The 243092-nt window shown below is 39.8% G+C and overlaps 6 protein-coding genes and 1 long non-coding RNA gene across 41 annotated transcripts; 5 read left to right on the plus strand and 2 right to left on the minus strand.

Moving 5' to 3' along the window:
• Positions 1 to 4343: 4343 nt before the first annotated feature.
• On the minus strand, positions 4344 to 11410 carry DCLRE1B (DNA cross-link repair 1B). 2 transcript variants are annotated; one of them, XM_001110949.5, is made up of 4 exons: positions 10951 to 11410; positions 9577 to 9742; positions 8573 to 8755; positions 4344 to 5682 (listed from the first exon to the last, which is right to left on the minus strand). In XM_001110949.5, the coding sequence occupies exons 1-4, from the start codon at positions 11137 to 11139 to the stop codon at positions 4622 to 4624; spliced, it is 1599 nt and encodes a 532-aa protein (XP_001110949.3). In that variant the 5' UTR covers positions 11140 to 11410; the 3' UTR covers positions 4344 to 4621. The 2 variants fall into 2 exon arrangements, with proteins under 2 accessions (XP_001110949.3, XP_028686139.2); XM_028830306.2 differs by lacking the exon at positions 9577 to 9742.
• AP4B1 (adaptor related protein complex 4 subunit beta 1) lies at positions 11361 to 21984 on the plus strand. 4 transcript variants are annotated; one of them, XM_028830283.2, is made up of 11 exons: positions 11361 to 11492; positions 11933 to 12121; positions 13863 to 14087; positions 14854 to 14984; positions 15358 to 15505; positions 16645 to 17141; positions 18238 to 18321; positions 19101 to 19204; positions 20574 to 20781; positions 21001 to 21282; positions 21548 to 21984. In XM_028830283.2, exons 2-11 carry the CDS (start codon positions 12009 to 12011, stop codon positions 21973 to 21975), a joined length of 2220 nt encoding a protein of 739 aa, XP_028686116.1. In that variant the 5' UTR covers positions 11361 to 11492; positions 11933 to 12008; the 3' UTR covers positions 21976 to 21984. The 4 variants fall into 4 exon arrangements, with proteins under 4 accessions (XP_028686116.1, XP_001110876.3, XP_015004204.2 ...); XM_001110876.5 differs by having other exon boundaries at positions 11442 to 11784; XM_015148718.3 differs by having other exon boundaries at positions 11445 to 11694.
• Positions 21985 to 31553: 9569 nt separating this feature from the next.
• Positions 31554 to 39034, plus strand: BCL2L15 (BCL2 like 15). The gene is made up of 4 exons (XM_001110407.5): positions 31554 to 31932; positions 32510 to 32631; positions 38054 to 38278; positions 38903 to 39034. The coding sequence occupies exons 1-4, from the start codon at positions 31806 to 31808 to the stop codon at positions 38918 to 38920; spliced, it is 492 nt and encodes a 163-aa protein (XP_001110407.3). The 5' UTR covers positions 31554 to 31805; the 3' UTR covers positions 38921 to 39034.
• A 6928-nt stretch (positions 39035 to 45962) lies between these two features.
• Positions 45963 to 115276, plus strand: PTPN22 (protein tyrosine phosphatase non-receptor type 22). Of its 21 annotated transcripts, none has more exons than XR_013410708.1 (23): positions 45963 to 46298; positions 49605 to 49692; positions 62380 to 62488; positions 62766 to 62842; positions 63579 to 63674; positions 64713 to 64751; positions 66205 to 66276; positions 66681 to 66740; positions 68074 to 68216; positions 68586 to 68652; positions 71275 to 71352; positions 75013 to 75099; positions 89114 to 89190; positions 89327 to 90144; positions 92717 to 92800; positions 93314 to 93405; positions 94550 to 94577; positions 97649 to 97729; positions 97972 to 98087; positions 101759 to 101855; positions 102122 to 102152; positions 109444 to 109521; positions 114137 to 114418. XR_013410708.1 is itself a non-coding variant. In XM_028843352.2 (22 exons), the coding sequence occupies exons 1-22, from the start codon at positions 46087 to 46089 to the stop codon at positions 114199 to 114201; spliced, it is 2598 nt and encodes an 865-aa protein (XP_028699185.2). In that variant the 5' UTR covers positions 45967 to 46086; the 3' UTR covers positions 114202 to 115276.
• On the minus strand, positions 105399 to 116480 carry LOC107000335 (uncharacterized). 2 transcript variants are annotated; one of them, XR_013399597.1, is made up of 4 exons: positions 116314 to 116480; positions 114602 to 114704; positions 113519 to 113574; positions 105399 to 105533 (listed from the first exon to the last, which is right to left on the minus strand). It is a non-coding gene; the product is annotated as an uncharacterized LOC107000335 (long non-coding RNA). The 2 variants fall into 2 exon arrangements; XR_003720943.2 differs by lacking the exons at positions 105399 to 105533; positions 113519 to 113574 and adding an exon at positions 113604 to 113735.
• A 108-nt stretch (positions 116481 to 116588) lies between these two features.
• On the plus strand, positions 116589 to 167860 carry RSBN1 (round spermatid basic protein 1). Its single transcript, XM_001110110.4, has 7 exons — positions 116589 to 117383; positions 131791 to 132464; positions 151420 to 151557; positions 151872 to 152014; positions 161232 to 161399; positions 162472 to 162580; positions 163227 to 167860. The coding sequence occupies exons 1-7, from the start codon at positions 116681 to 116683 to the stop codon at positions 163698 to 163700; spliced, it is 2409 nt and encodes an 802-aa protein (XP_001110110.1). The 5' UTR covers positions 116589 to 116680; the 3' UTR covers positions 163701 to 167860.
• A 2304-nt stretch (positions 167861 to 170164) lies between these two features.
• On the plus strand, positions 170165 to 232350 carry PHTF1 (putative homeodomain transcription factor 1). Of its 10 annotated transcripts, none has more exons than XR_013399595.1 (20): positions 170165 to 170683; positions 170989 to 171063; positions 172030 to 172086; positions 180218 to 180301; positions 190139 to 190208; positions 190682 to 190840; positions 202921 to 203077; positions 204607 to 204741; positions 215839 to 215998; positions 216871 to 217044; positions 217149 to 217238; positions 218830 to 219051; positions 222917 to 223045; positions 223483 to 223755; positions 224852 to 224983; positions 225496 to 225582; positions 228658 to 228813; positions 229387 to 230293; positions 231172 to 231297; positions 231822 to 232350. XR_013399595.1 is itself a non-coding variant. In XM_028830310.2 (20 exons), exons 5-20 carry the CDS (start codon positions 190163 to 190165, stop codon positions 231840 to 231842), a joined length of 2163 nt encoding a protein of 720 aa, XP_028686143.1. In that variant the 5' UTR covers positions 170165 to 170683; positions 170989 to 171063; positions 172030 to 172086; positions 180218 to 180301; positions 190139 to 190162; the 3' UTR covers positions 231843 to 232350. The 10 variants fall into 10 exon arrangements, 4 of the variants coding, with proteins under 4 accessions (XP_028686143.1, XP_077807029.1, XP_015004071.1 ...); XR_013399596.1 differs by having other exon boundaries at positions 229387 to 229921; XM_028830310.2 differs by having other exon boundaries at positions 229826 to 229921.
• Positions 232351 to 243092: the final 10742 nt, after the last annotated feature.

A 243092-nucleotide genomic window follows, 5' to 3' on the forward strand; every position in this document is an offset into this window, starting at 1 on the left:
ATTTTTATCCCACCATTGAGAGGGAAATTAGAAAGCAGATGGTATGAGCCTGGATGATGGGTGGGAATTTGAAGAAATTCAGCTGATCAAAGCTTTCCTTTCCTCCTGAAGACATGTTTTCTCCAAACTTTGTATCCCTGACTCCCTAAACAGCAGGCATCTGCTCTTGCTCTGGTGCTTTGTCTCCACAAAGCCTAATTAGTAGGGTGAGTGAGCTTAACCCAATTTCCTTAGCTCCTCAAAAACACACATTTCAATGAGCACATTGAGGAAGGAACAGCACAGGGGGCAAATTTTTCATCCCACACTCTCCAAAGTTGTTGTAAATTAACCAGAGGAGACAGGACTGGTAAGAGAGCCATAATACAATAGTGTAAATAATGTAAGGCACAGGCAAACCCAAGGCTAGGCAGAAGTTTTGTGTGATTGAAAGATTATTCAATAAGCTATTTATCCAGAAGAAGAACCAAGCCCAGAATCCTGGGAGCTTTTTGTGATCCAGTAGGTCAAGGATATGTTCAAAGAAGACAAAGTTACCCAGGAATGAGACAGTCAAAAATGGAAGGGTAGAGCTAAATGAAAGCATTGTGGTCAAGAGAAAGACAAGCTTAACCATTCTGAGAATGCCTCACAGGTGGCTGTAGACTCAGATGATTATAAGGGAGAGCAGCATCATTCTGTTTGGGTATAGGTGGGATCCCCTGGGGAAGAGAAAGGGGAAAGCACCATGAATCTAAGACAAAACAGCTTGTGGTGGTTGGTGGTGGCTGAGGGGCATGAGGGGTGGGAGGCAGCTAACACACTGACAGGTGCTCACTGATGGTAACATTGAAAATATATGCACGTGGGCTGGGCCAGGCGCGGTGGCTCACGCCTGTGATCCCTGCACTTTGGGAGGCCGAGATGGGCAGATCACCTGAGGTCAGGACTTTGAAACCAGCCTGGCCAACGTGGTGAAACCCCGTCTCTACTAAAAATACAAAAATTAGCCAGGTGTGGTGGTGCACGCCTGTAATAGCAGCTACTTGGGAGGCTGAGGCAAGATAATTGAACCCAGGAGGCAGAGGTTGCAGTGAGCTAAGATAGTGCCATTGCATCCAGCCTGGGCAACAGAGTGAGACTACTTCTCAAAAAAAAAAAAAAAGAAAGAAAGAAAGAAAGAAAAAGAAAAGAGAAGAACAAGTGGAGTCACTCATCTGTTTCCTACCACAAAGGGCAATCTGGGTCAAGAGTGAGAGACGGTCCCCCAACGCCAGCCAGGCAGATTTTTTTCTGTAACGGGACTTAAGCCACTGTCAGTCACCTTGTGGAAAAGTACAAGTTCTCTCACAAGATCATCCATTAAATAACTAATGGATCTCTAGGGAACCTCCTTTTTCCCAGCACCTTCAAGCCTAATTGCAAGATCTTCATACATCTATAGGATCATCTTTAGAGCCTAAAAATAATTTAAATTGGCTATGTAAAGTATATGCAATGCAGCATTTTTATATGAGGGACTATTGGAAAATCAAACAACTGCTGATCTCTAGTATAAAAAGGCAGACATTTTTCTTTTAGAATAGTATGGAATTTTCCCATTATGAAAATGCAAACATGGCTGGGCACAGGGGCTCATGCCTGTAATCCCAGCACTTTAGGAGGACAAGGTAGGGGGGATCACTTGAGGCCAGGAGTTCAACACCAAGACCAGCCGGGGCAACACAGTGAAACCTTGTCTCTACAAAAAAAAAAAAAAAAAATTAGTTGGGTATGGTGGTGCATGCCTATAGACCCAGGTACTCAAGAGGCTCAGGTGGGAGAATCTCTTGAGCCTGGGAAGTCGAGGCTGCAGTGAGTTGTGACTGTGCCACTGCACTCCAGCCTGAGTGACAGAGCTAAAAGCTGTCTCCCAAAAAAAGCCAAACAAATGCAAACATGCTGCCAACAACTAAATTCCTCAGTCTTTTGCTTCCCCTCCCCTATGTGAATGCATATAGAACCCACTTCAAGGAACAGGTGTGACACAGCATGTGCCAAGAGTAGACGGGCTCCCTTGTTGCTAGAAGATAACGCCAATATGAGGACCCCTGTACCGAGAACTACCTTATCTCTCCCAGCCACCTTCAGCCACACAGAAGTGAGACAGCTGGAGGATGCTAGAGGAAGTCCGGCTAAATTTGCCCACACAGTTTAGTAAATATTTATTAAGTTAACACATGAGATGATTTTCCATGTGTTAACATGTACCGTTCTCGTGATCTCATTTAAACTTAATGAGTCTTCAAGGTATTTTAATGCTATCCTGTCTGTAGAAAAGATGGTCAGGAAACCTTTCTGGAGGGCAATTCAGCACAATTGGTATCAATAACTTAAAACTATAATCTACCTCCAGTAATTTAATTTAAGGAAATAAAAATGCAAAATATATGCATAAGGTTGTTCACTGTAATATATGTCATTAGAAAAACAGTACACAAAATGTTGAATATGGGAATGGCTTAGTTAAGGAATACTCATATGATAGGGTATTATATTAATATTAAAAATGATGTTTTTGAATAATATCTAATGAGTGAAATGCTTAAGATATCAAGAAATTAAAATGTAGGCTATAAAATTATATATAGTATTATCCCCAACTTTGAAAAACATTTACATATTTAATACATCTACATGCACAGGAAAAAAAAAAACTAAAAGAAAGCAGGCCGGGCGCGGTGGCTCAAGCCTGTAATCCCAGCACTTTGGGAGGCCGAGACGGGCGGATCACGAGGTCAGGAAATCGAGACCATCCTGGCTAACACGGTGAAACCCCGTCTCTACTAAAAAATACAAAAAACTAGCCGGGCGAGGTGGCGGGCGCCTGTAGTCCCAGCTACTCGGGAGGCTGAGGCAGGAGAATGGCGTGAACCCGGGAGGCGGAGCTTGCTGTGAGCTGAGATCCGGCCACTGCACTCCAGCCTGGGCGACAGAGCGAGACTCCGTCTCAAAAAAAAAAAAAAAAAAAAAAAAAAAAGAAAGCAAATCAATTAATCTATGACGAATTAAAATTTTTTCTTTATATTTTTTTGACTTTCAAAGTTTCTTTTGTTATATACAGATTAGTTTCTTTCTCGAACCAGAAGCTAAAGTAAACCAACATCTGAAAGACCCATCCTGTGGCAGACATTGACCTAGGGGAATTTTACCAATTATTTGATCTCCAAAGTAATCATGAGAGGTAGGCATCCCAAGTCCATTTTACAGATGAGGAACTAGGCTCCACAATTTAAGCAATTGCTCAGGGTTACACAGATTTGAGCCTAGGCAGTGCCCATGTTTCCTGCTGCACCAAATGCCTCACCTGCTGTGGCTCCTAACAGAACACTGGTACTTACAACAAAGGTCACTGACAAAACAGAGCTGTGTACAGCTTTCCCAAGAGCAACTGCTTTCTAAACTCTGTATTTCTCTCTCAAAGCAGAAAACTCTTTTAAATCCCCTGGACAAGAAACGGAACCTTTTTCATTGATAGGGCTAGAGGTTCCATCCCGAAGCAGTTTTGATCCAGATGCCCAGCTCCACAAGTCTGTGGCCTCTCAGAGCCTATTCCCTCTAGCCGTGGTATCAGCTATCCTGCTTACTAGTTTGGCATTTTGTCAGGTTATGAGCAGAAGGACAGGGCAGACTGTACACCCCACCCCTTCCAGCCAGCTGGCTCCTTGGTCTCTTCCTTGGATACTAAAACAAACAGGCTGTGTGCTCTGGCTCCCTACTCAATCCAAGGGGTGGGGGGAGCAACAAATATCCCAGCTATGTGAACAATTGGAGGAATATCTGACAACACATTTGATCTTTTGTAACTCTGCTTCAGTCAAATAGGGCCTCCAGGCCTGGGAGTCCCATCACACCCAAAGCCTTGCTGTTCAGCTGGGTTCTAGGTACTGCTAGAGAGCTGCCCAGCCCCCCAGCTGGCTCTGTTCCACATGAATCCCAGTGATACTAACTGCACATCCTCATGAAGGACACAGAGGTAGAATTGTCACTACTGTTTCAAGACCTCTTCATCGCTTCCTGTTCCCTCCCAGAGGCAGAGACAGGAAATTATTTGGATGGAGGGTCACAGCAAGTCAGTGATGTTCAGGATTGAAGCATGCAGCACCATAGTTCATAATTTTAAAAACAGAACTCCCTAGGGATTTTGATCTGAGAAGAGGCAGAAGGGGACATGGAGAATGGCACATGACACCACAAAACAGCAACAGGAATAACCTGGTCCTTTTTGTTTCAGACTCTTTTTGATTCAGACCCACATAAGAGGATTGCATGTGCACAAAAGTTTGAGAAATACTGGGTTAAACAAGGTTAAACAGATTAAGTTACTGTAGGACTTCAAAGAAATTTTAATTTGCTCACGCATACTCCAAAGATTTTAAAACAAAACGTATTTCTTAAACATAATCAATTATAAAATGAAGGATTCCATAGGCACGAGGACCCCAATGAACAAGTTTTGGGAAGTGCTGCTCCACAGTGGGCCCGTAAGAGTCTTGTAAAGATAGAAAAGCAGGCCCCCAAAACAAACTCTTTCCCACCAGCCATCAGTTACTATCTTCCAAATGGCAGTGTGGGCTCAACGTTGTCCTTCTGTACTCTGTCTTCAGCAGGGTTTATGGTATTTTTCCACTTGCTGGTCAAAGCTCCTGGAAGAATACCCTGCCTGGAATAAGTTCACTGGAGTCAGAAGGTATTTGAGTGCTAGATCCCTGAATTCACTAGCAAGATGAGGGGTGCCCTTGCTGCTGTGGGACGGGGGAGAACCATGGCCCATCCAGGCACTCTGATTCTCTGTGGCTTCTGGACCTCCATCATCATCTCCCAAGGGTACCAAGGGGGACCCTAAACCAATTTCCTCCCTGGTTTTTAGAGAGAGAAACTCTTCATCTGTAGACCTTAAGGGCACTGAAAATCCCAATGGGGCAGTTAACATAGTCACCCTCTTTTGGGACTCACAGAAAGGCACTGCCTCGTTCCATTCTTTGCTATAGAGGTCTGGGAACAACTGCTTCTTGGTCCGCAAAGGATGGTGGGAAGGCTGCTTTTCAAGGTATGCAGGCCAGGGAGAAAGTTTCTCTTTCTGGGTCTTCTTCGAGTCTCTGTCAGCTTGAGATTGATCAGCACTTTCCTCAGGAGATTCAAACACAACACCTTGGGTTCTTGGCCTCTTTAGCCTCCTTTCTAACAGCCAGAGAAAGCTTGGTTTTCTAGAGGAAGAACTCATGTATTGCTGTACAGAGTCCGGGATCAGGGGCATGGAGATCCTGGGGCTCAGACTGTCCTGAAAGCCTCCACAGGGCTGCCGACTGACAATGGGCACCACCTGGCAAGGCTTCAGTGCTGCAACAAAGGCACAAAGCTCGGAGTAGGAGGAATGGTCAGAGTAAGGGATGACATGGATATCAGGATGGGAGCTGTGGATTTTTCGGCTTGTGGGAAGGATAGCAATGGTAGGGTGGGTCTGGTTCCAACGCAGCATGTTGGAATGGCAGATCTCCATATGGCCTACGGCATGGATGCGGCCAGCCTTCTCCTCCACCGTGAACACATCTGCCAGGCCCAGTAGCTGCACCAACTCCAGGCGCCGAGGACTCAATACCACCCAGGTCTGAAACTCCAGGGCGAGCTGCTCCAGCAGTGATTCCTTTCCCAGGTTGTAGAGTCCTAAATAACGTTCAATGTATTGGGGAAAGTAAGAGAAGGAAGAAAATGAAGCTATTGGAAAATCCTAATAAATCAACAAAATGTTTAACAAAAATAGATACAATTCATAGAGAAATCCAGGGAGAATATCAAGGAAGAAGCGACATTTGAGCTAAGATATATGAAGGGGAATGAGAGCATCTAGCAAGCTTCAGGCACTATGAAAACTAAAAAAGAAAGCTGTCAGCCCTCAAGAAGTACAATCTACAAGGAGACCCAGAAAAACCAGTTAAGAGCAACGTAAAGATATGTATACAGGCCGGGCACTGTGGCTCACACCTGTAAGCCTACCATTTTAGGAGGCTGAGGCGGGAGGACTGCGTGAGCCCAGGAATTCAAGACCAACCTGGGCAACCTGGCGAGACCCTGTCTCTACAAAAATAGACAAATAAGCATGTTGCTGCACGCCTATAGTTCCTGCTACACGGGAGGCTGAGGCGGGAGGATCACTTGAGTCCAGGAGGTCCAGGCTGCCGTAAGCTGTGATCGCGCCACTACCCTCCAGCCTAGGCAACAGAGTGAGACCCTGTCTCTTTAAAAAAAAAAAAAAAGTATACAGCATTGTATCCAACAGGTGATGGAATTAGGGAAAGTTAGGCTAAATCTTAAAGGATGGGCAAGTTTAACCTGGCAAGGAAAGGGTAGAAAGGGTATAGTGGAAAACATTTTAAGAGGGGTCAGTTTGTTGTTACTAAAGTAAAGAAGGAATTGGTAAGATATGATACCAGAGAGGCAAGAAAGGGCCATATAATAGAGGGTCTTATATGTACCACTAAGAAGCTCGGACTTCATTGTGTAAATGAAGGGGAGCCCCTGAGTGTGAAGCAGGAAAATGGCTAATTCTAATCATAAGAATAACATGCTCAGAGCAGAGCTTTAAAAACAAAAATATGGTAATAATATTATTTGACTGCCAGGATGAGAAGAAGCTGGAGTGGAAGTTTCAATTACCCAAATAGTACTTACAGAGAAAGAAATTGAGACATTAATTTGGGAAATGGTTATGGTAATAGATATAGGAGATGTTTAATAGCTGTTCTCAGACCTTTTCTGAAGAAGTTTCAAATCCACAACCAGATTGTGAACGCCTTAATAAGAAGTATGTATTATTTATATCCACTTTATTCCTGATTAGGGTTCAAAATCTCACTCTTTGGGCACAAATGGAGCTGATTTTTCTTCTCTCTATATATATTCCCACTTCCACCTCCCCACAGGTCCTTCCCTACCAGACTGGGAGCCCTCCAAGTCAGAGACTGTATTTTATTCATCTTTATATCCCCACTGCCTATTGGATACTTGGTACTTAGTTGGTAGAGGATTATTACATGTTTGCAAAATTAATCAAGACTTACTATAGCATCCTCCTAGCCAGCTTTGCTTCTTTGAGAAAATTCTGCATTTAAATATTAAGAATGGTTAGGTCTTTATGAGTAGTTAAGCAATCCTGAGAGTAGAGGATATTTCTCAATCAATTTGGTAGTCACCCTGGAAGGTATATAATTTTTTCAATGCCTTTGTTTAGTCTCATTTTGAAACTCCTTTCAGAATTGAGACATGTCCTTTTCAAATATTTATAATGGTGGCAAATCTTTGCCCTTTTGTAGACTCACAAATTTGGAAACAACCAAAAAAGTAATTTAGAACCAAATCTATTACATGTATTTATTTTATAAAACAAAAATTTATTTTCATAAACTATTCCAAATGGCAACTCAAGAGTCCTCGACAATGTTTTATACTATTTATAATCAGTAGAACAAGCACATAGCTGTTTTTTCAGTATACTTAATTTAAAGCACAATGCTCACTTAAATATCTATGTTCTGATAAATTTCATTCATTCATATTGAATGCATCTGTGTCAGGCATTAGTGGTATACCTATAATAAAACAAAGAGCCTGCCATAGTGGAATTCACATTCTAACAGGGGGAGTCAGACAATAAAAAGTCCAATAAATATATATAGAATATATTGCAAGATGATGAGTGCATATTGTCCCTCTTCTACTTAAAATCCTTCAATAGCTCTTGGTTGGGTTTAGGATCAAGTCCAAAATGGCTTAAGAGCACTACAGCTCCTCTTGCCTTTTCAGCCTCCTTGCCCACTGTGTGCCTGTCATACTAGCTGCTGCCTCTCTGTTCCACAAACACACAAAGTCTCTTCCTATTTTCAATGATGCTCTTAAGGAGTTTATGCTTCTGTGTGTGTGTATGTGCGCGCGTGCCTACGTGCATGTGCCAGAGGAAGTGGGTGATAGGCAACAAGCAATAGCATATCTAAAAATGTATAGAATATATGAGTGCTATAAAAAAATGAAAAACATGAATTGGTATAGGTGATCAGGAGTTGGGAATGGGGATGGTGGGCAGGTTGCAGTTTTACTTATTTTATTCATTCATTCATTCATTGAGACAGGGTCTTGCTCTGTCATCCAGGCTGGAGTACAATGGCACTTACATGGCTCACTGCAACCTTGACCTCCTAGTGGACACAGGCAATCCTCCTGTCTCAGCCTCCTGTGTAGCTGGGACCACAGGCATGCACCATGCACCACCATGCCCAACTAATTTTTAAATTTTTTGTAGAGACAGGGTCTTGCCATGTTGCCCAAGCTGGTCTCAAACACCTGGCTCAAGTGAGCCTCCTGTCTTGGCCTCCCAAAGTGCTGGGATTATAGGTGTGAACCACCACAGCTGGCCAGGTTGCAATTTTAAATAAGGTGGTCAGTGTAGGAGAAAGTGAGAACTGCACAAAGATATGAAAGCACAAAGATATTTAAGTAAGAACCCTTAAATAACCTAGTTCACTATGTACAGGTGACAGGAAACTGAAAGGAAACAACTCACCAATCTTTATGTTATGTTGTGGGTGTTTTCGAATGAGCTGGACAATCTGGTGGGCAGCTTCTTGTCGGGAAGGAAGAACCAGGGCTGGATTGCAATTGGTGTTGTCTAGGTATAAAGTATGGATCTGTTTCCCCAGTGTCAGGGCTGGCTCCTTTAGCATGGATGGTGTGTATCGAAAATCACCTAGAAGAATATGTATATGGGGGCAGAAGGTCAGAGACAAAAAAACAGAAGACAAGCCTCTCCTACCTCCAACAATAGATGGGTGTTTGCTTACTAGTCTGTGAAAAAACTATTATGTAGCCTGGCACTGAACTATGCAGTATAGCTGCATGGTTTCTTTGTTGAAATGTCTCCATCCTGCTCCTGTTTTTCAATTACTCTTCACAAGGTTTGGACCCTTAAAGAGTGGGAAATTGGCTGGGTGCAGTGACTCATACCTATAATCCCAGCACTTTGGGAGGCCGAGCCAGGTGGATCACCTGAGGTCAGGAGTTCGAGACCAGCCTGGCCAACATAGTGAAACCTAGTATCTACTAAAAATACGAAAATTAGCTGGGTGTGGTGGTGGGCACCTGTAATCCCAGCTACCTGGGAGGCTGAGGCAAGAGAATCACTTGAACTCAGAAGGCGGAGGTTGCAGTGAACCACCATCATACCACTGCACTCCAGCCTGGGTGACAAGAGTGAAACTCCATTTCAAAAAAAAAAAAAAAAAGAGTGGGAAATCAGTTGAGATGGGGTCACTATGCTCATATGTGATGAAGTTAGAAGGCCTTCAGCGCCTCCAGACTTCTATTGAGTTAAGGCTGCTCAAGAAAAGTCTGCCAGGTGTGGTGGCTTGTGCTGATAATTCTAGCTACTAGGGAGGCTAAAGCGGGAGGATCACTTGAGGTCAGGAGTTTGAGACCAGCCTGGACAATATTGCGAGGCCCCAGTCTATACATTTAAAAAAAAAAAAAAGGTAAGTCTGAGAAGTCACTGGGATTCCTTGAGAGGCCCACCTGTGTAGAGGATGGTTCCAAAATATCCTTCAAAGAGAAACATGACAGAACCAGGACAGTGATTGGCATCGAGGAGGGTTACAGTCATGGTCTCTCGTCCAATTTCATCTAAGGGTAATACATGGCTCTCACCAATCTCCAGGGGTTGGATCCATTGCTTAGATACCTGAGAAAACAGTTAGTCATCCCAGTGACCACCGACTCCCCTCCCTGTTACTTCCCCGGGTCAGGGACTATGCTTTACGTGAATCAGGAAAGCTGACCAAATCCTGAGTCACCGGGAGCAGAAGCTGTAATGGGGATTCCCAAGCAATCTGCCCTTCCTCCTTCCACTCCCCATCCCACCCTTTGTACAATTTAATTAAGAGTTCAGCTGGCCGGGCGCGGTGGCTCATGCCTGTAATCCCAGCATTTTGAGAGGCCGAGGCGGGAGGATCATGAGGTCAGGAGATCGGGACTGTCCTGGCTAACACGGTGAAACCCCATCTCTACTTAAAAATAATAATAAAAAAAAAAGGTGGCGGGCACCTGTAGTACCAGGTACTCGGGAGGCTGAGGCAGGAGAATGGCGTGAACCCGGGAGGCGGAGCTTGCAGTGAACTGGAGTGCCCTCCAGCCTGGGCAACAGAGGGACACTCCGTCTGGGTGGGGTCGGGGGAGAGTTCAGCAAACAGTCTAGTCAGCAATTTTCAAACTTACTCCTGATCTTAATATCTTGGAGACTTAAGGGTGGGGTGGGGAGAGAGCTGGAGAACCACCCAGCACGTTAGGTGGATTCTTAAGATAAGGCATATTTAGGCGGGGCGTGGTGGCTCACGTTTGTAATCCCAGCACTTGGGGAGGCTGAGGCGGGCGGATCACTTAAGGTCAGGAGTTTGAGAACAGCCTGGCCAACATGGTGAAACCCCATCTCTACGAAAAATACAAAAAATTAGCTGGGCGTGGTGGCGTGCGCCTGTAATCTCAGCTACTCAGGAGGCTGAGACAGGAGAATCTCTTGAACCCGGGAGGCGGAGGTTATAGTGAGCCGAGATCGTGCCACCGCACTCCAGCCTGGCAGCAACAAGAGCGAGACTCCGTATCAGGAAAAAAAAAAAAAAAAAAGCAAGTTTGGGAAACATCAGCCTAGCTTATGTATAAAGGTAGTAATAGTTTCCTTGGCTGGACTAAAATATCTCCTCAACTTATAGCTAAATATCTCAAGTTGGTCACTTGGAAACCACGTTCCTATTCTGAGTTAAAGATGCATTTTTGGGTTCAAACAACTTCCGCATCAGTCTTGGTGGCCCCCATTCTATGACTCAAAGAATGACAGGTCGAAGTCCCAACCCAGATGCCTGGACCACCTCTTGGAGACTGACTCCAGCCCCATACCTGTAGGTGACGATGCAAGAGGTGGGCTGTAATCGGGGAGCAGTAGAGGGGCCGGGCCCAGGTGCTAGACAGGCCCACGGTGTGGTCCGAGTGCATGTGAGACAAGAAGAAGAGCCGTGCGGTGCCAGCCCGACGCAGGCTCCAGAAGTCCACTGCAATGGGCGTGTGGGGGATCAGGACCCCATTCATGGTGGCAGGGTTGTAGTCACCAGTGGGATCTTCTCCGCGGGGGCAGGGCTCCTGCGTGAGGCTTCCACAACGGCGCCCCGATAAAAGTCATGCTGGGGCAAGAACAGGGCCAGATACCCTAAGGGAAAGAGCCCAGCAGAGGAATAAGTCACTAGAGTGGGCAGAAAAAGGAAGTGACCGTGCCGGCGGGAGCCCAAATAGCGGAGGGCGCTCGACACTCCCAACCGCGCGGGAGCTGAGGCCAAGCCGGGCACTCAAAGCGCGCGCTGCTGGGAGGAGACAGGCCGAAGTAGCCGATTTCCGATTGCCCGCCGCAGCTCCACCAGAGGGAGCCGCGCGACTGCGCCTGGAGGGTGAGAGGTTGAGGGAAGGGCATCCTAAGGTCGGAGTCGGGACCAAGCTCAGCCCTCGCTCGCTGGGAGACCGGCAGCGCGCTTCTGTTTGGTCTCCTGACAAGGGGGCGGGACTTCCGCAGAAAGGAAGATTGGGCCTATCTGCGATGAGAACGGCTTGAAGGCGCAAGAAAAGCTGGAACTGGAGAGGGAGGGGTCTGCGGTCAGTCGGACGCGGCGCTGGAAATCCGGCGGAGGGCCTAGTGTTAGCGGGAGCGATCTGTGGGCGGGGCGAACGGCCTGCCGGGCGAGGGTAGGGCCTGAAGAGCCCAGGGTGGGGCTCGCGGGGTCGCGGAGGGCGTGGAAGTGTGTCAGGGCCAGCGTGCCGGCCCTACGGAAGCCGAGCCTGAGGCGAGATTTCGTCTTTAGTATTTTCACTGACTCATATTTCCTTTACTCAGGCTCCCACATCAAGACGAGAAGGAGCCCACGAGTTACCGTGGGAGCTGTGGGAGCTGCCCTGTGACTGTTAGGAAGATGCCGTACCTTGGCTCCGAGGACGTGGTGAAGGAGCTGAAGAAGGCTTTGTGTAATCCTCACATTCAAGCTGATAGGCTGCGCTACCGGAATGTCATCCAGCGAGTGATTAGGTATCACCTAACTCCCGTCGCGTGCTGTTTGCTCCCTTTGCAATCCCCATCAGGGCTCACTAGCCCCAGTCTCTCTGAAAGGGTAAATTAGCTTTCACACGTGGCAATTATATGGTTCGGTCTTCGTCCTGCTGCTTTGGAGTACCATCTCAGTCTCTCCTCTGCAGCATCTTTTACTTACCTGGGTAGTTTCCTCCATATCACAGGCTTGAACAATTACTGCTAACTCCTGGATCTATAATATAGCTAGTACAGACTTCTTTTTTTTAGCTTCAGACCCACGTATCCCACTGCCTGCTTGGCATTTCCACTTGCATGGTTTATCAAAAGTATGTCCGAAATAGCACGGACATTCTTCCGTCTTCCTCAAACCTGTTCTTCGGCTTACATTTGTGTTGATGAATGCCACCAGCAGCGACTATGCGTGGGAGCCAACCTTGAGGACACCCGATCCCCACTTCTCATGTCAGATGGTTTGAATTCATAATTCTAAATATCCACCCTCTCTTGTTTATTGGCGTTGTTGCTCTGGTCCAGGCCTTCATCACCAAAGCAATTGCAGCAGCTTACTAGTAGGCCACCTTGCCTCATTTGAGACAGAATTTTTCCATTATACAAATCTGAACATATAACTCTTGCCTACAGCTATGGTTCACAAACTTTACGGTGCACAAAAATCCCTGGGGGTGCTTTTTGTCATCCAGTCCAGGGATTGATTCTGATTTCAGTAAGGTAGGAGGGAACCCAGGAATCTGTATTTTTAATAAACATCTCAGCTGATTCCAGTAGGCGACCAGTTTGAGAAACAATGAAGTCCAAACTTACCACAGCACCCAAGGAACAAGCTGTTAATTCAACTACCTACAGACTCAAAAAAATGTATGCCACTCCTGCTCATGTCTACATACCTCATACCTTCTGTTACATCGATTACATCTGCCTAGTGAGCTCCTGCTCATTCCGGTAAAGTGTTACTTCCTCTGTGAAGAAACATTTTCTGACTTCCTGCCGGTGTTAGACCTCTGAATCCCCTCTGCGCCTTGTACAATACTTCTATTTAAATACTTATCAATCATACCATAATTAACGGTATTTTTATCTGGCTCATTAATAGATTTGAAGTTCCTAGAGGTCTGAGACCACGCCTTCTTCAAGATTATGTCCCAAGAGCATGTCCCTGGATGTAAAAGTTGAATTTCACCAAAGTACTAGGGATTCAATAAGTGTCTGTTGAGGCTGGGCACGGTGGCTCACGCCTGTAATCCCAGCACTTTGGGAGGCCAAGACGGGTGCATCACCTGCAGTCAGGAGTTCGAGACCAGCCTGGTCAACATGGCAAAACCCCGTCTCTACTAAAAATACAAAAATTTAGCCAAGCATGGTGGCACGCACCTGTGGTCCCAGCTACTCAGGAGGCTGAGGCAGGAGAATCACTTGAACCTGGGAGGCGGAAGTTGTAATGAGCCGAGATTGTGCCACTGCACTCTAGCCTGGGTAACAGAGCAAGACTCCATCTCAAAAATAATAATAAGTGTTTGTTGAATGAATAGAAGAAGAATGTTTATTGCAGGCCTATGGTATGAAGTACTGTGTGATATAATAGACAAGGTAATCCTGGCTGCTACCCTCTTAAGAGATCACAAGCTAGTTGGGTAACCAGGAGATATGTAAGTAAAACTCCCTCCATTGTTAGTTGGGGATTTTGCATTTTACTTCTTTCTGTCATGTGCGTTGGTTTCAGGTACATGACTCAGGGTTTGGACATGTCTGGTGTTTTTATGGAAATGGTGAAGGCCAGTGCCACTGTAGATATTGTCCAGAAGAAGTTGGTTTATCTGTACATGTGCACATATGCTCCCCTGAAACCAGATCTGGCTCTCCTGGCCATCAATACGCTGTGCAAAGACTGCTCAGACCCCAATCCAATGGTGCGAGGGCTGGCGTTACGGAGCATGTGTAGCCTCAGGTGAGTACCGTCTTCTCTGTCTGGTCCTAAATGGCTGATGACTTCAAGAGATCACGCAGTAGGTTTTTAAAGAGGATAATTTATTTGAGCTCCTTAATACTGGGGAAAACATTATTGTACCCTGAACTTAGATTTTCAGCCACTGCTTTGGCTTAATAACCTGTATCATATAATTTTATTACAGGGAGTTTTTGATTCTCACTCTAAGTAAAATAGTCCTCAATTTTGGTTAGATATTCCTAAACAATTATGTGTATATATTTTTTTGCTGCCTGTGCATCATTATTCCAAATGAAAAGTCAAATTAGGCTGGGCACAGTGGCTCATGCCTGTAGTCCCAGCACTTTGGGAGGCTGAGACAGGAAGACTGCTTGAGCTCAGGAATTCGAGACCAGCTGGGCAAGATGGTGAGACCCTGTATCTACAAAAAATTAAATGGGCATAGTGACACGCACCTGTAGTCTCAGCTACTAGCTAGCAAGGCTGAGGCAGGAGGATGGCTTGGGCCCAGGAATTAGAGGCAGCGGTGTCCTATGATTGGGCCACTGCACTGCAGCCTGGGTGACAAAGTGAGACCCCATCTTGAAAAAAACAAGAGAAAAACAAAAACATCAAATTATGGCTTTTTAAGCTTGATAGAGGCTTTCTGCAATTGTTCATGATCTGATGGGTGTAGCATCTACTAAACTCTGTTAGGTGAACAGGGTTTGATATATGTCAAAATTAGTATTTCCGAATCTGGCTGACTCCAGGATGTGTTGCTTAGGATGCCTGGTGTGCAGGAGTATATACAACAGCCTATTCTCAATGGTCTGCGGGATAAGGCTTCGTATGTCAGGAGAGTGGCAGTCCTTGGATGTGCCAAGATGCATAATCTTCATGGAGACTCTGAAGTAGGTAAGTTCAGTGTAATCCATCATGGTCAATGTGCCTCTATTATGTATAACTTTATAAAAGATTATGTAGCTTTGGTAGAAAATAATAATGTGGCCCCAGTTCTGTACATATCTCTTTAAGTAGGATGCAGGGCTTGGTATCTTCTGGAGATGAGAAGTCCTTTCTCTCGGGCCCCAGTGAGATCCTTTGTATTAGCTGCTTAAAACAGTCTAGACATGGCAGTTTTTTTTTTTTGCCTTGCACTTTAGTATGGCCTTTGTCATTTTTGTAGCAGAGAAGTTCAACTTTGTCTACTTGGAGCTATTACTCTGGCTACATCCCTGTTACTCTGAAGCTTTTCTTTTTTATCTAAGAACTTTGTTCTTTTTTATAGATGGTGCCCTGGTAAATGAATTATACAGTTTGCTGCGTGACCAGGATCCAATTGTAGTTGTGAACTGCTTGAGGTCTCTAGAGGAAATTCTGAAACTGGAAGGAGGCGTTGTCATCAATAAGCCCATTGCTCACCATCTCTTAAATCGGTTTGGATGCCTCAGTGCTCTTTTTATTATGAGATCTGCGTCCTTGTGGGATCTTGTTGATGTATTGAACAACTTATGTGAAGTAGAAAAGAAAGTTAACCATTATTATTATTATTTGAGACAGAGTGTTGCTCTTGTTGTCCAAGCCAGAGTGCAACGGCACTATCTTGGCTTAGCGCAACCTCCGCCTCCTGGCTTTAAGCAGTTCTCCTGCTTCAGCCTCCTGAGTAGCTGGGATTATAGGCATGCACCACCATGCCCGGCTAATTTTGTATTTTTAGCGGAGACAGGGTTTCTCCCTGTTGGTCAGGCTAGTCCCAAACTTCCGACCTCAGGAGATCTGCCCACCTTGGCCTCCGAAAGTGCTGGGATTACAGGCGTGAGCCACCGTGCCCAGCCAGTTAACCACTATTAACTCCCTCACATTTCACTAAGAGAATTTCTTTTATTTGCCTTAGTTTCCCTTATTGATATAGGGAAATAGAAATATACTGTGGGAATAGGTTCTGCCCTTCTCTAGTCATTATGTCCCCCAAAGTAAGCCATTTATAGTGTCTTAAAATGTAGGGAACCTGGACCCAGTGTATGCTGATCATGTCTTTGGTCTTAGGTGAGTGTGCATTTGTATTAACAGCTCATCTTGGAATTTTAAGCCTTTTTTGTGTAAACTTTTTTTTTTTTTTTTTTTTTTTGAGACAGAGTCTTGCTCTGTCGCCCAGGCTGGGGTGCAGTGGCCGGATCTCAGCTCACTGCAAGCTCCGCCTCCCGGGTTTAGACCATTCTCCTGCCTCAGCCTCCCGAGTAGCTGGGACTACAGGCGCCCGCCACCTCGCCTGGCTAGTTTTTTGTATTTTTTAGTAGAGACGGGGTTTCACCGTGTTAGCCAGGATGGTCTCGATCTCCTGACCTCGTGATCCGCCCGTCTCGGCCTCCCAAAGTGCTGGGATTACAGGCTTGAGCCACCGCGCCCGGCATAAACTTTAAATAGTACATGAAAAGAATGATTTAATTATGGCACAGCCTATTTTTAAGAATTCTCCCTTTGTTATGATGAACAACCAACTGGTCATATGACAGTGGCATGGAAATGGCCCTAATTTTGTTGCTAAAATAGCTCTTTTGTTTTCTTTTTTGGATAGAATGTCAAAACTGGACCAATGGGGCCAGGCTGAGGTATTGAACTTTCTGCTACGCTACCAACCCCGCAGTGAGGAAGAACTATTTGACATTCTCAATCTGTTGGATAGTTTTCTCAAGAGCAGTAGCCCAGGTGTGGTGATGGGAGCTACCAAACTTTTTCTGATCTTGGCAAAAAAGTTTCCCCATGTACAAACAGATGTGCTTGTGCGGGTCAAGGGACCTTTGCTAGCTGCCTGTTCTTCGGAGAGCCGTGAGCTCTGTTTTGTTGCTCTTTGTCATGTACGCCAGATCTTGCATAGTTTGCCAGGTCACTTTAGCAGCCACTACAAAAAGTTTTTTTGCTCCTACTCGGAGCCCCACTACATCAAACTACAGAAAGTGGAGGTGCTGTGTGAGCTGGTGAACGATGAGAATGTGCAGCAGGTGCTAGAGGAGCTTCGAGGGTACTGCACGGATGTGTCTGCGGACTTTGCACAGGCTGCCATCTTTGCCATAGGTAGGTGTCTGCTGCTTTTCCTTCTTGAGAGACCAGCCAGCGAGAAAGCTGTGGTTAAGAGGAACCATAGAGAGCAAAGGGCATGAATCTTGCTTCAGAAGCGAAGTACTATGCACTAAATAATTGGGTCAGTGACTACAAACAAGGGGGAAGAGACTTGTTTTTTTTTTCTTTTTTTTTTTGGTCAAGATTGGTGTTGCCCTATCTTCCAGGATGGAGAATACAGGTAACTCAAACTACAATACTTAAAATTTTTGTTGTTTTCTATCCAAAATGCTTTCCTATACATCATCTTACTACAGTCTCATGAGACAGTCAGGAAAAGTAGACAAATGTCATTAACTTCATTTTAAAGATGAAGAAACTCAGGCACAAAAACAGTTATCAAGTTGCCAAAAGGACATACAGTTTTAGAAATGGGACTGAAATGCAACTTTCCTGACTCAAAGTCCTTTGTTAATCCACCAGTCGTTTATTGAGCTTCTACTATGGGCTATGTATTATGCTGAATGTAGACAAACACAGAATAATTCCTAAATCTTACAGACTTTTTCATAGTACCCTGTCTGGAATTTAAAAGGCTGGAGGTGACTCAAAAACTGAAAACAGCTGTTGAGCTAAGTTTTGAAGGATTTCAAGTATAGGAGGAGGAGGAACCCTCATATTTGGAATAAAACATGGTTATTTTAGGGGCAGAGAAGAGGGAGCAAAGAGGAGACTAGAAATCCTTAGGAGACTGCTGTCAAGTGTCCCCCGCAAAAATACTCCTTTGCAAGTGTGCTGCAACAAAAAGGGTGTCTCATATCTGGCTGCCATGTAAATACCTTTGTTACTATAAGTTTTCAGCCTTGTTTAATGGGGAATTGTTTTGCTATGAGCTTTTAATTTTCTAGTAGTCAGTGAGAAAAAATGATTTTTACCAAAGTTCCCTTTATAGCAAACTTATATTCTTAGTTCATCAAAGAATGATTTGTTTTTTCTCTTTTTTGTTTTTAGATAGCTCTGTTTCTTTTGTCTTTGATTGGTGGGAGATGATTTTAGATTGAGGTATTAATATTTCACTTAGCAGTTTTCTCTTCTTTCCCTTCTTTTGTAGGTGGCATTGCCAGGACTTACACAGATCAATGTGTTCAGATTCTAACAGAGTTGCTGGGTCTTCGACAAGAGCACATTACCACAGGTAATGCCTGCCTTTTTAGGATTTTTGATTTTTTTGTCAAGTGCCTGGCTTATAGTAGTTGCTCAAAACATGTTTGTTGTTGAATGAATAATATAGAGATTTGAACTTTTCTTTGCATCATCATCTGTTGCTGTTAGAGAAGCATAGGGTCTATGGATCTAATAGGATATTGAGTCTTTAGGCTGCCTTGAGTCTATAAGGCTGTACTATAGACAATGAAGGCTACTAGGATGACCTTGCTTGATATTTCACCAATTTTACTTCTCCTTTTGTTTTATGGCAGTATGCCATAGGCAGTGGCTTCCAGGGTTGGGACTAGGGTAAGTCAAGCAAGATGCCTAGGATGCAAAATTTAAGAAGGCACTCAGTCTTAGGTTCCTGCAAGAGCCAATCCTGCATGTCTTCTTCAATTTTGAACCCTAGGCACCTCACTTGCTTTATCATTTTCCCAAGCCTGGTGGTTCCATTTATACTGTCTTTAGTGTTTCATTCAACAGCAATACTACCCCACACACATTTGCATACGGCTTTACGTTTTACAAAGTGCTTTTTCATACATTAGTTCATTTATCCTCACATCAATCTGGTAAGAGCAATATGCAGTCAAGAAATTATTGCTCATTTCATTACATTTCTTAGATAACCATTGACCATACCTCCAAAACCCATTTTATAGAAATCCAGCCAGAACCATGAGTCTGAATACATGACTGTTCTTAAGATTCCTCCCTACCTGGAGGCTCTAATCCTGTGCTTTTGTACCCTGGCCTGTATTGTAGTGGTGGTGCAGACTTTCCGAGACCTGGTTTGGTTGTGTCCTCAGTGTACTGAAGCTGTGTGTCAGGCCCTGCCCGGCTGTGAGGAGAACATTCAAGATAGTGAGGTAGACTATAATTCTCCTTTACTTCTAGGTAGAGGGAGAATGCTTGAAACCTTGCCCTTTAAAAGGGAATCTAATTATTCTCTCTACCCTGTGTTTGAAGTGGACACTCTTCGAATTGATTGCCACCTTAGATTCTCTTTTGGATATAGATGGCATATAAATTATAAAAACAAGATTTATCTGACGGTTTTTATTACAAAACTCTGATACCATTGTTCTCTTGAACAATTTTGTTTTGTTTTGTTTTGCTTGAGATAGTCGCCCAGGCTGGAGTGCAGTGGCGCGATCTCGGCCCACTGCAACCTCTACCTCCCAAACTCAAGTGATTCTCCTGCCTCAGCCTCCCAAGTAGCTGGGATTACAGGTGTGCACCACCACGCCCGTCTAATTTTTGTATTTTTAATAGAGTTTTGCCATATTGTCTAGGCTGGTCTAGAATTCTAGCCTCAAGTGATCCACCCGCCTCAGCCTCCCAAAGAGCTGGGATTACAGGCCTAAGCCACTGCGCCCGGCCTCTCTTGAACAGTTTTGAGTCAGAGATTTAGACCGTGGAGTTTTTAGCTAGAATGAGAATTAGAGTCATTTGTGAAATTTTTACAAAGATTTGGACGTAATCACAGGTCTACTGACTTAAATATTCAGGGGTAGTGGACCTAGACAGATAACTTTTTTTTTTTTTTTTTTTTTGAGACAGAGTCTAGCTCTGTTGCCCAGGCTGGAGTGCAGTAACGCCATCTCGACTCACTACAACTTCTGCCTCCTGGTTTCAAGCAATTCTCCTGCCTCAGCCTCCTGAGTAGCTGGAACTACACGCGTGCACCACCACGCCTGGCTAATTTTTGTATTTTTAATAGAGACAGGGTTTCACCATGTTGGCCAGGCTGGTCTCGAACTCCTGACCTCAGGTGATCCACCCTCCTCGGCCTCCCAAAGTGCTGGGATTACAGGCACAAGCCACCGTGCCCAGCTGACAGATACATTTTTAAGAAGCTTCACAGATGAATTTGATGTGCACTCTAGGTTAGTAACCACTTCTGTGAAAATTTTAGAGAAATTCTTCGAGCAACTTCCACTGAAACACTAAACCCCAATTGGGCCAGAGGCCCCAAACCTGAGGAAACCTTATTTATTGCTTAATCCAACATAGGCTATGAAAGTTTTGAGTTTCCTCTTGTGTATTAGAATTTCATTCCTATTTGTTATAGAGAGTATAGTATAGTAGGGGGAATTGGTAAATTAAATGAAGTAATTAAAGATTATACCTTTTCTGCTGGCACTAAGCAAAAAGCAAAACCAGTGGCTGTCTACGATCTCCTTTGTTTTAGACGGTCAAGTGTTGAACGCTTGCTCTTATTCCTTTATTCTCTAGGGGAAGCAAGCACTTATTTGGCTACTTGGTGTCCACGGGGAAAGAATTCCTAATGCTCCTTATGTGTTAGAGGACTTTGTTGAGAATGTGAAGTCGGAAACATTTCCAGCTGTTAAGATGGAGCTGCTCACTGCTTTGCTGCGCCTTTTCCTCTCTCGACCTGCTGAGTGCCAGGACATGCTGGGACGATTGTTGTATTACTGCATAGGTGGGTTTTGCAGGAGGAAATAGTGCTTGCCGTGACCCATAGTAAAGATTCTTAATAGCTTTCATTGTTTGGTGAGTCATGTCTGGGACCCGAGAAGAAAATGTTAATGCTTCCTAGGGTTTCCTCTCTCCTTCATTTTTTTCTCCTATTATGGTTGGCACAAAAGTAGGAGGAAAGTGGTTTTGTTTTTAATGAAGTCAATCTGTTGTCTTACCTCAGAGGAAGAAAAAGATATGGCTGTACGGGACCGAGGTCTCTTCTATTATCGCCTCCTCTTAGTTGGCATTGATGAAGTTAAGCGGATTCTGTGTAGCCCGAAATCTGACCCTACTCTTGGACTTTTGGAGGATCCGGCAGAAAGACCTGTGAATAGCTGGGCCTCGGATTTCAACACACTGGTGCCAGTGTATGGCAAAGCCCACTGGGCAACTATCTCTAAATGCCAGGGGGCAGAGCGTTGTGGCCCAGAGCTTCCTAAAACTTCATCCTTTGCCGCGTCAGGTAAAAACAGTCCTTACATTAAATCTTGTCATGATAAATCTTTACCTTTTCAATGATTGGCAGAAAGTAGAGTATCGTAGCACTAAAGCTCAGACTGTTGTCTGAATTTGAAGCATTTGTGAACAAGAAAGAGGTTCATCGTTGGTTATTTCAGCCATTTATCCAAAGATGAAAGTCACATTGTGTACATTTGGGAATTTGGGTAAAAAACTTAGCTCCTACAGATTAAGAGTATCTTTCACACAAGTTTTCTGTCTCTTTTTAGGACCCTTGATTCCTGAGGATAACAAGGAGAGAGAACAAGAACTCCCTGATTCTGGAGCCCTCATGCTAGTCCCCAATCGCCAGCTTACTGCTGATTATTTTGAGAAAACTTGGCTTAGCCTCAAAGTTGCTCATCAGCAAGTGTTGCCTTGGCGGGGAGAATTCCATCCTGACACCCTCCAGATGGCTCTTCAAGTAGTGAACATCCAGACCATCGCAATGAGTAGGGCTGGGACTCGGCCATGGAAAGCATACCTCAGTGCCCAGGATGATACTGGTTGTCTGTTCTTAACAGAACTGCTATTGGAGCCTGAAAACTCAGAAATGCAGATCTCTGTGAAACAAAATGAAGCAAGAACCGAGACACTGAATAGTTTTATTTCTGTATTAGAAACTGTGATTGGAACAATTGAAGAAATAAAATCATAACAGATTCTTGTTGCTTGTCCAGAGTAAGATGAATAACTATTATAGTTTATTTTTATTTATTTATTTTTTTTTGAGACGGAGTCTCGCTCTGTCACCCAGGCTGGAGTGCGGTGGCCAGATCTCAGCTCACTGCAAGCTCCGCCTCCCGGGTTTACGCCATTCTCCTGCCTCAGCCTCCCGAATAGCTGGGACTACAGGCGCCTGCCACCTCACCCGGCTAAGTTTTTGTATTTTTAGTAGAGACGGGGTTTCACTGTGTTAGCCAGGATGGTCTCGATCTCCTGACCTCGTGATCCGCCCGTCTCGGCCTCCCAAAGTGCTGGGATTACAGGCTTGAGCCACCGCGCCTGGCCAACTATTACAGTTTCTTTTTTTTTTTTTTTTTTTTTTTTTGAGACGGAGTCTCACGCTGTTGCCCAGGCTGGAGTGCAGTGGCGCGATCTCGGCTCACTGCAAGCTCCGCCTCCCGGGTTCCCGCCATTCTCCTGCCTCAGCCTCCTGAGTAGCTGGGACTACAGGCGCCCGCCACCGCGCCCGGCTAATTTTTTGTATTTTTAGTAGAGACGGGGTTTCACTGTGGTCTCGATCTCCTGACCTTGTGATCCGCCCGCCTCGGCCTCCCAAAGTGCTGGGATTACAGGCTTGAGCCACCGCGCCCGGCCCTATTACAGTTTCTTAGTCTTTCTTTTTAGAGCTGGCAGTAAGTCCAGATAATATCAGATACAAAGGAGAGTGGAAAATCTAGAAATCAGGATTCTTAAGTTTTTGGCCAAAGAACATTGATTCATTCCTTTCATTCCTATTGGCAATTGACCCCATTTTTCAATGATGATGTTTAAAGGTTAATGTTGGTAAGGGAATGGGGTAAGGATGGGATTTGGATTATTTCCTAATCAATTTTAGGAATTGTGTTAGTAATTAAAGATGGCTGATGTGTGGAAACTGACAGGGGTCATCATTTATGGGGGTCATCTTTTCTTCCCTGGATTATTACAGCAAATTGCTAACTGTTCTCATATTTCCAATCATGCTTTTTAGGCCAGATTCCAAAGTCCTTAATGTCATCTAAAGTACCTCTTTGGTGTCAAGTCTTGCCACTCCCAAAATGCCTTTTCTTCTGGCACAAGCAAACCATTTGCATTGCAGTTCCCTGTATACACCAGCTTCTTTCACCTCTGTGCTTTAAACCTGCTTTTATTGTCTGGAACATTTTTTCACCCTCATATCTTCTTGAATTAACACCTTGTCTATCTTTCAGTGTTCAGCTCACTCATAAGCTCCTTCAGGAAGTTTTCTTTAACCCTCACTGCCTTCATTAGGGATCTCCTTCAAGCTGTGAAAGTAGCCAGAGCATACCTCTAGCAGTAGTACTGTGATTGTTTTCTTGTTGCTTGTCCTCAATTTTTATTCTGTTCTTACCTGACCACATTTTGTACATTGAAGCAACTTATGGCAAGAACAAATCTAATAAAATGATGGTAAAATATAAATAAGACTAGTGAATCCAGAATGGGAAAATTAAAATACCAGTTAAGACCAGCTGGGTTAGGGATGGGGAAATACACAAATGTTCAGGCTGTTTGGGTCTATTAGGTGATATAGTTGAGCCTTGATTTGTCTCTATAGGCGATTTAGCAGTCATAAGGGAAACAGTTATAATTGTCATCAGAGAGGAAGAAACATTGATTTCTAAAAGAAATTTACATGTAGTTTCACATAGGTGGTACTAAGATATGTGCAAGATCCTATAAGAAGTTAGTAATGGGTTTCACATGACTTTCTTACAGTATTCTTCAACGAAAGCAGAGACGTTAATATAGAGCTTAGATTGGGTGCAGTCGTTCACGCCTGTAACCGAGCACTTCAGGAGGCCAAGGAGGGAGGATTGCTTGATGCCAGGAGTTCAAGACCAGCCTGGGCAGCATAGTGAGACCCTGTGTGTAAAAAAATTCAGTTGGCCGGGCATGGTGGCACATGCCTGAAATCCCAGCTGCTCAAGAGGCTAAGGCAGGAGGATTACTTGAGCCCAGGAGTTCGAGGTTACAGGGAGTGGTGATCACACCACTGCACTCCAGCTCCAGCCTGGGTGACCGAAGGAGACCCTATCAAAAAAAAAAAAAAAAAGTAGGCTAGACATGGTGGCTCATGCCTTTAATCTCAGCAGTTTGGGAGACCAAGGTGGGTGGATCACTTGAGGCTAGGAGCTTGAGACCAGCCTGGGCAATGTAGTGAGATCCCCATCTCTACAAAAGTAAAAAATTAACCAGGTGTGGCAGTGTGTGCCTGTAGTCCCAGCTACTTGGGAGGCTGAGGTGGGAGCACTGCTTGAGCCTAGGAGGTTGAGGCTGCAATAAGCTATGATCACACCACTGAACTCCAGCCTAGGCTACAGAGCAAGACCCTGTCTCAATAATAACAACAACAACAACAACAACAACATGGTGCTTAATGAAGGCATTTCTTCAAGGACTTAACATGATCCAAGAATATAGCCTCCATCATCCAGCTTAATTCAAGGATTTCTACTATCTAGATACATAGATGAACACATACCCTTCAGAAAATTTTTCACCTATCACTTCTCTCAATTAGGCTCTTTTTTTTTTTTTAATCTGAGACGGAGTGTTGCTGTGTCACCCAGGCTGTAGTGCAGTGCTGTGATCTCAGCTCACTGCAACTTCCACATTGCAGGTTCAAGCCATCCTCCTGCCTCAACCTCCCAAGTGGCTGGGACTACAGGCATGCACCACCGTGCCTGGCTAATTTTTGTATTTTAGTACAGACGGGGTTTCGTCATGATGGCCCAGGCTGGTAACTCCTGACCTCAGGTGTTACCCAGCCTCAACTAGGCTCTTAATAGGAGTAGATAACAAACAGTATTGAATTTTCTGGTAAGAGCCTGGGTTTTGTGAGTTGTTTATTGAATGGTCTTCCCCATTGAACAACTTTTTTTTTTTTAAACGGAGTTTTGCTCTTGTTGCCCAGGCTGGAATGAATGGCACGGTTTTGGCTCACTGCAACCTCCGTCTCCCGGGTTCAAGCAGTTCTCCTACCTCAGCCTCCCAAGTAGCTGGGATTACAGGTGCCCACACCACACCCAGCAAATTTTTTGTATTTTTAATAGAGACAGGGTTTCACCATGTTGGTCAGGCTGGTCTCAATTTCCTGACCTCAGGTGATCCACCTGCCTCGGCCTCCCAAAGTGCTGGGATTACAGGCATGAGCCACCGCGCCTGGCCTGAACAACTTTTTTTTTTTTTTTTTTTTTTTGAGACGGAGTCTCGCTCTGTCGCCCAGGCTGGAGTGCAGTGGCGCGATCTCGGCTCACTGCAAGCTCCGCCTCCTGGGTTTACGCCATTCTCCTGCCTCAGCCTCCTGAGTAGCTGGGACTACAGGCGCCCGCCACCGCGCCCGGCTAATTTTTTGTATTTTTAGTAGAGACGGGGTTTCACCGTGGTCTCGATCTCCTGACCTTGTGATCCGCCCGCCTCGGCCTCCCAAAGTGCTGGGATTACAGGCGTGAGCCACCGCGCCCGGCCCTGAACAACTTTTAAGAATGATTCTCACCGGGTGTGGTGGCTCATGCCTCTAATCCCAGCACTTTGGAAGGCCAAGGTGTGTGGATCACCTGAGATCAGGAGTTCGAGACCAGCCTGGCCAACATGGTGAAACCCAGTCTCTACTAAAAATACAAAAATTAGCTAGGTGTGGTGGCGGGCACCTGTAATCCCAGCTACTCAGGAGGCTGAGGCAGGAGAATCACTTGAAACCCGAGAGGTGGAGGTTGCAGTGAGCCAAGATCATGCCATTGCACTCCAGCCTGGGCAGCAAGAGTGAAACTCTGTCTCAAAAAATAAAAAAAATAAAAAATAAAAAAAAGAGTGATTCTCTCTTTCTTTTTATTTCCATAGTGCTTGCCACATAGTATTACTCAGTAAATCTTTATTGAATGAATGGCTGTATATAATTAGATTCTGATGTGTTTTGGGATTGATGTTTGAAATGAGTTTTACGATACTGTATCAACTATATGGAAAATAATGGAATTTCTTCTAGACCAGGATTTCTTAAAAGTGGCAATACTGACATTTGAGGCCAGATAATTATTTGTTGTGAGGGGCTTTCCTCTGCACTGTAGAATGATTATTAGCAGTATCTCTGGCCTCTACCCACTGGATACCAGTAGAATCCTCAGTTGTGACAACTAAAAATGTCTTTAGACATTGTCAAAGTTACCCTGGGACAGGTGGCAAAATGGCCATTACTTGAGAACCACTGATTTAGACCATGGATCCTCAGGGGTAGGAAAGGGAGGGATTAGAACAACTTCAGAATTGCATTTTCTGTATTTTTATGGTTCAGTTAAATGGTGAATGTTTACATACTAGGAGAAATAAAATTGAAGTGCTGCCAATTCAAAACGTAGCAAGGGGCTGGGCGTGATGGCTCACACTTGTAATCCCACCACTTTGGGAGGCCGAGGTGGGTGGATCACAGGATCAGGAGTTCAAGACCAGCATGGCCAACATGGTGAAAACCCATCTCTACTAAAAATACGAAGAATTAGCTGGGTGTAGTGGCGGGCACCTGTAATCCCAGCTACTCAAGAGCCTGAGGAGGGAGAATCACTTGAACCCGGGAGGCGGAGGTTGCAGTGAGCCGAGATTGCGCCACTGCACTCCAACCCAGGCGACAGAGTGAGACTCCATCTCAAAAAAAAAAAAAAAAAAAAATATTGTATCAAGGGAACAGGATGCAGGTGGTGGAAACTGAGTAAATTTTTTTTTTTTTTTTTTTTTTTTTTTGAGACGGAGTCTTGCTCTGTCGCCCAGGCTGGAGCGCAGTGACCAGATCTCGGCTCACTGCAAGCTCCGCCTCCCGGGTTCCCGCCATTCTCCTGCCTCAGCCTCCCGAGTAGTTGGGACTACAGGCGCCCGCCACCTCGCCCGGCTAGTTTTTTGTATTTTTTAGTAGAGACGGGGTTTCACCGTGTTAGCCAGGATGGTCTTGATCTCCTGACCTCGTGATCCACCCGTCTCGGCCTCCCAAAGTGCTGGGATTACAGGCTTGAGCCACCGCGCCCGGCCAAGGAAACTGAGTAAATTGATTGACTTTTTAAAATTAAAGACTATAACTGAAAAGTTGATCTAAAGAAAATTAGGTATGACTAAGCAACTGAATAAATGAAAATACTAAAGTAATCCCAACTATTGGAGTTTTTAGAAGACTATGTTCTTCTTGGTCGCTTTTCTGTAATGTAAGAGGCATACATAGAATATGAAATTGTTGCTTTTGGAAAATATACTTTTAAGATTATCTCAATGAAGAACTGATTTCTCCTATAGCCTGGCTTTACTAATTTATAAGCAAAAATGACTAAAGCTCAAGTATACTATTAAGTTAATGCTTTAATATTTTCCCCCCTAGGAACTCTCTGTAGCTTCTGCAGACATGGGGTTTGATGATGTGATATAAGTAGATGTTTATATTTTAGAATCCATGAAGGTAGTCCATACTGTGCTCTTATAGCAGCAGCCTTCTAATATCATTCTTAGTTGACAGGTAAACAGAATGTTGTGTATGTAATGAGGTCCCACAAAGACAATAGTGTTTTGGAACACCGCAGAGGCAATAATTTGCTTAGTTACCATCATTTTATAGTTGTGAATCAGTGACTGTGATGTATTTCCGTTCCCCCTATTTTTGAACAGGCGTTCTGTTAAAAGTATTCTATTCCTTTCTTAGATATGGGGTGTTTAGGGGAGAGGGGACACATTGCTTGTTTTCTTAGTTACAAGTCTCCATGTTGAGAGGAGTTGCACCCAAGGATCTTCATCCACATGCACATCTGGTACACATGACAGGATCCTGGACTTTAAGCCAATGATACAATGAGACAAAGCTTTTCGGGGAGGGATGTAAATTGTTGTGGTCAGAGGGTAGCAAGAGAAACAAGTGACGGTGAAAAAATTCTGGCCTTATCACTTTTCAGTAATAATTAAGAGCACAATATTACAACTGCAAGGGTGAAGGTATGTGGGCTGATGGAAAGGGATAGTTTTGGAGGGTGCTTTATTGAAGGCCCAGAAGAAGTAAACAAACGTGGAAAATTTACTCCACATTGACAATGACAGGCTGTACTCTCTTTCTATAGCTTTACAACATTGACTATAAAAGACAATGCAAAGGAGTTGAAATTAGACTTTTTTTTTTTTTTTTTTTGAGACAGAGACTTGCTTTGTCATCCGGGCTGGTGTGCAGTGGTGTGACCATGGCTCAGTGAAGCCTTGATCTGGCCTCAAGTGATCCTCCTGCTTCAGTCTCCTGAGTAGCTGGGACTATAGGTGTGTGCTGCCACCCCTGGACTCAAGATTCGAGTTCAAAGATGGCATGAGCATACTGATAATGAAATGAGGAAGGTGGTTTATTACTGTGGGAAAAGCTTCAGTCTGATGTAAGACAGACTTGGTTTTATTCTGCCACTTACTGATGTGTTGGGGTCCGCGTGTTTCCTAAACAAAGGAATGAACACACAAGACAACACAAGACAAGACAAACATGGTGGCCGCCTCGAATGGCGTGCTCTGCTTTATTTTATACAGTCGTTTGTGGAATGTTGCCAAGTCACAAGACACATTGTTGTTTTTCTGACCTTTCCCTGACTTTCTGGATTTTCAAGATGTTTACACATAAACAAGCCCCCAACGCCCTGCTTCGTTTGCAAGAGCAGGACTTATCGGGAACGTCTCGTTTGCGAGCACATAGTCCTCTACACTGATGTGTGAACTTGGGCAAGCTATTTAATACCAGCTGGATGGTCTCATAAATATTTTCGTTTTTTATATATTGTTTTGGGAGTATGTCACAAATGTATTTTTTAGAATCCTTCAACTGTCAGTGGCTAGCTCTAATGTGAAAGGAGGCTAGCCTACAATTTTCTCTGAGTGCCCTTCTGATGTTAAAGATCTGAAGCCTACTTAGTAATAATGGAGGTTTCAGCCCTTTTGTCTCTAGAGAGAATGAGCAACAGATGACAAATGAAAATAGCGCTTTTTTTAGCTACATGGGAACATAATTTGTGTTCTTACTCCAAAAGCAATTTATGATCATTTTTAAAAATTAAGACTTTTTAAGAGCAGTTTTTTAGGTTCAAAGCAAAATTGAAACAAAGGTACAGAGATTTCCCATATACCTTCTGCCCCCACACAAGCATAGTCTTCCCCATTATCAACATCCTCAATCAAAGTGGTACAATTTGTTTTAAACTGATGAACTTACCTCATCAATTATTACCCAAAGTCCAATTATCACCCAAATTCCTCCTCATCTTTTCATGGCCTGATAGCTCATTTCTTTTTTTATTTTTTGATGGAGTCTCACTCCGTCACCCAGGCTGGAGTGCCGTGGTGCCATCTCAGCTCACTGCAACCTCCGCCTCCTGGGTTCAAGCAATTCTCCTGCCTCAGTCTCCTGAGTAGCTGGGATTACAGGTGTGAGCCACCGCGCCTGGCCAGCTCATTTCTTTTTAGCACTAAATAATGTCTATTGTCTGTATGTATGACAGTTTATTTATTCATTTACCTACTGAAGGACATATTGGTTGCTTCCAAGTTTGGGCAATTATGAATAAAGCTGCTATAAACAACCATGTGCAAGTTTTTATGTAGACAAGTTTTCAGCTCCTTTGGGTAGATACCAAGGAGTACAATTGCTAAATCATATGTTAAGAGGATGTTTAGTTTTGTGAGAAACTGCTAAACTCTTCCAAAATGGCTGTGCCGTTTTGCATTCCTACCAGCAATGAATGAGAGTTCCTGCCCCACATCCTCACCAGCATCTGGTTTTGCCAGTGTTCTGGATTTTGGCCATTTTAATAGGTGTATAGTGGTTGTATGTGTTTTCAAATGGAACAGAAAACACAAGATTGGCTTTGATATTTTGCAAGACAGAAATTCCATTCTGAACAACTGACTTACTGTTTATGCTTGAATCTTTTCTTTTTTTTTTTTTTGGAGACAGAGTCTCGCTCTGTTGCCCAGGCTGGAGTGCAGTGGCGTAATCTCGGCTCACCACAACCTCCGCCTCCCAGGTTCAAGCAATTCTCATGCCTCAGCCTCCCGAGTAGCTGGGATTACAGGCACGCACCACCACACCCAGCTGATTTTTGTATTTTTAGTAGAGATGGGTTTTACCATGTTGGCCAGGCTGGTCGTGAACTCCTGACCTCAGGTTATTCACCCACCCCGGCCTCCCCAAAATGCTGGGATTATAGGTGTAAGCCACCGTGTCCGGCCTATGCTTGACTCTTTTATTAGTTGGAGCTGTTAATAACTTCACCAGGTCAGAGGTTGAGTGGTAAGTTTGCTGATAGACTTGATTTGGGTCTGAGACCCAGACCCAAAATCTAGGTTTAGCTACATTAAAAAGGCAACCACTACAGATAAGTGTCCAATCATGAGATCTCTTAAAACAGTGATGGAGTCCGACCCTGTTAGGAAAATCCTTTTGCTAGAGAGAGAATCTCAGATCTCTTTCATCCTGGTCATTATGCCTTGGGCTAAAAGGAGGACATTTAACATTTATTGTACGCCAACAGTGCTAGGCCATTCTGCATGTTATCGTACTTAATCTTCATAATTTATCTGTGAAATATTTTCCATTGTCCCCATTATAATTCCAAGTTGTTTGAATTGTTTTTTTTAACTTTCCCAGACTTTATATTTGCTACCCCTCCACCTAGAATAGTATTATGCCTCCTTTTTGCATAGTGAATGCCTACTTATTCCTCAGAGCTCATCTCAGATGCTACTATTTTAAGGAAGCCTTCCCAGTCCCCTGGGCTTGTTTCCCTATTAAACTGATCAAAGGCTTGATTCTCTATTACACTTCACTGATCTAAGTGCACTGATCTCAATAGCACAAATAACTATGTGATTAGTCATTTAATGTCTGTCATTTCTGCTGAAGTGTAAGCTTCATGAGCACAGTAACTGTGCCTGTATCATTTTTCTATGTTATAGTGCCAAGTATAGTTCCTTGTTTGGTAAATAATTATATGATTATGGCAAATAAATTCCATAAACAGAAGGGTTTTTTTTTTTTTTTTGAGACGGAGTCTCGCTCTGTCGCCCAGGCTGGAGTGCAGTTGAGCGATCTCCGCTCAATGCAAGCTCCACCGCCTCCCAGGTTCACGCCATTCTCCTGCCTCAGCCTCCTCAGAAGCTGGGACTACAGGTGCCCACCACCACGCCCGGCTAATTTTTTTTTTTTTTTTTAGTAGATACGGGGTTTCACCGTGTTCTCCAGGATGGTCTCGATCTCCTGACCTTGTGATCCGCCCGCCTCGGCCTCCCAAAGTGCGGGGATTACAGGCGTGAGCCACCGCCCCCGGCTGCGTAAACAGAAGTTGAATGCTGGTCCACTGTAACTTCAAAACCTTCCTTTAAATTATGCCATATGCAGGACCTAAGAAGTAAAGGAAGTATTTCTTAATACAATTACTCCAGAGGCTCTTCCTGAACTCTGTTTCAGTTCTAGATTGGCTATCTAACGATAAAAGTTAAGCATTAACTTTATGTGGTTAGGGTGTGGTCTGAGATAAAGAACCTAAAGTCTTTAAAGTCTCCCCAGTTCCAAGTAGGTAATCCCCTCCGAGAAGTCCCACCTTTCAGCTGTGTTTGAAGAAAGCTAGTGGGAAAAGTTCCAGGACTACATGTCAGGAAACTACAAGAGTTAGAAACATTTGTTGATTTACAAGTGTTTTTAACTTCCTGCTGGGCTGAAAACTGCTTGTTTTGTGGAAAAGCGAAACTTGGCAGCAAACATCTAAAATGAAGAGCCCCCAAACTTTTGAGGAAAAAACGGAATGCATTGTGAACACTCTACTCATGGACTTCTTGGCCCCAACATTGCAGGTTGCCAACCGGAACCTATGCTGTGTAGATGAAGTAGATTCAGGTAAGGCTCCTGGCCTAGGTGGTGATTGCAGGTCAATAAGAGTATGTTTTCGGCTGGGCACGGTGACTGACTCCTGTAATCCCAGCACTTTGGGAGGCCAAGGCAGGTGACTTGAAGTCAGGGGTTTAAGATCAGCCTGGCCAACATGGTGAAACCCCATCTCTACTAAAAATACAAAAATTAGCCAGGCATGGTGACTCACGCCTGTAGTCCCAGCTACATGGGAGACTGAGGCATGAGAATTGCTTGAACCTGGGAGGCGGAGGTTGCAATGAGCAGAGATCATGCCACTGCACTCCAATCTGGGCAACAGAGACTCAGTCTCAAAAAAAAAGAGTATGTTTTATTTATTTCCTTTAAGTTTCAAAAGGCAAACTCTAAGCTTTCAGTAACACCTAAAGGGAAAGAGGTTCTTAATGAAGGGAAACTTTCTGACTATTGGTGTTGACAAAACATTTAAGCTCTTGGGAGATGATGTGAAAATTATTTAAAAACAAGACCAATTTTTCCATTGCCCAGATTCCTGGGACTTGCCATTGCTTCAAGCATTGTAACAAATGTGTTCCCTCTGTCGTAGGAGAGCCTTGCTCTTTTGACGTGGTTATCATTGCTGGTCGCCTTCGGATGCTGGGTGACCAGTTTAATGCAGAATTGGAAACTTACGCCAAAAACATCATTGCAGAAACCATTCAAGAACAGGTCAAGTTTCTACTTCATGCTATTGTTTGCTGCTTTTTTTCCTATTTCAAACTTCCTTTTCTTACTACTCCCGTACTATGGTGACTAGGAATGTTCTATGAAAATATTTGGGGGCTTATATTCCAAGGAGGTATAGCAAGAATTCTCCAATTGCTAAAACCTAAGTGGTATGGAGATGGAAAATTTTTGGCATAGGCTGATGAACCTTTAGCTTGTCTCTACTTGGTCTTCATCAGAGCTGTGCTTAGTGTGCATAGAGCACATTTTATAGCACTTTATTCTTGGCAAAGTATAGCATTTTTTTTTTTTGAGACAGGGTCTTACTCTGTCACCTAGGCTCAAGTGCAGTGGTGTGATCTCAGCTCACTGCAGGCTCCACCTCCTGGGCTCAAGCCATCCTCCCACTGCAGCCTCCTGAGTAGCTGGGACTTCAGGCAAGTGCTACCATGCCCATCTATTTTTTATTTTTATTATCTTTATTTTTAGTAGAGATGGGTTTTTGCCATGTTGCCCAGGCTGGTCTTGAACTCCTGAGCTCAGGTGATCCACCCACCTCGGCCTCCCAAAGTCCTGGGATTACAGGCGTGAGCTACCACACCCAGCCTATGCTTTTTTTTTTTTTTTTTTTTTTTTTTGAGATGGAGTCTTGCTCTGTCACCCAGGCTTCAGTGCAGTGGTGCGATCTTGGCTCACTGCAACCTCCATCCCCCAGGTTCAAGCAATTTTCCTGCCTCAGCCTCCCAAGTAGCTGGGACTACAGGTGTACGCTGCCACACCCGGCTAATTATTTTTTGTATTTTAGTAGAGATGGGGTTTCACCATGTTGCCCAGGCTGGTCTCGAACTTCTGAGCTCAGGCAATTGGCCCGCCTCGGCCTCCCAAAGTGCTGGAATTACAGGCATGAGCCACCACACCTGGTCCCAGCTTATGCATATGTTAATATTTATTTTGTTGGAGGTGGGCACTTTTTTCCCCCAGGGTCCAGCAGTGAAGTATATACAGGAATGACAGGCAGTCTACAAGTTTGATGCAATGAGGGATAAGCCCTACAGCAGCTCACTGGCTTTTCATCAGAATGCTGATTACTGGCAGTAGCACTTGGACTCTGTTTCAGATGTAAAGACAATAAGGCAGTATCTAGGAGATGTTGCTGATATATATCAACAATGACAGCTAATATTAACTTATCACTTACAATGTGCAATTATTATCTCATTTAATCATTATGCCCCTGTATGAGTTATCATGGAAGCTATTATCGCCGCAGCAACCTCTCCCCATCTGCATATAACACCACAAAAGCAAACATCTAACCTGTTTTGTTCACTGCCATATTCACACAACCTGTAACAGTGCCTTATATATAATACGTCCTCAGTAAGAATTTCTTTTTTTATTTTTTTTGGAGACAGACTCTCACTGCAACCTCTGCCTCCCGGATTCAAGTGATTCTCCTGTCTCAGTCTCCCAAGTAGCTGTGATTACAGGCACCCGCCACCATGCCCTGCTAATTTTTGTATTTTTAGTAGAGATGGGGTTTCACCATGTTGGCCAGGCTGGCCTTGAACTCCTGATCTCAGGTGATCCACCCGCTTCGGCCTCCAAAAGTGCTGGGATTACAGGGGTGAATCACCGCGCCTAGCCCATCTGGGTGGATCACCTGATGTCAGGAGTTCGAGACCAGCCTGGTCAAAATGGTGAAACCCCCATCTCTACCTAAAAATACAAAAATTAGCCGGGCAGATAACTTGACGTCAGGAGTTCAACACCAGCCTGGCCAACATAGAGAATCCCTGTCTCTACTAAAAATACAAAAATTAGCTGGGTGTAATCCCAGCTACTTGTAATCCCAGCTACTTGAGAGACTGAGGTAGGAGAAACCTGGGAGGCGGAGGTTGCAGTGAGCTGAGATCACGCCACTGCTCTCCAGCCTGGGCGACAGAGCAAGACTCTGTCCCAAAAAAAGAACCACACTCTTAACCATTATGCTTTATTCTTCCTACTATACATAGCTTGGGCAGTGTGCCTACACTACTTTCAAGCAGAACTGGACCTGTTACCTACAGTTACTTGCCCTGAGGCTGTCCTAGGTAGTTGATAGCTGAGTTGACTTTTTTTTCATTAAACAGATTTTTTTTTGGCTGGGTGCCATGGCTCATGCTTGTAATCCCAGCACTTTGGGAGGCTGAGAGGGGCGGACTGCTTGAGGCCGGGAGTTTGAGACCAGCCTGGCCAACATAGTGAAACCCCATCTCTGCTAATAATACAAAAATTAGCTGGGCATAGTGGCGCACACCTGTAATTCCCAGCTACTCAGGAGGCTGAGGTAGGAGAATCACTTGAAACTGGGAGGCAGAGGGAGGTTGCAGTGAACTGAGATCTCGCCACTGCACTCCAATCTGGGCAACAGAGCGAGACCCTCTCTCAAAATAAATAAATAAATACATACATACACACATACATACAAACACAAATACACAAATTAGCCAGGCATGGTGGCACACAACTGTAATCCCAGCTACGCGGAAGGCTGAGACAGAAGAATTGCTTGAACCCGGGAGGCGGAGGTTGCAGTGAGCCAAGATGGTGCCATTGCACTCCAACCTGGGTGACAGAGCAAGACTCTGTCTCAAAAAAAAAAAAAAAATTATTTGACTTGAACTTGTTTTAATAAAAAAAATATTTTGAAACAGCCCTAAACTCAGGGAAAAGTTGCAAGGATAGCACAAATAATTTCTCTCTTTAATCATTTGACAGGAGGGAGTTGATATGATATTTCATCAACCCCTAATACTTTTATACTTCCTTCAAACGAGGACATTCTCTAATGTAACCACATTCTAACCATCAAAACCAGGAAATTAACATTGATTCATTTTCATCTAATCCTTAGATCTCTTTCAAGTTTTGCCATTTTTCCTGATAATGTAACGTATAGTAAAAAGTTGTAGGCCAGAATCACATATTGCATTTAGTTGTCATTTCTCTTTAGTTTCCTCCAATCTGGAATTTTTCCTCAGTCTTTCCTTGATTTTCATAACCGTGACACTTGAAGACTATGGTCTATCTTGTTGAATGTCCCTTAATTGGGTTTGTTTGATGTTTCTTCTTGAATAAATTAAAGATATGTACCTTTGGTAGGAATATCACAGAAGTATTGCTGTGTTCTCAGTGCATTGCATCAATTGGCACAATATTTCATTTTATCCCAGTATTGATGTTGTTAACTTTAATCACTTAAGATGGTGTCTGTAAGGCTTCTCCTCTATAAAGTTACTCTTTTGCCCTTTGTAATTAATAAGTGTTTTATGGCGAGGTACTTTGAAACTATGTAAATATTCCACATCTCATCAAAATTTCAATGCATTCATTTTTTATCAGCATTGGACCCATGAATTCCTACTTTATTCAGTGGGTTATAATCTGTTAATGTCATTATTAATTTAGATGCTCAAATCATCCTAGTTTTAGCTAGTGGGAGTGCTTTCACTCTAGACTGCACCTCTTTGATGTGTCTCTATTTTTATTTGAGTACTTCCTTAATTTCTGACAGAAGATCTTATACTTCCCTAGCCCCAAACTGAAATCAACCATTCTCCAGAGAGCGCTGGTTTCTTTTATTTTTTGAGACGAGTCTCACTCTGTTGCCAGTCTGGAGTGCAGTGGCACGATCTCAGCTCACTGCAACCTCTGCCTCTCGGATTCAAGCAATTCTCCTGCCTCAGCCTCCCAAGTAGCTGGGACTATAGACGCACACTGCCAAGCCTGGCTAATTTTTTTTTTTTTTTTTTTGTATTTTAGTAGAGACGGGGTTTCACCATGTTGGCCCAGGCTGGTCGCGAACTCCTGAGCTCAGACAATTCGCCGGCCTCGGCCTCCCAAAGTGCTAGGATTACAGTTGTGAGCCACCGCGCCCACCTTTTTTTTTTTTTTTTTTTTTTTGGAGACGGAGTCTCGCACTTTCCCCCGGGCTGGAGTGCAATGGCGCCATCTCGGCTCACTTCAACCTCTACCTTCCGGGTTCACATGATTCTCCTCCCTCAGCCTCCAGAGTAGCTGGGATTACATGCGCCCACCACCACGCCCGGCTACTTTTTTGTATTTTTAGTAGAGAAGGGGTTTCACTACGTTGGCCAGACTGGTCTTGAACTCCTGACCTCATGATTCACCTGCCTTGGCTTCCCAAAGTGCTGGGATTACAGACGTGAGCCACCGCACCCGGCCTTTGGTTTTAATGGAGAATGATATTTAGAAATCAAGATTTAGGTGCCCTCCCACATGGATGTCCTTTTCAGCTTGTTTGGGCTCTGATATTCAGCTCTGGCCAGGCTTGACCCGCCTAAATCCCCACAGATCTTGCTTGGACCCACCTAATGGCTTTTGGATCCCATATTTGAAAAGGAAAGAGGAAAAGGAAGAGCTACTCAATTATTTTAATTAATTATTATTTTATTATTAATTCTAATTAATTACTATTTTTGAGACAGTCTTTCTCTGTCACCTAGGCTGTAGTGTAGTAGCTCAATGATAACTCACTGCAGCCTCAATCTCATAGGCTTAAGTGATCCTCCCACCTCAGCCTCCTAAGTAGTTGGGACCACAGGCATGTGCCACCATGCCTAGCTACTTTTTAAAATTCTGCATAGAGACAGGGTCTCAATGTGTTGCCCAGGCTAGTCTTAAACTCCTGACCTCATGTGATCCTCCCACTTTTGCCTCCCAAAGTGTTGGGATTACAGGTGTGAACCACTGCACTCGGCCTTTTTTTTTATTTGAGACAGAGTCTCGCTCCGTCACCCAGGCTGGAGTGCAGCGGCATGATCTCGGCTCACTTCAACCTTCACCTCCCAGGTTCAAGTGATTCTCCTGCCTCAGCCTCCTGAGTAGCTGGTATTACAGGCCTGTGCCACGATGCCTGGCTAATTTTTGTATTTTTAGTAGAGACAGGGTTTCACCACGTTGGCCAGGCTGGTCTTGAACTCTTGACCTCAGGTGATCTGCCTGCCTCGGCCTCCCAAAGTGTTGGGATTACAGGTGTGAGCCACCGCGCCCGGTCTTTACTTGAGAGTTTCCCAGACAATTTCCTAGTCATTCAAGCAATACCTTTACAATTTAACCAGCTGGACTATCACATACTTAATATTTTTCTTTCAAATCATTTTTCATTTATTTTGTTTAACCTAAGCAATAATATCTGAAATCATGGGTTTGATGGACTACTTATGTATTTTCAAATGCCCATTAATATAACAAAATATTAAAACGAGAAAAGATTATCCATCTACCCTCTGAGATTTCATTAGTTACCACCAATTGCACATTTGGCACTCCAAGAAACAATCGCTCTACTGGATTCCTGCACCTGCAGCCTCCTGCACTTTTTGAGGGATACTCTGTTGATATTTCCTTTGTCTTTCCTCAGGCAGGAGCTATACTCCAGAACACAGTGGAATCTCTCAGCAAGACCTGGTGTGCTCAGGATTCCAGCTTAGCTTATGAGAGAGCCTTTCTGGCAGTGTCAGTGAAACTTCTTGAGTATATGGCTCACATCGCTCCTGAAGTAGTGGGACAGGTGGCTATCCCCATGACGGGTATGATCAATGGGAACCGAGCCATCCGGGAGTTCATCCAGGGCCAGGGAGGTTGGGTAAGTGTGTTGGGGCTCCTGGCTTTGCTAGGTATTTGCACTGTTTTTGTACTAATACCTGGGATTCCAATTCATGACCCTTTTGGTAAATTGGAAACCAAAAGGAAAACAGGCTTCCCTATTTTGCTGAAAATGCCTAGATTTTCTTGCCATGGAAAAGTGGAGCAGACAGAAGATCAGCCTGTGGGTGTTGGACTCCAGAGTCATGCTACCTAAAATATTGACTGCTGACTACTGTAAAGCTAATCTTCATTTCCTACACATAATCATCTATAAAGTATATTCGTGGTAGAGTTCTAATTTCAGCCTGGCTTCACTCTGTTCCCTTGTAAATTTCTGGGTCTTTTTTTCCTAACATCTTTATGTGTGTGTTAGGGAAGTCAGAATCACCTTAATAGTATCTAAGAAAAAACAATCTTTGCTGTAGTTGTAGCCATAGAAGGTATTCTAAGCCCATGTTTTAGTAATCATTAGAACTTATGCTGTCATAGAGCATTTACGGGGTCAGTGGAAGCCTTAATAAGAGCTACATTTCCTGGAGCTACCTGCAGATCATTTCCTGGTTTCTTAGGAAGTTCCTGAAAGCAATTCCTTTGACTGTAGGATTTTCACTGTCTTTCCTAGGAAAATCTGGAGAGCTGAAGAGGTGGAGCTATTCACAAGACTGAACATCACTTCCTTGTTGACTGATTGGGTGATTAACTCCTGGCAATTCAAACAAACAAATAAAAAAACACTTTTTTCATTTTATCAGAACTGAACTTAGCTGAATAAGTTATTTTTTACTGATTGTTAAAGTTGGGAGCAGCTGCCAGAGGCCTACAGAGTTGGTTTTTGTTTTGTTTTGTTTTGTTTTGTTTTTTTGTCAACTTAACGCAAACCACAGAGATTTTCTACTTTCTGTTTTCACATGAGCTTTAATGAGGTTCTGTTGAAGCAAAGACCTCTAGACACAAAGTAATGACTTGTTAGTAGTGGAATTATAAACAACAGGGCAGGCCTTTGCTGGAGGTATTTTGAGAGAAGGGAGAATAATGGAAACTATTCCTTCAGATTTAGCCCTGTCCTTTGGTAAGCATCTTGTCTACTAATTTTGCAATTTAAAGGATTTCAGGAAGCTTTTTGGTTGAAAAATCTGGTTTTTTTTTTTTTTTTTTTTTTTTTGAGATGGAGTCTCGCTCTGCCGCCCAGGCTGGAGTGCAGTGGCCGGATCTCAGCTCACTGCACGCTCCGCCTCCCGGGTTCACGCCATTCTCCTGCCTCAGCCTCCCGAGTAGTTGGGACTACAGGCGCCCGCCACTGCGCCCGGCTAGTTTTTTGTATTTTTTAGTAGAGACGGGGTTTCACCGTGTTAGCCAGGATGGTCTCGATCTCCTGACCTCGTGATCCGCCCGTCTCGGCCTCCCAAAGTGCTGGGATTACAGGCTTGAGCCACCGCGCCCGGCCTGTTTTTTTTTTTTAGATGGAGTCTTGCTCTGTCACCCAGACTGGAGTGCAGTGGCTCGATCTCAGCTCATTGCAAGCTCTGCCTCCCCAGTTCACGCCATTCTTCTGCCTCAGCCTCCCGAGTAGCTGGGACTACAGGTGCCCGCCACCATGCCTAGCTAATGTTTTGTATTTTTAGTAGAAACAGGGCTTCACCATGTTAGCCAGGATGGTCTGGATCTCCTGACCTCGTGATTCGCCCGCCTCGGCCTCCCAAAGTGCTGGGATTACAGGCTTGAGCCACCGCGCCCGGCCTGTTTTTTTTTTTTAGATGGAGTCTTGCTCTGTCACCCAGACTGGAGTGCAGTGGCTCGATCTCAGCTCATTGCAAGCTCTGCCTCCCCAGTTCACGCCATTCTTCTGCCTCAGCCTCCCGAGTAGCTGGGACTACAGGTGCCCGCCACCATGCCTAGCTAATGTTTTGTATTTTTAGTAGAAACAGGGCTTCACCATGTTAGCCAGGATGGTCTGGATCTCCTGACCTCGTGATTCGCCCGCCTCGGCCTCCCAAAGTGCTGGGATTACAGGCGTGAGCCACCATGCCAGGCCTAAAATCTTGTTATTTTGAGTATTTTCATTCAAAAATCATCCCTAAACTTCATGTTAATTTCACCTGAGGAGGACTATTTTATGCATTTTAGAGGTTGTAAGCAAAAAAAAAAAGACAAAAACAAAAAACAAAAACAACCCAAAAAACAAACAAACAAAAAAAATAGTTGTTTCTACTAGGAAGGTCAAAGAAAATAAAAGTTACTGCATTGTTACTGCCACAGGATGCAGGAAGTGCTGGCCCACATCTAGGACAGCAAGGCCACCCCAGCTGACATGAAGCTAGCTGCGTAGCACAGAGCTTTAAAAGTGTGGTTCACACACCACTTGTGGACCTTATTAAATTGCTGATTCGCATTCCTAGAGATTCTGATTCTGTAAGGGTAGGCTGGAGCCTAGGAACCTACCTTTTAAACTAGTTCCATAGGTGATTCTGATGTACATATAGAGTGTGACAGCCATCACTTTAGAGAATGGATTGACAAATTACAACCCACACGTCAAATCTGGCTTGCTGTCTTATTTTGTAAATAAAGTTTTATTGGAATAGAGTAACATTCACTTGTTTACATATTGTTCATGGCCACTTTTGCGCTACAATGGCAGAGTTGAATGATTATGGAAGACCATATGACTGGTTAAGTCCAAAATATTTACTAGCTGGCTCTTTACAGAAAAAGTTGGCTGACCCCTTCTCTAAATCAACATTTCTCCTTGGTAGTTGAAACTCTATTACAGTCCTGACAATTCCAGCAAACACAGCTGTGGATACAGGGTTTAAACTCAAAGATATTTAACTCTTTTTTGGGAACTTAGTCTCCATATGTTTGTTAGTTCTTGCATAATCCACAGTTTCTCTAGGTCTTCAGCCAATCAGAGAGCTCTGTAGCTCCTGAGTAGTCCATTTCTCTGGCCCTACAAGTGAGAGTGACTAGAAGCAAAACTTATGATTTGTATGATCTTATATCTCAAAATAGTCCTTAATGATCTAACAGATTAGTAGGCAGTCATCAGGTAGAGACTTCGAAAACCAGACTACTTTCCTGAATGTCAAGAAGAAAGGCATTGCTACTGTGATTCACGAAAAGCAGCATTAATGACTTTGGCTAAAGTTTAATAAAGCTAACCACTTCCCCTCTATCAGCCAGCCATCCATCTATCCCCTCTAAATTCAGAGAAGTAAATATGTAGTGCTGTTAATATATTTTTGCTTTTTAAAGTTATGCTTTGGCCTGGCGCGGTGGCTCATGCCTGTAATCCCAGCACTTTGTGAGGTCAAGGCGGGTGGATTACCTGAGGTTAGGAGTTTGAGACCAGCCTGGCCAACATGGTGAAACCCTGTCTCTACTAAAAACACAAAAAATTAGCCAGGCTGGGTGGCATGTGCCTGTAATCCCAGCTACTCAGGAGGCTGAGGCAGGAGAATCACTTGAACCTGGGAGGCGGAGGTTGCAGTGAGCTGAGATGGTGCCACTGCACTCCAGCCTGGGCGACAAAAGCAAAACTGTCTCAAAAAAAAAAGAAAGAAAATAAATAAAGTTATGCTTTTTCCTTTATTCCTAGTTAAATCACAACAGGTTAGTAATCTGTAAATGATGTGTCCTGTTTCTCTTTAGTAGAAATTATATTTTTGGCTAACCATTAAGAAACTTGTACTCCTTTGTCCCTTATGTTACTATAAACTCAAGATGATGAGTTTTGTGGTATTTGACTTCACAGGCAAAATCAAAATACTTTGACTGTTGCTATTCTGTTTTATGAAATAAACTTCTATCTATGCATTTGAACTAAGTTTCAGCAAATTCAATCTAAATTGAATAATTCCAGCTCCCAGTTTTATCCTGTGTTGCTCATAAAACAGTTCCAAGTATACTGCATTATCTTGAGATTTGAAGATATGGTGCCCACGGGGATTATACTAGGCAAATGCATTAAGCAGCTCTGGCCTAGGTGTTGTGTATTTTAGGAGACTCTATCTTAGGAGAGTTTAAGTGATTGGGCTGCAGGAAGAAGACATTTGTAACCCAGGAATTAAAAATGGATTCAGATTGCCTGATTTTAACACTTTAGTTTCACTATAGGCTAATTATGTGACATTGGGTAAGAGACATAATTCTTCTGTACCTTAGTTTCTACATTTGTAAAATAGAGATGATTTGGTAACTTATTAATAAGATTTTTGTGAGAGATAAATAAAACAATACACTTTGTAAAGGGCCAGTGCCTGGAATATTTTAAACACTGTGCCATTAGCAATTTGGAATTCTATGTTATGGAGTTCATAAGGTATTAGCTTGACTTTTTTCTCTCTCCATTAACCCTGGCTCTCACAGAGGCAAACCACTCTTAATGGCTTTACCTTTCACATCACTGTAATTCCTAAATATGATTTATTTCCCTTCTCAATTCCATACCCACAGACGCTTATTATTTATGTGTACCTTTCTTATCCCCATACTCTCCGTTTGCCATACAACTAGCTCAAAACCTCAGTCATTTTTACCTTGTCTCTCTCTCTCCAGTCCAACTCACCCAACAGTTTTTCTCATTTGTTACTTCCTTTTTGTCCTGGTTCTTCTACCAGATTTATTAGCAACTGCCTGGACTATTAATAAAGCCTCCTACTTAGGCTTTCAATAAATTGTTCTGTTCCTGCTCCATTCCAGTCTATCCTATATACTGACATCAGATTGATCAAAGCTGTGGTTCCTTTGTCTATTGTTTTGATTCATTTTTGTATATGGTATCATTCATTTTTAAATTTAACATACCAATGAAGATTATAGGACTTAAACATTTTATCAGAAGGGGGCATTTATTTGTTAAATCAAGAAATAACTTTCCAAAAGCATTGCTTTGAATGCCATTCTCTTAAAGTCCTTCAGTAGAACTTTTGAGGGTGATTAGATATGTTCATTATCTTGATTGTGATTTTATGGGTGATTTCATACCAACTTATCAAACTGTATACTCTGATTGAAATGTGTAGTTTATTGTACATTAGCACTACCTCAATAAGGTTGTTTAAAAAAGAAAATCTTCAGCAGCTCCCTACTGTTCATCAAATAAAGCCTGACTTTCAGTCTGATATTCGAATTCCCCTAGGATCTGGCCCTAACTGCCCTATATAGCCTTAATCAATCATGATTCTCCTCTACAATCCCAATGCTCTAGTAAAACCGAGCCAGTCACTAAAGCCATCCTCCTACTGTTCTCTGTGTTTCATATTGCTTTTTCTGAGGCTCTACCTGTAGACATCGTCAAGACCCAACCCAATTGTCACTTTCTCCATGAAGGCTATCCGTATAACTAGAACAAGAAGTGGCCTCTGCCTCCTCGAACTTTTGTTTGTACCACTTTTATGTTTCTTATCCAAAAAATGGCCTTAAATTGTAATTATCTGTATAGTCATCTTCCCCACTAGGATAAAGGATCGCTGAAGGATACAATTTGTTGTATACTTCTGTAACACCCCTCCTCTTCATTCTCTGTCATGTACATCGATATTAAAAATAGTCATTAAATGAATGAATAAATGATTGACTCAGATGAGACTTCAAGTTTGATTATATTTGAACAGGATGCTAAGCTTTAAGAGTCCTGATGCTCTTGGCCAGGCGTGGTGGCTCACGCCTGTAATCCCAGCACTTTTGGAGGCCGAGGCAGGTGGATCACAAGGTCAGGAGATCGAGACCATCCTGGCTAACACTGTGAAACCCCGTCTCTACTAAAAAATACAAAAAATTAGCCGGGCGTGGTGGCGGGCACCTGTAGTCCCAGCTACTCGGGAGGCAGAAGCAGGAGAATCGCTTGAACCCGGGAGGCAGAGCTACAGTGAGCCGAGATGGTGCCACTGTACTCTAGCCTGGGCGACACAGCAAGACGCTGTCTCAAAAAAAAAAAAAAAAAGCTTCAGGCTGGAGTTGGTGGCTCATGCCTGTAATCCCAGTACTTTTGGGAGGCTGAGGCGGGTGGATCACCTGAGGTCAGGAGTTCAAGGCCAGCTTGGTCAACATGGTGAAGCCCCATCTCTACTAATAATATAAAAATCAGCTGGGTGTGGTGGCTCACGCCTGTCATCCCAACTACTCAGGAGGCTGAGGCAGGAGAATTGCTTGAACCCAGGAGGCGGAGGTTGCAGTGAGCCAAGATAGCACCATTACACACCAGCCTGGGACAACAGCAAAACTCTGCCTCCCAAAAATAAAAAAATAAAAAAATGCTTCAATTGCAATTTATTGGTTGCCCTTTGCCTCTTGAGGATTCTGAAACCAAAGACAGAGTATGCTTCCCTGTGTAATATGTGGGAGGTTGACTATGAAGTCTGCAGCAGGTGAACTGAAGGACTTAGTGAAGTCTCAGAATGCTGTAGTGACAAACAGTAGATTAGAAGATGGGTAGGGGAACTTTTCCTACCATGGATGACGTGAAAACATGACAAAATGAAACAAGCTTAATTAAAGGCATTTTATAAGCCTCTTCCGTGTTCATTTATAAAAGGAGAAACAAGCCTATTCTAGAGATAAAGGAGGTCATTTATTTATGGCTATTGCAGTTCTTCAGAGATGGACTCTGAAGCTCAGTATTGACACCATTCCTTTCATAATAATAGCCTTGCTGCTTGGACAGCAGCATTCAGGAAAGTACCCTTTGCCAGGTTCCTGTGCCTCCATGTAGGAAGGCCCATCTGCTCCTGGCATAATGAAAGTGCCTAGCTAGAGACAAGAAGCACAGACTGTGCCAGGCAAGAGACTTGGAGTAATTGATATAATGAGTAACCAAGTGAGAGTAGATCCCTCACCAAAGTGTAACCACATTAGCTTACATTATCACAACAGACTTATTTTAGGTATGTATTCTCAAGACCATGTTAAGCACTGTGGGTTACACAAATGCATAGAAGACACTATCATTGCCTTTGATAAATCTGAAAAACGGGGCATCTTTTGAATAAACTCTTAAACTTATAGGAGACAAGGAAATTGAATAAATGAAGAAAATGTCTATAGCTGTTATATTGAAGAGATTCAGACTAAGGGAAGATCATGGTGAAACAGTTAAGGGCAAGATTTTTGAAGAAAAAGTAATTGAGCTTTATGGCTTTATTTTCATCGTGGTGAAACTTTGGGGTACAAGTGAGAAGTAGAAAAAGGAGTAGAATGAACAAGGTCTGTAGGTGATGTGCTTGGATAGGTTGGCTGGGGATAGTTGACAGGGAGGGGCTTGGTGACAAGCTAAGGAATCTAGACTTGTTCCCATAGACCATCAATAACTATTCTGATTCTTTAGCATTAAAGTGCAGTTTTAAGAACTTTCATCCAGCCTTGGTTAACAGGAGATACTAGAATGGAAACATATAGATAGGAAGATAATATAAGTTTATTGCTATAGGAATCCAGGTGTGAAAGTGGGAATGGGACTAAGTGGGAATGGAAAAGACAGGTTGAATCAAAAAGACATTGAGGAAAAATTTCCAATAGGTCTTGGTGATCAAGAGAATGCTTACAAAGGACTGAATGTTTCACAGACAGTGTATATATCCCATATCAAATCAGTGACCCTGGGATGTAGGGAAAGGCAAGGGTAGTGAAACTAAAGCTAAGGTTGGGTAAGTATCTTCTCCAGGGTAAAACATGTCTCTTCCTCATCCAAAAGAGAGAAGGATGTTCTGAGAATCCTGAATGTTTTTCCTATTGAATAGTTTATCTTATCCTTGTAGTCTTTCCTGAAATTCTCTTCAATTAAACTGTATTGTAATCTAATTCCTGACCTCCATGATACTGATATTTCCCCTTAAACTAGCATACTCCCCTCTTGTTGGAACAGCTGACATGGTGACCAGCACTCTTCTCTATTGTGTTCTTCCTTCTGACCAAACACTACAGCCACATGAGGCAGCAGTGAGATGTGGCCTTGTCACTCCTCTTCAGGTGCTCATCCACAATTTACTTCCCACAATTTACTTGATGGTTCTGGCAAAATGTTGGTAAGTCTTTTTTTGTTGCATGGAATTGTTGTATTCACTTAGGTTTTATGCCAGACTGGTTTAAATGACTCATCATAAATTCTGAAACTCTTTTAGGTATTTGCCAACCTTTACTGCAAGTCTTGTTTCCCCTCCCCAGCTCTTTATCTTCCCACAACATACAAATGAGTCAACACAATCTTCATCAAAAAGTATTATGCTCTTATTGCCCTTCGGTATCTGTAGAAGGAAGTGTGATAAATTAAGTAGTAGCTTATTTAAAAAATAATAATAATAATAGCTCCAGCTACTTGGAAGGCCGAAGTGGGAGGATCACTTGAGCCCAGGAGTTCCAGACTAGCCTGGGTAACATAGCAAGACCCTGTCTCAAATCAAAACAAAACAAAACAAAACAAACAAACAAAAAAACCAAAACAAAAAAAATTAAAGTTTTGTGTTTTCTTCTTCAGTTTGTTTTTTGCTTGCTTGAGTGGTCTGCTCAGGAAATGGCCTTGTAGCTAAGTGGGTTTTGGGGGTTTGGTTATTTCACAATGTCTCTATACCTTTTGGGTTTACAGTTGAATAGAATCTTAAAAATTGCTGCTTGCTTTTTTAAAAAGTGTGAAGTTCTGCCCACACACTATTTACAGATTCTTAGATTTTGAAGAAAAGGACTATGGAGGCATCTAAGCAAAAATTTTTTTGTTATCTCCTATTTATTTCTATCTTCTCCCTCCTTAAGAAGAAACAAGAAAGTTAGTAAGAGATTGTTCTGAAATACAGGCTTGAGAAAAATAGATTTAAATTTTATTAGGCAGGTTTGCCTAATCAATTAATAAAAATAAAGTTTTAGTTTTGGTGTAATTGAGGACATTCTAAGGGTACAGAGAAATTATAAAACTATATTATCTTATTTGTCCAAACATAGAAAATCATTTTCCTTTTATGATTATGCTTTGCTACTCTGCAATTAAGCAAGTTATTTGGAATATTTTTATTTTTATGTTCTTTTCCAAAGTTACCTAAGGAATGTTTTAATTTTTATCAGTAATCATGTCTGTATCTTTAGTTCTGAGGTGCTTTACTAACTGGCTATGGATTTTTTTTTTTTTTAACCATATTCTGGCTTTCTCAGTGTTGTATGCCCATCTCCTAAGATAATGTTTAGAATTTAGTAGGTACTCAATAAATTTGTTGAACAACTTAATGGAATTTTTTTTTTTTTTTAGTCTCACGCTGTTGCCCAGGCTGGAGTGCAGTGGCGCGATCTCGGCTCACTGCAAGCTCCGCCTCCCGGGTTCCCGCCATTCTCCTGCCTCAGCCTCCTGAGTAGCTGGGACTACAGGCGCCCGCCACCGCGCCCAGCTAATTTTTTGTATTTTTAGTAGAGACAGGGTTTCACTGTGGTCTCGATCTCCTGACCTTGTGATCCGCCCGCCTCGGCCTCCCAAAGTGCTGGGATTACAGGCTTGAGCCACCGCGCCCGGCCAACTTAATGGATTTTTTAAATGTTTATTTCTAATTTTAAAAACAGTATAATAATTTTAGAAAGCAAACTTTATCCCATCACACTTATACAATTGATTCTCTTTTGCACCTTTTAGTCTTTAACTATGTACATACTTTTACATGGTTTTAGTTATTATAAACTTGAAATTTTGTATTCTTATAAATCAAAGATTTCCCATATTTTATGTTTTAAAATAGCCAAAGTAAACATCACATTACTTAGAGCAGCAAGAAATTCTCTCTTAATTCTAGGTGGGAATAATTTGAGAAACATACTATTCTCAACAAATATTGCTGAAGAATGAGGGTTTAATTTATGTGTACTGGGATTGAGTTTCTTTATTTGAAATATTGTCTTTAAGTCACCTATAACCAAGATATCTCAATGATCTTACTTTTCTTTTTGCAGTACTTAGTAAAGAGCATGCAGTATCTTTAATATTCAGAATAAACAGTGTTCAGAATCATGATATCCTGAAAGAAGTTTGAATAATGTTGCAAAACAGAAAGGATTGCTAATATCTTAAATAGAGGAAGCCCTAACAACACATTTCCCAGTTTTCCTAGGATCAAGACTAATTTTGTTAACATTTGTTGAACTTCTGCCTTCAACAAAGATGATATGCTGATTTTGGGATGTTCTCACACTGAATTAGGCACTTGGGTAGACTTGTACCCATTGAGAGGTTATGCAAGCTGAGATGTGGAAGCTTTTTCTAGAAGAGCCTGCCTTTCAGGGCCAAAATGCCACAGGCACAGCATAACTTCCTGAAACAAATTTATTTCCTAAGACATTGGTTGCAGAGTAGAAATGTGTTCTTTACAAACAGTTCTTCAGGCTTTCTGCCCTAAAAGTTACAATGTTGTCAGCAAGGTGGTTGAGTTTACTTTCTTTTCTTTCCATCACAGTTTACCAGCATTACATATGCAGGATATTGTGCTAACTGCCTGGTCAGGTGCTCCTTGTGGGGGTCACTTGCTCTGGATCCTGTATAGACCAACACTCTTAGTCTTTATATCCAGAACCCAAGTGAAGCTTCAAAGGCTACTGGGAGGGTTGAAGAGGTGCTGAAATGAACACTTCCCCTAATGGAGGTCAGCACTTCCCCAGTCCTGGGGGAGACACAGACTGTCAGAAGCATCTGACTTTGCTTCATTCAAAAGAGAGTTTGAGGTATATATAGCAGACTTAAAAGTTATGAATAAAAACACCTTCTGTGATGAACAGAAGTTTCTCATTGATCACACTGACAAGAAACCTTTTGATGAACAGTCGGGGTAGAAGACATGTAACTCTAAATGGTGTCTGTCTTCTTTCCTGGGCCTAAATGAACTTTGCAGAGTTCACCTGGGACATAAGGAAACAGAAGGTGTCAACTGGGCCCTTGTGCTCACTGGGGAAATGGGGAGAGACAGAACTCATGCAGGAGACCTGTAATTCTGCTCTTTCTCTGGGAGGCAAGAAGAAAGGTGGGTTTTGCGTATGAGTGATGGAATGGAATAATCTCAGAGTTAAGCAGACCACAATTTATGTTCCGGTTAGCCTCTTGTTTGTTAAAAATTTGAATTGTAACCAGGTTCCTTTGCTGAGAAGGAAGGCGCTAGGGCCCTGGAGCAAGATAATGGCTGTGTTATGTGACCACAGAAGGTGGTTACGTACTAATTTCCTCTAGGGCTTGTGATGAAGTCAGTAAACCACAGACTTCAGCATGCTCTGCTCAGGCGGCAGCAGTGGCTTTTTGGAGGTGTCTCGGCCATGACACACATTTGACATGCCCTCCCTCAACCTGCTTATAGACTATTTCTCTTGCTCTGCAGCATGGACCAAAGAGAAATTCTGCAGAAGTTCCTGGATGAGGCCCAAAGCAAGAAAATTAACAAAGAGGAATTTACCAATGAATTTCTGGTGAGTTCTGTGTGTGACCCTCTCAGGGTAGTTACATACGCTATTTAACTGACTATGTGGGTCCAATTTTCTGAGACCAAATTGCCCTTGGGATAAAGTAAATATCAGGCCTTGAAGGGGAAGACAGAAAAAAAGGCAAACTAAAGTCTGACTTCTCTGACTGGTTTGCATGTATTTTACGTATTCTCTCAAAATTACTGGTTTTAATATTTTGTTTGCTAGCTCTTTGGAGTTTGGTTAGGAATCCTACAGAAGACATATACAACTCCAGATATAAAACCACTAATATTAATTGAACATCCAGATTTCCCCAGATATCATCCAGATATCTGAGTTGTGGTTTATGCTTCATATTACTAATTTTAATTAATATTAAGAAGAAAGAGACCAATGTTAACTTTTCATACAATATTACATTTTTAGCCTCCCCTTGGGATTCCATTTGGCTGACAAAGGTTTTTGAAGAGCACCAAAACTACCCACTGCCACAGTTTTTTTTTTTTTTTAAGAGTCAGGATCTTACCCTGTCACCCAGGCTGGAGTGCAGCAGTGCAACCATAGTTCACTGTAGCCTTGAACTCCTGGCCTCAAGTGATTCTTCTGCCTCAGCCTCCTGAGTAGCTGGGGCCACAGGTGTGTATCGCCATGCCTGGCTAATTAAAAAAAAATTTTTTTTTTTTTCTGGAGAGACGCGCTTTGCTTTGTTGCCCAGGCTCGTCTCGAACTCCTGGCTTCAAGCACTCCTCCCATCTCGCCTCCCAAAATGCTGGGATTACAGGCATGAACCACTATGTCTGGCCATCATTTTTCTTTTATTTTTCATATGAAAAATATATTATAACGTGTTTTTTCAATAACAGGCCTTCCTTAACTTCTTTTTCTTGGAGAAGTAGAATGGCTAGGATGGAGAGTAGAGACAAGTGTAGGTCACAGAGAGAAACATGAGTATAAGATAGGTTCAGGTTGGGTGGATTAGATTACCCAGAACAACAATGCATCTCCTTTGAGAGAACTGTGACTATTGATGCAATGGCAGCTGGGTAGGCCTCATTCACCCTACAAGCTGAGACATCAGATAACATAGGGTGTCTAATAGTACCTATCATGTATTTTAGAATACTTACAGCTGGTGTTTCAGAGATATAAGAATTTTAAACCTTAGCTCTTCAGCTGTGAAGAAATGGGGGGAAAAGGGAGAACTGAAGTACAAACCTGAAATTTAATCATGATTTTTTTCACTAAATTACCAAGTATTTGACATGTTCTTAAATCTTTCTGTTTTCTAACTTATAAAATGGGGATAATAATTAATGTCCTACCTATCCTCACAGGATTGTTGTGATGATTAAATATCAATAACAATAATTAAATGTGGTCATTTACTGAGTACTATTTATTGAGCACTTAGTAGGTACCAAGTTCAGTTCTAAGCACTAAAAATATAGCGGTGAACAAAAAGAACCAAAACCTTTGCCTCTTGTTTTTTTTTTTTTTTTTTTTTTTTTTTTTTTTTTTTTTTTGAGACGGAGTCTCGCTCTGTCACCCAGGGTGGAGTGCAGTGGCCGGATCTCAGCTCACTGCAAGCTCCGCCTCCTGGGTTCACGCCATTCTCCTGCCTCAGCCTCCCAAGGAGCTGGGACTACAGGCGCCTGCCACCTCGCCCGGCTAATTTTTTGTATTTTTTTAGGAGAGACGGGGTTTCACCGTGTTAGCCAGCATGGTCTCGATCTCCTGACCTCGTGATCCTCCCGTCTCGGCCTCCCAAAGTGCTGGGATTACAGGCTTGCGCCACCGCGCCCGGCCAACCTTTGCCTCTTGGAGCTAAAACTCTGGTACCAGATAGTAGATGTGAAAACACTCTGAATGTCTTGAGTAATTAGATATTATTGAGTGATTAGATATTATGACAGGAACTCCGATGTCAGCTCAACGTGGATAATCTTGTGGTACTATGAAAAATGTGCTCTCACTGCCACTGGCTGAGCAGTCTGAGCCCCTCTGGTAGAGTTACCTGAAAGGAGTTAAGTAGGACATGTGTATACATGTCCCTGCCCCTGCACTATAATTCCTAAGCCAAAGTAACCCAAGGCATAGATGTAAAAAGTGGGCTGATGGGCAGTGCCGGGCCTCTGTTTTATTTTAGTTGTGTTTCTAAAAATAATGCAGACTGGTCAGGTCCTGTGGCTCACGCCTGTAAACCCAGCACTTTAGGAGGCCGAGGTGGGCGGATTGCCTGAGCTCAGGAGTTTGAGACCAGCCTGGCCAACATAATGAAACCCCATCTCTACTAAAAATACAAAAATTAGCTGGGCGTGGTGGCGGGCACCTGTAATCCTAGCTACTCAAGAGGCTACTCAAGAGGCAGGAGAATTGCTTAAACTCGGGAGGCAGAGGTTGCAGTGAGCCGAGATACAGCTGTTGCACGCCAGCCTGGACAACAAGAACGAACCTCTGTCTCAAAAAAAAAAAAAAAATAATAATAATGTAGACTATATCCCTAATATTTTACCATTTCTCAGCTAAAGTCATTGTAGTTTCTCACTAAAATATAGCAGCTACTTCCTAACTGGCTTCTCTGCATCTAGCCTTGCCCTACCTTCAATCAATTTTCAGTTCAACACCCAAGTGCTCTTTTAATCATACAAATTTGGTCTTTTTTTTTTTTCTTGGAGACGGAGTTTTGCTCTTGTCACCCAGGCTGGAATGCAATGACACGATCTTGGCTCACTGCAGCCTCCACCTCCTTGGTTCAAGTGATTTTCCTGCCTCAGCCTCCCAAGTAGCTGGGATTATAGGCATGAGCCACCACGCCCGGCTAATTTTGTATTCTTAGTAGAGACAAGGTTTCACCATGTTGACCAGGCTAGTCTAGCCAATCAGGTAATCCACTCGCCTCAGCCTCCCAAAGTACTAGTATTATAGGCGTGAGCCACTGCACCCAGCCAAATCTGGTCATTTTTTCCCTGCTTAAAAACTTGTTATAGTTTTTTTAAGCTGCTGAATATTGTTCAATATAATACACATTTAGAAAAGTACATAAAACATCTAAGTATAATTGTAAAGCAACCATTAGCAGTGTAACCACCACCCAAGTCAAGAAACTGTCAGACCCCCGAAGACCCCTGCCCCATCAGGTCCGCTGCCCCCATCCCACCCTGTCCTGTCCTACCCTGGTCAAGGGATAATCACTATGCTGACTTTTATATTAATCACTTCCTTGCTTTTCTAGCTCCTGATTTTTAGGACCTTGTTTTTGGGTGGTGATTAAGTGTAACCTCACTGTTCACTGACTCATGTCCTCCAGTGGAAAAATAGTCTTCCTCTCAGCTCCATCTAAAGGTTTCAGATGAGACACCAGAGAGAGAGCTTTGGGGGAGTAGAGGAGTGGTGAATGAGGCTACATTGCTTGCTTGGACAAGGAAAATACTGCCACTAAATCGGAGGGCTTTCCATCTGGTCATGTTCCATGTCCCATCTTGAGCCCTTAATGTATTCTCCCAGGATTTTATGTTTCTGAGGTTGGAGGACCAATTCTGTGACACAAGGCCACTGTTCACTTAACTGGTGGTACCTTTAGGGAAATTATCAAAATGCATATCTATTTCCAGGTAGATTCCCTGGGCATCCTAACCCCTTTACCCTTTCCCCAGGTCCATGGTTCAGATTTCAGTCTCCACTTCCTTCTTGGCCAGACATCTTTGTACAGAGAACAATACAGATGGCCCTCTGTATCCCCAAGTTCTACATCCTTGGATTCAACCAACTATGGATCAAAAATATTTGGGAAAAAAAACCAAAAATAACACAACAACAAAAAATAAAAAATGTAAAGCATAACAACAATTTATCTAGCATTTACATTGTATTAGGTATTACAAGTAATCTAGAGATGATTTAAAATATACAAGAGGACGTGTATAGTATGTGTAAATACTATGCCTTTTTTTTTTTTTTTGAGACAGAGTCTCGCTCTGTCGCCCAGGCTGGAGTGCAGTGGCGCAATCTCGGCTTACTGCAAGCTCCGCCTCCCGGGTTCACGCCATTCTCCTGCCTCAGCCTCCTGAGTAGCTGGGACTACAGGCGCCCGCCACCGCGCCCGGCTAATTTTTTGTATTTTTAGTAGAAACGGGGTTTCACCGTGGTCTCGATCTCCTGACCTTGTGATCCGCCCGCCTCGGCCTCCCAAAGTGCTGGGATTACAGGCGTGAGCCACCGCGCCCGGCAATACTATGCCATTTTATATGAGGGACTTGAGCATCCATAGATTTTGGTATCTTGAAGGGGGTAGTCCTGGAACCAGTCCCTCACAGATACTGAGAGGACTGTATTCATAATTCGATGTGGCAGTCCTGTTATGACAGCTGAAGCCAATGCCATGCTGCTTACGTCTTTTCCCTGTGCCAGGACTAAATTCAGTAACTTTTCTGTAGTTGAAGCTACCACTGACCACCCATCTAAGGTTTTTATACATTCATATAAACATTCATTGAGTGCTTATTGTGTGCAAAGTAATGCCCTAGATGCTAGGAATGCAATGCAATACTCCATGCTTTAGTGGAGCTTATTTTGTAAGACAATAGATATGTCTTAGAGAGGCAGACATTAAACAAGCTAATTAGTATATTAAATATTTAATATAATTGTGACAATCTGGGTGGGGTAGTCAAGGAAACATCAACATTCATTTTCTTATTTACTATTCCTTAAGAAAACCCTGTGAAATAGCTACAACTGTGATTTCTGACTTACAAATGAGGAAACTGAAGCGCTGAGAAGTTAAATAATTGGCCTAAGCTCACTCAGCTGTTCAGCCATAGGGATGAAATTTAACTCAGATCTGTCTTATTACAGAGCTGTGAAATTAATCCTTATCCAATAGTGTTCTACTTCATTCAATGACACTGAGTCTCTCAAAGGACCTAGTTTTAGGGTAAGTGCATAGTGCATAGTTAGTATAGCTTCTACACAGCAGAAACAGCAGGATGCAACTATACTGTTGAAATTTCTAAAGGTACTTTCAAACATTCCTTATTATTGTTATTCTTATAAAACAATGTTATTGAAAGTTAAAAGAAAGTAAACTCACCATAGTACCAACATTCTAACAAATCAAAACTTTTTTTGTGGATCTTGGCCAGGTGAGGTGGCTCGTGCCTGTAATCCCAGCACTTTGAGGCGAGCAGATAGCTTGAGTCCAGGAGTTTGAGACCAGCCTGGGCAACATGGTGAAACCCGTCTCTACTAAATATAAAAAATTAGCCAGACGTGGTGGTACATGCCTGTAGTCCCAGCTACCTTGGAGGCTGAAGTGAGAGGATTGCTTGATCACAGGAGATGGAGGTTGTAGTGAGCTGAGACTGCACCACTGCACTCCAGCCAGGATGACAGAGTGGGACCCTGTCATACACACACACGAAAACCAACAACAGCTTTTTTGTGTGGATCTTCTAGTTCTTGTCCATTTATATAATTTTTTATATTATGGTTATTATAGCATAGGTACAATTTTGTATTCTCATATTTTCACTTACCATTATACCAAAATTATCAGGCTGATTAAAATGTATATAATTTTTAATGGTTGATAATGCAGCATCATCACATGGACATGTATTTGTCCATGTGGGTTTTTGTTGTTGTTGTTGTTGTTTTTTGAGGAGTCTTACTCTGTCACCAGGCTGGAGTGCAGTGCCGTGATCTCGGCTCACTGCAACCTCCTCCTCCCGGGTTCAAGCTATTTTCTTGCCTCAGTCTCTCGAGTAGCTGGGACTACAGGAGTGCACCACCACACCCAGCTAATTTTTGTATTTTTAGTAGAGACAGGGTTTCATCATGTTGGCCAGGATGGTCTCGATCTCTTGACCTCGTGATCTGCCCGCCTTGGCCTCCCAAAGTACTGGGATTACAGGTGTGAGCCACTGCACCCGGTCTGTCCATCTGTTTTTTATAATGAAAGAATAATAATCATAATAGAGAATGCTTGTATACCTCTTATAGACACTGTTCTAAACACTCATGTATCAACTCATTTACTCCATTGAGGAAGGTACTGTTTTCATTTCCATTTTATAGGTGAGGAAACAAACAGAGAGGTTAATTAACTTGCTCAGGGTCACATAGCTAGTAAGTGGTGGAATTGAATTTCAAGTTCAGGTAGTCTTGCTTTATCATCTGAAGTCATAAAAACTTCGGAGTCATATAAATCTTGCTTTGAATTTAGGTTATGCCCATGATTAGCTGTGTGACCTTTGATTAAGTCAGTAATCGAATAATTACTGGGAATAATATTCACTTTGAGGAACTGCTGTGAAGATTATAAGTATATAAACTTCCTGAGACATAGTAATATCCAAATAATTTAATTATTTCTCCATTGTTAGACATTTGAGTAATTTCTAATTTTTAATGATTATTGATAACACTAATATGAATATATTTTTCCATGTGGTTTTTCCCTTCTTTTGGATTAATCCTTAGGCTAGATCCCCAAAAATGTTATTACTGGGTCAAAGACTATTAGCATCTAATTGGTTAAGTATTACCAAATGTATTTCCAAAGGAGTTTTTCTAATTTGCAATATGTGAATTTATCATCTTCTCTACCACTCTGCTAGACTTAATAAATATAAAAAAGAATAAAAGATGAAAAAATTTTGCCTACTTACTATGTATCAGGCAATCTGCGAAGTGCTTTGCCATATATGATCTCATTTAATCATTACAACGACCCCAAGAGGAGAATATTATGTTCATTTTACCCATGAAATGGCAAAACCCAGATTTGAAACCAGTCTGTTTTTTTTCAAAGCCTCTTAACCTCTTAAACTGTATCAGGTAAAAATCATGTTTTTTTTTTCTGATATAACTAGCATAAAATAGTACTTTATTATGCTAATTTCACTTATTTGATTTCTGAGCCTGAAAATGTTCCATGATTATTTTAAATCTGCATTTCCTTATATACGTTTTCTGTTCATCTGCTTTCCACAGTCACAACAGCTAATCCATAGAACTGTGTTCCAGACTCTGTGCTAAAAGTGCTTCACAAATAGAACTTCATGTACCTCCCAAAGAACCTTTTAAAATGGCTACCAATACCCTACATAGTGTCTCTCCAGCTTCTTATAGCATGCTCATTTTCTTGTCCTTGCCATGCTTCCTCTGCCATAGGGCCTTGCACACATGTTGTTACCTCTGCCTTGAACATTCCTCACACTCCTGTTTACCTAGATAACATTTAGTACTTTTACTTTATTTTATTTTATTTTATTTTTTTGAGACGGAGTCTTGCTCTGTCTCCCAGGCTGGAGTGCAGTGGCGCGATCTCTGCTTACTGCAACTTCTGCTTCCTGGGTTCAAGTGATTCTCCTGCCTCAGCCTCCTGAGTGGCTGGGACTACAGGTGCATGCCACCATGCCCGGCTAATTTTTTGTATTTTTAGTATAGATCAGGTTTCACCATGTTAGCCAGGATGGTCTCTCGATCTCCCGACCTCGTGATCTGCCCACCTTGGCCTCCCAAAGTGCTGGGATTATAGGCATGAGCCACAGTGCCTGGCCTTTTTTTTTTTTTTGAGACAGGGCCTCACTTGGTCATCTAGGCTGGAGTCCAGTGGTGTGATCATGGCTCATTGCAGCCTCAACCTCTGGGGTTCCCATCTCAGCCTCCCAAAGTGTTGAGATTACAGGTGTGAGCCACCATGCCCGACTAATAATTCTTTAGATCTCAATTTGGTGGTCACTTCTTCAGAGAAAGCTTTCTTTTCTTTTCTTCTTTCCTTTTTTTTTTTTTTTTTTTGGAGACAGAGTCTTGCTGTGTCACCCAAGCTGGAGTGCCATGGCTTGATTATAGCTCACTGCAGACTTGACTTCCTGGACTCAAGTGATCCTCCAGCCTCAGCCTCCCAAAGTGCTGGGATTACAACCATGAGCCACCACACCTGGCCAGAGAAAGCTTTCTGGACCTCTTTGAATAGATCAAATCTTCTATTATAAGTTCTTATTAGCACCATATGTTATTTTTCATAGCACTTACCACAATTTCAGTTTTTTTTTTTTGTTGGTTTGTTTTTTTGAGACGGAGTTTTGCTCTTTTTGCCCAGACCAGAGTGCAATGGTGCGATCTTGGCTTACCACAAGTGATTCACTGCAGGCGAAGTTGCAGTGAGCCGAGATCACGCCACTAAACTTTAGCCTGGATGACAGAGTGAGACCCCATCTTAAAAAAAAAAAAAAAGGCATTTATTAAATATGAACGATTCATTGAATCCCAATAGAAAGAAGATAACTAGTTCTGAAGGCCAGGTTTAAGTGCTAATGATTTAAAATATACTAGAATTCAGACTGGTACTATAGCAACTTCTGGAGACTCAATAGAAGACCAGAGACAGATCAAAGCTCTGGTTACATCTTGGTTCTATAAAGGAGACATAGATACATCCTGGTTCTGTATGTATTACAGTAATGATACTAACCAAACAGTTATCAACATGGTACATCCTACAGAGCAAGTGCACAAACATCTATGAATTGACACTACTCATTCCTGGGAATCAGCCTATCACTTGAACATATCTATCGGCATTTCTTGACCTTTGTGCACATTAATGTGCAATTTTTAAAAATGCCACCACCAGAATAAATGTATCACATCACCTCTGAAGCTGACTTCTCTAACTCCAACTCTAGTCTCTCACTAGGGACCATCTAGTCCTATATTTTCATTTACTCACAGGACACTTAAAACACATTTCTTGGCTAAGCACAGTGGCTCACGCCTGTAATCCCTGCACTTTGGGAGGCTGAGGCAGGCGGATCACTTGAGGTCAAGAGTTCAAGTCCAGCCTGGCCAATGTGGTAAAACCCCATCTCTAAAAAAAATACAAAAATTAGCTGGGCATGGTGGCAGGTGCCTGTATTCCCAGCTACTCAGGAGGCTGAGGCGGGAGGATCACTTGAACCTGGGAGGCAGAGGTCGAGGTGAGCCAAGATTGCACCACTGCACTCTCTGCTGGGCGACAAGGCAAGACTCTGTCTCAAAAACCAACCAACCAACAAACAAACACACACATTTCTTGCCATTTTCTCACATTTTATGTATCTAAAGTTGAACCTCTTGGTTTACTCACCCCAATTTAGCTATTGCCTACCCACCTACCCATTTGCCCCACTATTGCACTGGAAACTAACCTCGATAAGTTTGTTGATCTTGTTGAAGATGATTGCACTGCACGCTCAGACAATTCAGTTTTGTCCTCCATTCCTGTTGGTAGTTCTCCTGATTACTGGATTTAGAGGCCTGAACTCCTAATGCCATTCCTTACCACTTGCGCTTTTTCTGTCCTGATGGAGGCTTGGGATAATACTGACCTATATTTGCAAGGCACGGAGGAACGACCTTGCAAAGTTCTGGAGATAACCAAACTTTGTGTTCTCCCACCTAGCACAGGAGGGCCAAGTTTGATTTTCCTCTCTCTAAAATGTCTCTAAAATGCTATGTCTTCTATTCAATAATGTAGTCCTTCAAGGCAAAGATATCGTGGTCTTGTACTTTCTTTTACTTTCTGTTCTCTTTTGGGAGTGACTTTATTTTATTTACTAGTCTATGAGAATAACATGCAAATGACTCAATCCGAATTTCTAGAATCTAGTACTCCTTGTTATACTGGCCAGGATCCCCGTTCTCCTCTCCTTTCTTGAAACGAAAGGGGTAGTATCATCTACAAACCAAATGAACTTACTATTAGCTTATCAAGCATACACAGAATCTGGTTTCTCACATATTCCACCCTATTTCAGGGCCCATACGGGATGCTGAGCTCTCTCTTCACTTTATTCTCTTTTTTATTTTTATTTTTTTTGAGACGGAGTCTCACACTGTCACCCAGGCTGGATGACAGACTGGAGTGCAGTGGCGTGATCTTGGCTCACTGCAATCTCTTCCTCCCAGGTTCAAGCGATTCTCCTTGCCTTAGCCTCCTGAGTAGCTGGGATTACAGGGGTCAGCCACCACGCCCAGCTAATTTTTTTTTTTTTTTTTTGTATTTTTAGTAGAGATGGGGTTTCACGATGTTGGCCAGGCTGATTTCGAACTCCTAACCTAGTGATCTGCCTGCCTCGGCCTCCAAAAGTGCTGGGATTACAGGTGTGAGCCACCACACCCAGCCTCTTCACTTTATCCTCTTGGCAACTATTCCCCTGACTTCTCTTGATGGTACCTCTTCTAGGGAACTCACACCCCCTACCTTGTACTTGGCAGAGAAATAACTTCACCCTTTAGATCTCGTATCTTTTCTTCCCAAACTTAAACCCATCCCCATGACCCTGCTTCCTCTTTTATACCCTTTTGCTTTCTACTCTCAGAGTTCCTCCTTTTCTGGTGTAGTTTATCACTTCTTCTGTCCTAATTGTGCCCTAATGTGTTCTTTGTTGGGGTATTGGATCCCAGGTGTCTGGCAGGAAGAGAGGTGGAAGAGAAAAATGAAGCCTGCCGGGCGCGGTGGCTCACGCCTGTAATTCCAGCACTTTGGGAGGCCGAGGTGGGGGGATCACTTGAGGTCAGGAGTTCAAGACCAGCCTGACCAACATGGCGAAACCCCATCTCTACTAAAAATACAAAAGAAAATTGACTGGACGCGGTGGCTCACGCCTGTAATCCCAGCACTTCGGGAGACCAAGGCAGGCAGATCACGAGGTCAGGAGATCGAGACCATCCTGGCCAACATGGTGAAATCCTGTCTCTACTAAAAATACAAAAAATTGGCCAGGCGTGGTGGCAGGCGCCTGTAATCCCAGCTACTTGGGAGGCTGAGGCATGAGAATTGCTTGAACCCGTGCCGCAGAGGTTGCAGCGAACTGAGACTATGCCATTGCACGCCAGCCTGGGCAATAGAGCGAGACACTGTCTAAAAAAAAAAAATGCAGAAAGAAAAAGGAAGTCTTCACAGTGGTATGACCTTAAGATGTTTGAAGGGAAAAAATCAAATCTTTCATACATTGCAAATGAATTATTCTGTAGGCATTTCCTGTGTGATGTTTTGCTAAGAGTGTCTCCCTTTGTCATCCAGCTAGATTACTCCAGGGGGAGAAAAGGAGTAGGACAAATAAAAGCCATTCTGCCTCATTGTTGAAGGTGGCAGTGAAGGCAGCTAAACAAATATAGGACACATACACACATATCCATCACCTTTATCTATAACATTTTGCCAAATTAATTGAAGCATATCTTACGCAAAGGGGTTTGTGTATAGCATTCTCCCTAGAAAGTGTTCCAAAAGCAAAATAAAACAAAAATAAATAAAAACAGTATAACAAGGAGTATGCACTGAGCTTAGTTCTGGAGATTCCTAGAATAAACTGTTCTGGGACTTGAGATCTTTTCAGCAGCCCTGGGATCAACAGCAACCTGAAAATGATCATTCTGGGGTTGCTTAAGAGCAGGGAGATTTGAAAAATTGGTGTAACTTCAGCTGAAATTCAGCATAGTCTTTCATGTGTCCTTAAATTCCCAAATTAGTCCATTTCTATCCATATCCATCTTGAAGTAAAAATATGGTATAAAGATAGTTCAATAGCTTCTTGGGGTTCAAAGTAAAGCAAGCAAACAAACAAACAAAAAGATATCAGTTCAGTATCTCTCCTCTCAAATCCAGTTCTGAAAATCTAGAGGAATTCAAATTACCGTAGGCTCTCTCTACAGAGGATGTGTTTGAAGACCTACAGTAGATGCCTGAAACTGCAGATAGTACCAAATCCTATGCATACTATGTTGTTTTTACCTATACATACATATCTTTAATTAAGGTCAATTTATAAATTAGGCACAACAAGAGATTAGCAATAATAGCTAGTAATACAATACAACAATTATGATAATATACTGTAATAAAAGTTATGTGAGGCCAAGGAAGGTGGATTGCTTGAGCCCAGGAGTTTGAGACCAGCCTGGGCAACATGGTGAAATCCCTTCTCTACTGAAAATATGAGAACTATTCAGGTGTGATGCTCGCGCCTGTGGTCCCAGCTTTCAGGAGGTAAGGCTGAGGTGGGAGGTGAGGCTGAGGTGGGAGGTGAGACTGAGGTGGGAGAATCACCTGAGCCCAGAAAGTTGAGGCTGCATTGAGCTGTGACCAAGCCACTGTACTCCACCCTGGGTGACAGAGTGAAACTCTATTTAAAAAAAAAAAAAGTGACTGCTTTTGGAACTGAAATCTTTGAAATTTTGCTAGATACAGACAGATTTTATTCAGCTTAAGCTCCACTTCTACTTAGAAAAAAAAAAAGTGATCTGAAGTAAAAAGACTAATGGAACTTAATAATTTTCCAGTTGACCATTTAACTAAAAAGCAGTTATGAAGAAAGTAAATTAAGCTTTTAATATCTGCCTTTGGGTGGAGCATATAGCTTGCTTCCAGAAGATATTTGGTTCTTAAAATATTCACAACTTTCACCTTTAAGTTCACACTATCTATGGCTCAGCTGCAGTAAGTGTGATCTTTTCACTTCCCCAAATGTCACTGAACTCCGGTCTCTTTATGCTCTGCAGCTCTGTCCTGAATGGAGTCAGAACCAGAAGATAATAAAAGGGTTGAGGTAGAATGTTTTGCCAGTGGAAAAGGAAAGCTCTTTAGAGATAGCTTCTTACCCCATTTCTCTATGAAGATTAATTATTCTTGGAATCTTATTACAGAAGCTGAAAAGGCAATCTACCAAGTACAAGGCAGACAAAACCTATCCTACAACTGTGGCTGAGAAGCCCAAGAATATCAAGAAAAACAGATATAAGGATATTTTACCCTGTAAGTTCCATTTCTCTCTATAAACTCATACTTTCTCCCAACCTCAATCATTACTATTTCTTTGTACCCACTGCTTACTGATCCTGACCTTGGAACATAGTATTGACAACTTAGTTTGTACTATTTATGACTGCAAAAGAATATTCATTCATTCATTCATTCATTCATTCATTCACTTGTTCACGCATGAGCATACACTATTCACAGTGTTAGGCCCTGACTTAAATCTGCTGACTAAGCTCTCTTAATTATACTATGTCTGTCTTTTGTATTATAGATGATTATAGCCGGGTAGAACTATCCCTGATAACCTCTGATGAGGATTCCAGCTACATCAATGCCAACTTCATTAAGGTACAGTGAAAGAAAATAGCCGGGCGCAGTGGCTCACGCCTGTAATCCTAGCACTTTGGGAGGCCAAGGTGGGCAGATCACCAGAGGTCACGGTTTCAAGACCAGCCTGGCCAGCATGGTGAAACCCTGTCTCTACTAAAAGTACACAAATTAGCCAGGCGTGATGGTGTGCGCCTGTAGTCCCAGCTACTCAGGAGGCAGAGGCAGGAGAATTGCTTGAACCTGGGAGGTGGAGGTTGCAGTGAGCTGAGATCAGGCCACTGCACTCCAGCCTGGGCGACAAGAGCCAGACTCCCATCTAAAAAAAAGAAAAAGAAAATAAAAGCAGTCCACATTTCCCTAGATACCTAAAAAAAGGGGAGGGCTGGCTGGACTCAGTGGCTCATGCATGTAATCCCAGCACTTTGGGAGGCTGACGCGGGAGGATCACTTGAACCCAAGAATTTGAGACCAGCCTGGGCAACATATGAGACCCCATCTCAACAAAAAGTTAAAAAATTAAACAGGTGTGGTGGCATGTGCTTGTAGTCCCAGCTACTGGAGAGGCTGAGTAAGGGGATTGCTTGAGAACAGGAGGTCAAGGCTGCAGTGAGCCGTGATTATGCCACTGCACCCCAGCTTGAGTAACACAGTGAGACTGTCTCAAAAAAAAAAAAAAAAAAAAAGGGAAGGGGAGGACTAGGTGAGAACACGGTATTATTTGTAGTCACGCCACGTAATTTCTGTTCCCCTTTAGGGAGTTTATGGACCCAAGACTTATATTGCCACCCAGGGTCCTTTATCTACAACCCTCCTGGACTTCTGGAGGATGATTTGGGAATACAACGTCCTTGTAAGTATAGCGTTGCTTCTGTTACTTTATTCTCTACTTTATTAAAAACAGTGCCTTTAAAAAATTGGTCAGTGGAACTTCAGGGTTCAGGCCTCTTTTAGTCAGAATCACAATGCCATTCTTGTCTAAGGAAATGAAAGTTCTTAGCCAGGTGTACTCTGGGAGGCCAAGAGGGGTGGATAGCTTGAGCCTAGGGGTTCTAGACCAGCCTGGGCAATGTGGCAAAACCCTGTCTCTACAAAAAATACAAAAATCGCCGGGCGCGGTGGCTCAAGCCTGTAATCCCAGCACTTTGGGAGGCCGAGACGGGCGGATCACGAGGTCAGGAGATCGAGACCATCCTGGCTAACACAGTGAAACCCCGTCTCTACTAAAAAATACAAAAAAAATAGCCGGGCGAGGTGGCGGGCGCCTGTAGTCCCAGCTACTCGGGAGGCTGAGGCAGGAGAATGGCGCAAACCCGGGAGGCGGAGCTTGCAGTGAGCTAAGATCCGGCCACTGCACTCCAGCCTGGGCGACAGAGCCAGACTCCGTCTCAAAAAACAAAAAAAACAAAAAAAACAAAAAAAAAACAAAAAAAGCAAAAATTAGCTGCGAGTGGTGGTGTGTGCCTATAGTCCCGGCTACTCAGGAAGCTGATGTGGGAGGATTGCTTGTGCCCATGAGTCTGAGACTGCAGTGAGTTGAGATTGTGCCACAGCACTCCAGCCTGGGTGACAGAATGAGACCCTGTCTCAAAAATAAATAAATTTTTAAAAATAATAAAAATAAATTTAAAAATTAGAAAGTTCTTACCTTGACAGGTTCATCTGGTAACAAGATTACTGGTTTGAACAGAGAAAGGGGAAGTATTGTCAGAATGAAGGAAGAGTAAGAGCAATGTTTCATAAGTTACCAGGATTTCTTTTTTGGTTAAAAAAAAAAAACAACAAAAAAGAAAAAAGAATGGTTAATACTTTCTGACTCTGGGATCCATGTATTAACTGCTCTTTCTAACTATACATGAATGTTTAAGTTTCTATCTATTTCATCCCCCAGATCATTGTTATGGCATGCATGGAGTATGAAATGGGAAAGGTAAGTTACTTACTAGTACCTGCTGACCTACAAACAAAGGAAAGAAGAAAAAGGAAGGTGAAATTGGCAGCAGAACTTACCTAAGTGTGCCTAGATAAAACTTATGTCATCTTTCTAGTTTTCAATTTTGCAATGCCACGTGATTCTCAGGGGATTTTTTTTTTTCTCATAAGAATCCTATTTGTTTTCTCAGTAGACTCTATGTTTTAAAGTTAAAAACAAAATATGCTTTTAAGATTAACAAATCAGCCGGGCGCGGTGGCTCAAGCCTGTAATCCCAGCACTTTGGGAGGCTGAGACGGGCGGATCACGAGGTCAGGAGTTCGAGACCATCCTGGCTAACACGGTGAAACCCCGTCTCTACTAAAAAATACAAAAAAACTAGCCGGGCGAGGTGGCGGGCGCCTGTAGTCCCGGCTACTCGGGAGGCTGAGGCAGGAGAATGGCGGAAACCCGGGAGGCGGAGCTTGCAGTGAGCTGAGATCCGGCCACTGCACTCCAGCCTGGGCGACACAGCGAGACTCCGTCTCAAAAAAAAAAAAAAAAAAAAAAAAAAAAAAAGATTAACAAATCACTTGCCCATTTCTATTAATCAGATATCTTTAACTGCCAGCCAGAGCTTTTAATCCTGTGCTGTCCCATATTGCATCCACCAGACACATACAGCTATTGAGCATTTAAAATACGGCTAATGTGACTGGGGAACTCAATTATTTTAATTGATTTAAACTTAAAAACTGACATGCAATTCAGCTATCAGAAAGCTGTTTTGAGTATGTGAAAAATTTTCAGATGTAAGTTTTATTAAATCTAAATGGAAATAAAATACTTCCAAAATTTGGCATCCTAATTGAGATTAGCTATAAATATAAAATACACACTGGAATTTGAAGACTTAGTAAAAAATGCCAAATATCTGATAATTATTTTATATTGGTTACATGTCAAATGTTTTGATATGCAGGGCTAAGATATGTTATTAAAATTAATTTCACCTCTTTTCATTTTTTAATGTGTCTATTTGAAAATTTAAAATTACATTTGTGGCTCACATTATATTTTTACTGGATATCACTGTTCTACTGTTGCCATTCTGAGTTGACAATTCTAATCAAAACCAAGGAAACTAGGTATTTCACTTAGCTTGTGCAGCTGTTTTAGTAGACATATAATTTCTGTTAGTTCCTGTGAAATACTGAAAATAGGTCAAAGACTTCTATTTCTACTTTTTCAGACTCCCAAGAAGTCTGTAATTTATATATCCTTTAATGTTTGTTTTCCCATCTTTGGAGATTTTAATAATGTAGGGGTTGAAGCCCAAGGGGGTTAGACGCACCTAACCTAAGGTGAAGGACAGAGCTAAATATGCTTCCAGATGAGGGAGTGGGTTTTATTCCCCCGAAGAGACTAGAATACATGGAGGGAAATCACTGCATTCTACTTTGTGCAACAGAAAAAGTGTGAGCGCTACTGGGCTGAGCCAGGAGAGATGCAGCTGGAATTTGGCCCTTTCTCTATATCCTGTGTAAGTATAATGTCTGTTCTCATGTCTGAGTAAAGCCTTCAGGGTCTACCTTTTTTTTTTTTTTTGAGACGGAGTCTCGCTCTGTCGCCCAGGCTGCAGTGCAGTGGCGCGATCTCGGCTCACTGCAAGCTCCGCCTCCCGGGTTCACGCCATTCTCCTGCCTCAGCCTCCCGAGTAGCTGGGACTACAGGCGCCCACAACCGCGCCCGGCTAATTTTTTGTATTTTTTTTAGTAGAGACGGGGTTTCACCGTGGTCTCGATCTCCTGACCTTGTGATCCGCCCGCCTCGGCCTCCCAAAGTGCTGGGATTACAGGCGTGAGCCACCGCGCCCGGCCCAGGGTCTACCTTATAGTGAGCTTGTCTTTGCAATCACTAATATTTTGGTCTTCTTTTTCTTTTTAGGAAGCTGAAAAAAGGAAATCTGATTATATAATCAGGACTCTAAAAGTTAAGTTCAATAGTGTAAGTATAAAAACTCTAAGGCTTTTGAGTTTATCAAAAGCCTATAGAGATCAGGCAAGTAAATATAGATGTGTGTAGCTAAGGCTGGGCATAAGACAATGGGGAGTGGTAGGGTCTTTGATGTCGTGAATGAGTCTTCATATTCAAGAGAATTTTGAGCCTGGCCAACATGGCAAAAACCCGTCTCTACTAAAAACACAAAAAAATTAGCTGGGTGTGATGGTGCATGCCTGTGGTTCCAGCTAGTCAGGAGGCTTAGGCAGGAGAAATCATGTGAGCCCTGGAGGCGGAGGTTGCAGTGAACCGAGATGGTGCCACTGCACTGCAGCCTGGGTGACAGAGCAAGACCTTGTCTCAAAGAAGAAGAAAAAAAGAAGAAACCGTTGGTATGTCTTCAATCTATTCTCTACCATGACACACATATAAAATGATAATATTTGTAGGGTAAACAGAAGCTGAACAGTACATAGAGACTGGGGACCAGTTTGAGAGCTTAGGCTGCCCTAGGCCCTGCCCAGCTTCTCTAAGGCAAAGAGATTTAATATATCAGCATGATTGTGGCACATTTGAGGCATACCGGTTGGGAAACACTGGTTTCCCAACTATTTTCATATCCAGCTATTGCCTCTTGTGAATGGGGCAGATGGGGTCAAAAGTGACCTGAAATCACTTTTAATTGTTTTCAGAAAGCATCTGGTCACCTGAGATTTATAGAGAAGAAACCGGAAGAAATTTCTAAAAGGATATAGATAAAACTTAGTATGCCAGACTGATGTCTTGGTATAATGAGGTGGAGTTCCAGCCTTCAGTTGTCTTATTATCCTGGCTATTTTAAAAATAATTTCAACTTTTTTTTTTGGGGGGAGGAGGGGACAGAGTTGTGCTCTGTCACCCAGGCTGGAGTGTGGAGTGTGCAGTGCTGCAATCTCGGCTTACTGCAACCTGAGCCTCCTGGGTCCAAGCAACTCTTGTGCTGCAGCCTCCCCAGTAGCTGGGACTACAGGTGTGTGCCACCATGCCTGGCTAATTTTTGTATTTTTAGTAGAGACAGGGTTTCCCCATGTTGGTCAGGATGGTCTTGAACTTCTGACCTCAAGTAATCTGCCTGCCTTGGCCTCCCAAAGTGCTAGGATTACAGGCGTAAACCACCACACCCAGCCTCAACTTTAATTTTATGAATATAATACATAAGGGCGTAAATGTGCAGGTTTGTTACATGGGAATACTGTGTGCCACGGAATAATCGCATCACCCCAGGTAGTGAGCATTGTACCTAATAGGTAGTTTTTCTGCCCTTGCCTCTCTTCCCCTCCCATCTGGCTATTTTTTATAGGACACTCGAACTATCTACCAGTTTCATTACAAGAATTGGCCAGACCATGATGTACCTTCATCTATAGACCCTATCCTTGAGCTCATCTGGGATGTACGTTGTTACCAAGAGGATGACAGTGTTCCTATATGCATTCACTGCAGGTATGATGCTATGTATAAACCTTCTACCTAGAATGAACCAAATGTCAGCGTCTGGCCAGGACTTTGTAATTGAAAGGGGGAAAGGTTAATAGCAGAAACAAACGACAATAAATTCAACCTAAGCATTAAATTCATGTTTTTCTGATAAGTTACTTGTAAGTAGTACAACTCTAGAGACTCTTGCTCTGAGATGTTGCCTAGGACCTGTGGCATGACAAATGTGCTCTGGGAAATGGTGGGGTTTGGGAAGTTTAATTGTCCCCAGGCATCTTCTTCCTCAAATCTGTTGGTGAAATTTTCCAGCTACTGTCAATGGTCCATTCTCTCTAGGTATACATGCATACATGCTACTGTGATCTTTCATTTCAGTGCTGGCTGTGGAAGGACTGGTGTTATTTGTGCTATTGACTATACATGGATGTTGCTAAAAGATGGGGTGAGTTTCTCTCAGCAGGCACTTCCCATTTTCTTACTCTACTGCTTTCATATTAGTAATTGTTTGGTTTTTCAAAATATCTATCTTCATGGTTCATTTTTTCTAGAAAATGTACTTGTAGACCCACTCTGTCAGATGATTAAATTAGTTCCCAGGTAGGTGGGTCTTAAAGGGTGGTCCACAGACAAGAAGCATCAGCATCACCTGAGAACTTGTTAGAAATGTAATATATATTGGGCTATGTTATTAAAATTAATTTCACCTATTTTCATTTTTGAATGTGTCTGTTTGAAAATTTAGGCTGGGTGTGGTGGCTCACGCCTGTAATCCCAGCACTTTGGGAGGCCGAGGCAGGCGGATCACGAGGTCAGAAGTTCGAGACCATCCTGGCAAACATGGTGAAACCCTGTCTCTACTAAAAATACAAAAAAATTAGCTAGGCGTGGTGGCGGGCGCCTGTAGTTCCAGCTACTCAGGAGGCTGAGGTGGGAGAATGGCTTGAACCGGGGAGGCGGAGCTTGCAGTGAGCCAAGTTCGCGCCACTGCACTCCGGCCTAGGTGACAGAGCGAGACTCCATCTCAAAAAAAAAAAAGAAAAGCAAAAAAATTAGCCAGGCATAGTGGTGCATGCCCGTAATCCCAGCTACTCAGGAGGCTGAGGCAGGAGAATCGCTTGAACCCGGGAGGTGGAGGTTGCAGCAAGCAGAGACTGAGCCACTGTACTCCAGCCTGGGTGATAGAGACTCTATCTCAAAAAAAAAAAAAAAAAAAAAAAAAAAAAGAGGCCGGGCGCGGTGGCTCACGCCTGTAATCCCAGCACTTTGGGAGGCTGAGGCGGGTGGATCACGAGGTCAGGAGATCGAGACTATCCTGGCTAACACGGTGAAACCTCGTCTCTACTAAAAATACAAAAAACTAGCCGGGCATGGTGGCGGGCGCCTGTAGTCCCAGCTACTCGGGAGGCTGAGGCAGGAGAATGGTGTGAACCTGGGAGGCGGAGTTTGCAGTGAGCCCAGATTGTGCCACTGCACTCCAGCCTGGGCAACAGAGCAAGACTCCATCTCACAAAAAAAAAAAAAAAGAAAGAAAAGAAAGAAATTTTCGGCCGGGCGTGGTGGCTCACGCCTGTAATCCCAGCACTTTGGGAGGCCAAGGCAGGCTGATCACCTTCAGGAGTTCGAGACCAGCCTGACCAATATGGTGAAATGCTGTCTCTACTAAAAATACAAAATTAGCCAGGTGTGGTGGCACATGCCTGTAATACCAGCTACTCCAGAGGCTGAGACAGGAGAATCACTTGAACCTGGGAGGTGGAGGTTGCAGTGAGCCAAGATCGGACCAATTGTACTCCAGCTTGGGCAACAAAAGTGAAACTCCTTCTCAAAAAAAAAAAAAGGAAAGGAAATTTAAAATTACATATGTGACTCACATTATATTTTTACTGGATATCACTGTTTTACTGTTCAACCATTCTGAGTTGACAATTCTAATCAAAACCAAGAAAACTTGGCCGGGTGCGGTGGCTCATGCCTGTAATCTCAGCACTTTGGGAGGCTGAGGTGGGTGGATCACCTGAGGTCGGGACTTCAAGACCAGCCTGATCAACATGGAGAAACCCCATCTCTACTAAAAATACAAAATTAGCCGGGTGTGGTGGTGCATGCCTGTTATCCCAGCTACTCGGGAGGCTGAGGCAGGAGAATCGCTTGAACCTGGGAGAGGGAGGCTGCAGTGAGCCGAGATTGTGCCATTGCACTTGGCCTGGGCAACAAGAGCAAAACTCCGTCTCAAAAACAAAAACAAAAAACAAAACCCAAGGAAACCAGGTATTTCACTTAGCTTGTGCAGCTGTTTTAGTAGACATATAATTTTTGTTAGTTCTTGTGAAATATTGAAAATAGGTCAAAGATTTCTATTTCTACTTTTTCAGACTCCCAGAAAGTCTGTAATTTATATATCCTTTAATGTTTGTTTTCCCATCTTTGGAGATTCCAATAATGTAGGGGTTGAAGCCCAAGGGGGTTAGGTGCACCTAACCTAAGGTGAAGGCAAATTACTGGGCCCCATTGAATTGAACCGTATCTCTAGAGATGGGGGCCCAGCAAGCTGTCCAGGTGATTGTGATGCATGATAAAGTTTGAGGACCACTGTCCTAAATTATATAGTTACCCTTCCTTTATCCAAACTGCTTTAATAGATGGACTCAACTTACTGCAATCATACTTTGCGTTCCAATCTATAAATCATTTTTTAATGTCTAATAGGAAGTTTAAAATATGGCCTTTAGACCTATCTACCAACCTCTTTTATTTTATACAACTCTCATACTTGTGCATCTACTGAATCTTGTCCCTCGTTATATCTATAGTTTTAGACATTTGGTTACACCGTGTGAAATCATTCTGAAGAGTTTCTTTAGTCTTTTCTAGGGAAAATACCAGGCTTTAAATCATGTTGCAAGTGATAAGAAACCTCATTTGTTTTAAAAATGCATCATTTTTTCTGATATTACCCCATGTTAGAAGAGCAGATGCCATGGAAGTACAAGACTATGAAAAAGTAGCAATAATTTATTAACAAAGTATTGAAAGGAATAAGATATTTTCCCCTTTAATTCGATAGATAATTCCTGAGAACTTCAGTGTTTTCAGTTTGATCCAGGAAATGCGGACACAGAGGCCTTCATTAGTTCAAACTCAGGTATGAACTGTAGTGAATGGATCAGAAAGTGTGTCTGAGTCTTGCTCCATCTCTATGTTTAATGGTGAGGCATCCAAAAACAGCTGACTGCTCACATATAACACCAATTTACTATTACATGCTCTAGAGTCCATTGCCATTTTCTGTAACTCTGAATATCCCAATATTTTTCCTGTATCCCTTGTCCTGGGTCAAATTCCTTTCATTCCTTATTTTACTGTCTGTTCAGAAAATATTAAGACACCAATGTAATATTACTTACTTCCTTACAAAGGATGTTGTAAAACTATTCAACAAACTGTTTGGCTTGTGAACTTGAAATAGCTAGGTCATGTTAACTTGAAATTTTGTAGTGATAAAATTCATCTCTGAAAGCATAGAAAATCAGGGATTTATAATCTCTACCTCAGGATGTGGTAACAGAATATGGAGAATTCAGTCTATGTGCTCATTTTAGGAAACACTGAAAAATAAAAATAAAAAATATATTCCTATTACCTAGAGATAGCCACTATTACTATTTTTCTATAGTTTCTCCTGATTCTTATTGCATGCATACTTTTTAAAAAACACATAATTGGGCCAGGCACGGTGGCTCACACCTGTAATCCCAGCACTTTGGGAGGCTGATGTGGGTGGATCACCTGAGGTCAGGAGTTCGAGACCAGCCTGACCAATATGCTGAAACCTCGTCTCTAGTGAAAATACAAAAATTAGCTGGACATGATGGCAGCCACCTGCAATCCCAGCTACTCAGGAGGCTGAGGCAGGAGAATTGCTTGAACCTGCGAGGTAGAGGTTGCAGTGGGCGAGATCACACCACTGCACTCCAGCCTGGGCAACAGAGTGAGACTCTGTCTCAAAAAAAAAAAAAAATATGTGTGTGTATATATATATATATATGTATATATTATAATCACACTATATTTATGTATCACAATCTTTTAACCTACCCCAGAATGCCCACACTTGTTCATTCCATTTAGGAATGCTCTTCCCTTCTCCTCCTAGCTCAAATCTCTCACTGTCTACAATATTAATTTCACTCACATTTCTACACCAATAGTTTTACCCAACAGTTTTAGTTTTCTAAGCGGTATTCATTTTTAATATAGAATTTAGAATTGACCCATTCATTCATCAAATGTATATTGATATTTATTAACAGGCACTTTTGTGTAATCTGTTAGAACTACTTTTAACGACTTAAATAGCAAGACCTTAAAGTGTTTAAGACACTTAGAAATGAAGATGCAAATAGTTTTAGAGATAAAACCACTGACAATGGCAATTCAGATATTTTAGTCTAGAAGTTGTTAATTAAAGGGAAAAAATAAAGAGCTATTATAATATAAAACTGGCCTCCACAGGTTTTCCACTAATAGCTGGTGGAAAAAAATAACTTTTCATGTGCTGAGTGTAGGTGTTTTCTATATTCAACCTGTGAGGGAGAAAGCTTATATGAAATGAAAGCATTAGTGGTTTAATGCTGTCAGACTTGAAAGAAGGCTGATCCATGTAAATGCATAAAGATTCCAGAAGTATGGAATCTAGTTACATAAATTGCAATACTAATTTAATAAAACTATACTCCATTTCAAAAACAAATTCCATTTCAGGTCTACTTTTAAGAGTTGAAAGACAGCTGAAAAAGCCTTCACATTTTGGCATTATCAAACAACTAATTGAATTTAACAGTTGTAGCTGTTTTTTTCTGACACTACTCTAACCAGGAAATGGCACTGTAACCAGATGAGAGCTTCCTGTCTGATTTTTCTTTCTTTTCTTTTCTTTTTTTTTTTTTTCTTGAGATGTACTTTCACTCTGTCACTCAGGCTGGAGTGCAATGGCACGATCTCGGCTCAGTGCAACCTCCGCTCTGCCAGTTTCAAGCAATTCTCCTGCCTCAGCCTCCTGAGTAGGTGGGACTACGGGCACGTGCCACCATGCTTAGCTAATTTTTTGTGTTTGTAGTGGAGATGGAGTTTCACCACGCTGGCCAGGCTGGTCTTGAACTCCTGACTTCGTGATCCACCTGCCTCAGCCTCCCAAAGTGCTGGGATTACAGGCGTGAGCCACCTTGCCCGGCCCTGATTTTTCTTTCTTAAAAAAATTAGCCAGATGTGGTGGCTCATGCCTATAACCCCCGCACTTTGGGAGGCTGAGGCAGGTGGATCGCTTGAGCTCAGGAGTTCAAAACCAGCCTGCGCAACATAGTGAGACCTTGTCTCTACAAAAAATACAAAAATTAGCAGGGTGTAGTGGCAGGTGCCTGCAGTCCCAACTTACTTGGGAGACTGAGGTGGGAGCATCACTTGAGCCTGGGAGGTCGAGGCTGCGATAAGCCGAAATTGCATCACTGCACTCCAACCTGGGCAACATGGTGAGACCATGTCTCAAAAAAAAAAAAAAAAAAAAAAAAAAAAAGAGCATACTAATGACTATGTTGGATGATACAGACTCTGCATTGTTTCTTGCTAAAATTATCTTTGAAAAAATATTGTTCCTTATTTGTATAGAAATGTGTAAAGCGTCAGGGAAAACTCTGAATAGGCCCATTCAGATAAAAAGTAGGTTCAAAATTAAGTGCTTGAGCAAGTACAGGCTAAAACAGAATAGTAATAACTCGTAAACCTTGTAATAGTAGAGGTCTCATTTCTCTATGGTGAAATCCTTTTGTAACCACAAATTTCCAAACCTTATTTAGTGGTTTACTTTTCTTTTCTTTTTTTTTTTTTTTTTTTTTTTTTTTTTGAGATGGAGTCTCGCTCTGTCGCCCAGGCTGGAGTGCAGTGGCGCGATCTCGGCTCACTGCAAGCTCCGCCTCCCGGGTTCACGCCATTCTCCTGCCTCAGCCTCCCGAGTAGCTGGGACTACAGGTGCCCACAACCGCGCCCGGCTAATTTTTTGTATTTTTAGTAGAGACGGGGTTTCACCGTGGTCTCGATCTCCTGACCTTGTGATCCGCCCGCCTCGGCCTCCCAAAGTGCTGGGATTACAGGCGTGAGCCACCGCGCCCGGCCAGTGGTTTACTTTTCTTTGGTATCTTTACTAGGACAAAATTTTAGCAACTTTATCTAAATGCACTGAACTAAGAGTGTGGAAATTAAGTTTCTGAGTCAAGTCCTGGAAATTCCTTCTGAATGACCTGGGATAAACTGTTTGTAAATAGGTATAATAGCCTATCTACTTTATAGAGCAATTGAGAGGACCGAATTAAAGCGTATACATTGAAGTTACCTATCTATACACCAACTACTATCTCTTTTTCCAGAAAAGATGAAGGTTGCTTACAAAAAATCCATCTAGAATGAAATACATTTTTTTTTTAATATGAGCAAAGGAAACAGAATTAGAGGAATGATGGAGAGAAAGATAATAAAGTAGGGTTAGAACATAAAAGAAACAAGTCATAAGATTCTTGTACATTAGTTACAGGTGTATCAAATAGCTATTTTCAGCAGCATAAAAGTGCTTTGAAATCTGAAGTGAACTATGCAAGCATAAGGCATTGTTAGTAAGTTTAATAACATGCTGATTGTCCTTTTGGGTCTGCTATATTAGGATTTGATTGGTGTTCAAATTCCTAAAATCTGGTCCTGCAGTTCACCATTTTTTTTCTTTTTGTTTTCATTTGTTCTGGGTTGTGATGCTCTTCAGGAACAATATGAACTGGTCTACAATGCTGTATTAGAACTATTTAAGAGACAGATGGATGTTATCAGAGATAAACATTCTGGAACAGAGGTAAAATTTAAACTAGATATGATGTCAAAAAAATTTTCGTACTTGCTTTTGGTCAAGGGATGTCAGATTTGTTGCAGGATTTATCCATTGTCACAACTAAATTGAGAGCATCAGATGTGCATAGGGCTGCACTAAAAATTTCCTGTGGAAAAGAACAAATTAATTTGAGGTAACTTAACTTAAAAAATTAATCTCACTAGGTCCGGTGGCTCGCGCCTGTAATCCCAGCATTTTGGGAGGTTGAGGCAGGCAGATCACCTGAGGTCAGGAGTTCAAGACCAGCCTGGCCAACATGGTGAACCCCATCTCAAAAAAAAAAAAAAAAATTTAGCCAGGAGTGGTGGGGCATACCTGTAGTCCCAGCTACTCCAGAGGCTGAGGCAGGAGGATTGCTTGAACCTGGGAGGTGGAGGTCGCAGTGAGCTGAAATGGCACCACCGCACTCCAGCTTGGGCAACAAAGTGAGACCCTGTCTCAAAGAGAAATAAAAATTTAAAAATAATCTCTTGGCTGGGCGAGGTGGTTCATGCCTGTAATCCCAGCACTTTGGAAGGCCAAGGTGGGAGGATTGGTTCGAGCCTAGGAGTTTGAGACCAGCCTCGGCAACATAACAATTTTCTCTACAAAAAAATTTTTCAAAATGGCCGGGCGTGGTGGTTCATGCCTGTAATCCCAGCACTTTGGGAGGCCGAGGTGGGCAGATCACCTGAGGTCAGGCGTTCAAGACCAGCCTGGTCACTATGGCAAAACCCAGTCTCTACTAAAAATACAAAAATTAGCTGGACATGGTGGCAGGTGCCTGTAATCCCAGCTATTCAGGAGGCTGAGGCAGAAGACTCGCTTGAACCCAGGAGGCGGAGGTTGCAGTGAGCCGATATTGCACCATTGCACTCCAGCCTAGGAAACAAGAGTGAAACTCTGTCTCAAAAGAAAAATAGTAGCCAGGCACAGGCATGTGCCTGTGGTCCCAGCTACTCAGGAGACTGAGCTGGGAGGATTGCATAAGCCCAGGAGGACAAGACTGCAGTGAGCCAACATCCCACAACTGCACTCCTGCCTGGGCAACAGAGTGAGACCCTGTCTCAAAAAAAATTATTAAAAAAATTCATCTCTGATTAACCTACTGCATACAGTTAGTTTTCAGCTAAATTTAGAAACAATAGGAGTAAAAGGGCAAGCATATATTCTGCTCCCATGTTTAAAATTTACTATCAGCTATTTTGAAGTATACAATACATTGTTATTAACTATAGTCACCATGTTATACAACATTGTACAGCTTGAACTTATTCCTACTGTCTGACATTTTGTATACTTTGACTGACATCTCCCTAACCCCATCTCTCCCCCAACTCTCCACCCAGCCTCCTGGTAACCATTATTCTATACTCTGCTTCTATGAGTTTCACTTAAAAAAAAAAAAGGTTCCACATATAAGTGATAATGTGGTATTTGTCTTTCTGTGCCTGGCTTATTTCAGTTAGCATGTCTTTCAGGTTCATCCGTGTTGTCACAAATAACAGGATTTCCTTCTTTTTAAAAGGCTGTATGGTACTCCATTGTGTATGTATACACATTTTCTTTATTCATTCATCTACTGATGGACACCAAGGTTGATTCTGTGTCTTGACTATTGTGAGTAACGCTGCAATAAACATGGGAGTGCAGATATCTCTCTGACACAGTGACTTCATTTCCTTCAGATATATACTGAGAAGTTGAATTGCTGGATCATATGGTAGTTCTATTTTTAATTGTTTGAGGAATCTCCATCCTGTTTTTCATAATTTCTGTACTAATTTATGTTCCCATCAACAGGGTACAAGTGTTCTCTTTTCTTCATATTCTAACTTTTGTTATCTCTTGTCTTTTTGATAATAGCCATCCTAACAAGTGACAGATGACAGGTCACTGTGGTTTCAATTTGCATTTCCCTGATGATTAGTGATGTTGAACATCTTTTCATATGCCTGTTGGCCATCTGTATGTTTTCTTTTGAGAAATCTTTTCAGGTCTTTTGTCCATTTTAAAATCAGGTTATTGTTTTCTTGTTGTTGGGTTGAGTCCTTATGCTATGTTAGTATCCAATGCTGTTGGATACTTATCAGATGTATAGTTTGCAGAATTTTCTTCCATTGCACGGGTTGTCTCTTCACTCTGTTGATTGCTTTCTTGAATCACTGAAGTTTTGAGAATATTTTAGAATATCCAAAGGATTTTCAGCTGGAGGCCTAAGATATAAAAACTATTATGATTTGGCCAAATGCCAATTAAAAAATATTGAGAGTTCTAGGATATGCTATTTTGATCTCATCACAAAAATTGATGTTAAATACTGTATAACCACAAAGTGTTAGATTCTGAACAAACCTTAACAAGACAAAATTACTGCTGCCTTGCCTTCATGTGACATATACATTTCTTTTTTTTTTTTGGAGACAGAATCTCATTCTGTCGCCCAGGATGGAGTGCAGTGGCGCGATCTTGGCTCACTGCAACCTCTGCCTCCTGGGTTCAAGTGATATGTGACATATACATTTCAATTTTTAATATCGCATTTTAAATTATTAATCTGAAAATACTCACTGAGGCTCTACTATTTTCTCAGCATTAGGAATACAAAGTGTTTCAGACATGGCCCTGATCATAATTCTCATCATTTGAATGATGAAGCATACTTGAGACCTCAGCAAGACAGGTGGGTGGGAAGAAAGCCAGAATAACTGATGGGGCTAGGGAACTAATTAAGCAATCTTATAGTTAATATCAACTGCAAGGAGAAATGATATGGTGAAGGGACATGGAATAAGAATATAGTTGCTAGGAATTGTTACTTATTTTATATTCATGCCCATTTCATTGGCTAGTAATCCCAGAACAATGTCAAATAATAGAGGTGAAATAAACAATTCTAATTTTGATAGGAATTATTCTCGTGTCTCACTAAGCATAATTTTGAATTTTGATTGGACATATGAATTTTTAAATTGTTTAAAGGAATAATTCATTGATTTTCATTTTCTGAAGAATTTCTTCAGAAAGCATGTTGAATTATTATTATTATTATTTTTTTTTTTTTTCGAGATGGAGTTTTGCTCTTGTTGCCTGGGCTGGAGTGCAATGGCGCGATCTCAGCTCACTGCAACCTCCGCCTCCAGGGTTCAAGTGATTCTCCTGTCTCAGGCTCCCTAGTAGCTGGGACTATAGGCATGTGCCACCACGCTTGACTTATTTTGTATTTTTAGTAGAGATGGGGTTTCTCCATGTTGGTCCGGCTGGCCTTGAAATCCTTACCTCAGATTATCCGCCCACCTCGGCCTCCCAAAGTGCTGGGATTATAGGCACGAGCCATTGCACGTGGCCAACATGTTGAATTCTTATCAATTGCCTATTTTTGCATTATGGAGTGATTAGATGGATTTTCCCTCCTTTGACCTATTAATACAGTCATATAATTATATGATTATCAACCATCCTTACACCCTTAGAATAAAGTCTACTTGAACAAAGAATATTGTCTTAATGTGTTGCTGGAGTAACTGTGCTTATTTTATTTAGGTTCTAGGAAATGTCAGTACTCAAATGTAGCCCAGTAGCAGTGCCATGGCTCTGGATAGCTGGGTTGTTTGGAGTGGGTCCTTAGCCAGTAAATGGGGATACAGGAACACAGTTCAACCCCTCACAGGGGGAACTGGTTAAAGATAGCCATGGAGGACTTCTGCTTCTAGAAAGATCTAGTAGAGATACTTTTCCTATTCCTTCCACTAAGTGCAACTAGAAATCCTGGATATTATACATAAAACAAACACTAGAAAACTCTGAGGGATGGAGAGAAAAAGGCAGACTAGTCAGGGCCCTCCGGACTTGAGAAACAAAATGGTGGTGAGCTCCCTCGGTTTTCTTTGCCTCATATAATTTAAACTTGGTGCTTAAGATGCCAACAACTGAGAAATGCTAACAGTGCAGAGAAAAAAGATGCCCCAGTAAAAGCCTGCTATCTCTAGCCAAAGAACCAGTAAATGGGCAGCCTATCAAGACAGAACATTATTAGACAATAATCATTCTACTGTAGCCAACACTGAAGCAAAAGCTGACCCAATCTCATCCATGCCAACAAAGGCTGAGTGGGGAGCCTATACTTCCACCCTTACAAGGTTATAATAAGGTGTCCAATACGCCTTCTTGGGTGGTGTTAGAGAAGGGCAAATAGAGAGCTGGAACTTTCATCCCCACTGGCCTGTAATGAGGCTCCCTATCCTGCAGTGTCAGTGGAGACCATATGTAGCATCAGAAGAGGCCCAGTGGAAACTAAACACTTTCACCATCATTAGTGGTAATGAGGTCACCACTATCACAGTGTCAGTGGAGACAATGTGAGGAACCTAGGCTTCTACCTGGTATTAACATGACTCCACAATGCCTTCCCATTGAAGTAGTGTCAGAAGAGGCCTAGTGGAGAGTCAGGACTTTCACAGTCATCTGGTGGTAATGAGGCCACTCCCACTACAGTGTCAGTGGAGAACAAGTGAGGAGCCTTCCCAACAGTGCATGCCCTGGAGTGTCAACAGAGGCTAAGTGAGGAACCTGGTGGAGGTAGGATCCACCCAGCAGCAATGAGGAAGCACCCCCTACCATTTCCCCTGCTAAAGAGTATCAAAAAGCCCCAGCAACGGCCAGGTGTGGTGATGCATGCCTGTAATCCCAGCACTTTGGGAGGCCAAGGCGGGCAGATCACTTGAGGCCAGGAGTTCGAGACCAGCCTGGCCAGCATGGTGAAACCCTATCTCTACTAAAAATACAAAAGTTAGCTGGGCATGATGGTGTGCACCTGTAATCCCAGCTACTCAGGAGGCTGAGGCATGAGAATTGTTTGAACCCAGGAGATGGAGGTTGCAGTGATCTGAGATCGCACCACTGCACTCCAGCCTAAGTGACAGAGCAAGACTCTGTAAAAAAACAAAAAAAGCCCCAGCAAAAAGAGAAGGCTTAACTAGGATTCAGAGTTTCATAATAATGTGAAAATACCCAGATTTCAGTTGAAAATCACTTATTATACCAAAAACCAGGAAGATCTCAAACCGAATTTAAAAAAGGACAATAGGTGACAACACTGAGATGATACAGATGTCAGAATTATCTGACGAGGATTTTAAAGCAGCCAAGATAAAAATGCTTCAGTGAGCAATTAAAAGCATGCTTAAAACAATAACAACAAAAACAATAAAAAGAATGAAAATATAGAAAAAGAAAAAAAGTAAAAACATGCTTAAACCAAATTAAAAAATACAAAGTCTCATCAAAAAAAAAAAAAAAAAAAAAGAATCTCAGCAAAAAACGAGATATAAAGAGAAGCAAATGGAAATTTTAGAACTTAAAAATACAGTAACTGAAGCAAAATAGATGGGTTCAACAGCAGAATAGAGGGTACAGAAAAAAGTATTAATGAATTGAAAAGCAGAACAATAGAAATTGCCCAGTCTGAACAACAGTGATAAAATAGACTGAAAAAAATAAACAGGGAACTAAGAGACGAGAAAAAAAAAAAAAAAAAAAAAAAAGAAAGAAAATCTAGCATTGTGTCATCAAAATCCCAGAAAGAAAAGAGAAAGGGCAGGGCTGAAAAAGTACTGGAAGATACATGATAATTAAATTTCTGAAAACGAAAAACAACAAAAAAGTTTTAGAAATCAGCCAGAAAAAGATGACACCTTAACTGTAGGAGGAAAACAATTAGAATGACAGCATATTTTGCATTAGGAATCATAGAGGTCAGAAGGAATTGGCACAATATTTCCCAAGTGCTGAAAGAAAATAACTGTCAATCCAGCGAAAACATCCTTCAGGGATGAAGTGGAAATCAAGACATTCTCAGATGAAGAAAAACTAAGATAACCTGTTACCAGTAGACCTACCCTAAAAAAATGGCAAAGGAAGCTTTCTAAACAGAAAGGAAATGATGAAAGAAGGAAGAAAGAATATAATAAGCAAACATGGGTAAATATAATAAACTTTCCTTCTCCTCTTGAGTTTTATAAATTATGTTTTACAATTGAAGCTAAAATATAACACTGACTGATGTTGTTCTAAATGTATTAAAGAAAATATTTTAAATGCTTGTAACAGGAGGATGGTAAGAAACATAAAGGAAGATAAGGCTTCCACACTTGACCTGGTAAAATGACAATACCAGTAGAGTGTGATACCATATATCTAAATCTATATCTAGAGCCACGACTAAAAAAAGGCTATACAACGCGATATAATAAAACACACTGTAGGTAAATCAAAATGGAATTCTAAAAAATGCAAGAAAGAGAAAACGTCAGGAAAAAGAAAATAGCAATGAGAAACAGAATAAAAATAAAACAAAAAATAAAATAGCAGAATGAAACTTGACCATATTAATAATTACATTAAACATATAAGCCTAAATACACCAATATTTACTGGTGGTAGAGTGAATTGCCAGATTGGCACAGAGAATTAAAAAAACAATTCAACTATATGTTGTCTATGAGAAACTCACTTCAAATATATAAGAGGGCTAAAAACAAAGGAATGGAAAAAAGATGTATCATGTAAACATGAGTCAAAGGAAAGCAGGAGTGACTGTTAATATCAGATAAAGTAGACTTCAGAGTAAAGACAATTATCAGGGATAGGGAGAGATAATGATAAAAGGATCAATCTGCCAGTAAGACATAATAGTCCTAAATGTATATAGACCAAACAATGAAGTTGCAAAATATGTGAAGAAAAACTCATAGAACTTAAAGGAGAGAAACAGATGTTTCACAGTCATAGCCAGATACTTCAATATTCTTCTTTCAACAATTTTGATAGAACTAGACAGAAAACCAGCAAGGATATAGGTGAACTCAACACCACTAACTGACAAAATCTAGTTGACACTTACAGAACACTCTAATAAGAATACGCATTGTTTTAAAGTGCTTATGGAAAATATATATCAAGATAGAGTATATCCTGAGCTATAAAACAAATCTGAAAATTTTTTAGAAATTGTAGTCCCAGCTACTCGGGAGGCTGAGGCCGGAGAATGGCGTGAACCCGGGAGGCGGAGCTTGCAGTGAGCCGAGATTGCGCCACTGCACTCCAGCCTGGGCGACAGAGCGAGACTCCGTCTCAAAAAAAAAAAAAAAAAAAGAAATTAGGCTGGGAACGGCAGCTCACACCTGTAATCCCGGCACTTTGGGAGGCCAAGGTGGGTGGATCACATGAGGTCAGGAATTTGAGACCAGCCTGGCCAGCCTGGCCAAACCCCGTCTCTATTAAATATACAAAAATTAGCCAGGTGTGGTGATGGGTGCCTGTAATCCCAGTTACTTACGAGGCTGAGGAAGGAGAATCGCTTGAACCTGGGAGGCGGAGGTTGCAGCTAGCTGAGACAGGATCACTTCACTCCAGCCTTGCCAACAAAGCGAGACTCTGTCTCAAAAAAAAAAAAAAAAAAAAAATTGAAATTATACGGAATATATTTTCTGACCACAATAGAATCAAATTAGAAATCAGTAACAGAGACCGGGTATGGTGGCTCTTGCCTGTAATCCTAGCACTTTGAGAGGCCAAGGTGGGAGGATTCCTTGAGGCCAGGAGTTGAAAATGATCCTGGGTAACACGGGGGACCCCCGTCTCTACAAATATTAAAAACTCAGCCAGGTGTGATAGCATGTGCCTGTAGTCCCAGCTACTCAGGGAGCTGAGGTGGGAGGATTGCTTGAGCCTGGGAGGTCAAGGCTGCAGTGAACTGTGATTGTGCCACTGCACTCCAGCCTGAGTGACAAAGCGAGACCCTGTCTCAAAAATTAATTAATTAATTAAAAAAATAAAAAATCAGTAACAGGTAATGGAAAAGTATCCAAATACTTGGAAATCAAACCACACTTTTCTAAATAATCTATTGGGTCAAAGAGAAAGTCTCAAAGGAAATAAACACAGTGAATTAAACAAAAATGAAAATACAACATATCACAATTTATGAGACAGAAGCTATAGCAGTACTGAAAGGGACCTTTACAGCACTAAGTGCATCCATTAGAAAACAGTATAGGTCTCAGTAATCTAAGCTCTCACTCCAAGAATATAGAAAAAGAAATAAAGAGCAGAAATCAATGAAATTGGAAACAGTAATAGAGAAAAATCAGAATTGGTTTTTTCTTTGTTTGTTTTTGTTTTTTTGAGACAGAGTTTAACTCTATCACCCAGGCTGAAGTGCAGTGGCATGATCTTGGCTCACTGCAACTTCCGCCTCCCAGGTTCAAGCGATTCTCCTGCCTTAGCCTCCCAAGTAGCTGGTACTACAGGTATGTGCCACCATGCCCAGCTAAGTTTTGTATTTTTGTAGAGACAGGGTTTTGCCATGTTGGCCAGGCTGGTCTTGAACTCCTGACCTCAGGTGATCTGCTTGCCTCGGCCTCCCAAAGTGCTGGGATTACAGGCGTGAGCCAAGGTGCCCAGCCTGGTTTTTTTAAAAGATAAAAAAATATTGGTTCTTTAACAAGATCAATGAAATTGAGAAACCTTTTTAAAAACTGACACAGATAAAAAAGGAGAAAATAAAAATTATCAATATCAGGAATGAAATAGGAGCTATGTTGCCCAGGCTGGTCTTGAACTCCTGGGCTCAAGGGATTTTCTTGCCTTGGCCCCCCAAAGTGCTAGGATTACAGGCGTGAGTCACCACATCCAGCCCAGAATGGATTATTTTCTCAAACACAATCCACCACAATTTATTCGGCATGACATAGATAATCTGAATAGCCCCTTAGTGATTAGAAAAACTGAATTTGTAATTTTAAAACTCCCAAAAAAGAAATCTCAGGCCCACATAGTTTCACTAGAGAATTCTATCAAATGATTAAGGAAGAATTAACATCAATTTTATACAGTCTATACCAGGAAATAGAAAAGGAAGAGATACTTTCCAATTAATATTTTTATTGTGGTACAATATATCATTTTAATCTGCTATTTTAGCCATTTTTAAGTGTACAATACAGTGGCATTAAGTATATTCACAATGTTGAGTGACCATCACTATTTCTGGAACTTTCGTTATTCTAAACAGACACTCTGTGTCCATTAAACAATAACGCCCTATTCTCCCCTCCCACTGGCCCCTGGCAACCATCATTCTACTTTCTGTCTCTATGAATTGGACTACTCTAGGTACCTGATATGGGTGGAATCATATAGTATTTGTCCTTTTGTGTCTGGCTTATTTCACTTAGCCTAATGTCCTCAAGCTTCTTCCATGTTATAACATGTGTCAGAATTTTCTTACTCATTAAGGCTGAATAATATTCCATTGTATATGTTTATACACACACACACCACACACACACACGCACACATTTTGTTTATCCATTCATCCATCAATGGATACTTGAGTTCCTTCCACCTTTTGGCTGCTGTGATGCTGTGATAACCACCGGTATACAAATATATCTTTGTATCCCTGCTTTTAATTACTTTGGTATAACCCAGAAGTAGAATTACATGTGGTAATTCTATGTTTAGTTTTCTTGTAGAACAGCCATACTGTTTTCCATAGCAGCTGTGCCATTTTACATTCCCACCAACAGTACACAAGGGTTCCAGTTTCTCTTTTTTTTTTTTGAGACGGAGTCTCGCTCTGTTGCCAGGCTGGAGTGCAGTGGCGAAATCTCAGCTCAATGCAACCTCCGCCTCCTGGGTTCAAGCGATTATCCTGCCTCAGCCTCCTGAGTAGCTGGGATTACAGGCACATGCCACCACGCCCAGCTAATTTTTGTATTTTAGTACAGATGGGGTTTCACCATGTTGGCCAGGATGGTCTCAATCTCTTGACCTCGTGATCCGCCGACCTCAGCCTCCACGCCTGGCCTATTTTGTTTTTTTGATGGCAGCCATCCTAATTAGGTGTGAAGTGGTATCTCATTGTGATTTTGATTTGTATTTTCCTAATGATTAAACACCTTTCTGTGGTCTTATTGGCCATTTGTATATCCTCTTCGGAAAAATATCTCTTCAAGTCCTTTGCCTTCCCCTACCCACCCCCACTTTTTTTTTAGTCAGGGTCTTGCTCTGACATTCAGGCTGGAGTCTAGTGGCACCATCCTGGCTCACTGAAGCCTCAAACTCCTGGGCCTTAAGTGATCCTCCCACCTCAGCTCCTGAGTAGCAGAAACTATAGGTATGCACTACCACACAAAGCTAATTTTTTTTTAACTTTTTTTTTTAAGAGACAAGGTCTCATTATGTTGCCTAGGCTAGTCTCAAACTCCTGGCCTCAAGGAATCCTCCCACCTCAAACTCCCCAGTAGTTGGGACTACAAGTATGAGCCATGGTGCCCAGATTTTGCTCATTTTTAAAATTGAGGCTGTATGCAGTGGCTCACGCCTATACTCCCAGCACTTTGGGAGGCCGAGGTGGGCAGATCACTTGGGGTCAGGAGTTCGAGACCAGCCTGGCCAACATGGTGAAACCTCGTCTCTCCTACAAAGACAAAAATTAGCTGGGTATGGTGGTGTGTACCTGTAATCCCAGCTACTTGGGAGGCTGAGGCAGGAGAATTGCTGGAACCCAGGAGGCAGAGGTTGCAGTGAGCCGAGATCGCACCACTGCACTCCAGCCCAGGTGACAGAGCAAGACTCTGTCCCCCGCCCCGCAAAAAAAAAAAAAAAAAAAAAAAAAAATTGAGTTGTTTACATGTTGTTGAGTTTCAGGAGTTCTCTATATATTCTGGATATTGATCCCTTATCAGATATGTGATTTGCAAATATCGCCTTCCATTCAGTCAAAGGGTTGCCTTTTTGCTCTGCTGATTGTGTCCTTTGGTGTGTAAAATTCTTAAATCTCAATGAAGTCCAATTTTCCTATTATTCTTTTGTTGTTTGTGCCTTTGGTGTCCTATCCAAGAAATAATTGCCAAATTCAATGTCATGAAGCTTGCCCATTTTCTTGTAACAGTTTTACATTTTACCTCTTATGTTTAGGTATTTGATCCATTTTTGAGTTAATTTCTGTATGTGCCATAAGGGTCCAACTTCATTCTTTTTTTTTTTTTTTGAGATGGAGTTTCACTCTTGCTGCCCAGGCTGCAGTGCAATGGCACAATCTTGGCTCACTGCAACCTCCACCTTCTGGGTTCAAGTGATTCTCCTGCCTCAGCCTCCTGAGTAGCTGGGATTACAGGCATGCACCACCATGCCTGGCTAATTTTGTATTTTTAGTAGAGATGAGGTTTCCTCCATTTTTGTCAGGCTGGTCTCGAGCTCCTGACCTTAGGTGATCCACCGCCTCGGCCTCCCAAAGTGCTGGGATTACAGGCGTGAGCCACTGCACCCAGCCTCAACTTCATTCTTTTGCATGTGTGTATTTAGCTTTTCCCAGAATCATTTGTTGAAAACACTCTCCTTTCTCCACTGAATTTTCTTGGCACTTTTGTCAAAAATCAATTGCCCACCATATGTAATTGTGTTTTTCTAAGCTCTTCTATTTCATTGGTCTTTGGTCTATACTATGTCAGTACCACACCGTTTTGATTACTGTCGCTTTGTAGCAGTTTTTGAAATCAGGTAGTGTGTCATTCAACTTTGCTCTTCTTTTTAAAGATTGTTTTGACTATTCAGTGTCCTTTGAAATTCCATGAATTTTATTCTGGTTTTTAAACAAATTATGTAAAAATGCCATTGGGCTTTTGATAAGAATTGCATTGCACCTGTAGATCAGTTTTAGTAGTAATGTTATCTTAACAATAATACATTTTCCACTCCTTGAACAGAGAATGTCTTTTTATTTATTTATTTATTTATTTATTTATTTATTTTTTTGAGACTGAGTCTGGCTCTGTCGCCCAGGCTGGAGTGCAGTGGCCGGATCTCAGCTCACTGCAAGCTCCGCCTCCCGGGTTTATGCCATTCTCCTGCCTCAGCCTCCCGAGTAGCTGGGACCGCAGGCGCCCGCCACTTCGCCCGGCTAGTTTTTTGTATTTTTTTAGTAGAGATGGGGTTTCACCGTGTTAGCCAGGATGGTCTCGATCTCCTGACCTCGTGATCCGCCCGTCTCGGCCTCCCAAAGTGCTGGGATTACAGGCTCGAGCCACCGCGCCCGGCCTGTCTTTTTATTTATATCTTGTTTAATTTCTTTCAGCAAAGCTTTGTAGTTTTCAGTATACAAGTCTTTTGCCTCCTTGGTTAAATCTATTCCTAAGTATTTTATTCTTTTTGGTGCCATTATAAATATAACTGTTTCCTTAATGTTCTTTTCAGATTGTTCATTGCTAATGTATAGAAATGCAACTCGTTTTGTGTGTTCATTTTACATCCTGCAACTTTGTTGAAGTTGTTTATTAGCTCTAGCAGATTTTTTGTGGAATCCCATATATAAAATCATGTCATCTGAGAATAGAGATAATTTTACTTTTTTTTTTTCCTTTCTGTTTTGGAAACAGAGTCTCACTCTGTCGCCCAGACTGGAATGCAGTGGTGTGATCTCGGCTCACTTCAGCCTCCGCCTCCTGGGCTCAAGCAAGTCTCCTGTTTCAGCCTCCCAAATAGCTGGGATTACAGGTGTGCACCACCATGCCCAGCTAATTTTTGTATTTTTAGTAGAGATGGGTTTTCACCATGTTGGCCAGGCTGATTTTGAACTCCTGACTTCAAGGGATCCACCCGCCTCGGCCTCCCAAAGTGGTGGGATTACAGGCATGAGCCACCGTGTGCAGCCCTTTTTTTTTCTTCCAATTTGAATGCTTTTTTTTCTTGCCTAAGAACAAAATTACTTTAAAAAATTACTTTGGCTAGAACTTTAGTACCAAGTTGAATAAAAGTGGTAAAAGTTGGCATTCTTGTCTTGTTTTTGATATTAGGGGAAAAGCTTTAAGTCTTTCACCACTGAATATATGTTAGTTATAGGTTTTCATATATGGCCTCTATCATGTTGAGAAAATTTCCTTACATTCCTATTTTAAGTGATTTTAACATGAATTTTGTCAAATGCTTTTTCTGCATCAATTGAGATGTTCAAAATGGATTTTAACATCTCTGAAATGAAGATATATTTTATAATCAATGGTATTTTAAGATTCTATGAACCACAATAACACATTTCATAATAATTGCTATAAAAAATAAGGATTGCGAGGCTGAGGTGAGAGGAGCACTTGAACCCAGGAGGTCGAGACTGCAGTGAGCCATGTTTGTGCCACTGCACTCCAGACTGGACAACAGAACAAGACCCTAACTTAATTAAAAAAAAAAGATTGAAGCCAGGCACTGTGATACACACCTGCATGGTCCCAGCTACCTGGGAGGCTGAGGTAGGATGACTCCTTGAGCCCAGGAGTTTGAGGCCAGACTGGGCAATATAGCGAGGCCCTGTCTCTTAAAAAAGAAGATTGAGCATGGCTGGACAGGCGCAGAAGTGTGATTTTAGGTTGGGTGGTCAGGGAAGGTTTCCTTATGCAGATGACAGTTAAGCAGAGATCTAATTATTTAGAAGGAGACAGCCACGCAAAATTTGGAGCAAAAATATATTCATCAGGAGGAATAGTAAGTGTAAAAGCCTTGACTTGGAAGTAAGTTTGGCATGCTAAAGTAATGGCAAGAAACACAGTATATCTAGAGCATAGTGAGGAGGAAAAGAGTAGAACAAGATGAAATAGGTCCAGAGTACCTATAAAGGGCTGAGATGCTGAAATTTCTAAAGGCAGAGTGTTTTTGAGACTAAAGTTACTCACCAAAGAACATTTTCAAAACTCCCACATTTGCAAAGATGATATACACAAATCCTTTCTAGTTTCTATGACACTATTAATCCTTTATTCTGGCCATCTCAGTATATGAACGAGTTCTTGCTGAGTTCAATATTTTGGAAGCTAATCTAACCCTTTCATGAATTATTTTAAATCTTTGCATTTCCTGAAAAATTACTTTTCAGCCTTCTAAATATTAAAATATCTTATTGACATTGCTTCACTGAAAACCAGCCTTTGACTTATTTCTTTTAAAGAGTCAAGCAAAGTATTGTATTCCTGAGCAAAATCACACTCTCCAAGCAGACTCTTATTCTCCTAACTTACCAAAAAGGTGAGTACAATTTTATATATCTAAACGTTGACTAAATGTGTCTGGGAGATGAATCTCATGCTTATACATCATTGTGATGCTAGGAAGAGGCCTATTTGGGGTATGGTGTCATTATTACGCTTTCTTTTTGTTTTAGTACCATAAAAGCAGCAAAAATGATGAACCAACAAAGGACAAAAATGGAAAACACAGAATCTTCTTCCTTTGACTTTAGGACTTCTGAAATAAGTGCAAAGGAAGAGCTAGTTTTGAACCCTGCTAAATCAAGCACTTCTTTTGACTTTCTGGAGCTAAATTACGGTTTTGACAAAAATGCTGATACAACCATGAAACGGCAGACAAAGGCATTTCCAACAGTTGGGGAACCTCTTCAGAAGCATCAAAGTTTGGATTTGGGCTCTCTTTTGTTTGAGGCATGTTCTAATTCTAAACCTGTAAATGCAGCAGGAAGATATTTTGATTCAAAGGTGCCAATAACACGGACCAAATCAACTCCTTTTGAATTGATACAGCAGAGAGAAACCAAGGAGGTGGACAGCAAGGAAAACTTTTCTTATTTGGAATCTGAACCACATGATTCTTCTTTTGTAGAGATGCAGTCTCAAAAAGTAATGCATGTTTCTTCAGCAGAACTGAATTATTCACTGCCGTATGACTCTAAACACCAAATATGTAATGCCTCTAATGTGAAGCACCATGACTCTGGTGCTCTTGATGTATGTTCTTACATACCTTTAGTGGAAGATCCTTATTTTTCATCATGGCCTCCAAGTGGTACCGGTTCTAAGATGTCTCTTGATTTACCTGAGAAGCAAGATGGAACTGTTTTTCCTTCTTCTTTGTTGCCAACATCCTCTACATCCCTCTCCTCTTATTACAATTCACATGATTCTTTATCACTGAATTCTCCAACCAATATTTCCCCACTATTGAACCAAGAGTCTGCTGTACTAGGTAAGTTATTTTTTAAAGTTTGCATAGAATTTTAGGTTTCACTTTGTTTCTATAGAATATTTGGTTTCTTCTCATCTTCCCTCTTCTCTGCTTCTTCTCTTTCTTCTTTTTTTGAGATGGAGTCTTGCTCTGTCTCCAGGCTGGAGTGCAGTGGTGCGATCTTGGCTCACTGCAACCTCTGCCTCCTGGGTTCAAGCAATTCTCCTGCCTCAGCCTCCCGAGTAGCTGGGATTACAGGCGTGCACCACCACGCCCAGCTAATTTTTGTATTTTTAGTAGAGATGGGTTTTCACCATGTTGGCCAGGATGGTCTCGATCTCTTGACTTCGTGATCCCCCTGCCTTGGCCTCCAACATGCTGAGGTTGCAGGCGTGAGCCACTATGCCTGGCCTACTTCCTTCTCTTTCTTCTTCCCGCTACTCCTCAAATAAATACATCTCAGGAGTGTTTTAATGCTGTAATAAGTTGAAAATAGCAACATCAAACATATAATATTCCATGAAACAGGCAGCAATGGAGGCAGTCAAGATCTGGTACAGGATCTGTACCAGCAGGAGTACTTCTAAAGAAGGCACGCCTCATTCCTAGAAATGTATATCAAAGGCCCACAATATACTGTTTTTCAAAAATATTTTTTGAAACAGAATCTCACTATGTTGCTCATGCTGGAGTGCAGTGGTGTGAACATTGCTCATTGCAGCCTTGATGTCCTGGGCTCAACCGATCCTCCCACCTCAGCTTCCCAAGCAGCTGGGACCACAGGGACATGCCACCATGCCTGGCAAATTTTTTTAGAAATGGGGTCTTGCTATGTTGCCCAGACTAGTCTCAAAAATCTGGCCTCAAGCAATCCTCCCACCTTGGCCTCCCAAAGTGCTGGGATTACAGGTGCAAGTCACCACACCTAGCTTCAGAATTTACTCTTAACATATAGAAGCAGCTTCCAAAAGAAGAGCAGAAAAAAATGTGATCAATAGCACCCAGAATTTTTGTTGCACAATTATGTGGCTAAAATGAGTTGAACATATTGCTAAAAACTGAATTCTCTTCCTGTGGGAGTTGGAAGGGGAGAACTTGATTTCTTGCTCTTTTGTAGTAATTTAGTAGATGAGAATACATGTTTATATTTTGTGTAAAAATTTTATCTTATGTATACCTTTTACTTTCATGTTTTACCTTTTATAATTTTGTATTTTTGCATATCATGCATATTGTTCTGTTTTACTGATTAGTTTGAAAATAGAAATGAGCATCCTGTTAGAGATGATGACAATAATTTGATGTGGAAGATGATGAGGGAAAGCAAAGAACAAGTTTAACTCCCTTAGGTATATCATCAAATAATTTATAAAGCACATTCTACATAGACAGGAGGTGGAGAAAACTTTTGCTCTATAACATTATTTATTGTAGAGTTTCTTCATAAATAGTTGTGTAAGATCATTTGTGGCTTTGCTGCAAAAATATCTGGATCTAAGAAGTTCCTTCTGTGATTAGATTATTTTATACATTTTTAACCATTTAAATGTATTTTCTTTTCTTAGATACTCAAGATATCTTAGACTTCTCTAAGCATCTGCATCATTAAAAAACAGAGCGAGACTCCATCTCAAAAAAATAAATAAAAAATAAACCCTTATTTTTCCAAGGATTGTAACAATATCGTCAAGTGCCATCTGGTGGCAGTTTCTTATAATAGCATTTAAAATGTTTAATAACTGGAATGTTTGTATAGAAATACAGAAGACTATCCTATACTATTGTTTTGTAAAATGGAAAAATACCTATATTTTTGGATTTTGTGTAGAATGAAGAGATACTAAAATCTTTATAATTTTACCTAATGTATAACTGAAGCTTTTACATATCAAAGCACTTTATAATGCTTTATTATATAGTCTATATAAAACAAAAGGAGTTATGCGAAAGGTAATTCAAAGCTTCCAAAATTAATGTAATATTTTATGTTAACTGATATACCATGACTCAATCAAAATACTTTTGAGCTTTTATTTATTTATTATTATTTTTTGAGACGGAGTCTCCTGCTGTCGCCCAGGCTGGAATGCAGTGGTGCAATCTCGTCTCACTGCAAGCTCCACCTCCCAGGTTCACAGCATTCTCCTGCCTCAGCCTCCTGAGTAGCTGGGACTACAGGCGCCTGCCACCGCGCCCACCACCATGCCCGGCTAATGTTTTGTATTTTTAGTAGAGACGGGGTTTCACCGTGTTAGCCAGGATGGTCTCGATCTCCTGACTTTGTGATCTGCCCACCTTGACCTTGCAAAGTGCTCGGACTACAGGCCTGAATCACCACACCCAGCCCTACTTTTGAGCTTTTAAAACAAACAATAAATGTTAAAGAATAAGCAAAAACCTCGTGGGTTTGTACCTTAAGATAATTCATTTTGCTTTTTCCTCGAATGAACAAGTGCCAACTTTACTGATAATGGTGCTTCAACGGAATTTAAATATAAATTATGGTAAATTTATATTTAATATTAGAATATAAGAATTTCCTTTGGATTGTTCTAATTAACAATTGTTACAATATTTCTGACATTTTGGATAGCAACTGCTCCAAGGATAGATGATGAAATCCCCCCTCCACTTCCTGTACGGACACCTGAATCATTTATTGTGGTTGAGGAAGCTGGTGAGTACAGTCCAGTAAGTACAAAATAAAGTGTGGGTTGGGCATGGTGGCTCATGCCTTTAATTCCAGCACTTTGGGAGGCTGATGTGGGAGCCTTGAGTTGGAGGAGTTCATTGAGGCCAGGAGTTCAAGACTAGCCTGCACAACATGGTGAGACCTCATCTCTAAAAAAAAAATTTTTTTTAATTTAGCAGAGCAATGGCAGCATGCATGTGTAGTCCCAACTACTTGGATGGTGGAGGCGAGATGACCACTTGAGCCCAGGAGTTGGGGGCTGCAGTAAGCTGTGATTGTGCCACTGCACTCCAGTCTGGGTGACAGAGCAAGACCCTGTCTCAAAAAATAAAATGAAGTGTGAATTAACTAGATTACTTCTCAGTTCCTTTCAATGTTTTATGTACTATTTGCTGAACAACATTCGATTTCTAAAAGAATACTACCCCTAAGAACTGAAACATATTCACTTTCTTCCAGGAGAATTCTCACCAAGTATTTCCAAATCCTTATCCTCAGCTGTGAAGGCAAAAATTGGAACATCACTGGAATGGGGTGGAGCATCTGAACCAAAGAAATTTGATGACTCTGTGAGACTTAGACCAAGCAAGGTCAATAATTTTTTAATGACTCTACTCATCTAGATTCAATAGACTACAGTTCTACTCCTTGTATTTTTAACACCCATCATTCAATAAATCCTAAGTACATACTAAATATAAAACAATGTGCTAGAGGATGTTGGGATAAAAAAGATGTATAAGACACAATTCTTGCCTTTAAGAAGCTTCTTGTCTAGTGGTAGAGATATAGGACGTGTACAAATCTTTATTTTTGCCTATATTTATTATAACAAAGCAAATATGATCAATGTCATATGAAAGATAAAGAATTTCAAGTGTGGGAGATGCCTCCAGGTTGGAAGTGATCAAGGAAGATTTAGTGAAAGAGGAAACATTTGAGCTGATTCTTGAAGGATAGTTAAGGCAAAAATAAATGTTTCATACTTAAGTAGGAAGCTTGTTCACTGTAGTCATCTGGTAGGCTGTATCATGTTAGCTGTGATAATATGTTATAGAGAATGACAGGTGTGCATATTACTTAAGATAAACCTTTTGGAATAGTGTGGTTGATGGTAAAGTCAGAGATGGTGGGGGGTTGTGGATTAAATAGAAAATAATTCTTGAAAGTAGACGTGTCCTGCTTCTGGAGGAAAAATAGAAGTGCATCTAAAAATGTTATGCATTTCTATATATTCTGTGAATCAATTATCTTAACATTTGAGAGACTGGAAAAATAATTAAACATTTTAAAGTACCTACAATTGCAATGCTGATAGGTAAATATTCTCTGCCTTTTAAATTATAATTCCAATGTACTAGTAATTATGATTGTCAATAATAACCACATATATTTATCTTAACAACTCCCAGAGGAAAGAACAATAATTCTTTCCAATGTTATGAAGTAACTTCAATTTCAATTTTCAGGGAAATGTTTTAGGTGGGACAGAAATAAGTCAGAAGGGGATCAATTTAGGACTAATTGCCATGGGATATAAAAAATCATCGTAAGAGTGAAGGATGCCATTTCCTAATTCAGCACACTTATGAATTAGGAAAAATAGGGTCTACATTTCATAATTATTTCTACAGCTATCTTAAATATAATTTCAAAAATGCCATTTTTTGCTTTGAGTTTGTATAATTCATACATATATTCTTCTTTCACTTTTCCTTTCTGTTTTTCTTTTAGAGTGTAAAACTCCGAAGTCCTAAATCAGGTAAAAGTTTCTCTTGGCTTTAGATGACATTTAGCCCTAAGATTGGAAGAATGGTTTGTTAAGTTTAGAGTAATTCACCTCAGGAAGTTACTTGGTTCCCATAATAGCTTCCAGTATTTATTGATTTATTTCTGGTTTTCCCGGACTAGAAATTTTGTTAAGAGCAAGGTGAAGACAGGATTTTAGAATTCTGTTCCTTAATATATAACCCTTTAAAAATTATTTCAGAGAGAATCTTTTAAAACTTTGCAGCTTTTCCATTATATATATAGATTTTCTCACTGTTAACACTGTGATTCAAAAAATTATTTTTGGCCACTTAGTTCTTTAATTTGCTGTTGCCTTTCCAGTACTTTCCTGAGCTTTGCCGGTTTTATGCATTGAAGAACAAAAACTAATATTTATTGGGCACTTCCAGGTACTTTGTTTACATTATCACAGGTGGTAGTTGCCCTTAACATGTTTATTCATATTGTCATGTTATTCAAATACATATACAGACAATATAAGAGTTAAAAAACATGGGCTTTGCCAGGAGTTTCAGGCTGCAGTGAGCTATAATGGCACCACTGCACCCGGCCTGTATGACAGAGCAAGATGCTGTCTCTAAAAACCATGACAATAGGCCAGGAGCCGTGGCTCACGCCTGTAATCCCAGCACTTTGGGAGGCTGAGGCTGGCGGATCACGTGGTCAGGAGATTGAGACCATCCTGGCCAACATGGTGAAACCCCATCTCTACTAAAAATACAAAAATTAGCTGGGCTTGGTGGCACGCGCCTGTAGTCCCAGCTACTCGGGAGGCTGAGGCAGGAGAATCGCTTGAACCTGGGAGGCGGAGGTTGCACTGAGCCGAGATCACGCCACTGCACTCCAGCCTGGGTGACAGAGTGAGACTCCATCTCAAAAACAAAGCAAAACAAAACAAAACATGACAACAAAAACATGGGCTTTAAAGTCAGATAGGCTTTAAGTCAAATCCCCAGTCTACGAACTATCAACATGCGTAAAGTTGGTTAAATTACATACTTTCTCCATCTATTTTTCTCATTTATAAAAGGAGAATAGAATCCCTTAGATAATTTTTATGAGGATTAAATACAATAATGTCATAAAGCTTTTAGCCCAGTACTTGTCAAATAAGTCCTCATTAAATATTATCAATTATAATTTTTATTAATCATTAAATGAGCATTTTACTAAGCAACTTCTGTGTACCTTACATGGTGTTAGAATAGGCACGATGTATAAGAGTACTACTTAATGCTCATATTCAAATTCAGTAGATAAGATTAATACTCACATGGAACCACTAAGTGATAATCTGTGTGGTACCCACTGTAATCACCAGCAGTCTGGAAAAACAGGATGGCATTACTGGAGTGGTTAGGAAAGGCTTTGCTGAGTGGAAGAAAGAACTTTAAATAATTTGTATAGACAGAAAGAAAAAAGGAGGGAACTCCAACAGCAGGGATCAGCCTAACAATGACTCAAAGGTAGAAATGAGCATGATGTGTATGGAGAAATGGTGAGTAGGCTATTTTTTATTGCAATAGATATTCTAGTTTGTGAAATACAGAAAATAAATTTGGGTAAATAAGATGTGAGGCAAGATTCTGAAGGACTTAAAAAAGCCAGTCAGATGAAATACCCAGAATAGACAGATCCATAAAGATAGAAGCAGGTTAGTGATTGCCAGGGGCTGGGAGAAAGAGGAAAATAGGGAGTGATGGCCTTATGGGTGCAGAGTTTCCTTCTAGGGTGCTGAAAAATATTCTGGAAGTAAACAGTGGTGATGGTTGTACAATACTGTGAATATGCTAAATGTCACTAATGGCAAATCTTATGTGTATTTTACCACATACACCCAAAGTTAGGCAGAGGAATTTAGATTTAATGCAGTAAGTAACAGGCATTATGGGTTCTTTGTCAGGGGAATATTAAGATGAAATGAAAATTTAGGGAAATATTTACTAGAATACTGTTAACGAACAACTTTAGTTTTCAAAATATTCCCTAACAGCAAACTGGAAGATGATGAACTACTTCAGAATAGTTATTAAGTATTTATTAAATGCCTACTGTATGCCAGTTATTTTATTAGGTGCTAGAAATAAGTACTACACTTGTGTGTATTACCCAGCATGTAAGAAATAAGACAATTTATTGATAAGACAAATTCTAAGGACTAAACAAACCCAGTGACCAATGACATGTGAACCTCTCGTACTTTACTGCATTTTCATTTTCAAAAGGAATTAATATAATAATACTCAGCACCATACAATGAGATGCTTATGTCAGTAGAATACCATCTGTATCTTTAGAAATTTACATCATGGGAAAATATGTCCATTATTGAACATCTTCATCATGGAAAATTTCAAACACATTTAAAACCTACCATGATACCATTATCACACCAATAAAGCTAATAATAATTCCTTAATAGTAACTAATATCCAGACTGTTCAGTTTTCAATTGTCTCAAAAATATCTTTTTACAGTTGGTTTATTCAAATATGGATTCAAACAAAATCTAAACATTGCATTTGGTTTACATGTTTGTCTTCTTAAATCTGTCTTTTGAAATCTGTAACAGTTCTCCCTTCTTTTTTTGTATTTTCTTTTTAAATATATAACAGTTCTCCTTTCTATGCTTTTCACACCATTTATTTGTTGAAAAGAGTCAGTCATTTTTCTTAAAAGACTGCTTAACATTCTAGATTTGGCTAATTGTATCATGATGGTTTTATTTAACATGTTCCTCTATCCCAAATATTTCATGCAAAATGGTTGTTAGATCTAGAAGCTTGATTATATGTGGCTTCAGTGTCTTTGGGAGAATACTTCGGAAGTGAGCTATATATTTTTGATGAATCATAGGCTCACTGGCTAACGAGGCAGAAAAACAAAGTTCTTGAGGCTCCAGTCATTTTTCAGATAATATTTTATTTGGTGATTTTTGGTTAAGATTCATTGATTAAAAAATTATACAAAGAGAAAAGGGTGTTGACTTATGACTTTTAATTGATGGATTTCTCTGGTTTGTTGTATACTTTCTTATCACAGAACTACATCAAGATCGTTCTTCTCCCCCACCTCCTCTCCCAGAAAGAACTCTAGAGTCCTTCTTTCTTGCCGATGAAGATTGTAAGTGGTAGTACTTTCTCTCAAAAAAATCATAAAAATGAAAATGTTAAAAGATTAACAATAAAGTAGGACCTAAATGAAAAGGTACAAAAATGATTACACAAAAGAAAACATTTTAAAAGCCCATAACATATAGTCAAAATAATGCCTAAAAAAGCCAAGCTAATAATTTACTATATGTAACATGAAGGCTTAAGAAGGTATGCAATGAAACATGTTTTTCTCCTTTTTTTTTTTTTAAGGTATGCAGGCCCAATCTATAGAAACATATTCTACTAGCTGTCCTGACACCATGGAAAATTCAACATCTTCAAAACAGACACTGAAGACTCCTGGAAAAAGTTTCACACGGAGTAAGGTAAAGAAGATAAGAGTTTTGGGAAACATGCCAGAAGCTTTCTCTTACTGCAAGTTTCCCCCCTCCCCAGCATTGAGATGGAAAATTAGATTAAATATCTTTACTAAAACTAATTGTTGATATTATAACAATCAAAATTAATAGAAGGAAACCAAAAAGAAGAAAAAATACAACTTAAAGATTCATTTTTCAGAGACAGAGGACCAGAAAAAATACCTATTGGGTACTATGCTTATTACCTGGGTGACAAAATTATCTGTACAGCAAACCCTTGTGACACACAGTTTACCTATATAACAAACTGGCACACGTACCTGTGAACCTAAAATAAAAATTAAAAAATAAAAATAAAAAGAAATGAAGAAAAAAGAATCCACTTCTCTCTAAGGTTGATTTATAAATGTAAAAGATGCCCAATGAAACTACCAACTTGTTTATTTCTGCAACTATATAAACTGATTTCAAAGTTCATATGGGAGTAGGGGGAAGCAAGAATAGTCAGAAACCTGCAAATAAATAATAAATAAAAATAGTTCAGATAAATGTGTTTCTAAAATAATTTTTAAAGATAAAAATAAATAAAAAGAAAAGCAATAAACGAGTCACCTTAGCAGATATTCAAATATGGTAAGTCCCAGCCTTTGGGAGGCCAAGGCGGGCGGATCACTTGAGCTCAGGATTCAAGACTAGCCTGGGCAACATGGCAAAACCCCGTCTCTATCAAAAATACAAAAAATTAGCTGGGCATAGTGGTGTGCGCCTGTGGTCCCAGCTACTCAGGAGGCTGAGGTGGGAGGATTGGTTGAGCCTGGAAGGTGGAGGCTGCAGAGACTGCACCACTGCACTCCAGCCTGGGTGACAGAGTGAGATGTCATCTCAAAAATATAAATGTAAAAATAAAATGGCATGATATTAGTGTATAAAAAGAAACATATACCAGCAGAGTAAAAGGGAAAGTTCTGAAATAGATCCAAATATATGTAGAAATTTAGTATATAATGAAGGTGGTATCTCAAAATCAGGGGATAAAGATGGATGGTTTAATAACTGTTGTTGGATCAAATAGATAACCACCTGAAAAAAAGCAGGGTCTATTCCTTATATCTATACCAGGATAAATTCTAAATGGCTAAAAGATGAAAATATTAAAAAAAACAAAAACCTAAAAAAAACCTGGAAAGAGTCTTTTATAACCTGGGAGTGTGAATGACCTTTATAACTATGACTCAAAATCCAGAGACCATAAGAAAAGAGATAGATAAATTCAGCTAAATAAAAGAGAAAATTTATGCATGGCAAAACAATCACCTTAAAAATCTAAAAACAAAGAACAAATTGGAGGAAAAAAAATCTGCAACTGGCACCACAGCCAAAGGGGTTATTACTCTAATATACAAAGAACTGTTAGAAATTCATGGAAAATAACCCCCAAATAAAAATGGGCAAAAATATGGGATCAGATGGTTTGAAGAAAATAAATGAGCGTGGTATGCCCTTTAAACATTTGATATGTTCAATCTCATTCATAATGAAAAAATTATAAATTAAAACCACAATGACATATGGCTTTTCATCTATCAGAATGGTAAATTCCAAAAGTTTGATTGCATTCTCTGTTAGGAAGACTATGGGGAAATAAGCACACTCAATGTTGTTGGTGAGAATGTCAAGTGGTACAACTTCCTTTTAAAATTTTTTTTTAAAAATTAGAGATGGGGTCTCCCTATGTTGCCAACTTCTGGACTCAAGCAATCCTCCTGCCTTGGCCTCCCAAAATGCTGGAATTACAGGTGTGAGCCACTGTACCCAGCCTGCTACAACTTCTATGAAGGGCAATTTAGAAATATCAAAATTACAAATGCATGTATCCTTTACTCAACAATTTCACTAGAAGTGAAATTTATCCTACAAATGTGCTTGCATATACATGAAATAACATGTATACCAAGTATTCATTGCAGCATTATCTGTAAGAGCAGATGACTGGAAACAACATAATTAATAGTGTTAATTGTTAGGGGAACTGATTAAATAAATCATAAATCATGTTATATCCATACAAATGGAATACTGTGCAGCTAAAAAAGAATTAGGACTTTCTCAATATATTTATATATAATTTATTAACTTTTACTTAAAAAGAGGAATATGATACATATGTGTATTTATATATTCATAAGTAACTCTGGAAGGATACTAACTATAGAGGATGAAAAACTAACAGTGGTTATCTACAGGAGGAACATTAGAAACTGAGTAGATTGAAGACAAGGATGGGAGCATTTTTACTAGGATTTCCTGACTTGTAAATAAATCATCTATTTTTTAAAAAATAACTAAAAATGTTACAAATTAAGAATTTATTAAATATCTATTCCAAGGAAGAGCACATTTCTGTTCAGTGTTAGGAAAATAGAAAAGTCATAAAGGATAACTATTTGCCCTTGAAAATAGTATAGTTAATCTGCTGGAACAGAACACCTTTGAGGAACATGAAAATTATCAAGAAGAATAAAATGCCATGAAGCAGATTAAAAACATACATGCTGAAGAAATGTGGAGTAAAGAAGAAATTTGGGTAGGTTCCTTGAAGAGATTAATTAGAGACACCACCATAAAAGTGAGGGAAGGAAGTATGGCTAACAGTATGGAAGGGGGCCTTAGTAAATTGAATATAGAATATGACTGGCAAAAATTCTTGGCTAGAATGAAAATGGCTGTGTATCATGGATATATTCAGAAGCCACTGTGGGTTCTGAAATGGTCCTAATAAAGGAGAGAAGTGGGAATTTCATCCCCTCTACCCCTCTGAGTCCCTTCCTTTCCCTTCTCCCTTCCCTTCCCTTCCCTTCCTCTCTCTCCCTCTCTCTTTCTGTTTCAGACAGGGTCTTGCTCTGTTGCCCACGCTAGAGTACAGTGGCATAAATATGGCTGACTGCAGCCTTGACCTCCTGGGCTCAAGTGATCCTCCTGCATCAGCCTTCCGAGTGGCTGGGAACACAGGTCTGCATCACCATGCCTGGCTTTTAAAAATTTTTGGTAGAGATGGGGTCTCACCATGTTGCCCAGTCTGGTCTTGAACCTCCTGGCCTCAAGGGAACCTCCCACCTGAGCCTCCCAAAGTGCTGGAATTACAGGCATGAGCCACCTTGCCAGCACCCCACCGCTCCGTGTCAATATTCTGATAGCATAATTTAAAAAAACAATTTACTGGCTGGGCGCAGTGGCTCACGCCTGTAATCCCTGCACTTTGGAAGGCCAAGGCAGGTGGATCACGAGACCAGCTTGCCCAATATGGTGAACCCCCGTCTCTACTAAAAATACAAAAAATTAGCCAGGCATGGTGGCACGTGCCTGTAGTCCCAGCTACTCAGGAGGCTGAGGCAGAAGAATCGCTTGAACCCGGGAGGCGGAGGTTGCAGTGAGCTGAGATCACACTACTGCACTCCAGCCTGGGTGACAGAGCAAGACTCCATCTCAACAACAACAACAACAAAATTTATTAATCTTTCATAAAAGACATGTTTTCACTCTGTCGCCCAGGCTGGAACGCAGTGGTGGTATCAGAGCTCACTGTAACCTTAAACTCCTGGGATCAAGCGGACCTCCTGCCTCAGCCTCCCCAGTAGCTGCTACCACACTCGGCTAATATTTTTTTTTACTTTTTGTAGAGATACGGGGTCTTGCTATGTTGCCCAAGATGGTCCTGAACTCCTGAGCTCAAACAATCCTCCTGCCTTGGCCTCCCGAAGCACCAGGATTACAAGTGTGAGCCACTGCGCTCAGCCTCTGATAATATTATTTCAAAACACGTAGTGTGATACTTGCATGGGTGATAAAAATAGCAAGATAAAATCAAGTAGAGGTTGTGCACTGAATTAAAAATGGCAAGATGGAAAAACAACTTTGTACATTTTCACGGCTATTTTTAAGGAAATTAATTCTTTTCACTTAAGTCTATATTTCTACTTGATTAAAGTATTTCAAATTTCACAGGAAAAAAACTAACATTTTCCTTTTCTTTGCTTTTGTAGAGTTTGAAAATTTTGCGAAACATGAAAAAGAGTAAGTTGGTACTTATGTTTAAAAAGATAATTTTCTCAATATTGTAATTTTTCTTCATATAACCAACCAATATTGTGAAAAGATTAACAAAATTATTCCTAAACAGAGCCTCCCTAAAGTCCTATGAATCAGAACAATCACCCATAGGCCTCTTTTTTCTTTTGTGTGTTTGTTTTTGCTAGGCTTCACGATGCTAATATTGGGCAGGGAGTAGGCGATAAGTCTTCTGTTTAATACATAATAATAATAATTAGTACAATGGCATTTTAAAAAAATTTAAATATATTTTAAAATTTATTTTTAATAGTAGAGACGGGGTTTCACCATATTGCCCAGCTTGGTCTTGAACTCCTGGGCTCAAGTGATCCTCCTGCCTTGGCCTCCCAAAGTGCTGGGATTACAGGTGTAAGCCACTGCACCTGGCCAATGTTTGGTACTTTCTACCCATCCTGAGATGCTGTCATACAATTGGGTTACTTAAAATTTCTAGCAGTCTAACCTCAGATGTATTTTCTTTGAAAATAGTCACAGCAAACCATATTGTGAAACAAATGTGTTGACTTCATGAAATAAGCAAAACATTGACACATTTCCATTTTTACCAAGTATTAGTAGCAATAAAAGTCTGTTGCTTACTATTTTTGCTATATTGTAATGAAAATAAAATCCGTTGAGTCCTGAAACTGTGGAAAATTATCTTAGAAATCTTATTTACAGGCCGGGCGCGGTGGCTCAAGCCTGTAATCCCAGCACTTTGGGAGGCCGAGGCGGGCGGATCACAAGGTCAGGAGATCGAGACCACAGTGAAACCCCGTCTCTACTAAAAATACAAAAAAAAAAAATTAGCCGGGCGCGGTGGCGGGCGCCTGTAGTCCCAGCTACTCAGGAGGCTGAGACAGGAGAATGGCGGGAACCCGGGAGGCAGAGCTTGCAGTGAGCCGAGATCGTGCCACTGCACTCCAGCCTGGGCAACAGCGTGAGACTCCGTCTCAAAAAAAAAAAAAAAAAAAAAAAAAAAAAGAAATCTTATTTACAAATAGAAAATATAAAAAACATGGTGATGGCCGGGTGTGGTGGCTCACACCTGCAATCCTAGCACTTTGGGAGGCCAAGGCAGGTGGATCACCACGTCAGGAGTTCAAGACCAGCCTGGCCAACATAGTGAAACCCCGTCTCTACTAAAAAATACAAAAATTAGCCAGGTATGGTGGCGTGTGCCTATAGTCCCAGCTCCTCGGGAAGCTGAGGCAGGAGAATTGCTTGAACCTGGGAGGCGGAGGTTGCAGTGAGCCAAGATCATGCCACTGCACTCCAGCCTGGGCAACAGAGCAAGACTCTGTCTCAAAAAAAAAAAAAAAAAAAAAAAGAACCATGGTGATATACTTAAAAATTTTTTTGATCCATTTGGTTAATCGGTGAAAGACCAGTTATTTGACATTATACTAGTATTATAGGGAGAGACAAAAAGCACTGAGAAAATCTGATTTCAGGTATAGTCTAAGAAAGAAGGTTTCCTTTTGGGTTTTCATTCTATCTCCCTACCCAAAAGCTCCAGGTTCTTGAGCTAGTTTGATATCATTGCCATCATAGCTGATCTCTGACATGAACTCATGATGGCTGAAGTATAGTTGGAAAATGTACCTTTTCTCCTAAAGAGAGTCAAAAGAGAATTTAAACATTTCAAATGAAAATTATGGTAGGAAACAGGGGAAATAAAACAGCCAAGTGCAAAGAAATGAGTGACTTAAATGGTCAACCAAAGATTGGTTTGATCAGCCTAACTCAGAAAATAGTTTTCTTTCTCTAGCTCTAACTCTGCCTAGAATATCAAACAAGAAACAGAAACTTCAGGTAGATTTAGGTTGGCACAACTTTGAAGATATGGTGGAACTTTCAGAGATTGAGTCTTCTTTCTTTTTTTTTTTAAATTTAAAAACCAAGTTCATGTTTTTCTTGTCCCAATAATTATACTATTTATTTATTTATTACATTTTTAAAATTATACTTTAAGTTCTAGGGTACATGTGCACAACGTGCAGGTTTGTTACATGTATATACATGTGCCATGTTGGTGCGCTGCACCCATTAACTCATCATTTACATTAGGTATATCTCCTAATGCTATCCCTCCCCCTACCCCTTCCCCACAATACCACCCAGTGTGTGATGCTTCCCTTCTTGTGTCCAAGTGATCTCATTGTTCAATTCCCATCTATGAGTGAGAACACGCGGTATTTGGTTTTCTGTTCTTGCGAGAGTTTGCTGAGAATGATGGTTTCCAGCTGCATCCATGTCCCTACAAAGGACATGAACTCATCCTTCTTTATGGCTGCATAGTATTCCATGGTGTATATGTGCCACATTTTCTTAATCCAGTCTGTCACTGATGGGCATTTGGGTTGATTCCAAGTCTTTGCTATTGTGAATAGTGCCGCAATAAACATACGTGTGCATGTGTCTTTATAGCAGCATGACTTATAATCCTTTGGATATATCCCCAGTAATGGGATGGCTGGGTCAAATGGTATTTCTAGTTGTAGATCTTTGAGGAATCACCACACTGTTTTCCACAATGGTTGAACTAGTTTACAGTCCCACCGACAGTGTAAAAGTGTTCCTATTTCTCCACATCCTCTCCAGCACCTGTTGTTTCCTGATTTTTTAATGATTGCCATTCTAACTGGTGTGATATGGTATCTCATTGTGGTTTAGATCTGCATTTCTCTGATGGCGAGTGATGAGCATTTTTTCATTTGTCTGTTGGCTGTATGAATGTCTTCTTTTGAGAAGTGTCTATTCATATCCTTTGCCCACTTTTTGATGGGGTTGTTTTCTCTTGTAAATTTGATTGAGTTCTTTATAGGTTCTGGATGTTAGCCCTTTGTCAGATGAGTAGATTGCAAAAATTTTCTCCCATTCTGTAGGTTGCCTGTTCACTCTGATGGTAGTTTCTTTTGCTGTGCAGAAGCTCTTTAGTTTAATTAGATACCATTTGTCAATTTTGGCTTTTGTTGCCATTGCTTTTGGTGTTTTAGACATGAAGTCCTTGCCCATGGCTATGTCCTGAATGGTATTATCTAGGTTTTCTTCTAGGGTTTTTATGGTTTTAGGTCTAACATTGAAGTCTCTAATTGATTGAGTCTTATTTCTAAGAGCTCCCAGTTAATTCTCTGGATCTAGGCTGTGCTGTATTTTTCAGTTTCCTTGATCCTCTGGTCTTTTGCCTGTAAATGAAGAACATCTGGCTCCCAAAACTGATCCTGAAGCTTTAGACTGTACTTCATATGTGTCCTCAGCCCCTTCCAGATGGTTCATGATTCTGGAATTCCATGTGTTCTCCTGGTAGCCTGGATCTCCCACTGGTCCGTAAAGCTGGTCCTACTTTTAATGAAATTAGGATTCTTCATCTGTTATTTTAAGCTAGAATCTAAGCCTAGTGTCATTCATTCATTCATTCAATGAGTATTTGTTGAGTGTCTACTATATTTCAGGCATTCTGTAAGGCACTTGGTATATGATGGTGAACAGAACAGATATGGGCTCTGCTTTGTGGAATGTAAGTTTGGTGAGGGATTCCATCATTAAACAAACAACATTAAACAAAATTTGGTTGACCATATTCACAAATATGTACATAATAACACATGACAAATGCTATGAAGGAAAACAAAAGGGTAACTAGGAGAGGGTAACAAAGGGGATCCACTTTAGAATGAGGAGTCCAAGAAACCCTCCCCTTTTTTTTTTTCTGAGACGGAGTCTCGCTCTGTCGCCCAGGCTGGAGTGCAGTGGGGCGATCTCGGCTCACTGCAAGCTCCGCCTCCCAGGTTCACGCCATTCTCCTGCCTCAGCCTCCCAAGTAGCTGGGACTACAGGCGCCCGCCACAACGCCGGGCTAATTTTTTGTATTTTTAGTAGAGACGGGGTTTCACCGTGGTCTCGATCTCTGACTTCGTGATCCGCCCGCCTCGGTCTCCCAAAGTGCTGGGATTACAGGCGTGAGCCACCGCTCCCGGCAAACCCCCCCCCCCACCTTTTTTTTAAGATGGAGTCTAGCTCTGTTATCCAGTCTGGAGTGCAATGGCGCGATCTCGCCTCACTGCGACCTCCCCCTCCCAGGTTCAAGTGATTCTCCTGCCTCAGCTTCCCGAGTGCTGGGACTACAGGGGTGCGCCACCATGCTTGGCTAATTTTTGTATTTTTAGTAGAGATGGGGTTTCACCGTGTTGGCCAGGATGGTCTTGATCTTCTGACCTCATGATCCACCTACCTCCACCTCCTAAAGTGCTGGGGTTACAGGAATGAGCCACTGCGCCCAGCCCAAGAAACCCTTTTTAAGGAAGTGAAAATTGAACCCGAAACATGAAGGAGCAGCCAGCCAGCCAAAGGGTCCAGAGAAGAGTATTTCAGATAGAGGGAACAAAATCTCTGAGGTATGAGAGTTTGGTGTATTGTAGAAACTCAAAGGGAAGCCATCTTAGTTGCAGGGTAGTAAGTAAAGAGGAGACATGAATAAGGCGAGACTGGAAAGATCAGAGAGGAGCAGTTAGATTCTTATGGGTCATGCATGGTAAGTAGTTTAGTTTATTCTAAGTGTAATGGAAAGCCATAAAAGGGTTTTAGGTAGAGATGTTACATGCTCTGTTTCCTATTTATTTTTATTTTTAAACATGCTTCACAGAAAAGTATAAAACGATCATGAATGAATTATAGAGTGACAAGAGTGGAAGCTGTCAACTGTGATGCTTGATGCTAACTTTTGGTGGGAAACTTTAATTGCTCAGAAATCCTTTAGTTACAAGTGACAGAAAACCTAACTTAAGCTGACTTAAGCAGAAAAGGGGAATTTACTGGCTTGTAACAATGGTCCAAATGATGTAATCAGAACCTAATCTCTCATTTCATGTCTCTCAGCTTAGTCTCACTCTGTGTTAACTCATTCATAGGCAGGTTTTTATCATGTGAGTTCAGGCTTATGATGGAAAAAAAATAACTCTTTATTAGTTTTCAAGCCACACTGTGATGACTAGTGCCAACTGGGTCTGATTGTCTTGACTTGGTTCGTTTGCACATCCCTGAACCAATTATTGCCAGTATAGTCAATGTTCTGATTAGGCAGGATAGTGTCATACCCTAATATTTAACACTTATTACATGTGTACACTGTCCAATCAGGAATGAGGTCAGACCTATACATCTGGTGTGACCATGCCAATATACTAACTGAAAATCAGCCTTAGTTATAGGTCATTTCCTTAATCTAAAGGTACAATCAGCTCTACTGGAAGCATGGGAACTGAAAATTGGGGAGGGGTAGTTTCCCAAAGGAAAATTCAAGTTCTATTATTAGAAGTGGGAATGAAGGTTAGGCAGGCAGCATAAATATATCCATAATAGGCCAGGCGCAGTGGCTCACGCCTGTATTCCTAGCACTTTGGGAGGCCGAGATGGGCAGATTATGAGGTCAGGAGTTCGAGACCAGCCTGGCCAACATGATGAAACCCCGTCTCTACTAAAAATACAAAAAATTTAGCCAAGCATGTTGACATGCACCTGTAGTCCCAGCTACTTGGGAGGCTGAGGCAGGAGAATTGCTTGAATCCGGGAGGCGCTGGTTGCGGTATGCTGAGATCGTGCCAATGCACTCCAGCCTGGGTGATAGAGTGAGACTCTGTCTCAAAAAAAAAAAAAAAACAAAAAAAAAACAACCATGATTTTTAAAATATAACAAAATAGCAGTTTCCTCTGATATATATGTGTGGAATCTGTGCCTCCTTTGTAAACAACCAATATTCTCCTTTGAGACAATTTTGTTTTCTTTCTGAAGGATGTATATAACTTTCAGCTCTATGCAGTATAGAGATTACTGATGTCTCCTGAACTTCCTTACCTTTACTCACTTTCTATTCATGTCTCTATCTTCAGTGCCTAGAGCAATGCTTAGCACATAGTAAGTATTTAAATATGAATAGTATTTTATACTTATACTTTAACTATTTTAATATATTAAGTATAATAATTATGCTTACTATAGTAATATAGTAAGTATAAAATAAATATGTGTTTTAACTGGATCTGATTGAAATTCAGTATGTATTCTAGTGATTCCTACTCAGGTACCTCCTCGAAAAGGAAGGTGTTTCTAGAATCCTAGTATGAGGTATGCATGTGCAAAAATACATATGCAGTTCACACAGTGCATTCTGAAAATGTTGAAAACAACAACAAAAATGCTTACCAATATTCTTCCCATTTATATGCAATTTGTTAGAAAGTTATACAAGCCTGAAATTATCTTTTTCCGTTGCCAAGATAGAATGTGCAAAATGTGGACAAAGTTTTTAAGGGACTATTTTCAAAACTGCAGAAACTGATACATGAATATATCAATGTAAATATATGACCTATAAGTAACTTATACCTATAAGTAACTAAAATAGCAAAACAAAGCAGCATAACAATGCTTTTGGGAGATTATTGGCCTAAATAATAATCAAATCATGTTTTTTTGAGACAGGGTCTTGCTCTGTCACCCAGTCTGGATTGCAGTGGCGCAGTCTGGGCTCACCGCATCCCTCTGCCTCCCAGGTTGGATCAATTCTTGTTTCTCAGCCTCCCAAGTAGCTGGGATTACAGACGTGCAACACCACGCCTGGCTAATTTTTTCTGTATTTTTAGTAGGGTTTCATCATGTTGGCCTGGCTGGTCTTGAACTCCTGGCCTCAAGTTATCTGCCTGCCTCAGCCTCCCAAAGTATTGGAATTACAGGCGTGAGTCACCGTGCCCGGTTATGGGCCTAAATTAGAAAAAAATCAGGCTGGAAAGTGGAATAAAAAAAGAGATTCCAGCGTAGAGGATTATATAATAAAAATAAGACTTGTCATGGATGAATTATTGTGGAGAACAAATGATGTAAAAATGTACTAAGAGTGGTCAGAGGAAAAAGTTATATGAAGTCCAAAGCCAAAATGTGAATTTCAAAAAAAAAAAAGAAAAAAACCATGCTGATTCATGATATATTGGATCTTATTTCTATGGCAATTACCTTTAGTGTTGGGCTTTACTATACAATCTGTTTGCAAAGAAAAGAAACCTTTTAAGAAAATACCAAAAATACAAATGAGAATATTATAGTGTCAACCCATTTGTAAGCACCTACATTTTGTTAACATTCGACAGTGATATGTTTATTTGGGATTATTAATTACTCTTAACAATTATATGTGATCTGATCAACAGTCATCTGAGTCTGTCTTTAGTCTTTCCCTTATATTTTTTCTTTTAATTCTAGGTATCTGTAATTCTTGCCCACCAAACAAGCCTACAGAATCTGTTCAGTCAAATAACTCCAGCTCATTTCTGAATTTTGGTATGTGTGTCATTTTACTGAAGAGTTAAACAAATTACCTAAATTACTCATTTACAGTATAACAGATACAACTTTAAATATGATTTTAGGTTGCACGTATAGGTCCTTATGTTTATATTCTTTTCCATGCAATTTATCTTTTTATTTTTAACCTTAACTACCTCTTAACATCTCACACAGAACTAAATTATCTAGTATATGTGGAAAATAAAGCTAGGTAACCAAATGATTGTGTTGGCATGTAGTAAATAAATATGACTATCCAAATGAAGAAATTGAGATGCTGTGATATTCCAGTTCATATCTAAAGCAAATTTATGAAAAACATACAAGTATGATAAAAAGAATAGCAGTTGCCACTATTTAGTCTCATATAACTAATTTAATAGTAGGAAATGAAGCACAATTCTGACAGTTTTAAGGTTTGCTTACCCAATTCCTCCTAAGTTAACCTATAAACTTAAAATGATAATTTTATATTATTCTAAGCATTCTATTATTCTGTGTGATACATATTTATGATACTATTTAAAGTAGTATCAGGTATAATTTTTTGTAAGAAGAATAGCAATTAGTAGTAGGCTATTACTACTAAACATTATTATTAATCAACCCCCTGAAAGAGTGTGAGGCCTCCAGGAGTCCCTGAATCACACTTTGAGAACTGTCGCTTAATGGTATTGTCCTTACTTACACAATCAAAATTAGGTTGCTGCCACATCCAGACTGTAAGTGGCAAGAAAAGAGGAAAAAGTGGAGGTGTGGCCTCCTCTTCTTACTCTACAAAGGCACTGGCCCGGAAATGGCCAGATCATATCAGCTCATATTCCCTTGAAGAGAACTCAGACATGTGCTATAATTAAACTGCAAAAGAGACTGGGAAATGTAATATTGCTGGGCAGACAGAAAAAACTGCCTACATACAATTCTATTTGAGGAAGAAGCAAAGAGGATATTGGTGGATGGGGAGCAATATCTGCCACGCCTAAGTTAGAGTCCCTGTGTCATCTTCACAAAATGTTTAACTAAAATCTCTGGATCTGTCCTTTTTGCCATAAAATTTTGTTTGGATTTCATTAACTCTAAGGTTTAAAAAGTTATAATTTAGGCTGGGAGGGGTGATTCACACCTGTAATCCCAGCACTTTGGGAGGGCGAGGTGGGTGGATCATGAGGACAGGAGATCAAGACCATCTTGGCCAACATGGTGAAACCCTGTCTCTACTAAAAATACAAAAATTAGCAGGGCATGGTAGCACATGCCTGTAATCCCAGCTACTTGGGAGGCAGAGGCAGGAGAATTGCTTGAACCAGGGAGTCGGAGGTTGCAGTGAGCTGAGATCGCACCACTGCACTCCATGCTGGCGACAGAATGAGACTCCATCTCAAAAAAAAAAAAGTTATAATTTAAAAAATAAGTTATGATTTACACGAAATCACTTAGCTAAAACATTCACATAGAATATTGTAAAAACTACGAAAAAAGCAAGCCAGGCATGGTGGTTCATGCCTATAATCCCAGCACTTTGGGAGGTTGAGGTGAGGGTCCCTTGAGCCCAGGAGTTGAAGACCAGTCTGGGTAACACAGTGAGACAATCTCATTTAAAAAAAAAAAAAAAAAAAAGGAAAAAAGAAAAAGAAAAAAGCTCCCTACTTTGCCTGGAACATAAATGTTCTCTGCTTCCTTCTTTACTCTAAATCAGTGATACAACTTGAGTAACTCTAGGCCTACCTAGCTTAACAACAGTCTATATAATCTAATATGAGGATAAAATATTAGAGAGCTGCCTCCATGCTGCTTCCTCTCAAATATGCCTAGATTTGAACATTTTACCTACTTAAAAAGCAGCACTTTCATGCCTGTAATTCTAGCACTTTGGGAGGCTGAGGAGGGAGGATTGCTTGGGGCCAGGAGTTTGAGACCAGTCTAAGCAACACAGTGAGACTCTGTCTCTACAAAATTTTTTTTAAACTAGCCAGGCATGGTGGCATGTGCCTGTAGTCCCAGCTACTCAGAAGGCTGAGGTGGGAGGGTCACTTGAGCCCTGAAGGTTGAGGCTGCAGTGAGCCATGATCACGCCACTGCACTCTAGCCTGGGTGACAGTGCAAGACCCTGTCTTGGAAAAAAAAACCCAAAACATCAGCACTTACTTTTTTAAGGCAATATCAATTTAAGTGCATGTTACTCAAAAAAGTACTTAAATCGGAATGAAAAAAATTTGTGATTCAGGTTTATTTTCCCTGAATTGGCCCACATGCAAAAAAAGGTAGCCCGAAACTGTTTTAAACTACTGAGAATTGACCAGAGAAAGAGATTGAATATAGGTATTCCTAAAATTTTAGGTACTCAGTACTAATATATATATCCATATCTCTATTCCTAGTCCACTTGGGTTACAATCAAGTGATCTGTACTGACAGGATGATTCTGACTATTGTGTGTGAAACATTTTAACCAAAAGTATTCCTTCCATCTTCTTTCTTACCACTGGGAAGAGTAAAATGTACATCAACTAGGCTGTGCGTCCCCTCCACCAATTTTTTTAATCACCACCATTAAGAAATTTGAATGTGCTTTTTTTTCTTGAATCTTCTTTCCCCTTCCCTACTCTTCTTCTCTTCCAGTTCTGGCATAGTTTTCTAGGTTGGAAATTTTCTTTTTCTTTTTCTTTTTTTTTTTAAATGAGATGGAGCCTCGCTCTATCACCCAGGCTGGAGTGCAGTGGCACGATATCGGCTCACTGCAACCTTGGCCTCCTGGGTTCAAGCGATTCTTCTGCCTCAGCCTTCCGAGTAGCTGGCATTACAGGCACTCGTCACCATGCCCAGCTAATTTTTGTATTTTTAGTAGAGACAAGGTTTCACCATGTTGGCCAGGCTAGTCTTGAACTCCTGCCCTTACGTGATCCACTCACCTTGGCCTCCCAAAGTGCTGGGATTACAGGTGTGAGCCACCATGCCTGGCTTCTGGGTTGAAATTTAAGCAACATTTGAGTAGTTACCATGTGCTTGAATTCCTGGCCTCAAGCTATCTTCCATACTCACCTCCAAAAGTGCTGGGAACATAGGTGTGAGTCAACATGACTGGCCTGAGCAACATTTGAGTACTTACTATGTGCCAGGCATTGTGCTGGATGCTGTGCGTTTTTGTTTTTGTAATTCTTTTTTTTTTTTTTTTCTTTCCCTCTGCAGCCTTGACCTCCCTGAGCTCAAATGATTTGCCCACCTCAGCCTCCTGAGTATCTGGGACCAGAGGTGCAAGCCACCATGCCCAGCTAATTTCTTTTTGTATTTTTTTGTAGAGACAGGGTTTCACTATGTTGCCCAGGCTGGTCTTGAATTCCTGGACTCAAGCAATCCACCTGCCTTGGCCTCCAAACCTGTGGGATTACTCAAAGGCGTGAGCCACTGCACCTCATCCCATTCGCTTTTTACACAAATATCTCATTTGATCTTTACATCAGTTTTTTAAGGTAGACAGTACAACTTGTATGATGATGAAATTAAAGGTTTAGGAATATCTTTGAGTTTTCCATTTTATTATTCTTCTATACTTCGAACCTTTCATTTCTCACTGTAAGTTTCTAAAGTTGCTAAGTGTAAGATAACTGAAAAATATACTGCCATTAGGCCTGGCTTAGTGGCTCACACCTGTAATCCTAGCACTTTGGGAGGCCAAGGTGGTCAGGAGTTTGAGACCAGCCTGGCCAACAGGGTGAAACCCCATCTCTACTAAAAATACAAAAATTACGCAGGCATGTTGGCTGGCACCTGTAATTCCGGCTACTCGGGAGGCTGAGGCAGGAGAATCGCTTGAACCCAGGAGGCGGAGGTTGCAGTGAGCCGAGATCGTGCCACTGCACTCCAACGTGGGCAACAGAGCAAGACTCCGTCTCAAACAAAAAACAAACAAACAAAAAGACATTACCATCAAAGAAAAGTCATAAAGTCATATGTTGCTGAAATGATAAAGAACCAACATCATCAACCTGCATACCTTTTGAAAACATCCAGAAATAGCCTTCATTAGTTGTGAAAAATTTTCTCATCCTCCTTTTTTGGGGTAGGGTAGGGGGAAGAAGTTTGAAGAAGAAAGATAAATAATAATGATTACTTACCTACTTCGTTTTTCAGAATTGTTTATTTTTTTCTAAGCTTTTCAAACATAATCTCTTAGTAAATTGAAGGATTTCTGGACTGACATAGAAGTATATCTAGATGTAATGCAATAATATTATAAGTAACGGTGCTATATTTTTTTGAAATTAAAATTTCCCAGCTTCATTTAATGGGAAGGAGTGGATGACAAAAAGTCATAGATAAATGATATTATATACTAAATTATCAAAGGCTATATATAACCAGGGTCCTACATTCTATTATTACCATTATTAAATTTGTAAATGCTCTTCAAATTTAAAGTGTTATTAGTATTCTGTTATCATTTAAACTTTATATTACTATAATCCTTTTATAATCTATTACTAAATTGGTCAAGATGCTGCCTAAACTTAAAAAAAAAGACCATGTATTTGCATATATTATACTCTAAAATCCAAGTATTCATTTCTATACTTAAAACATCTTTTTCATTCAACTTCATTTTTGTTCCCAGGTTTTGCAAACCGTTTTTCAAAACCCAAAGGACCAAGGAATCCACCACCAACTTGGAATATCTAATAAAACTCCAGATTTGTAAGCATATGGGCTGCAAGTACACCTGCAAATAAAACTACTGGAATACTGCTAGCTAAAATAAGTGCTCTATACGCATAATATCAAATATGAAGATATGCTAATGTGTTAATAGCTTTTAAAAGAAAAGCAAAATGTAAGTTTTGCATTTTCATATCATTTACATTGAGTTGAAAACTGCAAATAAAAGTTTGTCACTTGAGCTTATGTAGAGAATGCTATATGAGAAACACTTTTAGAATGGATTTTTCATTTTTGCCAGTTATTTTTTATTTTCTTTTACTTTTTTACATAAACGTAAACTTCAAAAGGTTTGTAAGATTTGGATCTCAACTAATTTCTACATTACCAGAATGTACTATAAAAAGTTAAAAAAGGAACTTACCTTGTGGGTTGCAATACAAATTGCTCTTGACAATGGCTATTCCCTAAGTTATTTTTGCCTAAATGAAGTATACCTTGTAAATCTTCCCAAATATTGTGGAAAACTGGAATATTAAGAAAATGAGAAATTATATTTACAAAAATAAAATGTGCAAATAATGACAATTATTTGAATATAACAACAAAGGAGTTCAACTGCATTACTGATAAGTTTTAATCAAAGTCATTAAATTACCAATTCTAGAAAAGTAATCAATGAAATATAATAGCTATCTTTTGGTAGCAAAAGATACAAATTGTATATGTTTATACAGGATCTTTCAGATCATGTGCAATTTTTATCTGACCATCAGAAATACTAGTTTAAAATGAATTTCTATATGAATATGGATCTGCCATAAGAAAATCTATTTCAACTCTAATTTTATGTAGTGAATAAATTGGTGGGTAATTGTGTTTTACAAAGAATCCACCTGACTTCCCCTAATGCATTAAAAATATTTTTATTTAAATAACTTTATTTATAACTTTTGGAAACACGTAGTATTGTTTAAACATCATTTGTTCTTCAGTATCTTTCATTCAGTAGGGCAAACTGAATGAAATATTATTAGCTGTCTGTTGTAGTACAATGTATCCAATAGATAATCAATAAACTTTGTTGTTTTTAAACTGACTTCATTGCAGTAGTGTTTAGGTAATACTTCTCCAGAAACTAGTGAAATCAAACCACAGTAATTTTATCTGCTGAGTATATATATCATTGTAATCAATTACTTCCAAATGTCTTTAACAAGAAACAAATATATTAAAAGAATCCTAGGTAACTATGAGTCACCCAGGGCGCCATGAGTGCACCTGTAGACCAAGCTACTCAGTCCTTGAGCCCAGGAGTTGGAGGCCAGCTTGGTCAATAGAGCAAGACCTTGTCTCTCTCTCTCTTCTTTTTTTTAAGAGTCAGGGTCTGGATCTGTCACCCAGGCCAGAGTGCAGTGGCGCGACCACTCCTCCCACCTTAGCCTCCCGAGTAGCTGGGACTACAGGCGCGTGCCACAACACCCAGATAATTTAAAAAATATTTTTGTAGGGACAGAGTCTCACTGTTACCCAGGCTGATCTCGAACTCCTGGCCTCACGCGATCCTCCTGCCTCGGCCTAAGCTCTGGGATTGCCGGCCTAAGACACAGAGCCCCGCCCCGCCCGTCTCTAAATAAATACCTAAAAGAACCCCAGGTAAAAGCTAAAGCGAGGATGAAATTCTAAATGAATTTCTGAGCAGCAGCTATCCGTAGTGAACAGTGACGATTTGTGGTGTGTTCTCTGGTAGGCACACTTTTCAAATTTATGCAACCTTATCCTTAAGATTTGGGAAAAAAACTTACAAAAAATCTTAAACATGGTTTTCCATCTACAATTTTTCTTAACTGTAGGGATATATTAAAAATAAATGCTAGACTCTTCCAGGCATTAGCGGGGATGTGGCCCGATGGCAAGGAGGGGCCGCCCCCACCAGGACCCCAAGCAGTTCTCGGACCTGACTTCGTAGGCCTGTAGTTGTAACCATAGCAATGCCCCAGATGCTTGAAAACATTTCTGAATTGCGGCCCTATCATATTTTTACAGCAAAACCACCCTTATTTTACATATTACTAAATCTTCTTTTCACCTTCATTTCATCCCCCGTAAAAGTTTAAAGGATGAAGATTTTTTTACCTGAAAAAGGTTATGAGAGAAATATTAAATTTAAAAGTCACTGTGGAGACCACCTCCTCCGTGTAAACGAGGAAGGGTCATAGGAAGATGCTAATGGGAACGCGCCGCCAGACTCTAAAAGCCATTAACATTGTTTCGGCCGTTAGGGCGGTTGGCGGCAACTCACCGCCCAGCGGCGGTTGCGTCGCAGCCAGAAGCGTGACTCCGCGCACGCTCCCTTTCCGCTCCTCCACTCAGAGCCGGGGACGCGGCGCGGGGCCCGGCGGAACTACAGCTCCCATAATGCTTTGCGCGGCACACGGTGCTTTACAATAGAAGCTCGGTTGGAGAGGCCTGCGGAGAAAAGCTGGGAACGGCCGCTTCCGGCATGTTTATCTCTGGACGAAGAACAGCCGACAAGTGGAGGGCGGAGGAGAGACTCCAATGCCCAGCGGGCAGTGCGCGGGCGGCGCTTGCGCGATGCGCGGACGGGGGGGCGGTCGGGCCATTTAAATGTGTGTTTGTGGGTGAAATGGCTGCGCAGGTCGGAGCGGTGCGCGTAGTACGGGCGGTGGCGGCGCAGGAGGAGCCGGACAAAGAGGGGAAGGAGAAACCTCCTGCTGGGGTCTCCCCGCGGGGAGTGAAACGGCAGCGCCGATCTAGCAGTGGGGGGTCTCAGGAGAAGCGGGGACGGCCGAGCCAGGAGCCCTCTCTCGCTCCCCCTCACCGGCGGCGTCGCAGCCGCCAACATCCTGGGCCGCTGCCGCCAACGAATGCAGCCCCAACTGTCCCAGGCCCTGTTGAGCCTCTTCTCCTGCCGCCTCCGCCGCCACCTTCGCTGGCACCCGCCGGGCCCGCTGTCGCTGCCCCTCTCCCGGCCCCAAGCACCTCGGCCCTCTTCACCTTCTCGCCTCTGACGGTGAGCGCGGCCGGGCCCAAGCATAAGGGCCACAAGGAGCGGCACAAGCACCATCACCACCGCGGCTCCGATGGTGACCCCAGCTCCTGCGGAACGGATCTCAAGCACAAGGACAAGCAGGAAAACGGCGAGAGGACTGGAGGGGTGCCTCTGATCAAAGCCCCCAAGAGAGGTGAGAGCAGGCAAACTGCCCGACTTGGGTTCTAGGTCTCTCTCAGTTCCGATATCCTGCATCTTTAGGACTGAAAGACGCCAAACCCCTGCTTACCATCTGCTGCTCTACTTCCCTAAGCTCACTGGGGTGGACCCTGGATTTCAGATCGTTGACACGGTTTGATCTAACTACTTGAGGCTTCTCGCTCCGAGGCCGAGCTGTCAGTTACTAATCCCTTTGCCAGTCCCCCGGAACCTCAGCATTTGTTTTCAAATTCTGCAGGGTTTCCGCGCCGCGTTAGATTAGTAGGTGGGGTACTAAAAAATGCCTTTCCAAAGAAAAGACATGTTGCTAAAATCCCTTCTCCTTGTTTTGCTTGCTGGAAAGCTTTAGTATCCGCTCTCCCTTGCGCCAGAATAGTCAGGGGTATGGTTCCAGTCTTTCAGAAGGGAATTCATATAAAGGTTACACGACTCACTGGTTGACTTAGCTTCTGGAAGATAAAATATCACACGCAATTAATCTTGGTTCTTTTTAATCTAGAGATAAAAATCATTTTAAAGTTTTCATATTATCCATTTAAATTCTTAGAATAGTCGTGTGGAAGTTTTCTCTACCCTTTGATACTAGGAAATAGGACCAACAGTGCCTCTGAAAAGTGGGAATTTGTGCAGTAGATAGTAGAGGCTGGAATTCCAGTTGCATTTGATTCTGTCTGGCACAATTTGTGAATCTGTTAATTCCAATAGCCCTCAAGAATATTTAACTAGAAAATGTCAGAGTATCCAATTAAATGTGGGTTCTAGAAAAATTAGATTGGCCAAAACTGATGTCTTCCTTTTCCCAAGTACCTGTAGCATTTATTTATATTCTTTGTGGAACAAATATGATGCTTTTGATTATGCCATATGTTTGTACTTTATATATTATTTTATATAATTTGCTAGTTGTTTTTCCTCAGGGAGATTTAAAATACTTCTTTGTTTCTTAGTACTGGGCCAGTTAGGTTATTACGTGTTAATTAACCGATCTTTCAACCTAAAGTTTTGTGAGTCTTGCATTCTTTCCACGTATTGAGTCTTAAGGCTAATCATTTTTTTTGGTGGTGCTATTTCCAAATAGTGTAGTTCATTGCAAATAATTGGTCAATAAGTATTTATTGAATAGCATTAAATTTTTATTCATTTGGTGGCATCCAAATCTTATCCTTGGCAGTAGAACTTGTGGCAAGATGACAGAATTGCCAGTTTTCACCGCCAATATGCAATGATCTTGCTCTCTTTTTATTTTTACCTTTATTCCCTACTTTCTCATTTCGTGTGTGTGTGTGTGTGTGTGTGTTAACTGTACAGAACTAGAGGGAATCAGTGATCCTCTGGCTTAAATTTGTATTGTAGAAAAGGAAACTGAGGCCCAAAGTAGTAAAGAGGCCTGCTTAATCAAATCACAGTTAATTCGCACCAAGTGCAAAAAATTTAAATATTTTTTAAAAAGATGAATTATTGACATAACAGGGAGTAGAAACCAGACTCCTGAATCCTGCTTCGAGCTTCATCTCCAGGCCTCATGATGTTGCTTTCTCTTCCTGCTATTCATTTTTTCCACTCCTTTGTTTACCTTTTCCCTGTGCTTTGACATTACAGTGGCTTTATATCATCAAGGATCCCTGACCTGGCCCTGTTTTATGGGGGATAGTGGCGATAGCATGTGTAATAATTCACAATCTGCTTCTCTGAAGATTACACAGGCCCCACGTTCTTTAAAAAACACGCTTCTGACCCAATGCTGACTGATAGAACTTTCTCAGATGATGGAAATTTTCTGTATTTGTGCTGACCAATATGGTAGCCATATGTGGTTCCTGAACAGACTTGAAATGTGGCATGATTGAGGAACTGAAATTTTGATCTTATTTAATTCTAATTAATTTATAATTAGTCACATATGGCTAGTGGCTACCACATTGGACAACACCACTCTAAATATCTGTAGTTTGCCAATACGTGAAGAAGAGAAGTGGGTTAAGATAAGTCCATTTAAACATTTTAACTTTTGACTGAGAGATTGTTGGATTATATACCCAAACTATATTTTGGGTGAAAAAGAGTTTTTTGGTCAAATACATTTGAGAAAAACTGTATACTGTAGCCTTCTACATATGTAATATGAACTGGCAAACTGGCATTTTAAAAGTTTTGAAAACCCTACAGAAAATAAACTGATTTAACTTTGTTTAATCCAGGGTTTTGCACATAGTTGGACTGATACCTTTCTTGTCCTGTGAACATGTTTGTTGTTACAGTGGTATGCAGGAGGCATGCCTCTGGTATTAATCTGAGTTTAAATCATGACTCTCTTTCTGTGTGAACCTGAACAAATTGCTTTACCCTCTCTCAACCGCACTTTTCCTGTCTGTAAAATGGGATTGTGGTATCATTTATAAGGACCTTGTATGGATTAAATAGGGCATTGTGTCAAAGTACTTACAACAGTGCCTGGCTCATGGTAGGCACTTAGTTAAAACTGGCCTTTATTATTTTATTATGCATGGTCCTTAAAACAACTCTAAGATTAATAAGGAGAGTGGGCAGATTCTTGTTACTTGCAAAGCTATGTCTTTCCTTCGCTTATCCTCAGATTTTTGGAAACTATTTTAACTTTTTTTTTTTGAGATAATTAATGATTGACAGGAAATTGCAAACATACTCGAGTTCTTACCTTTTACCGGTTTCCCTCAGTAGCTACATCTTACGTAACTATTGTATAATGCCAACACCAGGAAATTGACATTGGAACAATGTATATGTAGTTATATGCTATTTTATCATATGTACATTAGTGTAACCACCACTACAATCAAGATACAGAACTATTCCACCACCACAAACCCTTTACAAACTTAGGCACTCCCTCTATCTCTCTATCGTCCCTGTCCCCTGGCAACCACTAACCTGTTTTTCATCTCTGTAATTTTGTCATTTTGAGACTATTATATAAGTTGAATCATACAGTATGTAATCTTTGGAGATTGCCCTTTTTCACTCAGCATGATGTCCCTGAGATCCATCCCTCTTTTTCATTGATGAATAGTGTTCCATGCTGTGGATGTACCATGGTTCACCTATTGAATCATTCCCCTATAAGAAAGGACATTTTGATTATTTCTAGTTTTGAGCTATTATAGATAAAGCTTCTATGAAAATTGATGTTCAGGTTTTTGTGTGCATGTAACTTTTCATTTCTTTGGTCGTATGGCAAATACAGTTAGCCCTCTGTATCCATGGGTTCCACATCCCTGGATTCAGCCAACCTGGGATTGAAAATATTTTCTTTTTTTTTTTTTTTTCTTTTTTTTTTTGTTTTGTTTTTTTTTGTTTTTTTTTTTGAGACGGAGTCTCGCTCTGTCGCCCAGGCTGGAGTGCAGTGGCGCGATCTCGGCTCACTGCAAGCTCCGCCTCCTGGGTTTACGCCATTCTCCTGCCTCAGCCTCCTGAGTAGCTGGGACTACAGGCGCCCGCCACCGCGCCCGGCTAATTTTTTGTATTTTTAGTAGAGACGTGGTTTCACCGTGGTCTCGATCTCCTGACCTTGTGATCTGCCCGCCTCGGCCTCCCAAAGTGCTGGGATTACAGGCGTGAGCCACCGCGCCCGGCCTGAAAATATTTTCAAAAAAAAATTGTCTGTACTGGACTTGTACAGATTTTTTTTTCTTGTCACTGTTCCCTAAACAATACAGTATAACAATTATTTATATAGCATTTACATTGTATTAGGTATAAATAACCTGGAGATGATTTAAAATATAGGGGAGGATGTGCATAGGTTATAAGCAATTATTATGCCATTTTATATGAAGGACTTGATCGTCTTAGATTTTGGTGCCCTGGGAGGCTCTGGAACCAGTCCTCCGTGGATACCAAGGATGACTGTATATGTTTATTTATTTTGTTTGTTTTTTAAGATATTGCCAAATTATTTTCTGGAGTGTCTGTACCATTTTACATTCCTGTCAGCGATGTAAGAGAAATCCAGTTTCTCCACATTCTTGCCAGTATCTGGTATTGTCACTATTTTTAGCAATTTTAATAGATGTGTAGTGATATATCATCATGATCTTAATTTGCATTTCCCAAATGGCTAGTGATATTACACATCTTTTCATATCATAATTTGCCATCTATATATCCTGGTCAGTAAAATGTCTCTTTATACCTTTTGCCTATTTTCTAATTGAATTGTGTGTGTGTGTGTGTGTGTGTGTATATATATATTTTTTTTTGGAGACAGAATTTTGTTCTTGTTGCCCAGGCTGGAGAGCAATGGCAATCTTGGCTCACTGCAACCTCTGCCGCCTGGGTTCAAGTGATTCTCCTGCCTCAGCCTCCTGAGTCGCTGGGATTACAGGTGCCCGCCACTACGCCCAGCTACTTTTTTATATTTTTAGTAGAAACGGGGTTTCATTGTGTTGGCCAGGCTGGTCTTGAACTCCAGACCTCAGGCGATCCACTCGCCTCAGCCTCCCAAAGTGCTGGGATTACAGGTGTGAGCCACTGCGCCTGGCCCTTGAATTGTATATTTTTTTATTGTTGGGTTTTGATAATTTTTTGCAGATAACAGGTGCAGCTTCTTTGTATGTTTTGCACATATTTTCTCCCAGTCTGTTGCTTGTCTTTCCCTCCTTTTTGTTTGTTTGCTTGTTGTTTTTTTTTGTCATTTTGGTTTTTATTATTATTATTATTATTTTTTGAGATGGATTCTCACTTTGTCGCCCAGGCTGGAGTGCAGTAGCATGATCCTGGCCCACTGCAACCTCCACCTCCTGGGTTCAGGCAATTCTCGTATGTCAGCCTCCCGACTAGCTGTGATTACAGGCCTCTGCCACTGTGCCCAGCTACTTTTTGTATTTTTTAGTAGAGACGGGGTTTTGCCATGTTGGTCAGGCTGGTCTTGAACTCCTGACCTCAGGTGATCCGCCTGCTTTGGTCTCCCAAAGTGCTGGGATTATAGGCATGAGCCACCACGCCCAGCCTGTTTGTTTTTGTTTTTTGGGGAGGGTCTCACTCTGTTACCCACGCTGGAGCACAGTGATGTGATCATGGCTCACTCTGGCCTCAACCTCTGAGTTTCAAGTGATCCTCGCATCTCAACCTCCTGAGTAACTGAGACCACACGTGTGCACCACCTCACCTGGCTAATGTTTTTTGTTTTTGTTTTTGGTAGAGACGGGGTCTCTCTGTGTTGTCCAGGCTGCTCTCAAACTCCTGGGCTCAAGTGATCCTCCCACCTTGGCCTACCAAAGTGTTGGGATTACAGACAGGAGCCACTGTGTCTGGTCCTTTCTACCTTCTCAGTGGGATACTTCACAGAGCAAAAGTTTTAAATTTTGTTGATACCCAATTTACTAGTTTTTTTTTTTCTTTAATGAATCATGTTTTTTTGGCATCATATCTAACATACCAAGTCCTAGATCCCAAAGATTTTCTCCTTTGTTTTCTTCTAAAAGTTTTATAATTTTAACTTTTATATTTAAATCTGTCATTCATTTGAGTTAATTTTGTACAGGTGTGAGGTTTAGGTTGCCTTTTTTTTTCTTCTTGCCTAAGGATATCCAGTTGCTCTAGCACCTTTTGTTGAAAATATTAATCTTCCATTGAATTGGTTTTGCACTTTTTTCAAAAATCAGTACAATCTGTAATGTAACAATGTTTTTTTTTTGTTTTTTGTTTTTTTTTTTTGAGACAGAGTCTCGCTCTGTGCCAGGCTGGAGTGCAGTGGTGCGATCTCAGCTCAGTGCAACCTCCACCTCCTGGGTTCATGGGATTCTCATGCCTCAGCCTCCTGAGTAGCTGGGATTACAGGCGCCCACCACCATGCCCAGCTAATTTTGTACTTTAGTAGAGATGGGGTTTCACCATGTTGGCCATGCTGGTCCCAAACTCCTGACGTCAGGTGATGTGCCTCCCACAAGTGCTGGGATTACAGGCATGAGCCACTGTGCCTGGCCTAACAATGGTTTTTACAATTTAAAATAGTTGGAACGACCTTGTAGCACATGGAAATCTTATGAAATTTAAACTGTGTCCAGAAATAAAGCTTTATTGGAATATAGCTTTGTTCATTCATATATATTGTCTATAGTAGTTTTTGCACTACAGTAGCAGAATACAGTAATTGAGACAGAGACCATAAGACCTGCAAAGCCTGCTGTTTGACTCTTTAGAGAAGTTTGCCACCCTTGAGTTCACTTAGGAGACATGTTCCTTCCTGCACAGCAGTTCAACAGTATTTAATCAGAGTTCATGTGGAGACTAATTATGAACTATTACAATCTCAAATATTTGGAGTTGTTCATAAACAGTTGAAACAAAAATTTAATCTGTAAATGCTAGGGTAGACTTGCTCATCTTCAAAACAGAAAGTAAAGTGATTTTCAGAGAGGTAAAGTGAAATGCTTAAAATTTTTTAGTTAGTGATAGAGCTGAATACAGAACTCAGTTTTTTTCACTCATAGCCCAGTTGACCTCTCTTTCTGCTATGCACACTGGGGTTGATTATTTAACAAAGAGATATTTAAATGTTTTTATCTCATATAGGCAGTAGACTTGAGTCTAACTAAACTGGCAGTTACCTATGTGTTTTGAAATCTTAATTTTTTTCTGTCCCTCTTATTGCTCATAAAAACATAGGACAGGCCGGGCGTGGTGGCTCACACCTGTAATCTCAGGCCAAGGTGGGCAAATCATGAGGTGAGGAGCTTGACACCAGCCTGGCCAACATGGTAAAACCCTGTCTCTACGAAAAATACAAAAAATTAGCTGGGCGTAGTGGCGGGCGCCTGTAATCCCAGCTACTTGGGAGGCTGAGGCAGGAGAATCACTTGAACCCGGGAGGGGGAGGTTGCAGTGAGCTGAGATTGCGCCACTTGCGTTCCAGCCCAGGCGACAGAGTGAGACTCCGTTTCAAAAAAAAAAAAAAAAAAATAGGACAAACATACTTCCTTAAAAAACCATCAAAAGAAGTAATGCTTCTTTTTAATTATTCTTAGTAAATTCATGATTTTAATATTTTGTTGAAAAGGAAAGGAAGGACAGCCCCCATAGGCTGTCTTCTCCAATATCACTACATGACTGGATTGCTCATATGTATGTTCTTGTGAGTCATCATTCCTTTCTCTCTCTCTTTTTTTTTTTTTTTACTCTTGACCACTTGCCTAACTGCTATCACAGAGTGTAAGTGTTCCTGAGCCAGACATTTAATGGAAATTTTCTCTTATGTCAAAAACCTGGGGTTTTAAGTCCAGAAGCACTTCTTTTTGATGTTAGAAATGGAAAATTATTGGGATTATAAGGGAATTGAAATAAACAGATAATCTTATTTATCAGAACAACAACTGTAGGGACTAATAGTTTTCCCTGCTCACCCTGAGAGAGGCAGAAACACCTTTAAGGATACGAAAAATTTTGGAATGGGTACTAAGTAAGATATTTGTTGAAGTAATACTCCCTTTCTTCCAAGCTACCTCAGGTCCATTAATTGTAACCAGATAATCTTAGTTAATCATCTAATGGGAGTGTTGCAGGGAGATGTCTGATAGTGGAGGCAGAAAGGAAGAGAGTGTAGTGTGCAGTATGTTAGAATAATTTGTTTTTGAGTCAGATAGGTGAGAAGTTTGAATCTTGGCTGTTGTCTACTAGCTTTGTGACCTAATATAAATTACATATCTGGTTTCAGGCTCTGTTTCTTTCTCCATACTTAATTGGTTTGAGGATTAAAATGAGATAACATATATGGTCCCTATTATACACTTGGCAGATAAGTTTTCTTTCTTCTTTCAGAGATCTTATGTGTTTCTCTTGATGATCAAGATGATAAGAGACTTATTATGTGTCAAATATTGTGATGAGGGCCTATTATAGTCATTGTCTCATTTAATCCTTAAAATAACTCTGTGAGATAGACTCTAGAATTAATATATTTATTTTTTTCTCTGAGACAGGGTTGCCCAGGAGGGAGTGTAGTGAAGTGATTATAGCTCATTGTAACCTCGAACTCCTGGGCTCAAGTGATCCCACCACCTCAGCCTGTAGCTAAGCCTAGCTCACTCCTGCAGCTAGGACTACAGGCATGCACCGCCAAGCCCAGCTAATTTTTTTTATTTTTTATTTTTGTAAAGATGGGGTCCTGCTGTGTTGCTCAGGCTGGTCTTGAATTCCTGGACTCTAGCAATCTTCCTGCCTCAGTCTCCCAAAGTGCTGGGATTACAGGCATGAGGCACTGCATCTGGCCTATGATAACATTTTAAGGTGAGAAAATTGAGGTTTAAAGAGATTTATGAGCTTACCCAGAGAACTTAGTAAACAATAAAGCTGGGACATTGACTTAGGTCTATCTAACTGTACACCTCCTGTTCTTAAATAGTACACTCTATGGCCTCTAGAATTCAACTGTTTTTGGCAATAATAGTAGTTAAGATGTATTGAGTATTTATTATGTTCTAGGACTATTATAAGTACTTTACATGCATTTTTCATTTACTCTGTACATGAATTTTATGATGAGATACTGTTCTTTCCTCCAATTTTACCAATGAGAAGCAGTGCAAAGAAATTAACTTGCAAAAAGATATGCCATCTCATTCATTATTTTTGCGAATACAAAATGATACAGCCAGTTTGGAAGACAGTTTGGCAGTTTCTTAACAAAACTAAACATATTGTACGATCCAGCAGTCATACTCTTTGAAATTTACCCAGAGGAGTTGAAAATTTATGTCCACACAAAAACCTGTAGATAGCTGTTTATAATAGGTTTATTCATAATTGCCAAAACTTGGAAGCAATCAAAATGTCCTTCAGTAGGTAAATGGATAAACTGTGGTACATTCAGACAGTAGAATATTATTCAGTGCTAAAGAGAAATGAACTATCAAATCATGAAAAGACATGGAGGAACCTTAAATGCATATTACTAAGTGAAAAGAAACCATTTTGAAAAGGCTGCACATTTTATGATTCCAATTATATGACACTCTGGAAAAGGGAAAAAACTATCAAGAATGTTAAAAGATCAGTGGTTGGTAGGGGTTTTGGAGAGGGATGCATGAATAGGCAGAGCACAGAGCATTTTATAGGACAGTGAAACTACTCTTTATGCTACTTAATTAACAGTGGATACATGTCATACATTTATCCAAACCCACAGAATGTACAACACCGAGAGTGAGCCTGAATGTAAACCATGGACTGTGGGCGGATAATGATGTGTCAGTGTAGACTCATCAGTTGTAACAAATATTCCACTCTGGCTGGGGGTGATGATAATCAGGGAGACAGACTATGCATTTGTGGGAGCCAGGTGTGGTTATAGTTCTAGGAACCTGAAACTGCTCTAAAAAAAAAAAAAAAAAAAAAGTAAAGGCTTAGGGGAAAAAAGTTATACTTCTAGAAAGTATACTAGAAAGCTGTACTTACAGAACAGGGATTTAAACCTAGGGAGTGCTCTTAAAACACCATGATATAGAGAGATGGTGGGTAAAGTAAGGCAGTGTTAAAAACATACAATGATTCAAAATGTTTGGCTTTCAAAATGAGTAGTTGTTTGTTTTTCCTTTTTAGTCAGGTATTTATATAGAACTGGCAGAACTCTCAAGAAGACTGAAAATAATTTGTTTTCAGAAAACAACTTTAGTCCTTTAAAAAATCATGAGTAATAAGTTGTAAGCAATTACACTTGTTTTGCTTTTGCTCATCTACTATGATTTTTAGGAATTGAAGATACTACCTTTTTTTGTGTTTTTCCAGTTCTAAGTCATAATTCGAGTATAAGAATTGCTGTTAAGACCTTACGTTTTGTAGGCCGGGCATGGTGACTCATGCCTGTAATCCCAGCACTTTGGGAGGCCAAGGCGGATAGATCACTTGAGGTCAGGAGTTTGAGACCAGCCTGGCCAACATAGTGAAACCCTGTCTCTACCAAAAAGTACAAGAATTAGCTGGGCATGGTGATGTGCACCTGTAGTCCCAGCTACTTGGAAGGCTGAGGTGGGAGAATCGCTTGAACTCGAGAGGCAGAGGTTGCAGTGAGCCGAGATTGTGCCACTGCCCTCCGGCCTGGGCGAGAGTGAAAAAAAAAAAAAAAGGAGAACTTAATAATGTGGAAAGCTATTTTTTGCATTTAATGAAAACTTTCAGTAGTGTGAAATCAGATGACAATAATTGATAATATTGGAAGTATTAGCACATATGAGGATCTTATTAATAATGTCATGTATTGATAATGACCTTTTTAAGGACAGCCAGCAATTTGTTTCTTAAGTGAATGTTTGTATCTTCCTCTGTAGAATTATGTATTTCTCTTTATATTTAATCACACAGTTGGATATGTGAAAGCTTTTCTAAGTCACAGGTATAGCGTAGGTTGTTGGCTCTTTTTCTATAAAGAACTGTAGTCAATAAATTTTAGCTTTTACACTATGGGGAAATACTAAAATTGTGCTGAATAGATTCTCCGTTGGAAAGCTAAAATCAGAAATAGAAAGGTTGTGAAGACTTTGGACATTGACTTTCAAATAATGTTTTTAATTCAAGGCAGGACAATTGTTATTTTTCTCATAAAGCAACAGTGGCCAGCGTTTGATAATAACCTTTAATAACTTTTGTATACATATGCCATTCTCAATTAGTTGCCACCTTGATAATTCAGTAATAAATTTTGTTTCCTTATGGAGATTTGTTAGCCAGTATGAAATGGGTAGTCTTAAATTTCTCTGTAAAAAAGTCACGCTTTCTGTATCTTAGCCTAAGTTAGATAGATAAAAGTCAAAAGCTGGGGCCGGGTGCGGTGGCTCACGCCTGTAATCCCAGCACTTTGGGAGGCTGAGGCAGGTGGATCACTTGAGGTCAGGAGTTCGAGACCGGCCTGACCAACATGGTGAAACCCTGTCTCTACTGAAAATACAAAAAATTAGCTGGATGTGGTATTACATGCCTGTAATCCCAGCTACTTGGAAGGCTGAGGCAGGGGACTCTCTGGAACCCAGGAGGCAGAAGCTGGAGTGAGCCAAGATCACGCCACTGCACTCCACCCTGGGCAACAGAGCGGGACTCTGTCTCAAAAAAAAAAAAAAAGGAAAAACAGGATTAGTGAGAAGATAGCTTGAGATTTACTTCATATTTAAAATTTTTATCATGTTGATTTATGAGATTACAATGTAAGGTTTTTTTCTTTATACAGTGGTTTTCTCTTTTTTTGTTGTTTTTGTTTTTGCTTTTTTTTTTGAGATGGGCCATGTTGGACTAATTGAATGGTTTTCATATAAGTGACTTTTGTGAAACCCGTATAAGTGAAACCCACAGATACTTGGCCATGTTATAAATACCACTGGAAAGTTGATAGTAATATAGAAAATGTGTTACAATCAGCACAGTTCCTTCTTGGTGCTAATGTCAGTGGCAGATCTAGGTCACAATTTTCTGCATACCAAGTACCTCTTTCGAAGCTTAAAATAACAATATCTATTTGGAGATATTTTCTTTTCTTGTTTTCCTGTGAAATTCTAAAACATTAATAGCAGAGGGTAATTAGATGACTATTTTTAAATTGGTCTAACCTTTATATTGAATGGCATTAACATTTAGTTGCTTGGGAGAATTGACTAAATTACTGATTTGATATTGGGGAAAGTATTTAGATTAATTTTATGTGGTAAGAAGTATAAGTGACTATTACTAAGTGTTTAATTCTCAAATATCTCAAATATTTAGTTGTATATAGAATAAAAGATGACTTTTTCTCTTGCCAGGTTAACAGTATTTTGATTATATGTAAATTTTGGCATCTAGTCACAGTTTAATTACAAGTGATATTTGCAAATAAAGGGTTTTCATTTTATTGTTCTTAGAAGGAAATATTAAATACAATGAAAGTTATTTGGCATTGGAAAGTCTTCGACTTGGTTTTTTAAGTATTTTATGTAGAAGGTTTTATAAGCCTTGTAATAACTAATTGACTCGAAGTGATTTTTATATAGAGTACTGGAACTGTTATATATTTACGTATTGTACCAAGTAAATTCTTAACTCTAAAATTTGTTGAACTTATTCTTCTATATGTAATAATAGGATTAATTGGAATATTTGTCTTAACTCCAAATTACTTCAATTATGTTAGAAAAAACGATTGTTTGGTGGATAAATTCTGTACAGTAAATACTAGACCAAACTTGAAGGTTGGTCAGGACTGTACCTGGTATTTCATCCTGAAAGTTTCCTGCTAGGTATATTTTCCAACTGGTAAACAAAAGATGTCATTCCATCTTGGGCTTGTTAATCCATGATAATCCTTTAAAAATTAAAAATAAGTTTTTAAATTATAAAAGCAATACATTTATTGTAGAAAATTAGAAAATACAGATAAGCAGAAAAGAAGCTAGACATTTAGAATTCTACCACCAATAGATAACTACTGTTAATAACTTGGTATATATTTCTCCAGATATTTTTCTCTGTGTGTGTGTGTGTTTGTGTGTGTGTATAAAGCATCTATAGATCAGACTTTTTCATTGCTTTAGGTCCTTTTCTTCTTTCTGGGAATATTTTCTCCTAGACCTTTACATGCCTGGCTTGTCTTATTCTTTAGGAATCACTCTCAATTTTACCTCCCTAAAAGAGCTTCCCTCAAACTTAATGCATCCCACTTATCACTACCTGGTACTTTGTTTTTCTTGTACAATTAGATCTTAAGATCCAAGAGATGCCAGGCACCATGGCTGACACCTGTAATCCCAGCACTTGGGGAGGTAGAGGCAGGAGTATAGCTTGAGCCCAGGAGTTTGATACCTGCCTGGGCAACATAGTGGGACTCCATACTCCTCAAAAAGCAGGGAGAAAAAGATCCAAGAGATTGGGGATTGTGTATGTCCTAGTCAGCACTATGGTCCTAGTGCTCAGAAGTATACCTATGCACTTGGTAGGTACTTAAATGTTTGGATGAATGAATGTTTATATAAACATGGGATCAGAATGTACATGTGTTAAGTGTTCAGGAAAGGAAGGTAGGATATACATCCCTAAACTTAGATTGCTGACAGTCTAGGGGAGGGTGGAAAATGAAGTGTTAATAACACAGAGTATAAGTGCTGAAATGGGGATGCAAAGCTAAGGGAACACGTAGCAGGAGTAGCTATCCAGATTGGGTGGGGAAGAAAAGGCTTTCTGAAAGAATGACAGTCTAAGCATTTTGTAACTTTATAATTTTTATGTCAGTTTTTTCATCTATAATATAATTTATTTATTTATTTATTTATTTTGAGATGGAGTCTTGCTCTGTCTCCCAGGCTGGAATGCAGTGGCGTGATCTCAGCTCACTGCAAGCTCCACCCCCCGAGTTCACGCCATTCTCCTGCCTCAGCCTCCCAAGTAGCTGGGACTACAGGCGCCCGCCACCATGCTTGGCTAATTTTTTGCATTTTTAGTAGAGACGGGGTTTTACCGTGTTAGCCAGGACGGTCTCGATCTCCTGACCTCGTGATTCGCCCACCTCGGCCTCCCAAAGTGCTGGGATTACAGGTGTGAGCCACCGCGCCCAACCATCTGTGATATAATTTATAATGGCTGGGTAGTATTTTATAATATGTAACTACCAGAGGTTAATCAGTCCCCTGTTATTAGACATTTAGAGCATTCCCTGTTGTGTTGTTTTAAATAATACTGTCATGAATATCTTTTTATGATCTTCAATTATTTTCTTAGATAACTTTTACTTGGAAGTGGAATTTCTGAGTCTGAGGATTAGAAATATTTTTTAAGACTTTTGACACGTATCATGAAATTGCCTTTCAGAAAGTTGTACCAGTTTAGTAGCAACTTACTACTTCCAGCAACAGTAGTTGAGAATGGCCAGAAACCACAAACTTTGCCAACTTGATAGGAAAAAATGATATCCCATGGCTTACTTTGCCTTTGTTTGATTCGCCTATATGTATCATAGTAATTCATAGGCCGACAGCAAAATACACCCAGCTTAAATTTAAATTTTATGATGGTAACTGAACAAAAGGATCTGTGTTGTTAACATAGATTTCAGAATCGTCATATTTAGCTATCGTATAATGTTTCATACCATTGCTATATCATGATTTATTTAACCATTCTCTGTTTTTTGGATGCATGAATTATTTCTGATTTTTCTCCATTGTCAGTAATACTGCTTTGAAAAATGGATACCTTCAGTTCTTTTAATATTTTCTTCAATCCAGAATATTATTATATTTTAAGATCTCTGTCTCATTTGTTTTCTAACCATGTAAGTTGTAATAGCAAATTCAGAGAAATTGAGGATAGGCTATTTAATGAGATCAAGTACCTTAAGAAGCTTGTATGTTGACACTAGTCCTAGCAACTAACTTCTTTTTAATTATTGTGGCCAGAAACACCAGATGAAAATGGTAAAACCCAGAGAGCCGATGATTTTGTCTTGAAGAAAATAAAGAAGAAAAAGAAAAAGAAACACCGAGAAGACATGCGAGGAAGACGCCTTAAAATGTACAATAAGGAAGTTCAAACCGTCTGTGCTGGCCTGACCCGCATCAGTAAAGAAATTCTCACCCAAGGACAAATAAATAGCACTTCAGGACTTAATAAGGAGTCCTTCAGGTATCTGAAAGATGAACAGCTGTGCCGATTAAATTTGGGCATGCAAGAATATCGGGTACCCCAGGGAGTACAGACACCTTTTATGACTCACCAGGAACATTCTATTCGTAGAAATTTCTTAAAAACAGGTACTAAATTTAGCAACTTTATTCATGAGGAACACCAGTCCAATGGTGGTGCTCTTGTCCTTCATGCTTACATGGATGAACTCTCATTTTTGTCTCCAATGGAGATGGAGAGATTTTCTGAGGAGTTTCTTGCTTTGACATTCAGTGAAAATGAGAAAAATGCTGCTTACTATGCTTTAGCAATAGTGCATGGAGCGGCTGCTTATCTCCCAGACTTCTTGGACTACTTTGCTTTTAATTTCCCCAACACTCCAGTGAAAATGGAAATTCTGGGCAAGAAAGATATTGAAACAACCACCATTTCAAATTTTCACACTCAGGTAAGATAAACGTTGTTAAAAATTATTTAGTAAATACATTTCTAAACAGAATTAACCTCATTCTGTTGCACAGCACGTACCAGCACATTTTTGGTAACAAATTTTTGGTAATAAAGGTGCTTCAAATTGTTTGTCTCTTCCTTTCATTGAAAAATCTTAATTACTGAGTTCTTTGGGGTGGGACTTCTTATTTACTGGAAGGAATGCTTTATACTAATGTTATGTATCATTACAAACTTTATGGAAAACTAGCTTGAAAACTTAACTGGTCTTTCACAAATCAGGTAATGTTAGTATGGAGGATGTGATTGAGATCTGGTAGTCTCAGAATAACTTTAAGGTTTGCTTTTATATCATAATGAAACACATGAGGGCATGGGCCTGTTTATTTTCCAGGTTTTTGGAGTTTTTATATCTCTTTCAGTAACTTGTTGGCAGTCCATCCCAGAAATATACCCCAGTTATGTGACTTGGAAGTGTCATTAGGAAGACCGCCATAGCCTCTGCTCCTTCTGCCTATGCATTGTTGTAGGTGAAGACATTTTTTGAAGCCTTGGTTGGGCAGCTAGGCTTAAGTCAGCAGGGAAATGTCTGCTTCTTAACCAGTGGTTTTAACCAAACATTTTTTTCAGTGAAGTTATTTTAGGGCATAAGAAGTTAATAATGTGTCCTAGTTTTTTTTCTTACTTGCTTTTCTCATAAGAATTGAATATGAATGGTCAGCTATAAGTTTGTGCAGTATGTATTATAAATTCAACTTTAGTGGAGACTCACTTTTTAAACTTTTATGATTGTACATTCTATTTTTTCAGGTTGTCTAGTAATTTGCTGCCATTCTTTTCCCTTAAGATTTTTTTTTTTTTTTTTAGGTAAATAGATTGTTGCCATAATAAGACTCTCAGCTGCCTGAATTATAGTGGTTTCAAGCCACTTAGATTTATTTGTAACCTCCTCTAACTTGAATCTTTTTAGTGAGTCTTACCATCTTTGCCTCCAATGAGGGGAGTATCCAGTTTAGATTTATGAGCTTCAGAATTTCTCTAATTGAAGTTCTCTCTGCAGTAGAGAGAGCAGGAGCAGCCAATGTGGAGAGGTCGCAAGATGGGGCTGCCCACGATGTTGGAACACCATGTGCAATAAAGGGCTTCGTCTTGGATTTTGGCCTTGTTACCACAACCAGGTACCGAAGTGCTGACTTTTGTAGTAGATTTTCTTTTTTCATTTTCCTTTTTTTTTTTTTTTTAAGTTTTGCCCTTTGAAGGTCAAGGAATTCTATTTTTATAAATATTGCAGATGAGACCGAAAACATATCTCCCAATATAGTCCATAATCCCCATAAGTTCCCTATTTAACAAGGAAAGATATCGCTGAGAGCAGAGTCAACATGCTGTATCATTTTTTTAGTTTAGAAAAATGCAGCAAATTTTCTCTTTTGATAGACCAACAAGCATTTCTGAGAAATAAGCCAGAAATTTTGGGGAAAATTGTCCCAGTTTTGTAAGGGTGACTTTTTAACATTCCTATTAGTTAAAGTGGATCAAATTTGTATGTCAACAGACAGTATCCAATCTAAATAGTTAATAAAAGAAAATATCTTGAAATATTCCCTGCTGATTTTTGTCCTCCAATTAATTTTTTAAAATGGAGCTGAAATGTAAATGACTGTACCAACAACTTACCTTGATATTTACTATGAGATTTAAAAAATAACCACTTTTTAAGAACATATCAGATTATTATTAGATTACATATTAAACACTTCAACCACATAAGAATATTGAGGACTGTTGAATGAGTCCTGTGCTCTTGTGGTCCTGAAACTTAATTTGATTTATAAATTTTCAGTCATTAGAGAAGAGTATGGTGTGGATATGGGAGGTTTGATTAGCCCACTAAACTTTTAAGTTTGCAACTTTAGCAGATGTTGGGATAGAAGTTAACACAATAGTTCAAATGTATTTAGCACTTCATGGTTTATAGAAATGCTTTCACATTCATATCTGAATATTTGAAACAACCCAGTGGGTAGGTAGGTAAGCAATTTTATCTCTGTTTCCCATGGAAGAAACTGAGCCTGGGAGATGTTCATTGTTTGTTAGCCAAGGTCATATAGCTAGTAAGTAGAAGAGTCCAGATGCAAACCCAGGCCACCTGAACAATGTTCACATCATTTTACCATGGAGAAGAGATTAGTGCTTTTATTTGTCTAACACTGTGGTCATTGAAATTAAAGTATCTCCACAGCATGCAAAAGGCTTTGTTTCTAATATTTTTAACAAATCCCTTTAGATCGTTGGGAATTTAACAAATACCTAGGGTAGTTTGGACTTACGTGAAGTCTTTTGACATTTTGTGAAGTTCTGTTAAACCTAGAAATAAAGTCAAGTAAATTTTTTATTGCTTTAGAGACAGAGTTATTGGAAGTTATTTATAGTTTAAATGTGTAGCCATAATAATTATCTGTGACTATATTTCAAGATAGTTTATTCAGCAAGCACTTGCTAAGAACCTACCATGTACTGGGCACTGTGTTCTTTTCTTTTTTTTTGAGACAGAGTCTTGCTCTGTCCCCCAGGCTGGAGTGCAGTGGCGCGATCTCAGCTGACTGCAAGCTCCGCCTCCCGGGTTCACACCATTCTCCTGCCTCAGCCTCTCAAGTAGCTGGGACTACAGGCGCCCGCCACCATGCCCGGCTAATTTTCATCTATTTTTAGTAGAGACGGGGTTTCACCGTATTAGCCGGGATGGTCTCGATCTCCTGACCTCGTGATCCACCCATCTCGGCCTCCCAAAGTGCTGAGATTACAGGCGTGAGCCACCGCTCTCGGCCTAGGGCACTGTGTTCTTAAAAGGACTAATTGTTGAGCTCAGTCTAGTGGGGGAGATGAGTAAACCAGCAATTATAATACAGAGTACTATTTGAGTAGAGGTATGCATAGGGCAAACCCTATAATAGAGGGAGCACTGTCTGTGGTGTTACCTAATGCAGACTTGAGGTAATTAGAAAAGGCATGTTAAGCCATGTGATGCTTGAGTAAAATCTCGAAAGCATGTTAATACTTAACTTGGTAAGAACATTTTAAGCGAATAACAGCCTATGCAAATACACAGAGGCATTTAAGAATGTGGCACTTAGAGAGAGCTACAAATAGGTTGACATGGCAAGAGTATGCACTAACTGTTAAGGGATGGAAGGAGTTGAGACCAGAGAGAGAGAGACATGATTAGGATTATGAAGAGCCTTATATGACATGCTTTTAAAAAGTTAGTACTTTTTCCTAAAGATAATTGGGAGTCATTGGTGAATTTTAATAGGGAAATGCTTGCTATTCATTTGTTTGCAAGATTACATAATAGTGTGGAGGATGGAATTGGTGGTGCAGGATATGAGATTGGAAGCAAGAATACCAGTTAGTTGTGATAGTAACCAGATAATAAATACTCCATGTCCAAACTGGTACTGACATTAGAGAGAAAAGAAAGTAATTTGAGAAATAATTAGAAGGTTGAGATTTAACTAGTCTTGGTGAGAGAGAGGGATAGTCTTCAGATGTGGTTTGGACAAATGGGTGGATGGTGATACTGGTCAAAGCCAATACAGGGTTGAAAAAGCTAGTTTCTAGGGCCCAGAGGGTGTTGATGAGTTCAGTTTGAGGTATCTTGAGTTGAAGGTACCTGTGGGAATATATGGTTAGCAATAACCATTAGGAGGCTGGGCATGGTGTCTCACACCTATAATCTCAGCAGTTTGGGAGGCTGAGGTGAACGGATTGCTTGAGATCAGGAGTTTTTTGAGACCAGCCTGGTCAAAGTGGTGGAACCCCATCTCTACTAAAAATTCAAAAATTAGCTGGACATGGTGGCGGATGCCTGTAATCCCAGCTGCTTGGGAGGCTGGCTTGAACCCGGGAGGCAGAGGTTGCAGTGAGCCAGGATCGTGCCACTCACTCTAGCCTGGGCAACAGAACAAGTCTCAAAAAAGAAAAAAAGAAAGAAAAAGAAAGAACTCTTAGGAATTGAATGTATGGATCCAAGTTTGAGAGATTTGTCTAGGCTGGAGATGCAGAAGTTGAACCCATTAATGCAGGAGATGCAGAGGTGCAGAAGATGGAACCAGCGATAGCACTGGAAAGGAGTTGAAACTAAGGGTATAATCTTGTGATGCACCCACAAGTATGATGAACATGGGAAGAGACCAAAAAGAAAGACAGGCAGAAGAAAGACTAGAAGTTTTCTACATTTTAGGAATGAAGTGTTTATTTCATCCATATGAAAGATCCAGAAAGTAAGGATGGGAAAGTGGTAGGTTTATCAGTTAGGAATTGAATTGGAGACGTTATCAAGATTAGTGCTTTGCAAACCATGGATAGCTAAATACTATTGTAAATTACACCTTTTCTTTAGGACCTTGCTACTAAAAGTCTGCTCTATGTATGAATTTGGCGTCACCAAGGAGCTTGCTAGGAATGTAGACTGGGCTTTTACCCAGATTTTCTGAATCGGAATCTGCCTTTTTAAAAGGTGATTCGAATGCACATTAAAATTTGAGAAGCTTTAGAACTCAGCTCCTCTAAGCAGGAGAAAGTAAAATGTAGGTTTTGTGCAAGAAGAATGAAAACTTCTGTTATTTTTATATTTTTAAATTATTGTGGTGGCTAAAGCTAGGATCCACATATAGGGTTTTCTTTTAACATTCTAGAAAACTCAAATGTTCTAACACCAGAGCAGAAAAATTTATATGTCCATTGAAACAGTAAGCTGATCCTTGTTTGATTACTTAACTCTCAGCAGTTGATACAGGATAACTTTATAAAGTTGAGTTTCCTTCCTTCTTCCCTTCCGCTTCCGCTTCCCCTTCCCCTTCTCCTCCATTCCCTTCCCTTCCCTTCCCTTCCTTTCTTTCTCCTTTCTTTGATGGGGTCTCGCTCTGTGGCCCAGGCTGAAGTGCGATCATGACGTGTGATCATGGCTCACTGATGGCCTTGAAATCCTAGGCTCTAGTAGTCTTTCTACTGTTTCTTACTCCACTGTGCCCCAGTACATAAACTTCGGGAAGTGGTGGATCTCAACTTGTTCTTTGCTTTCAGGTGCTATATTCAGTGCCTCAGCCTCCTGAGTAGAGTAGCTAGGACTATGGGTGTGTACTACTACAATTGGCTAATTTTTAAATTTTTTTATAGAGCCAGTCTCACTATGTTGTCTAGGCTAGTCTTAAACTCCTGGCCTCAACGGATTCTCCTGCTTTGGCCTTCTAGCGTGTGCGGATTACTGGTGTGAGCCATTAGCCCTGCTTTTAGTCTGCATTTTCTGGTGATGCTGATGTTGCTAGTAAATGGACCACCAAGGCCATATAGGTCTCAAAATCTGTACATAAATTACGCAAATAATAATAAACACTAAAAATACAGTGAAGTTAAAAGGGAATTGTTTTCAATATCACCATCTGAGATCTTCTGGCAACTAAGTAATTAAAGGATGTACATAGAGAGAAGTGTGTGTTATGTGTCTGCTGGTGGGGAGGGGAGATTGGCAAATCTGCATGTTTTAAGTATCTTTTTCAAAAATTTGCATATATAATTTTGAGGTTTCACTGAGAATAAAAGCTTTTTAACTTTAGGTAGTTTTATTTCTTATGTTACTTTTATTAGTCTATAAAATGATAATGTTCTGTAGCATTGGTGTGTACAATTTTAGTGTCTGCGGTTCCAGAGAGAAACAAAAAGTGTTATTCCCTCATTGTGTGTTGGGACAAGGCCTTATATGGGCTAGTTATATGCACTCTGATCTTTGATTAACATTTTATAATGAATTGGTAGTACTAATGAAGAGCAGAACTAGTAGAGTAGTATATAGCTTGGAGAATAACTGAGCAACCCTTAAGGAACTGTATACATTAGTGTGTTATAGAAAAGGAGAAATAAACATTTTAAGTAGCAGGTTTTATAAAATAAAATGGCATAAATAAAAATGGTAGGCTTGATTCTTTTTTTTTTTTCTCATTTTAAATACTCACTTTGACCCACTGACACTGTTTTTTCACTATATATTTTAAAGTAGGAATGCTTTCCTATTCACAAGTCACAAGGTTAGGAAGATTGCTGGCTAGCTTTTTCCTTTCTGTGTTTTAAAAAAGCTTGAATAGGCTTCTTCCTGAAACGTGAGTTCTGTGGAATAATCCACACCCCCTCTCAAACCCCTGTACACAGGGTTTTCCACATAGTGCTTTTTTAGCTTGGTGTTCTCCTGAGTTAGTAACAGATTTGTAATTGTCCTTTGTAGGAGAACCTGTATGTGTTGGGGACACAGTTGAGCTTACTTAATTCAGAAATTCTTACGGGATAGCTGTGAAGTTGAGTTTCTAATTTAAACACTACATATGTATTGACAGCATATGTATATATTCAAAGATAATTGTTTAACATTTTATAGATACTATAAATATGTTAAATTTTTATGCAAAACTAACTACTATTTTTTTTTAATAGGCGTATTTCTCTTTGATGCCACATCCTTCTCCCCTCCCCACTTTGCCTTCTGATTTTTACCAAAGGCTGCATTTTTCCTGTTGGCGTTATGTCTCCTGCTTCCATGGCAGCTTTAGTTTTTTCTGTTCTTTGGTCTCATACGTACCTCCCTCCAGTCCTCCCAATACTGTTTCTTCCTCCACTGTGCTCCAGTACATAAACTCTGGGAAGTGGTAGAATTCAACTTGTTCTTTGCTTTCAGGTGCTATTTCCAGGCCAGAGTTTCCCAAACTTGCCAGATCCTAAGAATAATTTGGGGTTGCTAGTTCAAATATACATTAGACTCTCAGGTTCCTCTTCTGAAAATTCTGGTTCGTGAGGTCTGGAGTGAGGCATGAAATAAGTACCTTGACTGACTTGATTCCTATGATCAGGCAGGTTTAAGAAACACTGTTTTAAACCACATACCATCTACCATTACTCTAGTTCCTTTCATTTGACCTGTAGATAGCATCTTTTTAGAATTTCAGAGCATCATAAACTAAGAGATAATCTTATCTGACCTCTGCAAAGTGCAAATTTTAAAAAATCATGTTTTGATTGGTCGTCACTGGGGACTTTGTCTCTTCATAACATTTTATAATGCTTCCCATTGGGTCGTCAACATTGCCTGGGAAGCCTACTTCGTTTCTTTGGTTAGCTTGCTTACCTAGTCTTCATAAATACTATTTAAACTTTCTCTGTATACATCTTTTCCTCATTCTCTCCTGTTACAGTAGAGAAGATATTCTGTCTCCTCCTCAAAGCCTAATTTGTCAGGCTAATTTGTCTACTTGTGTTATGAATACCATCCCTTAGCCTGCTAAGGTTTTTTAAAAACTGTTGTCAAATATACACAAAATTTACCATTTTAACCATTTTAAAGTGTATAATTCTGTGGCATTGGGTATATATGTGGTTGTACTATTACCACAACTTTTTCCTCATACCAAACAGAAACTCTATACCCATTAGCTTAGGATCTTTGATGTCAGTTACCCGTTACTACCCCTCCAACCTTTCCCTTCTCCATTCCCACTCCCCACATAACTAAAAGTATAAAATATATTAAGCAAATTTCTGCTTAGTGTCTTTCCCCCTTTTTTTTTTTTTAATAAACTTTTCCTTTCTCCCTAGAAGTAAATCTTTATTCTGAATTTGTGGCTTATCATGTCCTTTTATCTTTTTAACATTTTACTAATACCAAATGAACATAAAAACAATATTTGTACCTTTGTGTTTTAAAACTATAGTGTATTGTGGGTATCATTCAGCGGGCTATTTTTGTTCAACATTGTTTTTGAAGATTATTATACACGTAACTCTACATTAATTTTAACCATTATATTTAGTATTTCGTTGGGCGACTGTATCACCGTTTTTGAACACCTTACTTTTCCTCTGCTGTCAAACAACAACTATCAACACAGAAGACTTCTTTGTCCAAATGTGGGAGATTTCTCCCCCACAACAAGCAAGCAATCAATTCTGCAGCAGACACCAGCTGGATGTCATCCAATTCAATTCCGACACTACCCAGAGTCAGTTTTGGATCCCAAATAGAGGGCTCAGTCCCCAGAATTGACCCCTCCTTCCCACCAGTCACAAGTCCAGGCCTCTGGAACTTCTGACCAACTGGCTTCAAGTTGGGGGTTCCCATGATCCCCCCTTTGAGTTCAGTGGATTTGCTAGAGTAGCTCAGAGAACTCAGGGAAATACTTATGTTTATCGGTTTAGTATGATGGATATGTTAAAGGGTGCAAATAAACAGCCATATGAAGAGATACACAGGGCGTGGTCTGGAAGGGTCCCAAGCACAGGAGCTTCTTTCCCCGTAGAGTTGGGGTCTGCCACCCTCCCTGCAAGTGTATGAATTCCTGTTCATCTTCCTGTCTGCTTCCACATGTTCAACTATCCAGATGCTCTCTGAACCTCTTGGGTTTTTATGAAGCCTTCAGTACGTAGGCTTGATTGATTAAGCCAGTGGCCATTGGTGGTCAGCTTGACCTTTAGCACCCCTCCCTGGAGGTTGGGGGTAGGACTGAACGTCCCAACCCTCAATTTTCTTATCTTTCCTATTATATTTTTCATTGTCTTTTTTCTTGCTTTCTAGGGGTAGATTTAACTAGCTTCTTAATGTTGGTTAATGTCAGCTGTAATTTGAGAGGTTGTTCTTGTTCTCTGTTCCTTTTTTAATAACTTCCTATTGTTTTATGGATACAATACCCTTTTTCATCTCTCTGATACTAATTATACTTGTTTTTAAATTCTCTTTTATGTTGTAAGTTGTTCAAGTTCTTTTTTGTTTTTGTTCTAGTCTTCTATTTATGTCATATGTTTTCATCAAACATGGTGATCTGTTCATGTTGAAACATGAGTCGTTGTAAAACTGGTTAGAAACTCTGTGAACACATGGGTAGGATTTATCAATTGAAGACTGGATAGGCAATGTGGTCATATTGTGAGAAAAGCTCTAAATATTAGTGTTTAAAGATATTGTTTCTTGGGCTTTTAGTTTCTACAGCTAAAAATCTACCACATTTTTGTCAGAGGATAGAGTAGTTTATACACCCGTCTGCTAGAATTCTTGGAAGGAGGTAGGTGATTGCATTGTTAAATAACTGGGATTTTACTTAATTCCTTGCTTTCAGTGTAATGGTTCTCTCCCATGGACTTGTGCCTTGTATCCTTGTGTCTGTAGTCATTTGGTTCACTTTCACCACAAATAAGGTGAGGAAAAAGGAGTATGGGATAGGGAGGTAGAATGTAAGTGGAAGGGTCTCACTGACTCAAGCAGATTTTAAACCCAACTTTTTTGTTTTTAATTGCATGCTTTGTTCCTTGCTTTCTATAAAACTTAGCCAGAGTTCTCATTTTGCAAATTCCCCTGTACATTTTTCACCTTCCCAAAACATTTTGATAGCTTGTACCTATAGTTTTTACTTCTGTTCTTTTTGAATATTTGGGTTTTATAGCCTTGCTATTTTATTCTCACTTGAGTGGGATTTTGATAAGGAATAGAAAAAAATCGTACATTCAGTCTACCATGTTTAAACAGCAGTCCTCTTCACCTTTTCATCTTTATCAGATTCTTTCTATTAGTGTTGAAACATGATCACACAAAAGAGGACTTAAATGGAAAGATATATTACTATGTTCCTGGGGAAGAAGAATCAATATCAGAATGACAGTTTCTCCTAAATTATAAATTGAACACAATCCTAATAAAATAGAAATAGTTGTTTTTTGAGACAAGCAAGCAGATACTGAAGTTTATATGCAAAAATAAGTAGGCAAGAACAGCCAGAAAAGAAAAGAAAAAGTGGAGGAGTGCCCTACCTGGTACCAATATATTCTAAAGATTTAATTATTAAATCAGTATAATTGGTTTATGAGCTCTGTTCAGCAAGACAGAAAATTTGGAAATAGACTACAGACACTCACCACCATGCCCAGCTAATTTTTTGTATTTTTTTTTAGTAGAGATAGGGTTTCATCATGTTGCCCAGGCTGGTCTTGAACTCCTGGGCTCAAGTGATCTGCCTGCTTTGGCCTCCTAAAGTGCTGGGATTACAGGTGTGTGCCATCCAGCCCCCAAACAATGGCTTGAAACAACACAAATTAGTTTCTTACAGTTCTGAAGGCTCTGAGGGAAAAAAATCAAGTTTTTGCCTTTTTTAGCTTCTTGTGTCTTGTATTTCCTAGCTTGTGACCCCTTCCTCCATCTTCAAAGTATAATACCCCAGGCTATACTTCTGTCATCACATTGCCTTCTGAAGTATCTGTCCGCCTCAGTCTTACAAAGACACGTGTTATTACATTTAAGCCCATCTGGATAATCCAGGATACTCTCCTCATCTCAAGATCCTTAATTTATTCAAATCTGCAGAGTCCCTTTTGCCGTAAGGTAACATTCACAGGTTCTAGGGATTAGGTTCTCGGGGTTAGGCTTTTTGGAAGCCATTTTTCAACCTATCACATACTTCCAGCTCATCATGTCCACAACAATGAAACCTGGTCCTCCTTCGGAAGACAGAGTAGTTTCTCTGTCAGGTTCCAAAGTACAGAAGCTGGCAGTCATCTTTGATACTTCTTTCTGTTATCTATCATATCCAATCTTTGTCCACATCTTGACAATTTTATCTCCTGTATAATTTTCAGATCTCTTTTTTTTCTTTTAAAAATAAGTCCCTGTTTAAAATCAAGCTATTAGCTTAGCCTAACATTTCTTATTTGGCATATTATAGAATACTCCCAGCTGATCTCTTTACTTTTTGTGCCCCTCTGAGAAAACTAAACAAACAAAAAGCCAAAGGCAAATTGGGTAACTTTCCTTCTCTTCAGATCCTTTAGTGGCTTTCCAAAATCCTTAATGTGATCCTCCAGGCTTTCCATAATCCAGCCACAAGTGTTTTTTTCAGTCTCATCTTTATTTTTCTCTTGCTTTCTGTGTTTATTACCATTAGCTTTCTTTTAGATCTTGGAAAGGGCAATGCTTAAGAGATTTTGTTTCCCTCTGAACTTGTTCTTTAGATCTGAGCTCAGTGTTACTTCAAGGAACACTTTATTCCCCGGATCAGGATCCCATGTTCTTTTTCATAGTGTCATACACCTTACATTCTGAAGATCATAGTTTATAATTAAATGTCTGTTTAGATTAGTGTCTGCCTCTCCCTACTAGACTGTAAGCTTCAAGTGGCTAGGAGTAGGTCTGGTTTGCTATACCTGTGTTGAGGACAGTGGCATAAAATATATGTTTATGTGCTATGTAATGACGTTTCGGCCAATGACAGACCACATATGTAAACTGATTCCGTAAGATTATAATGAAGCTGAAAAATTCCTATCGCTTACTATATTTGCTATACCTTTTATCATTATTTTAGAGCATACTTCTACTTATTAAAAAAAAAAGTTAACTGTAAAACAGCCTCAGACAGGTCTTTCAGGAGATATTACAGAAGGCTTTGTTATCATAGCAGATGATCGCTCCATGAGTGTTACTGCCCCTGAAGACTTTTCAGCAGGACAAGATGTGGAGATGAAAGACAGTGATATTGATCATTCAGACCCTGTTGTAGGCGTAGGCCAATGTGTGCATTTGTATCTTTGTTTCTAACAAAAAAGGTTTAAAAAAGTTAAAAAAAAGTTTTTAAGTAGAAAATACAGAATAAGGATGTAAAGAAAATATTTTTGTATAGCTGTACAATGTGTTTTAAACTATGTGTTATTACAAGAGTCAAAGAATTTAAAAACTCATAAAGTTTATAAAAATTACAGTAAGCTAAAGTTAATTTATTATTGAAGAAAGAAAATTTTAAAAAATTAGTTTAGCCTAAGTGTACACTGTTTATAAAGTCTACAGTAGTGTACAGCAATGTTCTAGGCCTTCACATTCACTCACCACTCACTCGCTGACCCAGAACAACTTCCCATTCTGCAAGCATGGGAAGTTAAATGTGTTTAGATACATAAAAACTTACCATTGTGTTTTGTCTACAGCGGGGGTCCTCAACTATACTGGTCCCCCAGTACTGGTCTGTGGCCTGTTAAAAACCAGGCTGCAGCAAGCTATAATAGCATTGCTGCTTGAGCCCCACCTCCTGTCAGATAAGCTGCAGCATTCGATTCTCATAGGAGTGTGAACTCTTGTGAATTATGCATGTGAGGGGTCTAGTTTGCACACTTCTTATGAGAATCTGACTAATGCCTGATGATCTGAGGTGGGTCAGTTTCAGCCAAAACCATGCCTGCCAATCCCCGACCCTGTTCCGTGGAAAAATTATCTTCCATGACACCGGTCCCTCATGCCAAAAAGGTTGGGGACCACTGGCCTACGGTATTCAGTACAATAACGTGCTGTAAGTTTTGTAGCCTAGGAGCAATAGGCTATGTCATATAGCCTAGGTGTGTAGCAGGCTATACCACTTAGATTTGTGTAAGTACAATCTGTGATGTTCTCAAGCACAAATTGCCTAATGATATTTCTCAGAATGTATTTCTGTCATTAGGTGACACATGACTGTACAATAAACTTGTGGTAAATGAATGACACCTGCTTTCCTGTAACTCATGTTACCGGCCTCCAAGTATTTGAAGATTGTTGTGTCCCTCCTTTAATCTTTTCAAGTTAAATACTTTTGAAATACTTTTGATTTCTTGAATTCTTCCTCCATTTTGTATGGTTTGCAAGTCCCTAATCACTTTAAATGTTATATTTTGGGTGTGCCCTAGTTATAGATTTTTTTAGCCCAGATCAGGAGATCACACCCCAGATGATATCTCTGTGCAATGCAGAATATTGCCTCCCTCATTACAAACTATACAAGATACAGGCTAAACAACCATAACAATGAGGACCAATGTGCAGTGGCTAGAACAAAAGTTTCTCTCTTGTTTAGCAGTCCAGAGGTAAGCAACTCTGTTCCTTGTTGTCATCCAGGATCCTAGTTTCCTTCTGTCTTTAATTTTTGTCATTCCTACTGGTGTTATCATGTGCATGGTTGAGACTAGCTCTTTACCACTCTGTGTTTCAGCCCTCAAAAGAGAAAAAGGAAGTGGAGGGCAAGCCAGTTCCTTATAAAGGTATGCCCTGAAGATTGCATATGTAACTTATGTGACTGTCTTATTGGCCCAAACTTAGGCACCGGCCACAGCTAGCTGTCAGGGAGCCTAGCTCATTGGCCATATGCCCAGAAAGTTTTCTTACTAAAAGGAGGGAATACTTTGCTTGTTTGGCATTAGTTTCCTACAGTTGGTGAATGTTTTTTTGTTTTATTTATTTATTTTTCTCGCTCTCTCTTTTTTTTTTTTCTTCTTGTCAGCCTTTTCAAAAGGTTGAAAACTGGTGCATGTTGAATTTGTGGTCATAATTGCTGTTCATTGTTATGCTGTTTATTATTTAAATGTAACAAACATTTGCATTTATTAAATTTTTTAATGCAAGTGATAGACTGGCAATCAGCAGTTCTTCTCCGCCCCCCCCCCCGCTTTTTTCTTTTTGCCAGAGTTTGTGGTTGATTACTTCATTTCTAGCCCTAACATACAGAAATTCAACAAATATTTATTACTACATACCAGGCACTCTGTATTACAGATATATAATATTGAATGATACAGACTATTCTCTTTCACAAAGTTTGTATTCAAACATATTGCTTGATTTCTTTTGTGCGTGGTTTAAATTAGGGGTTGGCAAACTTTTTCTATTAAGGACCAGATAGTATTTTCTGCCCTGTGGCCTAAAATTTATGTAAAGAATTCAAACAACCCAATAACAACAACGAAATAATCTGATTTAAAAATGGGCAAAAGACCTAAATAGACATTCTGAAATTTGAAGACATACAACAGGTATATGAAAAAATGTTCAACATCATTCATCATCAGGGAAATGGAAGTCAGAACTACAATGAGATATCACCTCACCCCAGTTATGGCTGTTAACAAAAAGACAAAAAATAAATGCTGGTGAGGATATGAAAAAAGGAGAACTTTTATGCAGTTAATGTCAATCTAAATTAGTACAGCCATTATGGTCAACAGTGTGGAGGTTCCTTAAAAAATTAAAAATAGAACGACCACATGACCAAGCAATTCCACTTCTTGGTATATGTCCAACTCAAGGAAATTTACTCAGTATGTTGAAGATCTGCATTTCCATGTTTATTGCAGCACTATTCATAACAGCCAGTTTGTTTTTCTTAAAAAATAGTTGTCCTTGACCATTTTTTGAAATGTTATTCTTACATCATTTTAATTGCATTACTTCTTACTTCATCCTTTCACAATTCCTTTAGCTAACTCTTCCTCCTGTCTAATACCTGTTTTAAGTGAAGTTCTTGGTTCTCTGTCTCTCTCTATTCTTTCTCTCAAGTCTTAGTCACTTAAAAAAGTACATGTTATAGACAATTTGCAAATCTATGCATCTGTTCCTTACCTTTTTTGATCTAGTTATAACTCCAAATCTCACTTATCTAAAATCTGTAAATATTATGTACTTCAGTTCTTTGAGCTTGAAACCTTATTTTGAGTCATTTTATACCATCAAGGAAATAATAGGAGTTGTAGAGGTGGACAATAACATGTGAAAACTTGTAGAGGCAGCAGAAATTATTTAGAATTTGGGAAATGTATATTTAGAATGTGGCAAATGTGGAGAATGTGGCAAATGTTGGTCTGTTACTCCCTTGGAATAATAGATCAAGAGGGGCTTTGTCTTCCTTAAAAAGGATTTTCTAGTTTGATTCTATAGGTAGTATGGAGCTACTAAAGGATTTAAAATGGGAAGTTTTAATGATAAGATGTTTTCCCCTAGATTATTTGTAGCAGTATGTAGGATGGCTCTTGGGGATGGGAATCCTGAAGCAAGGATACTGGTTAAGAGGTTTTACGATTAGGTGAGAAATGATAATTTCCTGAATTAAGGCAGTGGTACTGCAGATTTCGTTAGAAGGATAGATTTTGATTTAAGTGGTGAGGAAGAGGGATTTATCAATTCCTGATTTAGGACCTGAGAAAATGAATATTATTAACTGGCGAAGTACATACAGAAGGAAAAAAAGAAGGTTTGGGAGGGGAAGGGAACCTTACAAAAAAACGAGCTCTGTTCTGTAGGTATTAAATTCAGGGGTGTCTGTGGGCTGCCCAGGAGGCATTTGTATGTAAAGATCTGAATCTGAGGCAAAGTTTTAAGTTAGAGATGTAGATATGGAATGTAGTAGGGTACAGGTGATAGTTAAATCTGTAGTATAATTGAAACCACCTGCAGATAATATGTTGAATGAAAACTCGGCCAACTCTGCAACAACCATGTTTTGGAGAGGAGGAAGCCTGGAAAGGGAAATCAAGAAAGCAGGTGATTGAAAAGCATTTCTTGAATTTGGCTGTGAAGAGGTCATCAGTGATTTGTTTCAGGGGAGTGGTGTGGGCAGAAGCCTGATTGCAATGATATGAGATGTGAATAAAAGGTGAGGTGAGGCAGTAGAGACAGGTAATACAGACTAATATTACAGAAGTAGGATTTTTATGTGAAAAAGGTATATCATGTTGCTTTTGATGGCAAGTTGCAGGATAGTCAATTTTAAAATGGGCTTAAATGATGAAAGAGATTTGTTGGCTTTTGGAATGGAAAAGTCCAGAGGTGGGATTGATAGTTTGAATGTTTCACGCTTGGGGTTTGCAGGCAGGACTGGTGGAAGGACTGGGATAGAGGATGAGAGTGTGTTTATGAGAGAGGGATAAACCTTGGGGTTTAGCCTAGATATAGAAGCAGCTGGAAGAAGGAGGGGACTGATACTGAGAAAAAAACGTAGGTCACAGAAAGCCAGAAGTCTAAGTAAAGGAATGAAAACAGGAAGGTTGTGGTTTACTAATAAGGGCTTTCTCTAGCTAGGCTAACTTAGCTACAGTTATCCAAATAGGCTTTATACATTGCAGCTTTCAAAATCCAGTCCTAGTATTTTGTAGCGTAGTTGTTTACTTGATGGCTCTTCTGCCAGGAAATAAAAATTGAACATTGTTAATTCTTTGTCATTCGTGGATACAACATTGGTACTCACACAAAGGTGTGAACCTGAAGATCCTCATAAGATGAGAAGCTTTTCTTTGTGTATATATGAAAATAAACAAGTTGGTCTTGGCAAAATTATGAGGTTGCTATATTTTGTGGTCATACCCTTTCTTTGTCTTCTGTTGTTCCCGCCCTCCTCCTTTTTAAGTTTACTTTTTTTCTCTTTACAAATAAGAAAAGATGCTTCATATTTATTCATGTCACATGTTAATTATTCTAGGTGTTTACCTTTCTAAGGTGTCTTCAAGTTCAGTGCTGTTGAGTTTAGTGGTATTTGAATTAGGTAAACTTGGAGTGGTGTGATATAAGAATATTAATTCTGTCTCACTTTATGTGTAAAATTTAAAGTAATATGAATTCCTTCAAATTAGTAATGCATTGAGTTGCATAACCTCAAAGCCAGCAGGCCAAGTGAATTGAAAACTGCCACTTGGCAGTGTATTTCTTTAGGATTGGTCTTGAGTTTCGGCAGCTTTAAATTATGATAGGTCTTAAGAGTCACTTCTGGCTGGGAAAAAGATTTTAAAAAAGATTATGATAGGTCTTTAGGACATTTGTCCCATAAAATGCCTGTATAGAGTGAAAGCCTTTCTTAGGAAAGGAATTTCTGAGACTGGGAATAGTTGGGAGAGGTGTTTGGGGGAGACTGATACTTCTTTCATTTTTTTTGAGATGGAGTCTTGCTCTGTTGCCCAGGCTAGAGTGCAGTGGCACGATCTTGGCTCGCTGCAACCTCCACCTCCCGTGTTTAAGTAGTTCTCTGCCTCAGCCTCCCAAGTAACTGGACTACAGGCATGTACCACCACACCCAGCTAATTTTTGCATTGTTAGTAGAAATGGGGTTTCACCATCTTGGCCAGGCTGGTCTTGAACTCCTGACCTCGTGATTCATCCGCTTCAGCCTCCCAAAGTGCTGGAATTACAGGCATGAGCCACCGTGCCTGGCCGAGACTGATATTTCTTATTATCCCTAAAAGCATATGATTCCTAGAAATGTTGCTGAAGGTTAAATCTACTTTAGTTGTTTTACAGTGCTTAGAAAGGTTAGAAAAATGATTTAAAAAGACTTCCCTTTCTTCCCCTTCCTTATCTCTATATCCCATGGTGAGCCTTTGTTCCATGCTGCCACCCCTGGCGTTTTATGGCATGATGATCATATAAAACTTACGGAAAGTAATTCATATGAATATATATATAAAGTAATTCTGGCCTGGGTGGCTGCTGCTTAAGAATATCTGAAGTGATCTTGGGGGGAGGATTTGTAAGGAATTAAGAAATCCTCACCCCTGCTATTTGAGAACAAGATCTGCGGCCTTTTTTTCTGTGTATATGTGTGTGGGTGATGTTAAATTGTCTATGGAAAAAAAATTGATTCTAAAAATGCTGCTGAAGAACAAATGGTGAAGAATTGTGGTAAGATATCCTAGATGGTCGTTTATGTAGACTGTTTCCTATTAAGGCAAAATAGGTGGTATTTAAAACATGACGGTAGATTCTTTAAAATTTTTTTAATGTTCAATAAAGAGCCATTTTATATAAAGGCACAGCTATATGTTAGGCTTTTAAATTTAATCTGCATTTTAACAGAGGTAGAAAATGCTAGGTAACTGATCTGAAGTGGAAATTCTGGTTAAATGCAGCATTTCTAGTCTAGTCCATTGCTATGTACAGGATCCATCTCTCTGTCCTTGAGAAACTCTAAATTGGAGATTATATAAGATAAGAACATACATGAAATGACTAGAGGAATAGTATCAGATTGTATGGAATTAATTGATAGATTACATTCAAATGCTAGATAGGATGCTCTGGGCTACATATTTGTATAGGATATGCCGTCAGTTCACTAGAGAGTTGATACAGTGAAAATGTATGTTGCTCATAGGTAACATTAGACTTCAGAGAAGGGAGAGATCATGGAGTATGACCAGAAAGATTTCTGGAAAAAAAAAAAAGCTTTTGAACTGCTCTTTGAAGTATGGATACGATTTGGGTTGACAGAAAAGAGGACATTCCAGATGGGCCAAATTCAAGAGAAAAATCACTGGAGGTAGAAATAAGTTTGTTGTAAGTTGAGTAGAGAAAAAAGATTGGGGCCAGGTGTGGTGGCTCACACCTGTACTCTTAAAACTTTGGGAGGCCAAGGCAGGTGGATCAGTTGAAGTCAGGAGTTCAAGACCAGCCTGGCCAACGTGGTGAAAGCCTATCTCTACTAAAAAAATACAAAAATTAGCCAGGCGTGGCAGCGCACACCTGTAATTCCAGCTACTTGGGAGGCTGAGGGAGGAGAATCGCTTGAACCCAGGAGGTGGAGGTTGCAGTGAGCCAAGATCACGCCATCGCACTCCAGCCTGTGGGACAAAGAGTGAAACTCCGTCTCAAAAAAAAAAGATTGGTCTGTCTTGGTAACAGTGAGCCTGGTATCCTGGTATCTGGGCTAAAGTGAAGACTTTGAAGCTAGGGAGTACAAAATGAACATGGAAGATTAATCTGACCATGGTCTTTTTTTCTCCCTGCCCTGATGATTTTACTTTTATATGTTTTTTTCCTTAAATAAAAATCACACTCTAAAATATTTAAAATATTACAAAGTTAAAAAAAATCATTTTTAGAGAAGTTTAAGTATTAAATAGATCTTAATGTTTTCAATATTTCTTTGAGATGTTCAGGCTCACTCACACATTGAAATTTGCTTGTGGCAAATGTATTAGTGTATTTGTCAGTGTGCTTGGGTGCCTCTCTGACTTTATTCAAGGTATTGACCATTCAATTCTTAGTTTGTAGAAGAAATGGCAACATTGGAAACAATAACCTATTTTAATTCTTTAATTATATTATAGTTGTGCCTCAGTCCATTTTTCCCCCTTTCATTTTATCTTAGGTCAACAGGACATACTGCTGTGGCACCTACCGAGCAGGTCCTATGCGGCAAATAAGTCTTGTTGGAGCAGTAGATGAAGAAGTTGGTGATTATTTCCCAGAGTTCCTTGATATGTTAGAAGAATCACCATTTCTGAAAGTGAGTATTAATTAAGATTATTAAAGTTTTGATCTTTACTTAAGTGGGCCCTTTATATGTTGAAGAGTATTAAACTAATATTGCCTATTGAAATTAAATTTATCCAGTGTTTTGCATAGAAATGTTTAGATATAATAATATTGGTACAAAGTACTTAAATTCAATTATTCTTTTTAATATAAATTACTATGTAGCATTTGTTTCTTTATATACAGTTGTAAAAAAGTCTTCTTAGAACTTTTATTTGGGTGGAGGGATTAACTTATAAATCACTGAAATGATTTTTTAATGTGACTAATCCTTCTGATTTCTAGATGACTTTGCCCTGGGGTACACTTTCCAGCCTCCGACTCCAGTGTAGGTCCCAGAGTGATGATGGGCCTATAATGTGGGTAAGGCCAGGAGAACAGATGATCCCAACAGCAGATATGCCAAAGTCACCCTTCAAAAGACGACGGTAAATATTTCTTTTTCTCAAATAAACAAAACTACTTTTTTTTAATTGGTTGCTTATAAAAATGAACACAGTTTGAAAACCATTTGTCTTGGGCTCCCTTAAGTAAATATTTTAGTTGTCAGTTCCTCGTTTCAGTTCAATCATCACACAGTTATCACAGTGAGGCATTTTTCTAAAACACAAATTTAATTTTTACTTATTTTTTAAAAACCTGTGCCCTAACTGCCTGCAGGATAAAAGATCAAATCCCTTAGTGTGGTTTACAAGGATCTTTCATAATCTGGTCAGCTGTACCTCTTCTAGACGTATCTGGTTTTAGTCTTCTCCGGCCATACTGAATTCACTTTCCAAACCATAGTCTATCATAACGCTTTGCTTTTGCACTATTTTTTTTTTTTTTTTTTTTTTTGAGATAGGGTCTTACTCTGTTGCCCAGAGCTAGAGTGCAGTGGTACAATCATAGCTCACTGTATTCTTGAACTTTTGGGCTCAGGAGAGCCTCCCAAATAGCTGTGGCTATAGGTGTGCACTACCATGCCCATCTGATTCAAAAAATTGTTTTGTGTATTTTATTTTTGTAGAGATGGGGGTCTCATCATATTGCCCAGGGTGGCTTTGAACTCCTGGCCTCAGATGATCCTCCTGCCTCAGCCTCCCAAAGTGTTGGGGTTACCATCCCACAGCAAACTTAATACATTTTCAAAACTTAGCTTGAGCTCAGCACAGTGTCATATGCCTTTAGTCCTAGCTACCTGATAGGCTGAAGTAGGAGGATCACTTGAGCCCAGGACTCCACAACAAGATCCTGTCTCAAACCAAAACCAAAACCAAACAAAATTTAATTTGGACGTCACCTCCTTTGTGAAGTTTTTCTTTCCTCCCTTAGGTAACTTTGCTACAGTGTTCTGTTCATTAAAGTTCTGTTTACATGTTTTTATTTTTTACTAATATTTGAGGTGTGCTTTGGGAAGACAGGGACTCTTTTATTCATCTTTGTCCTCATGACATATACTATAGGTAACCAGTATTTGCTACATGAAACCAGTAATGTACCGTAGTACCGAGCCTCAGTAATTCATATTGTGCTAACATGTTTTGTGTTTCAGACTCTTAAGACAAATGTAGATTAACTCACTCTCTAGTATTTTGAAAAATCTAATTTAATGAGACCGAAAATGATTTATACCTGCTTAGACTATGAAAATAGCAATTCAAAATAAGTGCCCAGAAGTGAGTTTTAATGGACTAATCTAAACCTTAACTTAAGACTCATAGGAGAATGATACTTGAGCTAAGTATGGAATAATCTTAGGTACTTGAAATGCATGAAAATATTTTGAGAAAATTATGTACGAATGCAGGGTGGTGGGATGGTAAAAACCCAGGAGTTATTTGAAAGTTCTGCGCATTGTTAGATTATAGCAGTTTTTGTTGCAGGATGACAACGAATCTTAAAATCTTATTAAATTGTTAAATACTATATACATTTTTTTGTTCTGTAGTCTTTCCCCCAAAAATCACCATCATTTGTTTCCTGAAAAAAGTAATAGGAAAGAGTAAAAAGAGGGCAGGCGCAGTGGCTCACACCTGTAATCCCAGCACTTTGGGATGCTGAGGCAGGCAGATTGCTTGAGTCCAGGAGTTCAAGACCAGCCTGGACAACATGACAAAACCCTGTCTCTAGTAAAAATACAAAAATTAGCATGGCGGCACGCGCCTGTAATCCTAGTTATTGAGGTGGTTGAAGCATGAGAATCGCTTGAACTCGGGAGGCCAAGGTTGCAGTGAGGTTGCAGTGAGCTGAGATGGCGCCTCTGCACTCCAGCCTGGGTGACAGAGCAAGACTCCATTTCAAAAAGGAAAAAAAAAAAAACAAGAGTAGAAAGAAGGCAGACCGGGCGTGGTGGCTCACACCTGTAATCCCAGCACTTTGGGAGGCCAAGGCAGGCATATCACCTGAGGTTAGGAGTTCAAGACCAGCCTGACCAACATGGTGAAACCCCATCTCTACTAAAAATACAAAAATTAGGTGGGCATGGTGGCAGCCGCCTTTAATCCCAGCTACTCGGGAGGCTGAGGCAGGAGAATTGCTTGAACCCGGGAGGTGGAGGTTGCAGTGAGCCGAGATTGTGCCATTGCACTCCAGCCTGGGGGACAGGAGCTTCTTCGCCTCCAAAAAAAAAAAAAGAAGGCAGAAAGCCACCATTTAGGCATATTAACCTTTCAAATTATATATAGTCATAAATAATCTTTTTACAAAAATCCATTGTTTGTGTGATGTTTACTTTAAAACTTGGGAATTTTTTTCCCCCTAGGCTTATGCGTTATATCAAGATGCAGCTGTATCATTTCTAAACAACTGTGTAGTTTACTGTATGGTTGTATCAAGATTTATTTAACCAATTCTTGGTTGTGTTTTTGTTTTTTTCTTTGAGACAGGGTCTTACTCTGTCACCCAGGCTGGAGTGCAGTGACTCAATGAGGGCTCACTGTAGCCTACCTCCCAGGCTCAGGTGATCCTCCCACTTCAGCCCCCCAAGTATCTGGGACTACAGGTGCCTGCCACCATGCCTGGCTAGTTGTTTTTTTTGTTGTTATTGTTTTAAATTTTAATTGTAGGCCTCACTGTGTTGCCTAGGCTGGTCTTGAACTCCTGAGCTCACACAATCCTCCTGCCTTGACCGTTACCAACTCTTTATTAGTGTAATATTTTCCCAGGTTTTCAATGTAAACAGTATTTTCAAAACATGATACTGGTGTGCTGGAGCCAGTTTGTACCTGTTCACAAAGGCCATCATTAGCATCACTTTCCAATTCCACATCGTGTGATGTCATGTTAGTAACTGGAAATTGTTTGTGTTAGGTGTATTTATACCATAGAAATCAGCTAAAATCAGCCACCTCCCCGACCCTCAAGCCAGAGGTAAAATATATAGAGCGTACCACTGATTGTATGTGGATGGATCATATAAACAAAAACTTCTGTGAGTAAAGAAAAAAAACACTGAAGCCGAAAGGCAAAGAGAAAAACTTGGAACAGAAGGGAAAAAAAGCTTAATAGTCATAATATATATGGGATTTTTACAAAAGAAAAACACCAAAATAGAAATATATATAAAGGAAATCACCAAAGACAAAATAAGAAACCCCTCAAAAAATAGCAAATTAAAATGAGACATTTTGGGGTTGGTATGTTTGTGCATATGTGTGTTTCTTTTCTTTTTTTTTTTTTTTAATATTTTTTGAGACAGAGTCTCACTCTGTTGCCAGGCTGGAGTGCAATGGCGCCATCTCGGCTCACTGCAACCTTCGCCTCCCGGGTTCAAGTGATTCTCCTGCCTCAGCCTCCCAAGTAGCTGGGACTACAGGCATGCACCACCATGCCCAGCTACTTTTTGTATTTTTAGTAGAGACGGGGTTTCACCATGTTGGCCAGGATGGTCTTAATCTCTTGACCTTGTGATCCTTCCACCTTAGCCTCCCCAAGTGTTGGGATTACAGGCGTGAGCCACTGCATCCGGCCATGTGTGTTTATATTCTTAGTAAAAATTCCTAAAGGCTCAAAGTATACACATTTCTAATGGACTTCCAGAAATATACCAATTTATACACCCACTCATACAGTTCCCCTTTTTCTTATACTCTCCACTAACATTTTTAACTATATTGATCTGATTGGAGAAAAATGTCTCATTTTATTTTATTTAAAAAAATTTTATTAGACAGAGTCTTGCTCTGTCACCCAGGCTGGAGTGCAGTGGTGCGATCTTGGCTCACTACAACCTCTGCCTCCCAGGTTCAAGTGATTCTCATGCCTCAGCCTCCCAAGTAGCTGGGATTACTGGCGTGCGCCACCACGATTGGCTAATTTTTGTATGTTTAGTAAAGAAGAGTTTTGCCATATTGGCCAGGCAGGTCCCAAACACCTGGCCTCGAGGGATCTGGCCAGTTTGGCCTGCCAAAGTGCTGGAATTTCAGGCGTGAGCCACCGCGCCCAACCCCAAAATGTCTCATTTTAGTTTGCTATTTTTTGAGGGGTTTCTTATTTTGTCTTTGGTGATTTCCTTTATATATATTTCTATTTTGGTGTTTTTCTTTTGTAAAAATCCCATATATATTATGACTATTAAGCTTTTTTTACCTTCTGTTCCAAGTTTTTCTCTTTGCCTTTCGGCTTCAGTGTTTTTTTTCTTTACTCACAGAAGTTTTTGTTTATATGATCTATCTTTCCTTTTGAGGTTTCTCCTTTAGCAGTAGGCTTAGAAGAGCCTTCTCTTATTCAGTGTTATAAAATACTCATCTACATTTTCTCTTAGTACTTCTGTGATTTCAGTATTTACATATTTAATCTACCTGGAATTGGCTTCAGTATAGAGGAAGAGATTTACATTTTTTCCAAGTAGTTAGGCAGCTATACCAACATCATTTATTTAATAATTCATCTGAGGTGCCATCAAATTTTGTTTCTATTGGGATTAAATATTCTTAAGTGAGGCATTCAAAAGCATTTTGAATTAGAATTGAATGAATCAAAATGTAAATGCTAATGTCCATCTTTTTGTGTTAGTGAAAACTTCTTGTTGCAGAAAATGGTGGAATCAATGTGAGAAGCTGTTCAGTTACCAAGGGCACTGCTACTGAAGCTTATCTTTGGATTTATGAACTCTGAAGTTAAAGAAATATGTGTACAGAGTTTTTTAAATATCAGATAATACAGCAGGACTTAATAATGGAAAATCCTGCCCACTTTTCCTTCCCAGAGGCAAATATATTTTTACGAGAGTCAAAACCCATTTGTTTATAATACTTTTTTTTTTTTTTTTTTTTTTGAGACGGAGTCTCGCTCTGTCGCCCAGCCCAGGCTGGAGTGCAGTGGCGCGATCTCGGCTCACTGCAAGCTCCGCCTCCCGGGTTCACGCCATTCTCCTGCCTCAGCCTCCCGAGTAGCTGGGACTACAGGCGCCCACAACTGCGCCCGGCTAATTTTTTGTATTTTTAGTAGAGACGGGGTTTCACCGTGGTCTCGATCTCCTGACCTTGTGATCCGCCCGCCTCGGCCTCCCAAAGTGCTGGGATTACAGGCGTGAGCCACCGCGCCCGGCCCTATAATACTTTTTTAAAAAGGCTTTGGCAGGGTTTTTTTTTAATTAAACATTTTTTTAATCTTGTGTATATAATAGTTGTATATATGTATGATACACATGTCATGTTTTCATACAGGTTTTGATTTTTTGGTATGATAGCAGGTATTCCTTCCTCTTACCTGTTCTCTGAATAGTTAAATGACCCCTACTTTATCCTCTTCCTTATTTCTTCTTTCAGTCAGCTGTCCCTACACATTGCTGGGGTTAATTCATATTCTGTTTTAAAATTATCGTTAGGTCTTACATGCCTTGTTAATAAGTGGATTCTAAAATTTTATGGCTAGCTGTGTTTACTGCAGACCCAGCTAGTAAGTTATTAATTCATATGCTAAGGTTTCGATGTTATGTCGTCACTCAAAGGAAGAATATGCAAAAGCCTCTTTCTTTTCTCTATTTCACCTACGTACTTAAAACCATGTCACATTTTTTGAAAGTTTTATATTTGGTATCATAACTTCTTTAAAAAAAAAAAGTCTTCTGTTTTTCCTGCAGTTTCTGATTGCCCTGTTTTTTGAGGTAGGAACATAAAAAAGTGTTCTGTTTTTCCTGCAGTTTCTGATTACCCTCTTTTTCTTTTTTGGGAGGTAGGAACATAATAAACTTATCTTGACCATCCTAAATATCTTCTGTTCTCTTTATTGCTTTACATCCTTTTATTTATTGCTTCCATTCTCCTTACTGCTTACAGGGTTAGCGTTAAGGTACATTACTTTCTTCCAGAACCACGCTGACTTTGTCATCTGTCTGACTATGGCTTTCTTTAATAACTTTTTTTTTTTTTTGAAAGGGCATTGCTGTTGGTAGTTACCTAGCATTCTGTTCTTTTATCATATCCTCATGCCTTTCAGAATTTTTTTTCGTACTCTGCTGTAACATATCAGTTTTTTTTTTAATCTTTTGGAACTCTGTGTTCTGCCTATAGAAGGCTTATTTCAGTTATGCACCTAGGACTTCGTATTTAATGCTTTTCTGCATTAACCTATGGTGGTTGTTCTCCTAGATTTATTTCCTTCTCTTGCTTAACACATTCTCAGGGAATAGTCTAACAAAAAGGAGGTATTCTGAGTCATTGTATGTCTGAAAATTTATTTTTCTGTTAATAAACATGATTTATAGTTTAGCTGAAGTCCAGAAGTTGTGTTGTCTCTTAGTATTATTAGCAATGCTCTATTGTCTTCTGGCATCTAATATTATTTATGAGAAGTCCTAATGCTAGTGTAATTTTTATTCTTTTGTAGGTAGCCTATTTTTTTCTTGTCTGCAAGCTTATAGCATCATCTATCATCAGCAGTCTGAAATTTCACAGTGTTACATCTTGAGTCTTTCATTCTTATTTTTTAATTATACTTTTTGTTGTTTAGTAGTCACCTTAAATTAAAAGATTCATGTCTCCTTTCCTTTCTGGTAATTTTTCTTACCTAATTGCTTTGGCAGTTTCTTCTTTATTTTCTCTTATTTCTTTCTGAAACTACTATTGGTTGAATAATAGATCTCCTGGTTTGATTGTCCTCATATTTCCTATTATCTTTTTGCTTTTGATTCTGAGACATTTACTGGACATTTGTCTTCTAACCTTTCTTTGGTGTTTAAAATTTTAGCATTGTTCATTTTGGTTTTTCTGTGTCAGGTTGCTGTCTTCAGATAGCTGGTGATTTTTGGTTGACCCATTCATATTTTAAAATAAAGCATTGGGTTCATTGCGAGTTATATTTATATTTTGGTGAGTCTTGTCAACAGGTAGACAATTGTCAGTTGTCAGCTTAGAGTGAACAGGCATAGAAATGGACACTAAATGATGTGCCCAAATATCAGAGGATTATGTTCTATTTTTGTGGCAATTTCCATGTGTTTAGAGAATGTGCAGTTTTTCTGGCTGAAAGTTTATCAGGATGTTTTTCGCTATAAGCAACAAAAATTTTGATTCAAACTTGTTTATAAAATAAAATGTCTGTCTTGTATATCGAGAAGTCCAGAGAGGTTGGTTCTAGACACCATATGGTCAGTGTGTCAGTGCTGTTATCAGGGGACCAGATTCTTTCCTTTTCTCTGTTCTAACATTCTCTTGGCCTAGGCTTTGCACTTGCACTAGCTCCCTTTATAGTTGCTAGATGGCTGAGGCAGTTCTAGACATCACATCTGGATCTGGCTATATCTAATAGAAGAAGATAGTATCTTTTCTTGTACTTTCTTAGGAGCTAGGAAACTTCCCAGAAGTCTCTTCGGCATATTTCCTTTCATACTATTAGACAGAATCTGTTCATGTCTATTCCTAAATCAGTCACTGTCAGGGGAAATGAGCCTACCATAATTTACCAGGACTCATCAGAAATGAACTCTGGAGCTTGTGAATGAGGTCACATACAGGGCAGGATGAGATGCCTAATGAAAATCAGGGTTCTGTCAGGGAATTAAAGGGGAGGAATGGATGCTGGGTGGGTAGCCATAGTCTACTCCATGTGGGGCAAAATGCCTGTCTACATTTTTTCCTGCAGGGATGACTTGTTTATTTGCAGAATTTCACTTTAATTCCCCTTTTCTCAGCCTTACTTCATTTCTGTTCATCATTATTATGCCTGGCTTCTTTTTGGACTCAGGCTTTTCTAAAGTCTGTTGGGCAGGTCTGCTGCCTTTTGCCTGCTGATCTCTTTTTGTGTATTCTATGCCTGTGGCTTTCTCTGCTCAGTTTTATTAATCTCAGGTACTATGATCATTTTCCATCTTGTAAAAGTTTGCTGATATTGCTCATTCATTAATTCATTTCCTTCATCACTTATTCACTATCATCTTTAGATTATTATACTTAGAAATTCTTGAGCACATAAAAAAGCAAAAAATAATATAATAAACTGCTGTGTGTTTAATATACAATCAACAGCTGTCAACTCATGGCTAATTCTGTTTCATCTGTACTCTAATCCATTCTCCCATCTAATCCCCACTTCCCCTATTATTAATTTGAAGACTTTTACTTTTGTTTTAATGTAGAAGGAGATAACATGGATGCCTAGTTTGCAATCTTGAATCAGAACTGTAGTCTAACTATAATAGGTTCATTGCCTGATGCACATGGCAAGTCAGTACACCAAAACACCAGATTGCAACAGAGAAAGAAGTTTAATTGTAGGGCCACTAAAAGAGGAGATGGGAGGAAATCTGAAATCTGTCTCCCTGAGGAGTTTGGGGGTTAGGGTTTTTAGAGGTTTTGGAATGGGCTGATGTGTGGAGATGTTCATTGGTCTGAGAGTACAAAGTGAAGTTATGGACAAAGAGATGAATAAACTATTCTCATGCTGATTAGGTTTTTCTGTGGGGGTCTTTAAATTGGTTGGCCGCAGCTGTTTTGCCAGAATTCAGGATCTGCTTAAGCCATTCTTAACATGGGAGATTCTATCTTAAACAAAAGCCTTATGATGCTAATACTTGAATTCTTTTTTTAAAAAAAGTATATATGTGTGTGTATATATGTGTGTGTGTATGTGTATATGTGTGTGTGTGTGTGTGTGTGTGTGTGTATATATATATATTTTTTTTTTTCTTTTTTACAAAAAGGTTTCCCACTTCAAGAAATTCTATCTGTAGGAACAATGGGGATGCAGATGGTCAGTATCTAGTGTTACCTGACTTGTAGTTATAAGAAAGTGGTCTAAGTGCAGCCTGATTAACACTTAATTATAGCTATCTTTCCATCCAGAATTTTTGTTAACTGTATGAGGGCAGCCTCACTCGTAGCATATATTGAGAGTTGGAAATAAGATGACTAAGGGTAAAGAAACCTTAAACTTTGACTTTTATTTTCTGTTGCTAGACAGAAGCACTACATTTGAGCCTAATCTAAGATAATATTTTTAGTTTTATTATGGCACACAGGGAGAGGAAGGTAATTACATTAAGCATTATAATATAGTGTGTTAAATGCTAATGATCATAATCATTGAACCCTTCTCAGTCCTCATGTTATTTAAATCTGGTATTTTAGCAGACTTTTTTGTCTTACTGGTATTAATTAATTTTTTTCTTATTTTGGTCTCTTTCTTCCTTGCTTACCCTTTGTTTACCAACCAAATCAACTTTAGATCAATGAATGAAATAAAAAATCTCCAGTACCTACCTCGGACCAGTGAACCCCGTGAAGTCCTCTTTGAAGATAGGACTAGAGCTCATGCTGATCATGTAGGTCAGGGGTTTGACTGGCAGAGTACGGCTGCTGTTGGAGTTTTGAAAGCTGTACAATTTGGTGAATGGTGAGTTAATTGAACTCAACTGCAAGGTTGGTTAATATTGTATAAGACAATGTGGACTCTATTTAAAAGGTTTAGGACTAGTTTTTAAATTGTGGTAAAATACACATACAGTTTGCCATCTTAACCATTTTTAAATGTACATGGTGGAGTTAAGCATAATTACATTGTTATGAAACAGAGCTTCAGAACCTTTTCATCTTGCAAGGCTGTAACTCTATACTCACTGAACAATTTCTCTTTTACTCTCACCCCCGGACTCTGGTAACTATCATTCTACTTTTTGTTTCTATGAATTTGACTACTTTACATACCTCATATAGATGGAATCATATAGTGTTTATCTTTTTGTGACTGGCTTGTTTCTCTTAGCATTGTCCTTAAGGTTCATCCCTGTTGTAGCAAGCGTCAGAATCTCCTTCCTTTTTTAGGCTGAATAATAATTCATCATATGTGTATACCACGTGTTGTTAATCAGTTTTTCCATCAGTGGGCGCTTGGGTTGCTTCCACCTTTTGGCTTTTGTGAATAATGCTGGTGTGAACATGGGTGTATACATATCTCTTCATGTCCGTGCATTCAGTTATTTTGGCTATACACCCAGGAGTGAAGTTGCTGGATTATATGGTAGTTCTATTTGTAATGTTTTGAGAAACTGCCAGACTGTTGTCCATAGTGGCTAAACCATTTTACATTCTGTTGGGGCCCATTTTTAACAAAGCTCAGGACATAGAAATACAAAGTGGTGAGAGGACCGCAAATGCAACTAGTTTAGAATACAACTATTCTTTTTAGCCATTTTTGTTTTAATTTTACAACAGCAAATCTCATTTTTATGGCTTTTTAAGTTTTAGATTTTTCTCAAATTTTAAAAAAATTGTATACCTCGTCCTTAGAAACTATGCATCTATTTCTCTGCTAGTAGAAGCATTTCCAAGAACAAAAGAACTGAAATTTTTTCATTGTGAGATGTTTGGCTCTAAAACTTAATTTTGTTAGTTTGTCTCTAAAACTTAATTTAATCATTTTTCATTGTGAGATGTTTGTCTCTAAAACTTAATTTTGTTAATCTTAGGAGTGACCAACCTCGCATAACCAAAGATGTGATTTGTTTTCATGCTGAGGATTTTACTGATGTTGTACAGAGACTTCAGTTAGATCTTCATGAACCTCCAGTTTCCCAGGTAAAAAACTTATTTTTTATTACCATTTGAGATACTGGAAATAAATATCTATACCCATTTTATTTTGAATTTTATCTTTCAGTCTGATATGTGGGATAGTGAGTTTAATTTTATTACTATTAAAGACTGGGGTGGGGGTGGTGCTGAGAATCATTTAAACAGAGCTTCCCCAGCAGAATGCTTGAAATCACTTCCATCTTTGGGATACCAGGTGGGCCTGGGATGGTTAGAGGTCCCAGGTGACTCAGTTATGGCCATGAGCTGTCTCACTTGTTAACCCCATTGCACTGTGTCCCCTCAACTGCAAAAGGCTGAAAGACACACTGAAAGAAAACATGTTGCCTTTATGTGTGGTAAAGAATATTGGTACTTAGCTGTACTTTGAAATACTTAAGTGATTCTCTAGGCCATCCTGATTTTAACCTGTACTTTGTTACCAAAGAGGTAGTAAAATAGGAGGAAAAGAATTTCCCAAGCATTACAAAAATTTTTAGAAAGTTACCTATCATTCAGTGTTGCTTAATTTTAATTTGATTGTTGTTATAACACATTTTGTTTCTACTGTTTTCCTTTGCTAATTATAATATTTCATTTGACTAAATTATTACATGTTTTAAAGTCTCACGTAACTTTTTTCTTTCTTCAGTGCGTACAATGGGTAGATGAAGCTAAACTAAACCAAATGAGGCGGGAAGGCATTCGTTACGCTAGAATTCAGCTTTGCGACAATGACATCTACTTCATCCCTAGAAATGTCATTCATCAGTTCAAAACAGTTTCGGCAGTGTGCAGCTTAGCCTGGCATATAAGGCTTAAACAGTACCATCCTGTTGTGGAAGCCACTCAAAACACAGAAAGCAATTCTAACATGGACTGTGGTTTAACTGGAAAGCGAGAATTAGAAGTTGACTCCCAATGTGTGAGGATAAAAACTGAATCTGAAGAAACATGCACAGAGATTCAGCTGTTGACAACTGCTTCATCATCCTTCCCACCTGCATCAGAACTTAATCTACAGCAAGATCAGAAGACTCAGCCTATTCCAGTTTTAAAAGTGGAAAGTAGACTGGACTCTGACCAGCAACACAATCTGCAAGAACATTCAACCACTTCTGTGTGATATGTACATATTCAAACACATTTTTTAACTTTTTTAAATTTTGATGTGAAGTTATAGTTTTATAACTGGCTTAAGTTAAGTTTTATTGGAGAAATCTTGCCTATAATTCTATAAAGAGAAATGACATTCCACAAATGTCAAGCATATCTTTTTTACACAGATTATGCAAAGTTAAGAGTTGTATCTTATCCCGTTAGTACAGTATGTAATAGTGGGTCTGCTGCTACTTTCTGTTTTAAGGTGTGAGGTAACAATTCAATCTCTTCTTCAAATCAAAATGAGAATTCTCTGGAATAACAGATTCTTATTTGGTAAATTATTCACTTCCCTTAATTTTATCTTGCCTTGTCTCTTGCCATATTTGCTGTTTTTATGGATAAATCAGATTTATGGTTTAGTATTTGTGTCTTTATGGCACAGGTTCAATTTCTACAGTAAAAATGGCATTAGGTTGCAGGAAAGAATTCCTGCATCTGGTACATGGGCAAGTAAGTTATTTAGTTCTAACCACAAATAACAAGTAGTTTCTAAGGAAATTTCAGTGGCTCTCTGGTTTCTTAACAAAAGAGAAAGCACAGCACTTTCTGATCCAAACTGTCTTTTTTTTTGTATCTGTTATTTAAAGCCCAGTGGATATTTCAATTAAAAAAAAATCTAAAGATGAATAGTCCTTGGTCATTCATTATCCATGGCTCATTAATCTCTTCTAGAATATATGCTAACTATGGAAGATATTTTGGGTAAAAGAGATAATGTTGACATGATACTCTATTGTTCTGCTTCCTGGCATCCTCACATTTTGTGGGGATAATTTTGCTTCCTAAACTGATCACAACTATTAAACTTAGAGAATAATAATAGTCTTGCTGATGAGGCTGCCATATTTTGAGCATCAATCTTATGATAAACTATTCTTGTCACTTGGCATCAACCTCTTCATGATAAATATCTACTACTGAGACACTTCAATTCACAGTTTTAACTCGTGAATACCTGGGTTTATTTACTATTACTCTGTGTTGCTATTTTCTAAGAAAGAATACAGCACTAGACTTCATCCTAGAGTTTCAGGCTAATGCTTAGTGCCTGAGTATTTAAATTTTCTTTTCAAACAGGCACAGTTCACGTTGCTAGTATGGTCCTAACTTTCTGTTATTTTAGAATGTTAACATGATTCACATTATACTTTATCTTAGTTAATAATACAATAGGCCTTTTGTTTATTAAAGGAAGAGTTCTCCCCACACCTAAGACCAGATTCTTGTATCTCCCTGGTTACAGTGCAATTTGGAGATTTTTTTTTTTTTTCCTGGATGGTAAGATTTGAAATATTTACATTAACATAGGCAAAAAAAAAAACAAAAAAAAAAACAAAAAAAAAAACCCAAGATGCTGCTTTATTATGTCTGTCACCATGAAAACGTAGCTGCATCTTTTGAAATATCAAATATGAATTTTCTCTAAAATATTCTGAAATAGGTTAAATCTTATATAAATATTACTTTGTGCAATATTGTTGTGTAGTTAAATGCATATTAGCAAAGTATAGAGGTCACTGTGTAAACAGATAGAAAAGTAACCATCAGCAAATACTGCAGTGATTAGTTAGAATCTGTATTATTCCTTATATATATGTATATGTATGTATTCTCTGTTACAAAGGATGAAGACAAATAGGGATACATTTCAATGTAAACCATTTATGAATTGGAAGTGATGTTGGCTTTAGTTATCTTTGTAAATAAGGTAATTAGAATGGTATGAAAGGTAATGTGATTATTGCAGGGGTGTTTTTAAATCTTGGGTATAAATTCTAGGGTAAATTCCAGTTTATCAATACTAATTTTTAACAGGACCTGCCTTTCAGGGTGTTTTTTTGTTGTTTTGTTGGGGAGGGGTTTAATCACAAAGTGTGTGGGTTTGGGTTACTTCTTGTTTTTATTTTTCTGTCCAGAAGAGCTTTACCAGGCTGTGCAAAGTAAAATTCTTCTCAGGCAACATTTGCTTTTAAAAATAATCATGAAGAGAAGGCTGTTAAAGCAAAAAAAAATTTTTTTTTTAATTTTTTCTTGTCTTCCAAGATCCGATTTCCCCATCTCCCACTTGCCATCCAGCAGATGCCATCTGTCATCCAAGCTGGTCATTGCTAATAAACAAGGAGACTGTCTCCTGACAGCCAGCACTGTGTATTATCACTCAGGAACCAGCGGATCTGCAAAGACCTACAATCAAAAGCAAATCCCCATTTTCCTTTTATAAAACATTCTACCCTCACCTCCAATATAAACACATTAAGAGTACAATAAAAATGTTTAAAATCATGTACTAATAAATTCATTGTATGTTAGAATTGCAATAGAATGGAGAGAAACATTTAGCTAGTAATGTATCTGAAAACTGAATGTCCTATGTGAGTATTAGATTTTAATAGCATGCTTTAAAGACTGATGAATATAAAAGCAGAAGTTTTGCGTTTTTTACTGCTTTCAAAGCTGTATCCTAGTTTAGTGATACAAATGATTGCAATTTTTCTAAATCATTAAATTATTTGGTTTGGTGGAGTGAGGCATGGAGCAATCTGGCGTCTTCTGATTTGTTAAAGTAGTGATGGGAGTGAAGTTGTAACTGAAATTTAAGCTGATCTTCCTTTTTGATATATTATCCGTTGTGCCAGCTCTTGAGATTACTTGCACAATGTGGCTATAAGTTTTAATATTTTGTGGAGCAGAGGGATGGTTTTTAAATGTGCTTATGGAAAGGACCCAATAAATGAATATTCCTAACTTAGTAAAGTAGAATAATTTCATGGTACCCATTAAAAAGGATAAAAGTCTTCCTCTTGCCCCAGAAGTAATTCTTGATACCAAGATATGCTAGGAGTAGGATGATTCAAAGCGGTAACCCAAATTCATAAAGCAATAATAATGAAAACCTACATAGTATGTTCCCTCCTCCAAAGTTTTAACTCTAAAAATTGATTCCTAGGTTTAATTGTACTTTTAATTTGCTTATTCAGTACTTAGAATTTGTTTAACTGGTACTTTTATTATTTTTTAGTGAAAGACTTTTGAAAAGTGCCCTTTCCCCTTAAGAGACAGTTGGAATACCAGTTGACTGATATTATAAGCTCTTATTGGGGGGAAAAAGGAGCTTATTAAAGTTCTTTACTAAACTTTGGGAAAAGATGTCTTGCATCAGTCTTACTAGGCATAAAAGTCACACTTAATGACTGGAAAAAACTTGCTTATTGCCTTTCCTTATATAAATATTGTCTAGAATGAAAGCTAATATAGGAACAAGACTCCCAAATCCATGAAAACCCTTAGTGAATATATTCTTAATCATTAATATTAGCCCATTATATTTTCATCTGTATTTGCCATAAAAAATTTATTTGCATTTATGCCTTTAGGATAATTTTGTATCTTTCTAATCTTTTATCATTGCTACACGTTTTTAAAAAAGAATCTTTCACTAGCACATGCCAGAGGTTCACATCTGTGCTGTTTTGTTTTTCAAACAGGTTGTAGCTGTATTTATTGGCCATGCAAGTAGAGGAAATGCACAGTACAAATGTTTTTCTTTAGCACGTAAGGGACCTATCCTTGTCTTGAAAGTTTGTTACTTTAAAAGCAAGTATCTCTCCATAAATATTATGGCCTTCCATTTTCTTCATACATTTTTTAGGATCCACTTGTGCATGTAGTTGAGACCACTGTCTCTTAAAATATAGCACTTTTCAATTCTCTCTGAAGAAATACTTATGTACTACTATCACATGTTGTAAATTTTCATGTAATAGTGTTTTCTGTGACTAAACTCCATTTTGATTGGCAGCTAAGACTTTTTTTCCTGTGGCTTTTATTTATCTAAGAGGTCTTTGCATATAGATGAAATGTATATTTGCCTGGCGGACTATTTGCGTTGTGTGGCCTTAGTTTGTTTATTGACATTAACAAGTGTTTTAAAAAGGTTTTTAATGAATAGTCTTAAATCTAAATTTGTGTGAATAATCCTTTTAACACAGTGCTTTTTTGTAGCTGTCTAAGTGTGTTAAATTGTTAAGCTATTTCTTTGTAAAATAGGACAATGGAATGCATAGTTTTTTTTTTTTTCCTGTAAAGTATTTTTTTAATAAACAAAGTCTGATTTGTCCTTTACTGGTGTTTCATCACAAAATGCATAGCATATGCGAGTTCTAAATACCTGGAACCTATTTTTAGAGGACGAATCCTTCACCTACTTTATCCCCTACTACAAAAAATTTTTTTAGAAAATCTTAGGACTTTTCTTTCTAAAGATGTCTGGGGAAAATTCCATCCATATTGAGATGCAATTAGTTTAGGGGAAGAAGAAAAAATCACTTGGCATTTGTTGTAGTTAATGCCTCTTAATTGCTTAAATTAGTGTGTATCTACTTAAAAGGACAGTCTTAAATTTGTATTCTGGTGATGTGGATTTTCTTGAAGTTCATTGAGTATTAATGAAGATGGCGTATAGACTTTTATGTCATTGATGTATTAATGCAACACCACAAAATGGATTTCTTTCCTCATCAGTTTTTGTGTGAACTTACCTTTAATTGAGGTACCTTTCCTAAGCACTGATAGCCTTTGATTCTGATTAGGAAAGGAAAAGAAAGGGACTTCACAGTTTTTGAGTAACTGCCATGGGCCAGGAAGTTTGTATGAGGGTATCTCATTTAATCCTCACATCCTTAAGAAGGCAACTATCTCCAAAATACAGGTGAGAAAACAGGCTTGTTAGTTGAATAAATTGCCTAAGATCACAGATTATTGGTTGGGAGCAAGGATTCATACCTTGTTCTCTGGTAGCCTTAGGAAGCACTGAATAGTTTCCAACAGGGCACCTGAAAAATGGTTTGCTACTTAACCACTATCCTCTAATACTACTTACCTGATTTAGTTCCTCCACACACTGCCCGGAAAATCTTTTGTGTGCCAAACAATGAAGTAAAGTACTTTTGCTATTAATGTAATTGAGGTTAAATATTTACGTGTGCAAAATTCGACGTTTTTCACTTGTCATTTATCTTTCTTTTTTTTCAAGTTGGTCATTTGTCTTGAAGCCCAACAGAATTGTAATGTTTAGCACTAACGAAAGGAAAAGCTGTCAAGGATTAAAAGGAAACCACTGCCAATGTGTGCAATGTAAAAAGGATAAAATAATTTTTACTTTATTTGAGACAGGGTCTCTTGCCTAGGCTGAAGTGCAGTGGCGCAATCATAGCTCACTACAGCCTCGAACTCTTGTGCTCAGACGAATCCTCCCGCCTCAGTCTTCGAAGCAGGTGGGACTACAGGTGCGTGCCACCATCTCCGGCTAATTTTTTTTTTTTTTTTTTTTTTTTTTAGAGATGGGGTCTGGCCATGTTGCTAAGGCTGGTCTCAAATTCCTGAGCTCAAGCGACATTTCCGCTTTGGCCTCCCAAAGCGCCCGGATTGCAGGCGTGAGCCACTGCGCCCAGTCTGGGGGAAATAATTTGTAAAACTTAGTCCTGTGGGAGTTATTTTAGCTTAGTCGATTTCCTCATACGTGAAATGGGATAACTTCCACCTGGTACCCACTCAATAGATGATAAGAAATAATGTCTGTAAAACCGCGCCTTTTAGCCTTTCTTAAGTGGAAGCTATCATCTGTCATTAGCTTTCTCTGACCCAGATGCTACAGGCTGTGGGCCAACAAGAACACAGCTTCAAATAAGGTGGGGAGAATGACTAAGGGGACAGTGTTCCATTAATGGCCAAAAAAAAAAAAAAAAAGGAAAGCAGCTTAAAAATCCTTTTAATGTATCCTTAAATATTCACTTTAGGGTTCAACCTTTCTTTCCTTTCTCCTGACCTCTATCGGCCCTAATTAACGTGTTCCCGCCGCCACCTAACTTTACCCTATTTTGGAAAAAGCTGTGACTGCCCAATACTTGTCCCTCTTTTTCCCCTACCTTTGAGCCCCAGAAAGCTCCAGACCCAGAGCTGCTGAGGGGCGGGAGAGGAAGGGAGTCACTAAGCCGCAGCCTGGCCCTTCCTCCCAGGGCAGCGTAAATTCACATAAACATTCATTCATTCACTCAACAAACATTGGGAACCTAAGTGTCACGTTCGTGCCAGGCCCCAGTCTCTGACCTCATGGAGCCCACAGCCCACTGGGGAACAGAGATTAAGCCATGAAACACGAAGATGAGTGCCACAAAGACATGAGCCGGGAGCTACTAGAGTATCAGGACCGACCTCCTTTAGACCGCTGGATGGGAGAGTCGTTTGTGAGGAAGTGACTTTTAAGCGGAGGGCTGAAGGGTGATCTGAGGGAGCTGCTCTTGGCCACCGATCGCCGCGCGGCTCCCCAGGCCCTTGGACCCGGAGCCTGGACCTAGGCGGGGCGGGAAGGCCCGGGCCAGGGGCGGAGCCACCTCGGCGGCGAAAGCCGGAAAGCGGAAGCCGAAGGCTGCTACCCGGTGGTCGGCTGAGCGGCTCTAGCCCAGCTCTCAGACGGCTGAGTCACTGCCGCCCGGCCCGGCCCGGAAAAGACGAGCGCCGCCGCCGCCGCCGCGGCCGCCTCTCGGGTTCCCGGGCTCTCGGGGTCCCGGGCCTTTGCACCTGTCTTTTCCAGCTGGGCACACCTTTTGCTGTCGCCGTGGCGACTGGCGGCCTAGCGAAGACCTCCTTTACTTTTAATCCCCCTCGTTTTCCAGTCCATTCTCTGCTTATTTTCTGATCAGTCCGTGACCCTCTAGGCGGGCTCGGACCCGCGATCGATTTGCCGCCCTCAGGGCGCTGGGCAGCCCGGCTGCCTCCGGGGCTGGGGCTGCCTCCGCGGTCTCCATGGTAACGGTCTCGCCGGCGTTTCCGCCTAGGTGGGAAGATGCGGCCTGCCCTGCCCGCCGCCTCGCCCCCGGCCTTACGGTGGGACCCCGGGCACTGAGGACGAAGGTCCCGGGCGCCGGCCCGCGGGGCAACGGGCGCTAGGTGAGAGCCGGACGCCGGGGAGCGAAGGAGGCGGGTGCCGGGCGACTCCAGCGGCCGCCCCTGCCCCTCCCCCGCACCCAGGAACACGCTCGCCCGAAATATTGCAGAGGCTTCTCCGGTCGCCGCTGCGCCAGTTTTTGTTTGTTTGTTTGTTTGTTTGTTTGTTTGTTGTGTTTTCCCTGGCAAACAGCTGGAGAAAGAGCAGCTCATGGAGAGGCTGAGAGAAGCGGTTTTTGAGTCCTACCCAAATTGGGAGAGTAACCTTCAGCAGCTGGACTCACCGACTGGTTTTCCTTCATTTTCAGTGAAATCCCATTCTCTGGCTGGAGACACAGATGGCCTCGAATGAGAGAGATGCTATATCGTGGTACCAAAAGAAGGTAATACCAATATATATATATTTTATTTGTAACGCATTCTTCCTGCAAAAAGCTCTCACAAATAGTATATTACTTTCCCCTGAGTTTGGTAGTGCCAGGTGTTCATGTATACTTCAACATAAATGGAAAAAAAAAAAAAGATGTACAAGGTCATTATGTTTTTTAAACCCGGTTCCAGGTCCTGGAATAAGGTTTACAGGCCACCTCCCTTCTCCAGGCTGCGTACACAATGCCACCGCAATGCTTTGAAAGTTTGCTTCTGATCAAACTGCTTAAAAACAAAAAAGACATGAAACCTTAATCTGCACAGCTCAGATTGATACTATTAACAGTCTTATTGAGCTGTTCCTTGTATTTTATTCCTCTCTAGTTTTTCTATTGCTGTTTTCCTTAATAAGTGGATTTGATTTTTTTTTTTTTTTTTTGAGACGGAGTTTCGCTCTCGTTGCCCAGGCTGGAGGGCAATGGCGCAATCTCGGCTCACTGCAACATCCGCCTCCCGGGCTCAAGCTGTTCTCCTGCCTCAGCCTCCGGAGTAGCTGGGATCACAGGCGCCCACCACCACGCCTGGCTAATTTTTTGTATTTTTAGTAGAGACTGGATTTCACCATGTTGTTCAGGCTGGTCTCAAACTGCTGACCTCAGGTGATCCACCCATCTCCACCTCCCAAAGTGCTAGAATTACAGGTGTTAGCCACCATGCCCGCCCAAGAAGTGGAAATATCTTTTAAGGTAATATTTAATTTGAAATGTTTTGGGCATTGCTTTTGAATTTACTTTTAGGTCCAGCTATTTTAGATATTTGAAAGAAACAGTCCTTGGAAGTATTAATTTATTCTAACCCCTGAGTAGCACAAACATTTTCCACATAGCATATTGATACTTAATAGGCTCATGACTTTTGTGAGGCTTGACTTAGGTAAGGATTTCCTTTGCATCGTTTAAATACACTACTCCCTCTTTCAGATTGGAGCCTACGATCAGCAGATATGGGAAAAGTCAATCGAACAGACTCAGATTAAGGTAAATTGGTTTCTTTGATTCTGCCTATGTTTCACTGCATTAATATGAAGAGTGGAATTGTACTTACCTGGTAAACTCTCACTTAACTACCAGTATGGCATTCTTTAATCTTTGAAGGTTATAAGAAAAACAGTGCAAGCATAATGAGAAGTGACACTTGATTTTTGGCCTCACTATCAGGAAAACAGAAAGGGGTGAGTTGGTCTGTGATGAATTAGAGAGCAAATGTCCCATGTAAATAGGGCTGGGTTACTTAGCTCTGGCCAGTTTTTACTACATGGCAGTGCAGGTCCAAATATTGCCAGAGTTTCAGATTTTTCAAGAGAAGCTGGAAATACACATTTTTATATGAAATATATTGTGCATTTTATGTCAGATTTTTAAGAGACTCTTCCTTTTCTTCCTCCTCCTCTGCAAGCCAAATAAAATCCATTTGTGGCCTGAATCCAGCGTATGGTCCCCTATTTTATTCAATCACTAGCTTAGAGTATGGGTTTTTGTTTGTTTGTTTTGTTATGTTTTTGAGACGGAATCTCACTCTGTCGCCCAGGCTGGAGTGCAGTGGCATGATCTTGGCTCACTGCAAGCTCCGCCTCCCGGGTTCATGCCATTCTCCTGCCTCAACCTCCCGAGTCGCTGGGACTACAGGCGCCCACCACCACGCCTGGCTAATTTTTTTTTTTGTATTTTTAGTAGAGATGAGGTTTCACCGTGTTAGCCAAGATGGTCTCGATCTCCTGACCTTGTGATCTGCCCGCCTCCGCCTCGCAAAATGCTGGGATTACAGGCATGAGCCACCACGCCTGGCCTAGACTATGGTTTTAAGTTTTTCAGATTCTTAAACTTTTTTCTACACAGCTCTTAGAACTGAGAGGATTCTTATTTTATACTAACCAAGTGACCAAAAACTGATATGTAATTCAGAATGCCAGTTTATTAACTTATAATAGGGGAGGAGAGGGTTAAATCATCTTCTAATATTCCAAGGTCAGAGTTGTGGGTTAAGCCATTTGGGGATGCTGGTACAAATTCGTCATGGAATGGTTGCTTGGTAACCAAATGTAATTGGATAGTCTTGAGATGTGGAAAAGCCTAAAGAACTATCCTTGGTCCTCAAAAGAATGTAACTGTCTGCAACTTTAATACTTAAATCTTACGGATACAGGGCCTCACTTCCTTGGAAAGTACTGATAAATGCCAGCTGATTCTTGTTTTTGGATTATCTTTTAGAAAGTTTTGCTGCAGACTCTTCATTAATAATTTAAAAAACCTGGGTGAATACAACTTAATATTATCTGTTGTGTTAAATAGACCAATCAAGTAGAAAGCTACTTGAACGACAAGTAGCCGACTAACTTTTCACAATTTGGTATAGTCCTTGATTATTTATATTAATGGGAGATGGGGTTAGGATGAATAAGTCCCGGGATTTTATTTTGTAATTCTCTAAATCCTGTCCCGTTATTTTTTTGTGAGCTGCTAAACATCATTGATAGTAAGTATGGTATAATGGAAACAGCATAGAAGTGGAGTCTGATCTTGTTTTGTGATCTCTAGCCTTGTGATCTAACCTTCTTTTAGCCAATTTAAAGATTTCCTTCACTCTTTTTTTTTTTTTTCTTTTTCTTTTTTGAGACAGAGTCTCGCTCTGTCACCCTGGCTAGAGTGCAGTGGCGTGATCTCGGCTCACTGCCAGCTCCACCTCCCCAGTTCACGCCATACTCCTGTCTTAGCCTCCTGAATAGCTGGGACTACAGGCACCCGCCACCATGCCCGGCTAATTTTTTGTATTTTTTTTTTTTTAGTAGAGATGGGGTTTCACTGTGTAGGCCAGGATAGTCTCCATCTCCTGACCTCGTGATCCACCTGCCTTGGCCTCCCAAAGTACTGGGATTACAGGCGTGAGCCACTGCGCCCGGCCTGATTTCCTTCACTCTTATTTCCATGCTATTTAAAACATACCTTCCTTTTAGTGCACCATATGAAAGTTATTTGTTAACCTGTGTGTGTTCATAGGCCTTAAGGGTAGGAAGTGTGTTTGTTTCCTACTCTGAGAACATCTTGATTCATACTGAGAACTCTGTTGCTATAGTTAATTGAACCCTATCCATCATGCATGTTTTTACTCATTGTTCTCTCATAGGGTAAACTGCCTAATCATGCCTTAATGTGTGCTTCTGAATTTAGCAGCAGTGGAAAGAATGAAATGTAAAATAACTATAAACATTTACTGAGCTTTCAGTGTGATAGTAGAAAGCTGGAAAAAAAATTACTCAACTAATGTGCCACACTTATACTAGGTGCTGAGAATACAGTGAAAAAGATAAATGTGATGCCTTCGTGGGTTTCACTGTCTAACAGTGATGGGAGAAAAGCCAAGATATCTTTTTAATATGCTTAAGTCTTAAAAAATGACCGAAGTATAGCATACAAAAAAATTAATGCTAAATTTAAAAATACATTAACACAAATACAATTTTTTGAAAACAAAAAAAGAACAAATAAGCAAAAAAAAATTAAAATAAAAATATTAACATCATATCACAGTACTGTTATATAATTAAAAATATATATGTAAAAGTATAATTCAGAATTATAAAAGACATAAATTTTAAAAATCTTAACTTGGATCATGAAAAATGGTACGAACTTTTCCATAAGTGTTTATTGAACTACAATGTTTAAGGCATTTTGTTGGGTGCTGAGCACAAGAGGAAAAGTACTAACAAACAGAAGTATAAGACTTGTTTAAAGTAAGAGCAAGTAAGTAGCCCAATGTGATTGGAGAATAAGGTACACAGATGGAGTGATAGGCCATAAATCTATTTGGAGATTACTTGACTGCTTTACTAAGAACTTTAGATACTATTCTGTAGAAAATTGAAAGGTTTTAATGGTTTTTGAGTAGAGGAGTCACATCATATCTGTGTTTTTGAAAGACAGAAATAAAAATATAGACATAAAATTATGAAATTATGGAATATTTCCAGAGTCGTACTTATTATTCTTAATGTCTATATTAACAAAAAATGTCTAGTTTGACTAGGAAGGAAGATTTATAATGAATAATATTAATATTGAATAATCTAGAGAAAGAAAATAGTAATCAACCAAAGTAAAACAGGAAAAGAAATACCAAAAATAAAACGAAAGCATCCATTACATATTTATTTAACAAATATTTGTTGACTGCTTACCTACCATGTGTCAGACACTAGCTATGCCTACATAATGGTGAGTAAAAACATTCAATCTTTTTTTTTTTTTTTTTCTGAGACAGGGTCTGGCCCTGTTGCCCAGGTTGGAGTGCAGTGGCATGAACACAGCTCCACTGCAGCCTCAACCTCCTGGGCTCAAGTGATTCTCCCACCTTAGCCTCCTGAGTAACTGGGACCACAGGCATGCACCAACAGGCTTGGATAATTTTTAAATTTTTTGTAGAGACAAGGTCTTGCCATGTTGTCCAGGCTGGTCTCGAATTCCTGAGCTCAAGCAACGCTTCCACCTTGGCCTCCCAAAATGCTGGGATTATAGGTGTGAGACACTCTGCCCAACCATTTTTATTTTCATGGAATTTATGACAAAGTGGGTGAGAATAATAAAAAGAATCCTTCTAATAAGTGCAAATTACTTTGAGGCAAATACTGAGAAGAGGGCTATTTATAAGCTACTACGCTTATAATAAGGGAAATAAATGAGCCTAGTTGCTGGGCATGGTGGCTTATACCTATAATCCTAGCACTTTGGGAGGCCAAAGTGGGAGGATCGTTTGAGGCCAGGAGTTTGACACTAGCCTGGGCAACACAGGGAGACTCTCTCTCTACAGAAAATAAAAATTAACTGGCCATGATGGCATCTGCTTGTGGTCCCAGCTACTCAGGAGGCTGAGGTGAGAGGATTGCTTAAGCCTGGAGGTCAAGATGACAGAGACCCTGCCTCTAAAAAAAAAAAAGGCTGGGCATGGTGGCTCATGCCTGTAATCCTAGCAGGGAGGCCGAGGCAGGCAGATTGCATGAGCTCAGGAGTTCAAGACTAGCCTGGGCAACATGGTGAAACCCCTTATCTGCTAAAAATACAAAAATTAGCTGGGTGTGGTGGCATGCGCCTGTAGTCCTACCTACTCAGGCGGCTGAGGCAGGAGAGTCGCTTGAGCATGGGAGGCAGAGGTTGCAGTGAGCTGAGATCATGCATTGTACTCCAGCCTGGGCAATAAGAGCGAGACTCCATCTCAGAGAAAAAAAAAAAAAAAAAAAAAAAAACCTATTTAAGAAGGTCTCAGATAAGCTTTTGCTAAGGAATTGATTCTTAAAATGAGATCTGAAGCATGAGTAGCAGTTAATTATGTCAAGAACAAATATACTAATTCTACACAAACTTTTTCAGAAAATAGAGAAGGAAATATACTTCTCAGCTTATTCTATGAGACTAGTATTACCCTGAAACCTAAGCCAGACAAAGGCATCATAAGAACATTCATTATGAATGTATGTGTGAAAATCTTTAATAAGATATTAACAAAACCAACAACACATAAAATGGCTTATCTACTGTGACCACGTGGGAGTTACCCCAGGAATGCATTAATTTGAAAGCAAAGTAATGTAATATACCATATTAATAGGATAAAGGACAATCACATATGATCTTCTCAGTAAATACAGAAAGAGCATTTAACAAAATTCAGTGCTGGCCGGGTGCGATGGCTCACGCCTATAATCCCAACACTTTGGGAGGCCGAGGCGGGTGGATCACGAGGTCATGAGGTCGAGACCATCCTGGCTAACATGGTGAAACCCCGTCTCTACTAAAAATACAAAAAATTAGCCGGGTGTGGTGGCGGGTGCCTTTAGTCCCAGCTACTCGGGAGGATGAGGCAAGAGAATGGCGTGAACCCGGGAGGCGGAGCTTGCAGTGAGCTGAGATGGTGCCACTGCACTCCAGCCTGGGTGACAGAGCGAGACTCCATCTCAAAAAAAAAAAAAATTCAATGCCCATTAATGATAAACTAGGAATAGAAGGGAACTTCTTCAACTTATTAAAGATTGTCTAGGAAAAGCTTGCTACAAACTTCACACTTAATGGTTAAAGACTGAATGTTTTCCCCTAAAATCAGGAAAAAAGCAAGGATATCTGCTCTTACCATTTTTATTTAACATTGTCCTGGGAGTCCTAACCAATGTAATAAGCAAAGGAAAAGAGATGAAAGGCATTGAGATGAAAAGGAATATGAAAACTGCCTTTACTCATGACAACATAATCCCATGTTTAGAAAATCCTAATAATTCATATAAAAAACTACAGTAACGAATGTGGCAAGGTCTTCAAATACAAGATCAATATACAAAAATCAGTTGTATTTCTATATACCAACAATGGGTAATTCAAAAATAAAATTAAGAAAACAATTTTATTCATAATAGGAACAAATAATACAATTCTTAGGAATGTTTGACATAGAAAGTGTAAGAGCCATACATGGAAAACTATAAAACATTGCTAAGAGAAATTAAAGAAGGCCTAAATAAATGGAATAACTTTTCATTTTCATGATCTGGAAGATTCAATATTGTTAAAATGTTAGTTTTCTCCAAATGTATCTATATATTCAATGTAATCCACTCAAAATTCCAGCAGACTTTTGTTTTTGGTAGAGATTGATGAGCTAATTCTCAAATATATGTATGTAATACGAAGGATGTAGAATATTCAAAACAAATTTAAAAAGAATAGTGTTGGAAGATTTACATTACTACATTTCTAATACATCTGTTAGAACAAAACTAAAAAGACTAACGATACCAAGTGTTGGCAAGGTGATGGAGGAACTACAACTCTTCTACACTGCTGGTGGGCATGGAAAATGGAAAACAGTTTGGTGGTTTCTTAAAATGTTAAGTATATACTTCTCACATGACCCAGCATTTCCACTTCTAGGGTATCTACCTATATTTAGGGTATCTACTATATCTAATATTTTCTATCCAAGAGAAGTGAAAACATAAATACATGCAAATATTCATAGCAGCAGTAGCAGCAGTGTTCTTAATAGCCAGAAGTAGGAAAAATCCATGTGTCCATCAACTGGTGAATCAACTGGTATAAGCAAATGTGTTATAGTCATATAATGAAATACAATTCAGCAATAAAAACTGTTACTACATACTGCATCATGGATGAATATAAGAAATGTTATGCTAAGCACAACATATTGTATGATTGTTTATATGAAATTTCTAAGAAACTATAGAAATAGAAAACAGATCAAAGATTGCCTATAGATTGAGGGGAACAGGGCTTTCCTGCAAACCGGCAGAAAGGAACTTTTTGGGGTAATGGAAATGTTCTAAAACTTGAGTGTGATAATGATTGAACAACTCTACAAATGTACTAAAAATCTAAATTTACTAAATCTGTAAAAATGAGTTAGTTTAATAGTATGTAAATTATACCTCAATAAAGCTACTTTAAAAATTATACCAATAGAAAAAAGTAGGAAAAATAATAATGTAGTATACCAAAAACGTAAATGTATACATATTCACAATTAAAATTGTTTTCTAAATTTAAAAAAAAATTTATATTTTGTAGAGACAGGGTCTCACCACGTTGCCTAGGCTGGTCTTCAACTCCTGGGCTTAAGCAGTTCTGCCTCCCTGGCCTCCCAAAGTGCTGGGATTACAGATGTAAGCCACCACACCCAGCCCTAAATTTTTTGAATGAGAGTGTATATTAAATCTAATGTCTAACATTATTTTCAGTGATGGAGTGTAACTTAGTCCTCCAAGTTCTTATTTTAAGACTAAAATAAGAATCTCCCTTTTTACTACTCTTTTTTTTTTTTTTTTTTTTTTTTTTTGAGACAGAGTCTTGCTCTGTCACCAAGGCTGGAGCGCAGTGGCGCAATCTCGGCTCATAGCAACCTCCCCCTCCTGGGTTCAAGCAATTCTCCTGCCTCAGGCTCCCAAGTGGCTGGGATTACAGGCACGCACCACCACGCCCAGTTAATTTTTGTATTTTTGGTAGAGGTGGAGTTTCACCATGTTGGCCAGGATGGCTCGATCTCTTGACTTTGTGATCTGCCCACCTTGGCCTCCCAAAGTGCTGGGATTACAGGCATAAGCCACCACGCCTGGTCCCTTTTACTACTCTTTAGCATGCTGTTTGAGATACATGTGCTGAGATGAGCAAAACATTCTAATTAACATTATTAATATTATCTTTTTTGTATGTTTTCTTTTTAAAAATTAATATTAGAGTGAACAAAAATCACTGTTTGAAGATAGCATGGTTTTGTATTTAGAGACTAAAAAAGGCTAATCAGAAACACAGAGACTACTTCAGCTGTATTTGTAATGTTTTACTTAAGCACGATGGTGGCCCATATGATAGATGACACTGACACTCCTTATTAAAGATGACAGTTTGAGGCCAGGCATGGTGGCTCAGGCCTATAATCCCAGCACTCTGGGAAGCTGAGGTTTTTGCTTGAGGCCAGGAGTTTGGGACCAGCCTGGGCAACATAGCTCTACAAAAAGATAAAAAAAATTAGCTGGGTGTGATGACATGCGCCTGTAGTCCCAGATACTGGGGAAGCTGGGTGGCGGGGATCGCCTGAGCCTAGGAGTTTGAGGCTGTGGTATGCTGTGATTGTGCCACTGCACTCTAGACTGGGTGACAGAGCAAGACCCTGTCCTGAAAACAAAAACAAAAACAAAAACAAACAAACAAAAAAAACACCCAAAAAACGATAGTTCAAATACATGCTCTAATCTCTCCTGAAACCTCTTTAAAAGTACAATAAATAAGAAAAAAACATGGCAGCCTGCAAGGACTAAAAGAATGGAAGAAGAGACTACAGTAAACGAGAGCTATCAATGCAATTTTGAAGGCTGGAAAATGAAGGAAGTAAAAATCTAAGTCTCTGCAATAGGGAAAGCTAATAGGAAACAAGTAAAACCCATGTGATTAACTTCTGCAAGACTCAGGAATTAGATGTATCAGGTATATCTGTAGGAGTGAGGAAGAACTAAAGACAGGATTATTTGAGCATGTGTATAAGGGATAATAGACCTAGCCCCAGATCTTCCTTATTCCATGTAGCCACATAGTTACCCTTATCTTCCTCTGACAGAAGACTGGATTGAAGCTTGCTCTCTGGAGAGGCTGAGCCAGAGAAGTTCTGGATTCTGGAAGACCAAAAACAAATCAGAGTCTGGTGAGATGCTGCACTAACAATGGGGATTAAGTGAAAGTCTGGTGGTCAGATTTATAATCTGCAAACAGAAGACTGGAATTTCTTTTTGTCAAAACTGAGTAACCAAAGAGAACCTACGGATACTGAAAAGTGAATGACTGGCCACGCCTCTGTAGTGAGGCCCACTATTCAAAATGCTTCACCCATTGCACAGTGAGCTTGCATTCAGTGTGTTAGTGCCTCTTAACTATAAATGGATAATTAAAGATCATCAAATATTTGAGACCTAAAGAAAAAGAAGAAAAAAGAAAAGAAGCAACGCAGGAATCGTAAGAACAGTGTTTTTAAAGATACAGTTACTACCTTTAAAAAACTGGATACTATAAAAAGACTGAGATATCTTCAGCAGATCTATTGTATAACATTGGTGACTATAGTTAGTAACAGTATATTGTATTCTTGAAAAATGCTAAGAAAGTGGATATTAAAAGTTCTTACCACACAAATAATAACCATGTGAGGTAATGCATATATTAATTTGCTGGATTTAGTCATTTTACAGTGTATATCTACTTCAGAATATGTTGTACACACTGAATACATAGAATATTATCTATCAATTTAAAAATTAAAAAAGAATGCTTAAAAGATAGACTATAGATGAGAAAGTAAGAAGACTTGAAAATAAAAGTAATCAGAATAAATTCAGTGGTGTCTGGGTACAGTGGCTCACGCCTGTAATCCCAGCACTTTGGGAGGCCGAAGTGGATCGCTTGAGCCCAGGAGTTCAAGGTTAGTCTGGGCAACATGGTGAAACCCTGTCTCTACAAAAAATACAAAACAATTAGCTGGACTTCGTGTTGCGCGCCTGTAGTCCCAGCTACTTAGGAGGTCAAGGTGGGAGATCATCTGAGCCTGGGAAGTCAAAGCTGCAGTGAGCCGTGATTGCACCACTGCACTCCAGCCTGGGCGACATAGTGGGACCCTGTCTCAAAAATAAACACATAAATAAATAGAAATTAAAATAAATTCAGGGGAAAAGTTAGAAGATAAATTTGAGACCATTTTCCAGAAAAATAGTATAAAAAAGAATGACAAAAAAGAAAATAACAAAGTGAGTGCAGTTCGTACAGGAAATGTAATATCCAACTAATAGATGTTCCAGAAAAAGGAAATACATGGAGAGGAAGAATAAATAATTCAAAAAAAAAATTGCCCCAGAAATTCAGTACTGTATATGTATTTCCAGATTAAAAGGATCTTTTGGTTGGGCATGGTGGCTCACGCCTGTAATTCTAGCACTTTGGGAGGCTAAGCCAAGAGGATCCCTTGAACCCAGGAGTTTGAGACCAGCCTGGGCAACAAAGTGAGATCCCATCTCTACAATAAAATTAAAAAATCATCTGGGTGTAGTGGTGTGTGCCTGTAGTCGCAGCTACTCAGAAGGCTGAGGTGAAAGGATCCTTTGAGCCTGGGAGTTTAAAGGTGCAGATAGCCGTGAATGCAACACTGCACTTTGATCTGGGTGACAAGTGAGACTCTGTCTCAAAAGAAAAAAGAAAATAAAACGATCTTTTGAGTCATCAGCATTGTTTGGTGATGTAATGATCATTAATAGCGTGGAGTATGTGTCTTGCATTATTTTAAGCAACACACACAATTGATCCTCATGATAATCTTATGAGGTATGTGCTATTATCTTTCCCTTTTTATAGGTGAAGGAATTGAGGCATAGAAAGGCTAAATGGAAAGTTATTTCCTCATCTTCAACAGTAAGAAATGAATGGATAACATCTGAAATTGATTAAAGCACTGTAAACTTTTTTTTTTTTTTTTTTTTTTTACAAATAAAAAAGAAATAGCTAGGATATATGAATCAAGGGTAAGGAAGGGTGAGACTGGAATGTTATTTTTTATTAGCCTTGTAATATGAGAATTATTTTAGTACAAATAAAGATTTAATTTTAAAACATTTTTCCTCCAAAACCAAATAATATATTAAATGATGTTACCTGAGTAATAGGCTATACATACATTTCCATATAAGATAGGTATATTTAGAGGTATATGAGTATTTAGGTATATTGGCTATACCAATATGCTTTATTTATACCGGTGCCAAAACGAACAAATCTCATCAGCATTTAGGCAAGAGCTTTAGAGTCAGATGGACTTAACTGTATATTATAGTAATTTTCCTAATTATTCACTACCTGTAATTATTCTTTCCTGTAAGAAGATTATATGGCTGCACTTACTGTCATGTGACTTGCAGTGCCTTCCTATAAGAGGAGAATTCTTCCTGGCCCCACAGACTTCCACCTTAGTCATGGAATTTGCTTGGCCAGTGGAGTGTGAGCTGAATGTGACCTTCCTCCCGTGACTCAATACTTTTTTTTGTTTTCTTACCTTTCCTATTCAGTGACTTGCTAAAATACTAAAGTCAGGGTTTAGAGTTCTTCACCTTGACACTAATCTCACATTTTCAGTTACCAATACTTCTGGATTATACCTGCTAAATATCTTTTGAATATGAGTACAGTTCCCAGTTCACACTTCTAATTACTGGTCTGACCTATTGTCTACTCATCTGGTTGGCAAACTATTGCTTATGTGCAAATCTAGCTGAAACCCAGCCAGGTTTAGTGCTTTACATATTTATATTCAATGTCTGTGTCTGCTGTAGGGCTACAGTGGCTAAGTTGAGTGGTTGTGACAGAGATGGTATAGTCCAGCAGTCCCCAGTCTTTTTGGCACCAGAGACCAGTTTCATGGAAGATAGTTTTTCTGTGGACTGGGGGGATGGTTTTGCAGTGATTTAAGCACATTACATTTATTGTGCACTTTATTTCTATTATTACCTTGTAATATATAATGAAATAATTACACAGCTCACTATAATGTAGAATCAGTGGTAGCCTTGAGCTTGTTTTTCTGCAACTAGACAGTCCCATCTGAGGATGATGGGAGACAGTGACAGATCATCAGGCATTAGATTATCATAAGGAGCACGCAACCTAGATCCCTTGAATGTGCAGTTCACAATGGGGTTTGCACTCCTGTGAGAATCTAATGCCACCTCTGATCTGACAGGAGTTAGGGCTCAGGTGGTAATTCGAGCAGTAGGGAGTGGCTATAAATACAGATGAAGCTTCCCTTGTTCTCTCACCTGCCGCTCACCTCCTGCTGTGCAGCCCAGTTCCTAACAGGCCACCAACCACTATTCCATGCCCTGGGTATTGGGGACCCCTGGTATGGTCCATAAAGCCTGAAATGCCATCTGGCCCTTTATAGAAAAATTTTATCCACTCCTGATTAGATTACTGGAGTAGGTTTTTTAACTTTCTAACTGCTTTCTTTTGCTTCCTATCTCTCCTTACCCTCCATCTGTTCTTTATAACGAAGCCAGGTTGTTGTTTTTTGGTTTCTGTTTTAATACAAATTTGATTATTTTTCTCATATTTAAAACTGTTTCCTGACTTCCTAGTACCCTTAAAATAAAATCATACTCCTAGCATGATTATAGTTTTCACATTATGACTTCTCATCTCACAAGTTTACCTCTTACCCATGTCTTGACCTCTTTTCACTTCCACTGTGTGCTTTAGGCCTTCTCAAACTTACTTTAGTTTTTACCATGCTATCTCTTATTCCTGGGTCCTCTCATATGCTTTTCTTTCTTTCTTGCCCTCCCCTCCCCTCCCCTCCCCTTCCCTCCTCTCCCCTCCTATCCCCTTCCCTTCCCTTCCTTTCCCTTCTTTGGAGACAGAGTCTTGCTCTGTCATGCAGGCTGGAGTGCAGTGACACAATCTCGTCTCACTGCAGCCTCTGCCTCCCTGGTTCAAGAAATTCTCTTACCTCAGCCTCCCGAGTGACTGGGACTACAGGCTCATGCCACCACTCCCAGCTCATTTTTGGCATTTTAGTAGACACGGGTTTCACCATGTTGCCCAGGCTGGTCTCCCTGAGCTCAGGGAATCTGCCTGCCTCAGCCTCCCAAAGTGCTGGTATTACAGGCATGTTTCTTGATTCCTCATTTTGCTATATCCCATGCGCAACTTTACAAGTTCTTATACATCCTTCAGGTATCAGGTTAGATACTATTTTTCTTTGTGGAAATCTTTCTTGGACTTCTTAAATGTGAATAAGGTGTCCTTTATGGATGTTCCTGTAGTGCTACACTTGCTTGTAATTGTTGTTTTGTTGTTTATCATATGCCCCAAATCAGGGGTAACTTCCCTCTCTGCACCAGACTGTATAAATAGTTCAATTCTTTTGATGGTAATAAAATAGAAAATTTCAGCACACTAGGAAATAGAGATTTGTCACAGGGTTTCACTTGTTTTTTATTCCTTGTTTAATACAAAGTCCAATTATATTGCATCAATACCTCCAGTGTTTTTGTTCCTCTTCCAAAAAGTAGGAACTTCATTTGTCAAGTGGTTCTGAGCTTGTGATGATGTTGCACAGTTATGTTGGGGGCAAACAATAGAGAGGGCTGCGTACAGCCTACACCTGGGGATGTGCAGAGAATTCCCCTACCACTACTCTGGCAACTAGTGATTATCCTGATTCTCTCCTACAACCTTTTCCTGGACTGCTGAGGTAGAGGTTGTGGCCAATAGGAAAATCCACTCCTAATGCCCATTGAACCTCTCAAAGTTAAGCAGTCTTGTTTGATTTAACAAAACCTCTCTCTACATTGATTAGGGATGCATTTTGTGTCATATAGCAAAAGGCAGGATAGTGTAGTGGTTAGAGCACAGACTTTGGAATGAGAATGACAGGATTGGAATCTCTGCCTTGGTTGCCTCATCTGTAAAGTGAGGATAATAAAGGTACCAATATCATAGGACATTTGTGAGGACTAAATGAGTCAAGTTAAGTACAGTCATGTGCCACATAATGATGTTTCAGTCATCGGTGCTCCTCATATGGTCCCATAAGATTATAATGGAGCTGAAAAATTCCTATTGCCTAGTGATTTTGTAGCCATCCTAAAGTCATAGCATGACACATTACTCATGTGTTTAGAGTGATGCTGGAGTAAACAAACCAAATGCACTGTCAGTCATAAAAAGTATAGCATAGAGTTACGTACAGTACCTAACACTTGATAATGATAATAAATGTCTATATTACTGGTTTATATATTTACTATACTATGCTTTTCATTGTTATTTTAGAGTGGACTCCTTCTATTTATTTAAAAAAATCAGTTAACTGTAAAACAGTCTCAGGCAGGTCCTTCAGGAGGTATTCCAGAAGAAGGCATTGTGATCATAGGAGATGACAGCTCCCTGTGTGTTATTGCCCCTGAAGACCTTACAGTAGGACAAGATGTGCGAGACAGTGATATTGATGATCCTGACCCTATGTAGGCCTTGGCTGTGTGTGTTGGTATCTTAGTTTTTAATTAAAAAGTAAAAAAAAGAAGAAAGAAAAAAGCTTATAAAGATAAAAAGAAAATGTGTGTTTTTAAACTGTTATTACAAAAAAGTCAAAAAGTTTAAAAAACCTATAAAGCTTATAAAGTAAAAGCATTACAGTAAGCTAAGGTTAAGTTATTATAGAACAGACTGGTTGAGGTGGCTCATGCCTATAATTCTAGCACTTTGGGAGGCCACGGCAGGAGGATCACTTGAGACCAGGAGTTTGAGACCAGCGTGGGTGACAAAGCAAGACCCCTTCTCTACAAAAAAAAAAAAACAAAAAAACTTGGGAGGCTGAGGTGGGAGGATTGCTTGAGCCCAGGAGAATGAGATTGTAGTGAGCTGTGATCGTGCCATTGCACTATATCATGGGCAACAGAGCAAGACTCTGTCTCAGAGAAAAAAAAAAGTTATTGTTGTAGAAAGGAAGATTTAAAAAAATGTGATGTGTATCTTATGTTTACGGTGTTTATGAAGTCTACAATAGTGTACTACAGCGGTGTCCTAAGCTTTTACTTTCATTGACCACTCACTCACTGACTTACTCAGAGCAACTCCCAGTCCTGAGAGCACTATTCATAAGTGCCCTATACAGGTGTACCATTTTTTATTTTTTATTTTTCTTTTTTGAGACAGAGTTTCACTCTTGTCGCCCAGGCTAAAGTGCAATGGTGCGATCTTGGCTCACTGCAACCTCAGCCTCCTGGGTTCAAGCGATCCTGCCTCAGCCTTCTGAGTGGCTGGGATTACAGGTGCCCACCACCACACCCGGCTAATTTTGTATTTTTAGTAGAGATGGGGTTTCACCATGTTGGCCAGGGTGGTCTTGAACTCCTGACCTCAGGTGATCCTCCTGCCTTGACCTCCCAAAGTGCTGGGATTACAGGGGTGAGCCACCACGCCCAGCCCCATTTTTTATCTTTTATACCATATTTTTACTATACCTTTTCTAGGTTTAGACACAAATACCACTGTGTTTAAAATTGCCTAAATATTCTGTATAGTAATATGCTGGACAGATTTGTAGCCTTGGAGCAATAGGCTGCCATATAGCCTAGGTGTGTAATAAGCTATGTTCAGGCAACAGTGAAATCACTTAAAGATGAATTTCTTAGAATGTATCCCTGACATTAAGTGATGCATGACTATATGTGAAAGTGCTTAGGATAGTGCCTGGCATGTACTTCCTCTTATACATACCTGCACGGTGGAAGATAAAGCAGAAGAATTCTAAAACAAAAGTATGGAATGTGGTTTTTACTCTCCCTCAGTACAAAATATACAGCAGTATATGGTGACTTTTCTAATCTTCCTTGAGATCAGTGGTCATAAATTTATTAATGATTTCTGTCTCTTTAGGAATTAAAAAAATGGAGAGATTCAGAGGGCATTTTCCTGAGAAACCCTTGTACATTTGGCCTTTTCGTTTGTCTTCCCTTCTATACTGTACATTCGTTGAAGATAGAGCCATGTTTTGACTTATTGTTTTATACCTAGCTCAAGCAGAGTATCTGACATATAAAAGATACTTGTGGAATATTTTTTGACTGAGTGAATGAATAAATGTGTTTCTATTGCTAAGGGAGATTTGGATAATTGTACCTCTAGTTAATGCTAATTCTAACGCTGTAACATTATTGGAGAAAAGTCTAGAAAGCAAAGAAAGTAGAAAGATTATTTTGACTCTAAAGTGATGGGGAATAGCACTGGTACAAATGTCCGGAAAGCTTAGCACTGGGACAAATGTCCAAAAAGCTATAAAGTAATATTTTTACTTTAAATTTTTAATTTCTGATTTTGAATATAGCATACAAGATAATTGTTATTCTCGTGAAAATGCATATTTCAAAAATTAGTGTACATGTTTCTTCAAAGGGTTTTTTCCTTGAGTTGCCTCATTTTCAAATTTTGATTCCTTCTTTAATTTTATTACACTTGAGGTTTTAGAATATTTTTCTGTAAAATCTACAGCTTATGGTGAGTTGAATAGAAATATATAGGATTCACAAGAGAAATTGACTGCATCTGTTTAAACAAAGCTAAAGATCAATACTGGTTCAATGACCATGATAGGTAAATAGCAAATTATTGTAAACTTTATTTTTGGCATTAATTTTAATGATTGAATATCTAATTTTTAAGATGTAATTAAGAATTAGCATGTACAAATTATTTTATTATTATTTTCTAAATTAAGGGACAGGGTCTTGCTCTGTCGCCCAGGTTAGAGTGCAGTGGTGTGATCTCAGCTCACTGCAACCTCCACGTTCCCAGTTCAAGTGATTCTCCTGCCTCAGCCTCCTGAGTAGCTGGGATTACAGGCACCCACCACCATGCCCAGCCACTTTTTGTATTTTTAGTAGAGACAGAGTTTCACCATGTTGGCCAGGCTGGTCTTAAACTCTTGACCTCAGGTATCCTCCTGCCTTGGCCCCTCCCAAAGTGTTGGGATTACAGGGGTGAGCCACCGTGCCTGGCCACTATTTCTCACCATATACAAAAACCAAGCCAAAATAGATTAATGATTTAAATGTAAGACCTGAAACTGCTAGAAGAAAACATAGGGGAAATGCTTCAGAACATTGGTCTGGGTAAAGATTTTATAGAGAAGACCTCAGAAGCACAGGTAACAAGCAAAAATAGACAAATAGGATTGTATCAAACTAGAAAGCTTCCGCACAGCAAAGGAAACAATCAAGATTGAAGAGACAACCTACAGAATGAGAGAAAACATTTGCAAACTTTTCATCTGAAAAAGGATTAATATATATAAGGAACTCAAATAACTCAATAGCAAAAATCCGAATACTTCAATTTTAAAATGGACGATTGAGCTGAATAGACATCTCTCAAAAGAAGACAATACAGACGGCCAACAGGAATATGAAAAAATGCTCGATATCACCAGTCATTAGGGAAATGCAAATCAAACCACAATGAGATACCACGTCAACCTAGTTTAGAATGGCTGTTATCAAAAAGACAAAAAAAAAAATGCTGGCAAGGATGCAGAGAAAGGGGAATTCTTATACACTGGTGGTGTGAATGTAAATTAGTACAGCCACTATGAAAAACAGTATTGCAGTTCCTCAAAAAACTAGAAATAGAACTACCATGTGATCCAGCAGTCTCAGTATATATCCAAAGGAAAGATAATCTATATGTCAAAGGAATATCTGTATTCCTATGTTTATTGCAGCATTATTCACAATAGTCATGACATGGAATTCATACGTGTCCATCAACAGATGAATGGATAAAGAAAATATGGTATATATACACAATGGAATATTATTTAGCTGTAAGAAAGAATGAAGTTGTGTCATTCATGGCAACATGAATGGAAATGGAGAACATTATGCAGAGTGAAATAAGCCAGGCCCAGAACGATAAATACTTCGTGTTCTCACACATACATGGAAGCTAAAAAGTTGATCTCATAGAAGTAGAGAGTAGAATAGTAGTTACTAGAGGTGTGGAAGTGTAAGAGGGAGGGAACGACAGATAGCCAATGCTTGGTTAACAAATACAAAAGTACAGCTAGATAGGAATAAGGTTTAGTGTTCTGTAGCACTGTGAGGTGGCTATAATTAATCACAATTTATTATATGTTTTCAGATACCTAGCAGGGTGGATTTTGAATGAACCCAACACAAAGAAATGATAAATGTTCAAGGTGATATAGTTTGATCATTATACATTGTATACATGTATTGAAATATCACATTCTACCCCATAAATGTGCACAATTATAACGTGTCAATTAAAAATAGTAGAGCAAAAAAAAGATGAAAGTTATTTGTTTTTGAGGAGTGAAATTCAGAGGAGAGGAGCAATGGCTCAGGGGGCTATTATTTTTCATGTATTGATCTGTTGGCACTGTTCGAATATTTTAAAAAGTGATAAAGTATATGGATGCATTAGTGGAGAGGATTAAAAACTAAAACAAAATGTGTATTAATGGCAAGTTCCTTTAAGGAGCTTTAGGATTAAAGTGTCCTTAGTAAAAGGGAATCGGATATACAGAAAAAAAAATTTAAGTTTATTTTCTGTATTTAAAAGGGCTTTTCTGACTGGGCACAGAGGCTCACACCTATAATCCCAGCACTTCTGGGAGGCCGAGGTGAGTGGATCACCTGAGGTCAGGAGTTTGAGACTAGCCTGGCCAACATGGTGAAACCCCATCTCTACTAAAAATATGAAAAATTAGCCGGGCTTAATGGTGGGCACCTGTAATTCCAGCTACTTAGGGGGCTGAGTCAGGAGAATCACTTGAACCCGGGAGGCAGAGGTTGCAGTGAGCCGAGATCACACCATTGCTTTCCAGCCTGGGCAACAAGAGCGAAACTACGTCTCAAAAAAAGAAAAAGTAAATAAAAGGGCTTTTATTTATTTCTGGTTTTGTTTTTGTTTTGTTTTATCCTAGGGTTTGAAAAACAAACCAAAAAAGATGGGCCACATAAAGCCAGACTTGATTGACGTTGACTTAATCAGAGGTTAGTTCTAAAATTGTTTTTTATGTATATTATTATATTATTTCAGGTGGTGCCTAATTTTTAATATCTTCTCTATATGATGGTGTACTTTAATTTCCAAATGTAACACTTTACTCTCATCACTCAGGCTTTAGCACTTTTTCTACCTCTGCCTTAGTACTGTGTGGCTCTATAAATTACATGCATACATGTAAAAGAGGGATGAACATAGAGACTTGCTGTTGTGTAATTAGATAAATAGGTTGTTTAACATTCATGTAAGCCTGACTTATTTTGAGCTTCTGTCCTAGTGATTGAGGCAAGAAGTTATTACATTTAACAGACATCTAAGAGGGTTTTTTCTTTTTTTTTTTTTTAACTGAACAGGTTTTGTGCTGATGTTTGCACTCACCTGTTTTTAATGTAGTGCTACAGGTGGGCATCAATACAGTGTATATAAATGTTTGATATTTTGTTTTATTGTATGTTTAAAGGGTCAACATTTGCCAAAGCAAAACCTGAAATTCCATGGACATCTCTGACTCGGAAGGGGCTTGTTCGAGTTGTATTTTTTCCATTGTTCAGCAATTGGTGGATTCAGGTTACCTCTTTAAGAATCTTTGTTTGGCTGTTACTACTTTATTTCATGCAAGGTAATTGGCAGAGTTGGAATAAGCAATGACAGTTTCTTTTTGCTGCTTTTGCTATTAAATAATTATCTACTGTTTTTACATTTACCCTTTCACTTGACGGTTTAAAGTACACAGAAGTGAAGAGACATAGGCCATTCGGGGTTCATCTTAAAATTACCTGCTACATTAGAGCAAACATACTTGTGTAACTCTTTCTCTTCACTTGAGTTTCTTTCTACCTGTCTCACTGGCCAGGCCTTTTCTGTCTTTTCTTGTGTCTGACCTCTGAGCCTTTGAAATTGGGTATGTGTGTTTTTTGTTTTTGAGACAGGGTCTCTCTCTGTCACCCAGGCTGGAGTGCAGTGGCATGATCATAGCTCACTGCAGCCTTGACCTCCCAGACTCAAGCAATCCTTCCACCTCAGCCTCCCAAATAGCTGGCATTACAGGTGTATGCCCCTGTGCCTGGCTAATTTTTGTATTTTTTTGTAGAGACCAGGTGTTGTCATGCTGCCCAGGCTGGTCTTGAACTCTTGGGCTCAAAAGTGTTGGGATTACAGGTATGAGCCACCATGTTCAGCCTGAATATTGGATTACCTAAAGTTTGCACCCTAGGTTCTGTTCTTTAAGTAGTCTCATTAAGGCCTGTTGCTTTAAATATAATTGATATACAGATGATTCCCAAGTCTGTATCTTCAGGCCAGATCTCTCTGCTGAACTTCAGACTTACAAATCTAATTGGCTGCTTGACATTTCCATGTGGAGATTTAATTATATAAATCTGGTATCAAGATACCATATGGTATCTTGAACTTAATTATATAAAAAATGGAACTCTTGACTTGTGTGTGTGTGCGCTGCACACATGTGCATGTGTGTGTAAACTTGTTCCTGTTTGTGTCTCCAATTCATTAAATGATACCATCAGTCACCCAGTATGCAGGTGAAAAATGAAAGCTTCCTACTCTACCCTACCATCAACTCTCATGTGTAATCTGTCACCAAGTCTGCGAGTTCTTCCCCCAAATTTGTCACTCTATTTATCTCAGTCTCTGCTGCCATGATAATTGTCCACAGCACCAGCATTTCTTTGCTTAGACCACTGGAATAACATCTACTCTGAGCCTTCTTTCTACCAATCATTCTTTCCACAGCAATTAGCGAAATCTTTTAAAAACAGAAGCCATATAATGTCATTTTCCTGCTTAAAACCCTGTAGTGACTTCTGTCGACCTTAGAATAAAAATCCAAAGTTCTTACCATGGCCTATACTGCCCTGCAGGACCTGGTCCCTGTTCTCCTCTCAGACATCATCTTCTCTATTTCTTACCACTCTTCTTGTGCTGGCTCTAGGCATAATGTCCTTTTTTTTGTTCTTCACACACAGCTGTTTTGTTTTGTTTGAAGCATTTGGAGTTTGGCTGTTTTTCCCCAGGCTGGAGTGCAATGGTGCGATCTCGGCTCACTGCAACCTCTGCCTCCTAGGCTTAAGTGATTCTCGTGCCTCAGGCTGTTCTCAAACTCCTGACCTCAGGTGATCCGTCCACCTCAGCCTCCCAAAGTGTTGGGATTACAGGTGTGAGTCACTGCACCTGGCTGTTTGAAGCATTCTTAAGGCTTTTAAAATGGCTGGCTTTTTTCTCACATTTAAATCTCAGCTGGGATGTAAATTCCATAAAGAGATCATTCCTATCTATATTTCTAAGTAGTCCTAATACCCTCTAGTCACTATCATAAGAATCAATTTTAATTTCTGGGTTACACATCACTACTTGATGTTTTCTAACTGTGTGCAGGGACCCAGTGTATTCTCTTTACGAATGTATCCCCATTGTCTATCAAGGAAGTGGGCAGTATGTACTATGGTTACACCTGTGCAAAAAGGCATGAATTAGAACAAAGAGTGGGAGAAAGTTGGGTTAAGGTGAAAGAATTATGTTTTTTTTTTCTTTTATCTGTGTCAGTTTAAAAAATTTTTAAGTTATAGAGTGAAAAATATATGTATATATTTACAAATTTATAGGTTTAATATTTTTTAAGTTGTGAAAGTGTCATTTATTAGAATATCTGTAATGGAAGTATTCCACATCTGTGCTGCCCAGTGTAGTAGCTACTTAGCCATATGTGGCTATTGAGTATTCAAAATGTAGTTAGTGTCAATAAGAGACCGAATTTTAAATTTTATTTGATTTAAAATAAGTCTTCATAACCATCATTTTAATGGCTGCATAATCATTCATCATGTAGACATACCGTCATTTAAAACTATCATTTTAATGTCTGTACAGTCTATCATATGTAGTCATATGTATCATATGGATTTATAAACATCTTTATATGGCTGCCCTTTTTTTTTTTCTTTTTGAGACAGTCTCACTGTTGCCCAGGCTGGAGTATAGTGGTGCGGTCTTGGCTCACTGCAACCTCTGCCTCCTAGGTTCAAGTGATTCTCTTGCCTCAGCCTCCCAAGTAACTGGAACTACAGACACACACCACCACGCCTGGCTAATTTCTGTATTTTTAGTAGAGAGAGGGTTTCACTATGTTGGCTAGGCTGGTCTTGAACTCCTGACCTCAGGTGATCCTCCTGCTTCAGCCTCCCAGAGTTCTGGGATTACAGGTATGAGCCACCACACCTGGCCTATATAGCTTTTTAATAGTCCATTATGTAAGAGTCCTGTAATTTATGTAACCTTTCTGTCTGAGTCTGTTGAGGCTGCTATAAGAAAAATATCATAGACTGGGTGGCTTATCAACAACACAACTTTATTTCTGACAGTTTTGGAGGCTAGGAAGTCCAGGATCAAGGTGCCAGAAGATGTGGTATCTGGTGAGGACCTGATTTCTGATTCATTGGTGTCAGTCTTCTTGCTGTGTCCTTATGTGGTGAAAGGGGCAAGGGAGCTCTTAGGAGTCATTTTATAAGGCCACTTCCATGAGGGCACTCATCCCCAAACTTACCAACTGGTTATATGTGACTGGGGACCTCCCTAATATGCTTTCTCACTTTTTACAATGTGCATAGGCTGATAACTTTTCAAATCTTTAAGTTAATGCTTCCTTTTTGCTTAACAATTCTGTCTTTTAAGTCATTTCTCTCTTCTCACATTTTACTGTAAGCACATAGGAAGAGCCAAGCTGCACCTTTATCACTTTGCTTAGAAATAGCTCCAGCTAAATATGCAATTTCATCACTTGCAAGTTTCACTTTCCACAGAATCCTAGACCATAAATACAGTTCAGCAAGTTCTCTACCACTCTGTAACAGAGTGTTTTTCCTTCAGTTTCTAATAACATATTATTTCTCATTTCTATCTGAGACCTCATCGGAATGGACTTTACCTCATATTTTACCAATACTCTGTTCGTGGTTACTTAGGTAGTCTCGAAGAAGACTGAGGCTTTTTCTGTAGCTCCCCTCTTTTCTTTCTTTGTTTTTGTTTGTTTTATTTTGTTTTTCAAGACACAGTCTTGCTCTGTTGCCCAAGCTGGAGTGCAGTGGCACGATCTTGGCTCACTGCAACCTCCACCTCTCGGGTTTAAGTGATTCTCCTGTCTCAGCCTCCCGAGTAGCTGGGATTACAGGCGCCTGCCACCATGCCTGACTAATTTTTGTATTTTCAGTAGAGATGGGGTTTCACCATGTTGACCTGGTCTCAAAGTCCTGACCTTAGGTGATCCACCCGCCACGGCTTCCCAGCTTGTTGGGATTACAGGCGTGAACCACTGCACCTGGCCACCTCTTTTCTTTCTGATTCCTTACCAGAATCTCTTTTGAAAAGGTTTAAGGCAATCCAGGCTTTTTCTACTGTGTACCTCAGTATTCTTCTAGTCTCTACCCATTACCTCTACCCATTCTAAAGCTGCTTCCACATTTTTAGGTATTTGTTATAGTAGGACTCCCATTCTCAGTACCAATTTCTATCTTATGCCACTTGGGCTGATAAAACAAAAATATCATGGCCTAGGTGCTTTATAAATAACAAAAATTTATTTTTTACAGTTCTGGAGGCTGAGAAGTTCAGATCAGAGCACTAGCAGATTCAGTGTCTGGTGAGGGTCTGCTTCTCTCTGGGTCCTCATGTTGCTGAAGGGGCACAGGAGCTCTCTGGAGTCTCTTTAATAAGGTTACTAATCTCATTCATGAGAGCTCTGCCCTCATGACCTAATCAGCTACCAAAGGCCCCATCTCCTAATATGGTCACATTAAGGATTAAGATTTCAATATGAATTTTGTTGGGGACATACTTTATAGTATCTTCCCATATTGTGGGCATTTAGGTTGTTTCTATGTTTTTTCTATTAATAATGCCATCAGGAACAAAGTTTTCCTTATTTTATATTATTTCTTTAGAATTTGTTCTTTGAAATAGAATTAACAGATCAAAGAATGCGGACATTTAAGGGTTTTTGTACATACAGTGAAATTGCCGGTGGCACAGTTCTTTTGGAAAGCAATAGATGAGGATACTTGTTTTACCATGGTCTTACCAGCATTATTATAATTTTAAAATTGTTATCTAGGTGGGGGGTGGTGGCTCAAACCTGTAATTCCAGCACTTTGGGAAGCTGAGGTGGGAAGACTTGAGGCCAGGAGTTTGAGACCAGCTTGGGAAACACAGCAAGATCCCATCTCTACCAAAAAAAAAAAAAAAAGAAAAAAAAAAGTTTAAAAAAATTAGTGGGGCATGGTGATGCATGCCTGTAGTTCCAGCTACTTATGAGGCTGAGGTGGGAGGATCACTTGAGCCCAGGAGTTTGAGGTTACAGTGAGTTATGATTCATCACTGCACTCTAGCCTGGCTGACAGAGTAAGACCCTGATTGCATCTCTGCCCACACCTGCAACAAAAAATTGTTACCTAATTTGACATGCAAAAAATATTTTGCTTGTTGAATATGCATTTCCTTGGTCACTTGTAAGGGTGAAATTTAAGTATTTTTTCCACACATTTATTATTAAATTATTTATTCCTTCCTGGTTGATAGATACTGCATCATATATAGAGAAAATTTCCATATATGCCATGGTCTGTTTCCAGACTACATATTCTGTACCGTCAGTTTTGGTTATTCTATGCCATATGTTAAATGGCACATAAATAATTTTGGTTATTCTCATATCTGTGCCATATACTAAATTTTCATATTTGCCATGGTGTGTTTCTGGACTACATACTCTGTACCATTAATTTCTGGTTATTCTCATATCTATGCCACACTGCTTTCATTAACTACAGCTATTTAATATGGATTAACATTGAGCAGGAAATTTTTTTTTTTCTTTTGGGATGGAGTCTCACTCTATTGCCCAGGCTGGAGTACAGTGGTGTGATCTCAGCTCACTGCAACCTCTGCCTGGGTTCAAGCAATTTTCCTGCCTCAGCCTCCCAAGTAGCTGGAATTGCAGGCATGTGCCACTACGCCCGACAAATTTTTGTATTTTTAGTAGAGATGGGGTTTCCCCATGTTGACCATGGTGGTCTCGAACTCCTGACCTCATGATCCACCTGTGTTGGCCTCCCAAAGTGCTGGGATTACAGGCCTGAGCCACTGCGCCTGGCCAGGTATTTCTTTATTATTCTGCTTTCCCACATTTTCTCTCATGCTTTCTTGTTTATCCTTTCCAAAATAGTTTAGCATTATTTTATCATGATTAAAACCAAAAAACCCCACAATATAGGAATTTGGATTGGAATTCTCTGATTATCCCCTTTCCCCAGCACACATACACAAATATAGATGTATGCATATATTTTTGGAAGATGGACAGAAAATATGACTTCTTTACAATATTCTCTTCGCTATACAGAAATATGATATTGCTCTCCTTTTAATCGGGACTTCCTTTTTTTTTTTTTTTTTAATTGAGATGGAGTCTCGCTTGTTGCCCAGGCTGGAGTGCAGTGGCATTATCTTGACTCACTGCAACCTCTGCCTCCTGGGTGCAAGCGATTCTCATGCCTCAGCCTCCTGAGGAGCTGGGACTACAGGTGTGTGCCACCATGCCTGGCTAATTTTTTTGTATTTTTAGTAGAGACGGGGTTTCGCTGCATTGGCCAGGCTGGTCTTGAACTCCTGATCTCAGGTAATCCTCCCACCTCGGCCTCCCAAAGTGCTGAGATTACAGGCGTGAGCCACAGCACCTGGCCTTAATCAGGACTTCTATTTATCCCTCAGTAAAGCTTTGCAGGATTTTTTTCTTTCTTTCTTTTTTTTTTTAAATATAGACAGGGTCTCACTCTTACTCCCAGGCTGGAGTGCAATGGCCTAATGGTATTTCACTACAGCCTTGAGCCCAGGCAATCCTCCTGCCTCAGCCTGTTGAGTAGCTGGGACAGTAGGGGTGTGCCACCATGCTCAGCTGCTGTTTTTTATTTTTTATTTTTAGAGATGGGCTCTCGCTATATTGCCCAGGCTGGTCTTTGAACTCCTGGTGTCAAGTGATCTTCCTGTCTCAGCCTCCCAAGTGTTGGAGTTACAGGTGTGAGCCACCACACCCAGAACTGGATTTTTTTCTTATAAGGCCCCCTTAGAACTTATTAAATTCAGTTTTTTTTTTATTGTGGTAAAATGTACACAGCATGAAATACACCATCTTAACCATTTCTCAGTGTGGAGTTCAGTGGCGTTGAGTATATTGATATTGGAATACGACCATCAACACCGTTTATTTCCAGAAATTTTTTCATCTTCCCAAACTGAAACTCCATACCCATTAAACTCCCCATTTCCCCTACCCATAGTCCCTGGCAACCATCATTCTACCTTGTCTCTATGATTTTGACTACTCTGGGAACATCATATAAGCGGAATCATATAATATTTGTCCTTTTGCAACTGGCTTATTTCTCTTAGCATAATATCCTCGAGGTTGCCCATGTAGAATGTTTCAGAATTCTTCCTTTTAAAGGCTGAATTGTATTCCATTGTATGTATATACCATGTTTAGCTTATACATTCATCTTTTGAGAGATACTTAGAGATTTCCACCTGAAATTTAAATAGTTTGTCTTTGTTGCTGCTGCTGAAAATACATGACTTTTTAAGTCTATTTTTACAAATTTTAAGTGGTTTTTGCTGTCACATTTGAAAGCTGTTGGTTTATAATTAAAATTGTTATAACCAGCTGCTTTATTAAACTCTTTGTCATCAATTCTAATAGTTTTTCAGTGCTTGTATTAGATTTTATAATGATACAACCATATGGTTGGCAAATAATGAAAATTTGGTTTTCTCCTTTCATATACATTTCATTTACTTTCACCGAATCAGTCAACATTTCAGAGTCATGTTAAGTGATAACAGTGAGTGGTCATGTTGTTTTGTTCCTGATTCAGAATATCTTCACTAACATATAATGTGTATTTATTTTACTTATATATTCTTTAGCATGATAAGGAAATATTTTTATTCTTAATAGTTTAGAAAATATGGGCATTTGAGATGAATTACAAATCAAGAACAAATATGTGTGTGTGTGTGTGTGTGTATGTGTTTTTGAGATGGAGTCTCGCTCTGTTGCCCAGGCTGGAGTGCAGTGGCCAGATCTCAGCTCACTGCAAGCTCCATCTCCCGGGTTTATGCCATTCTCCTGCCTCAGCCTCCCGAGTAGCTGGGATTACAGGTGCCCGCCACCTTGCCCGGCTAGTTTTTTGTATTTTTTAGTAGAGATGGGGTTTCACCGTGTTAGCCAGGATGGTCTCGATCTCCTGACCACGTGATCTGCCCGTCTCGGCCTCCGAAAGTGCTGGGATTACAGGCTTGAGCCACCACGCCCGGCTGTGTGTGTGTTTTTTAATACAATGCTTTTTTTTTTTTTTTCTGTTACCTGGAGTTGGGCCAGACTTCACAGGTTTAGGGCACAGTCCTCTACAAGACTGCTCTCACTTCAGATACCAGCCTCAAGTTTAGGGGTCGCCAGGGTCACTCTCACTTCTGACCAGGTAGCTATAGTTTTAGGTCCCCCAGGCATTCCCTCAGATTTGATGATTGGATGGAATGACTCTCAGAACTCCAGAAAGTACTAAACTTACAATTATAGTTTCATTATAGCAACAGAACATAAATGAGAAGAGAGGTATAGGAGTGTTTGGGATAGTTCCAAACAGGATGCTTCCGTTGTCCTCAGGTAGCAATATGCAGAATATTGCCACCCTGCTAGGGAAGAAGCTCCCCTTAGCTTTGGTATGTAGAGTTTTTATTGAGACTTTATTATTTAGGCTTGATTGATGGGATCATTGACATGTGGTTGAACGCAGTCTCCATCCCCCTTTACTCCTCAGAGGTCTCCTATGGCTCAAAGACCCAAGCCTTTAATCACATAGTTGGTCTTTTTGGGGTGACCAGCAGCCATCCTTAGGTACCTTGTTAGCATAAACTCTCAGGCTTGGCACAAGGGGCCCACAATGAATAGCAAAGGTACTTCTGTCACTTAGGAAATTCAAGGGTTTAGAGGTTACCTCTGAGGAACTGGGATCAAATGCCAACCAAATTCTTTTTTTTTTTAACTTCTTAATTTTTGTGGGTATATAGTAGGTATATATATTTATAAGGTACATGAGATTTTTTGATACAAGCATGCAATGCATAATAATCACATCATGGCAAGTAGGGTGTTCATCTTCTCAAGCATTTATCCTTTGTGTTACAAACAATCCAGTTATACTCTTATAGTTCATTTTAAATGTACAATTCAATTATTGACTATAGGTCAGCCTGTTGTGCTGTCAAATACTAGGTATTTTCCATTCTGTCCCATGAACCATCCCCACATCCCCTACTCCACCCCCACTACCTTTCTCAGCCTCAGAGCCTTCTACTCTCTGTCTCCTTGAGTTCAGTCTTTTTCATTTTTAGCTCCCACAAATAAGTGAGAACATGTGAAGTTTGTCTTTCTGTGCTTGGTTTTTATGGTTTTTATCACTTAACATAATGTCCTTTAGTCCCATCCATGTTGTTGCCAGTGACAGAATCTTATTCTTTTTTATGGCTGAATAGTACTCGTTGTGTATATGTACCACATTTTCTTTATCCATTCATCTGCTGATGGACACTTAGGTTGCTTCCAAATCTTGGCTATTGTGAACAGTGCTGTAACAAGTGTGGGAGTGACTCTTTGATATACTGATTTCCTTCCTTTCTTTTGTTCTTTTTTGTTTGTTTGTTTTGAGACAGAGTCTCATTCTGTCACCCAGGGACTGGAGTGCAATGGCATAATCTCAGTTCACTGCAACCCTCTGCCTCCTGGGTTCAAGTGATTCTCCTGCCTCAGCGTCCTGAGTAGCTGGGATTACAGGTGCCCGCCACCATGCCCAGCAATTTTTGTATTTTTAGTAGAGACAGAGTTTCACCGTGTTGCCCAGGCTGGTCTTGAACTCCTCACCTCAAGTGATCCGCCCACTTTGGCCTCTCAAAGTGCTGGGATCACAGGCATGAGCCACAGTGCCCAACCACCACTTTCCTTTCTTTCGGGCATATACCCAGCAGTGGGACTGCTGGATCATATGGTAGTTCTATTTTTCTTTATTTGAGGAACCTCCAAGCTGTTCTTCATAGTGGTTGTACTACTTTACATTCCCACCAACAGTGTACGGGGGTTCCCTTTTCTCCATATCCTCTCCAGCGTTTGCTATCGCCTGTCTTTTGGATAAAAGCCATTTTAACTGAGGTGAGATGATATCTCATTGTGGTTTTGATTTGCATTTCTGTGATCAATGATGTGAGTACCTTCTCATTTACCTGTTTGGCATTTGTATGTCTTCTTTTGAGAAATGTCTATTCAGATCTTTTGCCCATTTAAAAATCAGATTATTAGATTTTTCCTATAGACTTGTTTGAGCTCCTTATATATTCTGGTTATTAATCCCTTGTCAGATGGATAATTTGCAAAGACTTTCTCTCATTCTGTGAGTTGTCTCTTCTCTTGGTTGATTGTTTCCTTTGCTGTGTAGAAGCTTCCCCTGCCCCACCTCCCCACTCCCACCCCCACCCCATCCCTGAGATGGAGTCTTGCTCTGTCGCCCAGGCTGGAGTACAGTGTCGTGATCTTGGTTTAACTTGATGTGACCCATTTGTCCATTTTTGCTTCACCAACCAAAAAATTTTTTTTTTGTTTTTGAGACCAGGTCTCACTGTGTTGCCCAGTCTGGAGTGCAGTGGTATGATCTTGGCTCGCTACAGCCTCAACTTCCTGGGCTCAAGTGATCCTCCCACCTCAGCCTACTGAGTAGACTGGGAGTGGGACAACAGGTGCGCATGCCACCATGTTCAGCTAATTTTTTTGGAGTTTTGTAGAGATGGGGTTTTGCCATGTTGCCCAGGCTGGTCTTGAACTTCTGGGCTCAAGTGATCTACCCACCAGGCCTCAAAAAGTGCTGGGAAGGCCAGGCGCGGTGGCTCATGCCTGTAATCCCAGCACTTTGGGAGGCCAAGGTGGGTGGATCACGAGGTCAGGAGATCGAGACCATGGTGAAACCCCATCTCTACTAAAAATACAAAAAATTAGCCGGGTACGGTGGTGGGCACCTGTAGTCCCAGCTACTCTGGAGGCTAAGTCAGGAGAATGGCGTGAACCTGGGAGGCGGAGCTTGCAGTGATCTGAGATCCGGCCACTGCACTCCAACCTGGGCAACAGAGCGAGACAACTTCTCAAAAAAAAAAAAAAAAAAAGGTGCTGGGATTACAGGTGTGAGCCACCATGCCCAGCTGCCAACCAAATTCTTACTGCATAACTGTCAAAATTGAGGTGATTTGTATAGATGTGATCAAAATTACATTGTATGAAATTATTACATTAATTCAGTTGAGTCAACAAATACTTAAGCCTATTGTGTCTGTGCCAAATATTCTTCTAGATGCTGAGATAAATTTTCTACTTTTAAATGTTAAATTCACTTTGATAGTATTTCAATAATTTATCCAACAAATATTGAGTGTCTATTCTGTGCTCCAGGTACTGGTTTTAGATAGAGCAGTGAACAAACCAGAAAAAACTCCTTGTCTTCACGGTGCAGTGGTAAATTTATATTCACATTCTCAAGTCAACAAGGTCTATAGTTTATTGTCTGGGTACTTTCATTATTGTGTTTGAGTATTGGGATTTTATTAGGGCATGAAATAGGTAACTTTCTTTTTCTCCACACAGGAATAGTTTGTATAGCACAATAATTACTATTTATGTGAAAATCTGAAATATGTTAAAATATGGAGATACTTTTTGGTATTTTTCCATTTCATTTGCTTCTTTTCTTTTTTTTTTTTTTTTTTTTTTGAGACGGCGTCTTGCTCTGTTGCCCAGGCTGGAGTGCAGTGGCCGGATCTCAGCTCACTGCAAGCTCCGCCTCCCGGGTTTCCGCCATTCTCCTGCCTCAGCCTCCCGAGTAGCTGGGACTACAGGCGCCCGCCACCTCGCCCGGCTAGTTTTTTGTATTTTTTTTTAGTAGAGACGGGGTTTCACCGTGTTAGCCAGGATGGTCTCGATCACCTGACCTCGGGATCCGCCCATCTCAGCCTCCCAAAGTGCTGGGATTACAGGCTGGAACCACCGCGCCCGGCCCATTTGCTTCTTTAAACCTTTTATATATATGCTTTGATTTGCATTTCATACACACACACACACACACACACACACACACACACACACACACACACGTATATGTATTTCTTCTTCATTATATATGAAATGAAAAGGCAACATAGTTAAGAGTGAGGACTCTGGAGCCTGACTACCTAGATTCAATTTCCATCTTTGCTTTTTGCTTTCTGTGTAGCCTTGGAAAATACTCTTCCTTAGAGCAACACATTTCAACATGCGTGTTATATACAGCATCTAGTTGTTTTTGCGGTGGAAACCCTTTTGAAATATCTAAATTATCATGCTGCCAGAAAGGTAAATCCTTTTAACACAGTATTCTTCACTTGCCGAGGGATCTAGGGCTTCAGGTTTTCACTCTGCTAATGTGCAGCTGGATGGGTGTTGTAGGAAATTATTTATTTGTGTACTTTTTTAAATGATGGATTTTTATAGAAATTGTATAGTTTTTAGAATTAATTTTAAAGATGAGATCTAATGTTTTACATCTTAAAACCTCTTCTTTTCAGTTATAGCAATTGTCTTATATTTGATGATGCCTATTGTGAACATAAGTGAAGTACTTGGACCCTTGTGCCTTATGCTACTCATGGGAACTGTCCACTGTCAAATTGTGTCTACTCAGATAACAAGACCATCAGGAAACAATGGAAATCGAAGAAGAAGGTAAGATGAGAAATTACACTGTAGTTGTATATTTTCTGGGAGAGGTGTTATAGAGATTTATAAAGTCTTTGATTAATTTAAAATCTCCCTCTTTTGTGTATTTTTTCATTATTTTTTGGCTTAGGAAATGAATGCATTACTTTGCACTTTTCTCCTTGATGCTGAGAAACCTTGTTATAAACTTTCAGTTCCAGTTTGGGATTTTTGTCATTCAGTACAGTTGTTTAAAAGGAAATTTTTTATACTATATTATTCTTTATTAAAATTTATCTTATATATTGTCTTTAAAGAAAACTTTCTCTTTGAAATTCAGTCTTAATCAAAATTTGGTGAAAATTCACTGTAAACAAGGATCTTGGTACATTTGGTTAGTGCTACCAAAATTTTACCTTTTTTCAAAAGTGTGTAATAAGAATTGACTTCTAAGTGGTCTAAACTTTTTTTTTTTCTTTTTGAGACAGAGTTTCGCTCTTGTTGCCCGGGCTGGAGTGCAATGGTGCAATCTTGGCTCACTGCAACCTACACCTCCCGAGTTGAAGCGATTCTCCTGCCTCAGCCTCCCAAGTAGCTGGGATTACAAGCGTATGCCACCACGCCTGGCTAATTTTTTTTTTTAATTTAGTAGAGACGGAGTTTCACCATGTTGGTCAGGCTGGTTTGGAATTCCTGACCTCAGGTGGTCCACCCACCTCGGCCTCCCAAAGTGCTGGGATTACAGGCGTGAGCCACCATGCCCAGCTGTCTAAACTTTTAATAAGGATTGATTTGGCTTTTCTTTACATATTGAATTCATGTTATATTTTAATCGATTATATGGTATATGTGAGTTTTGGAACTGTTTAAATGTTCTTAGGTATATGCAGTGTTACCTTCCAAAAGTTATGTTATCCTCCCTCAGAATATCTGTAGATATTTGCCTGCGTAAGCAATTACTAAATAAGAATTTTCCATTAGGTGCAATGAATTTCAACGTATTCTTATTTTTGAATGTTATTTTAAAAACTTTTAAAAAAGAAGATTTCTTGTAAGTTCAGTTAAATTGATTGAATGTTTTCTAAGGAAATAAAATGCTATGATATGTCTTATTGATATATATATAGTATATATCTTTTAATTATATAGGATATCAATAAAAAGTGATCAGTTGCTATTATTCTATGTTCCCCTTATAAAATGTGCCATAAGAGGTAGATTCCTAACGTCCATATTTAAAGAAATTGCTCCTTCTGCTAGTGGTATTGAATGTGCCTGAACAGACTTTTGGTCATACAAGTGGAAATTTTTTTTTAGTAGATTCTGAATAGCAGTTCTATTTCTTTAATGAATGAACAAAATGGTAGCATAGGACTTTGGTTTGGAATCTGGTTTTGCCCTCAAATCAGAAAGTTCTTACATAATTTATCCTCAGTATGTGAAGTTAAACTATACTTGATTTTACGTAATAATTTGTCAGTATAATTTTCTATAGGGATATTTTGGGCAGAAATAGGGTCTTGAATAATCTGAAGTTATTGACCTTTTTTTTGTAGAAAATTGCGAAAAACTGTAAATGGTGATGGGAGCCGAGAAAATGGAAATAACTCCTCTGATAAAGTCAGAGGAATAGAAACTTTGGAATCTGTACCCATTATTGGTGGTTTTTGGGAGACTATCTTTGGCAACAGGTGGGAGTCTTTTTTACTTGATTTTGTATTCACATGGTGTTTACAGAATGTATAGTATCATCAGGTCATAGGAGTAAGTAGTATAGACTTATCTTGGTGTGATTTTAAGGGTTATCAGAGGGCTTGCTTACTCAAAATGTTGTCTTCACTGTCTGTTTTGTTAACTGTGAATGCAGTAATCTATCATTAAAGTATTCTGTTTTTTGTTTGTTTGCTTGTTTTTTTTGAAACGGAGTCTCATTCTGTCACCCAGGCTGGAGTGCAGTGGCACCATCTTGGCTCACTGCAACCTCTGCCTCTTGAGTTCAAGCGATTCTCCTGCCTCAGCCTTCCAAGTAGCCGGGGATGACAGGTGCCTGCCACCACACCCGGTTAATTTTTGTATTTTAGTAGAGACAGGGTTTCGCCATGTTGCCCAGGCTGATCTCAAATTCCTGACCTCAGGCCTCAGGCATGAGCCATCGCACCTGGCCTGATTTCCTTTCTTTCAGGCATATACCCAGCAGTGGGACTACTGGATCATATGGTAGTTCTATTTTTCTTTATTTGAGGAACCTCCAAGCTGTTCTTCATAGTGGTTGTACTACTTTACATTCCCACCAACAGTGTACGGGGGTTCCCTTTTCTCCATATCCTCTCCAGCGTTTGCTATCGCCTGTCTTTTGGATAAAAGCCATTTTAACTGAGGTGAGATGATATCTCATTGTGGTTTTGATTTGCATTTCTGTGATCAATGATGTGAGTACCTTCTCATTTACCTGTTTGGCATTTGTATGTCTTCTTTTGAGAAATGTCTATTTAGATCTTTTGCCCATTTTAAAATCAGATTATTAGATTATTTCCTATAGACTTGTTTGAGCTCCTTATATATTCTGATTATTAATCCCTTGTCAGATGGATAATTTGCAAAGACTTTCTCTCATTCTGTGAGTTGTCTTTTCACTTGGTTGATTGTTTCCTTTGCTATATAGAAGCTTTTTAACTTGATGTGATCTCATTTGTCCATTTTGCTTTGGTTGCCTGTGCTTGTGGAGTATTATTTAAGAACTCTTTGCCCAGACTGTTATCTGGAGAATTTCCCTAATGTTTTCTTTTAGTGATTTCATAGTTTGGGGTCCTAGATTTAGTTCTTTAATTCACTTTTATTTGATTTTTGCATATGGTGAGAGATAAGGGTGTAATTTCATTCTTCTGCATGTGGATATTCAGTTTTTCCAGCACCATTTATTGAAGAGACTGTCCTTTCTCCAATGTATGTTCTTGGCATCTTTGTCAAAACTGAGTTCACTGTTGGCTGGGCACAGTGGCTTATGCCTGTAATCCCAGCACTTTGGGAGGCTGAGGTGGGGGGATCATTTGAGGTCAGGAGTTCAAGACCAGCCTGGCCAACATGGCCAAACCATGTCTCTACTAAAAATGCAAGAATAATCCATGCATGGTGGTGGGCGCCTGTAAGCCCAGCTACTCGGGAGGTGGAAGCAGGAGAATCACTTGAACCTGGGAGGCAGAGGTTGCAGCGAGCCAAGATCTCACCACTGCACTCCAGCCTACATGACAGAGTGTGACCCTGTCTGAAAGAAAAACAACAACAAAAAAAACCAGTTCACTGTAGATGTATGGATTTATTTCTGGGTTCTCAATTCTGTTCTGTTGGCCTATGTGTTTTTATGCCACTACCGTGCTCCTTTGGTTACTATAGTGCTGTAGTACAATTTGAAGTCAGGTGATGTGATTCCTTCAGTTTTGTTATTTTTACTTAGGATATCTTTGGTTATTTTGGGTCTTTTGTGATTCCATATTATTATTATTATTATTATTATTATTATTTTGAGACGAAGTCGTCTTCTTTTGCCCAGGCCAGAGTGCAAATGGTGTGATCTCAGCTCATTACAACCTCTGCCTCCCAGGTTCAAGCAATTCTCCTGCTTCAGCCTCCCAAATAGCTGGGATTACAGGCACCCACCACTACGCCTGGCTAATTTAGTAGAGACAGGGTTTCACCATGTTGGCCAGGCTGGTCTCGAACTCCTGACCTCAGGTGATCCGCCCACCTTGGCCTCCCAAAGTGCTGGGATTACAGGTGTGAGCCACTGCACCTGGCCCTTCCGTATAAGTTTTAGGATTGTTTTTTCTATTTCTTTGAAGAATGTCATTGGTATTTTTATAGGGATTGCATTGAATCTGTAGATTGCTTTGGTTAGTATGGATATTTTTAACAATAATGATTCTTCCAGTTCATAAACTATGGAATATCTTTCCATATTTTTTGCATTCTCTTCAATTTCTTAAATCAATGTTTTATAGTTTTCATTATAGAGATCTTTCACTTCTTTGGTTAAGTTAATTGCTCGGTGTTTATTTGTAACTGTTAGAAATCGTATCACTTTCTTGATTTCTTTTTTAAATTGTTTGCTGTTGTCATGTAGAAATGCTATTGATTTTTTATGTTGATTTTATATCCTGTAACTTTAATGAATTTATCTGTTCTGATAGTTTTTTGGTGGAATCTTTAGGTTTTTCCAAATATAAGATCGTATCATCTGTAGACAAAGGTAATTTGAATTCTTCTTTTCCAATTTGTATGCCTTTTATTTCTGTCTCTTGTCTGATTGCTCTAGCTAGGACTTCTAGTACTATATTGAATAACAGTGATGAAAGTGGGCATCCTTGTCATTTTCCAGATCTTAGAGGAAAGGCTTTCAGTTTTTCCTCATTCAGCATGATACCAGCTGTGGGTCTGTCATGTGACTTTTATTCTTTTGAAGTATGTTCCGTCTGTACCCTGATTTTTGAGAATTATTATCATGAAGGGATACTGAATTTTATCAAATGCTTTTTCATCATCATTTGAAATGATTATATGGTTTTTTCCTTCATTCTGTTGGTATGATGTGTCACGTTAATTGATTTGTATGTATGTTGAACCATCCTTGCATCCCTGGTATAACTCTACTTGGTCATGATGAATGATCTTTTTATTTATTTATTTCATTTTATCTTATTGTTATTTATTTATTTATTTTTTTTTTTGAGACGGAGTCTAGCTCTGTTGCCCAGGCTGGAGTGCAGTGGCCGGATCTCAGCTCACTGCAAGCCCCGCCTCCCGGGTTCACGCCATTCTCCTGCCTCAGCCTCCCGAGTAGCTGGGAGTACAGGCGCCCGCCACCTTGCCCGGCTAATTTTTTTTGTATTTTAGTAGAGACGGGGTTTCACCGTGTTAGCCAGGATGGTCTCGATCTCCTGAACTCATGATCCGCCCATCTTGGCCTCCCAAAGTGCTGGGATTACAGGCTTGAGCCACCGCGCCCGGCCTCATTTTATCTTATTGTTATTAATATTTGAGGCAGAGCCTCACTCTGTTGCCCAGGCTTCAGTGCAGTGGCGTGATCTTGGCTCAGTGCAACCTCTGCTTCCCAGTTCAAGTGATTCTTGTGTGTGAGCCCCCCATGTAGCTGGGACCACGGGCATGTGCCACCACATCCCTCCCTAATTTTTTGTATTTTTTGTAGAGGTGCACAGAAGTCAAGAATTGAGATTTGGGAACCTCCGCCTAGATTTCACAGGATGTGTGGAAATGCTTGGATGTCCAGGCAGAAGTTTGCTGCCAGGGCAGGTCACTCATGGCAAACCTTTGCTAGGGCAGTGTGGAAGGGGAATGTGGAATGTGGGATGGGCACCCCCACATAGAGTCCCCACTGGGGCACTGCCTAGTGGAGCTGTGAGAAGCGGACCATGGTCTTCAAGACCCCGGAATGGTAAATCCACTGATAGCTTGCACTGTGCGCCTGGAAAAGCCACAGACACTCAACACCAGCCTGTGAAAGCAGCCAGGGGATGCTGTACCCTTCTGGTGATACTTGATATAATTTTAAATTTCTGGAATGTTTTAAGATTTGTTTTGTGGCTATAATATGGTATATTCCTGAAAATGATTCATGCACTGAGGAGAAAAATGTGTATTCCATAGCCGATAGGTGAAATGTTCAGTAAATGTCTATCAGGTCTATTTGGTCTGTAGTGTAGATTAAGTTCAATGTTTTTTTGTTGATATTCGCTTTATGTATCTGGGTGCTTCAGTGTTGGGTGCATATATATTTACAATTGTTATGTCCTCTTGATGCATTGACCCCTTTATCATTATATCATGACCTTCTTTAACTCTTTTTATAGTTAAAATCTATTTTGTCCAATATAAGTATAGCTACTTTATATGGTTAGGCTGTGTCTCCACCCAAATATCAACTCAAATTATATTTCCCAGAATTCCCATGTATTGTGGGAGGGAGCCAGGGGGAGGTAATTGAATCATGGGGGCTGGTCTTTCCTGTGCTAGTCTCGTGATAGTGAATAAGTCTCACAAGATCTGATGGGTTTATCAGGAGTTTCCGCTTTTTGCTTCTTCCTCATTTTCTCTTGCTGCCGCCATGTAAGAAGTGCCTTTCACCTCCTGCTGTGATTCTGAAGCCTCCCCAGCCTTGTGGAACTGTAAGTCCAGTTAAACCTCTTCTTCTCAGTCTCAGGTATGTCTTTATCAGCAGCATGAAAATGAATTAATACAGTAAATTGGTACCAGTAGAGTGGGGCATTGCTGAAAAGATACCTGAAAATGTGGAAACAACTTTGGAACTGGGTTACAGGCAAAGGTTGGAACAGTTTGGAGTGCTCAGAAGAAGACATGAAAATGTGGGAAAGTTTGGAACCTCCTAGAGATTTGTTGAATGGCTTTGACAGAAATGCTGATAGTGATATGAACAATAAGATCCAGGCTGAGGTGGTAACAAATGGAGATGAGGAACTTGTTGGGAACTGAAGAAAAGGTGACTCTTGTTATGTTTTAGCAAAGAGACTGGTGGCATTTTACCCTTGCCTTAGGGATTTGTGGAACTTTGAACTTAAGATAGATGATTTAGGGTATCTGGCGGAAAAAAAATTGAAGCAGCAAAGCATTAAAGAGGTGATTTGGGTGTGGCTAAAGGCATTTGGTTATATAAGGGAAGCAGAGCATAAAAGTTTGGAAAATTTGCACCCTGACTGTGCAATAGAAAAGAAAAACCCAGGCCGGGCATGGTGGCTCATGCCTGTAATCCCAGCACTTTGGGAGGCCAAGGTGGGCAGATCACCTGAGGTCAGGAGTTCAAGACGAACCTGGCCAACATGGTGAAACCCCGTCTCTACTAAAAAAATACAAAAATTAGCCAGACGTGATGGTGGGTGCCTGTAATCCCAGCTACCTGGAAGGCTGAGGTAGGAGAGTTGCTTGAACCCAAGAGGTGGAGTTTGCAGTGAGCTGAGATCACGCCACTGCACTCCAGCCTGGGCGACAGAACGAGACTCTGTCTCAAAAAAAAAAAAAAGAAGAAGAGAAAAACCCATTTTCGGGGGAGAAATTCAAACTGGCTATAGAAATTTGCATAAGTAGCAAGGAGCCCAACATTAATCCCCAAGCAATGGGGAAAATGTTTCCAGGCCATGTCAGACACTTTTATGGTAGCCCCTCCCATCATAGGCCTGGAGGCCTAGGAGGAAAAAGTGGTTCATGGTCTGGACCCAGGGTCCTCATGCTGTGTGCAGCCTTGGGACTTGGTGTCCTGTGTCCCAGTTGCTCCAGCCATGGCTGAAAGGGGCCAATGTACAGCTCAGGCTATGGCTTCAGAGGGTAGAAGCTCCAAACCTTGAGCTTCCACGTGGTGTTGAGTCTGCAGGTGCACAGAAGTCAAGAATTGAGGTTTGGGAACCTCTGCCTAGATTTCAGAAGATGGATGCCCAGTCAATAGTTTGCTGCAGTGGCGGGACCCTTATGGAGAACCTCTGTGAGGGCAGTGTGGAAGGGGAAAGGTGGGGTCAGAGCCCCCACACAGAGTCCCTACTGGGGCACCGCCTAGTGGAGCTGTGAGAAGAAGGCCACCATCCTCCAGACCCCAGAATGGTAAATCCGCCAACAGCTTACACTGTGCTCCTAGAAAAGCCCCAGACACTCAACACCAGCCTGTGAAAGCAGCCAGGAGGGAGGCTTTACCCTGCAAAGCCACAAGGACAGAGCTGCCCAAGACCGTGTGAACCCACCTTTTGCATCAGCATGACCTGGATGTGAGACCTGGAGTCAAAGGAGATCATTTTGGAGCTTTAAAATTCGATTGCCTCACTGGATTTTGGACTTGCAAGGGCCCTGTAACCCCTTTGTTTTGGCCAATTTCTCCCATTTGGAATGTCTGTATTTCCCAATACTTGTACCCCCATTGTATCTAGGAAGTAACTAGCCTGCTTTTGATTTTACAGGCTCATAGGTTGAAGGGACTTGCCTTGTCTCAGATGAGATTTTGGACGCTAGACTTTTGGGTTAATGTTGAAATGAGTTAAGACTTTGGGGGAGTATTGGGAAGGCATGATTGGTTTTAAAATGTGAGGACATGAAGTTTGGAGAGGCAAGGAGCAGAATGATATGGTTTGGCTGTGTCCCCACCCAAATCTCAACTTGAATTGTATCTCCCAGAATTCCAGTGGGTTGTGGGAGGGGCCCGGGGAGGGTAATTGAATCATGGGGACTGGTCTTTCCCATGCTGTTCTTGTGATAGTGAATAAGTCTCACAAGATCTGATGGGTTTATCAGGGGTTTCCGCTTTTGCTTCTTCCTCATTTTCTCTTGCCACCACCATGTAAGAAGTGCCTTTTACCTCCCACCATGATTCTGAGGGGCCTTCTCAGCCATGTGGAGCTGTAAGTCCAGTTAAATCTCTTTTTCTTCCCAATCTCGGGTATGTCTTCATCAGCAATGTGAAAATGGACTAATATACTACTCCTGCTAATTTTTAGTTTCTATTGGCATGGAATAACTTTTTCCATTGCCTTATTTTTAGCCTGTGTGTATGTTTATAGGTAAAGTTTGTTTCTTGTAGGTAACAGATCATGGATTTTGTTTTTTTATTTCATTAAGCCACTCTATGTCTTTTGATTAGAAAGTTTAGTTCATTTACATTCCATGCCATTATTGATAAGTAAGGACTTACTCTTGCCACTTTGTTAGTTGTTTTCTGGTTCATTTGTGATCTTCTTTTCTTTCTTTCTTTCTCGTCTTCCTCTTAGTGAAGGTGATTTTCTCTAGTGGTATTTTAAAATTTATTTCTTTTTATTTTTTTGTGTATCTGTTATTTTTTTTAAATTTGGGGTTACATTGAGGCTTGCAAATAATATTTTATAACCTATTATTTTTAAACTGATGACACTGATTGCATAAACAAGCAAACAAACTCATAAACCAGCAAAGAGAAAAGTAATAAAAACTGTACACTTTCATTCTGTTCCCTTGCTTTTTAACTTTTTGTTGTTTGTATTTATATCTTACTGTACTGTCTATGTCTTGGAATGTAGTATTCTTTTAAATTGGTTCATCTTTTAGTCTTTCTATTGAATATATGAATAGTTTACACATGACAATTACAGGGTTATAATATTCTGTCTTTATTGTGTACTTACTAATGAGTTTTCTACCTTCAGATGATTGCTTATTGCTCATTAATGTCTTTTCTTTCAATTTGAAGAACTCTCTTTTGCATTTCTTGTAGGCAGGTCTGTTGTTGATGAAATCCTTCAGCTTTTGTTTTTTTCTGGGGATATCTTTATTTTTCCTTCTTGTTTGAAGTTTATTTTTGCTGGATAATACTATTCTAGGATAAAAAGGTTTTTCCTTTAGCAGTTTAAATATGTCAGACTGGCTGCACATAGTGGCTCATGCCTATAATCCCAGCACTTTGGGAGGCCAAGATGGGAGGATTGCTTGAGGCCAGAAGTTCGAGACCAACCTGGGCAACATTAGGGAGACCCAATCTCTACAAAAATAAGAATAAAAAATTAGCTGGGTATGGTGACATGTGCCTGTGGTTCCAACTATGCTGGAGGTTGAGACAAGAAGATCACCTGAGCCAAGGACGTTGAGGTGGTAGTGAGCTGTCATGACAGTGAACTCCAGCCTGGGCAACTGAAATCCCCATCTTAAAAAAAAAAAGTAAAAAGAAATAAGTAAATAAATATGTCATACCACTCTCTCCTAGCCTATAAAGTTTGCACTGAGAAGTCTGCTACCAGACATATTGGAGCATCTTTGTATGCTATTTGTTTCTTTTCTCTTGCTGCTTTCAGGATCCTTTCTTTATCCTTGATCTGTGAGGGTTTGATTGTTAAGTGCCTTGAGGTATTCTTCTTTGGGTTAAATCTGTTTGGTATTGTATGACCTTCTTGTACTTGAATATTGGTATCTTACTCTAGATTTGGGAACTTTTCTGTTAGTATCCCTTTGAATAAACTTTGTACTCCTATCTCTCTCTCTACCTCCTCTTTAAGGTCAGTAACTCTTAGATTTGCTGTTTTGAGGCTATTTTCCAGAATTTTTAGGTGTGTTCAGTCTTTTTTATTCTTTTTTCTTTCGTATCTTCTGTATTTTTAAATAATCTGTCTTCAAGCTCACTAATTCTTTCTTCTGCTTGATTAGTTCTGCTGTTAAGAAACTCTGGGCCGGGCGCGGTGGCTCAAGCCTGTAATCCCAGCACTTTGGGAGGCCGAGACGGGCGGATCACGAGGTCAGGAGATCGAGACCATCCTGGCTAACACGGTGAAACCCCGTCTCTACTAAAAAATACAAAAAACTAGCCGGGCGAGGTGGCGGGCGCCTGTAGTCCCAGCTACTCGGGAGGCTGAGGCAGGAGAATGGTCTAAACCCGGGAGGCGGAGCTTGCAGTGAGCTGAGATCCGGCCACTGCACCCCAGCCTGGGCAACAGAGCAAGACTCTGTCTCAAAAAAAAAAAAAAAAAGAGAAACTCTGATGCATTCTTCAATTGCATTTTTCAGCTCCAGAATTTGTTTGATTTTTTTTTTTTTTTAGTTATTTCACTCTCTTTGTTAAATTTATCTGATAGGATTCTGAATTCCTTCTGTGTATTCTTGAATTTCTTTGAGTTTCCTCAAAATAGCTTTTTTTTTTTTTTTTTTTTTTTTTCAATGGTGCAATCTCGGCTCACTGCAGTCTCCACCTCCCAGGCTCAAGTGATCCTCCTGCCTCAGCCTTCCAAGTAGCTGGGACTACAGGCACATGCCATTGCACCCAGCTAATTTTTTTATTTTTTGTAAAGATGAGGTTTTGCCATGTTGCCCAGGCTGGTTTTGAACTCCTTAGCTCAAGTGATCCACCTGTCCCTTGGCCTCATAAAGTGCTAGGATTACAGGCATAAGCCATTGTGCCTGGCCAAAAATAGCTATTTTGAATTTTCTGTCTCTAAGGTTGTATATTTCTGTCTCTCTAGAATTGGTCACTTATTATATCTTATTAGTTGGTTTGGTGAGGTCATTTTTTCTTCGATGGTCTTGACGCTTGTGTGGTTAGATGTTTATTGTAGTCTTCACAGTCTGGGCATCTTTGTACCTGTCCTTCTTGGGAAGGTTTTCCAAGTATTTGAGGAGAATTGGGTGTTGTGATCTAAGTCTTTGGTCACTGCAGCTGTATCTGCATTCGGGGGCACCCTAAGCCCAGTAATGCCACAGCTGCTGTAGACTTGTAGAGGTGATCGCCTTGGTGGTCTTGGGTCAGATCTGGGAGAATTCTCTGGATTACCAGGCAGAGACTCTTGTTCTCTTCCCTAACTTTCTCCCAAACAAATGGAGTCTCTCTCTCTCTTTGGTGAGCTGCTTGGTGCCAGGAGGGGGTGACACAGCACCCCTGTGGCCTTTAATACTGGGACTGGCCTGGGGCAGGCCTGAAGCCAGCACAGCACTGGGTCTTGCCCAAGGTCCACATGGTGACCACTTGCCTGTCTACCACCTATGTTTACTCAAAGCCCAAGGGCAAATTCAGCCAGGCTTATGTCCTTCCTTTTAGGGCAGCAAGTTACCCCTGGCTCTGGGCAGATCTGGAGATGCTGTCAGGGCCTGGCGTTGAGAACCTTAGGAATCTACCTGTCGCTGTGTTCTATGGCAGCTGAGCTCGCACCCAAACCAAAAGACAAACTCTCCCATTTCCTCAAGCAGAGGAATCTCTCCCCATGGCCACCACTGCCCCAGGCCTGCAGCAAGTACTGCACGGCTGTCGCTGATATTCACTCAAGGTCCAAGGGCTCTTTGGTTAGCTTGCGGTTAATGCTGATAGGCCTGGGTATCTCCCTTCAGGGCAATGTGCTCCCCTCTGGCCCGGGGTGGGTCCAGAAATACCATCCAGGAGCCATGGCCTAGAATCAGGGACCTCAAGAGCACACTTGGTGCTCTACCCCACTGTGGTTGAGCTCGTACCCTGCCTATAAGACAGGGTTCCCTTTACTCTTCCCTCTTTTCCTCAAGCAGGAAGAGTCTCTCCCTGTAGCCACCACAGCTCGGAATATACTGGGTCACTCCCTGAGGCCAGTATGGCTCTGAGTCTCACCCAAGACCCACAGTGAGTACTGCCTGGCTACCACTGTTTGAGCCCAAGGGCTTTTTGGTCAGCAGGTGATGACTCCTGCTGGGACTGGATCCTTCCCTTCAAATGTGCTGATTGCATTTTGGTCCAGGGTGTGTCTAGAAATGTCGTCCATAAGTTAGGTCCTGGAATGGGGGCCTCAGGACTGTGGTCCCTTGTTCTACTCTGGCTGAGCTGGTCCTTTTTACTCTTCTGTCTCTTCCTGGGCTGTGAGCAACACTGCCTGGCTTTGCAGTAGGGGTGGCACAAGCACTCCCTGGCCACTCAGCTGGTGTCTCAGTAGGTCATGTGCACCCTAAGTCTGCTGGGCTAGTGGAGTGGCAGTAACAGACGATAGAAGGTAGGAGTTGCATTGTGTTTGAGAAGATGTGGAGAGGACTATGAACCTACTTTTGTGCAACACTGAAAAGTATATGCTTCCTTTCAGTTAATTGACCTGAGTCCTTGAAGAATAGACTCACATTCTGAGTCTGTGATTGAATATTTTGTCATTCTACACCCTTACTTAGCAAGCTAAAGTCCTGAAAAATATGATTCTTGAATTTTCTTGATTTCCAGAATAATATAGCGTATTCCTTAGAAGAAAGTGGTTTCATGAAAGGTGTTATTTTCAAAAAACTAATCTTCTTTTCCTTTTTTTTTTTTTTTTAAAAAAAAATAGGATTAAAAGAGTAAAATTAATATCTAACAAAGGGACTGAAACTGACAATGACCCAAGTTGTGTCCGTCCTATCATTAAGAAGAGACAATGTCGACCAGAGATTAGAATGTGGCAAACAAGAGAGAAAGCAAAATTTTCAGATGGAGAAAAGTGCCGTAGGGTAAGATTTAGATGGATTTAACAAGCCTTTTTTTCCTCATGTAACATTTTCCTGTTAAGACTCTGTTAGAGATATAAAACAGATACTAGTAGGTTTGTAAATTTGTCCTAACAAGTAAAACCACAGGATATGAAAAGAAGCTATCACATGAAGACTGGAACTTAGTCTTAAAATTTCTAGTACTAGACTTGTTATTAATTTTGCGAGTTATCCAGCCGTAGCAGTAGGCTAGTAGATTTAATAAACAGATTAGTGAAGAGGGTGCTGTGTCATATTCCAGAGAAGCAGTGATAGTATAGTAAGAGTTTGGGAAATTATTTTGTAGGTTTAGGTAGAGATGGTCTGCTCTATGTCGAAAACTAGCTATATGCTTTTACTTTATAGTTTTAAACTGTTTTCTTGTTAGTTAGATCGTGGCATTTAGTCTAATAATTATTGAGCCATTACTATAACCAGGCATTGTTCTAAGTACTTTACGTATACTAACTTATCTCATTTATTTTCAACAAATCTGTGAAATAGATGCTTTTATTATCATTTCTTTTCAGATGAGGAAACTCAGCTCCAGACAGATTTAGTAAATTGCTCAAGGTTATGTGTCTAGTAAGTAGAAGAGTTGTGATTCAGGCTTAGAGTTTGACTTGAGTCTTGGTTTTTGAATACTCCATAACACTGCCTCTTCATTTAGCATATTTAGTTTCAAGTTAATATTTTTCTTAATTGAGATTAAATAATATATGGATTTATTCAGTTTTGGGTTAGTTTACTTTTGCTGCTTGATAGTGTTTGTATGATTTTTTTGTTTTTACACATGCAGCTTATTAGAATATTTTGGGCTGTCCCCTGTGAAGATATTGCTGTTCTCTTTGTAGGAGGCTTTTAGGCGTTTGGGTAATGGGGTGTCTGATGACCTGTCAAGTGAGGAAGATGGTGAAGCACGGACACAGATGATATTATTGCGTAGGAGTGTGGAAGGGGCCTCAAGTGACAATGGTTGTGAAGTTAAGAATAGAAAATCAATACTTTCAAGGCACCTAAACTCTCAGGTAATTTCTGTTTTAGTTTATGAAAGTATAGGACTAAATCATTGAAGTTAGTAACAAAGCATTTAACATATCTTCCTATTGTTTGTTGGTTTGATTTTTGGCAGGTAAAGAAAACCACTACAAGGTGGTGTCATATTGTGCGGGATTCAGATAGTCTAGCTGAATCAGAATTTGAATCAGCAGCCTTTAGCCAGGTAAAGTATCCCTTTGAGAAATCAAGGTATATTTTTGAGTGTAATAACTTTATCCATTCCTTTTTTTATTGGTTGCCCTAAAGTTGCGTTTACATTAATATTTGCCAACCCTTTCCTTGTCTCCAATTATCTATCTCCTTATCTGGCAGCTTTTAATGACTACATACCTAGAAAGAATATTTTTCTTTTTTTTTTTTTTGAGACGGAGTCTCGCTCTGTCGCCCAGGCTGGAGTGCAGTGGCCGGATCTCAGCTCACTGCAAGCTCCGCCTCCCGGGTTCACGCCATTCTCCTGCCTCAGCCTCCCGAGTAGCTGGGACTACAGACGCCCGCCACCTCGCCCGGCTAGTTTTTTGTATTTTTAGTAGAGACGGGGTTTCACCGTGTTAGCCAGGATGGTCTCGATCTCCTGACCTCGTGATCCGCCCGTCTCGGCTTCCCAAAGTGCTGGGATTACAGGTTTGAGCCACCGCGCCCAACCGAAAGAATATTTTTCTATATTGACCCTGAGCTTAAAAGTATCACAGATGATGCCCAGAAAGAGGTTACTTAATCCCTGAATTATGAGATTATTAAATATTCACTTGGAATATGAGGTTTATTTTTAAACATCATGAATTGGATTGACACTGATGAAGACAGATTTTTGAGAAAGGAGTTCTGAAAAGATGGGAGTAGTAAATCTCATCATGAGAGCTAAAGGGCATATTATATTATTTGGAAAATTGTAAGTCAGAGGTGAGCAGAGTAGATGGTGGTGGTGTGGTTTTTCTTTTGTTTTGATTAACAAGGCAATTGTGATCATGGAATAACTTTCATATTTATGTTTTTACTTTTCTTTGCCTGATTATCCTTTAACATTTTGGAGCTGAGTAAGTCTGTAGTGAAGTTCACAATATTTAGAGTTGGGGACATTTTGTGTGTGTCAAAAAGCTCAGCTAAGCCAATTGAGTTGGTCATCTTGGTGTGCTTATAGGAATCACTCCCTTCCCAGAACACCTTAGTTGAACAGTTCTGTAACTTGGCAATAGCTTCTTAGAGGGAGTCCTGCTTGCTAGAGACATCAGAGTTTAACATTTAAATACTAAAATCTATTATTGGCCAGACATGGTGGCTCATGCCTGTAATCTCAACACTTTGAGAGGTTGAGGTGGGTGGATAGCTTGAGACCAGGAGTCTGAGACCAGCCTGGGCAACAAAATGAGACCCCCTCTTTACAAAAAAAAAAAAAAATATATATATATATATATGTATGTGTGTGTGTGTGTGTGTATCCGGGTGTGATGGTATGCACCTGTAGTGCCAGCTACTCAGGAGGCTGAGGCAGGAGGATCGCTTGAGCCCAAGAGTTTGAGGTTACAGTGGGCTATGATAATGCCACTGCACTCCAGCCTGGGTGACAGAATGTGACCCTGTATCAAAAAATAAGAAAGCATTATTGTTATGTGAAGCCCTGTGAAAAAATGAATTCATGGTGATTGACTTTTGAAGGCTTTCAATCCATTGCTGTAGATAACTTGTTTTAATTTTATTTCACATATAATTATTTTTAAAGATGAAGAAAATTTTTTCCTTTTTGTTTTCCTTTAAAGGGCTCTAGATCTGGTGTGAGTGGTGGCTCTCGAAGCCTCAACATGTCAAGAAGAGACTCAGAAAGCACCCGCCATGACTCGGAGACTGAGGATATGTTATGGGACGACCTGCTACATGGCCCAGAGTGCCGGTCATCTGTCACCAGTGACAGTGAGGGGGTTCATGTGAATACCCTTCACTCAGGGACCAAACGTGACCCCAAAGAGGATGTTTTTCAGCAGGTCTGTGCAGGCATGATAAGAATAGCTAGTATTTATTGTGTTCTTACTGTGTGTCAGGCATTCTGTTATCTCATTTAACTTTACAATAATCCTGTAGGGTAGATACTATTATTATCCCCAGTTTAGAGGTGAGGAAATTGAGCATAGCCTGTAAGTGAAGATGTTGGGATTAGAATTCAGGGAGAAGTAATCTAGAGTTACCTAACCTAAATTTTTTTTATATTACTTTTTCTTATTATTTTCCTTAGAATGGCCCTTAACGTGTATTTTGTATTTTGTCTGAGTAAAGTTTGTATACAGAAAATATACCTTATATTTTCATGAACATCACAGTGTTACATATGAATTACTAGGAAATGGTACTGCTTGCTTTTTGAATAGTGCATAAAATAAATAATGCTTTTAATTTCAGGTTTTATATTAATGTCATAAAATCAGTCATTAGAAGGTATTTCAACCTTCCAACCAATGTAGAGATTCATTCTATATCTGTGTAAATTTTTTACCATCTGTTGTGTGGTGATAATAGTTCCTACTTCTTAGGAATAGTGTGAAATAGCTAATAAGATAAAGTACATAGCATAATACCTGGCAAGAGTAAATACCCAATAAATGTTAGCATTATTATTAATGTCTCCATCAGATGATCAGTTGGCCTCTTCTTAAATACTTCTGGAGCTGGAGTGCTTGTTATTTAATGATACAGCTTATTCCACTTCTGGATAGATTGAATGATGAAGAAATAGTTCTCATATCAACCTTTCAGTTGCTTAATGTCAATGATTGTTATGATTCTTAGGTTTTTGTTCTTTAGGCTAAATATTTCCACATTGACTTGCAAATAGTGAATGATGGATACATATTTGCTTAATTATCAAATTTTCTTGATTCAAAGATACCATTGATTTAGATGATACATTTTCTTTTTTTTTTTTTTTTTTTTTTTTTTTTTTTTTTTGAGACGGAGTCTCGCTCTGTCCCAGGCTGGAGTGCAGTGGCGCTATCTCGGCTCACTGCAAGCTCCGCCTCCCGGGTTCCCGCCATTCTCCTGCCTCAGCCTCCCGAGTAGCTGGGACTACAGGCGCCCGCCACCTCGCCCGGCTAATTTTTTTGTATTTTTAGTAGAGACGGGGTTTCATTGTGTTAGCCAGGATGGTCTCGATCTCCTGACCTCGTGATCCGCCCGTCTCGGCCTCCCAAAGTGCTGGGATTACAGGCTTGAGCCACCGCGCCCGGCCAGATGATACATTTTCATTTAAAAAATCACTTCATTAAATGTATATAATTTTTAAAAAATGAACCAGAAACAATGTAAATTTTCTCATTAAAGTTTTTTTTTTTTTTTTTTGAGACAGAGCTCACTCTGTTGCCCAGGCTGGAGTGCAGTGGTGCAATCATGACTCACTGTAGCCTTAACCTCCCCAGCTCAAGTGATCCTCCCACCTCAGCCTCCTGATTAGCCACCATGCTTGGCTAATTTTTAAATTTTTTGTAGAGATAGGGTCGCACTATCTTGCTTAGGCTGGTCTTGAACTTCTGGGTTCAAACAGTCCTCCCACCTTAGCCTCACAAAGTGTTGGGATTACAGGGGTGAGCCACCATCCCTGGCTCTCATTAAAATTTTATGCTGCTTTTTCTGATTTTGCAGTGAGGCTAAATATTTTTTGCATTCAGTCTGAAGATTCATCTAAATTACATTGCTTTCAGTAGTTATGCATAGCATCATGATGATCTTGATCTCTTTAGCACTCCCCTCCTTTGAGATTTGCAGTATAATTTTAAGACATATATAAGAATAATTGAGTGTGGTAAACTCACCATGTCAAATGCAATAAATCATTTTCCAATCCTGTTCACCTAGCCTATTATTCTTTTATTCCCTGTGTTTCTTAATACTATACTACCCACCCAAGTCAAAAAGCTTGGAGTCATTCTTGACCCCCCCCCCCTTTTTTTTTTTAGATGAAGTCTTACTCTCTCACCCGGGCTGGAGTATAGTAGCACAATTTCAGCTCACTGTAACCTCCGCCTTCCAGGCTCAAGTGATTCTCCTGCCTCAGCCTCCTGAGTAGCTAGGATTACAGGCGCCTGCTGCCCACCACCACACCTGGCTAATTTTTGTATTTTTAGTAGAGATGGGGTTTTGCCATGTTGGCCAGGCTGGTCTCGAACTCCTGACCTCAAGTCATCCACTCGCGTCGGCCTCTGAAAGTGCTGGGACTACAGGCATGAGCTGCCATGCCCAGCTGGCCCCATTCTTTCCACCCTTAATCGCTTATATTCTTTTGATTCAGCTGTCTAAATACCTGCATCTCTGTGGTCACCCTGCTTGGTGCAGGCCATCATCTTATTTCAACTGGATAAGATAAGAAGCTATTACAGTAACTTCTGTAGGGTTGCCTCTGTTCCTTTCATTTTTCTTGCTACAGCCAGAGTGATACTTCTAAAATACAAATCTGATAATGCCACTTCCTTTAAAATCCTTTTTTCTTCTTTCTGGATTGCTTGCTTCTGTTCCTTTATTTGTTCTAATACAGTTTCATCTCTGACCATTCTGTCCCTGCTCCTCACATGGTGAACTTGACTCGACTAACTTTCTTTGTTGCTGATATGTAACCAGGCCTCATGCGCCTCTGGGCCTGTATGCATACAGGTTTCTTTGCCTGGGACATAATTTTCTCTAATGCCCATTCTTTTGGTTCATTCCTTTTTATTTCCAGGTAGGTCTTGGCCTGAGTGATGCTTCCTTCAGGAAGCCTTTCCTATATACTCCTGAAGCACTCTTGCTTTTCCTTACCGTGCTGTATAGTAACTTCCTTCAGAAGTCTATAAACTCCTTGATAGCAAGGACATCTGTCTTGTTCTCCATTTTATCCACAGGCATGATACATAGTAGGTGCTTAGTAAATATGAGTTCTATAAGTCAGTGAATCAGTCACATCAGTGATTCAAATCAATAAATGCTTGTTGGCATTATGCTAAGCGTTTTGGTAGAAAGAGAAAAAATATGCCAGATGGTCCTTTTCTAGAAGGTTATATTTTAGTTTGGGAACAAGATAATTATATAGGAAATAAGTAGAGGACAACATAAAAGCACCATATAATAAGATGCTAATTTGTCTGATACAGACTGTAAAAGTTTTTCATTTCAGAGAAGGGCAAAGTTAGTAAGGCTGAGGCTGTCAGAGAGGACCATGGTGGTGAAATGGGACTTGAGCTAGTATTTAAAGAATGAGACATGATATGGCAGAGGAGGAGAGGGAGCTGTTTTCATTGTGACTGTCTCCACTTGAGCTTTTCTAAGCCTCACTAATTCTCTGTGTCCTGGTTAGACCAGAAACAGACTTAACTCCTCAGTCATTCATGTGATGTATAAGGCCTTTTAGTATCTTCCTTTACTTCCTATTACTCCCAGTATAATCTCATAGCTCTAGAAATTCTTTCTTAATAGCCCGTGACTACACTAAGCTTATCCTCACTTCCATACCTTTAGAGAGGGAAGCAACCTTGGAGATCATGGACTGCTATCTCTCCTCATAACAGAAGACATTTAGTCTCTCCCTAGGTAAGAGAATGGCTTAGTGAAGAAAAATGGACCTAGCGGGCCATGGTGGTATGTGATTGTGGTCCTTGCTACACAGAAGGCTGTGTAGAGGGAGGCAGATGGGAGGATTGCTTGAGCCCAGGAGTTTGAGACCAATCTGGGCAACATAGTGACACCCTGTCTCAAAAAAAAAAAAAGAAAAAAGGACCAGCATTATAGAAGCGGTTATTAGAGTGTTGGCAAATGAATGGAGCCTGGGAAAGAAAAACTAATGGAGGCAATAAAGCGTGGATAGAAACAATTTTATATTTTTCTTCTCAGAATCATTTGTTCTGGCTTCAGAATTCAAGTCCTTCCTCTGATCGAGTTAGTGCAATAATCTGGGAGGGGAATGAGTGCAAAAAGATGGATATGTCTGTGTTGGAAATAAGTGGCATCATCATGAGCAGGGTAAGATTGAATATGTTTCCAGATTTTTCAAAAAATATACTAGGTGATCAGGAGCTATTTTATAAGAATCTCTTAGTGATTAAAACAGTATGACTCTGCTTTTGAAGCACATATATATATATATCATCTATATTATATGTAATATATTATTAACATATATATGTAATTTTGTAGTCAGAGTCTTTACATGGTAGTATATATATTATTTGTTATACCTGGTCTCTGTTAGCATAGTCAACTGTTCAGGTATGCTCTACAGATATTCCTATCTCATTGAATCCCAATTTTTAATAAGATTTAAAAGTCATAAATCTGTATGTCATTTGTATTTATACTTTTAGAATGTGTTTTTAATAGTCTGAATAGTGTTTGATAAATACTGCTTTGTAACTCCATTTAGCTACACAATAATGATAGAAATTGTAAATAATTCACAGGTCAATGCCTATCAGCAAGGAGTAGGTTATCAGATGCTGGGAAATGTTGTCACTATTGGATTAGCATTTTTTCCATTCTTACATCGACTTTTCCGTGAGAAGAGCCTTGACCAGCTAAAGTCCATTTCAGCTGAGGAGATCTTGACTCTCTTTTGTGGGGCACCACCTGTTACACCTATTATTGTTTTGTCCATAATTAATTTTTTTGAAAGATTGTGTCTTACTTGGATGTTTTTTTTCATGATGTGTGTGGCAGAGAGAACATATAAACAGGTCAGTGGAGAAATAAGTAAAATTTTTTACCTCTGTTTTTGTATATGATATTCCATTGAGTCGTTTTTGTTCTCTTGATTTGGTCTCTCTTCAAGTTGATGTGGACAATAAAGGATTGATAAGTGGACTTTTGATATTTGTGGATTTATTGTTTGTGTTATTGACTGTTTACGTATTACACATTGTAATCTGAAATTTTGCCAGGCCCCACGTGTAGAATAAGTGGCTTAGCCAGTGAGTGAGCCTAGCCGACTGCTTAGCTTCTGTACCTCAGTGTCCCTTTTTTGTTTTTTATCCATAGAATAAAATAATTATCTACATGTGATAATGTTTTTGTGAAAAATGGCCAAGTGAGAAATACGTAAATTGAAATTTGATAAAAATTATGGATGGAGGGTTTAAAATATTGGTGATATGCAGAAGAAGTGTGATTTATTTTATTTTATTTTTTTGAGACAGGGTCTCGCTCTGTTGCCCAGGTTGGAGTGCAGTGGTGTGATCACGGCTCACTCCAGCCTTGACCTCCTGAGGATCAAGCAGTCCTTCCAGCTCAACCTCCCCAGTAGCTGGGACTATAGGCCTGCGCCACCACACCCGACTAATTTTTTGTATTTTTGTAGAAGTGAGGTCTTACTTTGTTGCCCAGGCTTGTCTTGAACTCCAGGGCTCAAGTGATTCCCCTGTCTTTCCTCCCTAAGTGCTGGGATTACAGGCCATGAGCCACCATGCCCAGCCCCAGAAATGTGATTTTGAATAGAAATTTAATTTGGGAATAAGGCAGAATGATGTATAAACATTTGAGTTTGTGAAGTAGTGGATCCACAAATGCCAACCATTCTTTGGGGGTCTCCAAAGAATATTCCTTGCAAATGTTGAGTGTACCACATTGTGAAGAAGTATATTACTATGTAATGTGCTTTGGAAACAACAGGGTAATGACCTATTAATGAAAATTTTCACTGCCCATCTTAGTGATCACTGATTAGAACTTCATTCTTTTTAACATTTTTGTATTCTGCGAATATCATTGGCAATTATGTGAATACACAGACACATACATACATTTCACTGTGATTTTTTTTTAAACCTCTTCTAGAGATTTTTATTTGCAAAACTCTTCAGCCATATTACTTCTGCCAGGAAAGCTAGGAAATATGAAATACCTCATTTCAGACTTAAGAAGGTGGAGAATATTAAAATATGGTTATCACTGCGTTCCTATCTAAAGGTGAGTTTTATTTGATTAACAATAGAGTATATGCAAGAATATGCTCACTGAAGCTCCTGGCAGCACTTACTCAGTAGACAGTGTAGTTCTGGGTGTAGGCAGATCATATCAGCAGCCGACAAACTTGCTGGACAGCAAGTTGGATGTCATCTCTCTGCAAAGCTGGTAGGGGTAGGTAAAGAAGAGCTTAGAAAGGGAAAAGAAAATCTAAATTTCCTAGGGGCAAAGTGATAATTAAATAGTGTATATTTTTCTGACTTTTTTGGGAAATATTCCAGCTTTTTTGGGAAATATTCCAGTATGTTAATGAATCAGTCACCCTTAATTTGAAAATGCATGGATTTCAGTACTTAAAGTTGATGACTTTATGTACTGAATATGTTAAAATCCTATCTCAGAAACTTCTTATAAACATTTTCACACGAATGTAGTACAATTCAGAGTGTTAATGATGTGAGGGCGGTTGCTGTCTGCCAGTAATCTAAAACATTAACACGTGTCTCACTCCACAGAGACGGGGGCCACAGCGTTCAGTTGATGTGGTTGTATCCTCAGTCTTCCTACTGACACTTTCGATTGCTTTCATTTGTTGTGCTCAGGTAAAAGTTTCACATCTGCTTTAAGGAAAAATGAAAATTCTAATATAGGATTCACTTTCTGTTTTAGACTTAGGTCACTGTCTTTAAGTATGTACTTTTAGTACATCTACATTTTTTACTATTTTGGATTTTTGGTAATTTTTCTAACTTTTCAAAATGGGAATACAAGTAATTTTGAAGTCCTTTCAAACTGTAAGATCAGTCTAATTTTAGTTGGTAATTATTAATTGATATAAAACTATCGTATGATTGTAAAATACTGATTTTCCGACTACGTTATTCCTTCTGTATTTATTAGTTGTCACTCCAAGGTAGATCTTTCATTTCTTTCCCTCTCATTTATTCATTCATTTATTTATTATACTGTGGAATCATGTATTCTCATTTTTATACAGTGGGTTAAAATCTGTTACTATAGGCTGGGCATAGTAGCTTAACACCTGTAATCCCAGCACTTTGGGAGGCTAATGTGGGAGGATTGTGTGAGGCCAGGAGTTGAAGACCAACCTGGGCCACATAATGAGGACCCATCTGTACCAAAAAAAAAAAATCTGTTACTATATTTGCTTTGATGCCTACATTGTCCCAAATTTGGCCAGTGGGAGCTCCTAGAAACCCCCTCCTTTATCCTTTTGATAGGGTCTCCTTTTTGTAAAGCACTTCTGTGCTTTCTGCATTAAAAGAAGTTACAGGTTTATCTTATACTTTTGCATTTATTGAATTTTAATGTAATTCTACTGTGGTCAAAGCATACTCTGAATATTTTCAGTCCTGTTAAATATGTAGAGGTTTACTTTATTATCCAGCATATATTCAGTTTCATTAAATTTTCCATTAGCACACTGACAAGATTTATATTCTGTCATTGTTGAGAGCAGTGTCCTATATGTATCAAATTACCTACATCCTTACTGAATTTTTTGGTCTGCTTATTCTGTCAGTCATTGGTAGAGGTGTGTTCAAGTCTGATTGTGGATTTGTCTATGTGTCCTCTTCTGTCGATTTTTGCTTTATGTGTAACGGGGTACAACCAGATTTAGTTTTGTTATCCATCTTTTTGGGCAATTGACTTTTATGTCCTTTATAGTGATTTTTTTTTTTTTTCTGAGTCCAGGATCCAATTCAGAATTACATATTGCATTTAATTGTCATGTCTCTAGTCTCCTTTAATCTGGAAAAATGTCAGGCTTGGCCTTTCATGACCCTACAAAATGTCTCTCTTTGTAATGTTTCTTATTGATTTGATGTTAATTTCGTTGCACCAGCTGTCTTGATTCATTTCTACATGTTATATCTTTGTCTACCTGTTTTTATTCTTTTGTTCTCATATTTTGGTTGTGTCTCTCATAATCAGCATGTCCTCTTATGGTTGCTTGGTGTTCGTTCGTTCGTTCTTCTTCTTCTTTTTTTTTTTTTTTTTTTTTTTGGTAGCTGGGACTACAGGCACATGCTACCTAGCCTGGTTAGTTTTTAATTTTTTGTAGAAGTGGAGTCTGGATTTGTTCCCCAGGCTGGCCTTGAACTCCTGACTTCAAGGGATCCTCCTGCTTCTGCCTCCAAGAGTGCTGGGATTATAGGCATGAGACACTGTGCCCAGTTGGTTGCTTGTTTTTTAATCCATCCTCACAGTCTTAGATTTTGGAGTGTCTAGCCCATTTAAACTTAATGTTATTACTATAACCACAAATATATTTGGTTCTTACTTTTGCTACCTGCTAATTTTCCTTTTTCACTCCTCTTACCATCTTTTTATTAACCAAATATTTTTAAATATTCCACTTAATCCTATTAACTTGTTATATATTCTTTTACTATTGTTTTAAGTAGTAAAGAGATTACAACATGCATGCTTAATTTTTTATAGTCTAATAAAATGATTAATTTATCACTCTCTTGATAATGCTAGGCCCTTAGAACAGTTCATCCCATTTACTTTTTCACCTTTTGTATTATTGTCCTTCACCTTAATTTTACATATATTTTAAAACCACAAGATGTAATTATTATTGTTTTGTGTAATTAATCATTTATATTTACTCACATATTTACCTTTTCCATTGCTTTTTATTATTTCCTGAATTTCTGTGTTTCTCTCTGGGATTATTTTCCTCCTACCTGAGTAACTCCTTTAGTATTTATTTTAGTGACAGTCTGCTGGTGATGAATTCCCTCAGTTTTTGCTTGTTTGAAAATATATTTTATCACTTTCACTTTTGAATATATATATATTTTTATCAGGAATCGAATTCCAGGTTGCCAGTTATTTCCTTTCAGCACTTTTAGGATTCTATTGCTTTCTGATTTCCACATTTTATCTTGAGAAGTCTGCTGCTAGGGTGCCATGACAAGCCAAAGCTAATATGAGTCAAACTCAGTGGGGAGGCAGAAAACAAAGGTCTTGTAAGGCAATGGAGCTGGCTAAGAGGAGTGGAGATGGGAGCCTACATAGCCCTGGGGGAAGCGAGATGCAGAGGGCAGCTCTTCCTGTTTTTCACAAGGTTTCTGTGAGCATTATCTGTATGTTTTTCAGTAAATTCCATCTTACTTTGGGCTTGTTTGAGTAAATTTCTTTACTTTTAAATCAACAAATTTAAAAACAAAAACAAAAACCTTTTACCAGAAAATTTGACGCATAGTTCCTGCTGCTATTGTTATTTGGAGCCTAAAACAGAATAAAGAACTGATCGTTAGGACTTTCTAGTCATACCAGTGGGATGAGCCACATGTTTTAGGGAGCTCACTTGACATAATGCAAAGTTATTACTTTGAATAATGGTTGCCATATCGTTGTGAGTGGACACACTGATAGTTAAAGTAGTTGCAAATGCATTTGTCTTATTTTATTTGTGGTATTTTCCTTCTTTGTTACTTCTAGACCCTTGCTAAAGGAGAAAATCTAGGAAACTTAAATATATAATGATTAAATAAATAGGTAATACTTTGGGTATTAAAGCTCTTCTGCTTTGAGTATTAAAATACTGGATTTTTGGAAATGTTCTTAAATTGACAGAGTAAAAGTAATGATATGATTTTAAGGTAAATGAAAAACTAAACTTTTTTTGATCCTTTATATAGGTTCTCCAAGGACACAAAACTTTCCTGAATGATGCTTATAACTGGGAGTTTTTGATCTGGGAAACAGCTTTACTACTTTTCTTATTGCGTCTGGCCTCATTGGGGTCTGAAACCAATAAGAAATACAGCAATGTTTCGATATTACTTACAGAACAGGTATTGATCAGTCCTGTCAATTGGGTTTAGTGGTTAGGGGTAGCATAATACACTGTAAGGTCCCTGCAGAGGATTCAGGGTTTAATCACTGTCTAGCTATCACATTCTAGCTAAAGGACCTCACAAGTCACTTTGCTGCTCTGTAGTTGCTTATCCCTAATAAAATGGATGTAATATCTCCTCTTGCTCCCAGGATTATGAGAATTAAGATCTAATGGATTGAAAAGACTTTGTACACTATAGAGAGATTTTTATTGGTGGTAATGGAGCATGCTTTTAATCTCATACTCTATGTCAAGTATTACATCTTTAGAGTACGTGTCATTTAGCATGTATAATAAGCTTTTTGAATTCTTCTGTATCAGACATAGAATACATTATTCAATGTTTGGAAAATACTTGGTTTTCAGTATGTGAATAGATACTAAGATTGAGAAATATCTCTTGTAAATACAGAGTAGTATAAAGTGTTTTTTTTTTTTTTGTAATTTTGTTTTTAATTTCAAGTTTTTCCATAAACTTTGTATAAAAACATTTATCATTCTTTTTTTTTTTTTTTTTTTTTGGTCTTAGAATCATACTGGAGAATTCTTCATACAAGGCAAAATATAAGGAATTAGTAAAGTAACAGGAGCTATCTTCTTCCATGTTTAATGAGGATGTTAGATTATCTAGGGGGATAGTGAGATGAATAAGATATAGGTTTTGAACTCAAGGTGCTTATGTGCTAATTATGTTATATTGCAAGTAATATTAAAATTTTTCATTGTTTTGATATTTAAATTGCTTCATCATTAATAATTTTTTCATCACTAAGTATTTTTTCTTTGCCAGAGTGAGACTGATCAGGGCTGGGGGCTAGAGTACGTGACATATGTTCTCTGTATCAATAGTTATTGGAATTTCAAAATTTATTTTACTTGAAAACATGACCTTTGAAATATGCCAGATTTTATGCAGTATACATATTTTTTTCTAAGAAATTTACCTTAATTTCTATTCCTTCCCTTAGATTAATTTATATCTTAAGATGGAAAAAAAGCCAAATAAGAAAGAACAGCTTACTCTAGTAAACAATGTATTAAAGCTGTCCACCAAGTTGTTGAAAGTAAGTCATAGGCTGTGATACACTTTTACTATCATTTAAGTTAAATCAGTCTCTTCTCTGAGAAAACATTAAATGGCAGATGATACCTTGGGTTGGGAGGAGTCCTGGAAGTGGACTCTTCCACAGTGGCATCAGGGGTAGGGGTCACAGTGGTGGTTAGGACCAGAGCTGAGGTCACAGAGCTCCTGGAGGCAAGGTTAAGGACAAAGAGTGGCTTCCCATCACCAAGTTGGACCATCTGGTCAAGGACATGAAGATCAAGCCCCTGGCGGAGATACGCCTCTTCTCCCTGTGCATCAAGGACCAGGTTCAAGGCATTTGTCACCATCGAGGACTACAGTGGCTATGTTGTTCTGGGTGTTAGTGCTCCACGTAGGTAGCCAGCACCCTCCATGGGGCTATAATCATGGTCAAGCTCTTTATCCTCCCTGTGTGAGGAGGCTACTGGGGAAACAAGATTAGCAAGCCCCATACTCACACTGCCCTTGCAAGGTGACTGGCAGCCTGCATCTCTGTCCTGGTGGCCTCATCCCTGCCTCCAGAGGCATTGGTAGCGTCTTAGCCCCTGTGCCCAAGAACCTGCTGCTGATGGTGGATACCCACCATTGCTGCACTTTGGGGACTGCGCTGCTACCCTGACCAATTTTGCCAAGGGCACCTTTGATGCCATCTCCAATACCTACAGCTATTTCAGCCCCAACCTCTGGAAAGAGACATGTTCACCAAGTCTCCCTATCTGGAATTCACTGACTATGGCCTAGAGACCCATACCAGAGTCTCCATGTAGAGGACCCAGGCTCTAGCTGTGGCCACCACGTGGTGGTTTTATACCAGAAAAATAAAGTGAGTTAGCCTGTTTTAAATAAATTAATTAATGTTTTACTTCTCAGAACCCAGTAAGAGATAGATGCTAGGCTGTGTAGATTCAAAATGCTGACCTGATGATTTTGGGTTAATAACTACTATGAAAAAATTTCCAATTTTGTTACCCAGGTTCTGATGATTGCTGATGTCTGTCATATTTTATATATTTTAAACCACAAATGACATATTGCTCAAATCCACCTAAAAAAATCTTAGTAGAAAAGTAGGTGAGAACGCGTTATGGATGTTTTGAAGGTAGCTCTTTGAATATTAAGGAAAGGCAGCCTTAAGCATTCATCTATACCCAAGACAAAACACAGCAAGAAGTCACTGAGTAGCTATGAGAAAACATGTATCTCATTTCAATTCTTTGATGTTTTTTGTAGGAGCTGGACACACCGTTTAGACTCTATGGACTGACAATGAATCCCTTAATCTACAATATCACAAGAGTAGTTATCCTTTCTGCTGTCTCAGGTGTTATAAGTGATCTTCTAGGATTTAATATAAGAGTAAGTATCCCCACCACTCTGTAGCATCTTAGTCTTAAAAATTACTATGTACGGAAATCTGTGTTCTTCACACGTGTGTGTGTGTGTGTGTGTGTTTCTAGCATGGAAATAACTCTTGAGGTAAAGAAATAGGCATTTTGATTGGTGGTCCACAGGCTTTTCTTTCAAAGCTTTGGTGTTCTCATTTTACACAAGTATAACAGACAGTGCTCTTGAATGGAACAAAAAAAATCAAGTTTGAATTTCACATCAGTTTAATAGCCTGAGCTGGGTAACAGTCTTACTCTTATCCTGGGAAATGTACAGAGGTTGAATGAAAACCAGTTCATGAACTGCATTGTATTATTTTTGATCCTGGAAGTTTTAAATGTTTTTTCTCTATGATGTTCTATGGTTGCTATTGCCAGACTTGATACCTTTTCTTCTTTTATAAAGGATTCTTTGTTTATAGTCATGTAAGTGTACCTATAAATCCCACCTGGTTTTCCTAGAACTAACTTATTTTGGTGATTTTGTTTTCTTAGCTGTGGAAAATTAAATCATAAGCTGAGTTAAATGCCTGGACTCTCCCCTGACTGGTATCAAAACTTACCTATCAAGGAAAGAGATGACTGCAGAAACCAGTGAGATACCCACCTGCTTGTTCACATGCACAGGTGCTCTCAGCTCTGCCAAAGCGAATGAATGGTGTTTCCAGAGGAACAAGTCCTTTTCCAACTGGGCGTGCATGCTAAAAACCTGTATCTTCATGCTTTTCAAACAACACGAATAGTCAGCCGACTAAAGACACTGTGTGTTTTGGTAACACAAGGACAATTTTGTAAGTTAGTAAATTTATTATGTGCACTTCTGTACTGTGACAGTTACGTTTACTGGCCATAGTCTTTTGGGCAACTATGGTAGATGCCCAAAGCATGAAGCAAATGTCTTTTATTGGAAATATGCAAATTCAATATTTTTACATTATAGTCTATAGAATTGGAGATTTCATTTCTCTATCAAAGAGAGATCAAACTATTTTAGGTTAAATCCAAATAAAAGAACTTTACTGGAGACTTTCAGTTTCTAGGTTTTCTTTGTTGTTGAAGGAAGAAAAATAACTTTTAAACTCTGAGTTTCTGTTGAACTGTGGATAAATGTTTTGTTAGTTTACAATTTTGAGTTAATCCTAATAACTGTATAGTTGTTGGTGAACGATGCATGCACACAATATGCCATGTAATTCAGCATGAAAAATTTTTAAGTATATGCCTACTCATCCATTTCCATCATACAACATGGTTTCCATGTTCTATGTGGAAGTCATGGAAGCATGGTTTCCATATAGATCATCTAGTTGTGGTTCCTAACACAGTGTTATGTGTCCTATCACAAGCATCATTGATAGTTTATCTGTTGTGCAACTTAATGTATTAAACCCTCAGTACATTTTCAGGTCCTCAGTGTCTATAGTCGACCATGCCATGCCTCTGATGATATAGATTCTGTAATGCAGCATCCTCTTATACACATGCATATACATATGTTAATGAAGCTCTAATAGTCTACTTATAATTCTTGCTCATTAAGTTACCTGCTTTGAAGAATCTTTTTTTTTTCCTTTTTTTGAGACAGAATTTCGCTGTGTTGCCCAGGCTGGAGTGCAGTGCCACCATTTTGGCTCACTGCAACTTCCACCTCCTGGGTTCAAGTGATTCTCCTGCCTTAGCCTCCTGAGTAGCTGGGATTACAGGTGCCCACCACCACACCTGGCTAATTTTGAAGAATCTCTTGAGGCAAATTGAAAGCTTGAACATTTTAATGATAAGGTTTTGTGAACTTTTAAATAAACATAATTTAGAAACTTGGTTATTACATGTAAAGCATGTATTCATTCAAAATCAGAGTATCAGTTGCATATTTTCTAATAAGCAGGAAGATTTGTGAGTTTTAGAGGTGGATTTCTGAAGAGTCCAGGGATTGAGGTCAGACTTTTCTGAGTTCAAATCTTTGGCCCTGCCACTTATTAGCTCTTTGTATATTAATTTCCTCACTTCTTAACCCATTTATGGGAATAATAACTACAAGTGGGGATAATAACTACATAATAGGGTTGTTAAGATTAAATGAGGTTATCATGTAAGGTACTTGCACAGTGTAAAGTATTTAATACTTAGCAAATCTACAATAAATATGTTACTATTTAAAATCCTTTAAAAAAACCTCACTGATAATTCCTGTGAAGATAGAAACATAGAAAGCAAGGTTGCCGAACTAGAAGTTGATTACCAAAAATATGCAACCTTTTATACATGAGTTATAATTTTTTAAATGGTAAAACTCCATTATAGTGATCTACCTTTAGAAGGAAGTGTTCTGTAGAAGCACTTCAGCATCTCAACAGATGGCTCATAGAAACCATGCCTTTACTATTTCCATAGGGAACAGTAGCAGTAATCTCAAATCCAAAATTGAGCTCACTGCAGATTTCAAATGAAAACTGATGCCTTCATCTTTTTCTTCTACAAAAATGCTGTTCTATTTTTATGTACAACTTTTACACAGTGAATTCTTAGTTTAAAAGCAGTGTTTAGAGTATATTAATTCACTTGTGTGGATTGCTTCAGTTGTGGTTTTGATGGTGTATATTGGTTTAAATTATTTTTCAGATGGGTAAAATTATATGTAAGTATAGTTAATCATATCAGTAACTTAGGAATGATTCTTGAGTCATTTTTCTTCCTCATACCTCACATCCAATCAATCACCAAGCCTTTGAATAATTATCTTCTAGGTATCTTTCTGATCAGTCCACTTTTTCTTCCTCCCCACTGCCATTGCTCTTAAGTCAGCATCCTTGGTTTTTTGAACAAGTTTCTGCTATCTCTGCTCTTATGTATGCTTGACTCCTCTTTCCCCCATGCCTAACCCACTCATCTCAAAAGTGTAATATGTCTTTCCTGAAATGTAAGTTTCGTAATTTAGAATCCATTAGTAGCTTACTAGCACTTTGAAGATGAAAATCCAAAATTCTTTTAGCAAGGTGTATAGGCCTACCCTATTGAGAAAGATTTTGAATCTTCATGTTTGAAAGATACTTTTGCTGGGTATAAAATTCTAGGTTTAAAGATGTGGTTGTGCTGTTACCTCCTGGGTTGCATTGTTTCTGACAAGAAGTCTACAGTCACTCTAATCTTTGCTCCTCTGTAAGTGTCTTTTTTTTTTTTTTTTTTTTTTTTAACTCTGGCTACTTTTAAGATTTTTATCTTTACCATTGAATTTGTGCGATTCAATTATAGTGTACATTGGTTTAGTTTTCATGTGTTCTGTGCTTGGGGTTTGTTGAACTTATTGGATCTTTGGTTTTGTAATTTTCATATTATTTTATATACAGTTTTCTATTTTCATATAAAATTTGGAAACATTTTTGCTATTCCTTAAAATAAATTTTCTATAGTCTACTCTTACCTACTTCCTTCTGGGACTCAAATTTACATGTATATTAGACTGCTTGAAGTTGTTCCTCAACTCACTGATGCTTTATATGTTTGTCCAGCCTTATGTTTGTTTTAATTTTGGATGATTTCGTTTGCTGTGCCTTCAAGTTTGCTTTTTTGCACTGATTTGCTATTAATCCCATCCTATGCATTTTTCATCTCTAGAAGTTTGATTTTGGTCTTTTTTATATCTTCCATGTCTCTCTTTAACATGAGTATTCTTTTCTCTACCTCATGTAACATAATACATTTATAATAGGAATAGTATATAAGGATATTAAAACAGTTATTGTGTCACTTCCCCCCCCCCCCATTTTGGGTCATTTTCCTGCTGTTTTGCATGCCTGGTAATTTTTTATTGGCTATGAATTTTATACTGTTGGTGTTTGTGTGTATGTATGTATTCTTCTTGGTAGTCTTTTAAATATTGTTGAGACTTTGTTTTGGAACACTGTAAAGTTATTGGAAATAGTCTGATTATTTCAAGGCTTGCTTTTAAGCTTTGTTAGGTGGGCAAGAGCAGCCTTTAGTTTTTCTCCGTTCACCGAAGCAATATCCTTCTGAGTACTCTACCTGATGCTCTGTTCATTATGAGGTTTTTTCTTTGGCTGTAGTAGCGTGAACTATTCCCAGACTTGTGTGAACTTCTGGAATTTTTCTGCCTGCTTCTTGGAGGTTCTTAACCTGTTCTTGGGTATTCCCTCATATGCTTGTGCTGATCAATATTCAGCTAAAGACTTGAAAGGAGCCCTCTGCATGTCTCTGGAACCCTCCCTTCTCTGTGCAGCTGCATTCTCTCTGGTACTCCTACTTATAAATTCTAGACCCCAGGCCTTCTCCAAATTCTCAATTCTGTCTCCTCAACTCAGCAAGACTACTTGGTTCTTTTTGGGTTCTCCCTTTTTGCACCACAGCCTAGAAACTGCCTCCTTGTAAAACTGCTTGAATGAAATAATCTTGGAGCGGTTATGGGACTCACCTTGTTTAATTCTACTATCCTGTGCTGCCTGGTGTCTAATATCTAAAATCCATTTTTTCGTATTTTTAAAATTGTTTTTCAGTTGTTTGAAATTTGAAGAGTAAAACAACTCTTCATTACCTTAGTAAGTGAGTTTCTCCGGTTGCTCAGGCCGAAAGCTCCATATCTAATCTACTACCATGTCATGCCAGTTCTGCATTTCCACAGCTACTAGGTTAAGCCTCCTTCACTCTCACCTGGACTACTGTGTGACCCACTGGTCTGTTTCCATTCTTGTCTCCTACAGTTGGTTTTTCATAGCCACATGAATGAGCTTCAAAATTTGGAAACTAACATTGTTCCTACTTAAACCTTTCCTGGCTTTCTCTTTGGTGGCCTCCAAGGCCCTTCATTATCATGCTTGCCTTGCTTTCCAGCTTTACCTCCTTTACAGCCTCACTCCTTTACCTCACCACCACACTGACCTCCCTCTGCTCTTCTATTAGTCCAATTATTCTATTATTCTGCTCTTCTATTATTCTTTCTCATATCAGGCTTGTGCAAGCTTGTTTCATCTGCCTGGAATGTATTTTCTTAGGTTCATCTCTGGCTGGCTGCTGCTTATCTCTCAGCTGTCAGCTGTCAGTTCCTTAGAGGGCCTTCTCTCATGACCCTAATTAAAGTAGTTACCCATTTTATCCATTATCAGTTATACCGCCTTGTTAATTTCCTTCATGGCACTTACCACAATTTTATCGTGTTTATTTTTTGACTGTCTGTCTCCTTTCCCACTAGAGTGTAAGTCTCTTGAAGGCAGAGACTTTTTCTTGTCCCCAGAACATATAATAGGTGTTCAATAAAAATGTGTTGAATGAAGAATAGACCTCAAGTAATTTACCATTCATGTAGTTTTTTTTCTGTTAGGATAGAGGGTTGTACATTTGATTCTTGAACAATGCAGGGGTTAGGGGCATCATCCTCCTGTCCTGTCGAAAATTCATGTATAACTTTGATGCCCCCAAAACTTAATAGCCTACAGTTGACTGGGAGTCTTGCCAGTAACACAAACAATCAACACATTTTGTATGTTATTTGTATTATGTACTGTATTCTTAAAGTGAGCTAGAAAAAAGGTAAATGTTATAAAGAAAATCCTAAGAAAGAGAAAACGTATTTCCTCTTCACTAAGTAGAAGTGGATCATCATGAAAGTCTTCCTCTTTGTCATTTTCACATTGAGTAGACTGAGGAGGAGGAGGAGGGGTTGGTCTTGCTGACTCGGGGTGGCAGAGGTGGAAGGGGATGCACAAGAGGCAGTCACACTTGGTCTAAATCCACAGAAATACATTTTAATCTGTCTGACTTTTTGCTTTTTTCATTTCTCTAAAAATGTTTCTATATGGTACCAATCCTCCTACTGTTTGCTTTAGTTTCAGTGTCCATATCATAGAAGAGTCCATGTTGTAAAAGAAGTCAAAAGCAGCCTTGAATAATTGGAACCCTTCTGCCAGATTGTCTTACATCCGCTTGTTCTTTGGCATTGCTTCTAAGTTTTCTTCCTTATCATCTTGCACTGCTTTGGAATCACTCATCTCCATCAACAAGTCATCTGTTAATTCCTGTGGTGTGGTGTTTATTAGCTCTTGAATTTCTCTTGAAACCCTTCACACCCCACCTTTTTGCCACATCCACAATCTCTTTCATGACTTCTTTGACTGACTCTTTTGTACATCTTATGAAGTTATGACAATATCTGCATAGTTTTCTCCAGCCAGAATTTAGTGTTTGGGCTTGATGATGGCATCTTCAGTGACATGGCATAATCATTCCTTCCAGACTTGCATAATGTTCTCTCTTGGGCTTCTCTTTCACAGCATTGACAGTCCTTTCCAGAGTACTGTGTGTAGTAGATCTAAAAAGTCCTTATGACCCCCTTATTCCTGAATTAAAGATGTTGTGTTTGGGAGCACAGAGACCATTTCATTGCCTTGGTGTTGAATTTATGGGGTTTTAGGTGGTCAGGGGCATTCTCCAGTATCAAAAGAACTTTAAAAGGTAGTGTCTTACTAGCAAGGTACTTCCTGACTTTAGGGACAAAGCATTGACAGAACCAATCCAGAAAAAGGGTTCTCATTGTCTAGGACTTCTTGGTATACAACCAAAAGACTGGCAGCTGGTGTTTTTTATTTTTATTTTTATTTTTTCTTCAAGGCTCGGGGGTTAGCAGCTTTACAGATATGTGTAGTCCTGATTGCAAACACAACAGCATTTGCACAGTGTTAGCTTACCCTTTCCTGCCTAAATCATGGTGCTTGCTTCTCTTTCTAATAAATTTCCTTTGTGGCATTGTTTCCCAGAATAGGTACTTTCTACTGCATTAAAAACCTGTTAAGGCAGATTTCTTTTCTTCTCATTTATCTTCTGAATGGCATCTGTGAACTTGTCTGCTGCTTCTTAGCAAAGCTACTTTCCTTTTGCTTTAAATTGTCATGTGACTTTGCTTTTTCTTGAATCACACTGGAATCTATAGATCTGCCTTAGAGCACTCCTGTACTCACATGAAGCTGCATTTTAAATGCAAGTTAAAAAGCTATTTCACAAAAAGTGCAAGGTTTTCATGCCTGGTGGCATAACTGCAGCAAAAGCTTCATGAGTTTTCTTTTCTTTTTGCTTTCCTTTCTCTTTCCTTCTTTCTTTTTTTCTTTTTTTACAATGGTCCTTATGCTGGACTCATTTATCTTGAAATGGTGGGCAACCACAGACCCCAATCTATGGTATGTAAGCAATTCAACTTTTTCTTCTAATGTCGTGACTCCTCTGTGCTTCTTGGGAGCACTTCTATCACTGGTGGTACTTCATATGGGTCTTGCAGTTTTTATGTCCTCAAGGTTTACAGTATTGCACTAATCACGAAAAATATGCAGGAACCGCAAGGGATCACTTTTTACTGTGATCCACGGTTTATGAAGAGATGAACTGCCCACACAGAGATGGTTAGCATCACATGGTGTTTTAAACAGACCTTTCGACACTTGAGTTCACCACAATAGCAACAGGAGGTAACTACAAAATAATTATAGTAGCTCAGCATGTACTACAGTTAATTTTATGCAGTTATGATTTAATACTGTATCTTTGTTTACATTTCTCTCAACTGTGAATGGTGCCATGTACAGTTTGTGTTTGTATGTTTTTATAAATTTTAACTTCTTATAATAGATTTGTGTGTATTTTGTAGTAAATGATAAAATAGGCTAGTATCTACATACCATTTTAATTTTTCTGTATTTCTAGGCTACATGGTTTCTTTTTTCAAATTGTCATAAATCTCAAAAACATTTTCCAATATACTTACAGAAAAAAAACCTGTATATAAGTGGACCCACACTGTTCAAACCCGTGTTGTCCAAGAATTTACTGTAATTTCATGGTTCTCCTACCTTCAGTGCTTCGTTTATCCCTGTATAGTAATTTCTAGGAACTTGGGCTTTTGTTTTGATTTCAAAAAAGAAATGAGATTTTGGTGTTAATTACTTGTTACTGAGAAATTAAACCAAGATGTAAAAACAATTAGATTAGGCCATTCACACATTTAGTTGGAATAGTAATAACCATAGAAGGGTAAGAAAAATACCTGTTGACTTAATTTTATAATCTGCAGTTGGGAAAAATTCTCTCTCTGAAAGTTGGGTGTATAATATGCGGCAGGGGTCCCCGGCCACCCACACCCCCCACTGGCCGAACAGCAGGAGGTAAGCTGCAGGGGAGAGTGAAGCTTCATCTGTATTTACAGCTGCTCACACTGCTTGCATTACCACCTGAGCTCCATCTCCGTCAGATCAGCAGCAGCACTGGATTCTTAGAGGAGCGCAAACCCTATTGTGGACTGTGCATGTGAGGATCTAGGCTGCGTGTTCCTTATGAGAATCTAATGCCTGATGATCTGTCACTGTCTCCCGTCACTTCCAGATGGGACGTCTAGTTGCAAGAAAACAAGCTCGGGGCTACCACTGATTCTACATTATGGTGAGTTGTGTAATTATTTTATTATATATTACAATGAAATGATAATAGAAATAAAGTGCACAGTAAATGTAATGCACTTGAATCATCCTGAAACCATCCCCTCCCTGCACCCCCTCCCCCTGCCCCCAGGTCCGTGGAAAACTTGCTTCCCATGAAATCACTCTCTGGTGCCAAAAAGGTTGGGGACCACTGATCTACAGACTTTCTAAATATGTACAATATGACCTGTGTATAATATAAACACTTTGAGAAGTTAAATAACCAAATAATTGCCTCACTGGAGTATGGTTCTGACTTTCAGAGACAGGTAGAAAAATTCTAAATACCAGGATGTCTCACAAAGTATGAGTTTGTTTTTATTTTTGGTTCATTTTATTTAGAGGCAAGTGGACCTATGCAATATAAAAATAACCTTTCAAATTAATGAAATTTATGTTTGAAAACTTTTAGTTCTATACACTTATAATAGGTTAGATGAGCTTCTCTCCCAAATACAGTGTGTCACTTGGGAATATCAAGTTAATTCATTAAATCTAATCTATTCATGTACTGGCTAGTTTAGTAATCTGTTACTTCCTGCAGTTATGGGGACCCATGTTGAATAGTGAAGTGTGAGTTTCACAAATGTGCAATAATTCTGTACCTTTCCTGCAGCATATCCTGAGCCTATAAGGTATAATAGGGTATTACTCTAGTTAATAAATGGTTGTCTTTTATTTTTCTATTTTTTTTTTTTTTAATATTTTTGAGACGGAGTCTCACTCTGTCACCCAGGCTGGAGTGCAGTGGCACAATCTTGGCTCACTGCAACCTCCACCTCCCAGGTTCGAGCGATTCTCCTGCCTCAGCCTCCTGAGTAACTGACTACAGGTGTGTGCAACCATGCTTGGCTAATTTTTTGTATTTTTAGTAGAGACAGGGTTTCACTGTGTTAGCCAGGATGGTCTCGATCTCCTGACCTCATGATCCACCCGCCTTGGCCTCCCAAAGTGTTGGGATTACAGGCGTGAGCTACCATGCCCAGCCAGTTATCTTTTATTAATGGCAAAATATGTCTCTTGATTTGTGTATTTGCTAATAGTTAAGCTTTACTTGAATGCAATATTGCAAAATACCCACAGGATTATTTGTCAAAATATAGGTTTAGGCTAAATTAAAGCTCTTGGCTATGTTTTCCTATTTTAATGTATAAATGAGAAAGATTCAGGGTTTTCTATTAAATAGAATTCTCTCTCTCTTTTTTTTTTTTTTAGACAGAGTCTTGCTCTGTCACCAGGCTGGAGTGCAGTGCCACAATCTCAGCTCACTGCAACCTCTGCCTCCTGGGTTTAAGCGATTCCCCTGCCTCAGCCTCCCAAGTAGCTGGGATTACAGGCATGCACCACCACACCTGGATAATTTTTTGTATTTTAGTAGAAACGGGGTTTCACCATGTTGACCAAGATGGTCTTGATCTCTTGATCCACCCACCTCAGCCTCCCAAAGTGCTGGAATTACAGGTGTGAGTCACCACGCCTGTCCAGAATTCTCTTTATAAGCCTTCATACTCCCTTCTTATACTACTAAAAAAAAAAAAAAAAAAAAAGTTCTTTTTTGGCTGGGCGCAGTGGCTCACACCTGTAATCCCTGCACTTTGGTAAGCTGAGGTGGGCGGATCACATGAGGTCAGGGGCTTGAGACCAGCCTAGCCAACATGGTGAAAACCCATCTCTACCAAGAAGTACAAAAATTAGCCAGGTGTGGTAGTGCGCACCTGTAGTCCTAGCTACTGGGGAGGCTGAGGTGGGAGAATTGCTTGAACCCAGAAGGCAGAGGTTGCAGTGAGCCAAGATCGCACCACTGCACTCCAGCCTGGATGGCAGAGTGAGACCCCATCTCAAGGGAAAAAAAAATTTTTGAGATGGGGTCTCACTGTGTCATCCAGCCTGGACTCAAACTCCTGGGCTCAAGTGATCCTCCCAGCTCAGCCTCCTGAGTAGTTTGGACTACAGGTGTATACTACCATGCCTGGGTTTATAATTCTTAAGGCTACTTGCCTATCAATGTCGTAATTCAGCTAACTAAAAGCAAAAATTATAGATTCCATGTAATAATGACATGCTTTAAACAAGTCATCATATTCCCAATAAACTCTAATAGAACCAGAAAAGAGCCACCTGAATAAATAAAGGTTATTGTTTCAAAAGCACAAATAGTTTTTAGGCCTTGGAGCATGCCATGATGATGTAATAAGTTGCTCTGATGTATTTCTCTTACCAGACTGAAATGTCACATTTTGTAACAAGTTTATTTATATCAATGTTCCTTAGCTCCACTGTGGACTAAGTGTCAAATACAGCTTCCTGGAAGTCATTAGTGAGACTGTTATACAGTTTAATCTGAATACTCCTTGCCTTATTAAATCCTTACTCTTTGAATAGTGGACATATTAAACATAAAATTCTTTGTCTGCATGTTTAAAAGCATTTGGCTTCTACATGATTACATTTGCTTCTCTTTTAAATCTTGCTATTAAAAAGGGAAATAACAAGGTATTCTTATGTTGAGTAAAAAGCCAAGTGCCTTTCTGGGTCCAAGACTTCTGAAATAAGAGTTGACCCTGTTCAAAAGCTACCTGGTCCAAGACTGATGTAAATAGAAGACAATATCATAGGATCTTAGCCTTCTCATCTCACTAGTGAGACAATGTAATAGTATCTCAAAGCTTTTCTCCTTGTTGTGACCAGTAAGGAAATATGTTCACTAAAACAACAAAACGATTTTACTGCCAGTTTCCGCAGCCTCTGCTATGGCACATCTTCACTGTGGTGTCTGGGAACTAGAAGTTTGGGTTTACTTTTGTTGTTGTTTTTTTTTTTTTGAGATGGAGTCTTGTCTGTCAGCCAGGCTGGAGTGCAGTGGTGTGATCTTACCTCACTGCAACCTCCGCCTCCTGGGTTCAAACAATTCTGCTGCCTCAGCCTCCTGAGTAGCTGGGATTACAGGCACCCGCCACCACACCCGGCTAATTTTTGTATTTTTAGTAGAGACAGGGTTTTGCCATGTTGGCCAGCTGCTCTCGAACTCCTGACCTCAAATGATCCGCCTGCATTGGCCTCCCAAAGTGTTGGGATTACAGGCATGAGCCACTGTGCCCGGCCGTGGGTTTACTTTTAGTATGAGTTCTTGCAATGGTAGGTGGGAATTTATATTTCACCTTAAGAGTATAAAATTTACCATGGTTTTGAAGTAGGTTTTAGGCACTTTTCATACCGAGTTAAATCAAAACGCTTTATTCTAAAAGTAAGTATAAAACTAAATAAATGACCTTTAAAGATAATGTGGATCGTTAGTCTG

This window comes from Macaca mulatta, chromosome 1, assembly GCF_049350105.2.
Source record: "Macaca mulatta isolate MMU2019108-1 chromosome 1, T2T-MMU8v2.0, whole genome shotgun sequence".
NCBI lineage: Eukaryota > Metazoa > Chordata > Mammalia > Primates > Cercopithecidae > Macaca > Macaca mulatta.

Bases quoted from the DNA above. Each gene is read 5' to 3' on its own strand.
- DCLRE1B (XM_001110949.5), bottom strand. From the start codon at position 11,139: ATGAATGGGGTCCTGATCCCCCACACGCCCATTGCAGTGGACTTCTGG. The intron at 9,743-10,950 runs GTATGGGGCTGG...CTGTTTTCTCAG, and splicing joins TCTTGCATCGTCACCTACAG to GTATCTAAGCAATGGATCCA. The intron at 5,683-8,572 runs GTGAGTTGTTTC...AACGTTATTTAG, and splicing joins ACAACATAACATAAAGATTG to GACTCTACAACCTGGGAAAG.
- PTPN22 (XM_077982201.1), top strand. From the start codon at position 46,087: ATGATACTGATATTTCCCCTTAAACTAGCATACTCCCCTCTTGTTGGA. The intron at 49,693-62,379 runs GTGAGTTCTGTG...ATCTTATTACAG, and splicing joins AATTTACCAATGAATTTCTG to AAGCTGAAAAGGCAATCTAC. The intron at 63,675-64,712 runs GTAAGTATAGCG...TTCATCCCCCAG, and splicing joins TTTGGGAATACAACGTCCTT to ATCATTGTTATGGCATGCAT.
- RSBN1 (XM_001110110.4), top strand. From the start codon at position 116,681: ATGTTTATCTCTGGACGAAGAACAGCCGACAAGTGGAGGGCGGAGGAG. The intron at 152,015-161,231 runs GTAAATATTTCT...AATCAACTTTAG, and splicing joins TCACCCTTCAAAAGACGACG to ATCAATGAATGAAATAAAAA. The intron at 162,581-163,226 runs GTAAAAAACTTA...TTCTTTCTTCAG, and splicing joins ATGAACCTCCAGTTTCCCAG to TGCGTACAATGGGTAGATGA.
- AP4B1 (XM_028830283.2), top strand. From the start codon at position 12,009: ATGCCGTACCTTGGCTCCGAGGACGTGGTGAAGGAGCTGAAGAAGGCT. The intron at 15,506-16,644 runs GTTTGGATGCCT...TTTTTTGGATAG, and splicing joins GCTCACCATCTCTTAAATCG to AATGTCAAAACTGGACCAAT. The intron at 17,142-18,237 runs GTAGGTGTCTGC...CTTCTTTTGTAG, and splicing joins GGCTGCCATCTTTGCCATAG to GTGGCATTGCCAGGACTTAC.
- PHTF1 (XM_015148585.3), top strand. From the start codon at position 171,019: ATGGCCTCGAATGAGAGAGATGCTATATCGTGGTACCAAAAGAAG. The intron at 203,078-204,606 runs GTAAGATGAGAA...TTTTTTTTGTAG, and splicing joins AATGGAAATCGAAGAAGAAG to AAAATTGCGAAAAACTGTAA. The intron at 219,052-222,916 runs GTCTGTGCAGGC...TTTTCTTCTCAG, and splicing joins AAGAGGATGTTTTTCAGCAG to AATCATTTGTTCTGGCTTCA.
- BCL2L15 (XM_001110407.5), top strand. From the start codon at position 31,806: ATGAAGAGCCCCCAAACTTTTGAGGAAAAAACGGAATGCATTGTGAAC. The intron at 31,933-32,509 runs GTAAGGCTCCTG...CCTCTGTCGTAG, and splicing joins TGTAGATGAAGTAGATTCAG to GAGAGCCTTGCTCTTTTGAC. The intron at 32,632-38,053 runs GTCAAGTTTCTA...GTCTTTCCTCAG, and splicing joins CAGAAACCATTCAAGAACAG to GCAGGAGCTATACTCCAGAA.